At 39.3% G+C, this 228,903-nt stretch overlaps 2 protein-coding genes and 2 long non-coding RNA genes across 18 annotated transcripts; 1 reads left to right on the top strand and 3 right to left on the bottom strand.

Moving 5' to 3' along the window:
- Positions 1 to 928: 928 nt before the first annotated feature.
- On the bottom strand, positions 929 to 4,048 carry LOC113946947. Its single transcript, XR_003527589.1, has 3 exons — positions 3,838 to 4,048; positions 1,976 to 2,118; positions 929 to 1,394 (listed from the first exon to the last, which is right to left on the bottom strand). It is a non-coding gene; the product is annotated as an uncharacterized LOC113946947 (long non-coding RNA).
- LOC113946948 lies at positions 2,138 to 18,562 on the top strand. Of its 3 annotated transcripts, none has more exons than XR_003527592.1 (5): positions 2,138 to 2,497; positions 4,332 to 4,553; positions 9,202 to 9,285; positions 13,209 to 13,314; positions 13,958 to 18,562. It is a non-coding gene; the product is annotated as an uncharacterized LOC113946948 (long non-coding RNA). The 3 variants fall into 3 exon arrangements; XR_003527591.1 differs by lacking the exon at positions 2,138 to 2,497 and adding an exon at positions 2,800 to 3,552; XR_003527590.1 differs by lacking the exons at positions 2,138 to 2,497; positions 4,332 to 4,553 and adding an exon at positions 4,949 to 5,084.
- Positions 18,563 to 70,088: 51,526 nt separating this feature from the next.
- On the bottom strand, positions 70,089 to 180,436 carry TBC1D1 (TBC1 domain family member 1). Of its 12 annotated transcripts, none has more exons than XR_003527572.1 (23): positions 180,341 to 180,436; positions 173,192 to 173,707; positions 130,326 to 130,859; positions 127,188 to 127,277; positions 124,572 to 124,676; positions 123,816 to 123,948; positions 122,318 to 122,409; positions 120,603 to 120,713; positions 117,914 to 118,042; positions 115,780 to 115,866; positions 113,826 to 114,115; positions 111,964 to 112,092; positions 109,572 to 109,691; positions 108,264 to 108,403; positions 99,457 to 99,642; positions 96,019 to 96,180; positions 94,893 to 95,051; positions 90,396 to 90,640; positions 89,801 to 89,960; positions 85,455 to 85,624; positions 82,531 to 82,701; positions 81,027 to 81,283; positions 70,089 to 70,100 (listed from the first exon to the last, which is right to left on the bottom strand). XR_003527572.1 is itself a non-coding variant. In XM_027642774.1 (23 exons), the coding sequence occupies exons 3-23, from the start codon at positions 173,606 to 173,608 to the stop codon at positions 81,083 to 81,085; spliced, it is 3,831 nt and encodes a 1,276-aa protein (XP_027498575.1). In that variant the 5' UTR covers positions 173,609 to 173,707; positions 179,607 to 179,720; positions 180,341 to 180,432; the 3' UTR covers positions 79,946 to 81,082. The 12 variants fall into 12 exon arrangements, 11 of the variants coding, with proteins under 11 accessions (XP_027498575.1, XP_027498574.1, XP_027498578.1 ...); XM_027642774.1 differs by lacking the exon at positions 70,089 to 70,100 and adding an exon at positions 179,607 to 179,720 and having other exon boundaries at positions 79,946 to 81,283; positions 180,341 to 180,432; XM_027642773.1 differs by lacking the exon at positions 70,089 to 70,100 and having other exon boundaries at positions 79,946 to 81,283.
- Positions 180,437 to 186,569: 6,133 nt separating this feature from the next.
- Positions 186,570 to 204,590, bottom strand: PGM2 (phosphoglucomutase 2). Of its 2 annotated transcripts, XM_027642894.1 has the most exons (15): positions 204,415 to 204,534; positions 203,883 to 203,953; positions 199,626 to 199,793; positions 198,637 to 198,743; positions 198,205 to 198,289; positions 197,147 to 197,230; positions 196,137 to 196,330; positions 195,540 to 195,729; positions 194,752 to 194,849; positions 192,140 to 192,320; positions 191,933 to 192,026; positions 191,210 to 191,339; positions 188,482 to 188,671; positions 187,739 to 187,872; positions 186,860 to 186,966 (listed from the first exon to the last, which is right to left on the bottom strand). In XM_027642894.1, exons 3-15 carry the CDS (start codon positions 199,710 to 199,712, stop codon positions 186,864 to 186,866), a joined length of 1,677 nt encoding a protein of 558 aa, XP_027498695.1. In that variant the 5' UTR covers positions 199,713 to 199,793; positions 203,883 to 203,953; positions 204,415 to 204,534; the 3' UTR covers positions 186,860 to 186,863. The 2 variants fall into 2 exon arrangements, with proteins under 2 accessions (XP_027498694.1, XP_027498695.1); XM_027642893.1 differs by lacking the exon at positions 203,883 to 203,953 and having other exon boundaries at positions 186,570 to 186,966; positions 204,415 to 204,590.
- Positions 204,591 to 228,903: the final 24,313 nt, after the last annotated feature.

Below are 228,903 nucleotides of genomic sequence, written 5' to 3'. Positions count from 1 at the left end.
TTATATTTCTGGCAGACCATTAAATCCACAGAATAGGAAGAAATATAGCCTTAAACTTTGCTTAGAAAGTGGGAAATGTACTGCTCTGTAGTCTAATTTTTTTCTAAGGGAGCACAGTAAACTCCTCAGATGGCCAGATCCTGAGCTGTACAAATAAAGCTCACAATACAAAAATAGCAAGAAGGTTCATAAGTCTAGTCTTCCTGTTCTTTTTCTCCATGACTTTTTGGTGGTCTCAGAAATTACGTCCTTGAGTTTTTCCATCCATAGCAGACGGAACAGAGTGTTGAATCTTTAAGAAAAAATTGTTTCCCTTAAAAATGCTTGCTGAGTACTTGAGTTGAACAAGTAGTCTAAGAACCCAATGACTGATTAAAATGTAAAACATATTCAGTTCCATTGATTAAAAAATTGCCAGTAATTTCATTGTCACAACTTTCAGAAATAATCTGAAATAATTCATAGCTGATTGGACGTTCAATTTGTAAACTGGAAAGTAAATTAGGACATGGAAGGTCTACAAAAAGGGAATAAATTTAAATCTCTTAGTCCTTTGATGTAAGAAAAATAAAAGAGTATAAAATGTGAAACTATTCACAGAAGCAAGACATTTCTGCTTTTTAAGTCCAAAACAAAATTGGATTTTTTTTTCCAGATTAATGTGGTTTTTTTCAGATTTATGTAGTAAGACCAAAATGCAGTCTTGACTTGAAAGAAAATATTGAGAAAATTGTACTGAATTCAGTGAATAGACTTAAGAATTATTTAAAAAATTGTTAATATAACTCCTTCTTTTCGGTATTAATATTTTGGGCCTTTTTAAAGGAAGTAATTGAGGTTGCGTTTAGTTACATTTATTTTTCAAACTATTAGTGGAGTGAAATATAATATTTTATTTCCCCCCTTCCCAAATGATTGTTAACTTTTCAGTCCCTCCACAAATTTTCCTCTCATGGTATTGCACATCAGCTACTCATTAATCACATCACTCCAGCCACATCTGGTATTCCCTGCTCCCTACTTAAGTAGAGAATTTTCTTCTGGAAGTGGGAAGATGCAGAAATGTAAGCTCCCCTCCTGAAACCAACAGTGTTGTGTTGGATTTATTTGAGTAAAAAAGAAAGTAGGATTTATCCTGTGCTGTTGTTTTATTTGTATGAGTGGTATAAGAAAGAGGCTTTCTTGCATGTGTCAGTGGAAAGGGAGTTCCGGGGAGTTTCAGTGTGATCCAGAAGCATGTCCTGCACTTAGTAGTGCTTTGTAGGTGGTGGGACAAGAAAGTTCCCTAGGTGTTCCCAAGAGATCTGCTGAGCCCTCCGGGTCATCCCTCTGGCCCCTGCATCCACCCCAGCCAGCACTCATTCCATGCATGTCCTTCCTGTGTCCTCTGCTGCCTGTAAGGAAACAAGCAAGGATGGAGGGTCATTAAAGACTCTGCACAACTCCAGAGACTGATCCATCTGACATTTGAGGGCCAGGGTTAAACCCAGAGATAGAGAAAACAGCTAACATCTCCTTAAAGCTTTAAAGGTAAGGTGACACTAGCCAGCTGAAGATCTGGTCAGCTATCATTAATGAATATTAATGATTGAAAAAAAAAGATAGTTTAACTTTCAGCCATTGCTTTATAGTTTGACTTCTCTCTGAGATTTAGGACTTTGGCCAAATCAGTGCTCTTGTGAAGTGGAGGCAGGAGCTTTTCCTGCATCTCTACTTATGCATTACAGGTCACAAAGCACTGCCATACCTGAGCAGTGGCAGATGTATGTGCATCAAAGGCAAGAGTATGCATACTCAATGAAATAGAGGGTTCAGCTGCACTTGGGTGTGTGGGTGGGGGCTGGGCGAAAGTAATTTTCATTCATTACTCAAAACACTTCCACAAATCACATGGGAAAGATGTGGAACTTTATTCTCAGAGTATAAAGCCAGTCACTACGTGCTGCCTTTTCCTGATGTCCTGCATGTGCTGTACCTGCTGGCAGATGGGATAGGTGTGAGTTCCTGAGTATTTTTTCTCCTTCTCTGATGCTGATGACTGGTGTATTGAGTGAGTCTGATTGGCAGAGGCAGTCGAAGGGTCAGAGCTCATTCTGTTTTCTTTTTGACTGTGCAGAGCTGTTGGATGAGAACAGTTTAGACTGTGTTCAAAAACCTGTAGAACAAACTTAATATATCATCACTAAACAGGCTGATAGATAGACTTGCATATGCATATTTTTGCTAGAGAAGTACCTGTGACTACACAGAGAGAAACACCTTAAGTAAAACACCACCTAGAGCAATGAACTTTCTCTGGCACTACAATTTTTTATTGAGAAGAGGAATTAAAAAAAAATGGTAGTTCTAAAGTGTTTGGGAGACTGGCTCAATCTTGCACAATACTAATGCAACCTCTGACCTACATTCAGGCCAGGAAGTTTCTGACATGATATGGGTGCTCAAGCAGGGAAGAGAACATGGAAACATGACTCCAGCCCTTCTGGCTGAACACAAGGTGAGTCCTATGGCTGATGATGCAAAAAGACTGAAGACCTCAGAAGGAGCACAGTGAGGGGGATTGGAAAGGGATGGATCACTGTGCCTCCAAAGGCAATCCAGCTTTGGTACTCTCTAGGAGTTTATCATAACATCTCCCTGTGCCTACATGAGGTCTGTATGCAGCCCCACAACCCCAGGAAGGAGTCTATATGTCACGATATACCATCAATCTGTAGAACTCAGCAGAGTTTTTGTAGGAAAGCTCTCACATGCTTTGCAGTCTTTCCTGCCTATTGTTGGCTTTCCATTACTCTGCTTCTGAGTGTTCCTGAAAAACCACAAGAACTTCCTTACTTGTCATGTTTCATCTCTTATGCCTCAAAATGAAAAACAGCCGGATCCAGAACAAATCTAGTAAACGAAAAAAACTCCACCCAACCAACCAAAAAAACCAATGCACAAAAAACCCCCAGCCCCCCCAAAATTTCAAAAACTAAGGTGATTTCAAATCTGTATCTGGTTTTGGCCAAACTGTGCACCCATTTTTAGGTATTTTCCCTCCTGTCAGTTCATACATTCTTTGCAAGAATAATAACATTTTCTTTGAGTCCCCTACCAGTCTCTGATCTGTGCTTCTGTTTTGCTGCCTTTCAGCAAGTGATTTGCTGCTATGCTTATGGCTTAAACTTCAAGTTTTTGCTCAGGACCTAGTAAAAAATTATGGCTTGCTTCTTTTAATTTAAGATCTGGAATACTTTTGTCATTTGGGTTGATGCTATCATGAAGAGAGCTTTTTCTAAATCCCCTGAAAAACTTTGTGGCTCTACTGCCCTATTAACCATTGTTTATATTTTAAGGCAGGTAAAAGGTCAGTTCTAAAAACCTCACTTGAACAGAGGCAAATAAGATCAATCAATAATTAACACTCTTCATGTCCACTAAGTCCAAATTCCTGCATATAGAACATTTCTCTTGGCATATCCTGCTTGTCAGCTCCATTTTCAACTTGACCTGCCAGCAAGTGATAGCAACAAAACTATAGCAGGCATTCTGCAGATTTTTTGTATCCAGGTGGGTACTAATTTTATAAAGTAAGGACATAACAGGAAAAACTCAAAGAAAGCAGGAGTTTCAGAGCAGGACTACTGGGGCAGGCCTCTGGATAATAACTTTTAATACAGATTATTGAAAAATAAGCTGCTCTGTGTTAAAGGAAAGGTATTTAGGGGCATGAAAGAGGAAGCAAATAACCGCGTGTGAAGGACAAAGGACTGGAAGCTGGGGAGTCAAAGTGGATTTTTCCAAAGGAAAGGCACAGCCTGACAAGTTTTTCCCACACTGCTCCCCCATTAATACCAGCCTGTTGTGAAACAACCTCATTTTGTGTCTCCTCAGTGCTGGACCCTCCTGGAAGGAAAGGTGAGGCCCAGCCCGGTGGCTCTGTGGGTGGGTGCCCGCCAGGAGAGGCCCAGACTCCAACCCCCTCCCTGCCCTGAGGAAGGGCGTGCTGCCCTCCCGGCCACGCCGCTCCTAATCTCTCGCTACTTTATATTTTTAGCGTCTTTGTTTCCCTTGTCCTGCTGCCAGCCGGGCAGACAGTGCAGGCAGTCAAGGAGCAGCTGCCTGCCGGAGCTCGAAGGCTCACGTCACACAGGCAGGGCTGCCGGGGCAGAGCCAGCCAGCCAGCGAGGGGGTGAGGTTAGGTGAAACATTAGCCACGTCCTCTTGGCTCCCCTCCAGAGCCCTTCAAATATTTCTTTATGTGCTGCTGATGCTGGGCTTGTTTGGCGTTTAAAAGGTATGCTCCAAGAGGATTTCACAACGAGCTACCATTTTACAGTTCAAAACAGATGCGAGCTTATCACCCATGGAAATGTGTGTCTCCATGAAACCCTTCCTCTCCCCTCCTCGAGGCTTGCAGAAGAGCCACTCCAGGAAGATCAATCATGAGGACTGTGTAATCGGCTAAAAATAATGCGAGTTGTAAAATTCTGGAAACTGTTGCTCATTTTGGGATTTGAAGATTCATATGTCAGTCAATACCAATGACTCTTGAAGCTGGACAACAGTAGGTAAGGGCCAAATGTTCTTCTAAGGTGATTAACGTGACATGTAATCTCTTGCCTCCACGCTAGTTGCCAAAGTGTGCCTCCTCAGTTTCCCAGGTTGCAGGGAACAGGTAGATATTCATGACAGTTTGTCAGGCACAGAATTTCACCATAGATTAAGAAAAACAGTGTTGGAAGGCAAAAGGAACTGTGCCTGTATCACTCCTGACAGATGCCAGTCTAACTAGTTCTTAAAGACTCGATGGAGACTCCACCAGTGCCGCAGGCAACCTCTTCCAATGCATCTTTGTCCTTCCCATTAGAAAGCTTTTCTTTATGCAGATGGGCTATGTTCCTTATCTGCCCGTCCAGCCACATAAAGGTGGAGTGGCATGTTGCAACACCACTGGTGACTTGCAGAGTGTCTGAAAGACAGTACTTCCTCTGGGTCAGGATGGGGACGGTGAGAGGAATAAATTTGATAAACCTGGAGCGCAAATTCAAATGGCTGAAATACATCTTCTGCCCAGGATGAACAACAGAGATGTCAGAGAAGTGAGCAAATGCAGGCATGAGCTTTCACAACTTTTGTAAGCATCATAGGCTTGTATCTTAATTTTGTACTGGATTTGTAATGTCGTCAAGAGAGGCTAATGCACTGAGATGACTTTAATTTGTGTGCTATTCTTTAAAGAAACAGGATGTTTGAGTACTCAGGGATAAAATATTTTATGTTTAATCTGGACTGGCTCTTTGACAAATTTTGTTGGCTGGACTGTTATGCTAGTGCTGTGTTAACACTATAAAAATGGGCAGAGGATTTTTTTCTGTTTGTAAGGAATAGGTAATATTCTGACCAAATTCCAGGCAATTAGCACTGCTTTTGAGCTCATTTTGCTTTTGCTTCTCCTGGCATACATCAGAAAAAGAGTAGCTTGAGAAGAAAGACATGCTTACAATTTGACACACACACACATAGCTTGCCAAGAGAGGTCACTGCAGCATCCTGGGTGGATGCATTCACAAAGGCATGAGACAATACACTCAGAAGGCTAGTCAGAGGGGACCACTGCCTGCCACGTAGGGTTTGGATCTTACGCAAGACTCTAAACCCCAGAAGTGAAGAAAACTCTGCACTTTCCTAATCATGGAAATGACCTTAATATAATGAGGTATTTAAAAAAAGGCTATGTTTCTTATTTTTTTTCCTTGCATATACAAGAGAGAAAGGCAGACAGTGTGTGTTGCCAGTTCTTTTACATGGACAGAGAGTGATACTCTCTTCTGTAAGAACTCTCTCTGGCCTCCTGAGAGTAGAAAATTTCCAGCTAGCCCTCAGAGTCTTAATTTCTAATTAATTTATTCTAGATCCTACCAGCCCACTTCTGCACTCTTCTCTTGCTCAACAATTAGTTATGCAACCCAAGAAAAACATGATATTAATTCCTGAATTTCCAAACTCAGTTCTTGCACTGAAGTCTTTTTGCCTACCTATCTCTCCCACTGCTGCTGCTCCTGGATTCTCCATCCCAGGGTGGAGGAAGGCAGTGCTGGAGATACTTCACTTTGGTGCCACTGCTCACAGACCTGGTGCTGAGGGATGGAGAGTGAAGGGGGAAAAGAGTGCAGGATGACCCACTTTTCATTGACTGATATCCAAAACAAATCACCTTGCATGTCCTTCTACATAACATGGATCAAAAGGCTTCCCTGCAGTTATTCCTGTTTGAACTATTCATTTTCTTTGAGTAAACTAGCCAATTTTAAGTAAATTATGCCCAGTGATGGAAGAATCTACCCTCTGCTCCATGTAAATTGTTCAAACAGGTAATTTCTCCTCTCTGCTGAAACCACAGGCCTTATTTCTAAGGCAGATGTGTGTGACAGCCCACTTCCAAAGCTTTGCTTCAAGTGTGCTGGGTCCTGCACTTTGGCCACAACAACCCCATGCAGCGCTACAGGCTGGGGATGGCAGCCAGGCAGAAAGGGACCTGGGAGTTTGGATTGACAAGAAGGTGAACATGAGCCAGCAGTGTGTCCAGGTGGCCAAGAAGGTCAATGGGATCCTGGCCTGTATCAGGAACAGTGTGGCCAACAGGTCCAAGGAAGTGATTCTTCCCCTGTACTCAGCACTGGTGAGGCCACACCTGGAGTACTGTGTCCAGTTCTGGGCCCCTCAGTTCAGGAAGGATATTGAGGTGCTGGAGCAGGTCCAGAGAAGAGCAACAAGGCTGGTGAAGGGACTCAAGCACAAGTGCTATGAGGAGAGGCTGAGGGAGCTGGGGCTGTTCAGCCTGGAGAAGAGGAGGCTCAGGGGAGACCTCATCACTCTCTCCAACTCCCTGAAAGGAGGTTGTAGCCAGGTGGGGGTTGGTCTCTTCTCCCAGGCAACTATCAGTAAGACAAGAGGGCATGGTCTTAAGCTCTGCCAGGGGAGGTTTAGGTTGGATATTAGAAAGAATTTCTTTACAGAGAGAGTAATCAGACATTGGAATGGGCTGCCCAGGGAAGTGGTGGATTCTCCGTCCCTGGAGGTTTTTAAGATGAGACTGGATGTGGCACTTAGTGCCATGGTCTAGTAACCACGGTGGTGTTGGATCAAGGGTTGGACTTGATGATCTCAGAGGTGTTTTCCAGCCCAGACGATTCTATGATTCTATGAAATACAGGTACTCATAAACTATACCTGTATGAGCCTTTCCCTTTTCTCTACCGAAGAGCTCCAGCTTTTGGAAACTCTTGCTGTAAGACATTTTCTAGTCCTCAGTCATTCAGTGAACTCTCTTCTGAACCGTCTACTCTTTACATGTACATGTGAGGCCAGGACACTTTTAAATGGAGACCAGTTACAAGCTTTGTCCATAGCATCTAGAGTTCCCAGATTCGTACACACAAGGATTCCTCTAGCCCTTTAGTTGAAGCAAACATTTTCTCCTGTTGGATTATCTACCCTGGCCTCCCAGCAGACTCACTGCTTCTGAGGACTCCACTAACCTGTGAGGACGACCTGAAAGATTTGTCCTCTAATGAATGACTTTACTTTTGGCTGTACTGAAGCTCGTATCAAAAATTTGTTGCTTAGGTGCAGTTTGCCAAGCATGTCACATTGCTCCTACTCCGGGACATGATTTCTTCATTATTGACTGCTCCATCATTTCATGTGACTTTGGGTCTGTCCCTACTCACTGAGCTATCCAAGTACTTCACATCAGATAAAATACAAAAGAGGAATAGAAACAAAGAACCTTCTGTCCCACCTGTGCTCCTGAACCACAAGGCTGAATCACATTTCTTAGACTTACTTTAATTTTGTCTGCCTAGTAGAGATAACATAGAGCTATGAAGGAGGATCTCTATCTCATCTCTCCTAATTAATGAGCAAGTGCCAAATTTGCTGGGTGTGCCTAGCTACACCAGTGGCCTGTAAGCTAATGTCAGCCCAGGTGACATTGTCATCTATCTCCTTGTTCCTGGAAGAGATGGGGAGTATCACTAGAACTGTTCCTGTAGGGAACCTTTCTAAATAACCACAAGAAACCTCCTCATCCTGCTGTAACGTAGACTACAGAGCAACCTCCACCCCCATCTCCCCAGACCCATGATGCAGCAGTGCAGGAGCCTTGTTTGGTGCCCTGTGACAGATGAGGGTGGAGATAGCTCTTTGCTTTAGGGCATGCTGTCTGCTCCTGTGACTTGTGCCACCAGTATTAGGTCCCAAAGCTGATAAAAGCGAATTGCTGGTTATTTTAGAATATTGGACTCCCCCACAATTCACAGGACCCTATCTTTGATGTTCTACATGAAATTCAATGCTGAGGTATATTCAGAGTGCATCGACTAGACTGAGCCCTTTGTGAGACTTTGGTGCTGTGTTTCCTAGTCTGTGGATGCCACTCAGCTGTGGGCATGAAGTAGGTACCGATAGCTCAGTATGTGTGACATGGTGGTGAGTGCAGGCTGCACAGAAGCCCAGGAATGCTGAGGTTTGATAATGAGGTACCACATGTGTTTGGAAAACATCAGGTTGCAAGTGCCTCAAATAGTTTGAGGATCCCTCCTCCTTTTTTTCCCCCTCTAGACACCAGTTTCCTTTACTGGATCTAGCCATAGTGATTTTGACTGCAGCCTTCATGTATTGTTTCCATCCACACTAGGGCTCTACTTCTTCAGTTTTTCCACCATCCATTCCTCTTCAGCCTCTTTCCATCACTGCAACCTTTTCCCTCAGAGAGGTCCTACTATTTCAGATCTTTGCCAAATTTAACTGGTCATTAACACAATGAGCCAGGTTCTGATCTCATTTACTTCTGCAACCTTAATAGAGTTTCTCTGGACTTGTACTAATGCATATGAGAACAGATCCTCTTCCATTTAATTTGCCCTAAGGCGTATTTGCTAAGTGCTAACTGTGTATTTGGCTCAGTACAGAATGCAGACAAGAAGACTGATGCATAATAGAGAGCTGTTACTTCCCAGATGCTGCTGCCTGGGCCATTTGCACGGAGCACTGTAGTCATGGCAGTGTCTACTCCCACAGTGCTCCTACACCAGCTCCAAAATTACTGAGATATTTTTTCTTTAAATACCCTGCTGGCTTCTAGGTGTCTTACTGACTTGCGTGTAATAAGATTTAAATGTCAACATGATGTTAATATTTAACAATTATCCACAGAAGCTTCTCACACCTTTTTCTTCGAAGATACAAAGAAGCCCAACCTGTTTCTAAAGTCCTGTCATCAGTTTGAAGCAGATTCAGGTAATATGTTATCAGTTATTGTCACCTGCAGTAGCCCATGGCACAGGACTGCCCTAAAATATGCTTTCCCTGGGAGCCTTCCAGATTTCTCCAATTGCAATCTCCTCACAAGCCAGAGAGTGCTTGTATTGTGTAAAACAAGAAATAGAAAAACAAAAACTAAGTGGATAAGAAATAGCCCAAGTGACTTAATTTCTGTTTTAATTCCAAAAATACACCAGGCCCCTGATATTTCCCACACAGAGCTCCTTTCTCTGCAGCACAAAGAGGATATATTTTAAACAGTACTGTTGATGGAATTATATGTTGCTACTGGATAATGGTCTGCTGCGGAGAGATAATTGTTGAGACAAAGCTGAGGTATTTATTGAGATAAACATTGAGGCAAAGCCAAGATGTTTATTTTCTAAGCAGCAGACCTTAATGCAGACAAAACATATAATATCATTAGCATTATTCCTAATGTGTTGGCAGTCTGAACATGCCCCACTACAAACTCTTGTTAACTCGGTGGTGTCAGAATTGGGCTTCAAATGAGAAATGCACCCAGGCCGATCCAAGTGCCAGTGCCAGAGGGCAGCTCTGTTGACCTTATCAGGGGCAATGCCCAAGTGTTGCCCCTCTTGGCTGGTGTCTGCCCTTTTGTAGCCCAGGGACACGGCAGAAGTACTTTCTGCAGACCTGGCTGCTCACAGATGAAGCATCAAAAATAATAGATTTCTTTGTTGTTGGTTCAGTGAAAAACTAAACTAAAACATTTGCTGATTCTCCAGCTTCATTTGAGGTAATAAAACCATGGGAGGTATGACCAGCCTGTCACCAGATCGTTATTTTACAGTTTTTAAACCCAATTTTACAGATACCTTTGAATAATTCATGTATGTTTGTCTCAGTGTAGGTGAAGTACAGGCCCATAAAAGCACATGGGCAGCCTCAAGCAGAAGCAAGGCCATGTGGTAGGAGAGAAGGACAGACTCTGTGATACACTTGGATGGTGTGTGCAGCTGTCCTTGCATGTTTGTGTGTGGTGGGACCCCACAGTGACCTGCTGCATCTCACTTTCTGACTGTTTTGTGGGTTTCCTTCAGTAAACCATGAACTGAGGGAGATGGTGATCTGCAGGGCTTGCCCTAATGCACCCTCAGGATGCAGCCAGGTGACCCCTCAGGACTGACATGGAGGGGTTTGCCAGACCAGCCCTGTGGGGTATGTCGAATCTTACTGGGAGCTATGAATTCATCCTAATTGTTTTCAAAGCTCTTTACAATGTTTGCATATAAAAAGTTGGCAGTCACAGAAATGCCAAGGGAACATAATGTGATTCATGCCTTTACAAGTGCTATGAGGTAAGTTGACCTGATTACAGAAGAGTGTATTTCTAGCTTTACCCTCAGTTTTGGCAGACTCCCACAAGAGTTATAATTTTGATTTTAGTTCTTCACTGAAGAAGTCAGATCTGACATGTATATATTTATTATTATTATTACTTGTGTTTGATAATGTTAAAAGTCTCCAACGAGATCAGCAATAGTCACTATATGCTCATATACACAACAACTGTCTTAGAGTAGCTACAGTTGTAAAAGGAAACTGAGTGGAGGGATATGATGTACAAGCAAAAACCTTGACTGTTACAAGTGTGAGGTTATTCTCACGATTTTGTCATTAAACTACTTCTGTAACTATTTATATATTGAAAGAACAAATTCACAGGAAATATAGCACAAAAATAAAAGTCATATGGGAATTTCTGGTAGTTACCTGAGTTTCAGACCTTATGACTGCTTGTACTGTGTTATCTCCCAAGTCATCTGTGCCTGTCATGCATTTGACAGTACATGTTTTGTCAAGTCAAACAGGCTTCCTTAGAAAGAAAGAGGTGACATTATTATTGCCCAAGTAGGATTCTCTGTGTTTGATGCTGAGGTAGCCAAAGCTCTTTAAGGATCTTACAAAACATGATTCACATGATGTTTTTCAGAAATTAGTATTAACTTTTTTATATGAGTAAAAGCATTTACAAATGAAGACACAAAGCCAAGTTGGTTTGCTTTTGAGAAATCTCAGGATTGTTTTGCTGTCAACTGCATCAATGAATTCCAGTAGATCTGAAAAGGAAAACTGTAATTACTGGATTACTTTTTGCTATAATATTCAATATTATGGTAATGAGGGATGAATTAAACATGGTATTGGACTGAGGAACTCCTGTCTTCTAGACTCAAATTCATAGAGCATTTAATTGGGTATTTAGCAGAAGGCATGTTGGATATGTATTAGGGCACTTAAATTGTCTGACAACATATTGTCTAATCCTTTCAGCTTCCATACCTCAAAAAGTAGATGTGAGTCTTGCCCTCTACTCCTGAGCTGCATAGATGGGAAAAACAAGAGTAAAACCAGTTGTCATTTTGGTGTGACCAATGCACTGTAATATAAATTGTTTTGATCTGTTAGTGTTATGAAAGCTGTGCTTCAAGCAGGACAAATGTGAAGATAACTTTTTCAGTCCTTCCTCAGACAACACTGATTTTTCTCATGGATAGCTGAAGATGGTGAACAGCAGAAATAACATGCTAGCTGGAAGTCTCTAGAAGCACTTTTCTCTTCCAAAGTTTGTAGAGTTAAAGGATATTTGCATACACTCATTAGCCTCTGTTCACATATACACCCTGATCTTCCACTCAGCCTCCACAGTGTGCTTTGCAGTGGTGGTGGGCGTACATGCTGTGATGTGCCCAACAGCCACCCCACGGGGGTGGGCCTTCCACAGCAGTCTCTTTTGGTGGGATACCAGCCAGCACATTTCTTTTTATTATTGTTAGAAATACAAGGTCAAATGCAGTTGGAATGAAGTCCTGTGGTTCGTGGTGGTCTTTGGCTTATGGGAAAGTTCATTCCACAGATTCAGAGCTCTAAAAAAGTTCTTACTACAGCCCCAAATAATTTTTCCTTACCATAGTGATTTCTGTATCTCAGAGGCCTGTGTCTGAGAGCGCTGAGGCTGATCATAATCTTCACTTTGCAACTTTCTGTGGTTTTTTGTAGTGGTCATGAAGGGTCTCAAAGGTAAAAAGCCTCAACTATGCTTGAAATACCATGACTGACCAGGGCAGAGAGTAGGGGACAGGTCAGATTAATTCATAGCCACCTGTGTTCTTCTACAATCTTCTGTAATATCTGGACTTTGGTATCATGACATGTGGGGTGAAGATCACCTTCCCAAATCTTAGTCATGGAGGATGTCAGGTGGAGTTTTCCCATAGGGAGAGAGTTTGGCAAACGCTCCCTGCAGAAGCTGCTCTGTGTGAATATTGTCAGTCAGGAGTTCAGAGCTGCTACCAGATTAAAGACTGACTTTAGCCGATAGTGCATTTGTACTGTGCTGCACAGGGGCTACAAACCTTCAAAAAACCTTTTCCTCCATTTATCAGAAACTTCTCTTTTATTGCAAGTGAACTTCAGACATCTGTTCTCATACACACAGAGACTCCTGATGTTGGAGCTGAGGTCAATAGGCATTTTGATGGTGATTTTAATAAGTGTGTGCTCTAGTACCCTTTGCATATGCTATTGGGATGCTTCTTCATCAAGACATGAATACAATGTTTTCTGCGTTTGAAAAAAGTGTATTAATTATGTCAAACACTGAGCCCAGCCCAAACATCAAAAGGACTTGTGGGTGCTGACCTTCCCACTGGAGGTTTCCTTGATGAAACCAGTGGTCTGTGCTATATTATACATGACCATATTCTTTGTCCATAACTTCTGCTGTTTTGCATAGATGTAACAGACCTGAAATCATTATGGTTCCCATAATTCTTCCACACATTCCTATTACAAAATGCATGCTTCTATTAAAAAAACACAATTCATACTAGAGTTGTTTTCATTATTTGCATATTTTGCTCTGGTGATCATAGAATGAGGAAGATGCTTGAGTTCAAGGAGTGGGAATGGAAAGAAGAATAGATTAGAAGTTACAAGAGTTGAAGGAAATTCTGTCACATCTTTGTCTTTAAGCAGAAAGTAAATCATTAATATTTACTAGAAGAATTCATAAGAGATTTGAATGAACTTTCACAATCTTGACAATATCAGTATTTACCAAGCTTAGGGGCAGTCTCCATTTCTATCAAATTTAAGTCTACTGACAGTAGTGTCTGTGTTTCTCACTTACCTGTTGTGAAAATCTGGGCCACAGAAGTTCTTGCTCTGTGTCTCTTAGTGGTTTGAAAAATCACAGAATTAAACAATTAACAAAAATGACTCCAAAAGGACTCCAAGTTGTGGAAGGGTCTCAAGACTCCCCTCCACCTCATGTTTGAGCCCATTCTCCTGAGTTGCTGCTCAAGCTCTGAAGGCAATAGGAGGCTGAAATGAAGGGACTGTCTCTTTTTAGAAAATGCAATGTATTGTAAACAGTGCTATGCATTGTTGACACTCTTTTAAGCACTACTGGGGGCAATGATTTGGACCCATTTGTCTCTCTTTAAATGAAATTATTGGTAGCATTAGCTGGTGAATTATTCTAAGCAACATCAATTGGTGAAAATGACAACATTCCAGAAGGGTTATTTAAAATACAGTGTATTGTGTAATTCTTTTTATTTGTCTGTTGCACAATCTATTTGCTGATACTTGTTTCTCTCCCTCCCTCTCTCTCCCCTAGGCTATCAAACAAAGCTGCCCAACCTTACTGTCATCCATCATCCTTGAGTTATTAAGAAAATAGCTGCAGAACATTTACAAGTGGATGGGATGGATTGCTGGCTGCTTTTCAAGAACACAGTCAATGCTACAAAAACTTTGCAAGATGGCAAATTTTCTCATGTTTCCTGTTCCTTGCTCTGCTACGACCTGCTAGAAGGAATGGTTTCTTGAATTTTGGGTGACTAATCTAGGTTGATGCTAAAACTGTTAATCATTTGTGTCTAATACCAGATTATAATTTTATCTGAGTAAAATATTTATTTTTTTGATAACTTTTTCTTAAAAAGGCTTTGGGATACATTGGAGGCAAGGAAGGGGGCAGAATAAGTGCAGATATCTGAGGGCTAGTGTTATATGCCTTTCTCAAGGTTAGGCTTAAAAAAATCAATGCATGAAAGTAGAGGTTAAGAGATTGCAAGTGTCTCAGATGAGAAGTGTAACAAAATGAAGGTAAAATAGATCAGAACTGCATGACTTTTTCTCAGTGATTAAAAGAGAGAGGTTGGGATGGAGTGGAGTTGACATGTAATAATTTAAGAATCTGATCAGCAATTTAGGGTGTGCACAAAGACATCTATGCTCCTGCAGTATTATTTACTCCCACAGCTTGAAATGCTGGGAAACACAGTGCAGAGGTTCCATGCAGGCCTGCACTGAACCAGACATGGTGTAGCCCTGAGTGCTGTGCCAGCTGAACATGATTATTCTGTCTTGCAGTCCTGCTTGGCATATCCACACAGTACTTTGCTGTGCTGTGTGACTTGCCAAATCAGCTCAGGGCTAGCTTGGGGATCTCTGCATTATGTTCTCTGCAATTTAAATGTACCCTTGGAAAATAAGCTTATTTGTTTGACTTCTAGAGGGGTAGGAGGTTGCTTCCTAACTAGCCAGCATTGCTCTAATTAGGTGGGACTATCAGAAGACCAAAACATGTCAGTTGTACAGCGACTTTGCATACAACAATATCTTGGCAATCACTGAAACACTGCTCCGTTTGAGCATCCTATAGGCTGCTCAGTGAAAAGCTCTAGGTTCTTCTTTGCTGGTTTAGATACTTACAAATCCAGAGATCAGCAAACAATCAAGAATTTGTTCCCAAGAGGGAGCAGTCAGCTGTCTGGAGCTGCCACTGGGCACAAAATGGGGAGAGGTTCTGGAGTCCAGAAGAGCAGCCATCAGTCAGCCTTGGTGGGAGGCAGAGAGACAAACTGATATAGATAGCTCTTTTGTTGTGGAGCCTTTTTCTTTGCTTTGCCTTTGTTCTGAGTAACCAGGCTCTGCCTTAGCAAGGCTGTTTGCTGATGGACACCACTATGCTCGTGGAGGCAGAAGAACTGAGAATGAGTCAGGACCATGAGATAATCCTGGCTGACCGCAGCGAACTGGAGCCTGGGAGAGTCATGGGGCTCTGTGGCAGGAGACATGGAAACTGGGAGCCTGGCACTATGAGAGGGAGCACCCGATGGGATCAGGAATGTAATTTACACAGTTATAATGGCAAAATTTATGAACTTGCATTTTTAAATTCTTCTTTTTTTGTGCCAGTTCAGAAATCAGCCACAAAGTTTTGTTTATAGTCAGCAGTAAATTGGCATGTCAGAGAGCATTTAGTATCAGGAAAAGTAGCAGTTACACTACTAAAACATGACTAATTTTCAGCAACTCCACACTGTGAGTTGCCGCTCAGTAACAACACTGCTTGGTGACTCCACCCTGCTTGTACAGCAATTAGCTGGCTTTACCACTCCATGTTGTGAAGGACCTCAGCAAATACAGCACAGAGTACTGTTCGGGAGTATTTATCGAAGTTGTTGTTTGTGAAGAAATATCACAAATTGAGCCACAATTACATGAAACACAAAGGATAAATTTCAGTGATAAATTCTTCTACTCAGGAGGGAAGTTGAATGAAAAGCAATGATTCCCCCCTGTAGCTGCACTCTTCTCCCCGCTTTTGTCATTTGGTTTCATACCTTCCCTCTGACTTTTCTTCCTACTGTATGTTGCTGTGATGAACATCACACCTGATACCACCCAACCTTAGCAACCCTCTGCCTTGCCTTCTGGCTCTCCTCCCTGTCTTCCTCTCAGTGACTTGTATTTTCATTCAGAGATCCCCTTTCATTAATTAAGTTTCCTGCTGCTCCCCCTCCTTCCTGATGTGGCATTCAACTCTAGCTCAACACTTTTAACAAAATCCCTGGTTATCAACCTGATATTTATCAAGCATATTTATCTTCCTCTTGTTTAAGTCTCCTCTAGCACTGGCCTTATCCTTTGCTTCATTATTTGGTTCTTCCATTACTCCCAGGCCATAAATTCCCTCAAAGCTTTCTTTGTCATTGATCTACCTCTTCAACTCTCTTTGAACTTCTGTGTTGCACCAACACCCTGAGTGCTGGCTATAACCCTGACTATAGTCTGAAGAACACTGTGTCCACAAGAAGCACTGAATGTTCATGCAAGTTCACTCTGATTTTGGAGACAGTTTCCAGTCTCCTGCTGGCACATCTGATGCAAAGGAAAGTCAAGTACTAGTTGTCTACTTTCAAATCTCTCTTCTACATGTTATTTTGGTTCGTCACTAAGCAAAACAATCCTGCCTTTTTCCTTACAATACTTAGGAAGTAAACCTATGTTATATATTGATTATTCTGCTCACATTTTGATTCCTAGGGCAAATGATCTGCTCAGGCAGTCCAAGAAAAATTCCCTCCATTTAACCCTCCTATGTTAGCACTAACCCAGGGACCAGCTTCTTAGACCTCACTTCTTTCTACTCATCTCTTGTCAGATTATTTGTCAGCCAGCTTCATGCTATCGTGTCCCACACTGCAACCAATGGCAAGCTCCCTGTTAAAGTTTATAAAACTGCTGTCTTACAAATAATTCCTTGTGCTTCTCCCTTTGTTCTCATTACCTCAAAAGCAGTTCCATGTACCAGTGCCTAGAAAGGCAGTGAGCTTATTCTTTTCAGGACAAGCCATGCCAGGCCAGAAGAGAGCAGCACATTTTGTTTCGTCTTTTGAAATTCTTAGTATATTAAAAGGATCTCATTCTGATGCCATTTTCTCCTATTTTCAAATATTTATTTGCATTCCCACTCTCCCCATAGTTTTTCTCATCTTTCCCCTCCCTATGAGGTCCAGAGACATTATTATTGCATCCCATATGAGCCAAATTATGCCAACAGCCAGGAGGTGTGGTGGAGGTTAACTTGGGTCACACAATTTCACTCATTTATCTAGGTCATCCAGTCCTTAGTTATTTCAGGTAATGAGTTCAAGATAAATCTTAAGCCATTAAGACAACAATATGATTTGATTCTAGGTTGTATTTTCTGTGAACAGAATTCCTAGGAGAATTGATTTCCATTGATTTCCAAGCTGATATGAGTGTGTTTTGGTTTTTTTTCATTGTCTCATAGACTAGAGAAGTCCCTTTCCATGTGAAATCAGGAATGTTTGCAAAAATTTCCTACAGATTGACCATTGACATGAAATAAATGCATCAGGCCTCTGTAAGAAACAGAGTAGACCATTACTGAAAGCAAAAACTCTCAGCTGACATGTTGGGTGGAATTAAAAATCCTGTTGTGTGAAAACAAATTTCTAATTCTCTTTCTTCCTCCCTTGTTTTTAACTGTATTAGAGGGAGAAAAACTGAGAACATGATGCAAGAATGACCCAGTACTTTTTCTGAGAGCGCAAAACCCATCTTGCTGTGTGTTGTTGGAGGACACAATCCATCCTCAACCGGTTGGTTTATACAGGGCACCAGCAGAGCTGTAAGCTCACAATGGCTCATTGTCACTATCAAAATAAGCACATTAGAATCACAAAACACTTAAGCATAAAAACATAAATCTTGATTTGCTGTCGTCAGTCCCTTGAAGTGCCTGGTGCTGGCAGAACAGGTCTTTTAAAACTGAAGGCCAGCTGCTCAGCTAGTATAAATCAGCATAGGATGTTGTGAAGTGGAAAAACGTTGGTACTGCTTAAAGGTTGTTTTAAAGAAATCAGTGAGTAACTACATGTTTAACATGCCCACTGGGATATGTATAAAACAATATTCTAATTTGCAGAAAAGAAGATTTAAATTATATATGAAAAAAAGAATGTCTAGTGGCTAGGCACCAGGCAGGCTATGTTTTAAATCTCCTTCACTGGAGGTTTGTAGGAACTGATTAGACCAACATCTGTCACACATGGATGGATTCTGCTCCAGTAGAGAGGCTGAACTGCATGTGCTCTGGAGATCTCTTCAGTGTTTGCACAGCATGAAAAAATGGACTTCAGTGTTGAAACAGTTATGGGATTAGCAAAAAACCTTTGGCGCCTTGCTTCCTGTTCAAGATGGGCCAGAACATTCTCATATTGGTTCAGTCCCATCAGTGTTAACCTCTGTGTTATTTAGCCAAAGTTTTTCAGCCTGCACTTGATTTCTGAGCACAGCTAAGAGAGGAGACATGCAGTGCATGTAAATCATTCTAGCAAATTCACTGGCAAATATTGAATCAACCCAGTAAAATTTTAATATTACTTTTCATGCTAAAATGAGCTATAACTGCTATTTAACTTTGTAGTTAACTGTACTATATAAGTATCTGGTTATTACTGTATAGCTATAAAAATATAGTTATAAAATTGTATGCAGTAGTTACTTATTAAGTAGCTATAACAGCTATGCTGTTTTAGTTTTTTGTTTTGTTTTTATGTGGTTTTTTTGTTAGTTTGTTTTGTTTTGTTTTGTTTTGTTTTTGGTGTTTGTTGTTTGTTTTTTGTTTTGTTGTTTCTTTTCTTTTCCCCCAGAGAAAGCAGAGTCAAAGGAATGTAAAAACTTCCAATTGCTTCAATGGAAAATATGTCAGAATTAAAGGGAAGTTATTAGTGTATTTTGACAATTAGTGGTAGGCACAGCAGAGCCATAGTGGTGATATATAACTGGAATTCACAGTGTACACTTTTCCAATGGAATTTACTAAGCATGTTACAGTAAAAAAATATGTTCTTCCATCTTAGTCTGCCATTTGACATTTGCTCTAAGAAGTTATAAGTATTTTAGTAGAGCAAGAGGTAGATTTCAGTGGTTTCTCTTCTGTGGGATTCTCTGCACTGGCTTGCCCACTCTTCTGCTTAGTGTGCAGTTTAAGGATCAATATGAGAAGAGGGGCAGGACAATTATACTTTGAGAAGATCATTGTAATTTCTCCAGATCCCTGTATTGTTCAGGCCACTTGAGTGGAGTTGTTTTGAGGCAGGAAAATGCTTTACCACCTAGCACAGTTGAAGCTGAGACAAAGCTTGCACAAGGACATTTCTCAAATTATGCTTGTGGAATGGCTTGTCCAGGCATCTGCAGCCTCAGGGACACTGGGACACTTTTCAAGGCTAAGCCCTAAGGCCTGGCACTGGAGGGATGGGGACACCACATTGTTTGTGCACAAAGAAAAGAGAGGGCCAGATCCCTTGTGAAGCGTGGAGGGAAGTCTCCCACTGATCTACTAGTGATCAAGGCCAGGTACAAGTACCAACACGCGTATTACAAGTACCAACAGACGTGTTACACCTATGTGTCTGTGTGCTGTATGACAGCCATAGGAAGTCCAATAAGTGGAAAATAGTGCCCATCATAAGCACACAGAAAATATAATGTAGCTTCCCAGGTTAATAGGAAAGCACTTGAGACTTTGGAGTTTTTGAGGTTTTTAAAAGTATCCCATTGGTAGTCGACCCTGATGCTTCTCTGCTAGATGGTTATAACACCAGCTGTGCACCATATATTACCAGGGCAGTTAACATTCAATTACCTGCTGGAATTTTGGGGCATTATTCTACTGGACAGGAGAGCCAGCTGAGGATCAACAGCACTTACTGGTTTAGTAGGAGTATCACACATGCACAGCTCCACTGCTTGCAGAGCCAGTTCTGGTCTGGCAGAGGGTTCTCTGCAGGTTCGGAGAACAAAATTAAGCAGCATACTTAAACTGAGCTCACCAGCTTTAAATGGGGTAATCCTGTTCCTCCTTCCTTCCTATTCCCCCACTCTCCCAGTCTTTCCCACCTTCTTCTTTTTCACCCTGGTAATAACAAAGCCTTAATCTTAAGGAGCCATGCTGGACTCCAGCTGACTACTTGCACAGCCCCCTTGGGACCTTCTTTGCTTTCCTGGTATGAGGACTGCAGAGCGGGTACGCTCACATCTGGCATCGTTGGCATTAAGCCCAAGATGGTAAATCCAGCCAGATCACTGAACACTGAAGAGAAAAACATGCTTGCTCTGTAGTGGGATAAGTAGGCTTGGTATCTCTGGCCACATGCCAGTTTTGCTAGTGCTGTGTTGTCTCTGGGTAACCCTATCTGGATGTCCCTGTGTCACCCTCTCCAGTACCTGTGTAATATCGTTCCTGCCATTGTCTAGAGTGTTCCAGCCCTTCTGTTTCATCCTGCAGTTTCTTTGAATTGTGCCGCTCTTCATTAATAGATAATGTGCCATTTCAAAAGAGGAAAACTCAGTTTTTACTCTGTCCTTATAACTTCTAGTTGGAGTCTTATAGGGTAGAGTACAGTCAATTGTAATCTCCTGGCCTTCAATAGTAAAAGAGTACTATTCATGAATATTTTGTACTATGAAGATCTCATCACTGAAGAACAACGGGAGAAGCAAATGGAGATTCAGGATATTTTTAAAAATAGGGCCCCAAAATAGGCAACTGTGAAGTAGGAGTCTGGATGTGATTTTCATTTAAATAAATTTGTTTTAATGTCAAAATATGTCCAAGCAATATCAGTTTTGTCAAGAAGAGTGGCAGACAAAGTAATTGAAGAAGTAGGCACATATCATGCTCTGTGACAAGGGGATTAGCTAATTTCCTAGACTAAGATTCTGACTCATTCCCTACTTTGCTGTAATCCAAGTGTCAAGGATGGAAGGATTTATAAGTGAGTACCACAAAAGAAACTCGGATGGGGATAACTGAAAGACCAATACCACATGTGCCTTCTCAAAGTGGAAAAGCACAAGGTTTAATCTGCAAAAAGATGTCTTAGTATGCTCTTGATAGAAGAAGAATTTGAAAGGCATTATTTTAATCTCTGAAGAACAAAAATGACAATCGTTTTAATACTTAAATATGGTCACAAACAACTTAGGTCACACTTCTGGTCCATGCTACTTTTGTCATGGGATTGCCGTAATGCTCTACTGCAACAAGTCTGGAAATAGTAAAAAAGAAATGATAGCACATGGTGTGTACAGCAGAAGGCAAAGGTTGAGCTGGTAGAGAAAGTCTGGAGTCAGACTCTGGTGGAGGCTGGGTTTTTTTCTCAGTCTAGACCTGAAGTTATTTCTACTAGTTTGACGGATCTATCAGCTCCTTGGGGTCTCTCTGAAGCAGTCTGTGGGTCTTGTGGGCTACATTAGCAATTGGAGTCCCAGGACTGCCTCTGGTCACAGAACCAGAGCGTCTGGGAAGTACCAGTCCTGCCATGCTCAGGGAAGTCTGCAGGGGAGCTGTATGGAGAGAAAATGTACACTGGAAAAAGTGCATGAACAACCTGGACAGAAAAACACCATGGCAGGGCAGAAAGGGCAGTAGATGAGAGAGTTTAATAGGAGAGAGAAGAAATAGATTGTAGAGCGTTTGAGATGGTGGTACGATGGCCAAAACCTGTTCCAAGCAGAGCAGTGGATGTGAGTGTGAAAGTCCAAAAAAGCTTTAGGTGTGTACACTGTGTCACAGGGCTTGAGGCTGAGAACAGCACGACCTGTCTCCAAAGCAACAATCTAAGAAGACTCTCTGCAGCTGCTCCCAAAGTTTGGGGCTACCTGTACTGAAAAGGGAGGTCCTGACATGCCCTGGGCACCTCCAGCTCTGCTTTGCTGCTTGGCCAGAAGTACCACAGCCCACATGGCTCTGTGTCTGGGTGCTGGGAAGGGCAGGATACAGGAAGCTGGCAGCTCTCAGCCCCACTCCCTCCAGGCCCATCCCACTGCCTGTTCCCAGAGCGCACCTAACGCCCACGGATGGCATTTGGCTGCCTGCAGAGCTTGGCAAGGGCCAAACTCTTTGAAAACAGATCTTGGTTATGATGGAGAAAGCAATGGGGATGGCACTACTGTCTGGGGTTTTTTTAGTTAATGGCGCACAGTGGTTAGGGTGCTTGCCAGTAGTTAGGGAAGCCTCAGTACTAGATCTTCTCAGTCTGGAGAAGCTTGAATGTACATTTGCCAAGAGAGCAGGCTAATAAGCAGGCTAACTGTGGGAGGGGAAGAAGCTTGGAGCTTGTTGTTGAAGCAGGATAATTTATTATCCTGGCAGAATAAATTATCTTGGCAGAATAAATTATACGTGAGTCAAAGGGCCAGGAACAGAGTAACGAGGGGCAGTGTGACAGCAGCCTGGGGGCTACAGCAGAGCTGGGAAGGGAATAAAGCTTGTCATATCCCCATCTCCATATCTGTTTCTCCATCTGAGCCTGTGAAAAGACAGTCCAGAACCAGATGTGAAGACTGCTGTTCTTAGAAGGTGATAATTATCTTTCATCACAGGCCTAGGCTCCTTTTTGTCCCTGAGCCTGTCTTCAGAATCATTTCTTGGTGGCTGTCTTGTACTTAGTTGGATCCACTTGGGTCACTGAGGATAGCCATTTCTTGGGCAACTGCTTAAGACAGCACGATATCACATAGTACTGGCATCACCACTGTCACGAGTTTTAAAAGTAGATGCAACCCTTGGTTTTTCCTTTTTGTGGGTTACAGGGCTTTTTTTGGGGAGATACTTGTTGGCAAGGGGTTCCAAATAAACAAATATTCCTAACTGCATTTCTCCATGAGCATCCCAGACTGGACAGTGGTTCACAGAAGCTCAGGATAATTTAGGTCAAAAGAGACTGCTGGATGTCATCCAATCCAACCTCTTCCTCAAACTGTGGTCAAGTACAGCAAGCTTCTCAGGGACATGCAGAGCTGAGCTTTGAATATCTGCAAGAATTGAGACTCCACAACCTCACTGGGCAACCTCTTCCAGTGTAGGATTAGCCCCACTGTGAACATTTTTGTCCTTGTATCTAGACAGAATTTCTTTTGCTGCAACTTGTGATGATTGCCATTGTCCTCCCACTGTGCGCCTCTGAGGAAAGTCTGGCACTGGCCTACCTTAGGTAGCTGATGGTAGGAATTAGGTGCCTCCTTGCCAGGGTTTTGCACTGGCATAGCTCCCTGCTCAGCCTTGCCATTCAGAGGTGCCTAACCTTCCCTGCACGCTGCAGTTTGCCAGCTAGCACAGCATCCAGCTGTTGGTCTCACAGGACAATGCTGTAAGTCTATGTTGGATTTGGCACTGTCATGGGCTAATTATGTCATACGCCACTAAATTTTCACCTATGATCTCTGTTCCCTTGCAGTTTCCCCAATTCCTGTCTAAATTTGCAACATTACATGAGTAAAGAATCATATTCAGTGTGACCAGTTATTATTTTATATTGAATGAAGCAGATGCTGTCAAACAATTAAAAATCATCCTCAACACCATAAATGTTTTCAAATATAAGCAGATACTGAGGAATGAATGTACGGGAAAAGAGAATGTGTTTATTATATTGTCACTTTATACAGTTAAACCATTTCTTCTGTGCTTTGTTTGCACTGAGATATGGGTCCTTTGTAGGTAGCAGCTGTACACCAGCTGTGTGTGTAATTCCCTCTATAAAGATTACAGAAGAAACTCACAAGCTGCAATGTGGAAAAGGAGTTTTTCCTATTAAGTAAAGATACAAAAGACATGCTGGACATTGTCTGTCTGTGATCCATGCAGAGATTCCTCATCAAGTGTGTAAATTCAATCAGTCAGCTCCAGTGCCTCCCAGTGGGTTACCTGTTCATTTAGTAAATTGACTGTGGTTTCAGGAGTGCCTCAGCTGGCTGGTGTAGGGCTGGAACTGGTCCAGAAAGGTCTTGACTGAGCCTGAGCTGATGAGCCCCAATAAACTCACGTCTGCTCTTTGTGGACACAAAAGTAGTGTTATACATGGGCAGCTATCAGGAGCTGACTGTACTGCTTGGGACCAGCCAAAGTAAGGGTTCCTCAGCCTCCTGCTTCTGTGCTGGGGAGACCTGCAGTGGATTTGGCTGTCTTTGAACCTGTCAGCTTATGCATTTACACACTGCTATGTTTGAGCTAAAAATCCCTTTCCATTAAAATACTTTAGTCCTTTTCCATTAAACTTCCCATTTAAAGTAATTCAGGATTATATATCCCTGTGACATGAATAGTGGAAAGTTGACTGTACAGGCTTTTCCTTCTGGTCTCCTAAGCTTTATCCCTTAAAATAGGCTGGAAGCCAGAAGAAAATCTCAGGGAATGTGCCTCTGTTAAATGGGGAACTGGGGCTTGGTGAAAGTAGCAACAAAGATAATGGAGCTGCTCACAAGAGGAAGAATTTGTGAGTGGAAGCCTGACATGATAGTGGAGTTTGTCCTACCAGACATGTACCATGGAGACCCAAACAGAATCTGGCATATCTCACATCTCTGCTACCATGGAGTTTTAGAGCTGTTCCATGTCTCAGCAGAGCTTTGCCTACTGCAGTGCTCAACCACATCCTGTCCTCCCCTTCATTGCAAGGTTAAAAACCAGTTTCTCTGCCAGGTGGATCTGCCAGTGCTCAGTCCTAAATGATTTTTATTGCCAGTTTCTGATACTTTGAAGAATAAGATGTATTTAGTTTGATATCAAAACCAAAGTGAAAATCACAAAGGTACAGAGATTACAAGCAGTGTAAAAATTACCATGCCAAAAAAATATACCTTATATACACATGGCTGGGAGTTACAAACTAGTGATGAAAGCAAGACAATACAATCTTCATAACAGCAAATCCATTGGTAATGTTAAGTACTGCTGCCTGTTTCGTTCTTCCTCTCTCTTACATGGGTTAACTTGCTAATGTTTGCTTTAATAGTTTTCTGCAGGATTTATGAACATTGGATTAAAGACCAGATTATAGGGCATGCAGCATTGGCTGGCTTTTTGTGATATCCAGTACCTTCTCTATACTTACAGCCTTTGCCTGGCCAGGTCTAACTTAGACAAGCACTTGACAGCAGTCTTTTCTTCAGACTTTCTGTCTGAGATGATTCATCACTAAAAGATGCAGTTTCTAACACCACCTTTTTCTTCTTGAGCCAGAATTTTATAACTCCTTAAAGAAACTCAATCCCATATTAATATAACACACAATTACCAATGCTCTTACCTGATGTACCATGCTGAATCCATGTGTAATGTTAAATAAGCCTTTGTGGTGCTTGGAGCTGTTGCTGTTAGAGACAGTGCTGCTCCAGTACAAGATCTGAGAACAGAACCTACTGTCACCCCTCCTTGTCCCCAACTGCTTAAACTCTGTGCTGGTGAACCAAAAGCCTAAAGCCTATTGCCAAATATTCCTTGTAGCTCCACAGGATTGGCCGTGCACATTCACTTTCTGACTTGGAGGACTTCCTAGGACAGGAAAATAAGAATAAAATATAGGATAGGCAAATACCTTTTTGGCAACAAGACCAAACTGTGCCTGCTTTGTTTCAGAGAATCAGTTTTAAATGTCATATTTGCACAAGTTATTCTGTTATTCTTTTCTAAATTAAACTGTCACCTGTGCAGCTTCCTGTACCAACACACAGTTGTTTTCTCAGGAAATAAGTTGGGTGTTGAATACAATTCAAATATCAGTTTGAGAAAACAAAGACCCTTAAAAAAGGAACTGGATGTACAAAGTAACATGTTGTAGGGCCACATTCTTTCTAAGAGCAGCATCTAGGTTGCTGATGACACATTCAGTTAGGAAAATAATCAGCCGTATGTCCAAAGAATGTTCCCTTCTTCTACATTTGCATAATTCTTTTGGGCCTACATGTAAAGACAGGATTTAATTCTTAAATCTAGAAGACCCCCAAATATTGAAATTGCTGCCAAGCTCTATTTTGTTTTCACTGAGCGCATTACTTCTCAAATTTCCCTAATGTGACGTGCTAATGTACCTAGCCTGTTCCCTTGAATTCGGCCAGGAAATCTGCCCTGCTCTTCTCTCAGTGGCTTTTGCCTCCACTGCAGAGATGCTGTGGCTGCTCAGGAGCAGTTCCATACCTGCCATAAGTTAGAGGTAGGTGTAGAAGGGTTAATGGAAAGGGATCCTGGTTTCCTCCAAATGTGAGTGGTGAAGGAGCTTCATGTGCTACTGAGCTACTCCTGGAATAACTGCCATGAGAAAGCCAGGGCAGAAAGCTGTGAGTGGAAACCAACAGTGTTGTCCCAAACTAAGGCATCATCACTAATAAGCCACATGTTTCATGATGCTCATTTAAGAAAGAAGTAAAATGCTGGGTATTCAGGGGCAGTAAGGATGAAAAGTTTAAAAACATGATGCAGAAGTTCAGGAAAGAGTGGCATTACTGCTCATATGGAAGCTGGAACCACAGCTCCAGTTAGAAATGGATGAAAGGTCATTTTAAAATTGTTTTGTGAGACCATTTAGGGTATTAATTTCTTTTCAATTTGTGAAAAATCTTGCACACTCAAAGTATTAGTTTTTCTCTTGTAATTTCTTCTTTTCCCAGTAAGTACAAAAAAGTAATTGCAGGCAGGTTACAATTTTCTTCCCTCTCACAACTAGCAAACGTACATTTTTCTTTAATTCTTCTGTAACTTTTTTAAACCTTTTCAGGTTTTTAAAAATAGAAGTGGCAGAAAGGAAAATTAAATAAATAGATGTTACTCTGTCACTACTCAGTATTCCTCCTGTGGAAGTTTTGAGAGATTGGAGAATAGCAAAGCAGGGTGAGAAGAGGGAGAAAGAAAAGTGGGAAGAAAAAACCCCCAAAAAACAAACAAGCAACATCAACAACAACAACGACTAAACAAAAACTGAAACAAACACCCAAAAAAAAATAAAAAAGAAAAAACTTACCCCACGAAGAAAAAGATTCTTTTAACACTAGTTTTTTTTCTGTCATAGTCATAATGAACACTGAGGAAAAAACAGCTTCCTATCATGGCAAATCTGAAACAGAAAAAGTGTCTCATCTGATTACAGAATGTTTTTACAAAACCATATTTTTTTAAATGCCACTTTTATTAAAATTCCTATGAACACAACTGATAATTGATGGTTCTAATAATAAACATGGATTGGAATTCTTGTTCCAATCATGCCTATCCAAGTGTTTTAGAGTTCTATTAGAAACTTACAGTTTTGCTAGAAGGCACCAGTGTATCTCTGAGGCATTTTCCAGATGCCATTGACAATGATGTGTAGTGCATCGGGCCCCAGAAGTACTGTTTGTATTTTATTTGATTCCATGTGTTATGTATTGATATATATATGCAGACACATATACGTATCTGCATACATATATTTATATGCGTGTTAGTGTGTGCATATGTAGAAAAGATTTATGAACTCTCTAAATTGGAAATTAATGTCAGAAACTACCTGTTTCATGCAGGTGAAGAGAAAACAAGTGTCAGTCACTTTCTGTGTTCTTTTTCTGCCTTTCAATTTCTTGCTTTGTGATTCTAGGATGCAAATCTAGGAAAACTCCAGAACTTCAGTGATTTGAGAAGGTGAGGGTTAGGGTTTTACTTTGAATTTTGAAACAAAGTTCTCTACTTACTGAGATTTTTAGGGGTAAACTGTGAACTTTTGACAACATCTGAGATGGCCATATGCTGCAATAACAAGATGTAGTATGAAGTAACTGCAGTACATGAAGTAGTATTTGGAACATCTCATGCACTTATGTTTCCAAAAATGTCATATTAACCCAAGGATTAACCCAGTACATATTAGCAGTCAGTGTAATTCTTTCCTACTGCCTTCAGACAGCTTTGGATAGCTCAAAATATTCACTTTACTATGTAATTTAAATGTAACTGAAAACAAGGAAGGGAGGAGGAAAAAACTCCCAAAACTTCAACATGTGGAGAAAAACCAGGAAAAAAATCTCAGTTACGATCAAATGCCTATTTTCATCCTCACCTTTCCTCATTGATCTCACCTCAGCTGGCATAGAAACAGGCTTGGCAAGGATGCAAAGTTTTGCTTCTGACTTTTGAAGCCAATCTAATGTTCTGCCTTACAAAATAACATCCTCAGACTCATATATCTGTACTTCCTGAGAAGTCTGTGGATTTGAATATGAGGGAGTCAATAGCCTGAGAGAGACTGGGCTGTTTGTGAGTCAGAAGCCTCTTTCTCAATATTTCCAGTCTAACCTGAAATGGATGGGACCAGAAATTGCAGAGGAAAGCCTACTCCTAAGGAATTTCTAGGGAGAATTTGCAAATGGAATTTAACTCATAGAAGACTGAAAAAAGGCCCTTTTTTGTACATGCTTTATGCTACAAGCCTTTTAGATACGTCTGTTATAATTTCGGATTTTGCTGCTACTGTTCCTAGTGACCTCCTTGTATTTCTCTACTTCAAAACAATCACATCCTTCTTGCATTTTCTGTCCTATTGTTCTTGTCCCTTCTGGCAGCAAGCAGAGCTTTGCACTGGTCTGAGGAGGAGGTACTACTTCTTACCAAGCAGCCCTGGCCTCACACGACCTGGAATGCCATGGGATTAGCCAACACCCCCCAACTGATTTAATATCAGCTGAGCAGCTTTTCCTGAAACAGTCCTGGTATTCCAGAAATCTTCACACTCAGCCTTTATCTCACCAAAATTTGCCAAAGAACAGTGGCCTCTGTACTGTGTGAACTCAAGTCCTTAGGAATTTAGTACCTGTACCTATTTGACAGTTCTCATCTTCTTGTGATGGGATAATGTTTGTACCTGATACCACTTATTCACCCCTATTGAGAAGTTGAATTTTATAAATACCCGGGCTAATTCCCACTTGTCTATTGGGAGGAGCTTCTGTGATAAGAAAGAAGAGTAGTTCATAGAAAAAAATAAGAATTAATTGCAAATATCTATGAAAAGAGAGCTCTTTCTCCTGCAGCACTTGGATATATTCCTGCTTTTCAAGCAATGAAGAACAACAGTCTCTAGAGATTAGCACGGCCTTGGGCAAAGTCTGTTTTCTTTTGTCTTACAAATACCATTGACTTTAAAATTGTACCTAAGGTGGAGCTTTGAGGAAGGCACCTACGGCACAATACTTAGAACAGCTCACTGGAAGCCTGGGGATGGTGACTGGACATAAAATTTAATGGAGAGTCTGCATGAGAAACAGCATTGATCTTCTTGTCAACCTATATTCGTCAGCAGCTGGGCTGCTGTGTTGCATCAGTTGGGATTTCTTCATTTTATCGGGGCAATATACTGGAAATCATTATAAGACTGGATGCTATGGTTAAATCTGGGTGGGTTTCTTTACCTCACTAATGGAAAAGGCATATTTTCTTGCAGGTGTCTGAATTCTCTGCAGCAAAGGAAAGATGAGAAGATGCACACTGTTTTGATGACTCAAAGGCTGCAGAGCTATGAGAAGTAAACTCTTTGTCAAAGACAGGGAATCACAGTGCTTCCATGAGGGCTTATCTAACAGTGAAAGGACTGAGAATATATGAGGAATGAGCTTGAGACAGGAGAAGCAAGACTGCCCCATTAAAACACTGTTCTCATTAAAGACACCCTCATTGCTCCACGTAGCTTTCTAAATGCATTAGGTTTGAATCTTTTCTGCTGAAATGTGACAAATGCAAAATTGTTTTAATAGGAGAAGAATTTATGCTATTCTATGGATTCTATTGGTCTGCATAAAGAAAAACCTGAGAGCATGGTATAAAATTGTGGAAGTAGGTGATGACAAATCTGTTTTCCTGTTCAGCGTTTTTACAAAGTATTTATAAGGACAGATGGTGGGCAGCAGCAGAACATGTTCAGTTTTATCAAGACATTTGGCTAACAAGCACAGGCTGAAATACATTTCTTTCCTTCTCAACTTAATAATTTTAATTAGAGGCAAAAGGTGTGGTAGTCTCATTGTCTGGAGGCGTATGTGCAATATTGTCTTGGGCAGGACTGGGTGGGAGAGAATATCGCTACCTCTAATGAAGGGTGGTGCATATCTGTGCGATCTCAGAGTTTTTATTGTCTGGTAATCTAAAAAATGCAAATTCCAAATCTGCTTTTGCACAACATGCACAGAGAGACACAGACACTTTCAGTTAGTTATAGAACAAAAATATGACTACAGAATGTGTGCAAGTAATACCATGCCACTGGAGAAGAAAGTCTTTTTAACAATAGTGGGACATACATTTATTATCTTGAGGGGAAATTTTCAAAACTACCTATGTAAGTTAGTGGTCTCTGGAACTCCACTATTTAAGTGCTTTTGAAAATCTTACTTATTAACAAGTAATTTTGAACTTCCTATTTTCTCTCTATAAGGACATCAGAGTGTTCTGGAAATAGTAATCATGGATCATATGCTCTAACCAGGTCTAATGGTGTTCACTTACCCTACTTATCTCTGGTCATATTCTAGCTTTTTCATAAAGATGCTCACACAGATGATGATGTGCATTTTGTCCTTTACCAGCTCTCCAAGCTTCAACACAGGAAACGTGTCTCTTGCTTTTGAATGCTGCACTGGGAGGTGTACCAGTATTGGACTGGTCTCAAAAGAAGCAATGAAATGATATTTGTTCCCTGAGCAGCCCTGGCATCCTGTTCTTACTGTGTATTCTCTCTCTCATGTGTGGGTTATGGAAACATTCAAAATGCCTTCATTCACAAACATGCTTTTGTTAAGAGATGTATGTTTCTAAGATTTTCTGTGAGAAGCTGTCTTATTGCTTTGTCATCATAGTCCTCATTAAGGTGTCTGACACAGCCACTTCAATCACAGTATTTATGGAGAATAGTTTCTAACTGTTTCCTGGGCTGCATCGAAAGAAGTGTGACCAGCAGGTCGAGGAATTTGGTTCTACCCCTCTACTCCACTCTCATGAGAACCCACCTGGAGTACTGTGTTCAGGTCTGGGAACATAAGAAAGAAAGCAGCCTGTTGGAGCAGGTCCAGAGGAGGGCCATGAAGATGATTAGAAGGATGAGGCACCTCCCCTATGAGGAAAGGCTGAGAGTTGGGGTTGTTTAGCCTGGAGAAGAGAAGACTCCAGGGACACCTTATAGCACCCTTCCAATACTTAGAGAGGGCCTACAGAGGGACTTTTTACTAGGGCATGCAGTGATAGGACAAGAGGCTTTAGACTGAAAGACAGTAGGCTTAGATTAGATATTAGGAAGAAATTCTTCACTATGAAGGTGAAGAGGCACTGGAACAGGTTGCCCAGAGAAGCTTTGGAAGCTGCATCCCTGGCAGTGTTCAAGGCCAGGTTGGATGGGGCTCTGAGCAACCTGGTCTAATGGAAGGTGTCCCTGCCCATGGCAGGGGGATTGGTATTAGATGATCTTAAGGTTCCTTCCAATCCAAACTGCTCTATGATATTTTTCTATGATTCTAACTATAAATCTGCCACTGACTCTGTGAAACCATTTCTTTCCCACGATAGTAAATCTTTAAACCAAAAAAATAATTGATTTTATAACATCTTACTGAATGTTTTCCCTTACTAACTGAAGTGTACTTCTTGGGAACTATTTTAAGGACTGTTATCAGCCTCCTGGCTGTAAAAAGGCAATACATCTCTATCAGTCATTATTTTACTGCCTTTTAGTCACTACTGTTCAGAAGAAAACTCAGTTCACTCTGCAAAAGCTACCAGAATTACGTCTCTTTATGACTAGTAACTTGGTTTTGTGTCCCTTGTGAGTATAAATCTCTGAGATTTATGAGAAGTGTCTGACTACACTGCATTGGATTTCATCACTGCCCAGTGGGGACAGATCCTCAGTAGGGAAGCACAGCCAGGAAGGCCTGGACTGTGCATCTCAGGGCAGGAGCTTGAACAAAAAGAGGTTTCCTGCACACTGCTCAGGTGGGAGAACTGAGGTTTTGTGTCTGCGTACAGCCATCAACCTCTCACAAATTGCATCAACTGCCTAGCAGGATTAATGTTCTAGTCTTTATAGTCTCCCAGGCAAATGATATATGGCCCAATAAACCATGGTGGTTTGTTACATAATGCATACTTTCAAACTTTAAGTACATAGTTAAACTTCAGCAAGGAGGACTGATAAAATGCCTAATATATCAGAGTAGTGAAAATAAAATAATGCAATTTCCATCCCTTCCTCCTTCCATCGTTGATCTTTCCAAATATCAGATACATGATTGAACTTGGAGAAGAGGCAGCTACGTTTTCTTGTAATGGCAGTACTTTGAGAAGTGCCAGTCCTTGACAATCTGCAGTAAGCCAGAGGCAGCAAAGAAATCAAGGCCAGCCTCTGAAAAAGATATATGAACAATATTCCTAATATCAAGATGTCTGTATTTACCAAAGTGTAACAATACTGTGTAGCTTACCTGTGCTGGTTACCAAAGTTGTTAGAGACCAGTGATAATAGAAAACAAATTAAAGACAGATCAGGGAGTATAAATAACTATACCTGAGAATTTCAGCCTTGTTTTACTTTGCTTGTTTTGGGGGGATACTATTTTAAAAAGTCTGTGTATTAATGGAGGCCCACATGCTTTTCTCCGTTCAAAGTTTTTAGAAGATAAACTCAATGTCATCAAGATCCTTAGTCTAAGCATTGTGATGCTTTGTGGTGCTGTATGAGCAAACCCTGGTGGTTTACAGCAGATGAGCTTTTTGTCCTCTGAGGAATTGTTATAGGCTGGTGGATGCAACTCCAGCATTAAACTAGGTGTGGAGGTGGGCCTGAACTCTTCCCTAATGTGCTATCCCATGGACAGTGTCCCTTCTGAGAGGCACAGTCCCAGTCTCTGAAAAAAGGGATTTTACTTGTGTCTTATTTCTTCTTCCTCCAGATCTGAACTCAAGGAAAGCAGAGCTGGAGAGTTTCCAATAATTGTGCCACTGTTCTGGGAACCCCACAGTTATTAACATATAAAAAGGACAATTCTTTTGAACTATGTTGGTTATATTTGATTGAAAAAGCAGGTCAGTGTGCTAAAACAATTTAAATAAAATAATATTATTTCGTGTTTTGAGATGCTTACAGTGCCTACAAAGCAATTTTTTGGATGAGAGGCTGTTTTACAGACAATATAGTCTATGTTTCATGGTTCTTTTATTTGTAACTGCTTATAAGACATTGTAATACATAAAAGAGTAATTGTAGATATTAGTGTAGATATCTAAGATCCAGTTACGCAAACCTACTTTCAAGTGCAATACATTGCACTTAATTGAGGAAGTGCTCTTAGTGTAAAAATCTCTGGATTCATAATTCCTGACAAGGGTAAACTTCCTGCACAATGTTTTTTACACGTTTTGAAGGCCTGCTTCTGTAAGCAGGTAACTTCAGATTGCTCCTGCAGGCAGACTGACACATGCATGGACGTTTGTAGATCTGATCTGATCTCCACTACTGCCTTGAGAAGAGCTACTTTTTTTTACATGTGGTGAGATGCTGGCTCTGAGCATCCAGTGTGGTTCATGTGATTGGTCCAAGATTGAAAATGTAGATTTTGCTGGCTTACAAGATAGGAAGGATGTATCTCCTATAGGGTGTGTCTGATCAGTTATGGTTCATAGATGCTGTGTACTCTTTTTGAAAAGAGAGATAAATGTGTTGCTAGTAACAAACCCGTCTCACCCCATCTAATCACCTGGAGTAAAAGCTGTTGAAAACAAATTTGCTTGTTCCTGTGTGTCAAAAGTATCAACATCAAACCTTAACCTTTCCTGAGAATACAGTATTCTTGTCATCACTTGTTCTTGTTGCCTCTCTTACTGATTGTGGCCAAATATCAGTAAATAAATATCTTCTCAACCATAAGCTGATTTATAGGCAAATGAGTCAGATTTTGCATGGCCTCTTTCCCTGCCCTTCTGCCCTTAATTTGAACAATATACCACTCTGCAAATAGATCCACTGACTTCATACCACCATACCATTTGAGTGTCAGTGCAGCATTGGATGCCAAGCTAATTCTCATGCTGCTATCCAAAACACAGCATGTGAATTAACTGCAAATTTATTTTAGCTAAGCTGTAATTAATACAAATCAGCTGGCTTTGTTGTAGGTGATAGAAAAATAATGGATATTCACTTTTTTGGGGACTTTTGCCTTTCTGCTGTTGCGGGGCTGACACTGGTGACATAGGTGGTGGATCTATCACAGTGCTGTAAGAGCGGACCATGGAGCATGTCCTGCAAGTTGCTAGCTGTACCCTGGCTACTGCTTCATGGATTTCCTGGGGAGTCTATTCCTTTCACTGCTGCTAAGGAAACACAAAGGCTCTGAAGTATCTTTTCTCCGGCCACCTGCTGCCTTGGTGCTGGGCTCTCAGAGGTGCTCTTCCAGAGTTCAGGGCTCCATCTTGAGAAAGATGAAAGGTGTCCTCCTGGAGAGCTTCCCAGCTCAACCATGAGAGCAACAGCTTGAAACTGAGTTTCTTGTCTCCTTTCCACCCCATTCATTCCTTCCAGACAGGCTGAAAGGAGTGCAAAGTCAGCACAGGATGGTGCTAAGTAGGCAGTTTTGGAGGTAAAGAATTCCTGTGTGACTGCATGTTTACAAGTATCAGGCAAAATAATTGTCTGTGATTTGACAATGAACCATACATATTGCAGGGAAGGAAGATTTCTGGCATGGGGAATGTTATGCATTCACCTGACATCAACTTGAAAGTTTTTGGGGGCAGGATAACAATAGGGTATTATTCCTTTAGGGAAAAGAAAAAGGAAAATGGTGAACCCTGCAAGAAGCCATCAGGGCAGAAACCTAACAAGAGTTATCTGAATACAGTGACTGGGGACAGCTAAATATTTAATTTCTCCTTTTATTACAGCTGACAGAATTACAGAAAGAGTAGAGTTGATGCATGGGTGCAGCCGATGGCTATGCCTTTGAAAAACTGGGCTAGTACATTTGGGCTTTGAGAGGTTCTGACTTGCTCATGGTTTCTTTTTCTCTCACACTCATCCAGTACTGACTGTCAGAAATTTCTGTTCACTGTTCAGCTCCTCTGGCTTCATCTTTTTCCTTGTAAATTGTTGGGTTTACTTCTAGTGAGCTGTAACTATTAGACCAGAGCACAAGCTGTTGTCTGTATATGCAGTAGAGATGCTGAACAGGCATAAAAGCCAGGAGAACGTTTCAGTTCCAGTAAGTACCACATACCTAACCCACCCATCTCCATACAACATATACTGCATGTTTAACTTCTGCAGCGCTGCAGGAATATTTGGCTCTCCTCATACTATGTTTCACAGGCAGCTTTGCCTCTGGCATCATATCATGCTTTGTGTCTTGGAAAAAGAGCATGTGTAGGGTAGGACAACTGACTGGGAGCCCAGAGAGGAGAACACTACAAATTTGACTAAACTAGCTCTGAAGGATGAACACTGGAAAGCTGGCAGTTAATTTTTGGTAACTGGTATTATACACATACCGAAAGTCAAGGTCATATACAAAGCACAGGGCAGACTTTCACATGCAATTAATTTAATTCCATTAACTGATTTAATGGTTGAATTGTCAGAGGGAAATCTATTTACTAAAACAACCTAGATAAATATAATTGTATTAAGTAAACTCTATATTTTGGGAGAAAGAATTTAGCTGGAGTAAAGCAGAGTAGCCATCAAGTTAATTTCTGTAATTTAGAAAATACTTCTGTCATAAAACTCTATCGCTAGTACCTAAAAGAGAACTGAAAATTACGTTATGGCAAATTGGTTCCCAAAAGCACTTAGCAGTCTATATTACTCTCAAAAGAAGAAAAAGTAGAGGAGTCCTACGGTAAAGGAGTACAGAGAGTTAGTAACAAGAACAAATAACCAAGTTTTGAAACATATCTTACAGACTGAAAATTTTAACCTGTATTCAGTGAAGATAGCCAGTGACTGTCATCAGTCTGTGTTAATTTACTGTCTGCATAACTATCCCTCCTTTCAATAGCTCTTAACTCATGTTGCAGCCAGGCAGATGTGCCAAAATGAAGGAAATATAGGACATGGATGGTATGCTCTATAAGGGAACAGTGGTATCTTGAACAGTCAGGACTGGTTTTGAAGTGGTAGGAGTCTGTAGAACATGTATAAAACACAGTCCATGTGAGAGGCTTTTAGAAAAGTTACTAAACAACTGCTGAGATGAAACCCATGGTGAAACTGAGGGAGTGGGAGCTCTTATTCTTGGCAGAAAAAGGCTAATGTTACACCTGTCTTTAGTCAAGGCAAGAAGGAGGACCTGGGAAGAGGAACTGTAGACAAGTGAGGCTCTCCTCAGCCTGGAAAGATCATGGAATATGAATCTTGGAGATCATTTTCAATCACATACAGATGGAAAGATAAAACAAGAGTAAATCCTTGACAAACCTCACTGCAGTCTGTGATGCAATGACTGTGCATACTAATGGGAGGAGAGGGCTAGATGGAGTATATATTGACTTTAGTGAGGATTTGACAGGTCAGAAGAAGGTAAAAAACCTGCACTTCTCTCAGGGTTTTCAAATGATATAACATGCAGCTATAGCCACGAACTGGAGGTTCAGGCTAGATATTATGTAAAATATTTTCATTAGGAGAGTAGTGCAGCACTGGAAGAGATTGTCTGGGCAGACAGTGGAGTCTCAGTCCCTGGTTGCTTAGAGGACTTGACCAAAGTCACAGTTGACCTGATTAACCAACATTGGTGGTAGTTCCACTTCCAGAGAGAGGTTGGAGTTGATGACTCTGTGACTGTGTACTTGCCACTGACCTTCAAGCAGCGCTTCAGCAAAGCCAGCACGACACCTTTATTACTTCAGGTGGCATAGTGCAGACACACGTCATGACTCTTGTTCAGACTTAAGCCCTTCCTATTGCAATTGTGACATTCCTGGCTCAGCTTCAGCAGCACTTTGTGTGGGGGTAAGAACTGCTGAAGTTCAGTGTGTTGGACTGCAATCCACATGACAGGCAAGCCAAGAAAGGAGTTTAAGGCTCCCTCGTCCGTCTAACCATTTATTGTCTGCAGCATTAAAGTGGGTTTCCTGAAGTCATCTGCATCATCAAGTTCATACCATCTGCCTTGTGCGGGTTTGCAGGAAAGGGCAAGGCTAGGTGGAGCATTGATCCCTGCCCAGCTCCTGCCACTCCCTCCCTGGGCACTGTGCCTGCACCAGCAGCCACCACCCAGCACATGCCACTGTATCCAGCCCTCCACAGCCAGAGGCGACCCAAAGATTGAGTGAAACTCAGTGCCCAGATGTGCTTTGTAGGTTGTTTGGGCAACATCATTCCTCTTGCTGGGGGAAAGCTGTGAAGCAACAATGCAGCAAACAGGAAATGAGTCACCAGTTTTCTGCACACTTCTCAGGCAATATTTGTGCTACAGTAAATACACCATTTAATTTTGCCCTGGAAAGTACTTATAAAATTAACAACAAAGGAACACCATTTTATGTTTTTACCTTTGAAGAGCTACAAATGTCTTTTTGCCCAGATATTGCCTGCATTGAGTTGTTTACTGCAACACAGTGTCTTATTCTTCACTGACTAGCTTTCCTTACAAATCCTGCCAGGCACAAATTAGGTCAACCTAAGCGGCAATATGAAAGGTAATTAGCCAAAAACTTTCTTAATTAGTGCTGTTATTCAGGGTGGGGAGAGCTTAGCTCACAGCAAATTGGGGTAGGGCACTTTGGTAGAGAGAGAGTCTTTCTAAAGAAAGGTGGATCTAACACTGGATTCCTGCCCGGTATATTTAGAAATTTCAATTGCTGTGTTTTGTGACCAGAGTGAGAACTGTAATTTGTGCCTGTAGGGTGCTCTGCATAGCACTACTAGACTGCAGGAAAAAAACAAAACCCAAACTAATCCTTCTTATGGATGTTCTTCTTCATCTAAATTGATAATGTCAGGTTTTCAGGCAATCTGTATCAGTCGCATAAGTGTTGGGAAGAGATTGTTTCCCTCCTCCCTGAGGCACCAAAAGTGCATTGGTGCCTCTGCACAGCTGCTCCTGTTGGACTGCCTGACCAGGGCCTGGCATCCTTAACTCGGTGGCTCTATTTCTGGGATCTTGTTCAGGACCCCACTTTGCAGGGGATACAAAAGACAGATCAATATGGTTTCCAGCGAGCAAGCTCCTATAACAGTGCATTTGATATTATTGGCATCTTAACTCTCAGACAAGCCTGGGACTAAAGGGGCAAGATTAAGTTAGTTTGAAGATAGTCAGTTCGCAAGAAACTTATGCTAGGCCTCATCCAAGCAGTATTTGGATGAAGAGAGATTTCTACTTTTTGTCATCAAGCAACTTTCACATTCTCTCCCCTCTCCCCTCCTGTCAGTATAAAACACTGACCAATTTTGCTTAAATAAAAGAAAAAACAGTATCCCAACTTTTCATTTCTGCTACTTGCTCAATTTTTACTACCCTTACAATCCATCTCACATCTGGAGGGAATAAAATTATTTGCATGTTTCCACGTACAAATGCTGGTAGGTATTTGATGACAAGTTACTGATTAATAATTCTGATTAATATATAATACACTGATGACAATCTTCTGGAATAAGCAGCTAAATATCATATTAGTGGGCATAGACTATAATAAAAAACATACAAGTGCAAATATGGAAAAAATATACAAGTGTACAACCAATAATGCTCCAAAAATCAATGATTTTTGCACTGGCTATGTATGAACCAACTCATTTCTAAAAGCAGTCTAGCTGTGTTCAGGCAGTATTGCGCTCAAGCTAATAAAAATGTTCGGTGGACATTGTTTTTTTAGGTTAGTGAAAAATATTTTATGGAAAATACTACACAGTTCTGCAAAAGTAGGCCGTTCTATGAATACTTACATTAAAAATACATCCTTACTTCTGATTTTAACATTTTTCCATTTTATTATGTAGGCATAAAAGCATCAAAATAGAACTAAAGTGATATTTCTCCTGCAGTTTTATACCTGACTATAAAGTTATGTAGACATGGTGCTTAAGTGAACTTGGCAGTGCTGGGCCAATGGTTGGACTTGGTGATCTTTACGGTCTTTTTCAATCTAAATGATTCTATGATTCTACTTTTGTCTTTACAGAAATGCTTAAATGCCTGCTTAAACAGACTTGTCATCTAACTCCAATCATGAGCGAATATTTCACAGAGAACCAAACCTACTTTGATCATTGGCTGTGAAGCAGTTTTGTGCTCACAGTATGCATTTTCCCCTTTATGTAAATCTACCTATCATTTGCATCAAATCTCTGGTAATGCTGTTAAAACAAAGTATATCATATGCTTAGAGACATAGAGCTTCAGTGCTTATGTTGACAACCTTTCTCTATGAGTTTAAAAATCAATCCTTCCTCAAACTGAGGATTAGCCAGCAACACAGTAGTGATCAGTTTTGTAATATGTGAAATATGTGTCAAATCTAATAACTAAAGTCTGCCTAAACAAAAGAATGTGTTCAAAAAGATTAGTGGATTATTGCAGGCTCACACAATCCAATGCCATTTTTCATGCTCCTTGGACAGCTTTTAGTACGTCTCAGCTGCTGCAAGTCAACACGTGCTCTTTAAGCATGGAAAATAATGCAGGAGTTTAGGAGAGCTGTGCTGATGCTTTGAATGAGAAGGCTATTTGGTGAACTGGAGAAATAAAAGGCATTTCTTTTTCATCAGAAGAATTTTCTGCAAAGGCTAGAAGAGATCTTGTGCTTCAGTTAATAAATACTTAGTTAATACATATCATCCCCATATAGCTCTTGACTGCAGCAGGCTTAACCAGCAGATGATGATGCACTCTCACAGTTTCTTGTCAGTCACTGTACATGCTGCTCTTCAGTCAGATTTGCATTAGCAGCTACTGCCAGAGGGACAAGACGCTTATCAGGGCACACAGCTCGCAGCACAGATAGTACTGGTGAGGGTGCACATCTTCAGCCAGGAAAAAAGAAGGGTTTGAAAGGTTAGGCTAGTGAACACATGGACCAAATGATCACTGATTATTATAAAATTTATTAAATTTGCTCTTTTGTACTGGAGACCAGTGGAACTACACTGCTCCTGCCTTACGATGTGTAGGTAGTGCTATTTGCACAGCATCTTCAATAGCCTGATTTTATATACTTGGAAAAGTGGATCATAAGCTTCTAAATGATGGCAACTATCTACTTGGTGTGATATCATCACCCACAACACACTCAGATGCTGAGATAATGATGCTTTTGACAAGAGGCTTTAAAGGTTTGAGTTAAAATTGTACAGTCTGCCCTTGATGATTCACCTACATATCTAATTTTGGGAATTCTGTGTGTAATGTTGTGACTATTAACAAATTATTTCAATTAAACTTGAATTCTTCTTTGAAACAGGTTTCTGAGGACTAGTGGCACACACTTTGCAGAAGTTAATACTTCCTTAGTGGTGAAGAAATTCTCAGCTTTCTCATTGCCAAGGCACATCTTTACCTACAACTTTAATGGGAAGCGTGCCCTGCTTAAACTTTTCACAAAGCATCCAAAATAGTTGCTCAGATATCATTTTCCCTCTTACTCTAGAATTGCAAGTCAAACACCCTAAAATGTTAATGCTTTCAAAGCCTCTAGTGCTGTTTCAAGAAAAATTCAGGGATGTTTATCATGAACTACAATACACAAAACTTCTGTTTATGCTGCATGCCAGTTTCACAGTTCAAGGGACAACTCTGCCAGGCCACATCTAGTATCATATACTAATATTATATTGCTCATAAACAACATGTTGTCTTATTAAGTACAAAGGCAATAAATAGTTCCTTAGCAGAAGTGACAACACAGCTGTTGCCAAGAAGGTTCATACTTGTCTGTAACACTGCAGTAAGTTCTCACTAGTCATAGCATTTCTGTGAAACTGCACAGGGCAGATATCGAACTTGTAAACATTTTAGTGCATAAGACGAACCCCTGTGTGGTATCACTCAGGGACTGAAACAGGTGCAGTCCCACAAAGCCAGATTTAGATCTGTTTTCCTTGCCACATTTTGCTCTTTTTCCATGTTCTGTGTACTACTGTAGATAGCTGACATGCAGGTAAGTTGTCATTAATTTATCTTAAAACTTCAGGATCTGAATGTTTTGGAGACAACCTGCAGAAAGCCTGCAGAAGTCCTTTGAAGTTAATCTAGATCTAAAACCCATTACTGTTGCACCTTTAGTTTCAACTACTGCAAATCACTATTGCATCAGCTGATTGTGGGAATATTTTGTTTTCTTTCTACTCACGAGCAATTTGTCAAACATTAGATTTGTTTAAATATTGTTTAAAGTTTATTTTAAATATTGCTTTCCACATTATCATTTATTGAGATTTGAAGAGAAATATGGCCACTTCTGCCAATACAAGAACGGACAGGTTGTAAGACAGTCTAGTCTGATGCTATCAAGTTCCTGCAGATCACTGATTGATTGTCAGCTTTCATGCTTTCTATAAGACACTTTGTAAAAAGTAAACTTCTGAAAATGTGATTTTCTTAGTTTGCCACAATATTTTTGAATCTTGACTTCAATGTCAATTTTTAAGATTTTTCCATCTGTCTCTCATAGATGACTGAGGCTGTGGGCATATCTCTTTTCTTGTGACTTCTGCTGTGGGACACTGCAGTGTCCAACAGGTACTGTTGCACAGTCTTTCAGTCGTGCAGTGAATGAACAGAACACATTTCTGATACACCTATGCAGCACAACCTCCTCAAGTATGCAGCCAGGTTTACACAGTTGAAAACAGTTGTTTTGCTTTTCATCTCCCTGCTCCAAAGTCCAGTAAGAGGGAACAGTGCCATTAGGTTCTAATGACAGACCCTCTAATCATATTGGCCAGCTAATTATTGATTAGACAGGAAAGCGGTCCCTATTAGACACATGAGGGTGATCACCTGTTGTCACATCCCAGGCAGATGCTGCCCAGTGTGTGTGCTCAGTTATCACCTTCTTTAGTTCTCCTCTTCTTTGTAAACCAGTAACTTTGAGCACTGAGGAGGACATGACATCATTAACTGATGAAATGCTGGCCTTTCCTGTTTTGAAATGTCTCAGAAAAATGCATGAGAACGGGTACTACCTTGATCCTGGGAATGCGGAGACTCCTCTCTTCCAGTGAGCATCTTCAAGCACTTTGAAGGGGCCACCACTTCCCTGGACTGCAACTGTGTTCTGATGGACCCTGGTGAAGGAGCAGCCCCAGGTTTTGGTGAGCTACCTGTGAGGCAGCATGCACTCTTCTCGTGGTCACAGAGGAAGATTTGCTGCAGCTGGAAGGACAAATAAGGCAAAAGATAGCCAGTCGCCTCCTCTTGGCATGGTGTCTCATGAGCTCAGCACTCAGTTCCTGCTGATTTTTCATGGCTGATGGGAAGCAGATACGCTGCTGCAGCAAGTGATGGCCAAGCTGGCTGCTCATTGAGGTGGCTCCTTCATCACAATCCCTGCAGATGCAGTGAGGTGTGTTTACACCTGGGCAGCCAGCATCGCAGAAGAGATGTGGACAGGGGCAAATACATTATCATTCCCAGATGCAAACTGGTCTATAATTCCAAATGGAAAACATTCATCCCTATCTGAAAGCTATGAATTTTGCACTTTTTTCTACACCATTTTTTTTCTTCGAAATATCCACAATTTTTTTTGTAGATATTTTTCTATTAAGTTTAATTTGTTGAAATACAATTTTCCATCAGAAGTAATAAATTATGGATATGTCCTTATCAGTGTTTTTAAAAACTGCATAAACCCAAATAAAACATTCCTTGTGGTATTAGTGGGCTAATGCAATATGTTATAAAGGTCATATTTATAAAAGGATGTTCTATACTGCATAGTCTCCGTGTTGGAAATTAGCCCAAGTCCTGCTACAGTAATCTTTCCTTACCCTTTGTGCTCCCTGACTTCTGCAGTGTACTGACTGTCAATAAATAGTCATATTCCCTCAAGTGGCACTATCCATGCTGGAAAAGTATCTACTCTACAAGTCATGATCTTTGATTTCTGTTGATACCACAGGAAAAAGGCTTTAGCAGGCAAGACTCTGGATGAAGTACATTTTTTTTTCCTGGACATGAGCCACATAATGAAGCCATTAATTGGTAGACTGCCATTGGAGGGAGAGCCCAAACCTAGTTTGCTCAGAAACCACCTGCAAACATAAGGTGGGATTAAAACAATATATTGTGAAATAAGGTGATACTAAAACAATATCTTGTGAAAAGTCTTTGACTCTTTCCCTCTTCAAATGCAAACCATACTAATTACAGGAGGTACAGAGAATTTAAATTACAGCTGCTACCCTAATTATCTGGAGTCTCTATTTTGTGTTAGGATGAAGCTTTAGGTGTGCTTACTATCTGTTTGATTTCATTAATGAGACTTCATAAATTATAAACCAGTAAAGAATGCAGATGGGAATGATTTCAGGCTTAGTATGAGAATTTTATTGCTGACTATCAAAGACCTTCTTCTAAAATGCTAATTTTTTAGACACAGTCCTTTGATCACTGCGGATAGTGAGTATTAAGCAAATAAAATTCTGACATAGTTTTTATGGTTCTAAATGGGAAGTGAAAAGTAGTCTGCCAAATTTTAATTGTTCATTTGGGCTATACTGCTATCATTTTGCCAATCTCAAAACCTGATTTTAGAGAATATCCTTCTTAAGAAGAATAATATATTTCTGGAGACTGAGTGCCTGAGTATCACTGGCTTGAGAGCACAAGGATTCCTCACTTCTGAGAGCTAAATTAATACTCCCACTGAGTGCTGCAGCAAGCTGCAGTGCTGGATGTATTCTGGAGGCAAGACTGGACACAGGTTAGCTGGAAGGTGGAATGATGTGGACTAGCACATTCCTCTAACAAGCTGATGGCACGGCTGTGGCATTCCTCCAGCTTTCACAGTGCTGTTTAGGTTGCAAAAATGAGGCCACCACAACAACCCATGCCACCAAGCTGTGGCCACTATGAACCTTGCAAACACCTCCTTTTGACACTCAAATCATGCAGCCAGTCAAGTTATGATTTGCCTGAAAAAAAAAGTGCGAAACAGTTAGGAGGGAAAGGAAACACCCTTGTCTTCTGTCTAATAATCCTCTGAAAGGGAACCATAACTTAACACCAAAGAAGCCTTTTTGATTAGGTACTAGGGAAAAAAAATATACCCTGCAGGAAAAACATCACAAGAGAGAAAAATACCATTTTCCGCCCCCATTTTCTTAGAGCCAGGTCATGCATGTTTACCTTGCTCAGGTGTTTATTTTACTGTAACATGAACTCTACACTAAAGCTGAAACCATTGTGAGAAAATGTTTGTAGAATACTTCTAACACAGACTTTCAGATAGGAATCAAGATACTCTGAGGGGGAAAATGCTCATTCATTTCATAAATATTAGGATTTTTTAAGCAGTCTTCTGTATAAAGTTCTGATAAAACACTTCTGTGAGCATATTTATGTGGATTTCTCCTGTCCCTTTTAAACCTCAATTACAAGTTTTTAACCTCCTTTAGATGGTTTAAGGAATAAAAATCTTTGCAAATACATAAACTTATATATAGTCCTGACTATACATCCATACATCAGCCCTTCATACACTAGCCTTTCCTCATTAACAAAGGGAAACTTCTCAAAAGTTGTCTAGAGAGGAGCTGATTGTGGAGGAAGTACCACCACCTTCTTCAGGGGTCAGCATGAAGTTCCTTTAGCAACGGGCCAAGAGCCACTTCAATGGCTCTGGAGGAGAGGTTCTCTTTTTAAGCAGGTCTGGGTGAGGGTGAAGGGTAGGCACAGTGGTGCTTTACCCCTTAAGATGCTGAGAGTGGCTTCCCCACCCTCCTGGCACCCGAGCATACATATGTCTCACAGGAGAGGAATCTCTGTCCCCAGGTAAGTTCCTGCCCCAGGCAGGGGCAGGGAGCAGTGAGAGTGAGCAAAGCCTTGCAAAGGCACCTCTGTATGAGCCCAGGGCTGCCTGGGAAGGAGGTGGCACCCAGTGCTGGGAGGAGGGGCCCTGAAATGGGAGAGACAGGAAAATTCCAGAGGGTAAAAGTTATGCTGAGAAGATGTGGTGAACATGTGGAAAAGACTTGGGCATGGCTCTCTCAGAAGTTATTATTACTATTTATTAGTTGAAGAGCAAAGAGCAAAGGCTCTTCTGTGCCTCTCTTTTCATCCCAGTGGTAAGGAGCCACCATACAGCAAATTAATCTTTAACAAAACATACTTCCTGTTTTTCCTGGGAACTCCATATCACAGTGATAGTGTTGGCTGGGTCTCTCCTGAGCAGGTACAAAGAGGGAGGCACAAGTTTTTCTTCATCAACCCTAGTGATACAGCCATAATAGCCTTCTGACATAGTGCCTGGCACACAATGTGCTAAGAGGAAACCCTCCAGTTTCCTGGACTCCTCTCAGATCTTGCCAGATGAGCACAGGAGGAACTGGTATTTCATGGAATCATAGAATGGTTTGGGTTGCAAGGGGCCTTAAAGATTATTTAGTTCCAACCCCTCTGCCACTGTCAGGGAACCTTCCACTAGACTGGTTTACTCAGAGCCCCATTGAACTTGGTCTTGAACATCTCCAGGGATGAGGAGTCATCAGATTCTTTGGGCAATATTTTATTTCAAAATGGAAGTGTATAGCTTTTGCAGAGCTTTTAATTCCAAGGCGAAAATTGCAGGGGTATCATCAGAAGTGGGCTCTAAAGGTTTTCTCTCAAAGTGGATGGCATGAAGCTCACCTCCTCAGAGCTCCCTGAGATGATGCTTCTCTGGACACACCATGGCAGGATTCATGTCAGAAACTTCATGGGGTACACCCTAGAGAGGAGATTTTCTTTTCTTCAAATACACTGGCAAATTTTATAGTCAGAGTGGAGAGGCCACTTAAAATAAGGTTGAGAAAATCCTTCTCTTGTGTGCAAAATGTTATTCTACCATATACACATAACCACATACATATCTCCAGCCGTGGGACCATTTGTTATTCCACTGAGGCAGGACAGCATGTGGACCATGGTCTACCACCATTCTAACATCATATTAAACATTAATTTCTCAATGTATCTGCACTGGGAGCAATGGAAGTGAATGCAGCTTCCTGAAAGGCTTACTGCTTGCCATTCATACTGTCCTTGAAATGTCTTCATCAGCAGACAAGGGGTGGTGGGGCTGATACCTTTACTGCATTTGGATGTGTGCCTTGGAAAGCATCCATATACCAGCAGGGAAGTACCAGTGCTGGCTCTTGAGGCACGCTGGAAAGAAAGTGGTCTGGGGAGAAAAGAATCCAGGTTTAAGTGAATGCAAATGTGTGCAATCGTGATGTGGTGAGCTGAACACGGGATTACATGTTTTTCCTTAATTATGTTAATTATGTTAATAAAGATTTCATCTGAGTTAGAATGGGAAAACATGGAACAGAAAATCAAACTATGCTTTTCCAATAAATCTTATTCTGACTTCATACGCTGCACCTTTCGCTTGCTGCACCATCTTATGTTTACGTAGTGTTTAAGAGCTCCCATGATAGACCAGGCATCTCTTTTGCAAAAACACGAACTAGTGAGATTCCTTGCCTGGGCTCTAGGCCATTTTTTCTCCTGCATATTTTCTACTACAATCTCCAGGAAATATACACATGCAGAAGACACTATTTGGTCTGTAACAGGAGTAGCATTGCTGAGAGGTATGATGAAAATTCATGAAAATTTAGGTCTGAGATAATGCTGGAGTGTATATACTCATTATCCATAATGATTTTAAAAGTGGGAAGGCAAGAATTACCAGGGTTTATTGCAATTGCACTGCTGACATGTTAATCATATTGCATACATGATGGTATAAATAGAGTATAGCAGCAGAACGTATGTAACCCGTGGTAGGAAGTAAATGATGGCATCAAAAGAACCAGAAACCATCGGTCACTGTGGACATTGTCCTTCCCACACAGTAATAGTCTCTCAAACTTGGCTGAAACATGCTGTAGCTCAAGCTTATTAAGAAGATATAAAAATCTTACTTGGAAGCAAATTTCTGCTTCCTCTTTCATTCCAGTGAGAAAAATAGCGTTGTAAAACTCCATTTCTCCTTTAAACATAGTCTATAAATGCTTTTAATTACATAACCTTTCATGATATAGCATTAACTGCAGTTGCTTAAAAAGCTGACCGTGGCTCAGGTATCACAGAGAACATTTTCTCCTGGCAAGTGTCACAATAAAAGCATACATGATAAAGCAACCGGTTTATAGTCAATAAATACTAATTTTACTTTTGCTAGATACTATAAACCTGTTGAGATGGGTAAAAAAATTAGTTTTAAAAGTATTTGGCAAAGAAAATTTCCCATACAGAGAAAAGTCTTTTCTCCACTAGGTCTCTTTAAAAAATTACAAGCAGTGGAGAATATGTGATAAAAGCCATTTTTCCCTATTACTGTATATGGATAATGTGCAACACACATGACTAGCTCTGGGCAGAAAAATGTAAATACACCTGAACTCTCTTGATTAATGTAAATGCCTTTCCTTTCTTCTACATCAGGTTTAAACTGGATATAATCAGGTTATCCGTGAGAAATTAATTGTAAGAACCATCTGTATATAGCCATTTGGAGGAAGTAAAATACTAAACTTGCTTTTCTTCTGTATTTGTTACAGCAAGACAACTCCAAGTTTGATTACTGATAAAGAATGGTATCATGGGATTGATTTCTCCTGGACACAACCATCCTAAAATTAAAATAACAAATTGCAAAAAATATCAAAATTATTCCTTCCAAGTAATACCCAGTAAGAATATTTTTGAGATTTCCCTTTTGCAATAGATATTTTGTGAAAGGTAAACAGTGGGGTTTGTGTTACAGTGTTTATAAAATGGGCAAAATTTTTATTTAATTCTTCATTGAGAAATGGTCTTGGAAGCAATTTTCAAGCAGCTGTATTTCTGTGGATTATTCCCTCAGTGCTGTTCATGACATACGGTATTACTAAATGTCACAAATCATCCTGAGACACCATGTATTTTACAGTGCAGATTATTTATTTTGCCAAGTCCAGGTTTTTCTTTCTTAGCTTCAGAGTTTGGAAACAATTCTGAAGGTAATAGGGAAGTTTGAGAACCTTCTCTTAAATATACCTCTTGGCTAGCTCCCTTTCCTGTTTCCTTGGCCTCTCCAGGGACACATAATCAGTTCTACTCATGCAGTCCTTGTGCAGTTGCATACAGGCTTTCTCAGCTTCTTACATTTTAGCCAAAAAAAATTGAAAAGGCTGTTTTGAAAACTAGACTTGTTCTTTTAATTCACAAAATCTAGCTGCTTTACACTGCTCGGTAATGAAGCTGCAGATGACTGCCCCCAACTCTCCCACACCTGCAAATTGAGGGTTAATAAATCAAATGCAGTAGGTTGCCTTGTTTTGCTTCTAAGCAGGTCAATCTCTCCCTGAAACAAAATTCCAGAAAGCAAATAACCATAACAAGTGGTTGCTGCATATAATGCTTCTCTATCATTACGTAAAGAACTTCATAATACTCAATCATAAACAACTGGACTGGTTATCTAGGAATTTCACAACTGCAGGTAAGATAACTTGAGGTATCTCAGTTTGTCTGTACCTGGATGCTCCTTTCAGTTAGTTACCTTTTTTATGGCTTTGGTGCAAAAAAGTTTGGGATTTTTTTCAGATCCCTTCATTTACTAAAGCAAACTTGGGACAAAAGGCATTGATGAAGTCCAGAACAAGATTTGGATTCATTTATTTCTTTATAGTCAAGAGAGAGAGTGAATGCTGAGTTCCAGCAACAGCTACATGCTTACATGAATTTGAAGCTAGCAAAATGAATGCTTGTCTGCCAGTTTAGAAATCCACCTCTCTTGAATCTTATAGGTTTAAAACTCATTTTTCCTTAATCTTATTTTATATATGAACATGTATTATAAAAGAAGAACCTTCATTCTTTCTGTTTCTGGAGATGTTTGGATTTCGTATTCTCACCTATTTTGCTTTCACACCTGAAAACCCTTGCCTGTACGTCAGATGATGTCCTCCCACGTCCTGCCTTTCACACCCTCTCCCCCACTAATATCATGCAATACCAATGTTAAAGAGAATCAGCTTTGCTTTGAACAGAGCAGAAAGCTTTTTGAAAAAGTAGCATATGGTCAGGTAGTGAAAGTATTATTACAGAATATATGTCAAAGGGGCCAAATCAAAGAGATTTAGGCCTTTTGCTAACTTATTAGGCATCTCCTAAGCAAAGTTTTGGGCTTCAGTCTTTTAGCCTTAATGGCCTTTTACCATTGTTTAATCTCATTATACAGATGTGATATGAAACCTCACTGGAGCCAATCAGAGTGCCCACACACTGTCCATCATAAAGTGAAAGCACGGTTTTCATTATACATTTATTCCCATATGTGGCAGATGTTACAAGTGTCATTGTTACATCCTCCTAATATCCCAGACTCCTCAGCGCAGGGGTCTTGTCGGCACCATCACTGTGAATGCCATGATCAGAGTTCTGGATATGTAGAAGTGTTATAGAATAACATAAAATTAAATACAGGATGAAAGCCTCAGTCCAGCACTGCCAGAAGAGCCTCCTTCTGGAGGCACCCTGAGTCAAGAGATGCTGTGACAGTTAGTGAGAGCTAACTACAAACAGAGATTTTATATAGTCCCTTAAGAAGGACTCTGTATTGCTTCAGAGCTTGTTTTGTGCTGTCAAGAGACTCCATAAGGGAAAAAATAATCTTTCTGGTGCTATGTTGCCAAATCATCTTCAGCTCTGAGAAGAGAAAGCCATGATGAGGGAAAGTCTCAGGTGCTGGGGTGCAAGGAATAGGGAGAGGATGACTAGGAATAATATGCTACACAACTGAGGGAGATGCAGTGGGCCTAGATAAGACATAAGCTCTGGTTTGTGGTGGATGTAGTATTATCCAGTGAAAAGGACATTAGACATTAAGTCAGGAAGCATGGATTACACATCGTCCTCATTGCTACCAAGCAATTCATTGCCATCAGAGAAGCAACCACAATATCTAATAGGTGTATTTAAATTTTATTTTAGGATTTTGAAGCTTTTAAATTTCTTTTTCTTCTTTGGTCTACACTGTCACGTTACATCAGAATTTAATATATATGATACTTTCTATATAGGTGAGATACTGTTTCTTTGTTCTGTTTTCCCTAAATCCAGTTTAGTGCAGCTCTATACTTTATCATCCCATATGTGTCTTTCGCTACACCACACACTGTGTTTCTGCTTCTCAGGGCCTCTGCTATTGTATCAGATCTGTGTTTTTCTCCATCATTTTATTAGAGTTGTAAATATCATTCTAGAGAAAATAGCTGCTTATTATTGCTACCAGTATAAAACTAAGATTGTACCGTGCAATGATAAACAGAAGTAAGTTAGATGTAGATACTTGGTTAGTTAGAAAAATTGCTGCTACAGCCAAACTAAGTAAAACAAAGCTGCAGGCAGGTGAAGGAGAGAGCAAATCTGACAAGGCTCAGTCCTAAGGCTTACAAAAACTCACTGCAAAAGTGATGCCCTGTCTCTAGCAATGATGTGACCACATTATTGAGGTACATGGTTACCAAAGCCCTAAAGTCTTCTGCTTGCAGGTAGTAAGGCTGTCCATCTCACTTCAGCAAGCAGTCCTTCTTATGCAGTTGTTTAGGTCAGAAGGCATCTGGAGATCATCTGGTCCAACCCTCAGCTCAAAGCAGGGCCAGCTTCAGTGGCCTTCAAAAGACAACTGGGGCTTTGCTCTTTAGGGCTGTTTTTAACAGTGGCTTTTCTCACCAAGAAAAATCCAAAGTGTGATACTATTGTGGTTTAACCCCAGCTGGCAACTAAGCACCACACAGTCACTCACACCCTCCCCTTCTCTGATCAGACTGGGGAGGAAATCAGGAAATCAGAAGGGTAAAAGTGAGAAAACTTGTGGGTTGAGATAAAACCAGTCTGCTTGTTCAAATAATAAAATAATAGTAATATAACAACAATAATACTAATACTAATAAATTGGCATAATAAACACTTGAAGAAAAGTACAAAGATCAGTGTTTACAAAGCCATAGTGCTGTCTACTCTCTTATACGGATCTGAATCATGGGTCATCTACCGCCACCACCTGCGACTCCTAGAATGCTTCCATCAACGCTGTCTCTGTACAATCCTAAACATCCACTGGTCAGATTATGTGACCAATACATCTGTTCTAGAACAAGCAGCAGTCACAAGTATTAGGCCATGTTACTGAGAACACAGCTGTGTTGGGCAGGACACGTCTCAAGGATGAAGGACCACCACCTCCCTAAGATCTTGCTTTATGGTGAACTTGCCACCGGCTGCCGCAAGAGAGGAGCCCCGAAGAGAAGATACAAGGACTCCCTGAAACAACATCTCAGCCTTGGCCATATTGATCATCATAACTGGTCTACTCTGGCCTCCAATTGGGAGATCTGGAGACACACCATCTATAATGCTGCGGATGCTTTTGAGAAAGCACGCAGGATCACCCTTGAGGAGAAAAGACAACGCAGAAAGAATCATGTCTTGCAGAATTTACCACCTAAGGAGCCTTTCTGCTGTGCTTTTTGCAACCAGACATGTCTATCTCGTATTGGCCTATTTAGCCACCAGCTCGCTTGTAACAAACGTGGGTAGAGCCCTTCCCAAATCTTCGTTTGCGAAGCCCAGCCATGATGACATGGGGTGGAGGGGGAGATAACAAAGAGAGAGAAAAATAAAGCCCAAGAAAGACAAGCGATAAAAATTGAAACAACTCCTTACCACCAACCAACTAACCAATGCCCAGCCAGTCCTCAAAGAGCAGTCCCCCCACTAACCTTCTCCCTATTTTATTGCTGAGCACTATGTCATATGATCTGGAATATCCCTTTGGTCAGCTGGGGTCAGCTGTCTCGACTGTGTCCCCTCCCAACATTTTGTGCACTCCTGGCCTACTGGCTGGTGAGGTAGGGTGAAAAACTGAAAAGGCCTTGACTCTGTGTAAGCACTGCTCAGCAATAACTAAAACATCCCTGTGTTATCAGCACTTCTCAGCACAAATCCAAAACACAGCCCCATACCAGCTACTGTGAAGAAAATTAACCCTACCCCAGCCAAAACCAGCACAGGTGCCATAATGTAAAGGAAGCTAGAATTGATGGGCTTCGTTTTCTAAATAAATAAGATAAACTCCTCAAACATCCCAAAATTAGCTACATGAATAGCACTCTCAAAAATGGGTTCTACTGAATCGTCATGACTTTAAAATAATTAATTTCAACTTTTTAAATCAATTTTCTCTATGCAGCTTCATTGCACACTACTTTCTTAAGTGTGAGCACTGCCAGAATCAAATACTGTTGTTCTAACATTATTTTAATTGAGCAAGATGGAGAAATAAGAGCCTGGGCAAGATATCTGGCATATTTTTCTAATTTAGCTTCATCCAACAAGCTTGCCAACCAATTAAGAAACCATATTTCTGATGACGCTACACCTATTCCTGCCACAGAGCGGTTCCCTGCTAATGCAGGGAGCCTTGGGGTTCCCACAGGCTGAAGCATGCCTGAGTGAAGCCTGGAGCCCAGCTGCCTGGGGGAGATCAGGCTTGGGGAAGTGAACAAGGAAGAGGGTGGGGTACTGACCTTTTGCTCCCTGGGGCCCTTGGTGAACTGGGAAAAAAACTGCCAGTGAAAGGTACTGTATATCCAGGATCACTGAAAGCAGCTGTATGTATGTGCTTATCTTAGAAGTACATGTTTTAAAGGAATTTAAAGTGTCAGTCTACTCAGATGGAAATAATCAGCAGGATTAGTGGTGCTTCATTTAAACACTCTCCTTAATTGTATTTCATGGAGATTTATATGCTTAAATAAGTCATAGATGGACCATTTGAGTGAAACAGCCAGTGGCCGATGGCAGAGCTGAAAAAGAGCAGAGGCATCCTGCAACCCTGTATATCCAGCTGACACTAGGCTGCTGTGACCTTCTCGCTGTCCCGGGGAGAGTACTCTGTACTTCAAAAAGGAAAGTGAGTTCAATGTTGCAAAAGAAAGATAAAGTTCAAAGGCTGTGAGTTGTAGTGGAGCAAATACAGTCTAGGAACTTTTAAAGGATGAGTGTCAAGAGGACAGAGCCCGGCTCTTCTTGGTGGTGCCCAGCAACAGAAAAAGAGGCAATGGGCAGAAACTGATGTACAGGAAGTTCCACCTGAACATGAAGAAGAATTTCTTTACTGTGCACATGACCAAACACTGGAACAGGTTGCCCAGGGAGTCTGTGGGATTTCCCTCACTGGAGATATTGAAGAACCATCTAGATGCAATCCTGTGCCGTGTGCTCTAGGATGGCCCTGCTTGAACAGGGAGGTTGCAGATGACCCGCTGTGGTCCCTTCCGACCTTACCCATTCTGTGATTCTGTGAAATTAACTTTCAATCAGTAAGAGAAATTAATCGTGGAAGGGCTTTAGATGCTGTGATCTCTCTATCTCTCATTTCTAAATAAAATTTTATCCCCAAAAATATGTAACCATTTGGAAAAGAAGTCATTCAGGCAAGGCTGTAACCCATCTTACTTACAAAGTAAAATTAAAACTTTCCTGATATGCAGTCTATAAATTGTTCTATACATTTCCTGTGGTAAAGTGATGTAGTCACTATTTGATCTCAAATTAGTCATTAATTTGTTGTTGTCTTGATTTGTGGAAGATTTTCTTGTAATATATCTCCATAATTGAAGTTACTATGTTCTGATTTACTATTTGTAATATTCCAGGAAGTGAAATTACTCCATTTGTCATTCTTTTTTTTTTTTAATGTAAAACATCAACCCTATTCACTTCTTGTCCATAATGACCTTCTTAAATTTTCCTATTTCAGACTTTCTGTAAGAAAACCAGTAATGAATAAATGCCAGCTATTGGCGCTATGAATCTCAACCTAAGTCAAGTAAGTGTGTAGACAAAATCCTTATTGATTTATGGTAATGCAGAATTTTTTCATAACACCAAATAAACCTAGTCTTTCTTCTTAGTGCAGTTCAAGTGTGGACTGAATTGAAGGGAAGGAAGAATATTTGATGAGGTTCAAACTAGGAAGATCATGAGTTAGCTTGACTGGGTTGAGACCAAGAGAGAAAGAGGTCGACTGGTGGATGTTGGTGGAGGCGAATAGTCAGAGTGCAGAAAGATTCAACTGGGCAATGTTAGCTCAGTGGGAAGGAGCTATGGGCTTACTCCCTTCCAGGCTTGGGTCTAGGTTTGTAAAGACCATTTTGTTTCATTCCCACCATTTATTCTACACATATTTCTGAAAGCTTTTCCTTTATTACTGGAAGTGGTGATATATCACACATTTGACTTTCAAAGTAATCATCCCCTTCTTTACGCCTGCCTTGCAGGGTTCCTCCAAGAACAAGCTCAGCCATATCTGCTGATGATCTAAGGAAAACCTTTCCCAGGCCCACCCTTCTGGGTACTGATAGGGCAGCAAATTAAAAATTCAAAGCCTCTGGCATAGGAGTGGCTGTTTCAGATACAGCAGAAACTGCAGATACCTCCTCTTATCTTACTTTGATGTTAATCAGATATCAAGATATTGGCAAGTTCCAGCTCTCTGTCTAAACCAATGATGTAATTTATACAAGGAGGCTTTAAGCCCTTGGTAAACTGGCCCTGTTTGTTTCTGCAGTCCTTATGGGCTCTGCTAATGCTATTCCTGATTGAAATTCAAGGTCTTCGGAAATTTAGTTGGTGTTAGAGCCAAACTCCGAACTCTGGAGCTCTCCATTGCTGGACACCTCTTGGTGCCTGATTATACCTCCTGTGCTTGAGTAGGCTTGCCTAAACACCACAGGCAGCAGCTGAGTAATAACCAGCAACATTCTCTGAAGGGTCACTTTGTCCTTGGCGAAGCCGTAACAATCTCTGTAAGAGATTATATGTCAAAACCATTAAAGAGACAAATGGCATTGAGTTTCTTTCACCTGTGGGCTGGGTCTCCTGGAGGTACATGCAGAGTCTCAGGCTCATTGCTGCTGAGATCGGCCTCAGTGGCAGACCTGCCAGGCTGCCACTTGCTCAGCAAGTGTCACCAAGCCATTTTCTTTCCTGTCTTCCCTAAAACTGGTTAGCTCCCTACAGCTTTGGAAAGGAAGACACCACAACAACTGTCCAAGGAAATCTCTTTCTTTTCAAATAATTAGCATTACTGAGACATTAGTAGCAACTTTGCTAGTGCCTGTGAATAGAGATCTGCAGTCAGATATCAATTCTGGTGGTTGATCCAAAACTACTGGAAAAACATGAGAGGACTGCTTAATGCACCCCACAGATGTTAAACATCTTTGTTGGTGACATGGGTTGAGTGCACCCTCAGCAAATTTGCTAATGACACCAAGCTCTGTGGTGTGGTTGACATGCTGGAGGGAAGGGATGCCATCAAGAGGGATCTGGACAGGCTTGAGAGCTGGGCCCGTGTAAACCTCATGAAGTTCAACAAGACCAAAAGTGCACAGTCCTGAGAGGTTGTGGAGTCTCCCCCAGTGGAGATACTCAAAAATTGTCTGGTCAGAATCCTGTGCAATACGCTCTAGGATGACCCTGCTTGAACAAGGTGTTTGGACCACTGTGGTCCCTTCTAACCTTATCCATTCTGTGAAACTATGACTGTAGTTGAAATTCTGAGAATGGACATATGATTAGTGGGTCAAGAATCTCTCATTTTTCTCCCTTTTCTTCCCTCATAAAATGCTCATGGATTACACAGTACTCACAAAGTCATTTGAATCCACTCTCCACGTGAAAGAGCTTCTTACTTCATGCCCTCTCCAGTGCCACATAAGTTATTGCAGGCATATGATTTTATAAATTAACATTTATCAATCAATTCATCACCTCTTGCAGCTTTTTTTCATATGTGCTCTCAGTGTTATACTTAACAAGATAGTAATTTGTAACCTGTGCATCATTTACATTCAATATCAAACAAATGCATGGCTTGCCTCCTTGTCCACATCTGGGCATATGAGGTTAACAGGTCCATTTAAGAGGTCCCAGGGCACACGAGATACCCACATGCAGCTGACAAATATGACAAATGGGAAACTTCTCATGATATATGTATATATAAGAAATCTATACCTAGGGATGAAGCTGCTACCCTATAATATTCTCAGGTAATACTAGACAACTGTACAGAAGCAGCTGAAATGAGATATGTGTCTATAAGAAAGCACTTTACCAAGTTTTTTTCTGAGTTGACATGTGTCAGCTCATGGCTTGCATCCATAAATCAGTTAAGTCAGGATCAGAATTTAAAAATAAACATTGCTGTTCAGCTGAATAATTTTTTTTGTTACTTTGGGGCTTTTTGTTTGTTTGTTTTTGTTTGATTGTTTGTTTTTTACTTTTCTCTTCTTCTTTATTCCTAGTGGTGTCATTAACTCTTTCTTTGTGCCTATACAAAACCTGGAAGGTGGAAGAGGTAATAGCATTCCTCTCTCAGTGCACCATCAGAGGAATTCCCAGGATGCTAATTGCTTAGAAATGGCAGGCTTACACACAAGACCAAGATGAAAATAAATGAAGAACATAACATAGCTATAAATAGGCAGAGCTATTATTTAAGCCTCCACATATAGGAATTAGCTGCCTTAAGAAAGATCTGGTATGAAAAATCTCTAAAAAGGATAACTGGAGAAGCCCCAAGTAATCTTATTTGTGTTTGCCAAGTGACAAAAGCCAGTAGTTTGTTATTTAAAGGATGTTGGAAAGGACCCCAACATGAATCATAACATCCTTTTGGAGTATATTAAACATGAGGAGATAAGTTATTTGAGATTATCAAAGATAATATGGGCAACCTCATCTCTATGGGAAAGAACATTTTTCACAGTAGTAACTACTGAATCTAGTAGTAAAATCTAGTGATGTAAGACCAAAGCTACAAAAATTGCTATTGGAAATGAGGTAAAAAATTTTAATTGTGAAGTTGATTAAAAACTGAAGGACTTCATTGCAGACTCTGATGGATTCTCCACCGTCTGAAATCTTTATTTAAAGGCTGAATGTCTCTCTAAAACCATTTTGTTATTTCCTCTTGAGATTACTGGACTTCATATAGAAATCACTGGGAGAAGTTCTATATTCTGTATTTTGCAGAAGATATCAACATGGTTCCTTTTGACCTTACCACCTGTGAAAAAAAATGAGCCATTTTCTGCTCTGTAATAAGAAGACATTCCATGACAGGTCAGAGAGTATGAATGAAGAACATGATAAACAACCCAGGAAGAAACATATCACTTTACTTACTTACAACAGGAAATATCAAACGGTCTTAGCATTGCCGTCAATCTGTTACTGGATCACACAAGCTCAAGCACTGTGTTCATACAGCATCTAGCACAGAAGAAAGCTAATCTCTAAGAAGGTATGTACTCTGATAGAAAACTAAAAGTTTGAACAAAGGAAAACAGGTTCCTTGGGATTACTACTGATGTACAGATGCAGAGGATGTTCCTGAAGCCTTCAGTCTCCAGGCTGGCTCAAAAGGGCAGGCTGGGTCGAGTTTCTCAAAGGTGTAGGGGCACTTACTGAGAATACTGACTGATTCCTGACTTTTACCTTCAAATTATATATATTTGACTGATACTTTCATTTTATGCCATATTGAAGGCTTTGGGAAGTTCAACCACTCATTTCTGCAGAAATAGGATTTGATTCTTCAAGTATGTGAAGAAATGGAAACTTGAGCTTGATCCTGGTTTTTTTGCCACTCCGTGGCACCAGGAACTGTGACTTCAGTTCAGTAGAAAGGTTTCCTGGATACAACAAGAATCTGGTCCTATGCTTTAAGTTCAGTCTGAAACAATCGTAACAGAAATAAAAGCTGTACCATTTTCTGGGCAATGAGAAAGATTGAGAAAGTAACTCCCTCCAAAACAAACAATGTAATTACAATGGCAGAAAAAGTCATGTGAATAAAGCAAAACAGATCCACCAAATGAAAACATGATGACGCTGTAACACTACCTTCCTTCACTGAGCTCACCCAGGCCAACATTCAAATAAATCAGGCAGGGGTGTGCTTGAGAGGGATTAGTTCACTGAAGGCATCTGACCCAGGTCAGAAACTGAATGATAAACTGGAGCATGGCTCCAGGCACTCACCTCAGGATTGAGCAGCAACCTACATGGATATGCCCTGCTGAAATGCATCCAGATGATCTGGTTCATCAGGTCAAAATGATCCCAGCTTCCCACCAGACCCTGTGTCCCACCTGGTTCATCCATAAGCAAAGCTTGCCATTCCTCTGGCCTCCTGGTGATGTGGGGCTGAGGTAAGCTGGCAGAAGTCTGCTGGGCAGCTCTATGACAGGCACACTCTCCATTTCATGTAAGGCAGCAAAGTACACACAAACTTGACATTTTCAGAAAATCTGCTCCCTAGGTCAACATGAAAATCCCCACTGACATCAGCAGACGCAGTCTTAGGTCACTGCTTAGTGTTTTTAGACTCATTCACCCGTCCTTGTAGGTGGAAAAACAGGACACCTTGGCATATACACATTCATCAGGTGCTGACACTGGTGTGAGATGGGAACACAGAGATCAGCGCCAGCCCTGAGCTTTAGCAGATCTTGCTTCGCCCCCAGTACAAACAGGAAGCTGTGGAACAAACCAATCAGGAATCTGCCCAGCTTGGTACTGAGGGAAGGTGACCTCCTACAAGGTGCTAACAGCCTGACCATACTGCCTCGATGGGAGGAGACTCTTCCTGGGAGATTCCTGAAGGAGAAATGCGTCAGGAGAAGCTCAGGACCTGACCACTTAGAAAAATCAGGTGAAGATTCATTTGTCTTACTTCATATGAGGGAAGTCCATTTTTACCAGTAATTGACATCCATTTTTATATATTTCCTAACTGAACATCCACAGTGAACAGAGCCTTTATCCTGTGAGCATCCCCATTTTCTCTGCAGCTGGCTGATCTACTTCCTTTAGATAAAAATATTGAGAAGAGTTGCATCCAGCAGTGCATTTACATGTGTTTTCTCACAGTGCACAAATAAAAACCCAAGTCTTATTGCTTCACTAGAGCTAGCTCAGTATGTTTAGGATGGAAATGGTTGTTGGGATAAGGATATACTCCAGCTCTACCCTGCATTCATCTCCAGGCAGGCCATGCTCTCCTGTCTCTCCTCCCCTCACCTTTTACATATCCTGAGGAAGCCTCTCTGGCTGCCTCCTCTGCTCCCACACCTGACCCTAATCCTCACACCTTCCTTGGCACGATGCCATATCCTACACCCAGTGCATATGTCCTCTCTTCTCCTTACACAACCGAGACAGAGGAGCTGTGATCTGGCTGTAGATATCACAGGCTGGAAGTCTCCCTGCAAAACAAGCTTAGTTTGAGATGAACACTGTAGCAATGTCTCATGTGAAATCTGATTTTCACATGCAACAGTCCCTTGTAGTCACCTCTTTTTTTGAGTCAGTCACCAGTTTTTTTGAGGAATGCTTGCCCAGATATATGTACCAAGATCTGGCTAGTCTTACCCACACTGAGAGATAGCTCAGGGAAGATAACTCAGGCAAGTGGTGGCTCTCCCAGCCAGGCTTTCTCATGTGGCTTCAGACTGTGACTAGGTGTGAAACCCAGTCTTGAGAGGAGCAGTTAATGGAGCAAAACCATACACTTAAAAACCTTTCAGGCTTCACACAAAAAAGAGCAGTCACTTAAGTTACTGGCATAAACTAACTCTACTGATGGTCCCTGGAAACACCTGCATGTCCATCTTGTCAGTGGAAAATACTCAAAGCAGTTTCACCTGAAATTGCCGTAAGACTAAGGGACAAAAAAAAGGACAGTGGGGAGGTGCATTGGCAGATGGATGGGAGGTAAGAAAGTTAGCATAACTGTATGATACTGGAACATGAGGAGGCATCCTTTTACATAGTATAACAAAGAAATTTCAACAAGGTACATGATCTGTGCCAACCGGCATTGCCCCAGAAGTGTCATTACAGCAGCTGGTAGTGGCTGCCCGGCAAGGAGTGCTGCAAGACATTCAGTTTCTCTAATAACTGAGAGCTCGTTCCTACCAGCTGCTGAGCATGCCATCTTCCGTCCCTTTCAGCTGAAGACAAGAACAGTCATATCTGCATGACAAGAAGTTTTGGCAGGATAAGAGGTTTTGAGGGCCAAAACTTTCTCATAAGATCACATTAAACATTTACATGTTAAAACAAATAATCTGGAATTAAAATAAAAATCAACAGCTCTGTCTACCAATATGTAAATCTCATTTTCTTGCCTTTCTCCTGATGTGGGTTTTAAAAACATGATGAATTGTAGGAAGCCATTCCATCCCTGCAAATGAAAATGCAATGTGTGGAACAGACGAGTCATAGCTGAGCTGTTAAATACAGGACATCCAACTGCTGCCACAAACGAATTTTTGCAAAATTTGGAGAAAATAGATGATGTTGTACATGAGTAGGAGATATCTTGATTAAATCCCCGAAGGAGAAGGCTTATCTTTATATTATGCACGTTCTTGTCAAGAACATTCTGGAGGATCTGAGACAATCAATGAACTCCTTATTTTGAAATTATGTCAGACTCAGAATACGGAAATAGTAATAGGATAGTAAGATTGTGTTAGGGTCATTATCTACTGTACAGAGCATCCTGTGGCACTAAAATAAACACATACATTCAAATAAACACATACATTTTATAATCCCTGAGAACACATTTGTTCTGTGGAGAGTTGGACAGTTTAAAGGTTTGTTAATAGCCCAGAATATTTTTTATGCTGCAATTGAGAAAACACCTTTTACAGTAATTCAAAGAAGAGACTACTGTGACATAAGCAGGTTTTTGAGCACTCTTGCTACTTCTTCCATTCGTTGACTGAGGAATACCATTGGCAGGGATATGGTGAACATCAGTCAAAATCCTGAAAGTCCTAGACTTCATGGGTGGTATATGAACCATTGACCAGACATGATGGTGTGTGACTGCAAAGACTTACAGCAGGAGGAAACTGAAACATACAAACTTACAAAGCAGGAAGCTGATAAAGGCAGCGAAGATAAAAAGGATATTGAATAATGTAACAAAACACATAGACATAAGAGGTAGTCACTCAGGCTGAAAACTTTTGTTGAGTTTGGTCCTCTGATATAAAAGGAGATAGTACTGAGACTGGAGAGGATCCAGTAGCTCTTACTGTTTCAAAGTGGTGTGGAAATTAAGATTAATGGAGAAATAAACTTCAATTTTAAACACAAATGTAAAGGAAATTTTATTGAACGGGTCAGAGACACTGGGGAGCACAAAGGAACTGGTGAGAATACTTCTAAACATTGCTATCCCTCCACATTTTAGACAGTAATGGATGATTGGATGGATGACAAATGAGAGCACTGTATAGTACAAGGGAGAAACATCAAAGCTACTATTAAAGAAAGTGGAAATGGATTAGCCACTGTCTGAGGAAATCAGAGCTAGCAGGCAAGCCATGGAATGGAGTCCACAGGGAGCAGAGAAAAAAGGAAGACCATAAAGGTTTGTGCTAAGGAAGATTCGTCTGGCTTGGAAAGACATCAAACAGCACTCTGAGGTATGGATAATTTCAGAGGCCCTGAGTGTCTCCTAGATAACTAATATTAGCAGGAGACTTGGCCAGTATACCTTTAGATAAGTCTCTGTGAATTGCACTGGAAAATGGAGCTCTATTAAACAGGAGGTTTACATGTGTTCTCACGCGGGTAACTGTGCATCGATGATACACTGGCTACTTAACCCTTATCTGGTTGGAATATATGGCAACTATAAAATATATGCCATTAAAAAAAGAGCATTTTTATTTTTTCTCTGTACTACTACTACTCTGCTGATGGCTGCTGATGTCCAAAGCAATTTTTGCAACAAAGACGTATTTCAGCTTTTTCTTACCCTGTCACAGCTGTGACCTTGCTCGGCTCTCCTTTCTTTTCTCCTCTCACTGACTGCAGATCACTCCTGTTTCTCACTTTGTCCCACACCAGTCAAAACTTTTTTTTCCTCAGTCACTTGTTCCCGCTTTACCTTTCCACTGGCTTCCCCCACTGTCTTTACATAAAGTTTATTGTGACAAAAAAGCAGGAACCACAAGGTGGACTTGAAGCTATATGGAGGAGAGAAACAGACACAAGAGGGGACCAGACACAAGGATCTGTATCTTCACACATGCTTTGTGAAAGAGATGTGGAAAATAGAAGTCAATGTCCTTTGTGGAGTGACCAAGCTTCCCTCCTAGCAATCTACAGAATTAATTTCTCTCAGAGGAGAAGTGGGAGATATATTTTGTATTTGATATTGTCACAAAGTTCTCTAGTAATCTTGCAGTGAGCTAACCAAACCATCAAAAGAAACTATGTAGAGCACACACATAGCTTTCATGTCAAGAACTTTGCAGAGTGATTGCACCAAGCCTAGAGCTTATCAGTCCAGGAATAAACTATCCATCTAACCAAAATATAATCTTTCATCAGGCAGGCTATTGGAAACAGACAGATTTGGAATTATTGACATTTAGAAGCTCATTTTCAGATATGGGCATCAGCCAACAAATGGGTATTGGCATCAGCCAAATAGACTATTGTAATGTGCAAAATGAATAATGCACACACCTAATTATTTATTAATTAATGGCATCATAAATAAATTTTACTGCCTAGCCTTTCAAAAAGTGTAAACTCATCTAAGTAAAAGTAACTGTCAATTTAAGCTAAAAGGAAGGGGAAATTATGCTGGATATTGAAAACAGAGAAGAAAAAATCTTCAAGAAAATTTTTGCTAAACTTCTCACCTCTGGGTTCACCAAGACTGGAACTACCAAAACACCAATGAAAAAGACGGTATCTCCAGAGTAATCAAAATTCTTCACAAAGTTCTTAATTTACATTGATAAGAATACAAATTCCTCAATGTCATCTCAACCTAGTTATCCTAATAGTCACTCATTTTTATTTACCAGTGACTTCATTCATGATTTTTCAAGAAAAGAAAAGAGAGAAGGAAAAAGATTTGTTCAATACATACACATACCAGTGAAAAAGTCTCAAGCCTGGTCAGAGCAGGCAATATCTGATGAAAGACATTTGGCTGCAAAATTCATGACAGGCTCTAGTTAAAAACTGCTCTTCAGAGTTAGCTTTAATCTCCATGGCTGGCTCTGGGCTCCTCTGTGTTTGCTTTTCCATATCTCCTGGTAAATTTGCACAAGGGTTCAAGGTCTGCTGCTGCAGTGCGTGTGTCCTTTGCCAGCCCTGCTTCTGTGACGTGTTCAGGAAGCTACACGGTGACCTTTCCAGTCCGATTTCAGCACCAGCTGCAGCCCGGGATGACCCGCAGTCTCCCTCCCTTCAGAGGCCGCCTCTCTCCCGCAGCCCAAGCCCCGGCCATAGGAGAGGACACGGAAGGATGCGGGCTGTTGCCAAGTGACTGCCAATCTCATGAAGCAATGCGGAGCTGCTGGGGCTGCCTGACCCTCCGGGACAGTTTCTGACACTTGGCCCAGAACGTGCAGCTCCGGGCGGATGTGATTTCTTGGCTTTGCCCCCAGCATACCCTTCCTGCCAATTTTCCCTCATTTGTATTCTGCTCGTGCTCCCAATAGAAAAAGCACTGCTTCCACAAACTCCAGCCACACCTGCTGGTGGGTCACAGTGGTCCAATTCACAGCGCAAACCTTCCACAATTTTAGCCTGCCCTACCTCACCTTCTGGATCTGGCTCGAGGTGTCCTGTGCGGTGATCTCTCCTGGAAGGATAAGCCCCTGTTCCTTTAGCCCCTCTCCCAGTGGCACATTGCACAAGCCAGCATATCTACAAAAAAACCCCCCAGAAGCGTAATTTTAAACTCTGTGTTGGCCACTGCTCTAAATGTAAAGGGGACAGCAGAGGGGGGAAAAGTATTGTACTTAATTTTCAGATTCTTGATAATAAAAAACTTTGCTGAGTCTACAAGTAAAATATTAGGGACAGACCATCAATAACTGAGACTTTGGATTAATAGGAAGCTCTGAAAAAAAAAAAAAAGAAAAGTGAAAATTAGAGCAAGGTGAAATCCACAGTAGGATCAGGTGGATGGCAGTGTCTAAATTAAGAAGACATAGCTGAAGAAATGCAGTATTTTAGGCTTGATTTTCATTAGTAGATACAAACAAGTGTGCATGGAAAGAAATCCAAACTCATTGTGCACCAGCTGCTCTAAGCAGGCACAGAAAGACAGCCCAGGCACTGGTACAACTCTATCCATGAGCCACTTCTGGCTGCACTTTTCATACCACAAAGGCAATGCAATTACACATGCTCTTGCTTTTCCTCATCTCTTTTTCATTTTCTGTCCTTTTTTTCTTTAAATTCTCAGTAACTTAAAAAAAGGGTGACATCACTTAGGACAATCTAATTGGACTAAAAGAAGGAAATGAGTTTACTGAGTTTACTAGGAGGAAATCCTGGTTTTGCTCTAATACTTCCTGTCTATTTGGATATTAGGTTCAAAAAGATCAGAGAAAGAGTACCTGTTCAGTCATCAGCACATTTTTCCTTAAAATCTCTGGACATCAAATTTACACATTTATTTTCCTAATCAGCATTGGTATTTACTCATAGCCCTACTGACTGTCATCTAATGACATCGAAAAGTCAACTTACATACATAGTTTAGCCCCTTCCAGATCTTCTGCAGGAGGTTTGCCACAACAGCCTATACCAATTTCAATACTGCTATCCTGCTTTGTTAGCCCTCCTTTTGCCCATACAAGCTTTTTTCTCTCAGTTCTGCTTACATTTCCAAAGCACACAACTGCTACAGGTGAGGTATTCAGCTCAGCTTCATCTCTTTTACCTGCTGCTGAGGGGTCACCTTGCTGAAGAGGCTCAAAACAGGTGAAGCAAGCAGGCCCAGGGGGTAGGAACTGTGGGAGCAGTTTTTCAGCATCTTTTGTAGAAATGTGTTGCAACTGGCCAGCCATGCTGCTCCAGTGACCCGTGGAGACTTGGGATGTATCCGTCTAACTGTCCCACATGCCAGAGATGGGAGCGCAAGCAGACTCCTCTATGCTGGTTTGTGTATGGGTAGAAATGCAGAGCAGGAGCAGAGAGCTCTGCTTCAGCTGTAAAGTCCTCCAGAAACAGGTGGTTAGCCTGTGGGAAGCCAAGCCACGAGGTTATGTTAGGCCATGGTTCCTTTTCCAGTTCCATTAACGGCCCAAGAAATTTTGTTTGTGTCATACTCTCCCTGGACTCTGCACAGTCACTCGTAGAGAGGCAGCACAGGTTCTCACCACACTTGTTCTCAGCAAAGTGATCTGAGCTCCAGCCATTTACCTTTTCTAGAGCTCTGCACAGAAGGTTATGGATAGGGTGTATCCTCTCACCCATCCAGTCTGTGCTTGCTGTGCTCTGAGGTAGTGTCCCTCCAGGATGAACAGGCAGTGACACAGGAGAATAATCCAGGAGACCAGACTGTTTAAATCAATTCCAGTCATGTCGCAGTTGTGCCCAGTGGCTCTCACATGTTGATGCTTTTCCCAAGGCCCTCTCTGACCTTAAGAGTTACTCTCATTTGTATCTGCTAGCCCTGCTCACACCAAAGACAAAGCTAGGGATTTTTGGCAGGTACTGCATGACAAAGCTGGGCTCCTGCGGCCCCTCACCCTGGCTCTGCCCTGCTCACACATCCCCGGCCAATCATGGCAGCTCACACCAGGCAAAGGGGATTTGCTGTCCAGGGGTGCCCTGCCCTACCTCTCACTGCTCACTGGTGCTGCATGTATTTCCTTGTTGCATGGGAAAAAGTATTAGTCTCAGTGTCCCTGGTTGTTTTTTTATAGAAATACATTAATTTGGACGAAGGAAGTTAATCACTTTTTGCTAAAAATAGGAATGACTGCAGTGTAGATCTAGCAGCAATGTAGATCTGTGGCAATTTAATTTTAGTGCTCACTCTCGGAAGAACAGCTTTCTAAAGGTTAAGATACATGTTTAATCGTGGTCCATTTAGAGTGTATAGTTTAGACATCTAATACACAGCTAAAAGTGAAAAGTACTTCTTAAAGGCTTGGGTGGCAAGCAGACTGCAGCTTATCCATATGTCCCAGCACTATCCACAGCCCCCCAGTCCAGCAATAACTTTCAATGTTTTCTGCTACTGCAGTTCAGCTTCTTTGTCCTGGCTCAGTACCACTGTGCTCTGCACTTAGACTAGGAGTTTACACTCAGGAAAGGCAGGGCTATTTCAGGTTTAGAGTGTCTGAGTGGGGCTAAGGGCTCTCTAGCATCTCTCTCCATTCTGCCTCTAGTTTTGCAGAGCAGGAAGAGCCCAAAAAGAAACATTTAAACTCATTATATTTCCACTACGGTGCTTATTAAGAGACAAGAAAAATGGGACTCTTCTTTAAAACCCTTGAAAAATCTGCAGATGAAAAGTTCTATAGAAGACCAGAGAAATGGAATAATGTTTTCTAACTAGTTCTTTGCTAACAGAGATATGCAAAATTGCTGGATTTTAATTTGAGATGATAAGTGGAAAATAGGAATTTTTTTCTAGATAAGACTTTTTTGATTATCAAAGTACAACAACCATTATTAAAGTAATTTCATAATGTTGAAAGATTATGAGCATAGTAAGAGTGCAATATGACACAAACATCCCATACATTTCAACTTAAACAAAAACATCTACATTTTCAGATCTTTTTCTCTTCGTGTATCTACAAACCGAGCAGTGACCCAGCAGCTGTGCCATGTGTCAGTGCTGTAAAAGAGGTTCTGCCCCTCAAACCTGTCTCAGAAGAAAATTGTGAGGTTCAAGTATCATCCTCATCTGTGGGAGTCTGACTCCCAAGATGTTCTGATGCCTCAGAACAAGGTACAACAGCAGGTGCAAATTAGGAAAAAAGGAAGAAAAAAGAGACTTTCCAGATCTACTGTACATTTTCTCTGGAAAAAGCACATTTAGGTTTCTCTGCCAACAGTCAGGCACACACATTGTGTAATGTTGAATAGGCCTTGTGGGTTACTGAGCCGTCACCAAGTATGGACAGAAATTTGTATTGTGTGTAGAAGACAGGTGGCTCAGAGGATTTTCTAAGGGCTTGTTCTGCAAAGAGTGTCAGACAGGCTGCTCTCTCTCTGTGTCCAGGTGATCTGCAACGTGAAGTAACTACCTCTCTATGTAGCTTGAGGCTCAAGAGTGTTGTAAGGGTCATAACAATATAATATGAATTTTAAATTATCTTGTTAAGCTTTAGAGTAGCTCTTTTGTGACAGAAGACTGTGATAAAATCAAAATATATGCTGGGATGTGGCAGTAACTGAATAACCAGGATGGATTCATCCTCCTTCTCAGGCAAAGCTGGTCTTAGCCTTGAGGTCTGCACTTACTCCTTTCTGAAACAATACTCCAGTAGAAACCAGTGGCAGTTTTTGCAGAGACAGCACCATTTAACGTCTTTAGAATTAACAACACCTTTGCCTTTTTAAACTAAGGTCCTTCTGACTTGTGTGGTTGCTACTCAGTTGGAGACTGAAATAAATACAGTCATGAGAAGGTGGCTTTGGTGGGTGGGCCAAAATAAGCATTCAGGGTAACCAGTGGTGTGCATGGGATGCCTAACTTAATTCAGTTCCAATGTTGCAGCTTCCTGTCTGGACAGATGAATACAATCTGAGCCCAAAGGACATCAGATGTGTTAGCTCTGATTAAAACTATTACCTCTCATTTTGCCTCTCTAGATAAGGCAGGGGCACAGCAATTGGCAACAGGACAGTGCCCTCTGAAGTGCCTGCAAAGACTTCTCTGAGTGTGAGATTCATCTCATGTCTTTTGAGAGTGGGATAAACCTGTTTCTCTGATTAAAAGCAAAACCAGCAGTTATCCATATTCCCATGGCAAAAAATAAGGAATACTAACCCAAACTTGAAGCTGAAGCATTAGCTTTTCCTCTCTCAATCCAAATGGTGCCTTTCCATAACTGGAAATAATACAGCCATAACCATCTCTGTAGCCAAGGCCTGAATAATCCTTTAACAACAAGTAATAGGATCATATTGCAGAACTATTAAAATTAGGAATTTTTACTTTAAATTGAATCTCTGTTGAATTTTCCCTGGTGGTATCTTTCTTACTCTCTTGTTCCAAGTGAAAGGTGAAGTATCTTTTTTTAAACTTCACTTTATTACTAAAAATAAAACTAGCATGGATGAACTTTGAAGTATAAGTAATTGAGTCTCATGTGATCAGAGGATCCAGTGTTGACAAGGACTCTCCTACTTGACCTAAGTTAAATGATGACGTTCTCAGACAGAGTCAGTGGAGAGCATGTTATTGTTTGCAAACAGCATAAATTTGCTTTTGATTTGTAACATTGCTGGATCACCTATAAAAAACAGACTGAGCTAATTTTAGGTTAGTATTTGTAATATATCAGTTTAGATCTGTCAGCACATTGTGGTAAAATTTAATGTTAAGGATTCAATTGAATTTCATGATAAAACCTAAAAGAGAAGCTAGAAATGTTAGGTTTCTAAGGTGAAAACTGTATTTGGCTTTAATGCTACATGCTATTTAAAGACTTATTAAAACATTTTCCAGAGCTGCACTGGCCTGAGATACTGCCTGGGAGCAAGCTTGCAGCTGTTTGATTGCATTGTGTTTCTCCTTGTGGGACAAGCTGGTGCCTTTTTGTTTCATAGTGGTTGTGTTTTGCTGAATTAAAATAAATTAAATTATGTTAGTGTGACAAGGGCTGCTCTTTGGTCTTAGCTGCAGCCCACATTCACTGTGAATAGTAATGTACCTGTTCCCTGATCTGTTTTTTACTGCAGTGGACTCACTTTACTACAAGCTACCAGGCAGTGCCACCCTCTATCTCTCCTGTAGCAGCACCACCAGCACTGCAGAGAGCCGTGGGGACCTGTGAGTGGGGCTGTGACAGGCTGCAGGGCCTGCCCACAGCCTCCACTGCATGTACATCGAGGTCCGGGCTTTAGCTGAATATGCCAGTCTGGCCCAGCTGAGCCATGGGGAGCAGGTGAAGAGGAGCACAGCTGCTGGTTTGCCCCATGTCCCCATGCAGCTAGTGAGGTTTTCTAGTACCATTGTACAAAGGGTTTTTTGCTTCTCTGTCTCCTTTGCCATAAAAGGAGGAGGAGAATAGTACTTTTCTACTTCCCAGCAAAACCGTGGCTAAAAACAACTGAAGGATTTTGAGTCACTCAGCAACAACGATGGGTATCAGATAGCATAAAGCAGAGATCACTCTGCTTGTCTTCTGCATTCTCTGTTAATTAATTTGTTGTTTCCAGACTTCTTCAAACTTGTTTCATTAACTAAGACTTCCATGATCCTAATAATTACAGTACATACAAAGTTTTCATCAAAACCTTTTCAAAACAAAAATGAGCCTCTAATAAATGGAAAGTATTTTCTTCTCCAAATAATCCAAAGGAAATTTCTTGGATAAATCTCATGGCTTTCACTTTCTTTTGGAGTCATTGGCAGAGAAGCTCCTTTCAACACAAACCATCTGAAACAACATTACCATCTAGTGGAGAACATGATCCGGCACTGATGTGAATTCCTTAATGCAGAAATACACACTGTGTGACTCTGTTGCACAAATGCAGAATTAGGAAGTCAATTAAATGTTAATTTTGAAAATGTTGAAGTTAGCTGATTCCTTAACAGAGGAGTAAAAGAGTCTTTGAGTCATACTGTAGATCAGTAATATTAAAACCACGGTAAATGCAGGAAATCAATAAAAGAATACTCACTCTGACAAAGCAGCTAAATCTCTATCTGGAAAAGACAACAAAATGCAATTACTCTCTCTCTATGAGTTATGTAAAATTAGAGCCTGAATTTAATCAATACAAACCAAACCCAAAGTCTTATCTTTCAGGATGGTGTAAATGGAAATCCTGAGGCAGACTCAGACGTGTGGCTTTTTCTGGAAACTTCATTAGGCCTCACCAGCTGTCTTTCCTGTGTCTATCCCCTTGCATGCAGGAGGTTTAATCTCTCTGGTGTCAAACACTGTGCAGCACTTTCACATGTGCAGGACAGAAGGTGACAATCAGTCAGCCAGCAGCAGTGGACAGGACTGCTGGTTACAGGGTTTTGTTTTCTGCACCTCCACCCTCCCCTTTCTATACTTTCTCTCTGATGCTCGATTTGTCAGGTTCCTCTACCATATTCCACTTGTTGTTTCCCCTGCACAGCCTTTGGTACAGCATTCGCTGGGGTCTCCACAGTGAAGCAGAGCACTAGGAATGTGCAGGACACATAGTCTGTCTGGTCTCATCTGTGTTGTCCTGACCTACCATGCTTTTTTCCTGATTGCCACATTTACTTCAGCATTGTAGCTTAAACTAGTTTGCAGTTCTGGACTTGGCTAGCTTGTCAATCCCCTGTGGCCTACACCCCTCTGATTTAGGCAAAAGTTAATTGTTAGGAAAACACATCATCCTCTGGGGATATTAACTTTATACAGTGCTCAAATGTCCAAGTAGAAAGTTTGATAGAAAAATCAAGGCCAGTCAGTGCTTTTAAACTTACCCATGATGAGGGCCACGTTTTCACTTGCAAAAGGTGTCTTCCTAGAGCAACATGCACATGTGAGAAAAGCCATACTGAGAACTTGGTTCAGCTCCTCTACTCTCCTGGTTGTTCTGTACAACTGCTGGTATCACTTAGAAAGACTACATCTCGTGGAAGTTGATGTCTGGAGGAGATGGAAGTGTTCTGCGCAGCACAGTACACAGCAGTTGCACAATACTGGATAACAGTGTCAGAGCACCTCCTTTGCTTGGGATCACAGTAGCTGCTTTGCTTTGGAGATTACCAGCTCGGGTCTTAAACTCCAAGGGTAATAAACACGTTAAAAAATAACCCAGCAACAACAAAGGAGCCCCTCCCTCAGAGGCATTTTGTTATCTGAGGTAGGATCCATCCTGTTCTAGTTGGAATAGATGATTAAATTCTGCCTTGGGGATAAATTTGGATCCTTTAATATGAGCCATTAAAAGGAAAGTAAAATGAGACAACAAAATACGTGCCAAAAGTTTTCTGAGTTTTCTTTTTTAAAATCAAATTTCTTCCCTTCCTGATAAGTTGCAGCAGGGTAGTACTTCAAAATGTTGATGTTTCTTCTCTTATACAGACAGAACATGCTAGATCTGAGAGACAGAAAGTCCTTGAAATTTGTAATTAGAAGATTGTTACCATCTGCCTGGGGTAAGCCTATATGATAATCAGCCTGATTTTTGTGATGAGTCTGTGTATGACAGCAGTTTACTTTTTAAATCTCCTCCAGTAACACCAATGGCTACATAGCCAGGTGAATTGTCTGAAGTTTTACAATCCTTTTCAAACGATGGTTGAAGAGAACAGGAAAAAGTTCTTTCGTTACAGGCAGAAAATAGGAAAAATGGCCAAATGAATTAAGGCAAGGGAATGAGCTTGGCCTTTTCTTTGTGGAATATGCAGTACATCTTTTCAGAATTCCATCTAACCTCCAGTGAGACTCATAACTGCTTTTTTTATTTCCAAATTAGGCCAATTTGGTATTCAGGAAGAATGTAAGTATCTGAATGTCCAGGGGCTTGGTAAATGAGCAGAGTTGACAACTTCAGAGTTGCTTGCTTTTAAATGTTGTTCCTACCTTTAAAAAATTCAACCACAATCCAGTCTCAGTCCAGTGCCTTGCCCACCTATGTAGCAGTGGGGACTGGAAAGAGGGGAAGCTGAGTGGTCATGATGTACATAATTCCAGACAGGAAATTTCCGTGAATTTTGCAGACTTCCATAGGGGGAAAAGAAATGCAGTTATAGAAGTTTTTCTCCACAGGTGGTCTTTTAGAAGATACAAGCTTAGGAAGGATTCTGACTGGTCTTGAATCCTATAATGGTATGCTGTCCTAAGAAAATCAAATGTTTTAATGCAGTGGAAGTTACACAGTCGGAAACGAATAATCTATGCTACAGAATAAACATCTGGATGATAGAAAATGACTGAAAAGGCTTCAGGAGCTGTGGCCATTGCCAACAAATTTAACATGAGTTCCCAGGGTGGGCTGAAACAAGATCTAATATCATCTACAAACATGCAACCAGGAGCATGGAGAAGACCACCAATGTACCATGATGTACAGTTTCTGTGCCTGTCTTCCAACAATTACGGAAAAATGGAAAGTGGTACAGAAGCCTACAACATGTATAGTCAGGGGCTGGACAAATGCTTCACGCCGCCTGCATACTCATTGCACTTAAATGAAGAGAAGTGTTGAAGTTGACCTGAAAACACTCAAAGGTATATCAGCATGCAGTAGTGTAGGTTGACGAGTGAGCTCTTTCTGCACTCCAAGCTTGCTGGAGTTTGGAGGCTAACTCCAAACTGGGAATCACACAACTGCTCGAGTTTGGGACTGCACTGAGCCCAAACTAATAAACTTGGCTAAGAAGCAGAGGGATAAGGTGTGCATTCTGGGTAAAATGAACTACCTCATTTGGATGGTTCAGTATATCTCAGATCACAGACAGCTTGTTTTAAATCTGCCTTTAGGGAATTGTGGATACACGCCTCAAAAAATAGCCAAAGATCAGGAACTGAAGGGAGGACCTGAATTTGAAACCATGCATTGGGAATGGTACATAGCCCAACACATATCCTTCAGTCAACGACTGAAAAAGCAACATCCTGACATAAAAGCTTGCAGACTGCCTATGCCCTTGGTTCCCTTAGTACAGCTGAGAGGGCTGGCAGTACCAACAACTTCTGGCCAGAAACCATAGTTTGTAATTTGTGGGAGAAAACATAAAATCATTTAAGAATTCTATTCCCATGGTTGATCTGCCTGAACAACAAAAACCCAGAAATCTGTTGACTCTCTCGGGTCTTCAGAGTTTCATTCCTGTTTGACCTCTACTAGATAACACTGTCGTGGAAAGTGGAAGAGTCATCATCTCTTGACACCTGCTAGTTTTCCAGAAGATACGCTTCACCAAAATTCACAGGACTGGAGTCAGAACAGAGCAGGTCACTCTTGTGGACCTCACATCTGAAGAAAGTACCTTAGTCCCCAGTGATGTCAGTTTTTCCTCTTGTCTGGTTGGCTCATCAGGACATAGCGGTTAAGTAACAGACAACAGAGGTTGCAGATGTTTTGGCTTGTGTCTGTGTTGTGTGCATGTCCTATCTTTATATTGCAAGATAGAGTAGCTGGTGGGAGGGGAATACAGAGGAGGCTTTCAAGGGAAACTATACTGTAACCTTCTCTCTGAGAGAATTTTTAGTCACTACAGGGACTAAAAATTTCTGAAATTTGCAGGCCAGAGCAGTGAGCTGTTGCATGTTTTTCACTGGGATCTCTCTGGAGGTCACATAAAAGGTTTGCGTAAATCCCTGCTGTCAGCTCTTTGCTTCTGAAACTCTCATTTCCTCCTTCTCTTACATACACTCATGTTCCTTTAATCATAGAACTTCCTGCTTCTTTTTTAAGCAAAAGCTGACAATGGAAGTTTTTATCTTTTGTTGAGGCATGAAGTTTTTAAAAAGGAGAAACAAGAATTTACTGTACTTGCGACACACACTCAGCAAATAATAATTAACACAGCTCCCCTCAAATGTCCAAATATATAGTCCTTCATTTGTCCACAATTTTAAGCAACTGTTGCCTTAATCTGTACCTATTTAGTAATGTCTTGTAAACATCTGCCCCAGTTAAAATGGTACTCCTTTCTGGAATTGAGATGCTGGAACAAATTATGAGACAATATTAAATGTTGCCTTTGTTGGTTTGTTTGTTTTAAACAAATGTTAATAATTTCGGATGCCTAAAGATGTTCTGAGGATAGAAGAAGTTCTTTATGCGTGCCTGATTTAGGCTAACACTGACTTATTCTTCCTAACCCATATGGAACTTGCAGCTACCAGAGCATGGATAATGGTTTGCTATGGCACCTTTCACACCAACCAGCATCTAAACTAGCCTGCAGCAACATTAAAGTCAGTAGTTATATATGACTCCATCACACTATCCCATTAAATCCTGCAGGAGCCAAGTGAGCCACCTGCAGTTTCTGCAGCTATAATTTCTGTACAAGCAAAGTAAACCACCTACATATGTTCTGTCTTGCCATCCTTTTTCTTGTTTTCCTGCAACTTCAGTGCATTCTACTCTGTTGATGTGGTTTAGCAGTTTAACGCCAAATAATGAAGTTAAGGTCACAAACTTGACAGTCAAACAATAAAATCCAGATTTTGTGAGCAGATAACTTTCTCTTGTTAAAGGTAAGATAAGGTGACAGGTATTACCAAAAAATGTTCCCAGCAGGGGCTTTATGATAATAGACCAGCATCAAGGACTGCCTTCATCAGTTCCAGCCAGGTTACATATTGCAAGTATCTGTGACTGGAAGCAGCTATTTAAATTGTTATTTGATTGAGATTTTTAGGTACTATTGGAACATCAGCAAGACGAAGATGCCAGTGCATCCCAGAGATATGCCAGAAGCTCTTGGGGGATATTTTTGTATTAAAAAGTCTTGATTTATTTTCCATCCTAGCAGGAAGCAACCTTTTCTGACCAGATAACTATGTTATGTAATCAGGTCTTACTTGACTATCTCCACTGTTTGAAAAAACCAGCATATTTTCTTCATCAGAAAAACCTTGCTTGCACTAAACCCTGCCTTTATGAACTCCATCATGAACCGCAAAAAACCCTGAAGGTTTTCTGAGGCTTATCCAGATTATTTCACTATGCTCAGATTTGTATTGCCTCTCAGTTTGATGGATGTTTGCACTCACAGCTCTTAAAGGTATGTCAGACATCCTACTGCAGGTCTTGAAAATGTCATGGCTTTATCCTATCTGGCTCTACATATTATCCTCTTAACAGTCCATCTCTTTCCATTTTTAATAAGCATCTTGGTTTTTCCTTCTCTCAAAATGAGCATAATGTCTATTAACAACTTGCTTGACAAGTTTACTGTATAGAATGCACTTCAAAGAATCTAGAATTATTCCTTACTTACATACTAATTATATTGCTATTTGGCCAATTGCAAGGTTCACTGTTCCTCTGTATCTGTCTGTTACCTCAGTTTCTAACCACTGAAACCACTATTTGAGATTTCTAACCAAAAAATACTAGACACAATTGGTGTTATCAGGCCATTAAATACTAAACAGCGACCATATTTCAGGTTTTGTTTGTTTTGCAATGAGATTTTTTTGTGATATGCCCTAAGAGAAAACTGCAAGTAATGAGCTGGGAAGATGCACATGTAACACTAATCCCATCAAGAATCTATTGCTTCATGAGCTCAAATTCTCAGTCAGTGGCTGACTCTTCAAGCTACTCAGCTCATCTTAACTAGCACATGAAAGAAATGCTCTTTAAGTCAACTGTTGCTTTGGCAATTCCAAATTTTTGACATTGCAAGATATTTCACTATCTACAGACCCCACAACATCCAAAGCATCAGATGTTGGAAACATGGAAAAAAGACTGTATACAAGAGGAAAAAGGACTATATACAGTAGTGTTATTCGTATTCGCTCATCTTGTAACAGCTTATAAAAAAAATGTGAGAAAACAGAACTTGAAACTTCTTAGTTAAAGAGTCAACCTTTGGCCACCCCAGTCCCCCCCCCCCCCCCCTACTTCAAGAGAAGTAGGAGGAACCAAATTGTAGCAAGAAGACTTTTTTTTCCTGTGGACCATCTTGATTTGACTGACTTGCAAATAATGGAAACTCACTGTCTCATTAGTAACAGAGGAACAGACAGATACAAAAGGTAATTATCATATTCTGCTTTTAGCTACAAAGTGAAAATGTATTTCTATCTCCTTTGTAGACAAGCAGTCTAGTGTGAAATGTTAACAAAAGGAAAAGTATTATGGAAGAGTGCTAGACAGCGACAGAAAGAAGTAGGCACCTGGTTGAGCCTAGGACCAATGTCTGTTGTCAGAACATCTTTGTCAGTCATTTTATTCCTAATCAAAAGAGAAATGTCATGAAATTTTCCTAAAATCTCTTTGGTTCTGAAATGGTACATAAGAAAAGTCAGGGACAGGGAGCTAGTACAAGCTTCTCTAGAAGCCCTATTTGAATCATCTCTGTTCTCTCTCCAAGAGGAGTTTCATCATCTTTCAGCATCTACAGCCCCAACGCCTTTCTAAGACCATGGAAATATATGATACAATTAGACAGAAGGAAAAATCCATTTATACTAAAGTCTTTTACATAATAAAGCACTTAGTGAATTGCTTTAGGTTATGCTGAAAAGGCCTACTTTGAGGCACTGAATTCTTGCAGCCTCAGCTTTGTCTAGATGAAAGGAACATTTGCTGGCAACTGAGCAAATGAGTACCCAGTGATCCACCCTAATTTAGGTTATGTAAAACTTAGTGGGTGCAAGCCACACATGTCTTCCAAAGGCAATGCCTGGGTTGCGCTCCTGATGGTTGGCCTGGCTGCCAGAGTTCTTCTCCCTCCCACATACCTGTTTCTGTAAAGCTCCGTTAAAGAAAAATTACTTCACACCATATAAATACTGTGCAACGATCTAAGGTGCCTCAAGCAATCATGGCAATAATCCAGCTGTAGTCAAAATGTATTCTTTTAATTTCAGGCACTTTTTTGGTGTCATCAACACCAAAATTTTGTCTGCAAATATGGTGCACTGTTTGAAGTGGAAAAAACATGAACACAGTATTTTGAAATAGATGAGAGACTAGTTAAGGGCTGTGCTCCACAGAGCGACTCTAAGCAGGTGCTAAGAGAACCAGTTGCTTGTTCAGGGAAAAGCAGTGGCATGCAGAGACACCTAAACAAGCTCTGACCAGCCCAGCACCACAATCAGCAGCAGTGTAGAAACGTAACCTGAGCTGTGCTATGGGGCTGGGTGTCGGGGAGCAGCAAGGGCAAGCATTGCTCTGAAAGAGGACAGTGAGCCAGGAGCTGAGGGTGACAGGCAGGCAGGCAGGCAAGGGGCCAACTTACTGACAGGGGCCATGTCCCACAATACCCAAAAAAGACAGGCAAAGCAGGTTAACAGTTCAGGTCACCAACCAAGACTGAGCTCAAGCCAGAAACCATGGTCAGGATCGACAAGGATACATGGCCAGATGCAAGTGTGGTTGCAACATGGCTCAGGCCAGGACCAAGCACAACAGATTCAGGTTAAATGCATCTCTGAAAAGATGGTGGCAGCTTGAGAAGCACCTGGTTTCTTCAAGCTTTTTAGTGAGTGGCTGCAAGGCCAGCAGACATGGAGGCCCAAAGCTACTGGAGGTCTGAAGTGCCTCAAAACTAGTTGTCTGCATTATCTAATTAAGCAGCCAATTCTCCAGGAGAGAGGGAATTAAGCAGCCAAATCTCCAGGAGAGAGGGGAATGCATTTAGGGCACTGACACTATCCCACTTGACTTGGCTAAGAAGCAGTATACTCGGCCCTGTTGACATACCAAGCTGTTTTATTACAGTGGAGTTGCAGCACCTACTGTGGTCAACCTGAAGTAAAAAAAATTGGATTCAGCTCCTTGCTCTGCTGAATGGTGGACTATGATCCCAAGAGAGAAAAAGCACCAGCTATGTTGTCTTCTCTGCTATGCATAGATTACTGTCCTTCATTCAGAGTCCTACTAGCTGCAGTTTTGTAACTTAGCCCTAAGTGATAACAACTCTTATCAGATTATTATGTTTGAAAAAAAATCAAATTGGTTGACTGGTGATGCTATACTGCAGTCTCTGCTCCCCAGTGCAGGCAGTGTTTCTACTCCAGCATGTCAGGCAAGAAGTCGTGGGTACAAGGTACCTGCAGAGGAGGTACCTGGTAAGGACACAACATGTTTTAGTAGGACTGAGAACATTTGAGTTGGGAGGAAGGAATAGCTGTCAGTAAAGGACAAGGTTCCAGTGGCTGCATTTCCCATTTCATATTGTTTCAGCAGAGCATTGTCTGACATACTAAGTACATGTTACAGGCCTTCTGGAGCAATCTATCAGGCAACCAGTAAGACAGCTTGACATGACTTAGAAGATCAGGACTTCAGCAACCAGTGAAAACTGAAATATTTGATGCAAGTCATTACACATCTTTGTGACTCAATTTTCACTCTAAACAAGGGAATTTGTGGCTTTATGAAAGTGCTTTGACCTTCCCACGATAGGCACTGTATCATCCTTCTCAGATTCTGTATTAAGCAACTATCTCTGGAAACAGACAACAGGGCAAAAGGGAGTTCCAGGTAACCTATCACAAACTACCACTTGCACTAACTAGTTTGAAGGAAATCAAAGCAGAAGCAGGTGACCACAGCACACCACATCAGGTCCTCCAGCTACGCAATGCTGTTCATCACTGCTATGGTTTCAGAGGAGCTGCCTTTTTCTTGTTACACATGCCAACATTAGTTTTTTCCACATTTCAGGCTAACCTTTCTCTAGACTGCTTGCACCCAGGTCATTCACTACCACGCTCACACTGCACCCCTTGCTGCCTTTGCCATGCACCTTTGGAAGCCTAGGTTGCACATACCAGTGAACTCCTTCCTTCTTCCTTCTCTGTTTTTTCTTTTCTTCAAAAACTAACCATCACTGCTGGGGATTTTTATCTGGAGAAATGATATGGAGAAAAAGTTGATTATTTCAATTTTGATCTTCCAGGAGTGGTTCATTTGCAATTTCTGCTGAGGGATCTAGTGTATGGATTTGGAAGCTTTTTTTTTTTAAATATTCTCTGAATCCAAAATTACTGTTCAAAGAGAAGATGGTATGTGATGACAATTCCTGGCACTCAGACAATAGCAGATCTAATTTTACACATTCTTCAGGTGCTTAGCTAATAGTATAGTTGGAGTATCAAGTATCTGGGACTAGCTCTGGGCTCTATTACTTCTTTTTCATACTTCTGGGGGGAAAAGCCCCGAGCTTTTCCAAAGTTGGGAACTGGGTAAGTGATATTACTTTCCTCCAAAATCTAGTCCAAAGCCTTTTATTGAGAACTTGTGGAATACCAGAAAGAAGCGCACTTAGATGAGAACTAGAGTCTCTGTTCTCAGAATGCACAAATGTGGTAAACAGATAACAAACAACTTTACGCTTCTGTGACTATATAGAAGTAACTGTTTCACTGTACCAGGGTGCTGAATTTTCTGTGGGTACAAATGAATTTTCCATCTGTACATATAAAATTAACAACCACTGCAGATGGTTTTCTTTCAGGGAAAGTTTTGTCTTACACAATTCTGAACTGTCACCCCACCAACTGTGCTTTTGTTTTTAAATGTCAAAAAACGTACAAACATAGATGTAGGCATGGATTATTATTTTTTTTATTGCTCTTGTTAAGAAGTCAATGTATGAATTATGACACTATGCTGTAAAAATGCAACATTACTGAGTGCTCTAACAGGATGAGGTCCATTATGACAAGATTTTAAACATGAAGCATGAGCTTCACTATGGATTTCCAAATAATAAAACAAGCTTAAGGGTTAAGTGGATTAATAATAACTGATTGATGTGAAATTTCAATACTGAGTGAATACCACGTGGATTTGCAAGAACCAAACATATAAAAATCATATCCTGGGTCAATCTTCATCATAACAAAACACTGATGCCTAATAAACTGTGCTTGGGGACTGAACAAAACTTGGCACTATTCTTAATTCTGAAGCAAACCTAAACAACTGGGTATTCATAGATATCATTGCACAGTGGTGCTTTAACTGGCTTGCAAACTACTTTCATTGTATTAAGGAAAGTGAGAATTGGTTTTTATATATGTAATCTTACTTGAAAGATGCATTGCAAAAAAGAATGGTGTCCCAATCAGAACTGCAATACCGTTTATAAAACATTTTAAGCATATGTGGCACAGTATGAAGTTCTTGAAATGCCTCCACTTCTTCAGAAAAAGTCTTAAAGAACATTTCTCAGAGGATGGGTGGGCACAGAGTATCAAATAAAGGGAAAATGACAATGAGCATTACTTTCCCAGCAAAAAGATGTCTTACATCACACAGCAGATCAGAAATAAATAAGATGAAACTTGAAAAGTATGAATATAAATCCTCAGATGATGCTACAAGAGTCACAGGCTTCACCAACTCAATGGCAATATATTTTGTTAAGAATAATGCAGTTATTATATACAGTATGTTTATCAGATAATGCCAAACAACAATACACTAAATTAATGGCTGTTAAACAAAAAAATATACTAAACCAACATACTTATAAAAACAGATGGTAACCCCCTAATTATGCATAGTTACATCTGATAAAAATCCAGCTCCCTGGAGTCCAATGGGTTGACACCTTCAAGCATAAGGAAGCAGTTTTCTGAAGCATAAACATAATTAACAGAACCCAGTCAAGATGTAGGGGAATTACACTGTCAAAAATCTCAAGTCCAATCACAAAACTCTCTATAAATGTTTCCACTGCATAGCTGCAATGGGACAGTCATCCACGCAAAGGTTTTACACTGTCATATTTCTTCAAAGGACCTTCTAAAGGATGTGCTATTTAACACACTGGTGATCCAGACAAAACAAAAAAATGTGACAAACCCAGAGCACTTAGGTTCAGAAGCACTTACTGAAGAATCCATAGCCTATTTACAGTGTATTGTGTATGACTGTAAACTATTAAGTTTCTCCTGCTTATTATTTATTATGTGGCATCTTACTCTTCATAGTATTTCTACATACTAAGAAGAAAAGAGTCTTCTCCCCAAGAAAGAAGCTTCTCTGACATGGGAAGCCACCACATCTCTATCTTGCTTTGCTACAGTAAGGCATGTACAATGAAGGTGACAACGTCAAATCCCTGTGGATCATGACAAAAAGACTCTGTTCTTCCCTTTGTTTCTCGCTCAGCTTCTCTGCTCCATTCCAACTGTGCATGTCAGTCAGCATCCATATGTTCTTGTCTAGTAAGTAGAGGATTCCCATCTGTATCACCAATCTTTTTTTGCATCTCTTCCACTGCTTTCAGCAAAGCTGCTCGCTCCTGCTCAAGAGTGAGAATGGCCTGCTTCAGTTTGCCTTCACTGGTCAATAAGACCTCTACTGTAGCTTCAAGGTTTTGGATTTTCCCATTAGCCACCTTTTAAAGTCAAAAGATAGAAGGAGGGGGAGAAAAGACAGAACAGGGGAAAAAAAAGTAAATTCATTAATGACTGAAACCATCCTTAAACTTTTTTTTGAGATACATGAATACATATAAAATACTTAAAAAATTACAAAAAATTGCAAAGTTAAATGCAAGTATGAATGTTATTAAATCCATGCACTTTAGAGTACAACTATGATTTTGTCTATAACAAGAAACTTCCCTGTCTCAACTTGATTGCTTTCGTTAGTTCACAATTAAACTCAGAATATAATGTAAAGTAATGAAATTAGAAAGCCACCAAGTCTGCAAATTTTATACCAAAGAGCTGCAGGTTAAGATAAGCTTCTCTGTGGGTAAGTTGAGAGACATTTTTGGCCGGTCACATTTGTTGCTTTGCAAAGCAAAGACAATTCAGCCTGTTAGCTGCATCCTCTTTTCATCTCGACATTGAGTCCAATGAATTTGGAGGCAAAGAGGAAGGAGGGGGTTTAGAGCAATCTTGAAAAATTCCAAAAATGCTCCTCCAAAAGGCTGCACGTATTGGCATTCTACTTCACGAGGAAACAAAGTGTTAGATCGTTCAAACTCATCATGTGAGATCTGCAGTTGAGATACTTTGACAACATCAAATATCTGTTTGGACGTTTCAGCACTGGACAACAGTTGGTGACAAGAGTACTGCATGGTCTTGGCTTTCAGGGAAGTATTTGCCTTTCTGATGAGCTCACTGCCCTTTATGGTGGGTTAAAAAGTTCAGCCTTTGCGGGCAAAACATTGACAAACCCACATTATCTGGTGATGCATTGCAATTGTAATAAAAAGTATGTCTTTACAGACAATGTATCCGATCTGTAATGTATCTCTAAATTGTGACACTGGAATTAGTTTTCCCATTTTTGGTAGACTACTATCCATGCTGTAAAATAAAGCAGTGACTGAAAATGTAAAAATGAAGTCAAAAAAGCACTTGGCGTCTTTTTAGTTATCTTCTACAGCTATGATTTTAATTTCAAGAGAAGAGATAGTGTAATGAATCAAGTTTTCACTAACTACAAGTATATGCTCTATCCATCCCCCTCTCAGAATTTCTTCTGCATTAAACTTTAAGGGCTAAACTAAATAAAACTTGAAAGTGGCTACCCTTTGAAGTCACTAGACCAAACACTGTGGTGTAGAACAGTCTCTTCTAAAGAGGTTATAAATTAGAATGATAATTAAATATGAAATATAAATCGTACCTGCAATTCTTCCAGAAGATCAAAGTTTTGTTTGCGCAAGCTACTGTTTGCCTTTTCTAATTTATCCAGTCTCTGATTGTCATTTAAAGATGAATCTATAAGCTCATCCTGAAGCACATGATATTCAACTTCATAAGCTTGCAACTGTTTGGCAATATCCATTTCAAACACCTGTTGTATATAAAAATATTATTAGATGCTGTGCAGATCCAAACCATAGCTCTTTCAATGCTTTAAAATCTATGGGTCTAGATCTAGACTTAAATATCTAATGACTGCATACAAATAAAAGGTCTTACTTTTAGGCATTCACATTTCCTGCTCTGGAAATGGCAAGACTCTGGCAGTAGGGTGCAATACATTGGCATTAGATCTACTTAAAAACTTTGCCACTGATTTGTTGCCTGATTTCAGCAAAACTACTTACACGAAAGCTTTCAAGAAGTGTAGACTTTGTAGGATATTCCCCTTTTCAAATTTAATGCATCTCAGGTTGGCATAAACCCTCCTAGACATACTTGAAATTAGTTGTCACTTTCGAAAATGTGTGTCCCAAACCCATGTGCCCACGTAAAAGTGTAAGGCTAAGCAGAATAAAAGCTTTAAATGAAAAACAGTAAAATTTGCTGGCTTTATTTATAATTCTACAGTACCTTTACAGACTGACAGAAAATGAAATAATCTATCCTTACACTAATACACTTAATGGAAACATTATGTAATGTCCATGTAGATTTTTATTATTGTTAACTACGAATCACTGAAATGAATGCTCAGTTTTATACATGAATATTAAGAAAACCTTCTATTTTAAAAGCAGATAAATAAATTGAGGTGCACAGAGTGACCCAAGGGAAAAAACCCCTATTATTGTATTTTCCTTTTTCTAGGTTTTGGCAAGCATTTGCCTTGAAATAATTTATGGCAAATTCATATAACTCCAATGTCCCTGAAGTATTTATCTCCTCTAAAAGCAGTGAAGAAGATGGTAAATTAAAAGTGTGCTAATCACAGAACATAGAAGAAATAAAAGTTGATTTAAAGATGCATCTGAAAAATAGCACAAGAAGAGAAGTTCATGGGTTATTCTTTGTTTTTAAACTTCTTGTACTTTATTCCTTTTATAAATGAGTCAAATGTCAAATCCTATCTAAAATACTTGTTGAAATAACAAGAACAATTTCCTATTTTATTTATTTATCTGCGCTGTCTACAAAACTGTAACTGTTGGTTAAAGAAAACACCAGTTTATGAAATGTTTCAGTCACATGGTACGTGTGCTAAAAAAACCCTATCTCACAGTTGTATAACAGCAGAAACAGAGAGCTTTTAAGTACAGATGTATTTCAGCCTTCTGTAGAATAGATGAATAGCTGTAGAATAAGCTCAAATTTTGAGTTTGATTACACATATGGAACTTTCATTTTCTGTAGATCTGAGCATCTCTGGAGAAGACACTTCATTGAAATTTCAATAAAACAAGCAGTGCAATTCAGCAGGGCAGAATGCTAGTTCCTCTCATGACCTCTGCCACTTCTAGCCTCTGTGCTCCTGAGGAGGGAGGAAAATCCCTGCTGTCATAACCAGAGTATCAAATCTGAAAGGGGGGAAACATCAGGCAAATCAAAAGTTTAACTTGAAAACTAGCTAACTGAAGGCATGTTAAGGCATGTGAACCAAAGACCATGCTACAGAAGGTGTGAGGAGCATGGGGTTTAGTCCAGGAGCTCTGTGTGGACTGCAGGCCTGGTGAAACAGCTGCTGTCTTCAAAGTCAGCCCTCATCAAAGTATGGGAACTGCTCTCCCTTCAACTCACTTCTACCAATGCACTTCAAATTTAGAGCAGTCAGAGCTGCCTAAACAGAACATCTCTCCCCAACTGCTCAAAGCCCAGTTTTCTGCAGGTCACCTAAGCACTGCAACTCTTTCAGCCTGGTTAGTAACATACAACCCCCTGAGGCCACTGGAAATTGCGTTCTTTCCTTCCCCTCGCACAGGCTTTCTACTTCTCCCCTCCTTCTTTTCACAGTAAGGACAAGGACCAATTTTTCTGATCCTAATGTGAGCATGTGTACACTGGAAGCTTTTCTGCCCAGGCTCAGAAGGAGTCCCTCACAAGCCTGTGGCAATGTACTGTGCTGCTGCCCGCTTTCTTTGTAAAGCTACAGGCTTTGATCTCCTGCAGCCCTCAGTGAGTTGTGGGCATCTGCAGTTCTGCACTGTACAGCCCCTCTGGTCTGGACCACAGAAGGCCTTCAGAAAAACAGACTAATGCCCATCTTCTATTTGCCTGCTGCAGTTTAGATGTCAAGTGTGACAACACTTAAGGTTTTTAAACAAGTAAGCCTTAACTGCAATAATTTGTGATTTTTTCAAAATCCACAGTTATTGTTTGGAGTATCCTGCTAGCTTAGCAATATTGCATCATTCTCCTTGTCTGCTGTTAAAAAAAAAGTATCAAGGATTCCCAGTTTTTGCTGTCTAGAGTCACTGCTCATTGCAAGAGCCTGCACTGCCCCCTGTGCTCCTGGTAGAATGACGTTTTTACATACTGAAGCAGCACCATAAAAGCCAGTATAGACAAAGTCAATGGAGGGAGACTTCTAATTTCATTAAGTAAGGTCAACACTTAAGAGGCTCTTGTAAGTCAGTTTTTGCTTCCGAAATGAGACTTGGAAGGCAAGATTCTTTGGTGAAAAAAAATTAAATGAATTTTCATTAAAGACTTCATAAAGTGACCATAACCAACATGTAGATATATGAATAGTAAGCTACTATACAAGTCATCTGCTACCAAAAGTTTTCAACATCTTTGAACTACAATAACAGAATTCTCAGCTAGAATTAGCACAGTGTTGGAGTTTTCTGTCAAGGAAAAGAGCATTCCTTTGCATACCTCTCATACGTTCAAACTATTTCATACCTGACTAATGGTCTTTTCCATCTGTACCAAACCCAAGTTGGGGAGAGTGCTTTTAATAAAATCAACAATAGTTTCTAGGTTCTCATGCTGCAGAATCAAGGGCTTGTGACTTCCCAAAAGACTTAGAGCCACTTTAAATATAGCCTCTGATCCCTGAAGAAAGAGCATATCTGCAAAAAAAAAAAAAAAAAAAAATTCTATCAAGCAATCACATCTTTTGACAAGAATATTAAACCAATAAAATATCCAAAGACAACTACTTCTCATAGGAGCAACCTAGAGGTTAGATTTACTGTGCCAGACACATGCTTTTGGCTATGGTTTTAGAAGTTTTATAGGATCAAGATTATTACTCTGAATAGCACACTTGACTATCACAATCATTCACTAATTTGTTCACTTAGTTTTCACAAAAAAAAAAAATCCAGTTCAAATTTAAGCTAAGTACACAATAAACCAGGTAGTCGAGTTTGTCAGTGTTGCTACTTTCTGTGCACGTAATAGTTTAGTCGGCTTTTTTGATGTTCATGAGAATACAAATTTGAATAGAAAACTAATCCCAATGCCCTTTAAAAACCCTAATACAACAGGTAAAACCTAAACCTGAAGACACAACTGAAGATCTGAAATTCTGTTCTTTTCTCATCTGATGGAGAGAGCCGCAAAACCTCAGCTAATACAACACTGAGCACATGAGGCTAAATGCACACTTTCCAGCAGCATCAGGTTTCATATGCATGTGTTTATTTTCAGTATGTGTCTCAACCACCTCTGTTAGTATTCTAATGATATATTAATAAGTACCCTGAAATCTTAGTAATACAGCTCAAGTATAAATATTGCAGGTGGTCCTGCAATGACAGCACCTGGCATACATTCAAGCACACTGAAACCACCTTTCAATGTAACACCCTTTCTTTCCTTGTCCTTTACAAAAATGCCTATGTATTTATAAAGAAATAGACTGCAATGAAAGCATCAGACAAGAAAGCCATCTTCACAAAAACAATCTGTATAAACAGCATTGCTCTGCATTTGACTTTCCTGCTACTGTAACTCAGAAGCATCTAACATATGAAACACTACTGATGGACGTGAAAAAGGAAGAGAAGATACTCTGGGTTTTTATCATATTTCCTAAATGTGTACTTATTTTGAAAGGGCTTCTCTTTTTTTCTTTCCCTGCTTTGTATTTGAAGCTGTGAATGAAGCCACAATCACAAACAAAGTAGCACAATGGTACCAAAAAAGAGTGCGTTATTAAAAAAAAAAAAAAGGAATAAAGAAAGAGAAAAAAACCACCACAAAGTAAGGTAAACAACTACTAGCAAAACTACAGGTATCTCTAATGTAGTGAAGAACCTATGAAAACATTGGCTAACTGCCTTTCTTAGTAAATGCAAACTCTTTCCAAATTTGTATCACAATGAAATTCCCGCCTTGCACTCTTTTGCTTGTAATGTTGAAGCCATAACTCATTTCACTCTCTTTCTCTCCAAGAAAGAAAAGCACAAGTAATAACTAACCATAAATCTTGCACTTTGCCGCTGTTTGTCCTAAAAGTAGTGTAACATTTTTCAACTCTATGCTGACTTGAATGCGAACTCCAAAGGCGGGAATGACTAAAAAGTGGTAACAGAGCAGGCATCTGCTTCAATTCTCAATTGAAACTCAAAACTATGGGGAAAATGGTTCAGAGGGAAAGCTGTATATCAGGACAGGGAAAGCTGAAGAGCAGCTAGGAAACACAAAATGAAAAAAAGGAGATCTGAAAATAATGTGTATTTATGATTCAGCACCTGCCCCATAATGATATGCAGATTAACTCAAGGTGACCTAGAAGTTGTTAATTAATGTCTGTATGAGCTGGGCTGGTAATATACGTCTGAAATCCCTCTCTCATTTAAAACAGAAAGTACTTAACAAAGACCTGTTTGTTATCCACTCCCCCCACTTCCTGTTAAGTGGGCTTCCTGCCAACAACAATACAGTGAAGGTACCCAAATTAATGTCAGCATGACTGGCAGCCTATGGGATTAAAAAAAGTTAAGTTTTATATACAAACTTGAAATAAAATAAACACTATTCTATCAAGTCTCCTTTATTAATAAATAAGCAGGGGTACTAAAGAACACATATTTCTTAACATTGTATTTTTATCAGATCCTGCTCAGGAGAAATGTCTAAAGTTTGGACAGATAATTAAAATTAAAAGGAGTTTTGCTATTTGACTCATGAAACTGTCTAACGCATGTCTTTTACGTATTGCCTTTACGATTCCTGCAAAAAGCACATTCTGTGGAAATCTAAAGGAAGTGGTCTGTAACAACTGTGTTATTAAATAGCAGTGGGCTAGCTTCAGATACCAAGGGTTCAGAGATACCATGCTAGAAAGTGGCAGTGCAATCTCAGAGTCTTAGTAACTGATAAATCAATTACTTCAGCATCAACGTTCTTACATCCCAAGGGTCTAAAAAGTGAGCAATGAAAATGTATGTATATTTCTGCAAAAGTGTACAAACACATAGGTCAGAAATGACTGGATCCTAACTTGCCGTACTGCTAGTGACAGTCACTAGCAAAGTGACAGCTTTAGTCTTTTTTAGGTTTAAAGTTATGTTTCAGAGTCTTTAGTATAGGTGAAGATGAGATTTTATTTTCTAATGTAAGAAAGTATCCAATATTCTCAACCTATATAGCTCCAGTAATCACTGTTTTAAGGAAATTACTAAACACTTTGAAACATTAAAAACTGCAAATGTTGGTCATGCTGAAATTTCTCTCTAAAAAAACATCTGAGGCTTTTAAGAGGCAACAGTTTCTGTCACACATGATTTGCTCTCCTTGATCTAAAATCAGATGTGTGAAGATCATGTATCTATGCCTTCTATTCTAATGCAAACTCTTTGTTTTCTAAAGCCCTACAATCCTCCAATGATGGGTAAAGCACTAATCTGTGTATTAAGGCAGAAATCCAAATATATTAGATATACAAGGTACTTTTATAACCTCACTGCAGTCAATTGTCCAATTCAAAGACTCTTCTTACCATGTACAATACTATGAATGATTAAGAATAATTGAGAGATAAACTGATTATAAACGCAGTGTATAACACTCACAGCACTTTGTTTAATTCCTACAGATTATTAGTGTCAGCTAGATACTTGTTGATGTACATTAGCCTACTTTGAACTCTTCCAGGAAAAAGAAACCCCACTGTTTTCCCTGGAGTTCAGATGCTAATCATAGGACATATAGTTCTGCTTGGATATATACATCATCCTTTTCACTGTGATTTTTTCTAGCACTACTTTTAGCATGCTCTTAAACAGAAACAAGACAGGATTCTTGTTGGTTCTTCTTGGGCTCTATATTAATTATTTGTGGTAGATAAGACTATGCTTTTTTAAGTCAGGAAAGTATCAATATTAATACCTTAATAAATAATTTCTTCATTGCATCTCTAAAATGAGGCTGACTAAGGAAAATGAAAACAACTTCTCATCAGACAAGAGGAATTGGAGAGAAAGCTCTACTCTACCCTGCTCATCATGGACAATCCAGTACCACATAATGAAGTTGAAAACCAAACAACTGAAAAGGAAATAAAGCATCTTCTCAAACACCAAACAATCTATGAAATATACACCCATAAGGTAGCATCAAGGTAAATTCTTAATTGGAATTTAATTTAAAAAGACAACTTCTGTTGATTTTAAAAATAGGTAACAGAAGTGACTTTAGAGTCTAAACCCCATACGCTTCTAAATATTTTTGGAAAGTGAGATAATCAGACTAAAATTGTAAGGACAAGAAATACTACTTTACAAGTCTCAAGTTTCTGCAGAGTAAACCCATTAAAACTGTAAGGGATTTCTCTATGTGTGTTTTAAAACATAACCCTAAAAAAATTTCTGACTCTGTTGAACACAATGATAATGGAGTAAATGGATATATTTCTCAGATGATGGCTTTGTCACATCTCCCTTTAGCTTGAAAGTAACTAATGGTTGGTGTTGAAGTGCCATTGTCATAACAAAACTCCTGCCTTCACGGCATCAAATTTTCCGTCCTCTCTACAAGTGGTTACAGGGTGGGAAAAGTTAACAATGAGGATGTAAAAACAAGACAGGCACTGTTCTTTGCTTTCTTTCTCTCTCTTCCAGTTTACTGAAATACTGTACGCTCCATAGGATGACCTCTGTTGTCTTTCTTCTGTTCACAGTAAGCAAAATGTGTCTCCTGGGTGTCTGAAAGAGGTTGGATAATAATGCTATTCCTAATAACAAGATTCCAAATATAAGACTTCAAAAAGAACAGACAGAAGTTTTATGAAGAATTACCAAACACTCTGGATACAAATCCAAGGGGAAACTGGGAGGCAAACATGGTGAGGAACCATGGAGCAGCATAGAGGCTGGGGCCGATCTCATGTTCTTCTAGGTGGCTATAGAGGTCTCGATGGTAGTCATGAAGAAGTCGAGACAGTTGGTACATCTGGATCTGCATGGAATAAGAACAAAGAGACTAAAGTGTTTTAACACTCATAGCAGCAAAGTCCATGTTTCATACTTATTAAAAACAGAGAAAGATATTTGACAATTGATGTTTGGACAGAATTGTGTGAAGACAAGAAATACTCAGAAGCTACCTAAAAGACAGAGGATGGGTCACCTGTGAGTCAGGCTCATTTGCAGGGTCATTTGAAGCTCATACAACACAACAGAATTCTTCCTATTTATGGTTTCCATAGTTTCCCATGAAATCTTTTGATCTGAAACTAGTGCATTTAAGATGATATATTCTTTTCCCAGATTATCCTTCCCTATTTTTGAGAAGTCAATTTAAGTTCGAGTTCAGGTTTTGACAATGCTATCTATATTGCATTATTATGATCTAACATTAGCATCCTCTACTCAAAAAAACCTGAATTCATACCTGTAAAATTGTCATGTCAGGACGATATTGTTTTCTCAGGCCCATGTCAAACATGAGAAACTTTAGCATTTTAAAAGCATCTTCTTCACTCATATGAAGCAGTAGAACTCCTGCTACAAAACTAAGACCTTGGCAATATCCTACTTCCTGGTCCAGAAGCGAATAGGCCTTCAAAATATTGTAGAGTGACAGCTGCCCAGCTCCCAGCTGTGCTGAGAAGTACGGATGAGTTGGAAATGTGCGCCCTGTGAAAATAGCCGAAGTTAGTGATTTAAACTAAAAAATAAACAACAAACCCCCCAAAACCCTGCCACGTTATCAAATTAAACGGTCCGTCAAAAATATAGATTCTTTAGAAAAGCAGATTCTGAGCCAACCCCCAGGAAAGCTGTAAAAAAGTTAACAATATGAAAAAATTTACTCTCATACTCTACCTATGTTTTGTTACAGTCATTGCAAAATTAATTTTGAAATTGTCAGGGGGATGGTGACAATCTGTTTTTTGGAACAGCTGAATACCTGGTTCTTAAGACTGGCCCTGATCAGTTTGTTAAAGGGCTTATAGGGCCTGGTTGCCAGTAATAGTGGGAGACTTGATTCAGTGGCTTGATGAGTCACCTAGTTCTATTTTCTTGATTAAAAAGTGTTAGCTTTTAAACAACTTTTAGAATCCAGACACAGACTTAGAACATCTGAGCTACCTCTGGGGACAGAGCGGACACCTGGACAATGGGGTAGAGTGCACCCTCAGCAAGTTTGTAGATCACACAAAACTGGGAGAAGTGACAGATACACTGCTGCCATTCAGAGAGTAGCAGGCTGGAGAAATGAGCTGACAGGAACTTTAGAAAGTTCAACAAAGGTAAGTGCAAAAATCCTGCCCCTGGGGAGGAACAACGCCATGCACTGGTATTTGCTGGAAGCTGTCCATCTGGAAAGCAGCTTTGCAGAAAAGGACCTGAGGGTCCTGCTGGTCGCCAAGTTGAACATGAGTCAGCAATCTGCCATTGCAGTAAAGAAGGCTAATGGTATCCTGGGGTGTGTTAGGAGCGTTGCCAGCAGGAGGCAGGTGATCCTTCCCCTCTTCTCAGCACTGGTCAGACAACATCTGGAATGCTGTGTCCACTTCTGGGCTTCCCAGGACAAGAGAGATATGGCTATACTGGAGAGAGTCCAGCAAAAGGCCACAAAGATAATGAAGGAACTGAAGCATTTCAAGAAGAAAGGTTGAGAAAACTGGGACTGTTTTCTGAAGAAGAAAAGACTCAGGGGGATGTTACCAGTGTGTGCAAACACCCAGTGGGAGGAAATGAAGAAGGAACCAGGCTCTTCCCAGTAGTGTCCTCTGACAGAACGAGACACAACGGGCATAAATTGAAATACAAGAAATTACACCTATCATTTAAAAAAAACTTTTTTCGTATTGTAAGAGTAGCCAGACAGTGGCACAGGCTACCCAAAGAGGTTGTGGAATCTCCATCTATGCACATATTCAAAGCCTAAGCAAACATGATCCTGGGCAGCCTGAGCAAACCTTGCTTTAAGGAAGAGCTCCCTTCCAACCTCAACCACTCTGTGATTCTGTGAACAAAGACATTAAGGACTTCACCTTTGCAGACATTTTTTTTTTCCAAACACTTTTCGAAATGGGAATTTTTCACTTTTAGGAAAAATTCTCCACCTATCAGACTTCCTCTGTGAAACATCTCAACAGAGAAGAAATTTGAATACCTCTTTTGTTCTAATATTAAGTGGAGCTTGTTTTTTGTTTGCCCACTAGTTAAATATCACCCCACCCCTTAGCTCCTGGAATGCTGCTGTGCTGCCAGATAATATCAGAGCTCCTGTTTCAAGAAGACAAAGCCCGGGGCAGAGTCCTTCTGCCATCGGGTAGCTGCTCTAACCTGTCACATGGGACATGGCATTCAGTTCTGAGTAGGTGTCCCTGATCAGGGTGTCAGAGTTGAATGTTACAGAAGAAATATTTCTGGCTTTCAAATGAGAAGCAGCTTATGCTACTACAACACAGTCAAAAGGCAGACCTGCACTGCCTCACTCATGCAGCAAGGCTCCTTTCATGTAAGTCATGAAGAAAAGTGACATGCTGAGCAAAAATAAAAATGCAAAGAAGTTCTAAAAACCAGTAAACAGAGGAGAAGCAGAACTGATTTGCTTCTGAGTGCCCTGGTGCTAACTTAACTAAGAAATTTAGCTTTTATTTTGGAGCAAAGACCTCTGTTTTTGCTGAAAAAAGACTCTACCTACTACTTTATTTTTCAAAATGTAATAAAACAAAATATAATTTTCTACTGTGTTTGGCAAATACCCAATGATGGATGGTTTCCTATAATGATAGCATCTAGAAGTCAGTTTACCCTACCTTATTGAGAGCTGAAATCATTTATTGAACATGACTTCAGGACCTGAAATTCCCAGTGACTGCAGTGGTTGTGCAGGTGGGCTCACAAAATAAATACATACAAAAGTCTTCAGAGAGTTGTGGCTTTTTTCCTTGTCCATGTAATGAAATAATACCATGAGATGTAAACTAGATCAGGAAAGCAGCTGCTGTACCTGACCTCTGCATCCAGATGCACAGTGCTGGCCTCATTTTCAGGAAGCACTACTTATAGCTGAAGATGCATCAGTTCAATTAAGTGTGAGCAATACTATTACAGCTTAGGCTCATATTGTGTTAGCAAGACCTCTTTAACCTAATTTGGGAAAGGTTTTCAAACATTAGAACCATATGTTGCAAGAACATAGGTTTTTATTTTAAGGTAGAAGTGTATGCTTTCAGAAGGATTCTTAAAGGTTTAAGAGATAGCCTGAAGGAACACAAGTCAGAACATGCAAATTCCTTCTAGCTGCCTATGCTGTCTGTTACCACGCAGCACAGCTCTATTTCAATGTGAATCACTAGGAAGTCTTCAGATTCTTAATTTCATCTTGCTGTAATGACAAGGCCCAATCCCTCCCTCAATAAATGGGCTGGCAAACAGCACCTTTGCAAAAACATCTTGCATGAAAACCACCATGAAGTTACCAATTTGCCAACACATGCAGTCATTTATTTCTACAAGAAGAGCATATGGGTAAGATAGGAATGTATCTGTGTGCAGGACCAGGAAGAAAATATGAACAGTTTGCTGAGCCAGTAAGCCACAGTTTGCTGTATGAGACAACCAAGCTCAGACTGACTGTGCTTCCTACTGTCCAGGAGTCATCCACCCCCCTCCCCTCTGCTGAACGTGTTCAAGACCAGCACAGACCTGTTCACCTCTTACTGAACTATTTCAGTGCAACAGAATCCCAGCCTTCACTGGCAGGGCTCTCAACACCTGGTATGCTGGACCAATAGGTACTTGCTAGTAAGTGATCTCTGGTTGCATGTAAATGCCTCTCTCAAAAATAAAAGACTGTTCTGGCACTGTTCAATCCAGGGGAATTCCTAGAATTGGTATGAAAAGTCTGAAAGGAACAATTTACCTATGTACAACTGCCTATTCCCAGCTGGTATTAAGGCTCCTTTCGGAGTGTTATTTTCCCAGCACCAAGTCGAAACCTGGCAAGCCTGTAAAGCAAGGGAAAGTGAAGGTGGCATTGACCTCCATCCCTTCCACCTCAGCCCACGTCAGCTTCTGCAGACACACCTGTTCCATCAGATTCCTGTCTTCTATGCATTGCCTTGATATTTTGACTCACTTTACCAAGGATTGCAAAAAAGGAGAAAATACTTGCTTTACTGTACAAATCTTAGGTCACCATCTAAACCTGACAAATCTTCTAACAGTTCAGTACCCACTGAAAACAGTTTGCACATGGAGCTTTTTACAAACGGGTACTCCCAGACAGCCCTGGGTATAGGTAATCCCTCAACAGGCAAGAAAGGGGGTGGAGACATTTGCAATGAAAATGCTCAAATACTTTTTGAGTAGTTATAAAAGGCAGAATCATGAGGTGTCCCTCATGACTGTGTACTACTGCTTTACAGAAAAGATGTAAAAGAAAATAATGCAATAGGTATTAATCATTCAGATCAGGCCAAGTACAGCTTTCCCCATAAATTTTTGTCATTCTACCACATGACATTTGGCTACTTGCATTGCATGACTTCCCTTGATGGAGTTTTTCATGTCAAGTTCATTCAATCAAACTTTGTGATTACAGTCTTAAATTGTCCCCCACAACTTCTCAGACCCAAACTGCAAACAGTTCTAACATGCTCTGGAAGACATTCTTTATTTTTTGCCCTTATTAGGGAAGACCACAATGAACACTGAGTTCAGTGTGGGATTATCTCACACACAAGAGGTGGGATCCTCTTGGACAAACATCATCTCCTGGTTTCTCATTTACACCAGATGAAAAGCAGTTTCTTACCAACAATCTGTTATTAAATGGTGAAAGGCTTTTTGTGTGTTACCTTATTTTATTTAAGTATCTTCCAGAGACCATAAACCCCTTGTTTTAATTTCAGACCATTACTGTACTTACCTAGGTCAATAAGTATTGCATGCTGTTGGGAAGTTAGCTGTTTTAGGAGTTCTTTATAAGGTGTGTCCTTTGGTTGTTGCTTACTTGGAAACTGATGTTTAAGATGGTATTGCTCTGCTAGAAACTTCCATATCTCCCCACGATGGTGACGTGGTACTCCTGATGGAAGAAAGTAATTAAACCAGTAATTTGTACTCCTACTGAGGGTTCAGCTATAGTTGAGTTAACAGGATCAAGGAACTGAAAATCTGTATATGCTAGACAGGCAAGCAGATCCCTATCTGATACCTCCAGTGAACCATAGAAGCAGATCAAACTACAGTATAATGACATATAGTCAGGTGCAATATTTAAAATATTAAACTTCTGATAGTGGTTAATTCTTGACACTTCCTTTACAAGTTGGAAAGCTTTGTATAGAACTATAACAAGCTCCTTGGAGTAGCCATCTTCACCACTGGCTACATACAGCACTCAGCATGGTCCTTTGGGACTAACCATGGCACAAATAACATTGAGCAATAACCCAATTGCTTAGAACATTTAAAGAATATCCTTAGGTTATATTACTTTTGATGCAGTGGAGGCGCTGTTCGCTCAGCCCTGCAGCTGTGAGGAAGACTATAAGTGGTATTTCCAGGTAAAATGTGTTGTTAAACTCAGAGAAAAGGCAGTTCTGCAGCGATATCCAGGTATACTGTCTGTATGTAGACATGGTACCCAGGCTGGAACAGAGAATTCCCAGATAATAGTGCAGAGGGCTTCCTCAGTTATTTACACAGTAATTTCTTTGGCATTATCCAGGCATTTTTTCTTTACTTATAACTTTTTATTTATAAAATCAGATCGCAACAATTGTAATACACTGAGGTACTGTACAACTCTCCTGTAAGGACAAACGTTATTAAAAAATGAATTAGCTCAGTAATACAACTGCAGCTACTCCTGATAGGGACTGGTATTTGCATTCGCACAGCCATGATGGTACTGAACGTTGTTACTTGTTTAGGCAGCAGCCCAAGGAACAGCTCTAGTGAGAACCTGGTTATAAGGAGTGGTCACCCTATTCCTTTTCTAATACAATTTACGTGCATTTCAACAACTCAGCATAACAAACTGTGCTTACCTTGCGCAACAGCAGAGTGTATTTTTTCCACATCAAATTTAATCTTTGACCTTCCAGGTGTACTCAACATTTTTTCCCAAATCAAAGTTACATCTTTTAAGCATGGTGTGATTTCTTCGTAGTCAAGTTTCAGACGTCTGTTCTGCAAATTGTTTTCTGAAGCTAGGAAGTGATATCATGAATGTAGCAGTCAATATTATTTACTATTTTTAAAATGGATTAATTTAACTTACAACTTCCTATGAATATGGTAAAGCTTTTAAGTTTTGTTTCTGTGGGGGCATTTTAGTATTATAATGATCTGGAAAAAAATGGTTTATTAATGGTACTCATGTAAAAACTAAATAATAAAGCATCTTTTGTGACAGTGGATGAATTTGTGGAGGTCGTAAGACTGAAAAAATAGGAGAAAAAAAGTGTAGTTCAGATGAGATAGAAATATGTCAGTCATCTATTCTTAAAAGGATGAAATGCTGAAAGAAAATGTTATAAGGAAATCAAGATGAAGTTACAAAGAGAGCACTGAGGAGTGACATAAACTGAGGATATTTATGAAGAATTTAACAAAACAGGTATTTCAACTTTTTAACTAGGCTGTAACGTGGCTGAGGACTCAATGCACCTAGTTCCAGGACAAGAGCAGCTCTCTACTTGCAAAAATGAGTAGAACAAAAGTTCAAAAGACATTAAAGTCCGAAAAGGTTCTACAGTATTAAACAAAAATTAAGAAGTATTTCTCCTACAAATAACCTGATTTGAAACTATGTTTATGAAATAGTGTATCATGAAGTGACCATGTTTTTTTGATTCATTTACTTCTTTGTTGTGATGATGCATTGCTGTAATGCTGACAAGATGCTTTTATTTTGAGGACATTCTTGACATACATCATAAGCCTGCTGCTACTTTTGATGATTTCACAGTATGAACTCACAAAATCACACTCCTATGCATTTCAGTCTTGAGACAATGTATGTCAAAATGATATTGTATTATCTTTTGTTAATTTAACTCTCTACTGTTTGTATATTCAATTTCTTTATATAAATTTACGAAATAGTTAAAGATCACCTGAAATTTACACTGCTCATAATGACATTATCAACATGCTAAACGCAACTTGTTCTGAGATCTGTATCTGCAACTGAGGTGTTTTAGACTATTGAATCCTGAGAGTCACGAAGGGTTACCTTGTCCTGTACTCCCACTGCCTAAACAAGTTTCTATATTTTAAAAGCTGAAAAAGAACCGTTTATATTTGGGAAGTGTATGTCCTCATCCTGTAGTTGTTTTCGCATGCAAATGACTTCATTTAATGAGGTTATTCATGTGAGTTATGAGGTTACCCAAGTGTTTGTAAGATCTGGACTTCATAGTCCATGTAAATACAAGCCCTCACAGTTTTGTCATCACTGTGTGTCCACACTGAAAGCGATTCTCTCTATCTAAGCTATTTGTCAACTTCTTCACATTTTTGTCAGGTCAAATACAACACAATTATAAATCAGAATATTAAAAAACCCTTAAAACAGAGGTGGTATTATATGAAGATAATTAAAAATTGTATTTAAATTTCAGTTTATATGAAAACAAAGAGAAATCTTTCAATGTTTCATTTTTTGCAAACAAATGTTTTCTGGTGCTTGGTACCTTTTCAATCTTTTCTGCTTTATTCAGTCTTCTTATGCTATATGCAAAAATGTGACAGTGGGAGTGACACATGAGGACTGAGATGAGACTGTGCCTTTATCAACAACCTTATTTAGGTTATAACACTACCCAATTCCCAATATCACACATAAGCCCTATCGGTAAAGACGCTGTGCTCACTGCAGCACAGTCATCTGTTGTTTTCAAGTATTGTCTCACCATCTGAGATCTACATGCAGCGGCTACTTAGGACAACTTCCTCACTCCATAGTGCATACAGCACAGCCTGAGTCTTCAGTCCTGCCAACACCTGCCTCATTCATTCATTAACTACCTTTTAGACATGCTCATCTTTATGTATCTGTAATGGTTTTGCAATTTTTTCTTTTGGGCAGACAAATCTGGAGCATTTAGTTAAACTTGTTAAAATGTGTACGAATATTAACGGCCCGAAGTTGCCAAAAACTTGACTGCAGGTTCAAGATTCAGACCATTGGAATACAGAGAAATTAAAAGAAAATCGGGAGTATAAATACACAAAACAGAGCAAATTTATTTCTAAATGCCATAAAAAAGTTACAGAAGTTCATTTACAACAGAGCTATTCTAAGCTAAAGGGATTGTATAAATCATTGCTCTTGGTACCTCTTCTCCAGATGGTCTTGGAATTTGAGCCAAGGACACTGTCCATTTGGTATTCACTGCCATATTTTATTTTACTGGATTAACCAGTACACTTGCTGGGAACACCTGTGGAGTTCTCAGAAAACTCAGGTGTCAGGTGTTCTTCACATAGCAGGGTGGAACTAAGAGAGCTATAGCGCTGGGAGCAAATAGTCTACAGGTGGGCTAAGTGATTTGGCAGGCCATATCCAGTGTCCAAGAGGTGTGTTCTCTTTCCAATCAGGAGTCTTAGTCCAAGTTTAAAGAAGGATTTCACATTTGGTGTACTGACCTTGTCACACAGCTGGGCCCTCTCTCTACACAGTTATTCTTCTTGGAAGACAACCCTTCCTCAAGTTTACACAAAATTAAAGAAGAATTGCCATTTTCATGTCAGGTACCTCCCCTTTTGAGGGTCCAGATGCTTGCTACCTTCCTGACATAAAATCAGCCAGATAAACATTTCTGTCTTCATCATGCATATCTTCAAAGGAGAAGCTCTCAAGGGCAATCACTTGTGATTCTGCATGCAGCTGCTCTTTATGTGTAAAAATTGCCACCAAAATAGATTTGTTGCAGCTAATTCATCCACAGAAAAATTGTGGTTAAGAACAACTGCAAATTACAGTTTCTCAAGTGCCTTCTTATCACCCTTTGGACTGATCTAAGTGGGTACTACTGTAGGCACCCGTAGTTTCAAGTCCACAATCAGCTCCTTAAGAACTTCCATTCAGCCTCAAGACTGGCTAAACACAACACTGCAATGACCAATACTTAGACAAGCACCTATGGATGTGCATGTAGAAAATAATTCAGTTCATGACAGAGATAGTGCTGAATTCCTTGTGAGAGCTTCTAGACACCAGCCTAAAAAAGCTCAGCCACGGTAAAAATAAAAGAGGAACCCTCAAGATCAAGTAAACAAATAATATGGTGAAGTGATAAAAAAAAAGTGCTAATTTTCATCTATATTAATGAGTGTTGAGGGAGATATTGCTGACTTGATTAACCTGCATGTTCTTAAAATGTCTCATTGAGGCTTGGTGCAGTCCACTACAAAGGCCATAGAGCAAACCAAAAGGTGAATTTCTTTTGCAGTAGAGTGTAATCAAGAACTTCACCAACCTTGTAACTTCTGGTTTTCCTTCTCCATTCTGAGGAGCAGTATCTGCTGGATAATTGCTTTCTTCCACAGCTCACGTAGCTCCTGGGGTGTCCGTTTCCTTTCTTCTTTCACTGGCCCAAAGGGGCCATCTTCACACACTGGTTCCAACGGAGATCTGGGTGGAAGTTCTCCCAATTCACAGTAATCTTTAAAAAAGAGAAGCTGTTGTGAACTACTTAGATGTCATGAACAGGTGAATGAATGGACACAATTTGAAAGATTGCATATACATATATACACATACACATCTACATATATACACAAACTCATAAACACACACACACTCATATATATAAGAGGTAGCAGCAGTACCAAGCAAGGTATCCCAAATGACAGTTTCGAGCAGATTTACAAGCTGCTTCTGAATAAGAATCATATTGGCCAAAGTCTAGAACAATTTTTTCTATAACCTGATAAAACCATTGTACCACACACCAAGACCACAGCTTGCTAATTACAGCTTTACACACAGAGAACTAAAAAAATGAAAGTTTGAGAAATTACAAAAACATAACCTATAGCTGAAACCTGGCATGACTCAAATAGCTGATAAATCTGCACCAATAATCTCTGAAGTGTGTTTAACAAAGAAAACACACACCCTTAGCTGCACAAACACACCACCACCTAAGGCCATACAATGGGATGATTACAGGTTCTTAAAGTAAATAGGTGGAAAGGGACACAGGCATTTAAGATATGTTTGTCTTAAAAAAACTTTGTGTTTTTAACCATATCATAACCTTCTGCACTTTTTCCTTTGCCTTCAGCTGGTCTACCACAAAGTATCTTTTTGTCAAGCATGCAAGGTAATTCTAAAAAGACTGAAAACACTACAAAAGAAAGTGAACATTAAATAAATCTCAGGCAAATTGAAAAATCATTTATTTTTAGGGAGAAGGTATACAATATTGTTTTAAGTCAAGTAATGAATATAAGAAGCATAAGTTGTAATACTTTGTTTTCTTAATATCTTCTGTAGTATCACTTAATTTTGTTGTTTTATACAGCTTCTCTGAAGGTTCAATAGTCTTTGATATAATCTGTATCTAGAAGAAAAATTACTCAATTCACCAACTTTAAAATTAATGGGCAAAACAACTGATCTCTTCCTACCAAATCCCAAATGGAAGGCCATCACAACTGCACTTCTTCATTCAAACAGAATGGCTGTGAAATGGCTCCCTGAGCTATACATGCAAGAAAATGCTTTAAAGTTAGTAACATGAAAACCATTCCCCAGACTCTCCAGCCAAGGAAAAGTACATCTGTGCATGCTATTTCAAATAGCTCCTGAAGAAGGGGAATTCCTGAAGCAATTATTCTGGTGGTAGCTCAATGGTCCATTTCTTTATCACTGACTAGCATAGTGATAAAGATTTTGAATAAACACACACCCATCATCTCATCTCTTCAAAACTAACAAAATAGGAAGGTTTTCACCTCTTCAAGTTCTGCTCAGAATGCCACTAGATATTGACTCACACGTTCATATGCAAATATTCTTGTTTGTTTGAAGGCACTCACAAAACTGAGCTCAGATGACTAAGAATGGAAATGTTTACAGCTGTTGCCTTCTGCATTTCTGAGTTTTGCCACTGTCAATCTTTTCCTCTCAAAGAGTCAGACAGAAGTAGGGTGGGTTCACATACCAGCTCTTTCCTTATACAACATTTATTTGCTTGTCACCACAGTTAAAGTCACGGGCTAAAATAAACATATAAAAATAAATGCAACATTTTCAGCTAGCAGAACCATTTAAACCTTTACAAACTTGCACTTTGGATATAAATGTGGATACTCATATTTCTTGTACCTACAGCATTTCAGAGAACAACAAACATCATGGGAATGAAAATTAGGCAAAGATCAAACATTTGACACTTTAATGGCAATCACCATTTGTTGCAAAGAAAGTAGGAAAAACTGACAGGTGCACTCAGAAATACAGCTGGTTATGGAAAATATAATATAACAAGAAAACTGTATTATATTCCTTAGGAACTGCAAAACATTAAATTTTTTTCTTTAAGATAAGTGGAAAGATTTCTCTGGGGTAAGACCAATCTGCAGTTGTAACAGAGATTTAGGCACATGTCATCGGGTAGAGAAGGTACACACACTTGATAATTCTCAACTTTTATTGACAATGAAAGGAAAATTATTTTTATTTGACTTCTGGCTTTGATGTAATTGTTATTTTTTATGCACATGCTATACTGTCAGCAATGTTCTGTACATTTTTATGTAGAATTTCTACATTTGTAGCTTTGATCCCAATTTTCCTTAGTGCATATTAAGTAAGATTTTAAGGAAAATAATCTAAAGGATAATGCTGGTAGAAATCCCTTCACGGCTAGGCTTCACGAACGAAGATTTGGGGAGAACTCCCTTAAGTTGCTTGAATAAAATAGTGAACTTAAAGAAATAAAAAGACAATCTTCAAGGGAACGTTTCATATCCTCTAAGGCTGCACAAAATAATGGCACCATAAGAAAGAGGAATAAACAAAAATGGTCCCCAAACATCAACGCAAAAGGTAAAAGTGATCCAGGTAAGAAAACCCTTATCTACTGTACTCTATCTGTGGTCTATTCATGTCTTAAATTCATGTTACTTCCCATAGCACCCAATAAAGAATGCATGTGCATCTTGGGGGAAACAAATCTCTTCTCATCCTACATATTCTCTCAGTGGTTTATAGATCTCTTTTAGATTCAGATGTGTATTCTGGTTTTTTGTATGTATATATGCACATATGTTAGAAAATAATAGACTATGTACAGATACAGCTCATGACTACCTACTCGAAAAAAACTCCCCAAAATTCAAAAAAACAGGCTGGCAAAACACATGCAAGCAAATGGATTAAACACATCTAAAATCTTCTGGCCTTTAATGTACACATCCCACTTCCTCAGTATAAATTTTATGGAATGGTTTTAAAGTACCAAATTAACAAGTTTATCAGAGATGCTACTCACTTACAGTCCTGCAGTGATCAACCTGTGGCAACACCTGAACTGCTGTAAAGCATTAATTACTGAAGACCACGGTCCTGTTTCCATTTAGGTTGAAAATTTCTCATCTGTGACTGACTAACCTGATAAGATCAGTATTCATTAAAAGAAATAATAATTAAGGTTATAAAAGAAAACAGAAAGGTTAAAATTCTATAAGCTTAACAATTATGATTATCAACGCTACCTCTAATTCCTCCGTGAAGAGTACTATGCTTGATTTTGCCTTCCAGATGGCAGTTCCTTTTCTACCTTTTCTTTTTCTTCTTATCAGTTGTGGACATTTATCAGAAAGTCTAAAGTCTACTCTGATAAAGAGGAACACATTCAAAACCTGCTGTCCCTCCCATCTGCATGCTGGCATGAGGCAGGATTTACAGAACGCAGAATGAACCTGTTTAACTGCTCAGGTGGCCTGTCGGAAGTCTGGAGAGTTGCATCAGCTGTTTGGCTGGTAAAGAACGGGGGAAGGTGGAATGTGAAGGTAATCCCTCAAAGCAAAGTAAAAAACCCAGACATTCGGTAAGTCAACAGTAACCCATGTCCATGAATACACCCAGCTTCCAGATGCAGAACAGACAAGAGTAGAAATACTGTAACAAGAAACGGAGTATTGCATTGTTATGCACAACCCAGTATGGAGGGTAGCAGAGAAAGCAAGGCTAAACAGTAGAGCAGTTCAACTGAACGTAACTAGGAGCTCACATTCCACTGAACCAAACAGCCATGTGTTAAAACCCAAGCAATGTGCAGCCTTCAGAACTTTTATGAGATTAGTAAGTGCACCTAAACAGGATCTGAACACTTCAGTGCACACTGAAAGACTGCTTCCCTGTTCACTTGCCAACCTTTTGTTGACTCCTATTCCATGTTTGACCTGTACTCCTTTCAAATATATTGCTTCCTTTCCTGCAGCTTCCCTATAAAATTCTACCATCGTACATCGTACTCCTAAAAGGCAACCGCACTTCTTTCAGATTCGGGATTTGGCAAGTTGACTCAATAACTACTAATATATTTTATAAATATGCAGGTTATTTTCCATTGGAGGTTCATACTTGGACTACCCTCACCACAAAGCACATAAACAGATAGGTAGGTGCTAACTACAGCTGGTTTCAAGAATAACAGTTCTTCAAATCCAAACTTTTCTTCAGCACTTAGGTGCTGAAGTTGGATACCTCTGTCAGAGACTGAAGCCAAATTAATTTTAATTAATGAATCAAGTTAATTTTCCTGTACAGAGATAATTGCACTTTCTAAAATAATTCTTTTTTTTCTGCAAGTAAAGCTGTAAAATACTATGTAGTCCTTTTGGCTAAAGTTCTTTCTTTTTTCATCTGAATCTATTTTTTGACTACTGCTAAGTAATACCAGGCATCTCATTCCTCTGAATTGCAATTTCTTTCACTGTTCAACAGGTAACTCCATCACACACTGCCCACTTCAAAACAAATCCCCATTCTCCAATCTAAAACTGACACAGCTGCTACCGAAATCTTGCTGTCTACTTCCAACACACCTCCCTCAGCAAGAAAGCTCTAACAAACACCATCACTTTCCCACCATGTACTTCAAAAACTATTCACACTCCCTTTAAATCTACTCTGCTGGGAGTTTCTGACAATCTGCAAAACAGTTCTCTTACTATGACAAGTTCTGAACAGTCAGTATGTGAAAATTGTAGTGAAAATCGTCTACTGCACAGATATTTGTAGATGCTGAATAAATGTATGTGAATATCTTGCTGCACTGCAGTGCAAGGTGAAGTTTCATAATCAGTCTACACTGACGTTAAGTGTATCCTGCTCCTAAGCAGGGTAAGAGCACCCACCCTCACCTTCCAGACACCTGTTCCTTCCTGCTCTACTGCTCCTGTAATACTCCGAGTGGGACCAGAAAACTGGTACAGTTGAAAATCATGGGGTTTGAAAGTGTCCATACTTCAGCTGGTTTAAAATGATTACTGAGTTGTTAGATTCACCTTTTTACCAGTGATCAGAGAACTAAAGAGTCCTGGACCATTTGCCAAAGAATGTGGCTCTTCTTAAGAGTGATCCCGCAGAAGAAGGAACATCTGGCTGAAAGTAGGGTGGGGAGGTATAAAGGTAAAAATCAAATAACTGAAGACATTAAGTAGGAGAGACAGAGCTTTTAAAAAAAAAAAAAAAGACGACTAATGAAAACCTTATTTCAAAAGAAATACAGTATTGTAACAGATCAAAATGTGATCCATTTTGTGAGTGACCTCTGCTCCCCTTTTTTTATCTTTCCATTTTTCAGGACTCAACACTCATTACACTCCCACAAATAAACAAAAAAATATCCGAGGACAAGACCCTATCTCTCAAGGTGGCAGTGAGAGAAACGCTGCCCCCTGGTGCTCCACATCACTTGCAGCATCACAGCCATTCCATGGGAAGTGGCTAACGGCAGATGAGGTTGGGTAGTCTGAACAGTAGCTTGCCACAATAGAACAAGCATAATTTAGCACTCCATCCCCCAGCTATCAGCTGTAAAGCATTAAAAGTCCCTACAGATCATCTCACCTATGCAGAAAATCCTTTTCAGATTTTCAAACTGGAGATCAGCCTCACCTTGAGGCTCACCAGAGATCTGGCTGCTCTGCCAGGCAGCAATTGCATAATAGTTCTCTGATGTGCTTAATTGTAAGGTTATGTACAGAAGCAGGGAAAAACAGTGGGGGGAAGGGAAAGTGGCAGCACCAACAAGCAAGAGGTGGCCAGAGAAGGGCCTGTACTTGGGTCATGGTTCCTATAACAACCAAAAGTAACTGTCTCTGTATGAGGCTTTCTGTTACCTCAGAGTGCTCACCTTGCATGAGGCATGCCTGCATTAGTCCAGTTGTCAGGCAAGGCAAGAATCTCAACTGGCAAAAAAAAATTATTTTCCAGTGTATGTATCTATTTGCAATATTTTTCTTTAATTCTACTGATTTAGGACTGTTTTTTATTTTACTCCCGAACTAGTAAAAAATTAACACCCTCCTTCATGTATAGTAACACCCTCTTTCATTTTAAATAATGGTGTCTGCAAAACACAGTGTGCTCTCTGCCTGGTAATACATGATGCAACCCCCAAAACACAGCCAGCTACCATTTTTCTGCTGCTGAGCTACAGGAAATGAAGTTTAACTATTTATGAGCACTTCCTAAAGAAGTAAAGGATCAGAAGCGCAAGACAGTGGGACTCGAAGTGCTGTTTAGGCTGTTCAAGCTTCATGTGGAAATTCAGATATTAGAAATTTCCTAAGTTCAGAACCTGGAAAGAGTAAGCTCAAAATTTCTGCAAAAGCTATGTACCAGTGGTGAGTCTTCTTTTCTTTTTTTCTTTGAACTTTTAGTAAACACACCTTCATATCCTGCTGTGTAAACTACACAGAGAGTAGCAATGAATATGATCTTGAGATTTAGCTCACCTCACTTGCCTATATAAATGTAATCACAAATGTCAGAGTCTAGGTTTTTCTGTGAGTACAAAGCTTAAAGTTGTCTCTATCTCTTGTGACAGCTTACACATGCATATTTACTCATTACAAACCAAAGAAGTTACAACCACTGAGCAGTTTCATTTTGTTGACAGTGCCTGCCCACATGTGCTCATAGCTATGTATACATAGTTCGGACATACTGGTGGATTTTACGTTTAGTACAAAGTTTAGTAAAGCAGCCTAGGCTAAACTCGAAAAACTTTATCATCTCTGACTCACAGAGATCTGTGTCTTTTGGCTGAATTACCAGCTTTTAAACCAGTCTTCAGCTTTTTTCCTTACTGCTCTCCTGCAGAGTACTCTGGAGTGGGGTGTTGGCTACTGCACTTGAATGGAAATACTGGTCGATGGAGTCAGAGCCTATAAAGGGATGATGTTCACAGATGTTCTTATTTCCCTCTCTTCATGCTTACTTCTGCAGAACAACAATGACAAACTATTGTATCTTTAAAACCTTCTTTGCCCTCTCTCCAATTTGGCTGAACTTGATCTTTTGGTGATACATCAGCTGTTTATACAAGTTAAAGGAAATTAGTCCAAAAAGAGCAAGAAAGACTTAAAAAAAAAAACAATATGAAAGAAAAGCAAGATGATAAATGATAGGTAGTTACATTTACTTTGGAACTAGAGATGTTACTTAGTTAACTGTGCTGGTGAGTCCAATGTAAGATCAGCTCTCTAAAAGGCTACAGAGACTGGATAATGAGTGAGTATCCATTACTACCAGAAATGTTCCAGGAGATGCATAAAATTCCAAATGGAAAAATCCAGTATTCATTATAAATAATTTTTAAAAGCCTCAAACCCTAACATTTAGTCTTCTTCCTCTGTTCATAAATTGATAATGTGCACTGAAACAAATACAGAAAAAGAAAACGAGTGAAGACCAAATATTTTAAATTGCTCCTCCTATTAATAGCACATCCTGTTTTCCATTTTGGCCACACTTGTTTCTCCAACTATTCTGCTTACCCAGCTGTAGGTTGTTAAGATTTTATCTTGCAGCTATTATGTCTCAGAGGAAATGCTTGGATAGGCAATTTAGGTGGGTTTTTTTCCCCCCATTTAATATGGGAAGGTTTTGTGGCTTTCAAAACCAAGTAAGACTATTTCCAGTCACAGAGATGCATCAAACCTGTAAAAACAGTAGTTTTACAGAACAGCTGAGGTTGAACAGGCCTTTCACATGCCTTTAAGTACATGAGAGCATTTCACATGTGTGTTTATACACCATGCTCTTGAGATCAGTTCACTTTGAAGTACACTAAATTTGAAAGGCACCTGTGTCCATATACAGCTTTCCTCACTGTCAGTCAAATTATATTGCAAGCATTGCATTGACAGAAACAATTCTGTTATGTGCTGTGTCCAATTAATCAAGGCCTCACTTGAAGATGCAAGAAAAACATCTCAGTGACATTAGGATGGTTACTTTTCACTGCATTTACTATCATGTACTGTTCCTGTTTAATAACACTTTTTTTTATTTCTTATACAAAGGCCTTAGAGATTAGCCGGAAGTTAGAGCTTGCAGAGCTCATGCTAAGAAATTCAAACTTTACTGAGCCAGAGACCATTACCTACAAGTTTTTGTCAGGCATTCTTGGTCTCAGCGTGTGCTGTACTGTTTGTCTTACATAAAGTAGGATGCATAAAATGATGCACCTGCATGCTCATGTGCAGTGATTTTCCTCTAGTCTGTGGTTCTTCATCTCTAAAGAATTTCAGGAAATAAATATGAGAACAGTGGATAACTATAACTCAAGTGGCAAATGTCACAGATTGGAGTAGCACACATGAGGAAAATTCAGCCTGGTATGCAGAACTCAGAACTGAGGTCATAAAAGGAATCTAATTCCTTCTGCTAGGCCTGGATTTATCTATTATGTACTTCTATACTGCAGCAGAGAAAGATGAAATAGAAGCATCATCTTTTCTTCAGAGCAATACTCGGTGATACATTTTTTTTCCCAGAACTCATTCAAATAGTACACATAAAAACAATTTCTTCTCTGGCTAGTTAATGCAACACAATAGGAACAATGTTACATATGAAGTTGAAAAGTAAAAACTCAACAGCTGATGAGCTTGGCATGACCAAAAGGCAGGTGGGAAACTGCGATGGCTCCAAAAGAACACCAGACAAACATGTCCACTCAGTAGACAAACTGATTCACACTTCACAGACCACATACAGTAATCAGTCCATGGAAGCAAATAAACCCAGACTTATTACCATCATATCGGCTGGGAGAATCACATGCTTTCTGAGGGGTTGCCACTCGCAGGAATATCTGCTGTCTCCACGAATGCCTTCGAGTCCTTACAGGGCTGTCCGCATCAGCAGCCTGCTGGCTGTGTTTGGATTCGTAGTCGCTAAAATTGCAGAACATAAGAGAGCTCATGACTAGGTTACCTGAATCTGCTAGTAGCAGTGACACAGTCTGCAGAGAATACAGTAACACGAACCACCAACAAAGCAGTGCAGTGTGCTGTGCACATGCTGTGGCAAGCTCTTCGTGTTAGGTAGGTGAAGCTTGCTTTGTGGCAGCAGCTTGTACAACACTGCAAACATCACTGAGGTTCACAAACAGGAGCTGGCAGCTCTGTGCAATCTGCTTTCTCTGGTTTTAATTAATTTTCAGTTTTCTTTGCAGCAATGTAGTAATCACAACATATTAAAGATACATACACAATAATGTAGCTTTACTGTTATGCTATTTACATGCTATCCACAAAATCTAGCAAGTATTCATACAAGACACAAAAACTTGCTGATAACTTTTATCAGCACACATCAAGGGGCTTTATAAACACCAACTAAACTTGTAACCTTCTGTGAACGGGGTATGCGATATATTCTTTCCCAACACAGATTTGGAACAAAAATTTTAACCTTTGTGTTCACAAGGCTACCTTTGAAATAAGCAGCAAACTTGGTAACAGTGTCCAGGAACCTTCGGTATTACTCCTTTGATGTAATCCACACACTCCATACAGAGGTTTTTATTCAGAATATTAAATGAAATCATAAACAGGAACTCTGTTTTCCTATCCTACTAATAACTTGCACCTGTTACAACTGGAAACAATTCACTGCTTTATTCCAGCCATTGGCTAAATGGTTGCATGTCTTCGTTGAAGCTGAAAGGGGTAAATGAAATTCAAGTAGCTCTGGCAGCAATAGGCAGAAGCATTTTACAGGTCATCCTCTCCTCCTGGTCTGAGGACACTAACATTGCTCAGGATGAATCACATATATTTCCTTAACTGAAAACTGTCCTTTGTCAGGAATAATCACAGGAGTACACAGATAGAAGTTGTATGACCATTGCAACATCAAAAATGGCTAAGTTCTATTGTCTTAATGGAAGAGCAGTCTGGGATAGCTTCATCCTTTTGACAGCAATTACATGCAGAATACATATACATGAACTGTTGCACAAATCACGTTTTGCAAGTGAAAGAAGCATTTAGAAATATTTCAGACAAAGAAACCTTTGAAAATACAGTTTTATCTCCAGGCTTTAAGGAAGAACCCTACCTTGTTGTGCTCCTAAAGTCAGAGGTGTTATTTTCATCTACAGGAGCCAGAAATTTTAAGAAATTTGGCACAGAAGAGGAAGAATGAAGCTTTTTCCTTAAGGCAGTACGGTAGGAGATGCTGAGAGTGCAGTTGGGAAAAGTATAGTTTAGAACAAAGAAGTATAAATCCACAGAATAAAAATAATACACATTTCTAAGTTTCAAACGAAAAACGCTAAATCCTGAAGGCCTGAATACCAGCCAAAGTCAAAACTGAAGCTGCTAACAAAGTGCTACTTTGAAATACATATTTGTTTGGGAAAACTAATATGTTCCAATATATATAAATGTATTTCCAGTACAGTTATTATTCTTTGCTGTATCCCAAGATTTCAGTGCATGTTTCAAATAAATTTCTTTAATCTATTAAGAACCAATGCCAACTTTATCATTGGACATTTACTTAAATATCAGTTTCTGTGACTGACTAAGTTTGGGGGAAAAGGTTAAGAAAAGTTGACAGTGACAATCTTTGTGCTGGCAAAGGAAAAATAAGACTTTGGCAAAAAACATTTTGTAAAGTATTAACAGGGTTTTATTCAGACAAGCTTGGAATTTTACACTTAAAAGCTGAGCCTTCTGACTAATCATTCAGGATTGTGGCTCTATTTATGCAACAGACAGGAGTACTAATCAAATGTCATGAACAGTCTTCTGGTCTTTTAACATAACAAGTCCCAAACATACTCAGGAGAAGGTTAACAGAAGGAAATAAGAACACTTCAGACAATGAAAAGTTTTTGCATGGAGTGAAAACACAGAAAACTACTTGGCTGATGATACTGAAGACTGTTCTTCAGAAAAGTACACAAAACCATGTAAGTAGGAGAATTTACTCCTGAAAAAGTAAGTTTAAGAAATAATTGCTTCTAATAAACCGTAATGATATATCCGGATGGCCTTTAGCTCTGTTTCCTGAAGATGTGAATGGAATAGGGAGGATACTCTGGGATAATCACCAGTATGAAGCAAAGCAGGTTCTTTAGTAGCTGGTACAGAGACAAAGATAAGGCTGTAGCATGGTGTGCCCTGCAAACAGGGTTCACTTACAATTCCAGTGTAAATCCATCACAATTACATGGTAACTCCACTTACAGAATAGAATCAACTCATTAACCCATTTGATATCCCTATCAATTTCCATTTTCAGTCTTGTTGCATAGATGTTCAATATGGTATATCCTTAAATTACAAGGAAAGGGAAGGAGAAGTTCCATCTGTGTGCACAGAATCATTAACGAATCAACTTGGAAAAATGTACTTTTGAGAAGTTAACCTTTGGGATTAAAGTAAGTCTTACTAAACTGAAGAGTATATCAGGGCCATATCCTGCCCTGAGCTATATCATACTTCTGAGGTAAAGTTAAATTAAGGGATGCTAGTTAGTACTCAGCAAATACAACTGAAGAAACTGGTGAAACAAGGTTCTCAGTTGACTACTTTCCCAGGTTCAGAAAAATCAGCACCTTGGAGAAACAGGAAACTTTCACCCAAGAGAACAAAAACGAACAATAAACAGCAATAGCAACAAAAACTGCTTGCCAATGGCCAGTGACTGTTGGCAGAACTTCCAAGACATTTGGTTTCATCAGCCTTTTGAGCTAAAATAAGCAGTTTTAGCTCAAGGGGTTAAGAAGGGGTTTCGCAGTTCAAGATTTTTAGGGAGCTACTTAATTTCAGATTCTCAGGGAAATGAAGAGTTAATGTCCTTTTCTCAATGTTCTCTATATGTATTTTAATTCTATGAAAGGAGACATAGAGAAGTGTAATTTGATATTGCTGAAAGTAACCAAGACAAATACGTAAACTGATGGGTTGAGGGTTTTTTTGGTCTTGGGTTTTTGTTCTATGAGGAGTGGGGGTGGTGGTGGGGATTGTTCGTGGGGGGGTTTTTTGTATTGGCTCTCCATAGTCCTGCTACTTCTTGCCCCTTTCAGTCAACTTGGTGAACTTGCCTTTAGTGTCAGGCACAAAATAATATATGTTACCATAAACAAAGCAGAACAGAATAGAATGATTCAGGAAGGACAGAGTGAGCTCAGGCTCTTGGCAACTTATCCCTCACACAATTTAAGGAGTGCTGCTGTCTGCTGCATAACAACAAATTGCTTTGGAGCAACTGGCTCTAGAGAGCGAGCCGGTGTCTGAAAGAATTTTATTGATTAAAACAACAAATGATGTAATTAGCTACTATATTCAGTAGTGGAACAGTTAAAGGGTTCCCTCTCCCATAAAAATCTACCAACCTTTGGTCTATATTAAATTATTTTAACTATTTATGCTATAGAATTTCACACTTATAACACGGTAAAATAAATGCTACCCGAAACTATTTGCAGGTGCTAGCTCACCTTTTTTGTGCAAAATGCCCACTTTGTTCTCCACTTGAATTATGCCTTAGATATTTAAAAAAGTTGGGTGAAGAGGCTGAGGGATTAAGACGAGCTAGAGTAGGAGAACGTGCAAGTTGACCAGAAGAACTTTTAGATTCGCCAACAAATTCGTTCAAACCATATAGGGGGATTCCAACCACAGTGATGGAGTTGAGGTAGTACAAAGAAGAAAAGAGTAAGAAAGGAAAGAAGGGGGGAAAAAAAAGAAGTGAAATTCCTTCTCTAATCTTTGAAAAAGACCTGGCATATATAAATGAGACATTTCCTATATTTTCACAGTTCATGCAGTAACTTAAGAACACGAACATTTTAACCCAACTAGCAAAATCCCAAATAACACATTTACGGGCTTCATCAAGGCATTTCAGCATATGACTAAATTAAAATGCACAAAAACCTGTCACTAACTGACCCATTTCTTTTTCCTTGTATGTGTTTCCCCTTGATTTCTATGATAAAGTCAGGCATATGATCAAGAGTTCCAATGGATAAGAAGTGAACTGCTACAGGAAGAACTGAATTTATTTCTACTTTGAAAACAATTTATGAAATGAGGTAAGCTGTTCAAAAACACTCATAAAACAGTCAAGACTTTTAAAAGTCTGTAATTCCAGTGATTTTTGAGAACTTTAAGTATATTTGTCTTCTAAGTTTTCCATTTCCTCTGTTTCTGTACATTTGCTATGAAATGGAAGCAACAGGAATTTCTTTTGGATTTGAGTTATGTGAGGAAGCAGGCACACTCAGGTCTTACTAAAAATCACATGACCAAACCCAAATAGAAATAATCAAGGAAATGAAAAATATACTTAATTTCTAGCTGCATTCCTTTAATAAGGTAATAAGTCATTAAACTAGCAGCTACAAGCATCAGGGAAGCTCTTGTGAAGATAACAGACCGACAACAAGTCCTAAACTGCACTAGAAAAACATTCTAGTACTTTAAAATTAAAAAGGTTCAAAAAAGGGACAAAGAGGCAAGGTAGGTTATGTTTTCTTTCAAATACTATAATTCTCTTTTTTTCACTGTCATCACCCATTTCAGGCATGTTCATTTATTGCCCTGCCTCCTGCAGGAAAAAATGAGGTGGAGCACATAGAGATTTCCTACGAACTTGTGTAAATGAGCAGTGTGGGCAGTAAAACAGAAGCCTACAGACAGAAATGTTTCCATGGTAATTTGAAAAAGCTAGATAGAAGGGTGGGAGAAAACTGACATAAAGTTAAGAGTGGACTAGAGATGCAGAGGCATCCACTGAAGGAGGACAGCCTGAAGAATATTAGCACTAAGGCAAGCAATAGCTTGTTTTGGTGAGTAAAATCTAAATATGCTCATTGAAAAGCTAGACAGGAGCCTCACCTCTACCAATAACTAAGCAATTTATGTCAGTTTAGTGTGCTATTTCAAAGTCACATATGAATTCACCAACCAGTAAGGTTTTCAGGATCAGAAAGGCTACTGGATTTTTCTCTCTAAATAGACCACAAGAAGTAGCATTTATTTATACTGCTCACAGATAAAAAAAACCCAAAAATTAATGCTTGCACAAATATAACCGAACTGCTTAGGAGCAATCCTATTGTGCTTACAAATAGTTTTGTGACATATACTATGGAACTACTCATCTCATGTCTTCTCTTCCCTGTGGAGCAAATAGGGCTAAAAGTCTTTTTAAACAGAATACCTACAAACCTCCAAAGAGTGACACACCACTGCAACACATTTCTTATCCATTAAGAGGACATACCTGGTATGCAGTCATCATCCCCAAATATGCCCTCAACAAATGAAATCATAGCCTGCTTTTAATAAGTCTTACTTTCTTTTGTGAGGAGTCTCTGTGCTCACTGAGTGATACCTCATAAGTTTCCTCTGAGGAACAGACGGTGATGTTTCAACAGGTACCAGAGATTCCTGGCTTTTAGTTGGCAAATGGCTTAGCGTGTTTGCTCGCCTCCGAAAGCTTTGCTGAGGTAACGTAACAGATTGATCAACAGGACAATCCTCTGTGATGCTGGAGAGATCACCCACCGATCCACTGGTCTTGACAGCGCTTCCTATAGGAAGGGTAGGAAGTCCGTCTTTCTCCTTTTCACACAATGGTGGTTCCTAGCAGTGCAAGATATAAGGTTATCAATATGTGGGCTTAGAATCCAGCTTTGACATTGCATTAGCATGCCATTATTCACATCCCACAGAGACCTACTTCAAACATGCACATTTTTATCAAGATAGCTCAAAGAAAGATGTTTGATGTTTCATGTCTTTGTTATTCATCACCGATGTCAACAAAAAAGTCTTTATTTTCCAGAGAAAAAGTAATTTTGAGAGTAATAGTATGTTCATTACAGCTCAGAAGAAATGGGGTCAAAACAAAAGGATTAGGGTTTGGCTAACAGTGAAAAGGGTGGCATTGCAGAGTACTGTACATTTAGGATGCCATCTAACAGTTCCTTGTCTAGCTGAAGATTCACATAAAGAACTTAATCCTAGGACTGGATGCCTGTTTCAGTCCCAAACCATGCATTTTCTTCATTCCCCACCTTGTGTGTTTCTGGCAGTCAGCCATTCTTTCAAAAATGTAAGCAGAAAGAACAGACTCTTGATTACATGAAGTCAGGAGTCTACAGGTGCTCAGGCATTACAGGAGAATCAACAGCTGTATATCAGGTCTGCAGAGTTCTATGCTGCCTCCAGAGAAGACTGGCTTCTTCTATGCGGTTTGTTTGTATTGTTTTATACAGCTTTCTAACCACACAAAGGGAGAAATTACTCCACTTCTTGCTTATGTTTCTTATGAATGCAATCCTGCATTCATCATATGTACTTTCAAGGCTAAAACCAGCCAGATTAGCATGGCCAGCAAGGTAATTACAGTATTTTTTTTTGCTGCATATTGTTGCAGTATCCAGATGACGTATATAATATTTTATTTCACATATAGACACTCATTCAAATAAAACGTACGTTATATACAGTAAGAGGCATTTCTAATTCAAATGGAAACTCAATTGCACTTCTCTTGTTTATAGCACGGGGGACAGAATGAAAAGCTTGAAAGCAACTTGAAACTTTTGGAGAACAGAAACAGATTTACTATGTGTCCCATCTTGCCAAAAAGTATGGAAATCTCCAGTGAAACTCTACAGATAACAGCATCTTACACATCACTGTTGTACTGCCATGTGACTACTATTCTTAGCCTGAAGCTCTATTACTAGACTAAACTGATAATTTTTTCAAGTTGTCCCTCAGAGGAATTGCACACATTCTAACATTACATAAATGAAAAATGATTTGAATAATCAACTTGCAAATTCTAAAAAACCTGAATATTGCTTCAGGCTGGGGGAAAAAAAAAAAAGAGAAAAGAAAGGAAAGGTAGTGGTTGATCCAAGAAGATGCCTGTAATGAATGCCGCCCTGTCACTCTCATAGGGACTCAGCACAGGAATAAAGACACATCATTTGGATCAGCAAGCAGCAGCAGAATTCTTACAGATAGGAAGAAAAGGACATACCTATCCTCCCTACTCTGTGATATTGTTTTATCATACTGTTTGGCTGTTCTGTAGTTTCTTTCTTTTCACACACAATCAGGTAACTTGTCTACTGCCAAAACCCAATCAAAAAAATGCAAGATGTTGGAACAGAACAGTTATATGAGCATTTCACATCCGATCAATTGTTTCGGAACAACTAATATTATAGTCTTTTATTTCGACTATTATCTGAAGTTTCTAAATATGTACAGTTATCCCAGGCTTTACTTACTTTATTTGTGCTGCTTAAGGTATTGGACACAGAGCTGTCCAAATCCACAGAACCAGAACTGTCCAATGGACCTCTGGCTTTACTGCCCTGTAGAGATAAAGCACACTAGCAGTTAACATTATGATATATGGGGCATATGAAAAAGAGATTTGTGTAGCATAGTCAGAATATGTAATTTTCAAAGACAGTATCAAATTTAATTTCCTAAAATGCCTAAGAATATCCTTTGCCCTTATGGGAAACAGAAGCTTCATTCAGGATAGTCTCTGACAATTTAAAGGATCCTGTAGAATTAAGGAATTCTCATTGGCAATTATGTGTTTTTACTTCTGTATTAGGTACTTCTTACAAAGATATAGAGAAATGAAAAGGATGTCTATGACAAAGGACTAAACCCATATGAATTTAATACACAGCAAAACAATTTCTGGTGTTATCATTTCAGTGCCTACAAATCAGAAAGCATAAATATTTCTGTATAATATGTTCAACAATATCTTTGCATAATCTGATTAATGCTTTTATGTAACCAAGAAAAATATCAAGAAACCTAGTGATGGATTCTTATGTGCTAACAGAATTATGGAACTTCTATCTTCCTAATCTTAAATGTTTTATTTTTTAATGCTCTTATGTTACGACATATGTTCTCTTTGAACTGTTATTCCAGGTAAAACATAAAATGTTATCATTATTCACAACAGCGACTATTCTCTCTTCGAAGTTCAGTCACAACTTCTGGCTTCAGATCTGATCAAAATCAAGAATTTCCATCAAAACCAGCAATGACAGCGAAAATACAACCAATATACAGCTGTGCTTATGTGAAGAAAAGCTTATGCCAGTCAAGACAAACTGGTAAAAATTAGAACAGTACTATAGTTAATGTAACAACACTAACATTATGTGTCATATCCCAAACACATGCACAGCAGGATTTTATGGGGGTGAATTCCAGGAATACTGTCTGGGAAGTAATAAGGGGAGATATTAAACTAAAATCCTCTCTATATGCATAATTATGACAGGGAGACCGTGCTTTTGCCATTATTTGTTTTATGGGAACAGGTTAGATATGTCTGAAATAAGCTTTGAAAACCTCATTTTGTCACTACAAGTTGCATGTCTAGGAGCCAATAAATTAGACTAGATCTTGCTTCTATATAACTTTTTGCTGATTACAAATGAGAATATCCAATTTCTGTTCCTGAATATTTGTTGTTTGGCATTCTGTCACAACTTTTTTCTTCTCAAGGGAGAAGGTCTGATTTTTTTAATCCTTTGTCAGGCAGAAGTCTTTCCAAGTTTATTATTTTCCTCAGACTTTTCCTATGAGGTGCAAAACAAAAAATATTTGAATGAGAAGACACTCCGTAGGTTTAAAAAGTGCTTGAACTTGACATCTGATTTAATTTCATAACTGCTGCTGTATACTTTCAGCAGATAATTTCAGCGATCTGTTTATGATAAACAGATTTTCATTTACTCATCATTTTCCTAACATGATTTCTTGGGAATCACTATCACACCAAAGCTCGAGTTTTTCCCACTGATCCGTATTTCCAGACACTGTTTACAGAGAATTTTAGCTGATGTAATATTGCATAAATGCCTTCATATTCTTAGTGCCATCTGAAGTTCTTTACATTCCTTGCCTTCAAATAATCTGTGGCATTTAAAAGTTCAGATGCCTCATTATTCATCAGTCCTGTGTCACTAATAAATACTATCTCATTAGGAATGCTTAGTCAGTTGCTTAATAATTTCCTTCTACATAAATAAAAGTGAACAATTATAACTACTTTTTAAATTTCCTAAATCCTAAAGAGAAATAAAACAATAATCTCTTTTTTTAAGTCCTCATGCTCAACTTCATATTCATTTTTTGAAATGCCTATATACACTATTTCTTATCTAGGAATTAGTTCACTTCATCCAGGACTTGGTATTCTCTCTATCAAAGCCCTGGTTTGTTTTGTCTTCTTCTATAACGTACATTCAAATATTTTTGTCACTGTGCCTTTAACAACTTCTGGAGTCTAGCCTGGAAGAATAACAAATATGACTTTTCTGTCATTCAAATAAATAAAGCAATGACTTTATGTTCAAAGACAATAAACATGAAGATACTTACACGTGATAAAATACTTTCAAATGATTCTGTCAGAGACCTTTTTGCTTTGTTCTTTAACATATCTAATCTGAATCTCGGAGCACTGCTGGACACCTCATTTACAGCATTCTCAGCAGGAGGCTGTGAAGTCTGCAAACAGAAATGCAAAATGCTCAACAGCATGGAGCAGAATTTCAGTGAACAGGCTGAAGACTTGTGTAACCTGAATCAATACTTTCTCCTGGTGTCCTTGGCTTTTCATGCCTTTTTCTCTACTGATACTTGTACTGAAGTTTAACAAACTATCCTAACATAAGATCAGGAAATCTCTTAAAGGAAATGTGCTGAGTGTAATAGCATGCCTCAGAAGAATTCGTGTTTTGACAGGAATTTATGGCTCTGTTGACAGTTTTTCTTTAGTTCCAACATACAGTTGTACAAATTCTAAATGTTTAAGTGTAACGGATTAGAGATTTCTGATGGGCTTCCTTTTCTTCAACTAAGAAATTAATCAAAATGGATGAAGCTCATAATTATTTGGAACTCTCAACCATCTCCATTATATTAAAATGGGGCTTTCTAAGGGCCAGGAAGATGTGTAACAATCAAGTTCTTCTATATATTTCACCAGTAGAAACTTTTCCACCTTAAAGCTAACAATCAATTGAGAGTTTTACTTCGTAAATAAATATTTCAGTCAATTTTTAGTGCTGTGAAGATCAGTGTAGCAAACAGAAAAATGATACTACGATGGAAATATTACCATCCAAACCCAACACCTGCAGTAGAAAATCAGAGTTTCGTTTTCAATGATATTTTTTAGGGTTCACCTTCAGGCTGCCAGGTACCGCAGCCTTCTGTATTTGTCCCTAATTTCAGAGACTGAATGTTTGATCTATGCAATTACTACTACTTGGGCAGCTGAATAGCACATTATCACCACCACCAAATAGTCCTGCCTACATATAATTATAAATCATCCTATTTCCACTATGACAAAATTACAGGCTTCTGCATTTTCTTTTTACCTTCCCTCATCTTATCCTCAAAGAGCAAATTAGATGCTGCTTACAATTATGTTCTTATGAAAAGACACTTATTGTGAAACGTTTTTGTTAAATAAGATCCATTTATGAGTATCATATTTTATTTTTTCCCTCCCCTGATTTAGATATTAAAAAAAAAAAGTGATTATGAAAAGAATGAAAGTGAATACCTATGCAGAAAAGAAAGGAACAGGGATACCAGCGTGTGATGGGTTAATGATTGCTGAGACAAATAACACTGCCAGATAGGTATTCAAAGGTATCTGCTATTACACAGCTCTGGAGATTAATTATCAGAGTAAATATAAAATGTTATACTAAGACAAATGATGGACTGATGGCAAGTCAACTCTGTTCTTAGAGCACTGGCATCTTTGCAAGTGTCAGATTAACTAATTTTGGTTCCAGGAACTGAGCAAACAGACTGAAGCAGGCCTTAAGAATTTTCAAATCACAATGAAGACACACTAATCTATCTTGCTTTCTAGATCCCTATTTCCAAGCTGTTTGTGACTGACAACTATTTGATAATCAGCTGCCATTAGACCAAATAAAAATATTTCAGGTATGATGATAGAGGACTTCAGGCAATGTTTCTTTGTCTTATGCCACAACTGCAATACTTTATTCTTTAAAGTCTCTTTCTGGTGAGATACCCAAGACAATAAATCAGAGAACAAAACATGCAAAGTTTTCTTCCTGTCTACTCAGTGAGGTCAACAATTAGCCAGTAAGCCATAAAAGGAGAAGATATTAACTAAGTGAAAAAATAGTAAATGAAGATTTGCTGCTACTTCCCCATTTCTTCGCAGCTCTCATTACTCTCCACATATTCATTTGCTAGTTTATATCACTAATGGCCAACAGCGGTTATCGCAATGGAATTACCAGCCAGCAGCAAAGGGACAACCAAGATTTTTAAAAGGATCAAATAATTGAAACTGAAAGTTTCCAGAGAATGGGGGTCTATCCTTTTTTAAATACAGACCACCTTGAGGTGTTTCAAGTTAATTAGTCACAAACTAAGGCATCCAAAATCACTAATTCCTTTTGGAAAATCTTAACTGTGCTCTGTAAATGGCCTTAAACAGCCCTGATGGAACCTGATGCAGTTTAGAAGGTAGTTCAGCTTTTTGGAAATGGACAAGAGTCTCTGCTGAAGTTTCTGCAGTGATTCTCCTCAGCTACTCCTTCTTGAGGCCACTTCAAATGGTCATTTGCACACAAGACATAGCTTCCAGCTCTTGAGTAAATGTAACAGGCCTTTTATCAAGGATCATATCCAATGTGTTGGCAGTATACTGACTTACACTCTCAGTGGGATAGCAAATGACACAGATCAGCTGAGAGCAATTGTAAGTTCCTTATATATTCTCACACACATTAAATTTTCATTGCAGTGAGAAGAAACAAATTAGTAATCTACCTTGTCTGCATCTCTGTCTCCTAGGCTTGAAATCAAACTGTACTAGGGACCTCAAAATCTGAAATATCTTTTTTTTGTGCATGACAATAGCCTATGAATCATAAGGAAATTCAGTATTCACCACTGCTTAACACTTTCAAGTTTCAAAATGCCAGTGATGGAAATTTACCTTTGGAAAGATATGGAAAGTTTTTTTCTGGCTCCTTCTTATATGAACTAAACCCAAATGTTTACTTACCTGTTTTGCTTCTCCAACATGAACATGGTCCTTCTGTTTTTCTTCATACATGTTTCTCAAAACAGAGATAACCAACTCATTCTCTTCTTGATCATTTCTTGGTCTTAATTTCTTTAACTGAAAACACCACAAACACAGTAATTACACATTTGTATAACTGTCAGCAAATATTTATTCTTTTCATTTTGTCACAGTCCATACACTGTCAGTGTAACACGTTTAGTTTGGTTAATGCTACTACTCCAGTCCACCAGAGGACACCAGTGTCCCAGGTAAAGCACCAATACAGCCAGAGAAACACCTCACCTCACTTCATACATGACAGAATTTACATGAAAGACAAAGGACAACCGTAAAGGTATCAAATTGCCACAAGACAATGAAGGCTTAAAAAAATATGTTTGCTAATTTGCTTTCTATATGAAGAAAATCAAAACACAGTAGTTGTGAGTCTGTGGCACACGTGAAGTAGTGTTCTGGAGTTACGATGCACAACCCTTCTAGAAATCCTTCTCATTAGTCGTTTAATGTGGGGGAAATTACATAGGTATTTTCAAAATTACTGCACAAGGTGAACATATTTGTCTCTACTGCATTCTATTTAGATCAGAGTTATTGTGAGAGAAAATCTTTTTAAAACAATTTATTAAAGAATTTAGTCCCAGAAACCTAACTTTTGAAAAGCATATGCTGTTTTAAGCCTATTGATGTAATGCAGAGGATATAGTATGAATTAGCTAATGCCAAGCACGTTAGCACATTAGATTAATTAAAATATCACAGCTATCTAAAAATGCAAATCATGGTTACAATACATGGATCTGTAGGAATACAACAACTACAGTTTCAGGCAGTCCAGCTGTAAAAGCTAGCTGAAAAAGATGGGCAGAAGAGATGTACTTTACTCTTTGGTTTTACCAAGTTAATCGTTTGCAGACCAGAAGCAATTAACAGTTTCCTGGTACTACCAGAAGCTTTAGATTGTGTGCAGAACACTAAAAGGCAACAGTGCTGCTAATTGCTGGATACCAAGGAATTACTTAGCTCATGGAATCAGCCCCACAGAGTAACTTCCAAATTTGGTACTGAGTGATAAACTGCCACATGGAAACACACAAAGAGACTGAAATGACTCAGGAGAGGAAGGAAACATTATTTTCAATAGTTTGAAATTTCCTAATATTCAGTAGAGTGGCAATCCCAGTGATGTTTCCTACAATACACATCATCTGTCTTAAATCCAGCTATGCTTTCTTCTGTCCTACAATAGATTTAATTAAGAAGATAGAAAGTTTAACTTTTTTAGCTAGTTTGACAAGTATTAAGATCTAGGATAAATTTTAGGTGAGAAATTTTCTGATCTTGGAACATTACCATAATTTATTTTTGTCAGAGTAATAGTATGAATGTCCTCACAGTACAAGCCTTCACACACAACAAAATGTGTGCAGTTTTAGTCAGTGAAAAGGCAACATCTTCATGGAAAACAAGTAGTATTATTAGTGGAAGAAACACGAGTAAAACAGTTGTTTTAATCAAAAGACAAGTTTTTAACAGCTCTAGAAAAACAATGATATTGAAATTAAAGCTCAAGGTAATTAATGCTATTAAATAATGAATAATTCACAAAAAATGAAAATAACTTTTGTGTTTCACACTGATGTTAGCAAAAAACATCAATTGCTTTAAAATCTCCCAGGAAACAAAGAGCTTACCTGAACCTCTTCAAAAACAGAGGCCTGTTCCTGGTTATTTAGTGTTGTTAGATGCTTTTGTAGTTCTAGTTTAGTCTTAGAAGGGTGCAACCCTACCAAGAGGAACAAAAAAGAACAAATTACAGGGTCAATTTTGTCAGAATTAATCAATCACATAAATACGCCCACAATTTAAGCCAAAGCTTGCCAGTTATTTGAGCTGACCCATTGAATGATTTCATAACAGGGCATTAGAAGGAACTCCAGGTTCATTTAAAGCTACTACTGAACTCATGCCTTTAAAATGAGGGACATGAACTCTGCAACGAGGAGATTTACTGAGCACACACCAGGATTATACTCTTAGCTGAAGATTCCATTATCACACAAGATAAAATAAACCCACAATCTACTGCATTTTAGCAGACTGCTTAGTTGGTGTTTTATGCAGTGGTGCTTAGATTTTGTTTATGGTATGAATATAATTCCCTTCTCTTTTCTCCACTTTGTATGCCTTGGTCTCTACTGAAAAAGAGTAGATTTATTGCATGTTAGTGAAATTCTTGCTTTGCCTCTTGCTGAAAATATTTACTGACAGTCTAAAGCAGGTTACTCTTTCATTCAGATTACATTTTCTGCTCTCATCCTGGATTAAATTCTTTTCCTCTATTTTCTGTGAAAAACCAGCAAACCACCAACAGTACTGTGTACTTCAGTTTCTGATCATGGCATACCTCCTCCAGAATCAGAACATATGATTAACCAGATGGCATGATTGCAGACATTAAGTATCATTCACCTTTGGGAAACTTCCCAAAAATCACAGCTAGCTGAAAACCAAAATAGAGCGAAAGTAGTTTTGGAAGTTCTCCAGTTTCATCAAATTAATACTACATAGGTTTTAGTCCAACAAGCTACTGTCATGTGATCTCACAAGCTGCTGTTGCCCTTTACTTACCCCAGACATTGCTTAAATGAACAAAATCTAACTGTGAAATCTGCTGAAATGCAAAGAGGTTTTTTATGGCATGACCTTGTGTTCTGGGCAGCAACTACAATTCTAATTGCTGCATTTTCATGAAGGTGCATAGATCAACAACACAAACACATGTATTAAAAGCACACTGTTCAGTTCATGCTTAGTGGTAGCATAATGCCAGTATCTAAGACGGTCATAGCTATCGCAGCATCTATCCTTCAGAGGTTCCTTATCTATCATCTTCTGCATGCAAAGGGCTCATAGAGCCTAACGAGCTGCAAGTAACTAATAGACTCTTAATTAGTTTTCAAAAATTGAACTAAAACACAAGAAAGGAGCTTAACTTTTGTTAGAAAATTCTTATTACCTTACAGAAAACCTGACATTACACTCCTCCAAATAAAACAACTAGCTTTCAACTCTCCATCCCAAGTCCCAAGCTCTTTTTAATATTAATTTCCTTAGAGTTTCACTTGTAAGACTGTCCCCCAATGAAATAGTCAGAAAAGATATTCAACCAGAAAGCTCTTTAAATCTCACCTTCTATCTTTTCACAGAGTTTATGCAAGATTTGCATAGGACAGCCTTCACAGAGCTGGGGCTGTGCTTTAGAAGTTTGTTGCACAGCTGCCACGGTGAAAGCCTGTTTCAATGTCATCATGATTTCATCAACCTGAAAAGAATGACATGCAGAAGAACAAAATTTCACTCTTCCACTGAGCTTCTGTTTTACTCAACACAAACAGTCTTTGAGAATGATACTGCCCCTTGTTTGGGAATGTGCTTATGATTAAAAAGACAAGCTGTTCCCATGCAGTTTCTGGCTACAAACACACAAGCAAGACAAAACTCATCATGAAGTCCTATCTCTTCCAGGCCACTCATCTTTATTACTGTAGTCTAATAAAAGATACTGCCTCTATCTCAAAACCTTTTCTTCTCCATGACAAGAAAGCTTACTGCAGTTGTCATGCACTGGCCTGGTTTACAACACAGTTGTGCAGTTCTGATTTTCAGAACAGGTGCACTGTGAAAAAAACATCCTTCAAAAAAAGTGGTAAATGGTCTAACTTAGCTTGCGTAATAAATGGAAGAATTATTGGATTTTAAAGGGGATTTTAACTCCTGCCCTCAAAACAAATGAAAAGTTCTTTTGCAGACTGCTATGTTAGTTACATTTTGGAAATAATTATATTTCCGAGTGGAATAGGATTTGAAGACATTCACCAAAATACAGAGAATGGAGCAACAAGAGACTTTTAGGGCCTAATATTCTATTTGGCTTTTTTCACTTACCAGTGCTTCATCTGTACACTGAAACACATAGCAAACAAAGTGGAAGCCTTCATTTTCTGAAGACTCTCTGCAGATGAACCCAAAATGATCCACGTGTCTAATTCCCTAGCAAAGAAACAACAACAATGAAGCAGTCAGATCTACTTTCAGTGTTTTGTACCTGTATTACTTCCAGTAATAAAAGAACAAAAGGCCCAATAGCATTACATATAGGTCAATTATCTCTATTACAACTACGGTGGAGTCATCTGGCCATTAAAATTCTCTTCTGTTATAGAACCTATTACTTCACAAATCTTTTCAATTTCAATTAAGTTAGACATTGTTTGATTAGAGTCTGAGTTTTTTCCTTTATTTTTTTTTTTTCTTAAATGAATGAAGTATAATAGACCAGAGATGAATAAATTCTACTCAAAATGTGTTTTACTCAATATTGGAAATAGCTGGGGAAAAAAGCTTGCTTTGTTTTTCTTCTGTTTTGCTTAATTGGTCAACAATTGGTCTTTACATTTGTAAGAGTAAATCAAAGAAAGAGTGAAAAAAGAATAAACACATTTATTTTTTTATCTAAAGAAAAGCTTGGTTAAATAAAATGTTTAAATATATTACTTGAAGATCACTCATAGAAGCATTTATTTCTCTTAAAATTCAAGCTTGCAACAGTAGATAAACAGTACATCCTGGTAAAATAAGAAAGTTGTTTTAATTCCTGGGATTTTTCTCCTTCTATTATGAAAAGAGTTTCAGGTGAGTAGAGCTGGCTGATCCCACTGCATGCCTTCTCAGCTCAACATTCTTAGTTAAAAAAGAACAAACAACAAACCAACTTATGACGATGAATGCACACATGCACAGCAGTAGAGCCTATTTAGAGAAAGAAAGTTACACTCAGCACTATTTTAATACCTTCTAGCTGTCATGGTACAATATTAAAATAGGGTAAAGAGAGGTAATAAAATGCTTTATCAAAAATCATAACGATGAATTTCAGTAAATCAGAAATTTCAGTGAATTAAACAATCTGAAGATGGCCTTGTTCATACAGCAAGAATCACTGAATATTCTCTGTGCCTTATTATCATGAAGAAAACATTTTAAAAAGCATTAAAAAGTGTAAAAAGTGAATATTTCTATAAAACAGAATGGCCATGTGTTCCAAAAAAAGAACACATTGTAGCATCAGATACCCTTACACAATCTGAACGATGTTGTCTTATCATTCAAAATGGTAACATTAAATGTTCAGAGCATGCCAGCTGAACAAAGGACAGAATGCACTAAGTCCTCACGCTAACCTTCCAGCCCATAGCCCATGTTTCTTCTTCTGAAAGCCCATTTCTTCTCCTGAAAACCCAACTGTGATGGTGTAAGGAGCCCAGCAGAGATCATGGCCCCGTCTGCAAAACTGCTGGCAAATGCTCTTCGCTTTTTCAGATACTGCCCCAGGACCACATACTTCCTTCTGCCATTATAATATCTCAGTGATGGATTGGGCATTCTGGAAATTAAGTACTGATTCTTATCTTCCTTATAATTTAACTCCAGTGCCTTCAAGAAAAGATTATTAAACTTCTTGTATGATCAAGATAAGATTGTTCCCTCAAGTGTTCTGGAATGCACATAGTTGAAGGAGAAGCCCTCTGTACCCCAATATCAATATTTGCCCAGCTGACACATCATTTGACCAGTAGTACCTTCTTCAGGCGAGGGGAGAATTCAATCAGAATCTCACTCCTACTGCTCTGAGTAGTACAAACATCTGTGGCCCTTCAGGACAAGCCACCAAGTCTACCTAAATAGCTCATACCTAAGGATATGGCCTAAAGAAAGATGAGGATGAAGATTTTTCTGTGATCAAGGACTTATCTTTAAAGCTCTTGCTTTGACAGCATGCAAACTACTTATGTTTACTCTGAAATTTTCAGAATAGGTACCTGAATGTTTAGTGATGAAAGCTATCACCATCAAACTACAAATCAAAGTAATTTATGAAAAAAAGAATAAGAAAAAAATCAAAAAAAGCCAGAGGCAAAACGACAGGGAAACAAACCCTGTGGCACAAGGAACAGAGACTGATAGTGAATGAAGAGGCTCTAAAACATGCTCACCCTCAGTGCATCACACACACTACCTCTGCATGGCAGAGAATTGTCCTCTTTTACATACATGCAACTTGTACTCTTGAAAAAAATGTATTTTTGAAGTATTTTTCAGATAACTCTTACATATAGCTTTTCTCCTTTTATTCTCACTTCTTGAAAACCATGGCTCAGAGAACCGCAGACTTGCACAACAGTGAATCACACCCACTGCAATCTCAAATCAGATGTGACCAGTGTGTTCCTTCTAGTTCATATTATTCATCCACTTCACCAAGAAGTGAGTCTTCATCTCAGAAATCACAATGCAAAGCATGAAAGAAGGATGACAGTTGTAAAACATTACTGATTAACTAGCAACTTTTCAGTAGCAATTACTGAAACTGCTTTTAGAGAATCCATTTGGAATGCTAAGAGAGAGTACATGAGCATTCACAAGTAGAGAATATTTAAACAAAAAAAACCCAAACCAAAACAAAACAAAAAAAAAGAGAGAAAGAATACACTGCAATCTTACCTGAGAACAAAAGGATATTTCTTTAAAGCTTTTTTCAATTGCTACTTTTTTTGTGTCAGGACTGATAAGGTAAACTTCAGACTGGCCAATCTAAAAAGAGCAAAATAAATAGCAAGATGATAACAAGTAACATTACACTTCCTTTTGTCTCACTATAAAAATCTTTCCTGAATATAAATCTCAATTTTTTTCTACCTGTATATTTAGGCCTATTAGTGTATTACCAGGGAGAATACTGAATCAACATCGATTTGGCATTGAGAGCTCTGCACACTACTGCACTGAGGTTTAGTTTCATATTTAAGACAAGAGAGTGACGATAGTGTTTAAACAGATGAGAACAACGTAATACCACAAGTAACCTACTTTGTACTGAGAGAAATATACCCATATTCTGTTTTTCTAATTTTCTGCAGTCTTGGCATGTACTACATTCACAAAAACTACTTCATGAAATTGTCCTAAAGTTTAAATCCAAGTGTGTGCCTCTCTCTATATTCAAGTTAATTATTTTTAGGGTTTTATTTATTTATTTAAGACATACATAACATTTAATTTAAAGCCTTAAACTCAAACTATACAAATGATTTTACTGAAGTATATTTTCAAAGTTAATTTAATCTGTAGGCCATTTGTACAGCAAATGACCCAAAAAGCTGACGATAACTTTTGATGGGCAAAGGGCATTTTTAGAGTGAAACTACTGTTTTCAATTTTTCAACTTCGGGCAATATCTTTGCAAGACTGCAACAGAAAAAAATCAAATCCTCATATTTTCTAGCACATCAGAGAGCCTGCTAAAGACAAGCCTAATATCAGATTTTAGGGAAGATACGTAGAATCCAGACACACTCGTGAGTGTGACTTAGAGAAACCTGCTTCAACCACTACCAAATCCCAAAAGATGCACATAAAAACATCCTCAGCACCAATATAACTGTAATTTCTTAAGAAAGGGGGAGGGGTGGAATCCTGAACATGAATGAATCCAGTGAGATGTGCCACCTCTGTGTGTCTAAAAATGGTCTCATGCATTCACCTTCCACCTTTTCTTTTACTTCAACCAGTCACAATGGTTTTCCATAGCTCCCTGCTGGTTTCCTTGCATTGTCTCTCTGGGGCTGACCTCTCATGTGTTCATGGGGTTATTCCTTTTAACACCTACTCAGCAGCTTCCTCCTGCTCACTGCTGCTTTCCCCTCCCTGCAGCAAGAGGCTCCTTCTTATAGCTCAGTCCCACATGCTACTTTCACACTTGGTCCCAAGGCAGTAGTGATCATTTGGAGTCAACTGAACAAGGGAAAAAAACCCAAACCAATGAACCTCTTCCCCCTCCCCCCCTCAACATACAGCCAGGAGAAAAGCCTACAAGTAAAACACCCAAATCCTAAGAAACTGGCTAACAAATCAGTTCTTCAGGAAGAGATACCAAAATCAGGGCTGTCTGAACCAGGTAAGAAGAGTTGGCCGGTAACTAATTTGAGTATTTTTCACACCTCATCCATCAACCAACCTTTGCTGCAGTGCTGTGGAAAATCCAAGAACCTTAACTAAGAACATACCAACAATTCTTATTCCTTTGGATATAAAGTTACTTGTAAATGTTTCATATGTAGCCACAAAAAAACGGATGAGCAAAGCTGAAGACCTGTGCATGCTGTGGCTACTCAGAACCTGCTGAACACAGGGGACAGCTAAGCAACAAACACAGCACTGCCACGAGCTCCTCTCTTGTGGATACTGAAGGCACAAACTACAGTTACTTCACTTCCTGATACTGAGCTGAATTTAGACTGGCTGAATAGCAGAAGAACACAGCTGTGCATATTAAACAATATTTTCTCAGGCAAAAAGCAACCCAAGACAGAAAGTCAGATCAGCAGAGCCCCACAAGTGGTAAATATGCCTGTCAGCACATTTCATGTTCAGGTTGAAGGTGTATGTGTCTTTCAGAACTGTGGCATCTATTTAATACAAACTGAAAATGCACTCACTAGAGTAAGAGGATCTAGACCTAGGCAGTGCATCTATAATCTCTCTATCTCTAAAATATGTGCCGTGAACTAATAATGGGTCATGATTTGTTTAAAAATTAGGCATTATTACAAATGGCATCCATATTTTTTTGTGTGAAATACATGTCAGGAGAAGAAGGTAAACATGGATTTCTTATTACTGGGGAAGAAAATTTCTCTCCATCTTCTACTTCTGTCTGATGCCAGCCTGCCACAAACAAACAGAACCTTTAAATAAGGTATAACTAACTACAACTTTTTCTTCGTGTTATTTTTTAGAGATATAACGCCTCCCTGCAAAAAACTTGTTGTAATTGCACACGCTCCTGTTACTGTCCTTAAAACGCCCAGCCTCAACAGAAGCTGACAGATCCAAGATGACCTCAGAACAGTTAGCCATTGCAGTATTAGCTCCAGGTTTGCATTATGTTTATAAGACACAAGATATATAAAATACATATATATATTATATAGCTTATCTATCATGAGGATTAGAAGACAAGCAAACAACACATTCCTTACTTGCTTCTCAGATCTTGGAAAATAGTTTTGCTGCTCACCTATCAAGGCACAGGCATTGCTAGCCACACCAAAGTAGGGCAGGAGTGGAGGCATGTGTGCAGTAGCATAGGAAGTTATTACACTACTCTGTCATTATACAGACATTGGCAGCAGCAGCACTTTCATGAATTACACTGCTTACATGGGACATAAGGTTTACTAGCTCTCAGTCATGGTTTGGTCCTTCTGCTCTAGTTACATATAACTCATTCATCTGGAAATTTATTTCTCCTGTTACCAGTTGGTGTAACTATGTACCATTATGCAATTGCATAATTATCTACTAATGTGCCGTAGCTTTCTAAAAGCTATATTTAGAAGCCCAGTGTTTCAGGTAGTGTAGTTTTAAACTATTTAATATAAACTTATTTGGATATGTAAACCAATTTGCACTAATAGGTAATGCTCTCCAGAGAAACAGGTAAGTTTAAGTTAAGTTTTGGTAATTGCAATTAAATTATCAAAGAAGTAACTGCCATCTGTCAGAACATCTGCTTTGGTGTTTGCCACTCCAAACTCCAAAATGTGAAAATGCCACCGGGAGCTGCAAATCTTGCTTTACCGTAAACAACATTGTCCGGTTTTCTGCAATGTCAGTTGGCTGCACAACACTGTGTCCATAGATAAGTTGACTTTTTAGGTTCAGTGAAATTGCATCTTCTTCAAAAGACCTGACAAAGTTGTCACTTCTATGGCTTCCCTCTTGGAAATCCTTCTTAAAAGCAAAGGAACGAAGCCCAGGCTGAGAAAAAGATTTCCTAATTGGCCTTTTCTCCTCCTCTTCACTGACCAAGGGCTGGAAGACAGACCGAAATTTGCTACTGAAAGAGAAGCCTCCGAAGTTATTGGCAGTTTCATGTTGTTGGGACGATGAGTTGAAATCTGAATTTTTTGTACAACTTGCACGATTAAATTTCTCAATGCATTCATCTATGAGTGCTGGAGGTGCATTTTTATGTGCTACTGTCACCCGTCCACAGAATAGCACCTCAAACTTTTTGGCAAAAGGGTCTTCAATATCTGAGAGATTATTCTGAAACTCTTCTTGGCGAGCAATTTTCCCAGCTTGTCGAATAGAGCTTATAATCTCAGGCACCTACAGGAGGGGGAAGAAATACACAACATTAGCATCAGGTGCTCCATGACAAAGAAGCTGCAAAATTAAAATGTGCTCCCTGTTGTGATTTTTTTGGAACGCCTAATTTGATTATGTTTTCAAAGAGAAAAGACCAGTTCAAGTGATCTTGTATTTGTCAAATAGACACATTATAGCAGTTAAACACTGATAGGAGGAATCTCTCGTTTGTCTCCCTGCCAGGAGTTCACTGTCATCAACACTTTGTCAAAAGAGCTTCATCTCCTGTAATGCTCTGTGTTTCCAGTAAAACTTTTGCCCCTGAAGCAACCAGTATACCACGACAAAGTCCAACTCAAAATGAAACATAAGAATGCTTCAGAAAGCATACGAGAAGCCATGGACTAATTAATTGGTAAAGATAGTTAATCTTGGTTATTTCTCATTTATATTTCTCTTACTCAAACACTCATGTCATGCAGATTAATGAGTCTCCTGCAAATTTGCTTTCCCTCTCCTAACAGCATATTGCATTGTTATGGCAGTTTCATGTTTGGTCTTTTTCTTTTAAACTGTAGATAGGTGTATTTTTTAAAGAAACATATTCTTATTTCAGATGTTAATTTTTATTCTACTATCTTAGATGACGCTTCAAAATAATATTACTTCCACATACAGTATGACCTGCAGGGCATCTGTAGGAGAGAGCAGTCCGCTACAGACCAACAGATGTTGTAATTAGAACCCAAACTGCCATCTGACACATTTTTAGTGACAGTAAACGGTCACAGTTGCTGATATGGTTACAGGCAGTGATATGCATATGTTGTCTGCTAAGCTGCTGCGAAGCTCATGCTTGGTTACATCACACTGCTTTGACTGACCTAGGAGATTAAGGTTCTTTTGCAGCCTCTGCTGCTGCTGCAACAGAAATGTGGGGCCACCATCTATGATTACAACTGATAATTCTGGCAGCTTTTTTATTTACTGAAATCATTCGGAGAAAAATACGTGTGAAGTGTGCTAATTTCCTGACAAAACAAATCTCTGTCAAGCATCAACCGAAGCTTGCTTTACTTACAAGTCTTTGGTTGCAGATAGTACAGAAAGAAGTCTGGAAGCAGCAGAATAAAATAGCAGCCCAGAAGAATCATCTCCCCTATGAGAAAAAGCATCCCTAAACCTAAAGAATATTTCAGAGACATTGTCTCTGTTTTTTTCAGACATTTTTATGATTATCTATTGCTTAATCATAAGGTACATAAATCAACTCAGGAAACAGAAAAGGACTTTAAGGAAAAAAAATTTGAAGAGTGAAAACTGAATGGTTATATTCTGGGTATTCACTCATAAAGACCTCAATAAGATTCATTTATAGACAAGGAAACACAGATAGAAATGGATGGATAGGTAGATAGTAGACAGATTAGATAGATACATAGATAGATAGACAGATAGATAGATAGATAGACAGACAGAAAGATAGACAGAGAGACAGACAGACAGACATGTACACACATACAGTTAGTGGATTTAAAACAATACAGAAATAAGGAACAGATTTCAAAATAAACAGGAGGACTCAGGAAGCATTACTTCACCCTTGAGCGCAAGACATGAGTCATCAGCTAATCATTCAGCAAAGATAACGGGGGAGAAGGGTAAGAAAAACAGGGTCAGCAATTCATAAGTCCATTCTCTGATATGTCACAAACCAGTCAGAAAGCCTTGGGCTCAGGCAGCTTTGTGCTTAACTTCTTAATCATATACAAGAAGAACATAATGGTAAAACAAATCTTTAGTACCTCAAACAATATGAATTTGCTCTACAGTGAACTCAAGGTTTACCTCAGTTTTATTTTCCTAATACTCCTTCAAAGAATCAATTTTTAGCGGGTTTTAGGATGACAGTAAAACATACAATATTATTATACCAATATTTCAAGCTGTAACTGCTTTAGCACTTTTAATAAACACGTTTTACTCTTGTGGGAGTATCTGGACTCACAGGCCATAGGCAGTTTTACTTTTGAGTTGCCCGGGATACACGCAGAAACCTGCTATCCCACGTCCACTTTTGCTGAGGCTGCAGAGGTGACAGCAAATGACGGAGGTATTTTTTGCACTATGCTTACTTTGTTAAGGCCAGGAACATCAGCTCTCACTCAAAGAGTGCCACTATCTCAACCAGGGTTAAGCTCCCCCCATATCATGCATGCTGATGACTACAAGCAGAGTTTCCAGCAGTGCAGGCAATGCAAGTCTTACAGCTGAGTTAAAGCCCTGACAAGGCATCATGGATCCATCACAGATGTGGGGTTACTGATTTTGATTTCTTCAATGTTTTTTGTTATCAAACACATTAGACATTGACAAAATTGCTATTCAGCAGTGGCTGTACTTTACAAACAGACAGTGGTTAGGAAAAGACTGTACATCACATAGAAGTATTTTGCAGTGGTTAATAAACTTTATGCCTAAGGAGACTCAGCAGGCCTGTTGATGGAAAATCAAGGGGAGAATTTATTTATTTATTTTCACACATGCTAAGGCTTGAATCATGTCATTGACAAGTAACAGCTGGCTTCCGTGCTAGATTTACTGAAAAACACTGACTCTTCTGTTCCCACTTATAAACCTAAAACAATTTCACAGCCTGCTAATACAATTTTATATACTTCTGATTAGGCAACTGATGCAGCAGCAGCAGAAGCAGCAAATCACTACCTCACTTTCCTGTGACCCTTACTTATGTTAAACATTTATTTTTTTTATTAGTAAAGACAAGATCCCCGATGAATGAGAAGCAAAGCAAAACACATATTTCCCTGGAACTGTTCTTGGTCTGACCAAGATTTGTGCTCTTTCTATCTGCCTGTGCCATTTGAAGCCTTTTGTGCAAGTATTGAGAAATTAACAATCCACATGCTCCTGTGTGCTATCTGATGCTGGCTCCCTCAGCAAACAGACCTGGATGCTGAGTACATAAACATGAAGTAAACACTAGTTAAAAATAAATATGATTATTTCCAATTATTAAAATAAAGATGTAGGCTCTATCCTGGCAAATGTTTATTTACCACAGATGGGATGTTTCCAGATTAAGCTGCATGCCATTGGGTGATCAGTAACCACGTCTCTTGCAAACCTCCAGGAATTAATTAAGATGTAAAAAGAATCAGGTTTTATGGCTCTCCAATTTGTATCAAAAAGCAGCAGGGATGAAGTTGCTCCTGAATTAAGTCAATGTTGCTTAGAGTCTTTTAAAGGTTGTGGGTTCTTTCTGAACATAAGAAAACAATCTTTTTTTTTATTGTAAGGGTTGCCACAAGTTGCTCAGAGAGGTTGCAGAGTTTCCATCCTTGTAGATATGCAAACTCTGCCTGGACATAGGCCTGAGCAGGGGGTTGAAATAGTTAACTTCCCAAGGTCACCTTGGTGACTTTGGATACTAACCATTCTTATACACATTTATAGGTAATTCTGTCTACTAATCTGGACTTGCTAAGACACTGGGGGAAGACTGCTGCATATATGTATGATTTCTTCCTGATGTAAAAATTCTTTTTCTAGTATAGTTCCTTTCTTAAGTGTTTCCTGACTTGTTTCTCAGTATAAATATGTAATTAGTGGATAAAGATTATTTCTGTAACCAGAAAAACCACTGCTGCTGACCTAAAATTATTTCCCTAAACCCACAAAACTAAGTATAGAACAACAGTGTAAGCAACGATGAAACTTTACCAAACACAGAATGTTACCTTCTTATCACTCAGTCCAGGCCAAACAGGTTTGCTGAACAGAAGACACAGCTGAACCATACTAGGCAAAGTTTTTGCATTCAGAGTGTCTGAATTAGATACAGTAAAAGATCATGTATCTATAACCATTAAAACTAACACTGGACTGTTGCGATTTTTTTTTTTTAAGTATATCCATGGTATTTCTGCTTTAATGAGAATGGCTATTTTGCAGAGACAAAGCAGGGAACTGAAATACTCTTGTGACTTGACTCTTAGGCATTCAAGCAAAATAGAAACGAACACCTAGAACTTCCAAGTGCACGTTTCTCAGCTTTGAGAGACACATAGCTACAGCTTCTGTGCCATGCACTAAACCATGACAGAAGGCAATTAGTTTTTAAGCATGCACAGGCAATTAGTTTTTAAGCATGCGCAGGTTTGCTGCATCTGCAGAACAAGGAGCAGAAACTGAAGCTGCATGCAACAAGTCACCCTGTTAGTTTACATACAAGCATGTAAGAGGTCAATTCCTTTAGCCTTTCAGTAGATTTAAGAAAGACTTAATAACTATTTTAACGAAAAAAGCCCAATAACAGCTGAATACAACAGCTGCCTTTTTGGTAAATAAGACTAGACTAGACTAAAAAAAGATTCCCTGTTTCTTTTATACACAGTAGGTAAGAAAGCAAAGCGTGCCACAGGAAAAGAACATCAGCTGGCAAGACTAGGCAAAAAAAAAAAGTGAGATAATTTATTATTTTAGATGTTATGCAGCATTTATACCTACAGTATAAATCTAACAGTTTATACTTATCAGTCTCTTCATAAGGCTTCAGGTCAGTAAGGGCTCAAGCACAGGCTTAACTATTTCAAGGGTATAGGTGGTTTTGTTTAATATAAGACAGAGCTGTGCTGTCAGGAACTGGTCTTACACAACAGACTCCATAAATTGCTGGAGACTGAAAAACATTAGAGTCAGATCTTAGGCTGAACCTCAGAAGGTCTCATACCATGGTGGCTAGAACAAAGCCTTAAAAATTTTTCACAAAGCTCTTGCAACGAGTAGATGTTTTGATTGAATTTTGCCAGCTTATTCAAGTGTGAGAGGACATCTGAATGATTTTTAAGTGTTTTTACTTGCCTTTTTTTCTGACCATAGCAGGTTCAATAAAGTATGTCAAAAAGTCTAACATACTTTTTGCTGTTAATACCTTTCCTTCTCTATTTTACTAAGAGTACTGCTACAGAAAAAAACAGGGTACACAGCTACATAATCTTGTATCAGGACAGACAGACATATTTACTACTTTGTAAAAGCAGTAGAACAGAAAGGAAAATATTATTAAACATACACGACCTATGTAAAAGATACAGCAAAGTATTTATTTGCATTAAAAAAAAACCTGCATAAAAATCTTTGATTTCAGTAGCTTGCTATGTAATAGAAAGCAGTTGGTCTGTTTTCAGCACACTTTTAACAAAACAGCTGTGCAGTGATCAGTGCAGATCAGCACTTCCTGTCCTTATCACTCCTTAAACATACACTAGTGGTCAACTGAGTTCTTGGACATTTATCCCCACTCAATAAATCTAAAGTTTAGCATTTTTAAACCTAAAGCATTTAAATTAATATATTTTAGTGGGACTATTTTTCCTTCAAATTGAGATTCTGCACAATTTCTCCTTTCAGAATCACAGAATAAATTAATTTGGAAGTGACCTCAGATGGTGCAGTCTCCCACTTAAAGCAAGGCAAACTTTCAAGTGAGATCCAGCTTCAAACTTAGATGAGGCACTGGAGGTCACATCCAGCACAGTTCCAAGTAGGAATTCCAAGACAGAATTTCCTTAATCCCTGCCATTAGCAGAAATTCAAGGCAGAAAAGAGTTACAGACTTTTGCAGGTAATTTCCAATTCAGTGAAAGCCCTTTTATATTCAGGTCTTATCTCAAGTGTCTTCAGAGGCTTTTTAATTTCTATTATCTTGCTTTGAGACTGTTCTATAGCCTCCTACACCTTGCTGACTTTTCCAAGTCATTAACTTCAATTCTTGCTTTAAAAATTTTCGCGCCTTGACTCTTAATCAACAGTTCTATGGAATAAACCCCTAATGAACAGTTCTATGGAATACACCTTTAATCAACAGTTCTACGGAATACTTTAATTATTAGCTTTCTTCCTTTGCTATTTGTTGACTTTTATTCCTCCACCAAAGCCACTTTCAAACCCAGATTTAATTCAGAGAAAGAGGAAATTTATAGTTCTTCCAGTCCTTGGCTGTCGACTATCTTTTCAAGCTCCTGTCAGTTTTTCTGTGCATAACAAATGCACCACGGGTAGAACCAAAATGACATTCTCAACGACAACTCCCTCTGTACTCAAGATCGGCAGGTGCACAGAGAGACAGTTCACCTTTCATGACTTCACTCCTCAACACATATAATCCAAAATTTTGCTGCTGTATCCCCACTGCTCATAAAACAACTACATACTTTGCCACTCTTGGCAGCTTCACCATCCAGTTGGTCTAGCTCATTTCTCTCTATAGTACATAAAATGCATTAGGTGTCTCATTTAACCAGGGATCTCATGAATGTCTTTTGAAAAGAAGAACAAGTCTGAGCTAAACCAGAGGGCTGGGAGGGGTAGCCATGGTACCAGCCAGCAGGACTAACCACAGTGCAGGTGTTCTGCTCAGGAAGGACTGTGAAACCAGACCTACAAAGGCAAAACAGAGGTGGTGTTTCAGCCCTGATAAGGGAGAGCTCAATGACTGAATGTCACCATGGGCCTATGAAAGGAAAAACAATCACACCTGTCTACTTGTGGGTGTGCTTTGCTTAGTAAGGTGTGAATGGGCATTATACAGAGAAAGGGATAAGTGAGGCTAAGACTAAGATTTTGCAGGGATGCATGTAAGAAGCTGGTAACAGTATGAATCTGAGTGCGCTAAAATTCAAAGGATATCCTGTATGGGGCAAAGGAGAGTCATCTGTTTAAATGTAGCTTTTTTTGACTTGGAGTATGGTTGGTGAGTGCCATTAGTGTCCTCTGTGATGACTCTGATACAGTAAGCACCAAGAGTGGAGCCCCATGTAGCCAACACATACTCTTACAGTTTACATATTATTGTAAAAAGCTGTAAAGTGGACTAGACTTCCCATACATGTCAAATGCTGCCTCCAGAAGATTGCTGAGTACTGCAGACTGATGTCATGAGTACTGTATGCCACTTTCACAGTATCACATTCCTTTTAATATTACTGTCAAATCTCAGCTCGAGAAGCCCCCTCATGACTCCCCAGCCTGATGGAAAAGGGTACACTTTTTGCATAGTCATGTGAATGGGAGAGCACTCCATGCAATTTAAAGAGGCACAAAAAGGTTTTCTTCCCCTTGGAGAAAAAAAAAAGCCACAAACCAATATTTGCAGAATCTGTTTATAGAGTATTGTAAACAAGCTCAGAAATAGAACATCATTGTACTCGGTGTTCCAGTGAAGTTGGACTGCTCTATTATGTGGTGGTGCTTCCTCCCCAAGAGAGATGCAACATGTTGCAGATACACTTTGAGGGTTTCTTTCACATGCTCTCAAGACATACCTTACTTAAAGCCTGAAATAAAACAAAACCTGGCTACTCTCCAAAAATGAACTGCAATATCCCAGATTGCTGCTTACTTTTGGACCCCTCCCCACAAAAATGCACAATCCAAAACCAAACTGCAATTGACAGGAAGTCTCCATGGGCTTTTAGTACACCTTGCAGTGCAAGAGCACTTGACTGGCTCTGAAGGGGTATTCCTACAAAATCTGGGAAGAATGTTAGTATGCTCTGCCCTATACCTGGTGGGCTTATTACGTGGTGTCACTAATTTGCATTTCTCCAGCCCCTTTCTGTTCTTATAGTAAAAACCATTTCTTTTCATCTTGTACTGCTTTATCAGCTCCTTCATTCAGTATAATAAACTAACAAGCAACAAGTGTGGGATAAGTCAAAACATATTTCAAATAATGTATAAACACCTTCATAGTGTTATCTTCTCCATATTTTGTTTCAAAGCTTTCTTTTTGCACAATTTCACAAAAGAAAACAGTACTTCAAGACATAAAAGTAGTTGGTGGTCATACCTACAGAGTTCCTCGCTCACATTTTATAAGGTGACTACTGAATAAGGTGACTACTTTACAATACCTGTTGAGAAGTAATAGCTAGAAATATCTGTGCTCATTCATTATCAACAGAGATTAAATCCTTTTTTTGGAGAGGGGTGCAGGATGGAATTGTGAGCAGTTCCCTTCAGAGGATTGAGACAGGACTGGACTCTGCTGGAGGCTATGGGGTTGGAAACAGAAGGAAGCCTCCTCTTAGGTAGTTATAAATGGAAAAAGACAGCAATGGTGTTCGAAAGCTTTCAGGACAAGAGTTCTGTTGTGGGGTTTTTGTTTGGTTTTGGTTTTGTTTTGGTTTTTTGTTTGTTTGTTTGTTTTGGGGTTTTGTGTTTTTTTTTTGTTTTGTTTTTTGTTTTGTTTTGTTTTGGTGGTTGTGGTGAATTTGTTGTAGTTTTGTCATCTTTTATAACTGAAAGGCAATATCAGGATTTAAACCAGCAAATTAGTTACTAAGAACATCTTTTCTGGGAAAAAATTATTTATCAAAGTAAATTCCATTTGTACATTAGGGTACAGGCTCTGGTCTCCTCTGCTCTCAGACTTCTGCCACAGTTATCGAAATTGTTATCAAAATATCACAACTGACAAAACAGGGGTTAGCAAAACAGACAGAAGTGAATATCATTTCTTTTCAAATTACATAAAGCCTGAAATTCTTCTGTCCTTTTTATCAATATCCAATCCCAAAGAAGAAGGGAGGAAAATTCCATTTGTGATGTGTGTCCTCATTACAACTGAGGTTACTTCTGATATAACCTTCTTGACAGCTGATCCAAACAGGTGTCAAAATCTCCCTCCCCTCAAAATTTATTTTGACGTTTTCATGGGAGAACGTAGAGGGGGAAATGAAAGCTTTTGATTGATATGATGTGTAAATTAGCTTTGTCTGCAATAAAGTAAAACACCATCTCTCTTACTCTGACAACACAGAGTTGACAGACTGCCTGAGGAAATGGACAATCTCATGGTCCTTCTTCCTAGACCTGCTAGGAAGAGGCACAGGGACAGACGACTTTTTTGATGGGAAGAATCTTACTCAAACGTTACAATGCTAAAGGCCCAATGGAACCGGAGTGCAGAAGCTGATCAGTATTTTCCAGCATTCTGCCTGATCGGTATAAAATCTTTGTGAACTCATTTCCTTGTGGATGAGCACCTTTGCTGCTCTGTCATGCAGTAGTAGATTTCAGCTGCCTCAGGTCAACTCACAGGAGAAAAGGATGGGAAAGTAATGGCTAAACATCCCATGGAAACCACTCTGACACTGATTAAAAAAGCAGTTATTTAGTTCACCAGTTTTTGTCCTTTTCAGATGTAAAGCAAACGTTTTCTAATGTCTAGGGCTTTTTGAGTTATGGTGGCTTTTTTCTAAGATATGTATTTTAGTGATGGCTTCTTATCAGAAGGTCTAATGGGATTACGCAAACCTGTCAAATAACTACATACTTCTATGAAATTCACACCTGTAGTTGATACTAGTTTTTATTTTTTTTTCTAAAATACATTGTAAAGCACCCAAAATAACAATATATTTGTTTCTGAAAAATTATTTTCAACATAAGGTGTTTGCCAGCCTTTTATTCCTACATCGATGGTCATCTTAGGAATATCTACACATTTTATGATACTGACATAGAATAATTCAGAGTTTTATCAAGTTAAAGTTTTGGGTTTCTGGTTTTCCACCAGGCATTCCTAATGTACAGTGTATTCAATATCATGGAAGATAAGGAAGAACAATATACCTAGAGAGCCCTCAACTTTTTTCAAGATCCTTATTACCTAAGAAGCATATTGGGAAATTGTTAACAACCTATAGAATTAGACTCAATTTTTAAACTAATTACTCACAGGAAGCTTTCTGACCTCCTATGATTCACTGAGGACTATTTACATGAAAACATTTATCATGTCACTTGAATTAACATTATTCGTCTTTTTGTGAACAAATTTAGTTACGACAGGTCATGTTTAACTCTGTCAGAAATCGTTCCTAAACTGTTATCAAGGACAGTGCAAAACACATTGCTTTCCTTAGGATATTTTGCATTTACTGGAAGCTATCAATGCAATGTTGTTGGGCAGAAAAGAGAAGAGCAAGCTGTTTACTCAAGATCCTTTCCATTAAGAAACAGTCAGATCACATTAGGCGAGTTGCCAATTTTACCTCCATAGAGTCAAGGATCATTGTCCTAAATGCTCAGTCCTTCCAATTTCTGCTGATGATAGATGAACTAGACCCTGCTTCCCTTCAGTTAGAAGATAAAGCTGTCTTAAAATTTTACAGTAGGTCAAAAGTTCAACTTTCCTGTATTCTATTATTCCTCTCAGGTCCAGATTTGACAAAAAACTTGCAAGAAAAAAGGAAAGAGCTCAGAAAAAAAGATGATTTTGTAGAATGGCTGTTCCACAAATCCTTATATCAGGTGTCTCTGAAAGTCACTGTAAGAGATTCAGTAGGTTTGCATAAGGTACTTAAGTGTGCTCAAGATATTTTCTATTAGTAATGATGTTATTCCCTGGCAACAGTCAGAGCAAGGTAGCTGTACTGATGGGAAACAAAAACTTTCAAATCTCCAAACAGACCCAGCCTCAGAGTCTTCTTAAACAAAGTGTCTGTGTGATAGTGCACTATGTGGAGAACTGTATACATCAGAGTGCATACAAAGACTTGCAATAATACATGTTGTCCCATGATCATGAGCATTTCTGGAGCTCCCACCATTTATTTGTATTACCACTTAATAAATACAAAATTTGATCCACACCATACTTTATTCTGCTGCTACTTATAACAATAGAAACACACAAATTCTGAATCTGTTCTCTTTTCTGGGTTATGAAATTGCTATTTTAAGCCTACCCAGTCTTTTCCAAGAGTAAATTTTTCATTATTAGTTTTTTTTTCTTCTGCTCTTCTCCACAAATTAAGGTTGTGTTTCTTTGAAAAGGATAAATCAGTCTGATAGCTACCAAAGGCTGAATTGCAGCCAAGCTGGACAGTTCACATTGTCACACTGCTTTCAGAGTGACTGAATTCTGACCTTCACAATATTTCTGAAATATTCTATATTTAAACAATTACTCACTGATGAAACCCAAATGGGAGTGGTGATTATTCAACATTTCTAAAACAGAGATGAATAGGCCTACAGGATCTCCATGAGAAGCTGGAGGGGCATACCAGAATGATGCTCTATGTGGAACACTAACAGAGTAGCTGAAGGAAAGCAGTAAGAAGGGAAGAAAAAATACTTCTAGGAAAGACTCCTTTTAATGCCAACTTCTTCCCCCCAAGTTATGACAGCACTATGGTCTGCTGTTATTCCAGCCACACTTAATACACAAGGACACTGGGCCTTTTTGGTTGTTTTTATAAACATTCGTGGAAGCATTGCTGAATCCCTAGAAATACCAGAGAAAAAAATGCTGACTGAATTATAACAACCTACAATAAATATTTTTTCACATGATTCCACACTTCACAAACAAAACAGCATCAGCTGCATGAACTGTGTTCACATATAAAACCCCACACTTCTCAAGTCTACAGAAGTTTGCCTTTGATGACTGTATGTAAAGCAGAAATGTTGCTTCCACAGAATGATAAATTCTACAGGTTATATTCCAGTGGGACTTAGCCAAAATTTGAAATTCCAGTACATATTATCGGTTCAGACTCTGCATAACTAGCACCAGAGTTTTAAACACAGGCCTCTTGTGCATAATGGTCTAAAATTCCAAAGCACTTCCAAAAATCTCCTTTTCCACGACCTGCATTTGAGGAGACCGGAAGCTATAAAAAGTTCCAAAGACACAAAACCAGCATGAAACATTTAGTGATAATCATCCAAATTTCCATGACAATGGCTTCAGTGGGCTCACCTCATTGGTACTATAGCAGCAGACCAATGGTCCAGTAAATGTAGAGAGGCAACTGTTAAGTAAGATATTGGGCTACAGTGCTCCTTGAAATAAACACACAGTCCCCCAAAATGTCTGACTGAAAAAAAAAAAAGGAGCTGTTTAGTTTAGCTCAGCTTTGCCATTTTCAGTAGCTGGGAGTATGCCTGTGTAAACTATGCACAAGAAGTCTCTTCTCCTCAAACCTGCAATGTCACAGAATATCTGTACCTGAAAATCCTGTTTGGTTGCTGCATATTCAAGGTTCCTCCTCGAAAACAAAAAATTATGGTTTTGATTATAATGATGGTGATGTAAAGGTATAAACAGTCACAAGTCCAAAGCCAGTAACTTTTGAATTGGGAAGAATACTTCGGCCATGAATAATTTTTTTGTTTTTAAAATGTGACCATCAACACATGCTTACATGCACACTGCTAAACACTTTTACTCTCTCTTCACAGTGCTTCAGTTAGTGACAGACAGAAGTCTAGGTCACAGAAATTCCAGATAACCTCCTCAGTCCTGAAATTCTCCCTAAGCAGTAGCCAAAAGGCTAACATCCCAATGAAAAAAATAATTCTCTTATCAGCCATCATTCCTTGCATCAGGGTCAGCCACTCTAAAGCTGTGTATATGCTGTTTGTCCAGCTTCCCTAATTGGATTCTCAAGTACAATAGAGGTGTGACTACTTCATTATTTTATTTTGGACCAGAAATGTGTTTGAGAGTGGTTTCTCCCAATCCACTTCAGGTGCAACAGACTGCATTGTGGAGCTGTCTCAAAGCACCAGAACTGTCATCCATTTAAACAGAACTAAACCTTAATTTGTGATGCATTTCACTGCAAACAGGTATTTGGTTCATGGCAGCAAATCCTAATTTCAGTAGTTCAAAGTACAAATTGCAAAAAAAAAGTCAGTTCAAAGTAAAAATTACTTCCCTGAGTGAAGTACACAACCTGTTCTCAGCACCAGCAGTCTCCCTCGAACAACCTGTTGCTGTTTGCCACTTAGTAATGTGGATTTCTACAGGGGATTTCATCTAGGCTAATCACTGCAGCTTTCAGACACCTGGCCAGCTGATCTGGGAATACTGGCCAGCTGATCTGGGAATACTGGCCTGGTCTTTTGAGACCTTGGAGGCACAGGAGAAAAGAGGTGTTATACCCTGTTGTTATGCTCTAGTCTACTGAAACACGGTAAAGGTGCCCGAAACCTCACTTTTGCTTCTCAGTAAGCAAACAGTGCTTTTCAGAAAGGTTTTACATTAAAACTCTCCCATTAAAATTTAATATTTATACAGTAATTCACATCAGCATTTATTATTGTAACTTCGTTAAAAAGAATAACTGACAATTCAGATAAAACTCAGTACAGTTAACACAGTAATAAAACCAATTCACATTAACTAATGTCATTCCCTGCCTCAGCTTCTGCTCTTTGAGTTCCAGCTGCTCTTCCCAGCTGTACTGCCTTACCTCCCCACACGAATTAGTAAGTATCGCTTGACATAGTTTGTATATCTTTACTGATAAGTAAAATACTAACAAAATGGAGGCTGAGATTTTTTTAACCTCAATTATTGCCATCCATAAGTATTTCAGCTTGAACACTTGAGCTGTAAAGGCTTCTAAAGTAAAAAAAAATATAAATATAGCCAAGTTATAATTCAATGAACAGCGTTTCTCTTGAGGATTTACTTGTTAAATCATTAGTCAACCTTTGTACACCATACACAACCTGAGTCCCTTCAACTTTGAGAAGTCTTTTGAACCATTTTAAAGAACTTAAAGCATTTATTAGTTTGCACAGTAAAAAAGTTTCAACATCCCCTTAAAGCAGAAGTTTCTCAGAAATGCTGCAGCTTCTATATTCAGGACAATGGAAATTACAAATTTTCTTGCATTTCTGTAAGCTGATCTCTGAAGAAAGAGGTGCTTTGCTTGACTTTTCCCTAAAGATACTTCTACTTAGGGAACCAGAGCCAAACTGCTGCCTTTGTGTACTCAGAAACACCTCTAGCGCACATAAAAGACTGTTTCATTACAGTAGCCTTACAAAAAAGCAGGCTATGATGTGAAACAGTATTTTAGATCATCGAATGTAAAACAAACAAAGTTTAAACTCTGGTGCTGCAGACATATGTATATAATGGCAAAAAATCCAAACAAACCCTTAGTTGTACCATCCGTCTCTGATAGGACATGGAGTTTTCCCTGAACCTGCAGAATTCACTAATATTTTTCCTACTGGTTGGCCCAAAACATGTTAACTACATGAAGACAGCTAGCACCAATTTCCAGAAAACTTTTCAGCAAAGGAAAGCAAACAGTTTTTGACTAGAGGCTAAAAGTTCTGTTTTGAATTGCAGAGGGCAGAACCTGTACAAAAGAGCAAGCTCAGCTACCTTATCAGGCTTGGCTTGTTAAATCTAAAGGTTGACATGAACCTGAAAGAAGATACTCATGAGAAATTAATTCGGAAAGGCATAAATGATTCAAGAGAATAACCTTGGTAAATTGCAATCTACATGGCCCAGAATTTCACTGTGGAAAGAAAGCTCTACTCCTTAGAGTAGAGCTTTAAAGCACCCCTAATGTACCTTACAAATGCAGAGTACACTGCCCTACTACACCTGCCCAGCCACAGAGAAGCTGTGTGAGCTGGACTGTATTCTGGCCCTCTCCCACCAAATTGGGAACATGTGAGCAGAGCAGGTGCATTTCAGACCTGGCACACAGAAGAAGAAATGGAGGGATGAAGAATAAAAGCAAACAGCTCCAAAGGGAACTTAACTGCTGAGTAACAGAGGGGTTTCACCACAGGACTGACTTCATTTCAGATGCTGAGCGCATATTCCTCAGTCATCGCCAGGCCCCTGCAGGGGAAGGTGGTGAGTGACTGGCATACAGAAAACAGTGCATTTAAAATGCTCAGCATTTTGTGATAATCTGCATTTATCTGAAAGCTGTCAATTGGTCACAACATTTTACCCCAACATAAACTGATCTGGAGAATCACACTGAGCAGCAACGCAGTGTGTTCTGACAGGGGCATTGTGCAAACTTGGGCACCAAAACCCAGCTCTGGCAGAAATCTGCACTTTGTCTTGGCTGCTCTGCTGGCATCCAGCCTGGGAGACAAGCGAGGGTCTGTCCCTCTAGCCCTACCCACAGTGCCAATGGCTTCAAGGAGATTCTTCTGCAAATGAAACTGCGGCATTTGAGCCTTCACTCCCCAATGATCCCCAATTCTTGCCCAGCATTAGTTCTCTATTAACTCTTTGATTCTTGATACAGTATCCAAGTATTCAAATTTCTTTACAAAAAGGGTTATCAGGGTAAATGTACTAACACAAACTATGGTCGTACCCCATAGGATACCACCATCATTTATTCACCTACCCAAATAATTCATCATCCTGTAAGTAAGATGGGCTTAAGAGAGGTTTAACAAACATCTAAGTTTTTTGGCTTTAGACAGTGTTAAAATGCCTAGTTATGAGGGCTCCTTAAGAGACCAAACCTTGATTTGTTTGGCTAAAATGTAAGTCATTCACTGAGAGACTAAATATGTTCAAAGGTCTTTGCTGGAAGCTCTGCAGAACAAAGCAAAGTGGCACATCAGTTTAGCTGGAACAAAACAGTCTCATAAATGAGTGTGATATACCCTAAAACTGACCAGCAAAAAAGCCAAGATCATCCATTCAGAATATCCTTAAAAAGAAAAGCAGGCGGCCATTTCTTGACCTTCTCAATTTTCAGTCTCTTGTTCCTTTTCATTCTTTTGCAGAAGGCAAATTAATTTCATTTGTAGCTTCTTAGCTATATACTAAGAAGTATATAGTTACTCTCATTCATGCTCCTGCAGAGGTCTACTAGGCACTCTATTATATAGAAAATAGTAGGAATAATGGCAAAACATCAGCAAGATCAATTATAATACAGCATGTAAAGCTAAATTTGGATTAAAAGAAATATAAGTGATATTTCTGATGTTATTATAATTGCTTCTTCAATTATGTTTCAAGGCACAAACCAAGTAATCAGGCCTTGCTGCACTGAATAGCATAGAAACTTCCTTTGCTGATGGCCTGAGAGCTTCCCAAACTGAGGAAAGCTCACAGGCCATTTTGACTCAACCATCCTTGGAAAAAAACCAAACCAAACAAAACCAAAAACTTACTTCTTGTTTTGCTATTGGGAATTTCAGAGCAGCTATTGTGAATATACCCTAAAATCTGATTTTCATAGCAGAAATCCAAACGATCAGCTTCTCAACCCAAGGTCCAAGATTAGCCAAGCCAGCTGGGCACAGCTACACTGCAAACCCACCCTTTTCTGCCAGTGCTGGTGGCACATTCTCAAAGGTTCCTCAGGCTGCAGTGACAAACTCTGTTGCTCTCAGTTCCCCTCAAGAGGGAACTGGGAGCATACACTACCCACAAGCTGTCCTGAAGACTGGAGGCAGCTGACCAGGGTGGATTGATCCCTACCAGCAAAATCATTATAGAAGAAACCTTGATTTAAATAATGCAACCTTGCTTTGCATTTTACCTTAGTTATTTTCTTTACTGGTTCCCTGTTGGTTTATAATCCTTTAGACAAAAAAAGCTGAAGCTAAACACAGCTATTAAATTATATATTGTACTCTTTTTCTGTAAATAGAAAGACACACTGTGTATAAGCCACAGAACTAGCTGAAAATCTCTATTTATACAATTTATTACACTAAGAACTGTTTCTATTTCTTTAGCAATCAATTCTTTAATTGTGGTTTCTGTCAAGTTGCTACTGAATAGTAACTTGCATTATAAAATTAAATAATTTGTAAACAACTAATACTGATTCTTTTTTTAACTAAAGCTGTATTAAATATGAGGGAAACAGAAATGAAATTACTCTTAACACTTATCACTGTATTATTATCTCCCACTAGTGAATTAATGATGTGCAAGTTCACCACGAATCTAAAAATCTACATGTCTTTTTTTTTTTTGAGACTGAAGGCTTTGGTATATTTCAATTCCACAATGATTACTTTACTTTTAGTAACAGTTCCTTCAGTGATCTAAACAGAATATAGACAGTCTTTGTGTATCTACAAGTGTGACTGTATTTTCTACTCACAACAGTGTAAACTTAGTTTACACTTTCAAGAAACTATGTTTTTAGGTGCTTAATCAAAGGTTCCCTTAAGTCAGTTGTCTGACTTTGTATCAAACTGTGCAGGAAAAACAGGTATCACTATTCTTTTTTATTTAAATAATTTTAGGAGACTAAAACAAGTTAGTACTTTAGAATTCATTATCCACAGAGTCATCATTCAGTGGTTTAGCCAGCATCCATATGGCCAATGGGGGCAACACCAACCCATGTAATACTCAAGCAGGGCTTTATCCTCCAACCCAGAACAGGTCTCATGACCCTGCAAAATTCATCCCCAAGGAGCCTCCATGTAGGCAGGAGACAAGTTGGGGAAAACTGCATGTAAAAACCTGTAATGAAGACGTATTTAAAAGTAATGTTTATACAAACACTAGGGACCAATTTTATAGCACATAGGAGTCAATTACTTCACATGTAACTATTTGCAGGCCTGGGGACTTGCATGGTGAGACTAAATGCCCACGTTACTTAAGCGGTTACTCATTTTTAAGTGATAGACGCAAGGGGGTAGCTTTGTTTCTAGAGGGCCAGATTCCTTCCCCCTCCACAACCCACAGTCATTCCCCATTTTGGAATGGGCCACCATCTTATAAAAACTGGAAAGGCTTACATTTGTGTTGAAAGCCCACAGCAGTAGTTCCTACATTTTTACTGATCAGATTTTGGCAGGCAGGAAAGCTTTCTTTGTTAACAAGCCTCATTTTATATTTCTAAGTACACTGCTTCTGCTTTCCCTCCCAAATTAGTGCTGACAACTAATGGCCATTAAAAGAATAAAACTAAACATTTGTGAAGAATCAGCATTGAAATAATTAGTTCTGAAAGCCCAGAAAGCACTCCTGAAAGCAGTTAGAAGTGTGTTTCTGCAACAGCTTCTTTTTCCCTAAAAATGCAGCCAACTCCACGTGCTACAAGTTCTGACCTCCTCCAAGACTAACTCCTCTCTGACCAGTTGCTTTGTCCACTTGACAAGAGAACAATGAGGGGGGGAAATGGGCCATCCCTTGGTAGTATCCTTGAAGTATGTACTCAACTGCATCACTTATCTTTTGACAGCAGCCACCTGTATAGGAGACTGACACATTTATAAGAGTCAGCATGGAAATCAGTTGGTATAATTCCCTCAGATAGCATGTCAAATCAGGCCTTAGGTCATGCACAAGACAGAGCCAGAGTGACACAAGAGAAGCAACTACTTTAACACGGCTCTACAGAGAAAAAAAGACAAGTGGAAAGAGGAAAGGATACATTTCAATTTTTCAGAGTATGTCTAAAATTAAGCAGACTCCTTTTAAGACAGAATAAAGCAAGTCTTTCTATTTGAGAATCTGAAGAAAGGTAACACAGTCACATATCAAGCACTCCCTCTTACTATCTTCCCAGGGTAGGTATTTCACCTGTTAAATAGTCAGGAACAGGGATGTAGAAATAACTAAGCAATGGACCATTTACACCTGGCAAAACAGAGGGGAGAACCAGGATTTATGTGGTCTGTCTAGTGGTATTATAATAAAGTATTTTTTCCCCAATTCTTGCCTGTCAACAAGCTGTTTCACACACTTGTCCTCTTCTACGCTTTCTATTGTGCCTCAAGACAGAATATCATTTACAGCTCATGCAAAATTTAGAATGACTGTTACTTTGGAATTTTTTTTAAACATCAGCCAAAACTATATTCTAGATTTCTTCAACCATCTCTACTGCTCTGCATCCATACCTAGTTTCACAGTTACAGTGGAAGCCCTAGGCACACAAAAAACACGTGCATTGTCACAGAAGTAACTCTCCCACTAAAAGCTAGCTTACTCTTCTTCATAAATTCAGAGTATGACAAAAATCAGGAAAAAAGTCCAAAACAAACAGTGGGAGTGTTGTTGCACATTCTCTAGAGTACTTCTGTGAAGTTTTAATTACAGCTCTCCCCTTTTGCAGATCCGCAGCACGGTAGAACAAGTCGGTCAGACCCGCAGCTTCGCTTTTAACCCTCAACCCAAGCCACGTCTGATAGCAAGCAGTCTGACTTACTGCTCACTTTGAGTGCTCCTCCTTTTCCCTGCCTGAGCAAGACAGCAGGGCTCTGCTCCCTTCCCAGAGATGACTGACTTGCCTCGAAATTAGACGCGAACATCTGCAAACTCTGAGGCTGGACTTTACTTCCCGAGCGCGGAGGGCTGCGGGCGCCGCGCCGCCTACCTTGGCCACCCAGCTGAACAATGGTGACATCCTACGGCCTCCGGCGATCCCCGGCTCCGGCCGCTCCTCATGCGCCGGCAGAGGAGCCAGCCCGCCCGGCCTCCCAGAGATTCCCCCACGGCCACGACCGAGCCCCAGCCGGCGGGACTGCGAGCTCGCCGCGCCGGGGACGATGCCCGTGGCGGCGCCGACTGAGCCGCGGGCGGGGAAGGGAAGGGAAAGGAAGGGCCGGGGCCGCGGCCGCGTCCCGCCCCCGCCGCGCTCCGCCCCTGCCCGGACGCCCGTTCCCGCCGGGCGGGAAGGGAGCGGGCTCACCCGCCGGCAGCGCGCCCGGGAACGCAGACACCCGCCCGCGGCCGCGCCGCGCTGCCCGTCCACGTAATGCGGCGCTGACGACAGGATGCGTAACTAAAACTTTCTGGGAACATCCTGGCATCGAAGTCATGCCTAACATTAGAGGATCGTGCAAAAAAACCATCTGAAACCTCTGTGAAAGGTTACTCTTCCAGTCAGGCTCGCCATTCCTGTTAGCTAGTGGTATTTGACATCACACACCAGCAGCTCTACTTCCAGAAATCAGCCTGCCATAGAAGAGAATTAAAACACCTATATGGTAGATGCATGTTTCCGGCAGGTCAAGGGATGTTCCTTGCCACCTAGCCAGGAAAGGTACCCGTTCCCGTTGTTGCTCCGGCCGAGCTGCCTGTGAACACACTCCCCTACTCAGTGGCTGTGGGGCTGCCTGAAAACAACTAATCTTCCTCAGTTTGGAGGAAGGGCACAGAACTAGGAAAGAAAAAAAGGCTTGGATTTCACAGGAAATAATCCACTGTGCCCAAAACAAAAAGCCCTTTATTTTCCACCCTCTCATAGAAACAACATGAAGAACTAGATTTGCAAAATCTTAACAGAAGAGTATAGAGTCTGTTCTGCACTTCTTTGCAATAAAATTCAACTGCTCAAAGTTAGATGTTTAAGTGCCAAATTCAGCTCTTTGCCCAAAGACAGTCATCAAGACAGCTACTCTGTTGGGAGAGTGCCTTGCATATACTTGCACACTTACAGCCAGTGGAATCATCTCTGGGTTTAAAGCTGACACTGCTTCACTAGTCTATGTTATTAAATGAAAACAGGAGGAAAAGAGCAACTCCACACACATGGGCTGGGGAGAAGGAGAACCAATCTTACAGCCCACTGAGGCAGAAAAGAGGCAGTTTTGGCCCCTGCCACAGACTGCATAATCCCGGGTTTAGTTTATACAAAGCAAATAAGACAGTGAGCTGTCAGAGGGCTCTATCACCTCCTAATGCTGCACTGTGAGTGTCCTAGTGCTGGCTCTGTCTGTAAAGGGCTGCAGAGAGCTGAGGGGGCAACACAAAAGCAGTTCTTCTCAGGTTGTACCTAAGCAACAGTTTCTGAAATTAAAACTGTAACAAATACATTTCAGATTTTCATAAAAGGAGAGTAGAGTTTAATTTTCTTATCGTTCTACAGACTAAAGTAGAGATAATTCACAAGGACGGCCAATGGCTTTCTCTGTCACTACAACAGTGGCCATGGACATTTTGATTGTACAGATGTTCTTAGCCATAAGCCCAATAAATATGACCAACACCCATCCTGGTAGTTGTCTCTAAAGGCTTATTGGCATGATAGAGGGAGAAATTACCACTGCTGTTACTGTTCATGATGTATAGAGCACATACATGAATAAATGACATCCATTCTCAGGGCTTTAAACTTGGAACCTTACAAGAACACTGGAATTATTACAATCTGAAGTACAGAACTGGGTCTGCTTTTATTTCATAAAGCAACTGAGGGCAAGAGCAAGACAGAATGCTCGTCATTATGTGCTGCTCATTGTTATACAGTATATCCACTAATTAGTGGCAGCATTAGCGTTGCATTTTTCTAACACTGAGTGTGAACAATGTTATTTCTCAATAATTATTTCTTCTCCTTTCTCTGAGAGGAAGTATTTTAAGTTTGGCTTGTGTAGATAACTATCTCTCCAAAAATACTATATATCCATTTTAGGTAAATGGAAAAATTCAAGGACAGGGAATAACATCTGTACTGCATAAAGAATAAGTAGCACTTGACACCATCTTATCTAATCTTTTAAAAATCAAAACAAAACCCTCATTCCTATGAACTGTTCCATGTTATCATGGAAAGTATTAGCAAGATATTTGTGGCTGTTTTTAAATAGTAGCAAGTAAAATACTTCAAAGCCACAACTTAAAGCTTACATCATCAGAAAGTTGACCTTTCCATTTTAGAGATGTCCTACATAAATTTACACATACACAAATACCCCAATTATTTTTCCTCCAACAAGGTGCTCTCCATTAAAAGAAGCCATCTGGAGATAAGAAAAGATATGAGAGACATAAGGAAATATTAAGAAGAAAGGAGGGTGTAGTTTTAACTCAAAAGAGGAATATTTCTGACTAACTCTCCTCTGATTTCAGCTTTATGTTTAATGGCTGTATTTTTGTGAGTCTTTATAGTATGTCACCAATGAACGGTGTCTCACAAGAATTTGCATTAAGGGTATAGCCAGAACTGTATTACCTGAGAACTGACCTCTCCTGTTGCTTCTGTGTTGACTCTGGTGATGGTTTTAAAGTAGATCCCGTTCCCATTTAAAGCTTTTTCCTCTGAATTGTATTTAAACATGTTTTGGCAATTACTCTTCTCATGAATTATCCCCTCTATCCATGTTCACAGTTACAAGTCTCATTTATCTCTTTCCTCCCTGTACCCAACAAGGTCTTCACAAATTCAGGTAGAAAAAGTACAAGAAAAAATATACCTGACAGTAATTATCACTTTCCATTATTTGGCCTTTGTTTAAAAACACGCACAATTTTTAACCTTTATTACTCAGTTGTCACCCTTCATTAGGATTTTGTTGACCGTTGTTGATGCAAGATGCAACAAATGATTCATCTGGATCCACCAAAGGAAAAGACTAATGAATCCTCTTGATTTCATCCTATCTAAAGACTCAATCAAGCCTGACTAGATGGTTTCTGAAAAGATAATGTGGTGAAGAAAGGAGTGAGCTTTGTTACTTCTTTTGGCTAAATTGTAAGCAACCCTTTTTCTCAATACAAAATAAAATATTAATCGCAAAACTGAACTACTACACCAAACCAGATCTGCCCAGCCCCTTCACGAAAGACAACAGCAAGACTTAATACCACAGACTGGCAGTGGCTGTCTCCTTAATGCGAAGTCCCCTTAATAGGAGCCCACTGCCCATGCTAGAGATGAAATCCAGCTTTCAACAAAGCAAATAGGATGAGTTTCTCGGTGGTTTCCAGATACTCAGTGGAAACAGAAAAGACAATGTTTTGGATAACCTCCTTAGTACTGTTAGTGAGTGAAGTGTTTCGGCTATCTGCTAACCAGTAGCAAGTATGCAAAATGCTGACATTGGGCCAGTGCCCAGAGATGACATGCAATTCATTCTCCATGTGGCAGATGGAAGAGAACAATTCCTCACCAGATTGCTGGCCACTGACTCAGCAGCAGAGCCCTTCCAAACATCTCCTGTAGGTTTAGCTTATATACAATGGTATATATATATTTTCTGCTCAGGAATGAAAAGCGGTGTTGGTAATGGGCTATCTGTCCTCTTTCCTACCAGCAGCATGCCTTCTCTCAGTGTCAGAGCATAAGACCGTTACCAGGTGCTGAGACTCGTTTGGGATCCTGCACCTCGGCAAGAGGACTGAGGGATAGCAGGATCTGTGAAGGGAAAGGTGATCATACACTATGTAGCAGAGAAGCATAAGAACCCAAGGGCTATGTTTCTCAGCAGACAGTAGAACAAGGTCCTTCTTGGGCAAGTGCAGTCTTGAAGGCAGGGTTAGATCAAGTAGTGTGAGGTCATGAGAGTATTAGATGATAAAACACCTCATAAGACTGAAGTAGCTTTCCTAGTATACCCTGAGATTAGCTCAGTTGGCTAGAACATGGTGCCACTAACACCAAGGTTGTGGGTTTGATCCCTGTATGGGCCATTCACTTAGCATTTGGACTTGATGATCCTTGTGGGTCCCTTCCAGCTTAGAATATTCTGTGATAGTTGGCTAATATTACCTTGAGATTCTTCCCTGTGGGTCTGTTTTGGACAAGGAGGTATTCAGACATTCTTTTTTTAAATCTGAAATAGTCTATCTAGAGATTATAAGGCAGTTGTGGGTAATAGCAGATGCTGCAATGATCAGTCAGTTATCTTGAATGGAATGGATAATCCCTTAGCATTTGCTTCAGAAAGTTCAGAATAGAAAGGTTTTGATGAAGTCCTTAATTAAACAAGGCACCATAGAACATACTAAACAAAGCACATGGAACCCATCATCCTGAAAAGGACCTCTCTGTCTGTGAGGTTGAGTGTTACAGAGAATCTAGACCAAGATGAAAGCAGCTCTACCTTCAAGTAGGCTACTGGAAGAGAAGTTGAAAAGAGGACACTTCTAGATGTACAATATCTGACCAAAAAACAGGATGCATTCCAAAAACATTGATGCGCACACATTGGATTGGCAAGCTTTATGTTGGATTGCGTATTTTTTGTCATCCCACAGACAGCAAAATAAAACTTAAAGCTGTCAGAAACTTTCCCATGGGTTCTAACTAATTCTACTTAAGCATAATCCTATGTCTGCATTTGACCAAGGTCAAATGTGCACTGTTGAGTGGTCTAATTGTGATCAAATGACCAGATCTCTATAAATGGGCAAAAAACCACAACGTAAATCTGCAGATAAATCTAGGCAGACTTGTGAAGAGATCACTTTGATCTGAATAGTTGGATGCAAAAAACCCACAAGGACAACATGGCAAATGAGCAATGGGGGAAACTCAGAGCATAGTGGGGAATCGCCACACAGAGACATCAGAGGTTTCACACATTTATTCTGTTTTGTGATGAGGGTTTTCTGGCAGCTGTGAAACCAGAGCAGGAAGAGTGGAGCACAGGCAGAGCAAACTAGAAAACTGCAGAAGCAGATCACAGAGCTCAGAACAAATGGGGATGCTCCCAATGTGCAGTGACAAACACACAGTTCGAGCCCTTGAGATCATCAGCTAGGTCTTGCCTGTAGCTGAAGCAGCTGGAAGCCTCCTGTTTTTCCTCCCTGCAGGGCAGTACTTTTTGGTCTTCTCAGTGTCATCAAGCTGAGGGATAACTTAGCTGAGCTCTCCAGACTGCTGAGGCGGCTCTGGGGAAAGAGCAGCATATGCTGGGATGACACACACCTGCACACACACCCTGACACAACTGGATAAACTATAAAATATTAATGATGCAAGACTGCTTATTTTAAAAATCCTCTGACACTGGAATGCGAAAGAAGTGAGAATCAAAAGGCCATTAATGTCCCCTGCCAGTAGATACCTGGTCCTGGAAGGACTTTGCACTGTTTTCTCCCAGCCTCCCACTGCTTCATTGTGGCAAGCACTGACAGGTCTCAGGAGAAAATTTAAGAAGCATTTTCAAAATGCAATTAATTAAAGGTTATACTTAAAGCTCGATCTTGAAGCTTATATGATTAACTCAGGTTAGATGGGAAGAAAGACACTTCATTTGAATACAGATCTCCTTTCCTTTGTGGAGAAGCACTACCTCACAATGGGAAAAAAATTAAATACACTTCTACTTCCAATGATAGATAAGTTATGTAGTAAAAAAAGTGTAGAAAGTGTTGAGGAAAACCAGAGTATGAGCAGAACATGACACTCACATTTGACTGGTTAAAATCAAAACATAATTATATATTTATCAATTCCCCATGTGCTATGGGAGACATGTATACTGTAATTACCTATTTCCATTAAACAGGACTTCACATTAGTTAAGGTGTCCATATTCACTTTAGCCTTTTAGAACACTCTAGTAATGAGTAATATAAAATAAGCAATCATGTATGCTTAATTTTACAGAGTTATATCCTAGCTCTTTGTTTACATATTTAACTATAAATACAAAAATAGTCCCACTGCCCTAGGCATATTATTTTGTTTACTTCCGTTGCAACAGCAGGAGACTAGGAAAGTATGTTGAGTTACACAGTATGAAGAGCCATGAAAAGTAGCCAGTCTTCTCAGTTCTCCACAATTTACTTAATAAATTGATTTCTAACAGCATTGATTTCTCATAATTTAATTCAGCCACAATCTCCATAGACAGTATGCAGATTCTAATGGACTTTTACTGTGGTTCACATACTCTAAAGGAACATTCATTTTAGTAAACTGAAAAAACCTCAATAGTTGAAATAAAACTTTGTTATGCATTCCACCCTCAACCCAAAATATTCTTGGTTTTGCTGGAAAGACCTTAAAAATAAAAACTATCCATTCAGGTTTATCTCTCAGTAAGTGTAGGGTCCAGAACTTACCTACAGTCAATGGAACTACATTGCAATTCACATATGACAAGCATCTGTGCGTAAAAGCTATTCATTTGAGAAGGATCTAATCCTGCCCCCACTAAAATCACAGCCAAGTTGGTACTATATCCTTATCCATTTTAAACATAGATAACAAAGAGAGGAAACAAATACCATACTGTCCTGTTCTTTTCCAGAATCAAGCTGAAGAAATTTTAATTTCTGTAACATTGCCCTCATATCATAAGACTCCCTGCTCTGGTGCTCTTGGACAAAACCCCGGCTGGAAAACTGCAACAGCCTGCTGAGAACTGCAGCAGCCCCTTGCAGTCAATTAAGAAGTGCACTCTGCTGCCCACCCAGCCCTTGACCACCCTTCTCATCACCAGCCTTCCATTTGATTACAAGCTGCAACACAGTCCTTCCCTAGATATTTCCTCTGTAATGTGAAATTGAGAATACCACTGGAATCTACTAATATAATAATTTGCTTGTACAGTAATTTTGTATGATGCATATAAATCTGCCTTTTTATTAAATTATCTGGGATTTTTATCTGTGTTGTTCTGCTGGTTACATTCCTTCTCAGCTCTCTTGAAAGTGGAAAGCTTTATCAGCAATGTTCCCTTGCACACACTTTTAATTTACTGTTTCTTATGTCTCCCCTTCCATTTCTTCTCAGGGTTTATTAACCCATTGAGCATATCTTTGCCAATGATGAGGGCTCTTTTGCTTTTGTGATTTTCTATATTTTTGGCTAAGTCATATAGTGTTTCAATAACAACAAAAGCCACAAAATGGCAATAAACCATCTTTAAAATCAAGATTCAAACACTAACAATCTGAAAAAAGCACTTCCCCATGAATCACTTGGCTTTCCATTCAGAAGTTTGCAGCTCCAGGTTTCATTACAAACAACATTCCACATTTAGTTGTTTTAAGCCAATTCAAAAACACACTGAAAAAGTTTGTGAAATATAACACACAATATGAGGCTTTTAAAATACAGATGCCGGATTTCTCCTTATGGCTCTTTTGTGCGTTTGATAAAGCTGCATTGCTTCAAAGGGCTCAGGATATACTACTGTAAGTCACCAGTGCACATTTCAGCCACATGTGCTGACTCTGCTTCCGCTCCTCTGCCAGAACAATGGAAGCCCTTTCATGCTGAGTCAGCTATCCACAAACACAGATCCACGCAGACCAAATGCAGTCCCTCAGCACAGGTTTTGTTAACCACATCTTATCACAAAGAATGCTACGTAGCTGCATCATTTCATAGACTAGGTAAAACTCATGGACTAGGTAAAATTTGGAAATGCACGCATATTTTCAGGAACAAAACCCAAAATATTATTTGACATGAGGTAAGCTACTGAAATACATAAATAAATACAAAATAAAGTTACAACAAAATAATCATGGGTTCAGTTCTGCCATTTCCTCCCTCCTGGGTATTCTTAGTACCAAGAAGGAACGCTGGCATTCCAGGAGAAACCTGCACACAGCTGGACAGACAGGTTGAACATGTGAACTCTTACTGAACCAATCTGGTAAGTTCAGATACCACTGCAACTTGTGAGTCTGAGCTCACATATTTAAATAATTTCACAAGCACAAAGACCCAAAGAACAAGTGAACCTCAGAAGTCAGCTGAGCAGGGCTTTTAGAATCATAGAGTCAACTAATTGAAAAAGACCCCTAAGATCATCAAGTCCAACCGCTAACCCAGCACTGCCATGTTCACCACTAAACCACGTCCCCAGGTGTCATGTGCACATATTTTTGAATGCTTCCAGGAATGCTGATTCCATCAGTTCCCTAGGCAGCCTCTTCCAATGCCTGACAAATCTTTCAGTGAAGAATTTTTTCCCAATATCCAATCTAAACCTCCCCTGATGCAACTGAGGCCATTTCCTCTCATCCTGTCACTTGTTACCTTAGAGAAAAGACCAACCTCAAACTGGCTACAACCTCACAGTTGTAGAGAGTGACAAGGTCTCCTCTGAACCTCCTTTTTTCCAGGTTGAACAATCCCAGCTCCCTCAGCCTCTCCTCATAGGACTTGTGCTCAAGCCCCTTCACCAGCCTCGTTGCTCTTCTCTGGACCTGCTCCAGCACCTCAATATCCTTCCTGAACTGAGGGGCCCAGAACTGGACACAGTACTCCAGGTGTGGCCTCACCAGCGCTGAGTACAGGAAAAGAATCACTTCCCTGGACCTGTTGGCCGCACTGTTCCTGATACAGGCCAGGATCCATTGGCCTTCTTGGCCACCTGGGCACACTGCTGGCTCATGTTCAGCTTCCTGTCAATCCAAACTCCCAGGTCCCTTTCCTCCTGGCTGCTCTCCAGCCACTCTGTCCCCAGCCTGTAGCACTGCATGGGGTTGTTGGGGCCAAAGTGCAGGACTCGGCACTTGGCCTTGTTGATCCTCATCCCGCTGGAATCAGACCATCTTTCCAGCTTGTCCAGGTCCCTCTGCAGAGCCCTCCTGCCTTCCAGCAGATCAACACTCCCCCCCAACTTGGTGTCATCTGCAAATTTGCTAATGGTAGACTCTATCCCCTCATCCAGACCATCGATAAAGATATTAAACAGGATTTTTAATCCAGAATGTATTAAATTCTCAAATGTCCCATTGGTTTCAATTATAATTAATGAGTAGAATGTAGGCCAGCTATAATTAATTTTCCCAGTTTTTTCCCTAACATGCAAAAAACTGTAATATACAGCCAAACAGCAAGATCTTAAAAAATAAGAATCAAATATTACATTCTCTCATTGTAGATTCACAATGTCATCCCCATACACGTGCTTTGATTTCACTCACAACTCCAGTTAAGACAATGACCTGGAAGTCTAATTCAGCTGATGTCTCAAGCCGGCATCAAGACTTCCAGAACAGGCTGACATGCCTGTGCAAGTGTATGCATGTAAAAGTCAGGTCACTGAGGGTTATCCGGCTAAGGAAAATTTGTCATATATGTAGTTTTTATATGGCTTGTTGGAAGTGCATAGTCTCAACTTGTGTGAAGGGATTTATCCCAAGACCTTGACAGTCTGTGTTCTGTAACTTGATAAGAAATGTAATAGAAATCTGTGTTTTGTTTGTTTGAGATTCCTGGAAACCTTTCTGACTTTTCCAATCCTAGCTGGCACATGGATAGTCTATTAAACACAAAAACTGAAATAAAAGATAAAAAAAGACAACTTCATTTTAAAGAAAAACTTGAAGCGTGCCTTCTGCAGTACATGAACTCCCTGCAGAATACCCACTGAAGATGTTCTCCCACTAAAGAGGAAGCCTGCATACTTCCAATGCATGCAGTCTGAGCTTTGTTGTCCCCTGGATGTATCTAGTTCAGTATGAAGTTAGTAACATACATGTAAACAATATCCGTAAGCCCCACAAGTTTCTAAAGAGAAACTTTTGTCCTTATTCACATACAAGCATATAGCAAGCTCACAACATGACTGAGAGCTAATTTTTTCACATCTGTCTGATACTCTACTCAGGGAGACTAAACATCCCAGAACATGGGCTGATGGCAAACATCCCAGTTAAGCACGTCTTGTTTTGTGAATTTTAATACCTAAGAATAAACTCCAGAAACACTTCTACAGACTTTACTTACTGGTGCTTCTTGTACTGCATAGTAAAATACCAACTTGTTCCAACACTTTTACAGGCATTTATTACAAAAATATTGGAAAAAAATCCAAATCCCCCCCAAAACCCCCAAACCACTAGGAGAACCCAAACAGAACTTCAATAGGACAATTTGGAAAAAAAAGTAAAATAGGAGTGACAGTACTGAAATTCTTATGGAAAGCCCACTAGGATCTTTTAATTGATTTCAACCAGTTTTAGATTAACCCTTCAGTATCTTCATGATAGGGTGAGGAATTCTCCTATCATGAGGTAAAGCTGTGGAGACTGTTCGCAGTACCTTACATTTGCTCTGGACAGCCACTAAGTGGCACTTAAACACCTCATCTTAAACCCTTGTGAATCTGCGAACGTGTGAAGGGAAGGGGGGGAACAAAAGGAGTTAGGTGCTCTGGGGACTAATCCCTTTTAAGAATAATGAAATTTGCCTCCTGCAATTAGAAAAATTTCCTAAGGGTCTGACTAAGTATGAAAATGTTATTGGAAGGAATGTTACTGTGCAGTGTTCAACAGAAGCAGAAATACTGCAGAAAGCTCTGCAGAAGAAACTGCTTCCTCTCCTAAATCCAAAGTCCTGCTCTGGGAATCAGAGTGCCTCATTCCAGTGTATCACTGCCCATTATCGTGTCATTTTGAAATATGCACTCGTATCAGGAAAATTACAGTATCTCATTGCTGCTCAACTGCAGGTCAAACTGAGGTGGCCCTAACATCATAACACAACTAGAAATATTGCCTGAACTCAGCTTCAGTTAGAGAACTCTGCAGGGACCAGAGCTATTTGTACTTGGAGATGCATATTAGGACATGGTTTTCATAGTTCACAGAGAATCAAGAGTCATGAGTGGCACTTTGTTCTTCAGACTTTAGTACACTATTGCTTCACAGACATGTCGTATTTCTATTTGCATTTTTAATCAAGGAAAGAAACCCAATTTTCCTAACAATAGAGTTGAATCAACTATGTTAATAATCTTGATGTTAATGTATTCTAATTTTGTTTGTTGTCTAGTTTTAAAAGTGGTTCTGTTTCATTAAAAATCTTACAAATATTGGAAATTAATTTTCCCTATATGAACAACATAAGTGTCATTGAAAAAATCTGAGAATAAAAATAAGCAGAATAATGTATTAGATATTTTAGGTGCTAACCAAGAAGTATCTACAAGCATGGGAAGAATACAGAGATTCTGCTTGCCGCTGTAGGGAGAAAATTCAGGTGGAGTTGAAGCTGGCCAGAAATGTGGGAAACAATAAAAAGAGTTTTTTCATATATATTAATGACAATAGAAGTATAGAAATATCATTGGCTCGCTACAGGATGAGGATGGTCACCTCACAAACAGGAACAGAGACAAGGCAGAGGTGTTGAACACTTTCTTTGTCTCTGTCTTCAACACAGATGACGGACCAAGGGGGTCTCGTGCCCTGGCCTAGAGGACCATGACTGCGAGAATGATCAACTCCCAGTCAACCCTGAAATTGGGTGAGATCTGCTGCTCCAGCTGGATCCCTGCAATCCATGGGGCCTAATGGGATTCATTCTAGAATCCTCAAAATGCTGGCTGATGCCAATGCAGAACCTCTCTCGATGATTTTTGAGCAGTCTTGGGAGCCTGGAGAGCTTCCAGCTGACTGGAAGCTGGCGAATGTTGTCCTGATTTTCCAGAAGGGCAAGAAGGACCCTGGAAACTACAGGCCTGTCAGTCTCATTTCAGTGCCTGGTAAAGTTATGGAGAAGATTATTCTGGGAAGTATTGAAAAACACCTGAAGGACAACACAGTCATTGGTCACAGCCAGAACAGCTTCATGACGGGAAAGTCCTGTTTATCCAACCTGACTTCCTTTTATGACAAGGTAACCCACTTAGTTGATCAAGGGGATCCTTGTGGGTCTCTTTCAATTCAGCATATTCTATAATTTAAAGGGCATATACATTTTCAGCTTCAAAGACTCAGAAATAAGATTTATTGAGAGCTTTCTAGGCTCTCAAAGAAACACCTCCATTTCAGTTAGCCACAGATTTAGATGTAAAATATACTAGCAGATATTAGCTGCAAGCTCTATTTTAAACCTTTGTGTTGAATGTTGCCTCCAGAAATATCAAATTAAGAGTTATAAAATTCAACTTTCATTCTTTCTGTGCAAGTTCTTTATGTTATGATTAGTAGCACAGCATATAACCAACAAAGCAACTCAACAAGCCACAATACATCAGGATTACAAAGAACGCAATTTTTTAAGCACATTTTGCATGTGTGAAGTTAGTGTTGTGAGGTTCTTTTAAAGGTTGAAACAAGAAGTTTGCAAATGAAAAGCATTCAATCAGTTATGCAGAAGGATCAAACTTAACCCAATGCATGAGGAATTACCAGCAGTGAGGCTGTTTTTATGACCAGCAATACATCTCAATTACTGTCACTCTGGGAAAAGTGGGGGGAGGGTGGGAAAGAAAGGAGAAGTCCACATCAACTGGCAATTTCATACCAAAGGACAAACCAAGTATAAAGTGCCATTATCCACTCAATCCTTGTATCAGATCCTCGATGATCAACCTTTAGGGCAGACACACATATCCATTTAAGCCTGTATTTGTCCAGTCACACAAATCATTCCTTAGGAAAATATTTCCCACAGCCCTTCCCATAACTTGATGTCCACAGAGAGGATAAAAAAAACAGAAATACAGAACAACTGTGCCTACACCAGGCAAGGGAAAGCACTGATTTTACGACAATGATTTTCTACCATTATTCACTTTGACATATAACAGGATAGGAGATTGTACTGCTAAAGTAAATACAGTGGTTATATGTGCCTCTTCTGCTTTGGTTTTCTGCTCCACTACAGTCAAAGAGCCCCCATCTGATGACCTTGGGGGCACAGTATAAATGTCAGCCCAGGGAAGGCAAAGCTCTAACTGAAAAGCTGCCTGCATGGAAAAATAAGGAGCTATTTCAGGAAGGTGATTTTCTCAGTATCATAATTTTTGAATTGGCATCTTCATATTTTAACGTGGATGGCTTGCATTTGTCCTTTAGGGTCATTTTAGAACCTGAAAAGAAGAAAATACAACTGCCTGAACAAGAATGTCCATGTTTAAGTAGTTCCGAGTGAGCCCAAGTTTTCAAAATAAACTTGTGAAGCACAGAAAATAGAAAGGTTTTGGTTCTATGAGTCTTGAGGAAAGATGGCTGATGTAGGACCCAGTCCTGCAATCTGATTTGTGCCAGAACTGCTCGAGTCTGTCGGCAGAGATTGTACTAACCTACATGATACAGCCTTTGTTTATTACTGTATTTGACAAAAGCTATCTTCCCACATTTCACTAACTTAATTACACTGTCCTCAACATGCTATTGTACTGTGAGCCACAGAAGCTAGCACTTTATTAGGTAAGACTGATTTTTTAATAAAAACTGTTCTTTTTCAAAGCAGGGTTTTGGATTTGTTTTTTTTTTGTTCCTCTCTAATATATGCTTTCAGGCTTTAAATTGCATACAACTATCATTGCACCATGTATCCACAAAATTAATTTAAAAATATCACAACTGTGCATACTTCATATTACTTAGGAGCGTTAATTAATTAAACAAAAATAAAACCATGTATTGAATCTAGATTAGACTTTCTAACTTGTCTTTGGAGATCGGTGAGGCACATTCAAATTTCCAAATGTCCTCTAGTCTTAAATTAACTTCAGCAAGCCACAGCAGTGGGTAACTTCAGCAAATACATTGGAGTTCCTTTATCGTTAATTATTTTTCTTTATAGTACTGTGCATTCAGCTTATATTTAATGTTGGTATATTAAAATAGTATTTTCTGAACTCTTAATTCTGTATATGCAACTGGGTTTCTGCACTCATCCTGTTTCTCACTCGGAACTTTTCCACGGGCACAACTCTTTTGTTTTGGTTTGGGTTTTTGTTTTATTTGCCCAGGACTTTCTGCTGGCTGTGCCTTTGTTTGAAGCTGTAGGACTGACTAGGCTGGAAGGCGATGAGGGGACCCAGAGTGTTTGCAGAGCTCAGACTTTACTACGCTACAGTAAGGTGAGCTGAATAACTTTGCTGTGACCTATTCTGTATTTGTAACAACTTGTGAAGCTGAGGAATATAATATTAGTGCTTGGGTAATGCATGGATAGACATAGTCTCTCAATTGAAGGCCCACATTCTACTTTGAGAACTGTGTGGATTCACCAAATTCTCAAATTTTCACATTCGTCTTTCACATTAAGTTAACTTTGAGTTTTTCAATCAAATTTGAAGAATACAGCACCACCAAACTCTAGCAGAGTTTAAGAAGTTGGTCACAGAAGGTTACTTTATTTTTTGGTGAGGGTATTGCTCAGCAGAGCAGAGAGAAATTATTCCAGCTGCAAAAATGAAATAAATAAAGCACAGGATGAGTACCAGAAAGTTAGTGCCATAGTGAGGTTGAAGCCGCAAAAATTGAGAAATTGTCACATGACAGTATTTCACAACACATTCAACCCCTCAGGGGCAGGCTCACTAGTAATTTTAAGATAAATAGGTGCAAATAATGGAAATGCACTAAAAGCCTTCCATTCCCATGATCATAACAGCAGCAGACACAAGACTGTAAGAAGATATTTACTAGCACACAGATTGTTTCCTTTATATTTATGTCTTTTTAGATTAAAGCTACTCCACCTTTTGTTTCTTCTCACACAATGCTAGCAGAACAGACTTCAAAGTTGGTGACATATTGTCTAGGTAGCTCTGTGTACAGAAGTCAAGGAAGCCTGAAAGCCTCCCTGTGCACCTCTATCCTCATAGTTCTACTTTTAAGATCTACGTCATTATATAAAGAAAGAACATCAGGTTTCCTGCTGCATAGCCCAATCCCTTTGGAGTATTCCTGGTGCACTCTACTTCCACTACCTATGAAAAGCACCAGGAAAAATTTGCCCTGAATTACTTTACATTCACTTTAGTTTCCAAATTCATGTCAGCTTGAAATTTGACAAAACATTTAAAACATTTAAAAATTTAACGTGATCTATCAAGGTGCATCAAGTTGGTTTTGGAGCAGAATGAAATTAATTTTTTTTTACCTCATGCCCTAAAGCAGTTCAACATAGCTACGCAAACATCAATGCCAGCACAAGGGAAAACACCGTGAATGTACACCAAGGGATGGATCACAAGAGAAAAGAATAACAAAACTGTCTCTTTTGATAGAGGACAGCTACTAGATCTCCTCAGTGTACCAGTAGATATTACACTTGAACTAAAACCCCACTGCAGTTTAAGACTGAATGAATCAGGGACCCAAAGCTCAACTTTCCCTCTGTTCTAGATGGCATGGCCTTGCTTCCCCCTCACTCTCACAAAGGTGCACATGAAACTGAGATTGTGTTAGGATGCTGATTTCATTGAAATTTTATCACTTTTCTGATAAAGTCCTTTGGAATATTTAAAGTGCTCTGAAATACCTCACTGAATGATACCACAGTGTAAAGGATGGGGGAAAAGGTGGGAATGTGCAAATCAGCAACCAGAGAGTACAAGGCCACCAAAAGCTGACTCAGACTAGGTTAAGATGTTAAGAGTGAGCTTCTCTTTGGAGATATGTAAAGAAGCTCTTCTCTATGTGATCAGTAGTTTTTTGAAGAAAACTCTATTATAACTTTGGAAGATACTTAGATATTTGTGGCTCCAATTATCTGTGCTGGACATCATAGACCACAAGCATCAGACCTTGTAAGAAAACAAGAATGGTTAGTAGCCAGATGAGAAGCCAACACGAATCCACTAATTATGTTTTAGCCTAAGTTCCACTGTTTTGTATTTCTCTTACAGTCCCCAGCAGAAAAAGAAAAGGAACAATAAATAACCTTACCATGAACTCTGACCCTAAAGTAAAGTGCATGTGACATCACAAGTAACACACAGGTACTTTCAGTATTATGTAAGTTGAAAATGGACAATGTCACCTGATACAGATTATTATACTGCTGAAATCACAGTAAGAAGAGAAATCACAAGAAAGTACAATTTTTATGTTGCTGCTGTAAGAGTGGGGATAGGTAACTTTTTTTATCTTCCTTGATCAGACATTATCTATGACTTTAAGTCAGGAAACAGCACTGGTATTACATGTGGCAATCACACATGCAGTTGAGAGAAATCACACAATATTTCTTAAAAAAGGAGGGTGAACACTTAGGTGATGCAGGATGTCACAAAGTCACTCCAGGGTCTGGCAAGAGCCCCATAAAGGCTTGGAATAATGCTGCTAGGGACAGGGTCACTACAGTTCCCTGAGAAAAGATCTCACATACATAAATCCTTTGAAGAGATCCCAGGACAGAGCTGGTATCATCACACTTATGCTGAAGGCTCAAGATGCCTATAAAGCTTGATTAATTGCGAGAGTATCCAAAGCACAGCTGGTTGGTTGCATTATACAGGACAGTCTATTAATATTTACACCGCTGAACTTTGACCTACTTTATAAACCGGACTGTGTATGTGCACAAATATGTATTTGGTTTTTCATTTGTTCTGTTGGATTTTTTTTCCTTCCTTTTTTACATTAATTTCTTCAGTTAGCATTTGAGAGACAGGAGGGTCCTAAAACAAAAAGCAGTGTTAGCAGTTTACAATTACATAGATTCAATAAAAAAAACCAAAGGTGCACAAGAACAGCAGGCAGAAAACGCCAAATTAAGCTCTCACTTGCACTGACATTAGTCCAGTTACTTCATTTTGTTTGTGTTTTATGCTTTTGCAAAAGAAGAATCATGTTTCAATCTCCCTAGACTCATCAAGCAGTAAAATACAGTAGAAAAAGGTCACCTCTATCTCTAAAATTATCTTCTTTGAATTCTTTTAAGAAAGGGAAATGGTGGTATTAAAAAGGACATACTTAGTGAGGCTTATCTTAGAGTCTAATGTAAAAACTAGTTGTGTAAGAATCGTCAGTCATGAAGCTAACCCTCACAACAACTGCTTTGGAGTGAGTTCACTGGGCCTCTGCCATTCCTTTTATAGATGAATAATGTGAAGTTCACTCACAAGATCAGCTCTGTGCAGCCTCACAGAGAGCTAAGTGTTGATTATCTGAAACCAGCTTCTTCAGCACATAATCAGATCATAAACAACATGTAACAGAGTGCTGCATTCCAGGTAATACAGCATGATCTACTTAAGTGCATAAGCTATTTTAACTCATGAAAGTAGGTGAAGGTTGTTTAAAAGCATAGTAACTGTTAAAGCAACTGGTGGGCAAAAAGCCCCGAAGACCTCTGTCAAAAAAACCCATCACTGTTGTAACCAAACCGCTCAACAACAGGGCAAGTGCTACATTTCAGTAAGTACCTCAGTGTAAAGAGATGGGGCTTATCTGTGTCTGCTATGGGGCAGATTTGGCACAAGCAAAGTCAATCAGCAGGCTCAGGTCTCAAGCAGGTGTCCCAGTCTGCTGCAACCATACTGCACTGCTGTTCTCATGCTAGCATTCCTGCAGCTGCCTGGGCCAAAAGCTGTCCCTGATGGATGACTATACAGAGAAGATTCAGAAGCACCACACAGACTTGTGCACGTCTTGTGCAGCTGTGATCCTTTCTTAAATCACAGACAATATTTCTCTGAGCAGAAAAGAACAGTTCTACCCAGTGTTTGCCATTATAGCATTAACTGCTCTGGTAAACACAAGTATATATTACAGGCTGTTATGACAACTTGTGTCCAGACTCTTGGGGGTAAAAAAACCCAAACCCCACACAAACAAAAACACCCCAATGAAATGTAACCCTTTAAAAATTGGAGCTGAACTTTTTACATTTCTTCATACTCTAGTTCTGCATTGTTAATTGATAATGTCACAGAAATATTTTTCCTTACAAGACATCAGCTCAAGTTTCTAGGCTTTCCCTCAAATCCCCTGAACCTCCAGTTCATATCACAGAATAAAAAAGGGAAAACTTTCAAGCATTCTGAGAAAAAAAGGTGACAGTACTGTCTGCTGACTTCTACTATGCATACAGGAGTTTATTTTACCCCGTGACCATGAAGAACAGGTGGATGAAGCACTCTACAGACAGCTCAAAGCAGCCTCCCATTAGCAGACCTTGATCCTGATGAGGGAATTCAACCACTGAAATATCTGCTGGAGGAAAAACACAGCAGGGCATAGTCAATCCAGCAAGTTCTCAAGGAGCCTCAATAACAACTTGCCGGCCCAAATGACAGAGGAGGTGATCAATGAGTTGCTCTGCTGGGCCTCATACCTATCAACATGGAAGAGCTTGTTGGGGTCAGGCATAGCCTTGGCTGCAGTGACCATGAGATGGTAGAGTTCAGGATCCTGAGAAGCAGGGCAAAAAGCAAGATCACAACCCTGGACTTCAGAAGATCATATTTTGGCCTCTTCAGGGATCAGCTTGAAACAGCACCATCAAATAAGGTCCTGGAGGGAAGAGGATCCAAGAAAATTGGTTGTTATTCAAAGATCACCTCGTTCAAGCTTGAGAGCAGTCCATCCAAATGACCAAGAAAAAAATGCCCACATAGATGAACAAGCAGCTCTTAGCAAAACTCAAACATAAAAGGGGAGAATGCAGAAGGTGTAAGAAGAGACAGGTAACCTGAGATGAAGACACTGTCTGAGCACACAAAGACATGGTTAGGAAAGCCAAAGTCCACCTGGAATTGAATCTAGCAAGGAATTTCAAAGGCAACAAAGAAGGTTTTTATAGCTACGTAGGTGACAAAACACAGACTAGGGATAATGTGGGCCTGCTGCTGAATGGAGCACAGGACATGGAAAAGGCTGAGGTACTGAATGTCCTCTTTGTCTCAGACTTATGTAAAACCATTAAATTTAGGACTGTTATTCTTTATTTACAATAAATATAGAAGTATAATAAAGGACAGTACAACCTTAACTTGCCTTAAATCTAAACTAGCTCAGGGCATTAATCAGATAAACTAGTGACCAGTGTTCTGTTTACCAGCCAAAACATACATCAAGTAAAATAAAACATACCTAAGTAAAACAAATCATTCCATACACCAAAGAAAGATTAACATAATGACGTCTGGAATTATTTTGCCAAACTGAAAATAAGAACAGAAATTACTCTTCCTCTGTAATGTTTTGGCTACTTTTCATCTGCTGGAGGGGGATACCATGTGACAGTATGCCATTAGCTTCTCGTTATTTCTCTCTTTCATTCCTTGTAGTGAACCATGTGCTAAAGCAATCCTACAGAAGGCATCCTACAGAAGCAAAGCAATGCTGTGTTTGGGGAGAATGAGCTCAGGAAGGAAATGGTGCTCACCTACAGTTCCAGTTTAGAACTACCAGTTCTCAAGTGTAAGATTAAAATGCCAATAATTTTTAAAGTATATAGTTTTCAATAACAACAGTGATAATAGCATCACAAACGTCAGACCAGAGGTTACTGGGGAGATATGGAGGCTGGTAGCACGTATGTTTTCATTTAAGCCATCGCACTCCTACAGTACCCAAGCACTCTTGCCAAGGCATTCCATAAGGCTGCATTCTTATGACAAAGGTACTATCCCGTAAGCACATTTAGTGGAGAGTTAATTTCTCCTCAGCTTCCACCACCATTACTCATCATGGTATATATAAGCCTCATGACCTATGAGTAGCCTTCAGAAGCTCCCTCAGGCAATATAATTGAATCCTGCTCCATTCCTGAGCACCTACAAAGAATATGCATTAATGCTTCAGCCCCACCCTCAGGCAGAAATTACTCAATCATGAGGCCCCATCAGAACCTCCAAAGAATGAGGGTGAAGGGATAAGAAACTCCACTATCTGTAACTAAAGAAAACTTACTAAGGTTATACATGAAGAAGGAAGGAAGGCTCCAGATCCCATGTCTGACAAATCTGCTTAGAAAGAAGATTGTAATCCATAGAGCAGCTCTCCCTAGGCAGTGTAAACCCATCCTTTTAGCACTGAGTGGAATGATCTCTATATTCACATGCTTGTTTTCCATAATGTCATCTCATCCTTCCTTACTTACTGCTGCTCATCAGGGAAAGTGTGCCATACATTGCCATGATGATACAACGGAAATAATTACAGAAGATCCTACAGAGTGAAGACAAAGACCACAATGGAGCACTGCCTTTTCTCTCACTGCTAAAGAGGAGCAGAACAAAGAATTCCTTGCAAAGAATCCTGACATCACTTATTATTAATTACCTATCTACTGATTTCTTCTCTAAAGTGGATGTGTTGGTAATGCAGCAACAATGAAACCAACATTCGCATTCACATTCAGGAAAAGCATTGCATGCAATTCCCACACCTCCATCAACTCTAGAACTGAGCGAAATATTACCCAGCAAAAAATCATTTCCTATTAACAAAGTTCTTTCAATTAAACAGTAAAATAATCCCTTACGAATCAGATGCATGTTCTTGCTCAATTTGTACATATAAAGGAGTACAACTAGCATTAATGGACTGCAGTCTACCTGCAATGCTGATATTAAAAGCCCAACCATTCCTGGCTTTCTATACTTTCTACCACCTCCAGTGCTATTCCTCTGTCTGCATGACATTCAAGCTGCTTGTCCTCCTTTTCAAAGGCCTTCACTATTTAGTCTTCTACTCACCTACTTTTGGCTTAACACACTAACATTCCCACTCTACTTCTCCTGCAGACATACTTCTGCCCTGTTCTATTCTACTTATCCTAGGATGAGGATATACTCAGAACTTATTTGCAAAGTCACAAAGCACCTTTTACTTCAAATACTCAGTCAGACTTTACTTACTCCGAGATCTCTTTGTCAAATAAAGCCCTGCTACAGATTTATATATGCAGATACAAAGAATTGTGGCTCTTGCAGTTTACAATGTTATTGTAATTGGTATTCAGATGTTTGCTGGGTTTTCTTAAAATAAAAATAGATGAAGTGCAAATATCACGAAAATCTAGATGTCCAACATTGCTGGGTAGAGTTGTTATGAACATGCAAATTTTGTGACTAAACCTCTCTGTACTGCTGTGTCCCTTTTACAGAGCTGAAGAAAATAGAAAAAAAAAGTCCTCAGAAACAAGAGCGCCAGTACAGGAGTCACACAGGCTGCAAAAGTCCATTTTTGAAAATGTGTTTCTTCTGAAGTTGAACATAAGCTGCAGCAACATAATGCTAAATTCTTCATGCCAACTCACTGGCTTTTAACAAACAGCTCCTTCAATTTGTAATAAAGTATACAGTACACTCCTATGCTTTCAAGTTGGGTTTCTGCAAAACAGGTAACATCATTTCACTCCTCCTGAGAAATATACAAACATCAATTAGCTAAGGCATTATATGACAATATTCAGAGCAGAGTAATAGCACCCTATAAAGCATAAGGGACTTACTTAAAAGGTGGAAATGACATTGAATTTAAGTAAAAGAAGCAGGGCTTCACTTTAGAAGGTAAGAACACTTGGCATTTCCATTATCCTTTTGTTAAAACATAGGTCCACAAATGCTGATTAGATGTCTACCTAGCCTGCAAAAAATTCAAGAACAACAACCCTTGTAATCAAGGCAAGTTAAGAGACCAGGCGGACGGTAGTTTTTGAAAGGACAGATAGCTATGTGAATCTAAAACAGGCATCCAAAAATTCTGGGTGTTGTCTCCAAAAACATGTAGACACAGCTGCAAATTCACCTAGAGACTTATTTTGTTCTCATTCAATTCAAACATGTCCAGGAATTTGATCAAACATGAAGAAAAAGTACCTGAATCCTTCGTTGCAAAAGAAAATGCAGAAGAAAATGTACTACAAATGATCGTGCATTGTACTCACCATAATCCTGAAAAATCACAAGTGAAAATAAGTGTATAAGCAACTGCAAAATGCTACTTGAATACCAACTGCTATTCACTGTCGGGTTTTGAAACCTCTATTCCTTATTTCTGTTTTTACGTTCATAAACTTGGTATTCTACATTTAACTTGACAGGATTTCTCACTTGAGTGCTTGTGATTTACAGTGCATTTGCCTTCTAATTTACTGGAACTGCCATTTTATCTGGGGGGATTTAACTAAAGCTGTTTCCATATGTTTTGAGCTCTAAGCTTGAGACCATGGATTTGGAACTGTGTAGTGTTTTGCTATTGGGCAGGTTGGCATAAATCCCACGTGTGGTGTATATTCACATAATACCTTCAGGGCGCTTTAGTAGGACATCTCCTATGAGTCAAGCAAGCATGCAGTTTTCCAACTTTGTAACTAGAGTCAACACTGACCATTTTGTCTCCAATATATCACAACAGCCTTGTGTCAAATCCTAGTCATTTTACTCATTCACAAGCATTATTGTCTCACATTACTCTCAGACAGAAGAGACTGACAATTTTAATGCTTCTACCTTTTCAGCAAGGACACAATTGGTTCTTATGAAATGCAGACAGCTAAATCTCACACAGTGCAAGACATGCACACCCAGCTCCTGTCTCACACTACACAGCAGCAAGCCTGCATGTCACAGAGTCACAGAGACTGTGCCTTTCTCCCGTTGTCCAACCTTATCTGCCAGGCTTTGTGAACTATAGAACCAGGAAGAAGTTTCCACAGTGTCCTGTGGTTGGAGATAACGCTACACACGGAGGTTCCACCTTACTCCTCCTCTTTCTGAGAAAGGAGGTATCTCTGTTTCCCAGTCACATAGGTCTCAACTCAGGAAAACAGAAATTTGAGACGTCTGAGTACAGCATTAGATAAAGTTCACAGTGACTCAAGAGTGAAATCCTAGCCCTAGTGACATCAACAGAAAAACTCTCACTGACTTGAGCGCCAAGATTTCAGTCTATATCCCAAACTAAAGTGTCTTTTAAGGTGATGAAATTTAGGCCCAAATCCTGTAAGAAATGTACACATCTTTCACTTCATATATTGAGCAGTTCCAATTCAACTGAACCATTAACATTAAGTAAAGTGACACTTGCTGGTGAGACTCAGACTCTAATTGTAAGTACAACCTTAAGGTCTTACAATGTAGTGATAGGATTCAAACACCACAAAACGAACTCCAGGAATGCCTGCTTCTGTTTTAGGGGTTTTTTTACTTACTTTTGTCTGATCATCGGCTTTAAACACATAGCAGATACTTTGCTGTTTTGCTGCTTCATCCTTTATCAGACAAGCAAAGTAACTCGGATCATGGCTGTTGTGAATCAGTTTGTGGACATGCTGTGGCTTGTATTCAAACAAACTTGAACAAATCAAAGGATCCCACTGCTGGATTTTCCCCGTGTCTGGTTCACATCGCAAACTCGCTGGTGAAACATAAAGTCGGATTTGGCTGATGCCAGGTTCTTCTTTGGAAGACTTTGTACTGAGCGTCCGGACCTCTGCCACGATCCAAGGCAGCATTGACATGGTGGTTAGGGAATGCACTGGGAGAGAACCAATGAGCTGGAGACTGAAACTTGCTGAGAAATCACTAGGTGTTTGACACTTTTTAGCTTTGAATGTTATTGGCTCCATTTTACCACTCTTTAGGGAACCTGGACTAATTCACCAATATTTCAGTTCCATGGAATGACATTATCTGGACGGTTCCTTTGATTAAAGAACAGAAGAGTTCTGAAAAGAAAAGAAATAGTTATGTAAGTGCTGGTACCCTATTAAAAACAAACTGTCAGTAACACAAATAATTAATAGCTTAACATTGGAAGAAACAAGCTGGTCAGAAGAGTGACCATCTACCATGACCCATCCAGTGAGTTCCCCCTCTCTACAGTGGGCCTTACTATTTCATGTCCAACACACGTGATTGCAATAAACACATTGCTTGGAAAAAAGTTAGTCCTGATTTAAAAGCTGTTTTATGACCCTGGCTAAACATTCAATGACTAACTAAACTTTAAAATGCACATTCCTGTGCATTACCTTGTAATGCACATTACCCTGTATCTGTTTCATGGGCAGGCATATGTGGATCACACCGGCCTATTTCAATCCTATTATCACAGAAGGAACTCAGCTGAGCTATTCTGACCTTCATGACAGTTGAAGTCAGTGCTTGCTAAGACACTTTCACATGTGGAAAAAAAAAAAAGGTAACGACAAATTTCTTGTTCGTATGTGGATGTCTTTGAATTTGGCTACTAATATGGAGTTGTTTCCTTGGGTACAGTTTGCCAAGTGATTATTGGTTGTAACCAACCAGGCTTTTTCAATAAATAACACTCCAGAAATCATTGTCATCTGGAAAAGCTGGCAGCAGTCAACTGACTGATCGCTGATAAACCTGTGAGATAGCAGTCACGAGCAATAATCCTTACAGCATCCCATGAAAAACCAGACGATGATCACAATTCATGATTGCATTTTAATGCTGGGCAGCGAGGAATATTTAAATGTTTGACACACTGACATTGTATCATTTCCATTTCTTAAAATATCAAATGGAACTTTGTTAGACACGTCCCTGTTGTAACCCTGTTATACCCAGCATCTACCACCACTACTGTTATTATGTATCAGTAGTTTTAGTAACAAAATCTAATAACTGCATTTATTTATAAATATCACTTTGCAAAATACAGTCTACGAAAACACATATATTGGCATTTGTTATACTACCCTATTTTAACTCATTAATTGAGCCTGTTTCAGCTGTTACATTATATTGTGTAAGACTGACGAGAATCTGACAGGCCTGTAATCGTGTGTGTTTAAATACCAAGACACTAGTTCACCCTCAGTATTAAGAGAGTTTCCCATGAGAATATCTATTAAAACCAACATGGACAGTACCAAGAACTCCTTACAAAATATTTTAATTACATTTGAACATGTTAAATGCAATTATCATTACAGTTTTGTGTCTGCCAGGAATCAAAATGACAAACTATTACAAATATTTTCCCCTTAACAGTATCAACAAAATAAAAAAACTGCAGGGAAGATTGGATTAATTCATAAGTACAATGGCAGATATTCCAAACAAAACAAGTAAAAATCGAGTTCTTAGTTTTAGTGTTTTTGCACTTCGTGTCATACATCATAATCTCAGAATGAGAAAGCCAAAGAAAACTCCAGTCTTAGCTGAGAAGAGGAGAATTGAGCTACCACACAGATAATGACCTATTAGTCACATACTTTTGTAGCCATAGTTCTTATTTGTGTTTTCTCAGCACTTTTAAAAAAAATGTAATTAATTAAAAGGCATGTAAAAATATAACAGTCACACTCATTTTAATCAACTTTTCAAGGAAGAGATGATTTGATTACCACTATCTACCATGCTCTTTTACCCCAGACCTACAAGGCACTGTAGCCTCAAATAGAAATAAACATTACAATATAATACATTATTTTGCATGCTAACTCTAAGGACTAAACAGTATATAAAAAATTAATGTTGATACTCTGTCATACTTAAACACTGTACTGCTGGAATGTATTTCATATAAATGCAAAGCTTCTTCGCATTCATCTCTTTTTAAAAAAATAAACACCTTCTAAAGTCAACAACATACTCCGGTGCCTGCATTTGTTATTTCTAAAGAAAAACAATTAATACTAAATCAAAACAGTTAAGGAGAAGTCAGAATGCTACGGGGTTTTTTCTTAATGCTAGAAGGGGCTGAAAGTGCAGTTTCTCAGAGCACAGATTTAGCAGCATCAGAAGGTCTCCTTATCTAACCTGTATCATTCTGTATGTTACTGTTCTGCATGTTTACATCTCCCTTTCTCAGCCCTTCTTTCTTTGTTTCCTCCTCCTGTCACTTGTCTTAAGCAAATCCCACCAGAAATTATGCCAATTTCATGCTGCTGGTGTTAACGTTCTTTAAGTTTACAGTGAGGACTAGGTTTTACTTCAAGACCATGAAGTATTTCTGTACATGCTTAATTTAGACCTAAAAAATAGTTTTGTTCTACTCAATGGGCCTATTCCCAGCCATAAAATTAAGCACACATTACAGCCAAAGAGTAACTGTGCTCTGAGCCTGTCCATGTCTGGACTGACTCCACCACTTGGAATTATGGCACCTTTACCTATCTCTGGTTGCCACCATTCAGTTCATCCCCTCTGAAATTTGGCTCTGCAGGTGCCGTAGGAGTTTACCATACATATTAGTACAGTAAGATCAAACAAGCTTCCTTTTCCTCCCAAATGTCTGAGTACTTTCAAACAGCTTCTTCAAAGCAAATCCTTATTACACCTTTAATCCAAGAGGGAATAGAAAAGGTATAAATATAAAACTGTCCACTTGTTTCCCTCCGCCTCACTTTTGATCTTCCTTTGACAGCTCTAAGTACCATTTAGCTTTGTTATTCTGGGCTGGGAGAGGACTGCCAGGTTTTGCTTCACACTGGCTGGGCATCTCTGATTATTCTCCCAGTGCTCACAGATATATAACTAGGACAGTTCCTCTTTCTCTTCTCCACTGGCATCTTTTGAAGGATCTTGGTTGCCCTTGCACTCACAGCTGAGATGAGCTCCAGCGTCATCCCTCAGCTGACAGCTTTGCTGCTGTCTGAGAAAGGCTCATAGACTTTAAACTGGATCTTAATGTTGCCACTGATTTAGTTGTATTTGCTCCATCAGCATAAGAACAGCTAGTCAAACTGCAACACACATGATATTTACACAAACTACATTAATATATCTAACTCTGCCTTCTATACTACGGGACATCAGACTGACTCACTAATGTGGAAGATATACATGGGAACATATGTATGCTCTCTGTCCTTAACTTTTCTTTCACTTAATCAACCCAGCCACTTCTCACAAGTGGGGAACAGGCTTAGAAAGCACACAACACTATGTCAATGGTCCTGTTCTAGCATAATCTGATACTGTGGGTTTTTTAAAAAAACATATTAAGTTCTTGTTCTCTGTGTTATGTCACCAGAAGCTAAAAGGGATGCCCTCAGAGAGAAGTCAGCGTGATGGCAGGACAGCATGAAAGGGACAGTCACAAAAATTATTACTTCTGTCATTCTGGACCTTAGGTTCTCTCTGCATGAAGGTACATGTCTAAGCAGCTGTGTGTCATGCAGGACATCATTCCTCAAAACTCATCTTCTCTCAAGAGAGCAAAGGACATGAGGACAAGGTATAGGCTCTGGGTGCCAGTTGGTTGGATGGGGCTAGGCAAGCTTTGAGGTTCAGAGAAGAATCTTATGGGGTTATTGTGTTATTAACCTAGGAAGGTGGGGCACTAAACATCGGGTGTGGGCAGCTGAGGGAACAGCAGACAGATTTAGGACAGACTCAAACTAATACAGTAAAAAAGGTAAAGAGGGGAGAGAGACTGTTCTAAACCAAAAGAACACACGCAAATAAAAAAAAAAAAAAAAGAAAGAAAAAAAGACGAAAAAGGAAAAAAGCAGAAAAAAGTTATCCTTCTTTTGTTCTTTCTTCTTAACTGGACTAAATTCAATACAGACATGCAGCCAAAGGTTTTAAACTCTTGTTCAGAACATCAGTAACTATAGACTTAAGCAACCCTTCACTCTCCTCCAGCTCCTTCCCTGGTTTGGTAGCAGTTAAGACTGCTGGGACTCACAGCAGAACAGACGAGTTTAGAAGATGCGTCAAGGAAGCAGTCAGAGCTTTCATACAGCAACGATTAAACACGGAGTTTGACCTGAAAGCTGTTGAACAGAAAGATGCCAGCTTACTCAATGTTTGCAGTTTTTCTGAGAGGCAACTGTGCAGTTACTCCACATCAGGTTGCTGACATGAGAGCAGTTTTTTTTCTGTAAGTTTTCTCCCCTTCAAGAAGCCAAGCAAAAATTCCAACCATACAGCAAGGTCTTGTGAAAAACAGCTGGTCTTAAAGAGCACAAATTTGTTCAGCTCTTCTCTGCACAGCATTAACAGTGAACCCTGACAACAAATGGAACCAGAGGCACTGGTACTGACTGCATTTCACCTCTGATTATTTTAGCAGAAATATCATACTACTTAAGGATTATGAGGAGCCCTGGCCTACAGCCAGAGTTCTGGAACACAAGACAGGACTAAATACCACTTCTTTCCCTCTCTGTCTGATCCTTAACTGAGATTTACATTGTCTTTGCTCATGCTGACACATTTCTCTATCGTCCTGGCAGGATATACAGAAAAACACAAACAAGAATATGTCATGACACAGCCACTGCTGAGAAGTCCTTTTATGTTTCCATCCATATGCATAAAATTATTTTCTTCTTGTCTGGTATCCAACACAGTATCCATTAGACCACTGTATGGGGCAGCTCATTGCAAGCTTTTCTTTCTTTTTTTATTTTTATTTTGTGTGTGTGTATTCTTGCAACATTTTTGTCCTGTTTTCTACAGTTAAATAAGATTGTTCAGATATCTTACCACAGGTTACTCTCAGTTTTCAAATAGTTTTAATTAAACTGGTACTTGGAAACAGGACGCACGCCTCTTGTTGCAAGGATGTTCTTCTTATCTCATAGCTACTGATTATCTGCTGTTTCCTTCTGGAGCTATGGCTTGCTGTGGGCATCAGCGTGTGCAAGTCCAGAAGTCAATCTGACTCAGAAATTACTTTTAATTTCCATCATTTTTTCATTAAATGCTGACCTCTAAAAGATACTTTTAAATGCTGTCAGCAGCTTCAGATGGGGTCCTGAATAACCCATCATATACTCTGGTACTGGTTTTCCAGTAATAACCACACCTAAAATATTTAGGAATATAGCCAGCACTTATATCACTATTCAAATAGGTTAAAAAGTTTATTAATAAAAAAATTGCAACAAAATGGTAGTATGTTCTTGATTATAAACATACACATTTATAATCAACTATCAAATGAAGAAAATAGCTGACTGTTCCTGCCCTTAATGCCTGTTGCTCTTTCCCTAATAGAGTCCATGGAAATTAATATGCCGATGATTGAGGTCTTCTGAGTCAGCCTCATACAGACCTGAACAAAATACTGGGCTGTTCTACCACTATAATGAACTGGGGGAAAAAAAATCTTTGTAAAAGAACACTTGCTAGATAAATTACATTATGAATGCCATTCCTTTTTAATCAATTACATATCCACAGCCAAAATGCCTGCATCCAACTTTTCAGTTAACCAAATTAAAGTGAAAAAAGCATCAAGTCATCCACCTATCACTGAAGGTGTTTCATATTCCTTCCATCCTCTCGCTCTTCTGACCTGCATTTCTACTTTTGCGTATAACCTATGATTTTTAGCATTTCTATAAAACAACAAATTCTGTGACAAATTTCTATTTCAGGACTTAGAAGTGTTAAAAGTATAGCCATCAGCTCAGAGGTATTTGCTATTCAGAAGATGTATATTTTATTAATTTTTGACCCACGATGTTCAATTCAATCCAATCTCTGGGCTTAACACAGGCACAAATCCTCCCATCTGCACTACTGAAGGTTCCTACAGCAGATCTGCCATGTTAGCCTCTCTGCCAAATACAACACGGCACACAAAGGTCTCAATTTTTTCAAACTGCGCTATAAATAACCACATTCGTTTCATACCTCTCGTGAACGCGGTTTCAAGCGGTCATTCCCTTGTTGATTTACTTCGCGAATTTAAAGGGCCATAAAAGCACTGCGCCGTTGTGGAGGCATTGAAGGTTACACCCGGCTGTGCTGCGGTAGGAAAGGTCTATTTCACCCCAAGGGAAGAGCTTTGCTGCCCTGAGAAGGAGCGGGGTCTGGGAGGAGCTACACCCACCGAATTTGCATTGATGGATAAGGAAAGAGCAGGCAAGAGAGAAAGAACTGAAAAGCAGACCGTGGCACGTCAAGTGATTAAATTCAAGCAGGTCATTTTGTTATTCTGACGAGGAGCCAGCTCTCCTGGGACCCCCACGAGCGAGAAGAGCGGCACCGGCGCGCCCGTCCCCTCCCCGTCCCGCAGCAATGCTGTCCCCAGAGCAAGTGCTGCGGCTTCGACCGACGGCGCGACCCCGCCGCGGGAGCCGGGAGGGCTGCAGCCCGTCCTTCCCCCAGCCGGACCCACCCGGCGGCTTCTCCCACCTCGGGGCGCGGGTGCAACAAGGGCTGCCCCGCCAGCGAGTGCCTCACTTCTCGCCTCAGCTCTTTCACTTCCTCAACACCAAGAGCCGCTCTTCCTTCTTCCTCCCACCCTCCCAAAACGCAGCTCGGCCCCGCCAGCGCCGCTCCCCCGCGCTGGCCCCCACTGCCGCCCCTGCCAGGCCTGGGGCTGGAGCGGGAGCTGGAACTGGGGCTGACCGGGACCCGCTTACCGCCGCAGGATGTGCCGGCTGCAAGGAAGTGCCGTCGGCAGGCAGGAGCGGCGGCCCCCGGAGTCCCCTGCCGGGCACCTCCCGCGAGGGGCGGCGGGCAGAGCCGGTAACGGGCCGGGCGAGCCACCGCCTCCCGCTGCCCGCCCCGCCCCGACCTGCCCGCGGCCCGGGCGGGAGCAGGGGGGACCAGGGCTGCACACCCAGCGGTGCCGCTCGCTGCCTCCCTCCTCTCCCCGCCAACGCGGGCGAAAATAGCAACAGGCGGCGGGTCCCGGGCCGGGGTGGAGGGCGGAGAGGGACAGGCGTCCGCCGGAGTCGACGGGCAGCCGGCGACAGTCGGGCGCCCATGTCGCGACCATGGGCAGCTGGAGCCCTCGCCTCCGGTCCGTGTCGTCCCTCTCGAGGAGCATTTCGGCGACGCTGCCCCGTGTGTCTGGCACAGCCTCTAATCTCCCGCGGAAAACGTGTCACAGTGAGCCCGAGCGGACCACTTAACTTGCGAGCAGTTTGCTCGCTAAACTGGGACTAGCCCGGCTCCTGGACTGTGGACCGGCCAAGTCCTTCCTCGGGTGTGGGCCTAGCCATGGCCGCGGGGCAGCCTTCTGCGGATTGACCTTCACTGAGTCACGTTCACACCTTCCACGCACGAGAAGCCACACTTACAAATGTATAAAATTACTCTAAGAGTTGGTATTTCAGTTGCCAGAGAGGATAAGGAATGAGTGGATCCAGAGACATAATTATACTCCTCTGCAAGTGCAGATGATTAAGGCACCCTATATTCCCGTTCTGCAAACCACTTTTGCACTCAGGTAATTTCAAGTCTTCTTGGCAGTAAGACCACGGATTTACTTACTTTTCTACACATTAGTAGAATCGGAGCTTTCTAAAGGAAATCTGCTCTGTTGGTATGAGTGGAACAGTCAAGCAGTTAAATGCAAGCATAGCCTTGCCCCAGATTATGAAAGCAAGTCAGATTTTGGTATGTAAGCAAATCCTCTACTTGCAAAGTGTAGATACACATGTTATCTCCACAGCCTTTGGCTCCTAGGGGTACTTTCATAGTATTGCTGATACTTGAATTGAAGTATGCAAGCAGCAATTCCCTCAGGGCACTTGTTCTCTATCTGTACTCAGTTCATGGTTTGCTTCTGCTTCTTCAGATGTGGGAATAGGTACGAGTGCCTCTTGTTTTTCAGTGACATCCTTTGCGTTCCTTGGGAAGAGGAGTACCACTCCTTGCAACCAATGCCTGTCTTAGTTTTTAAGCCATCACAGCTGGGGACACCTCAGCTTATTTTACCACCTACCAGTCTCAGCGTCTGAGACAAGTGTGCCCTATTGCTCGTTTTATGCTGCCTGAGCATTGCACACTCTGGTAACCATATTCTAGCAGAAGGTGAACTGCAATTCTCACCCAGACAGCTCCAGCATTTCAGCTGAGGCTCTTGCATTGCCAAAGTACCAACCAATGATATTAAGACATTTTTTACTGCTTCACTGTTGCCTTTCAGAAGATGGTAATGAAACAGATGTGGATCCTACAAGACTAATTCTTGCTGTTAAGAAAATCCTTGAACAACAACAGAAGTCAATACTAGAGCATTACAATTAGAAATCCTTTCTTTCTTCTGCTTTTTGATAGCTGGGAAAGAAATCAGCCACAGTTTTCAGGCTACCTCCCATGAAAGCTACCTAATCATCACCTTTCAGGCTACACTGGACAGCGTTCCTTCTCTCTCTGCTTTGTGATGAAACTGTTACTTAAGTGGGGGGGAAAATAATAATATTTTGTGGAACAAGAACCAGAATGGGGGTTGTACGTTCCAGTCCCTAAAAATTAAACACTTCTATGTGTTCCATGGCCTGGTACACCCATATTCAAGTGAAAGTCTTGCACACCAGGCTTCCTAACAATTTCCGATTTTCTGAAGCAGTAGATCTCTTTTTCTTCACAGGTTAGATTTTCTTTACAGTTAGCCTATTAACTAAAACATACTACTATCACATTAATTTCTTCAGACAGAGGAGGAAAATGTGCTTTCCACATCCTGCAAAAATTTTGTAAAAGAACACTAGTTTGTTTGTCCAGTCACATTCTGAAGAAATGCAAAGAAATCCCCTCCACTGCCTTTTGTACAGAACCTGAACATACAGGCTTATATGAGGCATGCTATGAGAACATGTAGGTAATGAAGCCTCTTTTGTAGGCTAAGGAGCAGAGGCATCTACTCACTTGATCCCAGCTGGGGTAGGATTGTACATTAGTACAAATTTAGGCTGAATGTGCCTGGCCACAGGTGAGGGCAGAGCTTGGGCTGCTGTGACAGTGGATTCACCCTTTGAAGTACCACGAGGCAAACAGGAAGTTTTAAGTTTCCACCCAAGATGCTTTCAGAGTTCAGGTTGCTCCATAGTTGGGCAGCAGCTGAGCAATAACATTTTTGGATTGTGAATTTGAATGCAGGCACTTACACTGAGCTTCAGTTGCATTATAAGCCTCTGTGCTTTTCCCTCTGGATAACCCATAATGATGAATTTCTATTGCTGTTATATAAAACAGTCTTTTTTTTGTGACTTCTTTCATGTAAATCTGTTTAGTACCTTAATATGGGCTACTAATTGTTTTGCAGTGCCTTGACTTAAGTGAGCTCTGGAGGAAGTTCTAAATTCTTATGCAATGACATTGTATCTCCAGATGCTATTTATATATAGACCCTGATATTTCATAAAATTTGCATAACTGTTACTATAGCACATTTGCCTACTGCATATGCTATAGGAATGCATGCCAGTTACATTAATTAATGATTATCTTTGTAGACAAGAGGCTTTCTATTATCACTGATAACGAGTAAAGAGTCAAGAAAGAGTTGAGCTACAATTACAGATCCTGCCTGCTGCTGTCTCTGTGTTTTTGAGCATTTCAGATTTCATGATTAATCCCATCTCCCCTTCATTCCCATAAATACATTTGAAAATTACATACCCCGATTGTGTGAGTATTTTAAGCTTTTCCTGTTGTTTGGAAGCTGCAGTTGCTATGCCATCATCTATATTACAGTTTATGTAGGTGAGTGTTAAGATACAACTGGAGAGTTTAATAAGCTCATCTCATTGTGCACAGTGTTCTGATGGTGCGTGTCCTCATTTCAGTTACTGGGCAATTGCTATACAAAAGAGTAATGTTGGCTTCCACTTGGAAGTGGAGCAGAAATACTATCCTTGATGAACGTGTCTTATATAGTGCAAATAAGTACTGGGAAGGAAAGCAATTCAGCTTAATTATCTTTGATTAGTTTTATACCTGTGGGCAGAGAACAGTTTCATTAGTGATTATTTTTATTTTCAATTAATTTTTAGATTTATGTATGGCATCCATATGTCTTCAGCCACAGAATCCTAAATGTCCCCAAACTATGTTGTAAGGACTTAAGCTGGTGGTTAACAGATGTTAATTTATATCATTTTAATGTTGCTATTCACAGAGACTGTTAATCAAGGATATAGGATTTGCTTATTGGTCATGTGTCAAAATAAAACCCACGCCCACTGGAACTTTGAAGAGCAATAGTGAGGAGGAAACTTTATTTACAGAAACTTTGTAGGTGAATAAACAAATTTAAGCACATACTTGAACAGTAGGAAAATAATTGCTTATATAATAAATCTTCTATAGTGAATTCCAGTTATCCTTGTTTGATTTGTTGCATATATAGCAAAATTCTCAAATAAATCCTTCTGCAACTCAATACTTGAGTATTATACAATACTTTTTCATAATATGCTGTGGATTAAGGAAGATTAAATATATTTACTCCTTCCAGCCAAACTGTTTCATAAAGTTTACTGAATAAAATAAAATTCAAGGATGAAACTGGGACTAGTCATCATCATGGCTAGGCTTTGGGAAGGACTCTACCCTAACTGGGACTAGTAAACAAATCAATAACCTTCAAGTGAAGTCTGTCTTAAAGCATTACTATATTTTTGGGTTTTTTTGGCAGAGTTTTGAGTACTGTGCTAATTCTTCTCAGTCTTGCCCCCTAGCCCCATAGGCATGTTCTCCTATAGGATCAAATGTTTACAGCTGTCATTAAAATATGTGTCTTCATCTGTTATAAAAAACCAGGCTCATTTTATGTGCTTTTGGTAACTTAGGGATGCACCTTTCTCTAGGAGTTGCCAGGTATTCCCTTATATCTGAGTTGAGTCATTATAAGCATTCTTTATTCCAGTCATAGCAATTCCCATTTCTGGATAAAATACTAGTGCCTCTGCTCCCAGTTCAAGGCTGCTTATTCACAGATTACATTTGTCTGTTTTTTTAATATCTGTCCTAGGACTAATAATCTCTAACTGGGCTTTTTTATCTTACACAACAGCTTGGCGGAGGAATTAGACCACTTATTCTGACTTGCAATACTGACTTCTCTCTTTGTTAGGCTCTTACTGCCTTTGTTTTGATTCTCTATTTCAGTCCTAGATCCTCTTTCTCTGATGCAAGACAATGCTAGTAAAGACTCTAGTAACAACAAGTTTCATTTTGTAATTCTGTAGTTTGTCATAATTGTTCAAGCAGCTTGATAAACCACTGTGGGTTTGGGGTTTTTTTGTCCCTCCTCCCCCCTGGCCTGAAGCTGTGAACTTTTGTTTGGAACAAAGCAGGGAGTGGAGCAAGGAAATTCCTTGACCTCTGAAGACAGAATGATAAAGATTGGGTTGTCATCCTGACTACATCTGTACTGTTTCTGAGGATGCTCTAAAGCCATCTTAAGGATGTCTCAGCATACATCACCCCTTTGCAGGTCCTCCTGCCAGACTTTTAAGACACTTCAGAGTTCTCCAAATGCATCCATTCAGTGTTCAGCATACAATCTCTCATAGACTGTCTGGGATGGTTATGAAGGTCCTTCTATCTTGCCTTATACCATATTCATGGAGCAACTGCTCCGTAAGATCTTCCATATAACCTAAAAAAAAAAGGGTTCTCAGCCTGAAGACAATAAATCACAGTTTTGCTGTACCAGTATCCAGTAGAGATAACCAGTTTAGGGGATCATTTAGGTGGAAGATGAGAGAGATATGAAGAGGTTACCTCTAAAAGGTCTAAACAAGGAGAATAGAGAAGACAGTGACAATAGGGGCAGCATCATCATCATGGCCCTACTGTGAACATGTTAACAGAACCAGCCAGGCAGCCACTCATTCATCCCACTGTGTCTCCCCCTTCTCCTCCAGACCTGACATTGTGATAGAGACAGGTATGGACATTCAGTAGCATAGATGCCAGGTAGGTAGTGACAGACTGGTACCAGGTTGCAGTAACTGACTACCCAGACACCAAAAAGCCCATGGCCACTAGATAAAAATTGCTTGCTCCTTGAAGAACCAATTGCATCTGCATTTAGGGTGAAAGAGGTGATTGTTGAATATGAATGGCATATGCATTCTTCCCATCATGATGCTGAAATATTACTTCAGCTTTCCAAAAGGTTGCCTTGCTGTACCCAGCTGCACAACTGCTGAAATCCTCAAGTTGTATTGAAAATAACAAGGATAGAGAATTTGACTTCTGAGAGGATAATAAAGCTTAGAATTTTTCCATGTATAAAAAGTATGTAAATGTTACACTGATACCCAAATCAAGTACTGAAAGTGCAGAAACCCCCTGTATTAAAGTCAACTGGTAACCTCCAAATAACCTTCTTGGGCTCTGCAAGTGCAGATGAAAACATGCAATAAAATGGAAACTTCTGTTCTAAACTAGACACGCAGAGTTATGCACTAAGTCATGGTGGCAAACAGTATGCCAGGCTCCAGAACTGGGGTATGCATTGAAATCATTATGCTTAGTTCAGAGAGGCAACAGAAGGGTGCTGTATGTAGATATACTATCTTAATAAGTATATGGTATTAAAAGGTAGTTTAGTACACTTAGTATATCTATCCCCAGATATGATATATAGTCAACAGCAAATATTTATTCAGCAAATTTGCTGAGAGTTTCTTGTTTATTTGGGCTAACATCCCCAAGAAGGATCACTACCTCTGAAACATCTGCCCCAAGTTTGTCAAGGTCTCACCACAAGCTTTCAGTACTTCCTGTTAACAAAAGAACTTGTTTTGCAAATCTAAACCTGGACAAAGTTGCAGAGTGTTATCAGATTATATACACACAAAAGAAATGAAAGTCCCCACAAAACAGGCTATGTTTCAGAAATTAAAATGTTATTTATAATATTTAATTAAAACAAGTTTTGATTGAAATATATTTGCAGTCAACTTCTAGCTCATAAAGCTTTTAGTTCAACTGATTGGGTGTTTTTGGTCCTTTAAGGGTAAAGGTACTTTCCTTCCAAAATAAGATACTAGATCCAAAAGTACCCAAAATAACTCTTAATAAAAGCAGAATTCTTTTTAGTCTGAGTTCTCAGCTGTTTGGTCCTAAAAATCCTTAATATCTTAAATAAGACACTTCTAATGCTGCAAAAACCAAATTAAGGTACTAAACTTGGCTATTTTACTCAGTCTTTCGTTGAAGTTTATTTTTTTCTGGTTGAAAGAAGTGTTTTTCAAGAGCGTTGACCAGTTCATCTAGTTCCTTCTTCAGCTGCTCAACATCACTGGGAAAAAACAAAACACACAGACATGGAAAACAGTGTCACAAGTGGAGAAGCTAAAAAGCACATTTTCAGTCTGAGGAATTTTTAAGTCTGTTGCATTGTTTTAGACAAATATTTTCTATTAATGCTAAAAGTATATAGACTTGATCTCTTATGGTAATGCACTGATGTTCGCTTCCAGCTGATGTGGGTGAACACTATGGAGAACAAACCCACAATACAATCTAAAGTAGAACAGCCAATTGGAGTTCAGAAGATCTTCTATTACTAAATGTATATGATTAGAAGTGTAACTTTTATACTTGTAACAGTATATTTAGATGAATTTTCTTCTATGAGAAAGTGTTATTTTCATTATGTAAGCTAATAATTACTTATCTTTAAGACTATGTGATTCCAAGACTATCAGTCAAGGCTACAATTACTAAACATAAAATGGTTTGAAATATATTAGAACACTTTGTATATGGTTATATAATTTTAAAGCAACCATGTGTGTGAAAAGAGGGTGAAAATATTTACTTTAATTTAAGGCAGGATGGTTTTCCTGATATTATTTTTACTGAATGTGAAAGTGAGTTCAAAGGAATTTCAGTGACAACACGAATACATCAACAGATTTTGCAGAGTTGAAGCTTTATACAAATAAATTCACTAAAATAATGACTTCAGTAATATTATTTGATTGTGGAGAGCCCCTATTCCACTAAAACAATACCAAAAATCCACACAGCCTCTATTACACCAAATTTACTGCTGTAAGTGACCATACCTGTTTCCAGGAGGTGCACAAAGTTCAGAATAGTATTTGATCTTTGGTTCTGTCCCACTGGTTCTCATTGTGGCCACTCCTCCATTAGCAAAAGTGAATGTTATCATTTGGCTACTTTTACTAGTAGGAAGTATCTAGAAATATTAAGAATATTTATTTTAGAAGCTTGAAAAGAGATTATCTATAAACCCATGACTTAATGTTACATCATATAACAAAAAGATCAGCACAAATTAAGTTTAGTTCTGTTTTCTTCATCATTGTGGTCTTGAGACCAAAATGACAGCCTTGTGCTCAACCTAGAATCTGGTCGCAGTACATCACTGCTAGGTAGCTCATTTCAAGTCTAGTCAACATTTTTACTGTGAATAGAAATTGCTCTGTGATGGCATTTCCCAGGAGGAAAAGAAACAGAGGTTGTGGAAAACTAAAGAATCCAAAGCCTCATCTACGTAGACAGTTTAACTTACACTCACAAGATGATAATGCAAAATTGCTGTAGTAAGACAGCATGATCCTCCTACCACCCTTTACAGGCTGTCATCTTGGAGAGAAAAACCACCACAAAACCAACCAAAAAACCCCAACACCACCCCACTTCATTTCCTCTCACCAAGGAAAACAATCATCCCCAATCTAAGTTATTTTTTGACTCAGTATGTAAAATATTGTTCAGAGTGTTTCTCCATAGAATTTTTTATGTATGTACATATGATTTATATGTAATTTAGAAAGATACTTACAGCCTTTTGATCTGGCTGGCTGCTGTCATACCCAGTAGTTAGATCCCTTATTCCGGAAACTTTAAATCTACCACAAGATTTTGGGTATGTGTTTTTTCCATCAAAATTCCTAAGGTTGTCAAAAAGCTGTTGAATAACTTTAGGATCGTGGCAGATGAAATATGAAGCTTTGGTAATATGGAAGCCATATCTGTGAAGATACAATATTCATGAATTAAAGAAGCAATGTTGTTCTTGCAGTTGTACACCAAACTCATTATACAACCTTCCGTAAAGCAAGACTCTATGCTCATGGTTAACCAACTGTAGCATCAGTTCACCCCCTTACAGTTTTAAGGCCTCAACAGCTTAATTGTCCTATTTTACATACTTTAAAGAAAGTTCTGTGCAGATGCCTTTTTCTGTTAATGATTAAAACTGAGAAAGTTAACTGCAAAATCAGAAAAAAAAAAAGATACCATTATTGCCTTGAAGAGCTCTAACAACCATAGGAAGAGATTACATCTAAATAGCTTCTTTGACTGGATTTCAGCTAACCTTTTCTGAGTAAAACAAATTTTAGGCTGTTTTTTCCAATCACACTTCAATAAAGTGTTTCTAACAAAACTGAACTGTTCTGAACGCTGCCTCTTTACCTTACCTGTTTGATGCCAGGTAATGTGATGCAGAATCTGCATCACAGACAACTGACCTGCTAAAACTGACTTTTCAAAACAGTATGTTGTTGAAAAACATAAAAGCCTCGACTGGTTGTTTAAGTGAGCTCTTGCTACAGGTCAAGACTTGATAAAGATCCTTGATGACAGTGAAAATCTGAAGGGCAGAATCTTAGTACTGGGATGTTCACTCTAGAAACCTGAAAGACTCCTTAAATAGGGTCATGTTTATACCTAAATGGACTTCTTGAAGGTTAGCAGTAGTTATATGAGTCTTGAGAATTCAGCAAGGGAATTAACAAAACCTATCTTGTAACTGAAAAAAGTGATAAGCCAACTAGGACTGTGTCCTTTTCCTGATCTGCGTTTACTTCTTTGAGAACAGATCCCGAATCTATATTTTCAAAATGCAGAGTAGAGTTTCTTCTGCTTCAACAGCAACTCACAAAGAAAATCTGACAAAGAATAAACTAGTAAGAAGTGGAAAACTGCCAACTCCACACTAGCCACAAACAAATTAAAATCACACAGAAAACGATCCCCCCCCAAAAAACAAGAATCTTCCTTCCAGTTCTAGTTATCAAGCATCAATTTAACAGTGCAGATCCCTGTATCTGCAGCTTTTCCACAAAGAGTGACTATGTGCAGTGACATCTTATAGACTGCTTCTATGCTAAAGAGGCTCTGACTTTTAGAGTCCTCTTCAGTGGCTATGTACACACGAGCACTGTGGCACAGCTCAGTTCCACCCAGTTAAATATTCTGAGGGCAACCTGAAGCAGGTGTTTACTGAATTAGTATATTAAAAAATATAACAAAAAAGCCCAAGCCGGAGAAGGGTAATTCTTTGAACATGAACTTCCAGCTACTAGTAATAAAGGGAATTCTCATGTCAGATGCTATATTTGCAGCTCTAAGCATGAATTCCTCTTTCATGCTTTTATATTACCGTTTCTTAAACCCACCTAAACTTCTGCTGTGTACAATAGCTGATAAATCCCACAATTTATTTATGCAGCGTAAGCAAGTCATTGCCACTTGATTTCTTCTTAAAGAGTGGATCAAACGAGCATGGCTGGTGCTGTATGCAAATGAGAACTCTAAGGATTGGTAGAACAAGCAGCAGCAAAGCTGGAGTTTTCCACAAGTCTCTTTGCAGGTTCCACCACTCCTTTGTTAGTGTCTGAGAGACATGAAGAAGTGGACAGTATCAGCTAGTCTGTGCTGCTCCCTCCTTTACAACAAACAACCCGAAACCTCCACAAAATCCACTCCCTGCCCTATGAAAGCCAGTAGCCATCTTTGCTATTATTTCTTTGAACACATTAAACAAGAACAAAAGAAAAGTAGTGCCTCATATTAAAGGCTCTCAGAGGGGATACCCAGCTGTAAATAGCCAAGAGTTATGGCCAGTCACAGCATTTCTAAATAACCAGCTCAGATCTCAGTAATCAGAAGCAGAAGGAACAACCAAAATCCAACAAGATAAACTATCCATCAAAAAAAGACAGAATAATATCATAAAAAGCCTAAATTTAGAGCCAACTAGAGTTAATTTAATCACAAGTAGCCCTGCAAGGACAAAAGCAAGCTGGCTTCTATGAGTAGCATAAATATGCCAGAGCTACTTAGACCCATTCTGCCATCAACATTTTTGTGCATCTGGCTCATTTAAACAGCAAGAAGTACTATGGTCTCTACAACACAGCAATACTGCTGGCCAAAAACCTGCCCAATCTTCTGTAAAAAGACACAGAATTTCCCAAAAGGGAAAAACCTTTCGGACAAGTAAATAAAAGCAAGCCAAAAATCTCATTAACTAATAGGGAATTAGTAAGGAAGTATTATTATTTTTACGTATCTTAAAATGACACAAAACAAAGTCATAAACATATTCATGCCCATGAGGCAGGAGCACTTTCTGGAAGACTACCATTAGCACAGAATTGTGTTAATAGTACAATAACCCACATTTTAATTCTTCATATACAAGAGGGTGCTACCGAGTCCCTATTAACCCCAGCATGTGAAATGAAGAAATCTGAAGATTAAACAATTATAATTGAACTCACTCATCATAGACAGCTTTCAGTTGCTGAGTCAAAGACAAATTCCTGGTTGCCAAAAAGCTAGCCATCTCCGCAGTTATAACGGCAGCACTGACACCATCTTTGTCCAGAACAGCAGGACAGCACATATATCCTAAACAAAGAACATTATATATAACATTTTTACATATTTTGACACAATTTTAAAATGAAATAAGATAAAATGAGGGGGGTGCGGTGTGGGGTGGTTAATCAAATCAACATTTTTTTAAAGGACAAATGCACATTACTATAGTACAGACATTTTAGAGTTAAAATGAAAATAGAAAAATTTTATCTTCTAATCAATGTTAATTTTGATAAGCAAGGTATATAATGGAATTTCAAGACAGATGTTTGCATCATATCAGTGCCAGATGCTCCCAAGTACTTATGGAGCTCTCCTGAAAGAGAAATGCCACACTGCAGGAACGATGCAAGTACTTTGTCTCAAATGTGATTCCCCTACATGGTACCGTAAGGTAACACTGATAATGATCTGTGAGATTAGTCACATTTTCTCTGGTTTTCAGGTAGTATTGAGATACTTAAGAAATAGTTTTACAATTTCCTGCTCACAAATTCATAGCTTTTGTTCATGGCTTTCATTCATGGCTTTCCAGTTTCCAACCTTACCCATTCTGTGATTCTGTCACTTTTTGCAGTAATTCTACTTTCACCATGAAAACATAATATTCTGTTGCTTACCTATAGCCTCCTCAAATGCAAAAAGAACAGCTTTTCCCTGGTCCATGAGCTGTTTGGCACGGTTGCCCATCCACTTGAAACCTGTCAGTGTTTCCTGCAGCAGTGAGGAGAAATAGAAGGCATTAAAAAGCAATGTTTTATAAAGATGTGACACTGTGTAAGAAAACAAATGAAAGAACATGGAACAATATGTAATATGTTGCTTACTTCAAAGTGAAAACCTTCCTTTAATGCAATTGCTCTCAGAATTTTGGAAGAAACAGTACTGGATAACATGTAGACATCTTTAATGGCACGAGTATCCCTATTGTTATTTTTCCAGCACGTGAAGATCCACCAGCCTAAAAGAGCTCCCAGCTCATTTCCAGAAAACACTTTCCATTCACCACTAGAGAGGAAAAAAATAGTAGAAAATACATGATTACAAAGGATAATACTGGAGGGAAAAAAACCCCTGGTTTTTCTACACATCAGTATTAACAAATAAACCACTCCCTCTGAATTCCAAGTAACAGTAACAAGATAGTGAATGTTAATTGTGAACAAACAAAAAAATTCCTCCCTCCCCCCCGAAACATTCTGAAATGGTTACCTTCCTCCTCCGTCATATATACAAACTTTTGAGCTTATCCAAAGATGAAACAGTGATATTTCCAGCATATTTTAAGTAAAACAAAAATATTCCGCAGAAAAATTATAGATCAGTGATTAAGACAAGCACAAAGATACAAAAATACAATTCTCAAGTAGTCAGTATTTTAGTCAACCCCATGACAAATACTTTTTATTTAATCCAAAATACATAAATTGGTCACTGAGAAGATTGGAAAAAAACTCAAATGGGTAAAAAAAGATTAATATAGATGTGTTGCTAGAACATAAAAAAACCTCAAGAAAAAAGGGAAAGACAAATGTGAAAATTGTCCAAAAATTCTCAGTCATAAAAGAGGACAAATACACTACCAAACAGACAAAATTGAGACCTACAGAAACAGTACCTGTTGTGAAAGAGAAGCAGATTCAGCCTCCTGCATTTATTGATGCCAACATGCACAAAGCAATGCACAGCGGCAACTTAGTGTAAGAGCGCTGAGAGAGTGTGCTCTAGCAGGAGTTTCTGTCAAAGAAGAAGTACAGATACTGTAGAAGCCTATATTAATATTTGATTAGTGTATGAACAGCTACAGGAGGAGTCTGAGAGGACACAGGACTGAAAGTTAGGAGACAACTGAAGACTGTCTAAACAATGAGCACATAGGTAGGAGAATGAGAGCACCATGTTCTCACTGGTGATAAATATGATAAACTAACACCTCTCTCTTCAATCTTCTGATAGCTCTAAGTTTTTAGACAAAAATCAGGAGTGATTTTGCATTCTTGCTTTAATCTATCATAATTAGCACAAACTGAAGCTTTTTATGCCTTTTCCTCAATGCTGAATTGCCAACTGGGGCTGGCACAGACCAAACCCATTAAAATAAGGATATCTCAGCTAATATTGCCCAAGATACTGCAGAAAGTGCCAACTAGCTCATTCTTCTTCTGAAGACAGAGAAGCCTCCTTTGTTCATGGTGTGAGGTTAATAAGTTTAAAAGTACCTCAAAACCCTAAAGAAAACCCTGCCATCTTTGAAGCTGCTACAAAACAGAAAGAGATTATCTGGTGAGTAAAACAACTACTTGCACTGCCTCCTTTTAATGGGTTTTTGGAATTTGTCTAACAGATAAGATTCAACTGCTTGCATCATCCACAATCACTGAGCACATCTAGCAGGTGCCCATCTCATCCCTTGGGTACCAAAGATTGTTACCATAATTTTATATCCTTCTTCTGGCTCTTATGCACAGGGAATTTATATATACTATTTCTCCTTCTGCCCTAGCAGATTTTTTTCTGCTCCTCTCTGAGCTGGAAACACTGAAGTACTTTTATTAAAAGTTTATGGTTTCTAATTGCTCAGATTAGCTTCTGCTTTATCCAGGTAGACACAGGAGAAACACCACTATTTGTAGAAATTACACCAAGTGCAGAACTTCACCTTGTTCTCATTCATCAAATATAACCACAATACAGAAATGCAAACCATTGTAAAAGTACAGGATATCAGGAGGCGTGAAATAAGGGGATGGCCATATTGAGTCAGAACTATAGATTACACTCCATGAATATGGTTAAGCAAGTTTACCTTTTGTGATCACATTCTTTGATAGGGTATACACAGATAAATAATCCATGTATAGTTGGTTCTTGAAGGGTAGAGTACAAATAACTACACTGAGAAGTACTAAACAGTGACAAACCTTAAGGTGAAATTCAGGTATGTAATATTATGAAAAGAAGTGGGGAACTGAGCAAGAGAGGCACAAATCATCTAATGATTAGTAAAATGACTGGTTTAACAGTATTTGAGAAAGAAGGAACTCATACTAAAGAACAGAGATTATCAGGGAACTATTAAGGATTCTCCTTAATATCCAAGTTATTATTTAATAAACATAGTATGAAAGAATGCTCATCAGCCTTATGTGAAAAAGTTCTAACTGAAAAACTACCTTTAAAAAGGTACAGCAGAATCACAACTCACATGCTTCTGTGCATGCCTCAAGTACAGCAAGTGTCAAGTATTTATTCAGGATTTTGTACAGCGTCTTGTATTAATCCCTATTTCATGTCCTGCCCCCACTGCCGTCTGCTTCACATTTCTGTTTTTTCAGTCCAAAAATGACTATTGTGACTATTCTTCCTTTGCAATACAGGTAGTAAGAATTTTCCAAATCAGTAAAAAATGTGAATGGTTTGCATTTCTTTATTACCATACCTCTCTTGTTTCTCTGCCACAGCAAGTCGATCAGCATCAGGATCATTTGCTAAAATGATTCTTGCCCCATCTTTTTCAGCCAAAGCAAAAGACAATGTCTGGAAAAGTGGCAAGCAAGACCAGATGAGCATTAATATTCCCAAATAATATTTTCACTTTCATTATAGGTTTTAAATAATTTTCCCAATTTATTTAATCTCACCCAAAATCATTATGTGTCTCTCAAAAAACCTAAAAACTTCTAACCTGGCAGCAGTAGAACACAATCAAGATATTTAACTTTACCTATATCATTCTAATTCTGTAGCTTGAACTAAAAGCTGCTTAGATTCAGCGGGATCCTTCAATAACAAAGTGTAGCGAAAGTAGTAGCAGAAATTCTAACCACCTGTCAGGACTTCTCCTGCCCCCTCCTGGTGTTGTGTCAGAAATTAGTCCTTGTATTTCAGATGCAAATTGTACAAATATTTCAAAACCAACTGAGAAGATTATTTTATTATTTTATTTTTTAAAATTAATTATCACTTTGTTCTGTGTGCAGATGCTGCCCATTCTGTTAGAGTACAAGAACAAAGTAGTTGAAAGTTATACCTAATTACTACCTGACTGGTTCAAATATTCGTATCAATGAAAGGATGCCAACTAACTCTTCATTAAATGTAAGGCTATGAAAACAGAAACAAAACAGAACCTTTAACCAATATCTATAGCTGTGACTTCTGGCAAAAAGGAAAGATATTGAAAGACTTTGCAACTAATTATAAAAAAACCCCAAACAACCTATTTACCAGAACACCTTTTCCTTCTTCAGGATTTGGATACTTCACTGTGGGAAAGTCTGGATCAGGATCTTTCTGCTCCGGAACAGCAAAAGGAGGGCTAAGGTCAAATGCCTTGAAGGCCAACTGCACAAATTTATGACCCACGCCATGCACAGAAGTATGAACAAATTTCAGGTTTGTTTCCTTGTTTATATTCCTGAAATAAAACAGGTTAACAGTAAACTTGGATATGGAAGAATGTTCTGCACAAAACTGACTATATTCAGGAACAGATACAACTCAGTATTCTGTATCATAGGAGACATTTAATTCCAGTTCTGAAAAACCAGCACAATTTCTCACATAGCCCCACAGTTTTCTAGTAATTCTGACTTTGGTTTTTTTCACTCACTTTGCTGGTTTAGACTTCTGCCAGGCCAGCAGATGGCACTGGCTTGCTACAGCATCACAGCTGTCAGTGCTACTACAAAAGATGACAAGAAGGCACAGGCAGAACTGGATCATGGCAGGCTTGTGGCCACCCTCGTTTCCACCAATTTAAACTGCCCTGCTGACATACTAGATGGAATACCCTGCATTCTTAAAGGAATTAACACCAGTCACCTGTAAAAGCACTGTTTCTGTATGTCTTTGAAATACTCCTTATTGACCGTGGCGTACGGGTCATGCAGTAGCGGGCTGCTGTCTATCAGTTTGTCATCCCAAACCTGAGGCCATGGTTCTTGATTCTCCTCAATAGCCTGAGAAATTCCCTTGTCATGAGGGGAAATGATCTGAGCACCATTCTCCCAGTAAACCTAAATAATAAATAGGGTGAGTACTTGATCATTAATATTATAAGACAGTTTTGTTACTCTTTTTGTTGGTTAATGTGCACTACATTCAGTAGAGTATTACAATAAATTAGGCTTAGGTATACCCAGAGTATTCCCCTGTTCATATTCTCAGTGTTTCTTCTCCCATCCCATTTTTGTTCTATAAAAAAAAGCTGGTTTATTTTATCTAAAGATATAAAGATCCATAATGAAATCCAAAATGAGAGCCAGTCATTTACTGAGAAAAATTCCATTTTTGTATTTTGGAAACAGTTTGTATATGACTAGCCCAGATATGGAATGACTGGTGGGCAGGTAATTCAGATATGTTTTTTTCAGTGGAAAGCAGATTTCTTTCATAGAAAAAACTTACACCGATAACTGTATCACTTAGCAAAAGAAAAATATACTACAAAAAATTAATGGAATTTATTTAAAATGTTTTGTACAAGCAACTCATTAGGCTTTACATATTTTGAATTTTCTGGGTTTGTAAAACTAAGGAGACCTTTTAAATTCATGAACTAGAGAAATAATTAATGCTTTTGAAAAGGAGCCAATATTTTAAAGTGTTCCAAAGTATGCCATAGCATTACTTCCTGGTTTCTAGAGCAAAGATTTTAATTATGGTATCAGTATAATATGCCACTAGCTTTAAATAAATACACCTAGAAGAGATCAGACTAGCAATTAATTTAGTCTATACCATGATAGGAACTATATACAATAGTATTAGTCTCTCTACATGAAAAAAAAAAAGGTTTGAAAAGAGCCAGAAAGCAGATCACATAGGGATACCTTGTAACCATTGTCTTGTTTTGGATTATGGGAAGCTGTAACCATAATTCCAGCACAAAGCTTCAGATGAGTTACTGTATATGGCTGTAAAAAGAGAAAGTTATCTGAAGTGGAATGTGCAACTTACTATATAATATTGTTTATTCTCATGCATACATAATACTTCCATACTTCTGAATGAAAAGAAAACCAGGATGTAATTCTACACACTGACTTCCTAAAGCAAAAGCTAAGTAGTACTTGCTCCACTAACCCCATGTGGCACAACTTAAGTCCTTGCTTTTTCTTGTGCATTTTTCCATTTATATGTTCTTAGTATTATTTCAGATGCTTTGTGAATTTCTAGAGCAGCATATTTATAGAAGGAAGCCAAATGCATGTGTTGCCTACTGTAGAATGACCTGAGGTACCCAAAGTCTTAGGGGGTGCCAAGTCAGCTGGGGTAATGACAGAAGTCCATGGGGGGCAGAGAACTACAACTCAAGCAGTCTCATCCATACTGTCTTCTGAGAGGAGCGTTCAGAAGTGAATTTTTGGACAGAGCTCTTATAAACTAGCCCAAAACAGATAGAGTGAATTAAAAATAAAGCATTATTTGTGACTACAGGTTCAATGTATGTTTACTCCTGGCTCTTTATTTAACAGTGAAATGCAATCAACTGCAGTTCTTGCAACACTGCTTTAAACTGCACTATGAAGAATTTGACCCTAAATCTACAATAATCACAAAACTAAATTTGTGTGTATGTTTCAGACTTCAGACTCCACAGCAATCTAGAAACAATGAGATGCCTCCTACAAGACAAGTCTGCCTGAAAGCAGGAATGAATAGAAATGCATCCCACTGTCACTGACATTCCACATTCTCCTTTCTCTTGCTATGGATGTTGTAAACTAAACATAGCTAAATAAGCACAAGACTAACTGCAGGAAGAACTTAAAAAGTAAAAAGTGGTTTATCTAGTTATTCTTACTGTAAGTAATGCAAACTACCTGACAGAATTTATGTGTATATAAAGAAGATATAGTATATAAAAAGATATAATAGGAAAACCTACCACAAAGGGAGTTGGTATTATATCAGAGAACAGATAAACTGGAACTCCTTGACTGATGAAGGTATTGGCAGCAAGTCTCGCAAACCTAAACAGGAAGAAAAGATGCCTAGGGAATATATTCATTTTCTCACCAATTAGTGACCTAGAATTCACAACTTTCCTTCCCACCCCCATCCAATTAAAAATTCCAAAACCCAACAACAAACAAAACTACACATCAAGTATATCTCAATTATTACACAGACCCATTTTAAATGTGTTCCCTCACAGTTCTCAACAGACAAAGCACAACTCTTAAGGACTGCTTTGGCATTACTAGAATATTGTAAATACCTTAATTCACTCTACAGAAAGAAAATACAGTTGGAGTAGATATAAAACCATAATGGATCACATAAGGCATCTACAAAATACTGAAACCCTGAAAAGTACCTTTTGCTACTACCTCCACTGGAAAGATGAGCACGAGCATCAAACCCAATCACAACTCCTCTCTTTTTCAGGTCACTGAAATTCTTCTCAAGGTATCTGCAAAATCCCTGAAAACAACATCAAATCTACCTCATTAACCCAATCTTAATAATTCATTTATCATTGCATTAAGATGATTGCTAAGATGCTGATGTCTTAGAAAGGTGAGTGAACACAGCATCTCACTGAACTGCTCTGGGATTCAGCTTGTCCAGGACCAATAAACATCAAGAAATATCAGAAACCTTCAAATCAATATTGCAAACCTGGACAGCATTAAAGTACTTTTCAAAATATCAGAAGCAGCTCCGAAAAGGAACAGACAACATGATTAGTCTGAATTGCAAATTTTGAAAAGTGATTTATCTGTCTTAAGTCTCACATGAAGAAGAGAACAACTGGCCAGTGTTGTCATTTTTTAACCAAATCTCACCCTTAATAACGACACCTGTTTAGGACATGATACATCACCATGCCAGGCTGCAGTAATTTAAGGTTCTGGGTTTTTTTAAGCTCTTCCCAAGTAGATCTACTTTAAGATCTATGTACATATATACGGCTTCACTGCCTTTATGTAAATTTATGTCCAACACACACAAAGCTTAGCCAAATTTTGGTTACCTTTGGGGTTTTTTGTAGTTGTTACATCAGTACTGTTACACTTGAACTTAACTACAGCCCTGTATAAATTAAATTGCAAATTAAATATGGAAAATAAGTTTTAATGGTTTAACAGCTTCTCTCTGCTTGTTTTCAGAAATCAGCACTCACTTAATAATTACCAATTAAATTACTTCTGAAAACCAGAAGAATAGTAAAAAACTTGTACAAATAAATAGTTGTATTTACAGTAAAAAACTTGTAGAATACTGGTTTTGCTTGCCATTAATGAGAGCTCTTCCATTCATATATACAACCAGTTAAGTGAGATAAAGTGCTGAACACAATACCTGGGTTGTCTGGATAATAGTCAAGTCGTTCATGTGGGAAATCCCTGCTCCCATGGCAGCTCTGAGCCCTGCTGTGCCAAACTCCATTCGTGAGCCAAAGTATTTCTGCAGTTCTCCAGAATTTCCTTCTCCAAGCAGTTGCTTCACGATTGCATAAGTTTTTGGATTCTGTAGATACAAAATTCATATATTCTAAAAAAGGTTTTGTTTGTCTGTCTTAACAGAATTGGCTTCCTGTCCCAGTCTCTGTATGGGGTTATTTCAGTATCAAAACATGACACATCACCTCAAGAATACCAGAACTCCTGCTACATCTTCTTAATTTTAAATCAGTACAACCTCAAGTATTACTTATTTTAGATTTATCTCCTTAAGTGAACATGCTGCCTTGACAGCAGTGTATATATATATATCACATTTTGGGATGTTAAAAGATTTCCAAGATGTCTGTTTTAATGTTTTCTGTTTTTACAAACAAAACAAACAAAAAGAGCACACTTTTACAGTTCTGAAAATTTTTGTCATCACAACACAAGAACTCTTCTAAACATTTAGGAAAGTAGGTTAAGCTGATTATTAAGAAATATTTGTTACTTCCATAGCACTATGTGTAGAGTTTGAAAAAAAAAATCATAACCTTGTCCCAAGACTAGCTAACACCAGGGGCAGCAGCAAAACTAAGCAGACTGGTCAGAAGATAAAGATGACAATTTCCAACATATTTACAGGTAATGCTTGGGATGAAAGCCTAGCATCTGCAGCCAAATTCTTAAACAAAATTACTCCAGGGTGGCAATGAAAGGGCTGTGTCAGACAGCTTGTGAACAGTGAGGAGTTTTTAACTTTCACTGCTTTTCTTGGTATATTGCTTCTATATACTCTATACCGCTACCAACTCTCTTTGTTTCCAGACTTAGGGAAGTAAAGTCCTGTGTGCTCCAACTTCTCAATCTTAATAACATGAGATTTGTGAAGTTCAGTATTTGATTTCTTGAGAGCTGATGAGCCAAGAGGACAGTGGTACACTCCTGGCAACAGGGTTATCTGGAGAGGGGGCAGGTCAGTCACTGCATGAGTACACACACTTTACACTGGATTATAATTTCTTATACAAAGATTATAATTTCCAAAGGGACACAAGCTTTGATTTCTAGGCAATCAAATGGCCTCATAAAAGTCACAGACTTTACTATTTTCTGGATGACCTAGGTACGCTTACAGCAAGGGAAGGCATATTACCCCAGGCAAAAAGAAAAAAAAACCTAAATGCTGAAACTTATCTTTTCTGCAGATTCAGAAAATACTGCAGAACACACACAGTAGTAGGCATGTGAGCGAGCTTGCATATAAAGGTGTAAGCATTCTTCACATCAAACTGAGACCAGAGTCAGGATGTTCTAATCACTGACCTGTGCACCCCTGCTGCAGGACAAACAACATTGTTTAAATAAACACTTAAAAAGCTAAAGAGCCTTTGGTTCTAATGAGCAAACTACTTAATGCAGAATAAGCTAAATAATAATAATAATAAAAAAAATCCAGTTCTTGAGTACAATAAGCAATTAAGTAGCCCAGAATGACTGATTTCCAGTTTAAGAACTAAGAATTTACCAGTCCAAGAATGTTGTAATTGACAACCTCCTTGTAGAAGGCTCAACATCATTATTATTACTGAAGAATTATATTCCATAAGAATAAATATAATTCTATGTTATTATATAGGGCAGCATAACCATTCTGAGTTTAGGCTGTTTACAAATTGACCTCAACTTTTTTTGCTGCAACATCAGGCCTATGTTGCATAGGTAAGGCCTGAATGACAGTTTGCACCAGGCTTTGTACCCTGCCTAGTCACCTTTTTATTCCCCTGTATGAGCTTTGTGCATGAGTCATCTCTGCATTGAAATGAGCATCTCTTTAAGTAGATACTGCACATGTTTGTATAGATGTTTGACAGACTAAAAGTTGCATTGCCAATACAGAAGGACACCAGGAACATCCTGCAGCCCTCACAGCCAAAGAGGTTTTTGTTTGTTGTTATTAGAGGAATTTCCCAGGTTTGATACCTGCTGTGAAACTAGGGGCTCCTCCAGTTTTTTAAGTCTGGTTAAATGATTGTACATGTCCAGGTGGCTGCCTGAGTCTTAAGATCTTCTTTCAGTCCATATAATTTGCTAGAGAAAACTTGATTGCATTAATTTAGTTGTTTGGGTTGTTTCCCCCTCTCTGCCTCCACCCCCCTCCCCCCCTCCCAGTCATGGTAAAAACCCAGCCCAAGTCTGTTCAACATAGAGGAAGGATTTTTCCAGAGTTACTGTTATAATTGTTTATGGCTATATTCTCCTAAGAATATGCCTGGGTTTTTTTGTGGAGAATGTTATGATGCCATTATATACAGCTAAGTAAAAAAATAAACTTAGTTTTGGTTTTTCTTCTGCTTAAACAAACTCTTCACAGCATCTCTACTAAAGAAGGATCAAATTGTATCTGAAGGATAAAGTGCCGGGTTTCTCCTTTCTTATTGGTTGTCTCTGGTTACAATTTTTCTACTCTGAGATTACATCAGATGTGAGTATAGGAATACCAATTTCTGTGATACAGTGGCAGGTGATTTAATATTGAGTTAATATCCACTAGTGCAATTATCTTGAACATCACCTGGTAACACTTGAGTTATTTACTTTAATCTACGCTACAGGAAGGCCCAAAGAGGTATCATCAGCACAGGAGTCCCCACAAGGTTTTAGAGTAGAGGGAAAACTTCTGACTAAACAGATTTTATATTTACTAAAACTAGAAACTACCTTCTATTAATAGTTTTATGATTGATAATAGAAAAAATGAACAATATGCTACTACTGTAATGAATACAGTGATGAAAACAGCCTGGTAACAAGCACAGTAATTATCATTTAGGTAGAAACTTCCTCTTAGGTCAGTAGGACTGCTGTCAGCCATAAGGGCTTGCTCTTGCAAACTATTATTTTGTAAGAAACGTTGCTTATCATCATTAAATATTAACCTATCTCTGCATGTCAAAAAGAAATCTTTTTTTTATGTCAGAGTAAATGGATAAGGGTTATACCTGATTCTTCTGTTGCTCAATACAAACATGTAACAGGTCCCTGAGAAATTAAAATACCTCATCATTTTTGAGCAATTAGCAATGGGTATTGTAAATGGGTCAATTATTACCAAGTCAAAGATGCAAGTGTTAACAAAGGGCTAACCTTTCAAAAGTAAAGATGCTGTAATGGACACTGCATTAGATTTCCAGAGGGCTTAACAAAATAATCAGAATAACCAGCTGAAAATGAAAGTATTACACAGAAGATAGAAATATACCTAGTGTTAGTCAGGGAAGTTATGCAAATAAGATGCCCTTTGAAATCACACTGCTTTCTCAAAGTCAAATTAAATTAGGGGGAAAAAAAGACACAAAAGCTTATTGTCATTTGACTTGATACATTATCCATTCTGAAAGGAGGACTGGTTTGGCACAGCACTATCATCAATAAAACCAGAGCTGGCTAACTGATCAGCTAAACAGTCAAATGATCTTTAATGAGGAATCACAACAAGCTTGAGGTACGCCTAATGATGTCCTTGAGAACCTATAAAGAATACTAAATAAAGAATTATTACATGTTTTCACTGATAATCTTGAAATAAGCAGAAAATGCCTTACCAGACAAGTATGTGAACTGCACAAAGCTCTGGAGCATTGTACAGTGCCGAGTCCAAGGCAGACACTTAAGTGACTGAAGTGGGGCAATGGCCAGTGTGTTCCAATACAGCCAAAATAACAAATTTTATGAATAGGGCCATAAAAGATGCAAACTAAACATACCAGTAGAGGCCTGCATCTGAGTGGGAACTGCAGCAGCAAGCCACAATGTAAGCATATCCAGAACACCACTATGGCAAGATATTCCAACAGACTTGTGGAAAATATAAGTTACTTTACTTCTGCATATAGTGCTGTCAAGGCCAAAACTGAAGACAAAGATAAGTCTTAACAGAAAGGAAATAACACATGCTAAAGTACTCCCAAGCAACAGCAAAAAAAGGGAGAAAAACCATGAAACCAGACAATATTGAAGATTCAGGAGTTATTTCATTAACAGTGAGAATCACTAAGCACTGGATAACACCTGAAAAAAGAGGATGGACAAATTCTGCATTTCCTAGTGCTTTTGAAGCGAGCCCACACGTCTTTTGGAATCAATATTTTAATTAACAAAAATTTGGACGTATCAGGAGGTTTTTAACACAGACAACACTGCAATGTCTGCTGGCCTTTAATAATTTAAGTCTATCAGCTGCCCCTACAATAGAAGCAGTTCGGATCAACACAGGCCCTTTCGAAAAAGACATTCAGTACAGCTGACAGCCAGAGGGACGATACTGAAAGACCAGCTGAGGGGGTTTCCAAATGGAAGCGGGGCTGCTGCGGCAGGTGACGGAGCCGCGGGGCCAGACCCGCATCCCGACCTGCTCCGGCCCCGCATCCTGACCTGCTCCGGCCCCGCATCCTGACCTGCTCCGGCCCCGCATCCCGACCTGCGCCGGCCCCGCCGCGGCCATGGCTGCGGGGCGGGAGCTGTGGACGGAGAGCACCCCCTGGTCAGAGAGCTCTGAGGGCAGAGCGAAAGGAGCCAACAAGTGCCTTGACCGCACCCGGCACAACGCAACAGCCGGGAATCACCCCGGAGTGCCTCCTGACCCTTTTCTAGCCTGAGCCCCCATCGCCGCCCCCGCGTGGAAGGGAAGCGCCCGCCATCCCTACCTTATCCCAGAGCAACCACTGCTCGGCCGCGCGGCGGAGCGCGGCATCCCCAGCAGAGCCCCGCGCTGCCATCCCGATCCCAACGCCGCCCGAGCCGCCGCCGCTCCACTCCTTCCCTCTTCCGGAGCACCCGCTCCGCCCGCCGGGGCCGTGCCGGGCCGCCCCACCTCCGCCCCGCCCGCCTGCCCGGGCCCGGCCGGGTCAGGGTCAGGGGCAGCGCCGGGGCCGTGCCGGGCCGCCCCGCCCCCGGCTGCTCGCCAGGGCCGTGGGTTAGAGCGGGGGATTTAATGATTTATCTGATGAGCCGCGTCTCTGCATTTCTCCGGAACGCCCGGAGTGCGGCGAGGGGCTGCCCCACCACTGGCGGAGCTGCCTGGGGCAAGGGCAAGTGCCCCGCCACCGGGGGAGTCCCGAGCGCCTGCGGAGCGGCCCCGCGCCCCGGCCTCGCACCGGGGCGGAGCGGGAACGATCCCAAATAACGGCGGGAACGCTGCGGTGAACTGCCCAGCCGCCTCCTCCGCAGAGTGGCTGACTGAAGAAAATAATGCTGTTGTTAACTGTCACTTTTTACGGGCATTGAACTGAGGCTACTAAGATTCCTTTTTAAACTCATCATAAATGAGGGGTGACCTCTGGAGAACTGTGTGATAAACAAAGTCTCGAGTTTCTACAAGTTTTGAATAATAGTTTATTATATGATAAAAGCAAGCAGCCGGCTGGGTGACAGAAATGGGACCAGTTTCCCAAATCTACACACCTCTACTACAGAGTACATTTAGTATTTGTCTTAGCTACTTCATGCATATTAATTATATCATATGCATATACATTCTACAGGTTTTTGCTAAGTATTTAATATATGGGTTTTCTTACAGCTAAATCTAAAAGCTTACAGCTAAATCTCTACAACCAGTCATAATTCATGCATTCTTGGACGAACAGGCACCTAAAGATTTAAAGTTCTACTGTATTTTATTCTTAGGATAGTAAGGAGGTTTTAGGCCTCTTGACCTTGCAAGGGTCTGTTTTATTTCTTTATGGGGGTGTAATTAAGTTTTCCAATCAGTTTGTTTTATTTTTATATAATCACACATTTGTTTCATGAATCACAATTATTTATATATCACAACTGTAGTTTGGGATAAAGATTATAAGCAAAATACAAATACAGAGTAATCTACTTTAGCTTTAAGCATTAGATGCATATGTGGTATCTTTATTTAATCTTTACTGTCTGCAATGTGATAGTATGGAAAGGACAAAACAAAGGACCCAAAAAAGGGTTTTAGCCACGTCTGGTTTGACATCTTAACAACATCCTTCCCATAATAAACATATGAATAAATTATATTCACTTGGAGGCCAAAAGGGAAACGGCCTGGAGTTCAGGTTTCAGCTTTCCTCCTCTGCTGTCCTATACACTCCAGAACAAGCTGGAATTCTGCACAAGCCAAGCAGCATTGCAGGGGGCCTATTACATGAATTTTTTTAGTGTTTGTCTCTAACTTCAGAACTTGATATTGCTCCTGCTTTTCTTTTCATTGCCAACCAGTCAACCATAGGAAGTTCTTTATGAAAGTCTTCTGCTTGTTCTGGGTGAGCACTCAGCAGCCTGGCCTCACAGCCTGGGCTTTGAGCAACCTCGTTTAGTAGAAGGTGACCCTGCCCATTGCAGGTGGGTTGGAACAAGATGATCTTTGAAGTCCCTTACAGCTCAAACAATTCTAGGATTCTATAATAAATCTTCACAGAAATAATGACTTGTACAGACACTTGGAAACCTTTCAAAGTTCATTAGGACATTGCCAGCATGCGTGTGAACAAGAGAAATGCTACACATCACTTTCAAGGATGTTAATGAATATCCTTCTGATATTCATTACCGATCAGTAAAATAACTGTTAAGATATGCTTCTGGAAAAACTCTGAGAGGAAGCATCAGTGGAACTGAAGAGTAAGAAAATCAGGCAGGAATTTTGTTGTTTGGCTGCTTTTGGAATTGTCTTCTCTTTCTCTTTGGTAATGGTCATTCAGCCCAGCTCCTCTGGCCTCTGCACCTCTCTGGCTGCACACTAATGTGCTCTCAGCTGCAAAATCAAAAAAAAAAGGGTAACTGAGTTTCACTCAAGAAAATTGACCATGTCCCTTCTGCCAGAAGTAAAGAACAAGTTAATATGGCTTTGACTGAATAATTATTATAGTTTATAGCATAGTGTCCTCGAGAGAAGCCTGAGCTGCCAAGCTGTTGCTCTGTCTAAACAGTTCCTATAACTTAGCTTGAGTTTTGACTGGAATCCCCTGAAGATACCATGATAAGCCCTTTCTGCCAGGTTGATTTCTTGCAAATTTTTTTTGGCAGACATGCAGTCCAGAGAACACTGAAATCTCTTTCTTGCATAATAAGATATCTGGCATCAGCTTCTCAAAGTATTAAGGGAAACAGCAGTATGATTGCTCTGGAGCTTCGGGGACAATGCGTTTGGGAGTTTTCCCTACATTTTATCAGCCTCTGTCTGAAGCTGAGCTAGACCAGGTGATGCATAACTGCAGAGAGAGCTATAAGGTGTGACTGGGATTTCCCTGTTTTACTCTGGAGTACAGGCCAAAGTGGGGGAAGATCCCTGGGTGTGGTGTAGATGCAGAGCGTGTATTGCAGGTGTACTGAGGCTGCTGAGTAATGCCAGGTCACTGTGAAGGGGGTACACAGGAGGAGCAGAGTAACTTTCTAATGGTGCCAAGTCCTGAATCTGAACTCCTGTGAGGGATATACCTATCCAGGTGCTTTCCAACGGTGTTTTAATGGGAGGAATTGCAGCATCCCTTTTGTCCCATGTTTAGAGGATGAGACAAATAAGGAAGGGGCTGTCCTTGTGGAAATGTCACTGAACTTGTGCCATGCTTCTCAAAAGCACGAGAGAAGTAACCACCAGCAGGACAAAAACTAATATTTGCATATGTGAAGAATGATACAGCCACTAGGACACTGACTTTGCAAAGCACTGTGACAAGTATTACCATTGACTCAACTGAAGGAGCGGTGACAGGTTCATGGAACATATCTACTTTCTCCTGAGCACCTGGGATTCACTATAAATCAAACAAATTTTCTTTAGGATGGAGGAAAATGGTCATCAGGATCCATTACAGTGTAGGCTCAGCTGTGTTACTGAAAAACTCTTTCAAAGTTCTTGTGTAATGCCTTCTGGGACTGCTCTGAACAGACTGGCCAGAACCATGCAACTAGCAAAGTGCGACAGTCCTAAAAACTTCATGATCTAATGACACTAGAAGAGGCTGAAAAAGGAAGAATAGCCAACTGCTGCCTGCAGTTGCTCCTGTGATTAACATAATTTTCCATGGAGCAATACAGTGTAAATTACTTCAAAATATCAGATAATATAATAATTAGATCCTTCCTAGTGATTCTTTCAGAAAGGGAATTTCCAAGAGAGAATTTGAAAACCAACCAAGTATTTAATGGGAAGCCCTAGATACTGAGTTGGAGAAAAGTTGTATTTGGTTGACTACACCCCCAAAATCAGGTAAAACTGAGACATAAAGGATGGAGGATTTTTTTCCTTTTTTTTTTTTCTTTCTTTTTCTTTCTCCAGCTGTTAGCAAACCCAGCTGAAGTTGACAAATATTAAAAAACCCAACAAATAAACCAAGTAAATTTGATGACTTTATACTCTTTCTGGGATTTTCAAATACTGTGTCTAATTTTAAATGAATCTTCTTCAAAATGTGTGGAAACACTATTAAATTCCAATTAATGCTAGCATTTTGGAGTGGGATACTTTGTGGGATACCTAAAGCATCTCTCTCTGCCTACACTTACTGGTGCAAAAAGTTTCAGATGAATAATGAATGTTGTAACTCAGGCTCAATGTGGCCGCAGCTGCACAGGCTTTTCACACCATGTATGAACTAAATGGTGTTTGCTTGTTAACTGTGTTAGCTTTAGCTGTAATACCACATTATTAAACTTCTTCATTTAAATTGCAGATAGGAAGAGCAATGATGGGAAGAGTGCATCATCAATGGTGCTCATCAGTATCTTCAGTCAAGTTCTGAATTTTATATTATGGGGTTTTTTCAAGGGCTTGGTTCAGCTTTGAGAGGACTGATTTGTGTATGTCCGTGGTGTTTAAATATTGTATCGTTTCTTCTCAAAGCATGACAGTCCACAAACAGGCCCGCTCTCTGAAATAGAAAAAACAATAACAACAACAAATGTACTGTAAAGCTCAAAAATTACTCATGGCTGTAAGTCAGCCACAACACAGGATATCTTTGGACCATGTCATACTGTTCAAATTGTATTTCATGGAGCAACTGCTACGTTGGGTACAGTGTTTTCTCTTTTAGCAAAAAAACCTGTTAAGACAGTCTGATTTGTAAGACAGAAGACTACAATTTGCAACCTTTTGGATACTTTTAACCCCACAAATCTTCTGCTGATACAGCAGATGTTACTACTACAGATTGCTCTCTAAGAGCAAAATAACTACAACAGAGGAGAAATCCTGAAAGAAATTTAAATAAATTTAAATTTCAACTCAGTCTAAAGTCACAAACAAGATCATTCCCAAGTCAAAACAGCATGTGATATCTGTAATTGTCAATAAACATGGAAATTTGAAAAACTATATATTTGGTGCTACTTTTCTAGAGGTTTATCTAATATATCTGCTTTGTATTTTTTGGTTGTCATTGGGCTGTAAGATGCAAGGAAGGCTATTTGGTGCCCTTGGTAAAATATTTCTTTGTTCCAGCTTTAACACTGAGGAGTGTCATCACTGGAAGGAAATCCAAGGAAGAAAATATAAGGAAGAAAAGGGAAACTGGCCAATGTTTTTTCTTCTTCTGATGGGTGCTTAACAAGGTGTGAGCAAGGTTTTGCACTGCCTGTCACATGCAGCCAGCCTGCCATAGGAGTGAGGGCACTGCTAACCTAACAGAGGACACAAGCAGTTAATGGTTCAATGAAGACATATTTTTCCCTTTTTGTTAGTGCCCATACACCAATTTGTGAGATTCATGTTTCAGTTAACACCTGAAATACAGATAGCAACAGACAGTTAGAAATATGAGCAATGCATTGCATTTTCAATCCATCATATAAGTTTAGCACTGTTAGCATAAGTAATTAAATATTAGGGATCTTTGGGTAATAGATAAATTTGCTGTGTGACAGAACAAAAGTCACATTTATTAAGGAAGCTGTTGTAAGCTGATGTGATCTGCCAAAGAGCTAACAAAATTCTGAATCTGGTGAAGTCATAGACTAGTTGGCCTTAACTATGTTGCAGAAACTTCATAGGCATCATAAAAAGACATTTCCTAGGGAACTTTTCGATAGAGCATATTATTTTGCACATGGGGAAACAACAGGAGAGATTTCCAGTTAACTGTTATCAATAAGGATTTTTTAAAAATCCTGTTATCTACAACTATAGGTTGTACAGAGGGATTTTACTAACGTATATAAATACATGAAGGGAGGATGCAAAGGAGCCAGCTCTTTTCACTGGTGCAGGACAAGAAGAAACAGGCATAAACTGAAACACAGGAGGTTCCAGGTGAACATTAGGAAATACTATTTCATTTTAAGGGTGACTGAGCACTGGCACAGGTTACTTAGGGAGGTTGTGGAGTCTTCATCCTTAAAAGCCATCTGGACGGTTCTGGACAAGTGGCTCTTGAGGGAGGTTGGACTAAATGACCTCCAGTGCTCTCCTCCAACCTCAACCATTCTATGATTCTGTGATACATGAGATGTTGTATGTTCTGGCAAGGAACGTAATTTTTTATTTTTTCATTGCTGACTTCCATATTACTGTGATAGAGCTGTAGAGACAATTTGTGAAATACTAGCAAAAAGTGAGTACCACAACCAGTGATATTTTCCTGTTATATATGCAGGTATTTCCCAAATCTTCGTTTGCGAAGCCTAGCCATGATTCAGATATTACATTTTAACTTTTTTACCCAGTTCCCCCATGCTTTTAGTTCATGACCATTCTCTATTTGCAGCCAACTGGGACGTAACAACTACTAGTTGTGGTACTACAGAAATTTAAAAAAAATTGGACTAAGGATTATAGGGTATTACTGATAACAAGTTAAAGTAAGATGTAGGTTCTCAGAGCTTAAAGTGCATACTTCTCTTAGCTCCGCTACTTTGAGCAGTCTGAAAATTTAAAAGTATTTTATTAGTTTCCACTTTCATCACTAGCTTGAAATACTAGTAGGGGGCAGGAGAGAGGACAGCTTGGATTCTACAGCAGAGATTGGATGGGAAACTGTGGTGCACATTGCACATTTCCAAAAGCACATGTAGCTCTCAGAAGAGGATGTTGTCTTAAACAAAGCACTGTTCTTGTAATCTGATGCGGGAGGGGGGTGGGGGGGGTGGGGGAGGGCAAGCAGGGGAAGAAAAGGAAGGATGTGGTGGATATTGTATTGCTGGCTTGAATTTTAGTATTTCTTCTCCAATTCTGTAATCTACAAACTAACCCAAGGATGTGTCAGGATATTTTACATTTCCTCTTGGAATTTTTTTCTCCATTGTTTCTTGTAAGCTTCTTGTTCACAGCTGAAAGTCTTTTCTAATTTCCTCTGTTTGGCATAAACTCCTGACCTCTGGTAGGCAGGCAGATGTCAGATCCTGTGGCAGCGTAACTACTAAAACGTGCTTTTTCTGTCTTGTTCTAGACAGCACCCAGTTTCCAGGTTCAAGGATGAATTAACTTATGTTTGCTCAACAGACAGGACAAAGTTAGAGCTAATGTCAGTTCTTTTCAAGTATATTTTGGATTGCTGCCCTTCTTTTAGCTGTTGCATCACATTTAAAGACCAGGAAAGCCAGCCAAAGTGAAAAATAAAATTAGTCTGACTAATAAATACATGATCTCGAACTCACCCCTTATGCAAATGTTTCAAATTATGCTGTGACAAAAAAGAAGCATTTGATGCTTTGGTTTCACAGAATTAAAGAGTAATATGCAGATTATTTTGGCCTGATTCCTTTATCAAAGAACTGAGCGGGGTACACTATTTTTATATATGTCTTTTGGTTCAGTTGTAACTATAATTAAACTTTCTTTCCTCCTTGGGTAATTTCCTGGATACGTAGGTAGCATTATCAAGCCTACGACTTCTAATTGAATAACAGTGCTGTCTGTTACAGAAACAGGGTTGAGAGGGATTCTGACGGTTCTCCTGCCCTAAGTTAAGGAAAGCTTTCCTTGACCAGGATTAGTTATCCGAAGTAGAAGTAAAAAAATTCTAAACTGGTCACAGCATAAATATACTGGATAGATATTTGCCTTAACAACAATAAGTTATGAGGATTATAGACAAGTTTCTCAAAAATGTTAAGCTTCTAAATCCAACTTTAGACTTCTAAGTAAGCTGCTTCTCAAAAGTGCTGAACCTGCAGCAGTTCCCATTGAATGCTCAGGCTTGTAAATGCATGGCTGAGAGGCATGATGGCAATATCAAAGGGGAAAGGCGGTTGCTTTAAAAAAACTGGCACAGTATGCTTTCATAATATACAGCTACACTCCACAATTTACACCACTAAAGTTGAAATATTTGTTTTACAGCCAACAAAACTAAGCTCACATGCAAAAGAGTACTTGATGTCCCATTGATGGAGGAAATAGTATCTAAAATATGAGAAGTTAGTAGCTGCACATTTGTGTTAGAAAGCTGCTCTAAGAAGGTAACACTAAATGCCCTACCATGTTTTTGCTGAATAAATTAAAAAAAATCTGAAATTATGTACTGATTTAAAAGAGGTAGAATCTTACTAACGCAGATTATTTGCTCTTGGAAGAGAAGATAAAGCATATCCTACTAGATATGCTACAAGAACTAAATGAAAGGCTATACTGAGAAATTTGTATAGTAGGTCTTAAAATGGCCACAAACAACTTTGATATTGCAGTACAGTACGCTTTTTAAGCAGCTGCATTTTTAAACTTCACAAAGTCTTAATTAAAATATAGCAGAATAATTTAAAAAATTAACTGGGTTCTTCAAAACCTTTTGCGCGTTCGGGCTTCATTGTCATGGTTTGCTGGGGCAGGCTGCCCTCTCGCGGTCAAAGCAGGAATAACATCTGTTGCTGTAATAGTTGAGCTAGAACTGCGTCCCACGGTCGTGCCTGATAAAAATAAATTCCCCACGTTTCTGCCAAATAGAAATTGTTTGATAATTTAGTGCTAGTCTTCCTGTGTTTTGAAGCAGGAGTTTCCTCCCCTTGTCTTTAGAATTGGGTAACAAAAATGAATGTTAGTGAACAAAAAGTATCTACTCTCTCCCTTAAACTGCTACAATATTTCTGTTTGCAGAATGTTCCCGTATCAAGGAATGAAAAGAAATACTAACATAACAGGAGCGCCATGCATTTAGAAAACTACCATCTTTCCCGTATATCATTTTGCATAAAACTTTAAGTTGAAGTTGCATTCAACTAAATTTTACCTTCTAAAGTCCTGTTGTCAATATATAGAAAACTTAAGTAAATTATAAATAGTAATACACTTTAGCAAAGACTATGAAACTTCACTATGGGCCTAAGGGGTTATTTTGCTTTCTACGTTCCCTGACCAAAATGTTGAAAGGAATTAGTGTTGCCACCTCTGAGAACAATTTGCTTCTGTAACCATTCCTGTATTAACAGATTTTTCTGGTGTCATGTGCTTGCTCAGTAAATGAAAATATCTCACCAGGTATTTGGTTTGATGCCTTCACTGCTTTAGAAATTGCTTTGAGATTGGCCTTCTGATGAGCATAATTATGCTTATTTTTATTCTTGGTTTACTTGCCAAATACTCAGACTCAAAGTTACTTCCTGCTTGTTCATACTTTGTAGGTGATAGGCTAGTCATAGGATGCTTGTTTTTCATGATGAAATTGCAATGATACATGATCAAAAGAAGTAATATTGTAATGCCTTGCAATTTTAGTCCATCGTCTAGAATCAAAATGCACTGAAAAGGTTTGAACATTTTTGATTTAAAGCATAGTTTCTTCCTTATAATATTAACAGTAGCTTTATAACACCACCAACAGTAATGCAAATATGCTATAAGCAATTAATAATATTTGCCCCTCCCAGTATTACCTGATACCAGTAAGAGACCTTTCTGCCTTGCCCAGGGATGTATGACCACCATGTAATTAGATTTATATTAGGACAATAGTTCATAGTGTAGTGCTTAAGATCATATGGTAACCATATGGTAAACCTTAAGAAAATCATATGGTAAACCTTAAGAAAAGCTTTACTTTTGAGGAAGGAAAACACTGCATATACAAAAAGATTCTTGAAGATAGTTAACCAAAAAAGAAGAAACCTGAATAAAATTCTTGGGAAGCCTGACATTTGTTTGAAAATTCTTGGGAAAATATGACATGGATGACATGGTATGAAACCAGCACTGCAGAAACTCTTCAGTACAAGCTCTGCAAAGGGAGTAATATAATCAGTTCTGAAGGACTATCTTTCCATTCCTTGTTATGTTAAAATCAGAGTTTTCTTTAGAATATCTGTCTGGGTCTGAAGCAATATTAAGTTTCTATTTAGAAGATGCATCACTCTGAAAACAGAGGAAAGTTGGCTTTTTTTTAAGTGAGAAGGCTGTTAGTAGGGAAGAGACAGAATCACCAAAGTTATATATATAAAATGAACAGTTATATATAGTTGATAGCCGTGGGTACAAATTTAAAGCTTTCATTAGTACTAGATGACCCAAGACATCTCTACTTGAGGAGGCATTTATTGCCACTTGGTAGTCAGCAAAGAGGCCAGGATGGTTTGGTGCCACTACAGCCTGTTCACTCAGGCAACTTGGAAGAGCCCCAGCTTGGTGACATGTAGACAGACTCCGACTGCCATCGAAGCTCTCTTTGGTGTACGACCTATAGGTATTGTGCACCAGTGACAAAAAGAGAGAACAAAGTTTCTGTAGGTGCCAGCTGATGAAAGGACTATATTGAATGTCAAAGCCGTAACACTACATTCTGAATCCTGTTATTACAGTACTGTATCTTTATTAGCATATACTGCCTGTGTATTGTAATACAATATTATTGTAGAGGAAACTGTGCGATTTCCTTTACAGATGTAAATATTTGCTGTAACAAAGTCTTCCTTTGTTTTGAGATTAGCATTCTGATTAGCATAATTATGGTAAAACACCATTAATACACCATTAAAGAATTCTCATGCAATTCAGTGTCAATAAGATGAGATGATGCTTTTCTGTTTAAAGACTTGCTTTAAAGCAATAATCTGTCCTATAAATTAAAAGATTAATAAGCAAGAAGTAAACTGGAAGAATAAATCCAATATATAGCTAATACATATTGAGTCATCATTAGTGTGGGTAAGCACGCAGTGTAGGCACAGACAATCGCTCACATCTTTCTTTTCATGATGCAGTAGTATGTGAGCTCAGCCACATACCAGATAAACTGTCAGTAAGAAGACTTACTGAATACTCTAAATTATTAGTTGAAATGATTAAACACATCATTCAGCTCATGGTCTACAACCAAAACAGATAAACACACTCACAGACACAAGTCACTCTATTCCCCATGCTACAAATTTCAAATCATGCTTTCTTAGCTCATCTCCAAATGTGCGCCAAATAAATTTGGGGGGTTTTCTTTTTAAAGACAAATGTTCCTATTTTCTCCCCCTCCCTATATCATGTGAGGAACTTGTGCTGCTGTTAGCAGTTTTCGGCAAATTGCAGAAAATTTATACAGTTCTACAAAGTTTTATACACAGCAAACAAACAGTAAAAAGCGAGGGTGTTTCACTGTCTTTCAAAATTAGGTTTGCAAGACAAGAGATGCATTTGTCTACAAAGTATTTTCTCAGCTTTCTTGTTAAATATTACAGTTTTATGAGCCCTGATTTTTATCTGATTTAAGTATTAAAAAAAGGAATCAGCTTTGGTATCTCAACAGGAAATATGATAAATATTTGTGACAAAAGTGGGAAATAAATACTGCAAAGAAATAAAATATTTTTCTTTCTGTGCTTCCAGAAATATAAGTGACCTCTGCCTGCACAAGTGGGTGCTTCGGAGCTCAGGTGTGCTTGTGGGTCCCCCCACCTCTTTCTCCCACCTCTGCCTGGTGTTGGATCCCCTCTGCAAACTGCCCAGCAAGCCAGCAGAACCCACAGCCACCAGGTGCAGATCTGGAAGTTGCCACCCATCCTATGAGCTGATCTAGTGCTATGATAGGCTGAGAAAGTACCAAAAGAAGTCATGAGGAAGGAGGCTTTTTATTAAATAAAATCCAATTTTTATATGGACTTTACCACTTGGTGAGAGTGAGAGGAGGAGACTTTGAGAGGGAGAAACATCTTGTCCCTGCTTCTAGAGCTGTCACCTCCTACCCTGAGATCTTGTACACAGAATCCCAGCCCTCCAACATGCTCTTTTCCAGTGCAAGAGCTAGAATATGTTAAACAATGAAGGTTCTTCATGTGAGATGTAAATTTGTAACATTCCTGGCTAAGGATGTTAGAAATCTGCATGGCTCACAAGCCAGTTATAAGCCTAAGGAACAGAAATTCAACCAGGGCTATTGAATATGTACACATCACTTCTAACCACACGTGCAAGGGTGCAGATTGTCTGAGACTGTGCAGACAGTCATCTGGAGATGCCTTGTCCCATAGTCTGTTTCTGGATAAACACTTGTGGGCCTCAGCTGTCAATCATTTAATAGAAATATATTTAAGGGACAACCTTGCTTATTCACACAGGAGCTCACACATACAGCTTCCCCCTCAAAATTAAGTAAAATAACTAGACACTGGATAACAGCAGCTGTTCCAACTACAGCATAACCAGCACATCACTTTTCTTGCCAACCACTTCTTCCTTCCTTAGAGATCTGCATCTTCTGATTTATTTTGCTGTCTGCTATATCTTAAAGTGAATATATTTAAAAATAGTTACTGCATGAAATATATCACTTGAAAGGAGATCCTGATTCTCAGGTAAAGCTCTCCATTATATTGCTCACTTTCATCCAGGAGTCTAAATATTAGCAGATCTGATGTACATATTTCTGTTTACTTTGTCTCAGGATATGAGATCTGCCAGAAGCAGAGGTTTACACCCAAGCATTCTTCAGGGCACAGTTTTAGCAAAAACATCTTGTAGTTACTAATATTGTCACTTCCTCACTTCTTTCCATTTTTAATGTTATTATAAACAGCAAACTGCACCCTGCCTCTCCCCTTTCTCAAGAAAGACAGTATGATATGGAGATGGTACCTTGTTACTGACAATAAAGATAACACACCATCAGGCTGTACACAGGACTGAAGAGGTAAAAAATAATCATATTATGCACTGGCGAGTACAAAGATGTAGTGATTCTTCATAAGGTGCTGCAAGACAGGACAAAGAGCATAAAGCAGCATAGTAAATTTGCAGCACAGCTAACATTTTGTAATAATCTAGATAGATAGATTATAAAGAGTTATCACTATGTACAAGTTTCATCTACAGTACTTCAGTCCATAATTAAGAGTTTTGACTTCCAGGACTTTTAAACAATTTTAAATTTTAGCATAATATTGCAATTTATCATATTTCTTATTATCTATGCTTTTATGTACTGAAAAAAAAGAACCAGGTAACATTTTTTCTGGCATAACAGTGAAGATTTTTCTTGATTGGTCTCTGTTCTACTAAGGCAACAATTTACACTGAAGACAAAGTTCAATCTTATGTTAGCTGAGAGCCATTACACTTCTAAAGATACCTGAAATATCTTCCATTTTGCTGCCTATTCATTACAATAAAATTTTTAATTATAGCTTTAGACCAGCTGATTTGATGTGGCGCCTCTGATTCTCTTCGCTTAGAAGCTTATTCCAGTATTGAAGACAGCAAAGTATGTGTATTTGAAGTGCTGTGAGAATTGCGATGAAAATTAAGCTTGTAGGGTGGCAGTGGATAAAAGAGAGGCCTCCAAACAAAAACGCCTTCTTTCCTCCCTGACTCAGAAGAGACTTGAAATTAAATTTTGCCTTATGTTGCCTACACTTACAGGAAGTTAAAGTTTACCAGCTAAATTCCATTGAAGTGACTCATTTATCTGACAGAAGCTCCCCAAGGAATCAATGAGCCATGATTTGAAGTTCACATCTACAGTAAGACTTAGAAGCTATTAAGGATCCTTCTGGGTTGGTGTGATAGCTTATAGGCTCCCAGTAGGTCAGCGAGCACTGAGGTACGAAATACAATGTCTGCATCGCTGCTAAACACATGGAGAAGTGTTACCTGTCAAAGAAAAAAAGATGTTTTGACCATAGCACAAAATAGCGAACAAAAAAACCCATCTCCACCATTATTTGGAATATTTCCAGGTATAGATATTTGACCAGGCATACTGATATAGACCTACAAAAGTCAGAAAACAGAAAAAGGGTTTGGAAGCAAGACAAAAGGACTGGATGAGACAAAATCCAAGAACTCCTAAGGGCAGTTCTCCACAGAATGATTTACTATAGATGGCTTTTCTGTTAGTCATCCATTGCAAGTATTACAGTCCTTGGAAGACAGAAACAGCTAGCAATATAACCTTGACTTACCTGTACAACATGGGAGGAGTAAGTCAAGAATGCACAAAGGAGCAAAAGTGATTCCCCTCCCCACCATATTCACCACTCTGAATTAACCAGAAAACACTTCTAACCATATTTGGAAAGGCTTGTAACCAGCTATCTGTGTGACAAATAAGGATCACAAGCCAATGTTTCCTCAGCTGATTAAACCACAAGCTCTTGGTGTGCCTGTATTGGAGCTGGTAACCTTTTCAGCCACCAAAATAGATCTGTGTTCCTATTTTAAGGTGCAGAGCTCCTTGCTCTGCAATGCTTAGCTGAACTGATCTAGATACCATGCCTTGTTTACTTGCTGCCTACCTTTGGAAGCAGCTGTGGTCTTTGTGACTTGTTCAAAAGTCATAAACCTAAAACAGTTAGTGATTTTATGAAGAGACAAGCATGCAGTCAGTATCTCCCCTCCTTTGCTGAAGCAAAATATCCTGCTTCAGAAAACCTCTGATTTCACTCAATCACTCTCAAGTTTTATTATCACCCATGGGTTGTTTCCGTACCATCTTTAGCAATGATGACCACTGACTGTATGCCGATTAATCAGCTCTTCCTTTCCTTCCTGTTGTTCTGATCGCATGTCTGGGTTTTTTTTTCCAGCCCTGATACTATCAGTGGTTCCGCATGAATCAGAAAAATTTATTGGTATAATTTGTCTCTCAACAGCAAAATGTCATTCAAATTACTGTTTACTCTTCTGCTAGACTTCTGCTGCTTTTCAATTATAAATTGCATGAAAGGCAGAGTAAAAAGATGAGCTGCATTTAACCACAAATGTGAATCTATGGCAAATGCCAATTCACTGGCATCTCTTTGGCTCTGATACAGCAGTTAGTCTGCTACCCAAAGGGCTGCTCCTCCTCCTGCATCCATCTGACAACCGTTCTGGCAGAAAGGCAGAAGGAAGAGCTGAGAGGGAAGCAGCATGAAGAACCTCCACTAAATGTTACTATGTGATCGTATTTTCTCTCAACAGAACTTACACCACTACTTGAGTTGGATTTTTGTTTTGAAAAAGGGTATTTCATATTTTAAAGGGGAAAAAAATCCTCTCGTCTGAGTTCCCTGCAGTAGGGAATTAAGTGAAGGATCTGACATTACACAGCAGCACCGTTTTGATGTGGCTTGTTGTTAGGGTGGTGTAGGGACAAACACTATTGGAAAAAAATGCCTTTTCAGACAAAATATTTTGGACTGAAGGAATGTGAATATATTCAGCAAGACCTTCTTACCTTTACTAGAGGACCTCAATAGCTGAGACAAGGTTACATTTTATAAATATCAGGTAGAAATACTGATTATGGTTACTGTTTGTACTGTGCTATCACCAGAAGCAAATATGTGGAGATAGGAGGCCTTTTGTTGACTTAACGCTCTTGAGGGATGCTATGGAATAATTCAGGTGTTTACTTTAGGAGCCTGAATAAAGGTCAAATGAATACTTAGAAAAAAATATACCACATACTGCTTATATATTCCCTGTTAAGTGACTGAAGAATCTAAGATTTTTACCTAACATCTGTCTATAATATATTATACATTACACATATGGTAGAGATATATATCCTATATCATACAGATAATACAGAGAGATATATCTATCTAGGCTTAATATAACTCCAGCCACGAGTTTTCCTGAGGAAATCAGGGTTACACACTGTTCCTGGAATAATGATTACTAAGGTTATGATTATTGCAGGTTACTGTTGGTGTACATAATGATTCATACAAAAAATATCCTTTATAAGTCTGTCCTCATCTTAATGTAATAATATTATTTGCACTATTCTGAGATAATGCTTTACAAGACTAGGCTGCTTATGAAGTAATTCTGTTTGTATATTTTCGTTCCCGCCCCCATTTCCATTAGAAAATACTCAGGTAGGAAGAAACTGGTTTGTTTATACCCTATCTATATTTATCTATATATAGATATGGGGTTTTATCCTCAAAATAAAAAGCAAAAAGACTTTATAAGAAACATTTAACTTAACATAAAGTTGAAATTCATTGAAATCATTACTAAGGAAAAGTGAATTATAAACTACAGAGGAGTTTCTTATCTTCTTTCCTGGTAGTCCAGCATTTGCTATATTCTCCCAGAATATTGAAACTACGTATTCTGGCAATGTGTTAAATCATCAAACTACACAGTGTTTTGAGACTTAGACACTGTTTGAAGTATTAAAAAAAATTTCAAATAATCATTGAGGTAGCAGCAAAAAAAGACAATTATTCTCTAACTTCGTGTTTAGGACACAAGGTACTGCTAACTATAGTTTCTGCTGCTCTGAAGATTTGTCTGGTTGTATAAAGCAGAACAGCATCCACAGCTGAGAAACAGAGCAGGAAACCTCAGCTCCATGACCCTTTGATTAAGATTCTGTTTAGCAAAGAAGGGCCTATGATTTTAAGCCATTTTAGCTTCAGAAGAAAATCAAACAACTTGTGAACATCTGAAAAGAAGGCTAACAGGCTGAGTTTTTTGATTAAGAAGTGTCTCCTCCCTCTGCAAAAATGTAAGCCTGTTCCCACCTTTTGCAGTATATTTTTTCTTTTATCATACCACCACAAGTTTGACTGCATTTAATAAGCAGTTTGGAAACATCTGAAATAATATATTTTAATTAATTTACTATTAATTACTATTCACCCCTGCCCTCGCCTCACCATGACCCTAGCCAAAAGAAACTAACTTGCTAAGACTTGATATGCATGGGAATGTCCTAACCAAAAAAATCTATTAATCTACAAGATGACTTTAATATTAACTTAATTATCACACACCTATTAAAATCCTGTAAAAGATATTTATCTCAAATCCTATGGCAAGAGTAGGTGATATAGCAGAGTAACCAGGACAGTTAACAAGACCATGTCCTCTGCCCACACAAAATATGGAAGATGAGCAGGTCCTTTATCTCCTACTGTTTGAGAACATAACTTGCTTGTTTTTTGAAAAAAAAGCACACTGCTTTCTGGTAGCAAAACTATTTTTTAAAGTGCAGCTTCTATCAAAGTTGAACGCTGCAGTTCTTGGAAGAATGACACTAGAGATAGGTGAGTTCTGCAATGGTCTTAATTTAACCATGGCAGAACCAGGTTTGTGACATTCAGTGAAAGGCAGCAGGATCTTTCTTAATGCCACAAGATCCTCCTCAAAAAACACAGCACCAGAGTCCATTCTGCTTGTGGAGCCTTTTCCTTTTCCCCAGAGTGACTCTGAACACTTCTGCTGGCCTTTGGCCCTACTTTTTTTCTAATTATACTTTTTTCTATACCCAATGAAAATTCTAATAAATTTAAAGCAAACAAAATAGAAGATTAGTCTATACTAATACATTCTTTGGGGAGAAAAAATGGAACTTCTCAGAATTACTTATTTTGCTTTTTTAAAGCTGTGACAAACACTGACTGTTTATGAGCTGTTGAAACAAAAAATATTATGACTTAATCACAGTTCAGATCACAGCTTCGTCCTGATATGAAGAAGAAAAATCCGTCCAAACCTTGTAAGTCCTCACAGTCAGGGGACACTACTTTTTGACCAGCTCTAGGAAGCTGCTCCTTCCGCTGACTTTTCCCTAGACTCTCAGCCACTTGACCCTCCTGCCTCCATCTACCATTGATTCTCTCTCAGGCTTCAGAAGTGAGACGACTCCTGAATCAACTGTGCTTCAGATCCACATTCCTAAGTAGTTTATCCAACAAGGTCTTGTCAGGGTGATGAGAACTTAGTGCTTCAGAAATCAACCAGGATTTCACTAGCCCTTCTCATTTCAATTCTTGTCAATAAACTATTCTGTGTCTTCCAAGGAAAAAGTTAGTGCAAGATGCTGCCTAGGTCTGATGATTACTACACAGTTGGGCTCAGAGAAGACAAGATAAGAAGTTTCAGAAATCCCCAATAGTCATATTATTTTAGAAAATCCCCAAATAATACTTAGCATGTTATTTTTAATCATCATTCATACAACCATATCCACTTTACATCTTACTGTACGCCAGCTTTTACATTTTTCTACATTTATTTGTGTACAGCTGCTTTTAAGTATCCTCTGGCTCTAAACAATTGGTGACCTACCAGGGATTATACATATAAATAGAAACATTGTTGTGAAAACAATAGGCTGGAATTCAAATCAAATCTTTTCCCTCTCCCTACAGCTTTTCAGTCTGTTTGTGGCTTCTTATGTACAGAGTTCATATCAAAAGCAGTGGAAATAAACAGGTCTAACAAGATTTGAGGTTTATCTCAATAGATCTGTTCTTAGCTGAATTTTAAACTGAACTCCTTACACACAAACTTGGTGACTCATATTTGCATAAAGCAGAGTGTGCTTCTGAAATCTCAGAAGAAATAAAGGCTGTTCCCTACATACTATGACTTTTAATTGTAATTTACTGCCTATGTACTTAGCTCTGGGCTTTTATCCACATCATATATTCACACTTAAGGAGATTAAACATGATAGCTAATAGTTTGGTCAACCAACATGAGAAGTCTATCAATCTAACAGACCACTTTCCTGATCTTCATCCTATGAAAATGTATGAGGAACTGTTACCACAGCAGTGTGACTTATATTTTACTTTAATAGTTCCAGCCTCTGTATTATTTTGAAGGGATATCCACCTGCACAGCCAGCATGCTTAAACTAAAGCATGCCTTGTTATGACTAAGTGAGCCTCAAAGATAATAACTGAAGCATTTAAGTCCTCTGCTAGAGGTCTCTTGGAGGTCTACACCCTTTTTATTTCCAGTTCATAATTCCTAAAATTAGATTCTAAATTTTCTGGAAAATATTACTTATGAGTGATGAAGAATAGAAAGCAGCTTCTGAACTGGGAATGCTCAGAAGTGGCTGGGCAGTGTATAGCTAAGCATAAATGTTGCTGATGGGCCAGGACCTTAAATCTTGATATGAAAAAGCCAAACAGATGTATTTATGCCATATCTCCTTACTAGTTTACTGTCATTATATTCTCCCAGCCTCGATTTTGTTACGAATACTATCTTCAGCAGGGGTTTTTTTTTGTTTGTTTGTTTGTTTTTTTTTGCGTTCTACAATAAAACTGAATGTGGCATAATCTGCACAACTTGCTACTATTTGGCTGCTTTTTTTACTCTTACGTAGACTACTATGGAAAAATAATCAAAATGCAATTGGTTTAACATTCGCTCTCTATACACTAAAAAAACCCCAAACAAATAAGCAAAAATATCATGAAATCATAAGGGAGCAAAAGCTGTACAAAGCCAATTTTTGAACAGTCCATGGTAAGCATATTTGCCATGACTAATCACTTCTTATAGGGATTTAACTTCTTTCTCTCATAGAGTGGTGGAGACAGCTGGAGACAGGGGACTTCTAAAGAAAGATTGGTCTACAAAAAGCCAGGAAATAGGGAGAGTCAAGCAGTCCATTTCTACCAAAGAGCAAATATCTTTGTTATATTTGGGCAGAGTAATTTCAGAATTATTACATGAAAACTTGATTAATATTTATATTTTACAAAATACTTTGTTACTCTCCTTTTAAAATGTATTTAGTACTACCTTCTTACAGGACAGACAGTTTGTTATTGATGATCAAATTTCAGAAGATAAGGAGACTCACTTCAAATTTTATCTGAAGTTTTGAACATTAAAAATAATTTAACTTGAAGTAAATCCAACTTCCAATTATTCTGTTTTCCTTAATAGGAACAAGGATTGAGAAGATGAGGAAAACTAGTATCTTCAAACTGGCTAGATAAAACAAATCAGTAGGATTCAGCTAATTAGAATATTCAAGCTTTCTTAATGTGTACTGATCTTCTTACTAGCTTTGGGAACTGGAAAACATCTGCAATGCAACACACACTGCAAGTCTGCCCAAGGCAGAAGATGGGGAGGGTCTCCACTCCGAAGTACTTTCTGTCCTACTTTACAGCCAGGTAAAATCACTGCAGAACAAAGAAATGGTTCCAGTTTTACATGTATGTCTCCATGCCTCCTTCCTGCTTCCCCGGTTGCTGAAATGCAAAAGTGACCTTCCCTAGTTACTTTCTCACTTCCATTTATTAATGCTGCCAAAATTATTAGAATTGAATCAAAATATTAACAGAATACTTCTACATTTCCTTTTGTACATATGTAGCTTTATTCATATGTGTCACGGTTTGAGATACCCCAAAATCCAGAATTGTGAATGTGCTATTTGTAATACGGCTGCTAATGAAGCCAATCCCTTCACGCTTCATGACTTCACACAATACTGCTGGGTTTTATCTAGTTTTCCACCCATCTGTACTATCACTGAATTCCTCAATGAGTACTTGCCCAGCTGTGACAAATTCAAACTCCATTAGATTAATTCATAATAGTCAATGAATGGGGAATGGGAACCAGTGGATTTTGGTTTCATTACTACAGACCTTTGTTTCACTTTTAATTTATTTAAAATAAGCATTACAATATAAAACTCTTAATACAGTATATACATGCTGATTTTTACTTACTAACTATTGTGTGATAAATTCCTTAGCAACTGTGACAGCATAAAACCCAGGAAAAAGATGCGTTCTCTAGGGACTTGATCTACTTCAGTTTCTGCCTCTACCCCACACCAAGCAAGCCACCCTGTACATTGTATATTCATAATATGGTTCTCCACAAAACCACTAGTCTCCTTTCACAAATCCTTTCAGCCTAGGATGGACTTTGTTCTCTTTGTTTTCTTGTGATCCCCTTGTCAAGCTCAGAAGCTGCCCAAGATCCTCTCTTCCCTTTATATTCCAAGAAACTGATCCAGTAATATGCAACTCCTTATATTCCACCAAATCCCCAAGTTGTTGATTAATTTAGGAAGTACCTGAGCTTCCTAAGAGCCATAGCATAACTTTTAAAGTCTCTCAAGGCATTGAAGGCACATTTGGTTTGATGCTTAGAACCCAGTTAATCCCAAATCATGCCTAAACCTGATCAGAATCCAGAATATCCACATTCTTCTCCTTCAGTCTCCCACTACCAGGCATTCCTGGGGAACAGCTACTGAGTATCAACAGGATCTGTCATTTCAGGTGATGTAGTGGCAACCACAACAATTTTAATAATTAAAGCTAATTGCACCACTTTCCTTTTTATTTCGTATCACAGTTGCTATAATGTTAAGGGCTGGCATTCTAGAGGGATGTGCTAGGTTCCAATTCTTGTTTCCAATAGTTTTGTTTTTTTTTTCAATCCACATGTATATGATTGTAAAGTATTGGCTCTGTTCTTGAGACAGCATCAGTAATCTTACTCTCTTCTTCTCAGGCAAGTAGCATAACTACTTGGTTCCAGAAACAAGTTTTTTTTATTCTCTCTGCACCAGAGAAACAGATTTTATCCTCATCAGTGGGACCCATTACAAAGTGAAGATAGTCCTGACCAAACCAAAAATCTAGTGGTTAAACCATTTTCCTGAAAGGTGGCAGCCACAACCCTGACCTTCACATGCACAAATAAAACTGAAACTGAACTCCTGCTTACAAGAAAGTCCTTTAACCTAACTGAATATTGCATTAGAGAGAAAATGTCAAGAAAGATACAGGGAGATAGAGGAAGCAGGAGAGAGAGATTGCTTCTAGAAATATATTACCCTTATAGTTTAGTTTCTCTACTGATATTTTCTCAACCTGACAGGCCGAAATGTTGTAGAAACGGGCAATTTTTCAGGTATAAAGTTCAGAACTTTAGTGCAGACCTGTGTCTTCTTTATAGCTTTGTTAGGCTTTAGAGATATATTTTTCTTTGTAAGAATCATAGAATGGTTTGGGTTGAAAGGGACTTTAAAGATCTCCTAGTTTCAAACCTCCTACCATGGGCAGGGACACCTTCCACTAGACCAGGTTGTCCATTAGCAATACTTTAAGCAGTGCATTTAATTTCATCACTGCAAACACCTGCATGCTGGGCAAATGGGAAAGTATTAATTAGGAGTTTACCTTTTATATAGTTTGCTGGGAATGTTCCTTACCCCTTTTTCTTGACTAATGGTTTGACGAATATAGCTGCTTTGAGTTAGAGGTAGGTCCAAGTGTTGTGGTTTAACTCCATCAGGCAGCTAAGCACCACACAGCAAACCTCGTACACCAAGGTAGGTTATACTGTGTGAACATATGTATTTTATTTTATTTTATTTTTTAATATATTATTTTCCATAAACAAACGCACAAGATTTTCTAGTCTTCAGATTGTAGATACAAATACTAGGAAGGTCTCAGTCCTACAGAGATTTGTAATAGCTTTTTTATTAATGAGGAATCGAGCTTACAAAAAAATAAAGTCTGTAAGCAAAACAATAATTAAACTTGAGTTTTATAACTACCTAAGACTACCTTATCAAATTATTTTGCTTCTTCCTCATCATCTCAGTTCTTGAAGTATAGATAACACATACAGAGAATGCTTGTAGAAAGAATCCTTAGAAAACAAAGAGGTACATGTCTTAACTGTAATTCCAGTGATAAAACCGAGCAATTAAATTATATGGGAATATGTACCATTTGATTTTCAAAAAGAATTTCATGTATTACAGTTTGATCAGTTTTACACTGAGGTATTTTTGCATACATAATTATATATACATATATAATTAATTGTGGAATTAGCACCCTGCTGTGAGATTTCCATTGTCACTTTCTTTGTTTTGACATTTGACCATGTTACTTAAGATATGAAAGCAATGGGTTCCTGTCTTCTACTAATGCTCCCAATGTTTATTCTTTCTGTAACTTTTACAAATGAGGATAGATAGTTGCCTGGTCTGTTCAGGTATTCTTACCAATAAAAATGAAAACCCAGAATAAGTCTTCCAATAAAGAAAGTCAATAGTGAAATTTGGTTTGGAGATGAAAAATTAAGAATTAGTAGTAGGTAAAGTCAAAGACTACCTAAAGAAAATTTCTTGACTGGTTTGCAATAGAAAGACCGCTTATGTTTCCTAACTCATTGCATTCTCTAGTAAAAAGAACATAAAAATCTTGAGGAAATAACTGACATACACTGGGCCAATTAAACCTTATTGCAACTTAGTTTTGAGACCATTAAGGAAGTGTTATTGTGTTTTGAATGAGATTTATTATTTTCTGTAAAAGCTGGCAGGTGGTTTCACAGATCTTCTAGTGGCAAAGCTAATTTAATAGTTCCCATGTGCCCAGGGGTGTTTGTTCCAGTGGGTGAAGAATGGCAGAAAATTACTGCCTCAGAAATTATGCCAGTTCACTGCTTGTGAGCTGTGCTGTAAACCCAGATTAATTCTCTAACCCTAAAAGAAAAAAAAAAGTACCATCTTTCTTTCTGAAGTCAGAGAGAGACTGAGATAAAGCCCACCTCTGGAAAGTTTGTTTCATGGAGGCAGATATGGTTCAGTAATCCTGCTGCATTTTGCCATTACCTATGAGTTGGAAACTGCAGTGATACACTTAATCCAAGAGAAAAGGAGGACTCTCTGTCTCCCTGAGTCTGTCTCCTTTGTGACGCTGAGGGCAGTTGACACAGAACCACACCCTCAAGAAAAGCATAAATCAAAATTTAAGATACAGAGCAGAGGCAGCTCAGGTGAGCAGCAGCAGTACTTTCTGTAGAACACCCAAGAGGAAGCAAGAATTATTTTTATAAGCACGAAGAACCCTGCATCCCGCTGCTTGACTTCCTCTTCTGTTGAAAAGGACAGTTCGGCTCATTCCTCGTTAGTTTTGTTACTAAACAGATAAGTCTCCCACCAAGTCTTCAAGCAAGAAGACATCTGAGATTACCTGTTCTTGGTTATCTACTTGACTGAGAAGAGGTATTTTCAATTATAAACATTATATTCATTAAATTCCTGAACTCCTTTAGGCTAAGAATTTGATTTGATACACAGGTTAAAACTGAAAAAGAAAAAAAAGAAAATCAGCAATCCCTACTTGTTCTGCTTATGTACTCTATTCAGCAGATTCAGGTTGTTTATTGTTGTGGTTTTTTTGTTTGTTTGTTTTTGTTGTTTTTAATTGGGCTTTAACATTTCATTACCTATTCAAAACTGTTTCTAATGGCTTGCATAATCTATTCTCAGGACTGCTGTACTACCTTTTCTACTTGGACACTGCTGATTAGCCAAAAGCATGCAGCTAAAGTGTTGCAGAATTTGCTCCCATCAGGACTCACCTTTGAATTGTGAAAACAACTGTAAAATCATAGTATTAATAGATCCTACAAATGGAAATGTGAACAAGTATCTAAACAATTAATAGTGCTCTGTCACTAGACTCAGAAAATGCTTATTCTCTGGTGAAGTCTTTTTCCTCTGTGCAGCTCTGATAACAAACTGGCCCCCTGCGGGTGTCGAGGGGCTCAGGTAAAGAGCGATTGTCCTCTGCCGTATCTCCTCAGCCCCGAGCCCTGCTACGCCGTGGCAGCGAGGAAGGTCCCGGCACGGTGAGCACAGCCACAGGGGCAGCAGTGACAGAGGAGCCTTGCCTGGCCACAGCTGAAACCCACTGTTGTCAAGGGAGACACCCCCAAACCTGCCTGGGTGAGAGGCTCCCCCACGGGCACCCCCCTGAGGGTGGCACTGCACTCCAGGTGCTTTGCAGCAAACGACAAACGCAAAGCAGGAGTGTCAAGGAGTCACCTCCTTTAGGACACGATGCTCCGCGCCCATCTCGCCCCCTCGCTGCGCCCCAGCGTTGATACTGCAGGGCTGAGGGGGCCGGGCTCAGGAAACCACGTCTGGGAGCTGCAATATTAAACTGCTCCTGAGAGCGGGGGACGACCTCGGCGTAATCCCCGCTGCTGTGTGTCAGCACGGCCTGGC

This window comes from Corapipo altera, unplaced genomic scaffold (assembly GCF_003945725.1).
Source record: "Corapipo altera isolate COAL_440 unplaced genomic scaffold, ASM394572v1 22, whole genome shotgun sequence".
Lineage (NCBI taxonomy): Eukaryota > Metazoa > Chordata > Aves > Passeriformes > Pipridae > Corapipo > Corapipo altera.
Note: the sequence above shows the minus strand (reverse complement) of the source record. Positions and strands in the feature narration are given on the sequence as shown.

Excerpts from the sequence above, each read along its gene's own strand:
- PGM2 (XM_027642893.1), bottom strand. The coding sequence starts at position 204,486 with ATGGCAGCGCGGGGCTCTGCTGGGGATGCCGCGCTCCGCCGCGCGGCC. Across the intron at positions 199,794-204,414 it reads AGTGGTTGCTCTGGGATAAG|AATCCAAAAACTTATGCAAT; the intron begins GTAGGGATGGCG and ends TTGTATCTACAG. Across the intron at positions 197,231-198,204 it reads TAATACCAACTCCCTTTGTG|CCATATACAGTAACTCATCT; the intron begins GTAGGTTTTCCT and ends CTCTTTTTACAG.
- TBC1D1 (XM_027642773.1), bottom strand. The coding sequence starts at position 173,608 with ATGGAGCCAATAACATTCAAAGCTAAAAAGTGTCAAACACCTAGTGAT. Across the intron at positions 123,949-124,571 it reads AGTGTACAGATGAAGCACTG|GTTGATGAAATCATGATGAC; the intron begins GTAAGTGAAAAA and ends CATTCTTTTCAG. Across the intron at positions 99,643-108,263 it reads TTCTCCCAGCCGATATGATG|ATTACTGTGAATTGGGAGAA; the intron begins GTAATAAGTCTG and ends TCTTTTTTAAAG.